The 286,190-nt window shown below is 50.4% G+C and overlaps 1 long non-coding RNA gene across 1 annotated transcript; it reads left to right on the top strand.

The window, feature by feature from the left end:
* The first annotated feature begins 88,344 nt into the window (after positions 1-88,344).
* On the top strand, positions 88,345-274,562 carry LOC149124778 (uncharacterized). Its single transcript, XR_016213169.1, has 4 exons — positions 88,345-89,214; positions 140,784-141,016; positions 273,826-274,008; positions 274,208-274,562. It is a non-coding gene; the product is annotated as an uncharacterized LOC149124778 (long non-coding RNA).
* Positions 274,563-286,190: the final 11,628 nt, after the last annotated feature.

Below are 286,190 nucleotides of genomic sequence, written 5' to 3'. Positions count from 1 at the left end.
GCTAGACTCTGTTTGCACTTTTCGAAGTCTGTGTAGAAAACAAATACTTCATGCCTTCAAGTAGGATATGCTTGATGAGAACTTCCAAATGAGATTAGCACCACTCACACAGCGTTAGCGGAATCCTTGTCATTAAGAAATGTTGTTTTCTATAAAAAAGTTGATAATAGGATACCAAGATGCTAATGTGATTAGGTGATGAGCTGATAATGGGAATTTTTTCTCATATCAGTGATTTTCATTTGTCACCTGCAAAGTTGATCTCCCTAATATGATATGAGATTATAATAAAATCCAGGCAGAAAGTCAGCAGTGAAGTTTATGATGCAAAAGAAAAGTCAATAGCATTATAAATCTTATAAACTGATTATAGTTCAGCTGTCAATGTTCTTGGCTGGGAAATCTCCTTTAATTCCTGTGTTTTAGTCCTATTTACTTGAGTGATACTGAGCAAGGAAATGAAGTAGATTTGAATCTTTATCTTAAGGATAACTTTAATGAGTGATAGTCAATTCCACACGACCTGATGCCCACAGTTCTGCAAGCTTTGCTGGATAAACTCCCATCCAATTAGGTGCACATTTAGAAGAAAGGAGACGGCAGGGTGCAGTCAGAGGAATTCGATACTATGAAATAAAAGCAAAGTTTTCCATGGGAGGCCCACTTGAGTATCTTTGGTTGATTACTGGTGGACTGGGGTCACACATTAGAGAAGGGAGGAATTTCTTTTTGATGAAAATGAGGGTTGTTGGAAAAGTGTCTTCCTGGGGCCAGAATTACGGAGCCAAAAGTTAGGAGAGTCATCGAGCGACTCCCTCATTCAGCTTGAAGCTCCCACGTCTAAACAGAAACCTATGGGACTCGAGGGCTTCTCTGTCATTCGTGTCCATGAAGGGATCTGGCCGTCTTAGTGAGCTGGCTCTTGTTGGCAGTACTTAGAGAACGTGAAATGCCCCCTGGGAATGTGGAGTGATAGCTCTCCCTCCCAGCTTATAAATCAGGGAAGGTTAGCATATAAAAGTTGCTTGTAGCAGTCACAAATGCTGTAATAAAATGGGAAAGTTGTAGTATGATATCTGCATTTGGTGTCTGACACATTGTCTAGAAATCCACTGTTCAACATGACTCATAAACAGCACAAGCTGGGACCAGCACTGTGGTGTAGCAGGTAAAGCCACCGCCTGCAGTGCCAGCATCCAGTATGGGCACCAGTTCTAGTCTTGGCTGCTCCACTTCCCATCCAGCTCTCTGCTATGGCCTGGGGTAGCCGTGGAGGATGGCCAAGTGCTTGGGCCCCTGCACCCACGTGGGAGACCAGGAAGGAGCTCCTGGCTCCTGGCTTCGGATTGGCACAGCTCAGGCCATTGCAGTCAGTTGGGAAGTGAATCAGTGGATGGGAGACCTCTGTCTCTCTATCTGACTCTACTTCTCTCTCTGTGTAACTCTGACTTTCAAATAAATAAATAAATCTTAACAACAAAGCAGCACTAAGCTTAGGGATGACGAGTGCAGGGCCGGGTGGCAGGCCTAGAGGTGGACTCTGCTTAGGACCCCATGGCCCACATCTGAGTACCGGGATCGGCTTCTGCCTTTGGCTCCTGATTCCTGCTTCCTGCTAACGTGAACCCTGGGAGGCATTGCGTTCCTGCTGTCCACATGAGAGACCTGGACTGAGATCCTGGCTCTCAGCTCACGCTTGCTGCAGCCCTGGCTGCTGGGGAAATTTTGGGAGTGAACCAGCAAATAAAAACCTTGTTTCTTTCTCTGTCTCCTCAAACAAACAGTAAATAAATAATTTAAAAAAATGATGAATACAGCAATCTGTAGGCATAGACCGAGGTCTGAGACTGAATGAGACTTACGCCGGGGCTCTCTCTTTACGACAGCCCCTACTGGACTGTAGAGTGCAGAGGCAGGCGGGCGCTACAGCAGCTTCTAACCCTGGAGAACTTTGTTGGCGCATTATTTTTTTTTTGACGGGCAGAGTGGACAGTGAGAGAGAGAGACAGAGAGAAAGGTCTTCCTCTGCCGTTGGTTCACCCTCCAATGGCCGCCGCGGCCGGCGCACTGCGGCCGGCACACCGCGCTGATCTGATGGCACGAGCCAGGTACTTCTCCTGGTCTTCCATGGGGTGCAGGGCCCAAGCACTTGGGCCATCCTCCACTGCACTCCCTGGCCACAGCAGAGGGCTGGCCTGGAAGAGGGGCAACCGGGACAGAATCCGGCGCCCCGACCGGGACTAGAACCCGGTGTGCCGGCGCCGGCCTTGTTGGGGCATTATTTCATCTACAACATGCCAGAGTGGTGTCCTCTTAACTTTCGGGGCATTTTCACCCTCTGGGTTCTCCAGGCACCTTATCAAGCAGAGATCCCAGTCCCCCACATGTGCTGGCTTCAAAATTCAAGGGAGAGTCCCACTCACTGTGTGTGCCGGCCTGGGTCACTTCCAGGGCTGTCACTTGCCTCGTTCAGGGCCAGAGCATTTTCCTTGCTCCCAGTGACAGATTTGGGTGGTGCAACATCTCCACTTTCTTCTTTAGAAAGCTTTTATTTAATACACACAAATTTCATAGGTACAGTTTTTGGACTATAGTGGTTCTTCCCCCTATAACCACCCTCCCACCACCAAACCATCCCACCTCCTACTCCCTCTCCCAACCCATTCTACATTAAGGTTCATTTTTAATTATCTTCATATACAGAAGATCAACTCTATACTAAGTAAATATTTCAACAGTTTGCACCCACACAGACACACAAAGTATAAAGTACTGTTTGAAGACTAGTTTTATTGTAAATTCTCATGGTATAACACATTAAGGACAGAGGTTCTATATGGGGAGCAAGTGCACAGTGACTCCCATTGTTGATTTAACAATCGACACTCTTATGTATGGCATCAGTAATCACCCGAGGCTCTTGTCATGAGCTGCCAAGGCTATGGAAGCCTCTTGAGGTCACAAACTCCGTCAGTGGTTAGACAAGGCCATAGTCAAAGTGGAAGTTCTCTCCTCCCTTTGGAGAAAGGTACCTCCTTCTTTGATGGCCTGGTTCTTTCCACTGGGATCTCACTCACAGAGATCTTTCATTTAGGTCATTTTTTTTTTTTTTGCCACAGTGTCTTGGCTTTCCATGCCTGCAATGTTCTCATGGACTTTTTAGCCAGATCCAAATGCCTAAAGAGCTGATTCTGAGGCCAGAGTGCTGTAACATCTCCACTTTAAGATCTGCACTGAGCAGCTGGTTTACCATGAACTTGGCTGGACTGAGCTTGGGAGAGGAGCCAGGCAGAGCAGAAAAGAGTTGCTTGGAACAGGAGCTACAGGGACAGCCCCGGGGAGCAGGCAGAATTCTGTATGTGAACTTCCAGGGCTTCTGAGACTTGGCTTTTGACTCCACCCGGTTTGGTTTCCCATCTCCTGTGGACGTAGTCAACTCTTGTCACCCAGCCACCAGGCTGCTTTCAGAAGTTCTTGGAAGCCCCTGGATCTACTCTGGGTGCCCTCTGCACCTGCCTACCTGGGTGTGGGACCGGATCTGCCCACTGTGAACTCAGGCGCCACCTTCAACTTGTGCACCAGAGGCTTGGATTCTGGTTGCTTTTGTTCTCAGTCTAGCCGAGCTAAGTCATAGCTCCTGGCGGCTTTGTCAGGTCACGGGCTTTGTGTGCTCTGCGCTCGGTGGGTGACTGTGTCCCGTGGGTACCAGAAGCCCTGGCGCTGACTCTGTAGTACTGTGAGGGTGGAAGGCCCGCTGTGGTGGCCTCTGCATGCTGGCTGCCTGCAAGTCCCAGACAATATTCTCAGTTGTCCCACAGGGGAATGGAAATTCCAGTGGGAAGTTGCTGTGGAGAGTCGACTTAAAACACACACACACATGTACACACATACATGCACACGTGTGTACACACCTGCACATGCACATACGCACAGATGCATGCACACATGCGTACACACATACAACACATCCACATCCACACACGCACACACTGTGTAGACGATCTCAGGTGGGCACTGTGCGGCCGGCTGACATTTGAAGGAAGCTGCTGCGTGGCCTTCCGTCTCCCAGAGAGGAGCTGCAGGCTCGGGATGCATCAGGGAGTGCTTCTGCAGGCCTTTTTAGTGGCCCCATTTGTGTGCCTGTAATTCTAACCTGGATTTCCAGATGCAGTAAACAAAGCACGAAGTGCAGCCATTTGAAGGTATTATTCAGATTGTTGTCTGGTAATCAGAATATTTGAAGAGATGCCTGAGTATCGTGGGTGCTGCCTTTAGAGCACGCAGGGCCGTCAGAAAGCTCATGGAGAACGTGTGCCACGAGAAACGTGGGCACACACTGCACAAAGCATTTCTTGTACCCTAAATAAATCTATCTTGTAGTTCAACTTTCTCACGCACTTTCTGCAGGCCGCCTCTCTCTCTCATCTCTCAACACTGCTTTGCCTGAAGGCTTTATTCTTTTACAAGCACTGTCTAAACCTCCCGCTTGGGTTATTGCATTCGATGACAGCGACAGCTCCTGTTGACGGAAGCCCAGTGCATCCCCCGGCAGGACGGACCCTCGGACCCCTTCCCGCAAGGCGCTCCTTACAGGCGGGGAAGCTGAGGCTGACAGCGGTTAGACCTCTTGCCGGAGGCTGCTGAGCTCACTCACTGGGAGCCGTGCCCTCGGGCCGCCTCCCGGGGCCGCCTCTCCCACTGGCCCTCTGCGAAGCTTGGGATCCCCAGGCAATTTGTAGTGAAGAGCTGGGCTGGAGCTGCGGTTCTAAACGCACTGCCTGCCCTTTCAGGTAGAAAACATTTTGTTAGAGGCAATAACCGCGTAATTATGGGCAGTGTCGCTGCTTCACTGTCACTGCCGCACCGGTCCAGGGTACAAGTTCGAAATTTCACTGATTATTGGTGCATAATTGGCTCTGTGTAGATGACAAATGTATTACTGATTGATTATCATGACTTGGTCATATTTGAAATGTCAGAGTAGAAAATTGAATTGTCATATTATCGCGTGTTCTCATTCATGCACCAGATAAATATTACAAACGATGATTTCCCACTGAGGACTATATAAAGAATTTATGGAATATTAATAATGCTGTTATCCACAACCTTCACGCTTGGTGGATGACCCCAAGCCGAAAGCCGGTTTGACTTTGGAGGGAATCAACCTCAGGCCTGCTCCGCGTTAACCCACCCTCTGCCGCCTACGAGTTTATGGGGTTGCTGTCCCCGAGGACGGCCCTCGCCCCTCTAGAGAGACCCTGACAGCTGCCACCTGCTCGTACCTGCTCCTCGGCTGTCTTCCTTCCTTATCCTGGGCCAGAGGCCTAGGGGACGCGGGGGAAGGGCGGGCTTGGTCTGCAACTTTCGCTGCGAGGTGTAACCTCTCCTTTTCCCCCCGCACTCCTGAAGACCATGGGAAGAGAACCCTAGGGACCAGGGGTGTCTCCCCAGGGACAGGTGCTGCCTTAGGCTGAATGGGCCCCACAGCTTCACTCCTCAGACTGTGCATGGTAGACACGGCAGATTTTCGTAAAATCCCTGTTACTTGAAGGGACTACTGAGTTTGCGATACCTTTCCACACTGTGCTTTTTAATCAGCTAATGCTAAAATAAAGTCGCGGCAGGTCTTTGGTGCGGCAGGTCAAGCTGCTGCATCCTGCATCAGGTGTCGCGTTCCAGTCCTGGCTCTGCTTCTGATTCCAGCCTCCTGCCGAGGCACACGCTGGGCGGCAGCAGGTGACGGCTCAGGTACTCGGCTTCTTCCCACCCGTGGGCGACACCTGGCCGGAGTGAGCATATGCAGGGTAATGGAAGACTTCACTCTGTCTTTCTGTCTCTCTCCACCTTGTGTCTTTCACATAAGATGAAGATAAACTGAAAAGAATCAATAATTTAAAAATTTTACTGAGTGGTGCATAGATTCTTTTTCCCCTCCAATTATCTGGTGTCATTTGGCTGGGCCCAGGGTCCATTTATTGGCTGATAATTGCTCTGGGGAGCGTACAGAAAAGGACAAACAGAGGAGACAGGGTATGAACTCACAGCCAGACTGAATTTATTCAGAGAAAATAAACTCGCAGAGGTCAACCAACTGCCAGCCTGCACAGAGAATGAACACACAGCAGAGGGCCCAGCCCGCAGCAGGCTGGGCCTTGTTCTATCTTAGGGAGGCTGGCAGTGGGGTAGGCGGCAGTAGGCAGAGGTGGGCTTCTCCGGACAGGTTTGTCAGGTTCTGGGGGTGCTTTCAAATCTGGAGAAGAAAGCAGGGGTGGGCGGTGAGATGGAGCTGGTGTCTTGAAAGCAGGCTGGGGTGGGGTGGGGAACAATACAGGGGGTGAGACGGAACTGGTGTCGTGAAAGCAGACAGCGGTAACAAGAACCTGGAATGACTGGGACGTCTGTCCTTCCATCGGGGAGAGGGGAGGGTGGCCGGGGGGAGCAGGTCCTCCTTCATCAGGGAGGGGGAGGGTGGCCGGGGGGAGCAGGTCCTCCTTCCATCGGGGAGAGGGGAGGGTGGCCAGGGGGGAGCAGGTCCTCCTTCCATCAGGGAGGGGGGAGGGTGGCCGGGGCAGGCAGGTCCTCCTTCCATCAGGGAGAGGGAGAGGGTGGCCGGGGCGGGCAGGTCCTCCTTCCATCAGGGAGAGGGAGAGGGTGGCCGGGGCGGGCAGGTCCTCCTTCCATCAGGGAGAGGGAGAGGGTGGCCGGGGCGGGCAGGTCCTCCTTCCATCTGGGAGAGGGGAGGGTGGTGGGGTGGGGAGAAGGTCCTCCTTCCATCAGGGAGAGGGGAGGGAGGCTGGGGGAGCAGGTCCTCCTTGCATCACGGAGGGGGAGGGTGGCCAGGGGGGAGCAGGTCCTCCTTCCATCGGGGAGGGGGAGGGTGGCCGGGGCCGGCAGGCCCGGTTGACGGAAGCTGCTGGCTGAAAGGGCAGTTGAGGACCACTTCCATCCGGGACCGTCGGGAGCCTTGGGGTCGCTCCCTGAGCCGTCCGCGTCTGCTCTGAGACACAGCTTCCTGCTCATTCCTTCTGCTGGTGCCTCCCCTGGCCTCTGGGCCAGAGCGCAGTGGCCTCCAAGTCTCCGCTGTGTTCGCTGAACCTTCGTGAACCTTACGCTAATGTGCCTGTCGCCGAGTCCTCAGTCCCGCCCATACTCAGGGCTGTCTCTGGAGCCCACGGGACGCCCCGGGGGTGGCAGGAAGAGGAAAGCAATGCGTCACAAGCGTCACTGAAATGTCTTTCCTGCTCCTCCTGGCTCTTAAGCAAAGACACCAAGGGGTCCTCATCTGATCAGCCACATGGGCTTCCCGGGGGGCTTCCCCCGAGCTGGATTTGCAGCTGTTTTAAGTTTTAAATCATTAATTTTAATTTATTGATTTAATTAATTAATTAGGCAGAGCAGGCAAGGGAGCTCTTCCACCTGCTGGTTCACTCCCCAGATCTTTGCAGCAGCCAGGGCTGGGCCAGGCTGAAGCCAGGAGCCGGGAGCTCCATCCAGGTCTCCCACGTGGGTACCAGGGACCCAAGTACTTGAGCCTTCACCTGTGCCTCCCAGAGCCTGCATAGCAGGAAGTGGGGTCAGGAGCTGGGAGGGTTCTTGAACCCAGGCGCTCCGATGGGGGATCCAGGTGTCGGCTGCACTCAGCATCTGCCCCTCCCCCGTTTGCCTTTCTTGTACGTCTCTATGTTTCGCAGTGAACATGAGCTCCAGGAGATCAGCACCGTACACGCCACCACTGCTCGCTCTCCTTTTTTTTTTTTTTTTTTAAATTGTTTTTGACAGGCAGAGTTAGAGAGAGACAGAGAGAAAGGTCTTCCTTTTTCTGTTGGTTCACCCCCCAAGTGGCCGCTACATCCGGCGCCTTGCGGCCGGTGCGCAACGCTGATCCGAAGGCAGGAGCCAGGTGCTTCTCCTGGTCTCCCATGGGGTGCAGGGCCCAAGCACTTGGGCCATCCTCCACTGCACTCCCTGGCCACAGCAGAGAGCTGGCCTGGAAGAGGGGCAACCGGGACAGAATCCGGCGCCCCGACCAGGACTAGAACCCCGGGTGCCGGCACGGCAGGTGGAGGATTAGCCTAGTGAGCCACAGCGCTTGCCCACCGCTGCTCTCACGTGCTCTGAGCCTGAAGTCTCCTCAGTTATCGGTGCCCAGGCTCAGTTCGGCAGGTAGCCCCCTCTGGATAACCAGCCTTGGCTGGCTAACCAGCAAGCTGCAAGCATGTCTGATCTTGCTTTGATGGGAATGCCAGGCAGCTGCCTTGTGTCTGAAGCTGCGTGGACTCGCTGCCATGCTTGCTGGTCTCAGAGCTCCTGGCGGTGTGGTGCTTAGCTGGTCTTGGGCCTGGGAATTCTCGCAGGCCAGCACTGACGTGTGTCTCTGCAAACATCAGCCGGATGCGTCCCCTTTCCCGGGAGGCACTGTGCTTCATCCAGGATCTGAAAGAGGAGACGCCACTGAGGCCACGTGGAGGTGTTGTGGACGTCCTAGAAGGCTCCAGGCATGGGAAGACCCCACCTCGTTTATTTGTCCCGTTGAAGTACCACCGCTCCCTCATCCAGGAGGCTGGGGGGGGGGCAGCTCTCCTTCTCCTGGGACCATGCAGGAGCTCCCTCTCTGTGTTCTGTTCCATGGGCAGCCTCCGGCCCACTCGTCATGGGAATTTCTCTGTGTTCGCTCTCTCATTTGTCTGTGATGTCTCATTTGTCTGATGGCCCCTCCATCCACATTGGAGACCAGGATGAAACTCCAGGCTTCTGGCTTCAACTTGCCCAGCCCTGGCTGTTTGTTGCCTTTTGGGGGAGTGAACTAGTGGATGGAAGATTTCTCCCTCTCTCCCTAAGTCTGACTTCCAAATAAGACACTTTTTTAAGATTTATTTTATTTATCTCGGGGGTGGAGAGCAAGATTAATGATACACAGGCCCATATCACTGGGTCAACATGTAATTAGGATACGGATTTCACTTGGGGTGGTGGGGCCGGTCAGCTCAGAACTTAGAGGGCTTCGTCGTCCCCCAGTGACCTCATAGAAATGTAGAACAGCCCTCTCTCTTGATTGACGATTCCCTGAATGAGGGCTGGGCCCAGGAACCTGCATTGTGCCCCCCTCCCCGTGTTCTGGAGGCCTGTGTTCTGTGGACAGAGCTGCGGGTGTGGCGGGGCAGATGCCCTCTGGTGCTTGGGACTAGTGAGAGGGGAGGCGTTCAGGGTGGATGGGGCAGCAGGTGCAGAAGTACGGGCCAGGGCGCGTGGCTGCAGTGAGCGTGGAGTGGGGAGTGTGGGCGCTGGGTCTGGCCGAACTCCCGGGAGGTGTTGAAAGCGGTGTCTGGCGTGTGTGGGTGCTCTCCTGATGGGGTACTGATGCATGGTCAACATAGTAGTCCTGTTAGGGGAAATTGCCCTTGCTGGGAGGAGTTAGGCTGGTGTAGCCCTCAGCCTGGACTCCGTGCTTCTGGCGCCCTCACTGCCCACTCTTCTGTCCGGCTCATGAGGGCACCGTTTCCCCCGTGGCTCCGGGCACCACGGCGCCCCCTCAGGTGTGCGTCATTGTTTCTGGGGGAAGTTGACTGGCCGAGGTCACGTGCCCAGCAGAGGCAGCAAGGGCTCCAAAGCCTGGGGTCCTCAGCTCTTTTTTTACAAATGGATTTTACTTATTTGAAAGATGCAGAGAGACAGGGAGCTCAGATGGAGAGGGGCGCAGGCACTCGGGTCTGGGACGTGGTCTTAAGCAGGGTCTTCTGTGCCCACTCCCCATCTCGGGTTCTTGCTGTCTCCGCAGATGCTGCTGCCTGTGCTCGGCGGGCTATGTGTCCGGGGACCTCTGTCCTCTCTCATAGTTGACCGCCCCTCTCGCGTTCTCACACCCCTGGTGTGTCTCTCTGTATCCACACTGACATAGAGCAGACCCCAAGCTAGTGGGAGGAGTCGCTGTATCACCCCCAAACGGGCACCACGAGCCAACCCCTGGCACCGGGGTGGTGGAACAGAGGAAGGGCTCACTGTAGAGCTCAGAGCAAGGGGCTGGGCACCTGCTGCTCCGTTCCCGGAGCCCCTGAGGGAGGGAAGGCAGGGAGTGAATCTTATAGTTCAAAGCTGGGGCAGGACAGGTGCACGTCCTGTGTGTGACCAGGTTCCTGGTGGGGCAGCAGTGCTTGGGCCCTCCCTCCGGGGGTCAGAAATACCACATTCTGTTTGGTGGAAAAGTGGCCTTCCTCCAATCTAGGCTGCAGGCAGTGGGCTGTTCTCCCCTGAAAAGAAACCGACCATCAGGAGGCGAATCATCCGATAGGTTTGCAGGGCCAGTGGCACCACTCCCTCTGTTCCTGGAGTTCCTCTTAGCAAGTGGTTACTTAGCAACCGTAAAGGAAGGGCCAGGACTCCTGGAGCTAAGGGCGGGAGGCTGGGACTGCTCAGGCTCTTGGGCAGGGGCCCGACTGCAGCATCTCCTCTAAGACCACAGCAGCCAGATGGCACGAGGGCCCTTCCAGCAGCCTCACTGAGCAGAGTGCCTTCCGCAGAGGCCGGTCGCCAGGAGCACTGACGTTCTCTCACGCTGGGGTTAGGGACTCCCCGCACGTTTTGCAGGGCGGAGTCACAAGTCCACACTGAGCCTTAAAAATAACCCTCCATTGTACTGGCTGTGAAATGCTGATCAAAAATGTAGGCTGTTCTATAAATACATGATTTCACACAGAGAAGTTTAGTGGAAATTAATTTTAGAATTTACCAGGCCCGATTACAGTAATTTCCAGGCGTCCAGCAGGTGAGCTGCTGGCGGCTCTGTGGCCTGCCTAGTCCCGGGTCCTGACCCACCTGAGGCTTTCCAATCACATTTATTTTATGCAATTAGTTTGCACCGACATGGGAGACAGCAAGGCCCCCACCCACCCACCTGCACACCTCCCTCCAGGTGTCACATCAGCGGGTGTGAATCGAATTAGTGATTTGTGATGGCAACTGAACTTAATGAATCACACAATCTGGAGCTGCTCCGAGTTAATCCATTAAATTGCACCATGCCAGCGGCCCATCAGGAAGAACTGAGAATAAAGACAGAAGAGAGAGAGAGAGAGTGTGTGTGTGTGTGTGTGTGTGTGTGTGTGTGAGATCCGGCCCCTCGGGAACGTGGTCAAGGGGGGCCCTGTCTCGGGTCGTGCTGCGATCTCAGCTTCCTCTGTGGAAGGTGGGGGCCATCACGCTCGCTGCGTGTGTGCGTTGTAGGGGTTCCGTGTGCTGTGGGAGGAGATGACAGCTCGTGTGTGAGCCCCAGGATGGCAGCACCGAGCATCCTCTCCTCCCTGTGCACTGTGCTCCGACACACAGTGCCGGATGCTGGGGGGTGTGCATCGCTGTTCACGGCTGCGTTCTTGCCCGGGCGAGTTAGCAAAGTGAGGATTTCCCTCCCTGGGGCCCCACACCACAGAGTCTGACCCAGGGAGGGTGCATGTGAGATTCACTTGTTAGAAAGCAGAGTTACAGAGAGAGACAGAGATTTTCCATCCGCTGTCTCACCCCTCAAATGACCAGTGGCCAGGCCTACGCCAGGAGCCAGTAACTCCAAACACGTCTCTCACGCGGGTGGCAGAACACGCCAGAGCTCTCTACCTGCTCTGGTGAATTCTCAGCACCTGTGGTGCTGGCCTGCGTACCATGATATCCTGATGTCTCTCTGTGTCACCAGGTCTGGCATTGTGTTTCTTTTATTCATTAGAGAGAGAGAGAGAGACAGACAGACAGACAGGGAGGTGTCCTAACTGCTGGTTCACTCCCCACATGGCTGCAATGGCCAACGCTGGGCCAAGTCATATACAGGAGCCAACAAATTCATCTGGGTCTCCCACATGGGTGCAGGGGCCCAAGCACTTGGGCTAGCCTCCGCTGCTTTCCCAGGTGCATTAGCAGGGAGCTGGATCGGAAGTGGAGCAGCTGGGACTCAAACCAGCACCTATATGGGATGCCGGTGTTGCAGGTGTTGGCTTTACCTGCTGCGCCACGACTCTGGCCCATATATATATATATATATTTTAAGGTTTGCTTATTTGGTTGAAAGAGCCACACACAGAGATCTTCCATCTGTTGTCACTCCACAAACGCCTGCAACAGCCAGGTGTGGGTCAGGCCCGAGCCAGGCACTCCAGCCAGGTCTCCTGTGGGGCTAGCAGGTGCCATCCTGTGCCCCCAGATGCAGTGTAGTGGTCAGGACTGACCCAGGCACTGCTGTATGTTCTGGGTCCACAGAGCTGGTCCTGGGGCAGTGTCCCCTTCCCACCTGCCCTGCCAGGGTCACCTTGCTTACCGGGGCCCCCTGACCCCCTCAGCACCCAGTGGTAACCCTAGATCTGAGGGGCCTTGCCCCTATCCCCTGAATGGGGACTCTGGAGTGGGCCCAGCCCCCTGCGTCTCACACACCCTCTAGGACGGTCTGTGCCTCACGCCCCTCTCCGTGTCTCCGTGGGTAGCAAGGCAGAGAGTGGACCTCACCCCTAATGCCTCTAGCCCAGGCTGGGGTGAAGTAAGTTCCCCGGTGGCACAGTGGGGGTCCCTGTCCTGCTCCCCACTTGCAGTCCTGACAGACCTTCACCTCCCAGTGTCTTCCTTCCAAGGAGAGCCCTGCCAACAGCAGGTGCCATGATGGACCTGGCGAGGCTGCCCTTCTCCGAGCAGTGCCATCCCCAGGAAAAGGTGCCGCGGCGCTCTCGACAGCCGCACGGGGACCGTGCACGCCGGAATTTTATAGATCGCTTGCAGAGAATCATGTTTTATTTATGCTGACTTTGGGATGTGTTTGAATTTTTGTCACGAGCATGTTTCAAAGCTGCTAGCACTGGTGGCACTCCTAGGGGATGCGCGCCTCAGAAAACGTGGCAGGGGCTGAGCTGACGTTGGGAGGAGAGAGAACGGCTCGTTCTCTGAACAGCGCAGAGCCAGCTTTCAGGGGACCAGCGCTGGGAGCGTCACCACGCCCTGGCTGTGCAGCACTGGTTCTGAGGCAGACTGAGTATGCGGGACTCACACTGGCCCCTGGAGAGGGGAGTTGGGGTTGAGGGATCCCAGGGAGGACCAGGACTGGGGCTTGGTTCAGGGGGTGGCTCATGGTGGGGCCCACGTTGCTGGCCTGCATACCATAATATGCTGATAATATCCCGCAGTCGTGTCCTGGAGCTCAGCCCAGGGGCACACAGTCCCTGCTGCTGTCATTACCAGAGCATAAGGTGAGGGCAGCCTTCTCATGTGATAGAGTGGTGGTCCGCACCAGAGTGCCCCTGCTGTCCTGAGTGCTGTGGCCAAGGTGCCCCTGCTGTCCTGTGTGTGACATATCCCGGGGTGGCCATCCTGTGTGTGACATATCCCGGGGTGGCCGTGCCGTCCTATGTGTGACATATTCCAGGGTAGCTGTGCTGTCCTGTGTGTGACATATTCCAGGGTAGCTGTGCTGTCCTGTGTATGTGACATATTCCAGGGTGGCCGTGCCATCCTGTGTGGGACATATCCCGGGGTGGCCGTGCTGTCCTGTGTGTGACATATTCCAGGGTGGCCGTGCCGTCCTGAGTGTGACATATTCCAGGGTAGCTGTGCCGTCCTGTGTGGGACATATTCCAGGGTAGCTGTGCTGTCCTGTGTGGGACATATCCCGGGGTGGCTGTGCTGTCTTGTGGGTGCTACCCCTACTTGACCAGCAGTGGTTGTGCTACTGTTGGGACTAAGGTGAAAGTGGGTGTAAACCGTTATTTTGTAGTTTGGTTTCTACAAGCACTGTGCCATACGGGCTCAGGTTTTGTTGAGTTTCTGGATGTACTCTGCCTGTTGCATGATGGTGTGAAGTTAGTCACAGGAAGACACCTGTGCAGCGTGTGAAGTGGCCGTGAGAGGAGGGGCAGGTTGCAGGGTGAAGGGAAGTGTGTCCATGCCAGCCGCTGGTGCCACTTTTTTTTTTTTTTTTTTTGACAGGCAGAGTGGACAGTGAGAGAGACAGAGAGAAAGGTCTTCCTTTGCCGTTGGTTCACCCTCCAATGGCCGCTGCGGCTGGCACGCTGATCCGATGGCAGGAGCCAGGTGCTTCTCCTGGTCTCCCATGGGGTGCAGGGCCCAAGCACTTGGGCCATCCTCCACTGCCTTCCCGGGCCACAGCAGAGAGCTGGCCTGGAAGAGGGGCAACCGGGACAGAATCTGGCGCCCCGACCGGGACTAGAACCTGGTGTGCCAGCCCTGCAAGGCGGAGGATTAGCCTAGTGAGCTGCAGCACCAGCTGGTGCCACTTTTGTGTCTGCTCTCCTAGTCTCCCTGGTATGGGGGGACGGGATCATGCTGTGAAGGTGTGGGTCCAGGAGCAGCCGATGAGACCGGTTTCAGTGATGAGAACCATTGTTGACAAGGGTGAAGGAGGAATCACACCAGCAACTGCTGCGTGTTGGTGACTGCATGTGGCACCATGCCCACCTTGATCCTCATGTCCTGGTTAACCCACGCACAGTGACCAGATCAGCCCCAAGCGCCGGGCTCCTGTGTAAGCTATAAGGGTTTCCCAAGCCAGGCCGAGTGTGCGCTCCCGCACCTGGGCCAGGTGAAGCTACCCAAGTTCACAGCCAGGAGCCGGTGCTCAGGGCTGCTATGCGGTGCCTCTGCCGACTCTGCTCACTCTCAAGGTCATCGGCCATTACATCAGAAGTGCTGTGTGTGTGGGGGTACAGCTCTCCCCTGCAGCAGGGCTCAGGACCACTGCGGCCAGGGCGCCCTGTGCAGTGAGGGGCGGGAGTCCAGCCAAGCGGTCGCGGGGACCGGGGGCGTCTGGGGCAGCCGTCTCAGCATCTCCCGAGGCTGGCTGTCACGGGCCTCACGCATGTCTGTGGTGTCTGCTCCAGGCCCACCTTGTCTTGGGAAGTCTTGCCAGGTTTCCAGGTTTGAAGACCGGTCTGTGGTCTGTGAAGGCACCCGCGGTGTCACCTGAGGTGTGTCACAGTCGCCGGAGAGGGCGCAGGGGCAGGGAGAAGGTGCCGCCGCGGGCGCCCTGGTCCCCGCCCGGGACAAGAAGTTGGTGCTCTTGGTAATAAGCTTCTGGCTGTGGGTGAGCTGTAAATCGTGGTGAAAATTGAACCGAAGATGCAGTATCGTAAATCTCTTGCTTGGTGGCAGAATATTTATGGGGAGAGCTATATAATCAGTTACGTGGCCCCGCCGCGTCTGACGGCTGGCAGAAGGGGGCCCTGTGCTGGGGACCTCCCGCCTAGAACATTCCTGCAGGACTGTTGTACACGGGGGTAATCAGATGGCCCCGCAGTCAGACAGATGTGGGATGCCTCCGTGCACAGGTAAGGCGCTCAGGGCAGCGTGGCGGGGGAGGCAAGGGCAGGCAGATGCAGGCCTCCTCCCACGTGGCTCAGTAATTCGGTTCCCTAAATCAATGCTTGTTTATTCTGGGAACTGAGAATCCTAAGAAAATGCACATTTCATTAGATTTGTTTTGAAACTCATTATCCTCACTATAAATACTTCTGTGTGGCAAGTAATGAAATAGAACCAAAGGCAGCGGCGAAATCCCGGCCAGCTGCGAGCTGCCGAGGCCACCGTCTCGATTCATCTCTCCGATGATGGTAATTATTTAAAAGAAAAATCTATAATCACTGTTTAATGGTTTTCAGACTTTTCCCCTCTTTCGGTCTGTAGGGAAACACTTTTTTCTTTCAAAGAGAAGTCTGAGCTGCAGCCCGTCGTGTAGGGCAGGCGGAGGCTTGGCTGGCAACACCCCACCCTCCCGGGGCTCGGCTCCCCACCTGTCCCACCCCAGGGTGGCTGCTTGCAGTTCTGTGACCCTTGGCCTGTGGCTGGTGGAGGAGGGGCAGGACAAGGCTCCTCGGCTCTCCTGGTGCTGATGTCGTGGACCCAGGCTGCCTGGGTCACGGAAGATGGCTCAGTCTGGATGAGATGACTCGGGTGAGCCGTCCCTCCGTCCACCTCCTCTCCGATGTTGGTCTTCCAGGGACTTTGCCCCCAGACCCCATGAAGACTCAGCCCCCACACTGGTCCCTGTGCTTAAAGATGTGCTGCTTGGTTCTCACTGTCACCCCTCACCCCTGACAGCATCTGTGCATGTCTGTCATTGTTTGCTTCTCCTGCACCCACTCCCACCAGCAGGACGGAGGGCAGTGCTTTTGCTTCGGTTTCTTCCTCGCAGATGCATCCCCTGCATTTGCTACAGCGCCAGGCACATAGTAGGTGTTCACTACACACGTGCTGAGTGAACGCCTCTGTGAAGGCTGATTAGAGACGAGTGAGACACTTCTCCGCCTTGTGGCTAAGGTCAAGTGTAGAGACGAGTGAGGCGGTCCCCACACGTTACCCATGACCATCTCGCCCATCCTCAGTGATTATGGGTTATTGGGCCCAGACAGGGCTTGGCAAATCCCAGGAGCTCAGCCATATTCAAGTGAAGGGAAGTGTCCTTCTGAATCTGTTGTGGGGATAGGGATCCCCAAACTATACTGGGGAGATCGAGGGCCGTGGTGGGGCACAGACAGAGCCCAGCTGGACATGGTCCAGGCTCTTGTCTTCCTGTGTGTAAGAATACACCTGGGAGATGTAGATAGAGGTGAACAGGAGAACAGGTGTTGAAAGGCGGGGTGGGGGGCAGTGTTGTTGTGGGGAGCAACCGAGACTGGACTAAATTACTGGAACTGCTAAGACTAACTCTATGCATCTGATCTCCCACCATATGGCGCTGAGAGAGAGTAAACAACTTCCACACAGCTGCCTCACCAATTCAACTCACAAGCTGCAGGAGCTGATCCTGCTCCTGATTGGAGGAGAGCAGCGTGCTCGGTGTGTGGGCAGCAGAGTTGGGATTGGTGGAAGAGGACTATAAAGGAGGAGAGAGACAACATGCACCAGGAACACCTGAGGAACATCTGAGCAGCCCCTGAGAGAGCTGGCCAGCGGTGTGCTGCTCCTCCGCAGAAGCAGGGAAAGCGGCAGGGGTGCTGCCCCTCCGGGGGGGGGGGGGCAGCAAACCCGGGACGGCGTCATTCCTCCGTGAGTGGGGGAGCGACAGTTGTGGTGTAGCGGGTAAAGCCACTGTCTGCAGTGCCGGCATCCCATATGAGTGCCAGTTCGAGTCTTGGCTGCTCCATTTCCCATCCAGTTCCCTGCTAATGACCTGGGAAAGCAGCAGAAAATGGCGCAAGTCCTTAGGCCCATGCACCCATGTGGGAGACCCGGAGGAAGCTCCTGGCTTCAGATCGGAGCAGCTCCAGCCATTGCGGCCAACTGGGGAGTGAACCAGTGGATGGAAGACTCCCCCCCCCCCTCTGTGTAACTCTGACTTTCAAATAAAGAAATGAATCTTAAAAAAGGCAGAGGGATAGCGCACACTCAGATGTGAGCATGGGAGCCTGCAGGAGAGAACCGCCCTGCCCTGCTGGCATTGTCCTCACTGAAGGGGAAGAGGCAGGGTTTGCAGAGGGCTGCAGAGCCCGTGTGTGCCTCCAGCGTGCGTTGGTGGGTGTGGCTCCACTGCATGGTGGGTGAGCCAAGCCCTCAGCCATGTGGAATCGACATGGAAGCTGAGGGGATCTGGGCGCTATGCATGACTTGGGTGCTGGCCATCCTTGGCTCCTTGTCCCTCACTGGCTCCCTGTTCACCCACATCAAGTCCACACCCCTGTGGGAGGGTGTGCTCTTTGCTTGTGCCTGAGTACCAGGGAGACGAAAACAGGTGCGGTAGGACTGGCCAGTGGTGCTTCATTTAGGGAGTCAGTGAACTTGAATGAAGTTTTACTTTCACTAACTTCTGGCTGAAATCAGGCATTTTCTTGAACCACAAAGGCAGGCAACAAACCCGGGAAACGGAAGTCACAGCTCCTTTTCTTAGTCTTTGCCGACATGCGAACATAGTGTTTTATGGTGGTGATTATGTCTCCATCTGGGTTTTATCACTGAACGCAGGCATTGAGCATCACACACAGTTGCAGCTGGACAGGGCGAGGTCACGGTGTTCACCGCTGGCTCCTTCCTGTGGGCGGCAGCGGGCGGGGCTCTGCTGGGTCTGGAGCCCCCGTGGTGGCTGACGTGCTCTGTACGGTGCTGCCAGGCTCCCGCAGGTCGGAGCTGGCAAGAGCCGGCCATGTGGCGGGACCTGAGATGCGTCTCCCGTTCTTGTGGGCTTCTTGCAATCTGTGCCCTACCTTTTAAATAAAGTCCATCTCCAGAAATATCCCTCAATTACATGTTTAGGCTATTCCTTTCCCCAGGATCCTGACGCATGAACCCAAAGACCAGATGCAACTGCTGTCTTCTCTCCTAGGGGTCTCCCCATGGCCCGGGTGCCCCTAGAAGACAGAAGACGCCTACTCAGCGTCTGCGTGGTTGTTGCCAATGGCGGGGCGATAAGACACAGGTTCTGTTGCCCACCTGGCCGAGCTCAGCACTGGGCTGTGTGGCTGCATCCTCCTGCCTAACCTCAGACTCTGGGCAGGCGGCCCTCCGCCGAGTGTGTGCAGCCAGTGTTTAGTTACAACAGACGACCTCCCAACTTGTAACCTGTTCATAGGAACCTGCGCAAGGGTTCACGGTGGCAGCGACTTCTGCTGCGGGGGAGTCATTCTGTTTGAAATATAATGTACTCCGAAAGCAGGCAAAACTCGAGTTAGAAATCACCGTAATGGCTTTCATGAAAGCTATCGTTAATTTAGGGCCCAATTAAAACCAGAAATCCAATTATTGCCGAATAACATAATTGCAAGAAAGTAACTTGAATGGCACGTATGGCAGTAATTAAGGAAGAAGCCTTAATAATGGCATCCATGTGAACCATTGCAAGGAGGGCCTATGAGCGTGAGACTGGGCCCAGGTGGGGGTGGTGGTCAGCCAGCAGTGGCCCAGCGGTTCTGAATCTTGTAAACACTGTGCACGATTACAGGCTAGGGCATGGGTCCATGTCAGATACATGCAGAATTTAAGAGCAGGGTAAGGTTGTGGTCTGAGTCCATGTGCACCAAAGGGTCAAGTACATCGTGAGCCCTGACAAATTAAAACTGGGAGGTGTTATTTTACGTTGCTTGAGAATCCCGGAGAAGCGGATGACAAGAGGAATGTCAAGAGTTGAGCCTTGTCAATTCAAACTCTGACTCTGACCTCGTGGTTGGTGTCAGTGCACCGATTCTGTTGCTTGCTGTGGTGGGCCCAGGCTGCCTGGATTGTGGTCAGGGCCTGGGGAGCCCCAGGTTGCTAAGACCCTGGGTGAGGCAGGGTCTTGGTGCCAGCCCCTTGTGCTTCCACTCGTGACCTGCAGAGGGCACCAGCAGCCCCTGAGCAGAGCCCCTGGCAGCTGCATGTCTTTCGCAGGTCTGTAGGTAGTCTGCCCTTTGGAGCAGCTGCCCGGTTGCTGGCGTCAGAACTGCCTGGCGGGCCTGCTGACCCACAGGGCTGGCTGCCACTGGTGTTTCTGAGTCAGTGAGGCCTGAGAACGTGCACTTCTGGTGCTTCCCGGGTGCTGCTGCCTACTGAGCCACTGCAGGGCAGTGCAAGTGTGAAGTGGGTCCTGCAGGGAGGCCCTGTGGTCAGCGAGACAGGCAAGGGCGGAATGCCACGTGGCTGGAGCCATGGTTGCCCAGGACAGCCCCCCACAGGCAGAAATGGCAACTCCGGCACCACACGCTCTTGCTCAGCCACCAGCTGTGACTACCCCTGGAGGGCTGGACTCAGCAGGCACGCCCAGGACCTGGGAGGTGGCCACTGTGAGGCAGTGTGGGAAGGAGCCCTGTTCTGCAGGGTTGCCTGAGCCGCTGTCCGTGTGTCTCCCGAGTGGAGGAAGTCAGACGGCGTCGGCTGTGAGACTTACACACAGGGGTGCCTGGAAGAGAAGGAAGGTGTGAGGACCTGGCTGGGACAGGTGAGGTCTGAGCAAGGAGGCCCCGAGCCCTGGCATGCGGGAAAACTGTGCAGGGAGCTGGGAGAGTACAAACGCCCAGGCCACGAGATGCCGGTCTAGTTTGAGGGCCATGAGCTTGCACCACTGTGGGGTCCTCGTGGGTCCAGGCCTTGGCTGGGGTCCAGCAGGTGGTCAGTGACGTCAGGGAGGGGTTGGAGGCATGGCTGACCAGCTCAAGGTTCAAGGTGTGGCTGCAGCCCCACGGCAGCAGGTGTGCAGTTGACGGCAGTGGGTAGCAGTGGGCGCCATATCTGAGGTCCTGGTGTGTGCCAGGTCCCGGCGCCCCGCCCCACTGAGAAAGGAGCTGGCGCTCTGAGACTGGCCCAACTTGTCCAAGTGACTTCAAATCCGCCCAGTCCCAAAGCCTGGGTCCTCCCTGGGAGTGAGGGAAGTGGGTGTGCGGAGGGCCTGGCAGCCTTGCGACCACCCAGAGCCGCGCTCTCAGGGGAAGGCTGGCATCTGTGTGCCCGCTGAGCTCAGTCACCGCGCTCACACCCCCGTCCCTGAAGTGGGGGCCTTGATCTGAGCCTGTGTTCACTGCGGTGGCTGCCAGGAGTCGAGGGGCTCAAGGCTCTGCAGGCAGAGTTGTCACAGTGGCCGCAGGGCCCCTGCTGAGGGGGCTCCCGGGGAGGACCCGTCCTTGCTCTCCAGGCCCTGGTGGCTCCAGGCTGTCACTGCCTGGTCACGCCACCTCTCCTCCGTGTGTGTTCTCTGTGTCTCCTAGAAGAACACTCGCCATGGGCTTTATGGCACCTGGGCAGTCCAGTCGGGTTTATCCCAGATTCTCAACTGTGTCTGCAGACTCACCTTTCACGGGTTCTAGGGGGTTGGAGACTTCTGTCCCTCCCTCCCTCCCTCCCTCCGTTTTCCTTCTTCATTCCTTCCCTCCAGACAGGGAAAGTGACACACACACACACACACTCAGAGCACGAGCTGTCACCCGTGGTTCCCTGTCCAGTGATCACCGTGACTGAGACCTAGGAACTTCATGCAGGTCCCCACATGGGTGGCAAGGAGCCCACCGCCTGAGCCATCTTGCTGCTTGCCTTTAGGTGGTGAGCATTGGGTGCCATTGACCGTGAGCATTAGAAGGAAGCTGGAATTAGGAGCCAAACTGAGACTTGAACTGTGATGAGGGCGTTTATGTAAGGGGACCACACTTCATGTGTACTTTGTATATGTACAATATGTATATAGTTCTAAGAGCATCGTGATGCTTCCTATCCTACCCTCCCTCCCTCCCGTGCTTCCACCCTTCCTCCTCCTTCATTTCTTATTTTTCTTTTAATTTTTTAAAAGATTTCATTGCTTGTTTATTTGAAAGGCAGAGTTACACACACACACACACACACACACAGAAATCTTCTGTCCACTGGTTCACTCCCCATATGACTGTAACAACTGGGGCTGAGTGGCCAAAGCAAGGAGCCAGCAGCTTCATCCAAGTCACCCACAGGGCCCAGGCTCTTGGGTCATCTTTTGCTGCTTTCTCAGGCCATTAGCAGGGAACTGGATTGAAATTGGAGCAGCTGGGATATGAACAGGCTCCCCTATGGGATGCTGGAATGGTAGGCAGTGGATTAACCTGCTACTCCATGCTGATGGCCCCTTTCTTTTAATTTTTATGTGACATATTTTTAATTTATAATCACAAGTTTAACCCTCCAGTAAATAAAGAATTCAATAAGTAATGAGTAGAAAAAACACTGTTCAAGAGTGTAGACAAGGGCTATAAACAATAATAAAATCTCAGAATGTCAATTTTGCTCATATATGTTACAATTATTTGTGCTCTGTGTATTAGTTGCCACAAATCAGGGAAAATATATTTGTCTTTCTAATACTGGCTTATTTCAATAAGCATGATAGTCTAATATGTTTGTACTTTGTTGCAAAAGATAGTATTTCATTCCTTTATATGGCTGAGTATTAGTCCATGGTATATATGCCACAACTTCTTTATCTGGTCATCAATTAATGGACGACATCTGAGTTGATTCCTTATCTTGGCTATTGTGAGTTGAGCTGCTATAAATAGAAGAGACAGACAAGTCTTGCTTATGCTGATTTCATTTCCTTTGATTAAATTCCCAGGAGTGGAATAGTAGATCTGCTTTCAGATTTTTGAGGAATCTTCATACTGACTTCCATCATGGTTGTATGAGTTTACATTCCCACCAACAGTGTGCTAGGGTACATTTTCCCCCACATCCTTGCCAGTCTTTGTAATTTTTTGATTTTTGGATGATAGCCATTCTGACTGGGGTGAGATGAAACCTCATGTGGTTTTTATTTTTATTTCCCTAATGGCAGTGATCCTGAGGATCTTTTCATGCTTCTGTTGGCCATTTGTATTACATCCTTCAGAAAATGCCTGTTTATGTCCTTTGTCCATTTTTTTTAAACTGGATTTTTTTGTTTTTGAGTTTATTGAGCTCCTTATTATCCTGGATATTAATTTTATTGCATGCATAATTTGCAAATATTTTTTCCCATTCTGTCAGTTGCCTCTCTGCTTTGCTGAATGTTTCCTGTGATGTGCAGAAGTGTCTTAGCTTGATGTAATCCCGTTTGTCTGTTTTTGCCTTTATTGCCTGTGCTTCTTGGGCCTTATCCAAGAAGACTTTGCTAGGTCAGTGTCTTGCAGAGTTTCCCCCTTTGTTTTCCTCTAATAATTTGGTGATTTCTGGTCTTAGATTTAGATCCTTGATCCATTGTCTGTTGACTTTTGCATTGTTTAGGGTGTAACGTAGGGGCTGTGTTTCATACTTCTGCATGTGTAAATCCAGTTTTCCCAGCACCATTTGTTGAAGAGGATGTCCTTTCTCTTGGGATTGATTTAGTTCATTTGCAAAGATTAGTTGGTTGTACATGTGTGGATTAATTTCTGGGATTTCTGTTCTGTTCTGTTGGTCTCCATGTCTATTTTTGTGCCTGTACCAAGCTGTTTTGATTGTACCAGTCCTGTGCTATGTCCTGAAGTCTGGTATTGGGATGTCTCCGGTTTCGTTGTTGTCAAAGATTGCTTTAGCTATTCAGGCTCTCTTGTGTTTCCATATAAATTTGAGTATCATTTTTTCTAGATCTGAGAAGAATGTCCTTGGACATCACATTGAATATGTAAATTGCTTTGGATAGTATGGCACTTTGATGATATTAATTCTTCAGATTTACGAATATGGAAGATTTTTCCCTTTTTGTTTTTTTCTATTTCTTTCTTTAATGTTTTATAATTTTCATTGTAGAGGTCTTTCACATCCTTGATTAAATTTATTCCAAAGTATTAAAATTTTTTGTAGCTATTGTGAATGGTACTGATCTTACCAATTCTTTCTCAGCCCTGGCATTTTCTGTGTATACAAAGGCTATTGATTTTTCTGTGTTGATTTTATATCCTACAACTTTATCAAACTGTCTTATGAGTTCCAATAATCTCTTTTGTTAGTTGCTTTTTTATTTCTAAAATTTGTATGTATCTCATAAATACAACACTATGAACATAGTAGTTCTTCCCACCCTTTCCACCCTCCCACCCATTCTCCATCCCCCTTCCTGTTCCCTCTCCTGTTTTATCTGAGATAGAAAAAGAAAGAGAAAGAAAAGAAAAAAGAACAAATGGAATAAAAAAACTAAGAGAACTGTTCCTCAATGATCTGTATAAGGGCTGTTCGCTGTTGCTGCTTCTCTTTTTCCTTCCTTTCTCCCCCTTCTTTCCTTCCAGAAACTTAATTGTCTTTAAAGAAGAACCCAGGGAGATACATCTTTTGTGAGCTCTTAGACATAACTATAACTTAATAATATCCTCCATTAGTATACTAAAATGAAGTGATTCTTGAGAACAAGTTTTACTACTAAGTTTCATGGTACAACTCTTTGAGGACAGAGGTCCTGCATGGGGAGTTAGTACACGGAGACTCTAATTGTTTATTAAAAAAAACTATTACATATGATATCAATGATCACCTAAGGCTCTTGACATGATCTACCTCAGCTATGGAAGCCTTTTGGATCCACTAGCTCAAGAAAGCCATAAGCAAAGTGGAAGTTCTTGCCTTCCTTCAGAGAAAAATAACCCTTCTTTGGTGGCTCCTTCTTTCCACTGGAGTCTCACCCACAGGGATCTTTTAGGTAGGACTTTTTTTTTGCTAAAGTGACTTGGCTTTCCATATCTGAAATACTCCCCTTTGGCTTTCCAGCCAGACTAGACTAGAATGCCTTAAGGGCTGATTCTGAGGTAGGAGTGCTACTTAAAGCGATTGTCATTCTATGAGTCTGCTGTATGGACTGCTTCCTATGTTGGAGCCTTCACTCCTTTTTAATTCTGTCTGTTGCTTCTATACACTTAGTCTTGTTTGTAGGATCACTTTATCATTTGATCCTATCTATATGGTCACTTTACCACTTAATTCTACCATTTGATCTTTATAGCACTTAAGCTGCTATTTTTATCAGCCAGCTTAAGGGATTTTGGAGTCCTATGGCAAGTTTTTAGCTGAACCCTTAGAAGAGAGTCTGTAGGAAAGTAAGTAGGACTATACTTGTTTGCAGTTACAAACTTCATACATTTCAAAATGACAGCTTTAAGATCTTGGTAATTCTTTATGCTGTGCCTGCTCTCCCATCCACACTCCCACCACCCTTCCTCTTCCCTTTCTTATTTTCACTCTTATTCTTTACTAAGAGCTATTTTAAATTATACCTATATTACTAACTTTATACATATATTACTAACTTTATGCTAAGTACAGAGTTCAATGATTTCTATGAAAGAGAAAAAGATAAGGAAAATATTATAAAGGAAAAGATAACCAAAAATACAGAATAAAATGCCGTTCCTCACAGTCAAGAGAAGGGCTATTCAAAATCATTGATCTCGTGGTGTTAACTTCATTTGCACATGCTGCCTTTTAAGTGTTCTGTTAGTTATTGCAGACCAGGGAGCACATATGGAATTTGCCCCTGTGAGACTGGTTTATTTCACGAAGTGTGATTTCCAATTTCATCCATTTCATTGGAAATGACTAGACACTTCGTTGGTTTTTTTTTTTCTGCTGTTTAGTATTCCATGGTGTACATATCCTATAATTTCTTTATCCAGTCTTTAGTTGACAGGCATCTGAGTTGATTCCATGTCTTTGCTATTGTGAATTGTGCTGTGATAAACATGGGGGTACAGATAGCTCTTTCATATATTGATTTCATTTCCCTTGGGTAAATTCCCAGGAGTGGGATAGCTGGGCCATATGGTAGGTCCATGTTCAGACCTCTGGGGTATCTCCACATTGTCTTCCATAGTGGCTTTACCAATTTACATTCCCACCAACAGTGGATTAGGGTATCTTTTCCCCCGCTTCCTCGCCAGAATTTATTGTTTGTTGATTTCTGTATGAAAACCAATCTAACTGGGGTGAGGTGAAGCCCCATTGTGTTTTTTTTTTTTTATTTTAAAGATTTATTTATTTATTTGAAAGTCAGAGTTACACAGAGAGAAGGAGGGGGGGGGAGATGTCTTTCATCTTCTGGTTCACTCCACAGTTGGCCACAACAGCCAGAGCTGTGCCGATCCGAAGCCAGGAGCCAGGAGCTTCTTCTGGGTCTTCTATGTGGATGCAGGGGCCCAAAGACTTGGGCCATCTTCTACTGCTTTCCCAGGCCATAGCAGAGAGCTGGATCAGAAGCGGAGTGGCCAGGATTTAACCCACTGATAAAATCCACCAGTTGTGTGTGTGCACCCCCTTCCCCCTCCATGAGCTGTTACAGCCTCCCTTCTCCTTATTGAGATGGAGCTTCCTCCCCGCTTGTCACCAGGTGCCCTTGTGGGGGGAGGGGAAGCAGGCACTGCACTGTCCCTTCATGGGGTTAGGCTGGGTCCCTGCCCCCTGCCCCCTGCCCGCTGCCCGCTGCCCGCTGCCAGTGTTCCAGGCTGGAACGGTGTGATCTGCCAGGTGCTCCCTCTGGCGATATCACCAGCGACACGGGTGCCGCAGACTCCACTCGCCTCGCTCCAAGAACATGGCTCCAGGCTCCGGCTGTGGGAGTTGCCAGTGCTGTCCCCGCTCGCTGCTTCGTGTTTGTCCCATCCGCGCTGCTCCTTGGCACCTCTCTTCTTGTCGAATTTCCATTGCAAACATCAGTTCCTCCAGTTTTCTTCTGTTATCTTCCTGTGGTCAGAATGAGCCTATGTTTTCCCTATTCAACCATCTTGGATCTCTTCTTGGCCTTTCAGAAAGATAAGAATTCTTAAGGACCTCCATGTCCAACTTCCCAGTGGGGCAGAGCCTAGGAATCCTTAGCATTTGTATGGGTCATTCTGTGGCCTTTCGCAAAGGAAGTGGCCACCCCCAGGTATCCAGCAGGGGCCTGCGGGCAGTTTCGGACATCACAGGGCTCGGTGGCATCCTCTGCAGGATGCTAGGTGGAGACGAGACACAGACACGGGATCATGAGTGTTAACTCTGCCCACTTCTCAGAGACAGTGCTGATTCCATTTGTAGAAGAGCATAAAGCCATCAGCTAAAATCTAATTAGGAAAATCGCCTTCTCCCGCCTGGTCCTGAGTGAGTGGCTTGCTGTGTCAGCCACCCTGACTTGATCTCCCTGGTGGGGATCAGAAACACAGGGTAGTGGGGGAGTTTTGCTCAGCGGTTTTCCAAGGTGGTACCTCAGTTAACAAACCTAGGGGAAGGAGGTGGTGTCAGAAAATCGTGTTCCAGTCCCCTTCATGAATCAAGCCTGGCGGAACTGCCTCAGGCATTGGCAGGAAAGCAAACCGAGCACAGCCCAGCCCTGCCGGTGCGGGCAGAGCGGATCCCCGGCACGTTCAGAGCCTCAGTGTCTCACTACCTTCTGTTTCCTGCTGCCTTCAGCATCTAAGATACAGACTGATGTGCGAGGCAGAGAGGTCGCATCTGCTGGTTCATTCCCAGGTGCCTGCATCGGCCGGGCTGGGCCCGAGGACAGGGACAGAGGGTGAGCCGTCACCGCTGCCTCCCAGGGTCTGGAAAGAGCAGCCAGAGCGGGCACTCAGATTCAGGCACCCTGCCGTGAGGTGCGGTGTCCCAACCGGCGTCAGCTGCTCGGCCAGACTCCCGTCTCTTCTGCCACTGTGTACCCGAGTGCCCCTCGCCTGAGCTAAGGAATCCCATGCCTTCTCGCCCTTCTCCTCTGACAGAAACGGACGCCATGCTATGTTTGTTGATGACTTCACAGAATGTTAATCACATGTTGATGGAATGTAATTGGCCTGGCAAGCCCCGCAGTCACAGAATTCCAGCCTTGCATGAGCTTGACGGACCTGCGGGCACTGCCGGCTCCCTGCAGTATCCCCAGAACCCAGCTCAGTACCTGCAGGCCAGTGACACACTCCATAGACAACCAGCCCGTGTTTCCTTCTCACTTGTAAGGGTTGGAGAGGCTGAGGGCAGAGGCTGAGCTGTTCTCTGGGAATAACCCTGACTCAGCTTCCACAAAGTGTCCAGGGGCATCTCCTCTGGCCTCTACAACCCCTGTTGTTTGTCTCTGGGGAGACAGGAAATGGCTCGGAGGGGCAGGGGCACTGGGACCCCCTCTTGTGGTAGCTGTGTGCAGGCCGGAGCAGGTGTATCCTTGCTGGGTTCTGGGCAGAGTGAAACCCGAGGAGCACCTTGCTCGTAATCACATAGAGGTCCATCCCAGAAGACGGTCTGCAGGCTCCTTGAGGAGGTCACCTCCTTGAGGTCACCGTGTGACCCTGCCACTCCATGAAAACACACATCCACACAGAGGCTGCACCCACACGGTCATGGTTGTGTTACTCAGCACAGCCAAAAGCAGGAAGAATCAAGCGTGACCAGCTGCTGAGTGAGCACACAGAGCGAGGGCTGTAGGTGCAGTGGACAGGTGGATCTGCACAGTGGAACATCACTCAGTGGAAGAAAGCAGGTGCTGATGGTGCTGCCAGGGACGGACCCTGAGAACCTCACGCTGAGTGACAGCAACCAGGTGCAAAAGGTCACTTATCTGTGAATCCATTCTCATAACGCGCCCAGAGAGAGCCTGAGAGCAGCTTTGTGGTCGCCAGGGTTTGGGGGAGGGACGTGCGACGTGCTGCTGATGGCTTCCAGAGGAGTGATGGGGACAGTCTGGAGTTAGGTGGTGCTGGTGGTTGCACAGCCTGTGGTCGTACTAAAAAAGCAGTGACTCGCATACTTGACAAGGGTGGTCTTCTGGTGTGTGAACTGTACCTTGAGAAAAATTGCTCAGAATCTGAAGATGCTGACAGCCTGGGGACCCTGCACAGCTGCTGTCCAGGCTGCTGTCCGCTCACACCCCCTGCATCGCCTCTTCCTGTCTGTGGTGCACGCTTTCTCCCACAGCTCGAGTCGGGGACAGACTGACCCACCATCCTGATTTGCTGGGGACTGAGAATTTCCTGGGAGGTGAGGCTTTCAGTGCTAAACACTGGAAACTCGTAGGCCAGCCAGGAGGTGTTGGTTACCTGGGAGCGCGTAGGCAGTCTCTTCTGTCGTCGTTTTTCCAAAGTGAAATCCAGAACCGCATCTCCAGGCCTCTGGTGCTGCCTGCTGATCACCCGCGTCTCTGGTGGAGATGCAGAGCCTGCGGCTCCTCCCAAGACTCTTGGGGCAGAGCTTGTGCTGTGACGAGATCCCGAGTCGCTCACAGACTCTGGAGCTCAGCTGCCCTGCTGTGGAGGAGCAGAGAGATCTGGGCTCCGATCCTGGCTGAAACACAGCAGTTGGATTCTCACAGCTGGTGATTAGTGGACACTGAGGTATTTGTTCAATGCATCTGGATTTGGCCGGCGCTGCGGCTCACTAGGCTAATCCTTCGCCTAGCGGCGGCAGCATACCGGGTTCTAGTCCCAGACGGGGCGCCGGATTCTGTCCCGGTTGCCCCTCTTCCAGGCCAGCTCTCTGCTGTGGCCAGGGAGTGCAGTGGAGGATGGCCCAAGTGCTTGGGCCCTGCACCCCATGGGAGACCAGGAGAAGTACCTGGCTCCTGCCATCGGATCAGCGCGGTGCGCCGGCCGCAGCGCGCCGGCTGCTGCGGCCATTGGAGGGTGAACCAACGGCAAAGGAAGACCTTTCTTTCTGTCTCGCTCTCTCACTGTCCTCTCTGCCTGTCAAAAAAAAAAAAAAAGCATCTGGATTTGGGCATCCTACCTCTACCGAACTCCCAGATGATACATTGCTGGTTTGGTCATTTCCAGTTTTCCCATTTGAGTCTGGAGCAGGGAGTGGGAGCAGCACCGACACGGTGCCCTGCGCGCGCTCTCTCTCCAGTGCACCTGCTTTGTATGGTGGTCTTATGTTTTGTATGATAAAGTCCAAGCGTATAAGATAGTGCCCTTGGAATTCAGCCTTGTGAACACAGTGCATCTGGATGGCTCTTTGTGATTAGAAGAATCACTGTGTCTGGCATTGGTGCAACCGCGTGGCCCCTTAGGGAGAGTGATTTAACTCAAGATTGCTTCTTACTGAGCTGGTTTCAGCTTGATGCCTAAAAGTCCACTCTGCATCTGCCTAGTGCTCTGGTGTCTTGGGGTAGAGCCATCTCAGGACCAAGAAAAATGCTTGCGTTCACGGTGCCTCCATGAGGTTTCCATGGCTACACAAATGGAGCTGTGGCCTCTGAGAAGCGTGGTGGTGAGCTCAGATCTCGAGGTTTGCCCTGGAGGCTGGGAGCTGGCGTGTAGGGAGTGGTGGTTCTGAGGCTCTGACGTGTTTGTGCTTCTTCTGTTTGATGGTCCCTGCACACTGTCGGATTTGCATGCTGGAGACATAATTAGCCATAGGCTGATTGCAAAGAATCAGCCATAATTTAAAAATATGAATTAACATAAAATGGCAAGCATTAAGAGTTAATGTTAGCTTGATGTTCACTTATTTTTGCATCCAAATGAACCGTATTAAGTTACTTAGTCCATCAAAACATGAGGATTTTTCTATGATGCTGAGCTGTGATAGCGGTTTCTTACATGGGAAATTCTGACATCATTTTTGGAAAGTGCAGGTCCAGTCCCCGCTGATAACCTATTTTCAGTTTCCTCTGTGGTCCTGTTTATTCCAGCACATTTGGAATGTTGAAGTTCAGGTTTTCTGCCATGGAATTGTGTTTGTCAGTGCCCCATGGCCCTCTTCACCATCATCCTTGTCAGTCACGCGCAGGGGGAATGCGGAGGGGAGGGAATTACAGAAACGCAGTGGGTCTGGGAGATGTGGGCTTAAACCAGCAAATCGAGCCAATTGGTTTAGAATCATGATGCTTGGCTTTCTAATGCATATTCAGGGGAGGCTGAAAAAATGTATGAAATTTAATTGTACCATAAAGCTGTCACCAGAAAATATATACTGAATATCAAATAGGGTAACATGTCTTCTGGAGAGGTAATCTGTGAAAGTTAAAAAAAAAAAGTTAAGGATGTGACAGTCAAACAAATAATGGGGAAAGTAGGTGGTGCCAGGAGCAGCTTAACTCAAGTTCAGTGGGCCGAGCACTTGGAATCTCGTTGGCATTAACAATTTCCCTACTGAATATGCACAAAAATCAGGGAAAAGAGCTTAAAAATGGAAGACTATTTTAAGGTTTTCTATGCCAAATATTTTACGTAAGTTTTCACAGATTTAGATAACCACTAATACTGTGAACCACATGCAGTAGCATTGATAAGTGGAGTTTTGCTCCTTTATAGTGAAAATCGAGTGTTCCATGAATCAGACTGAAAATATTCAGTGCCTTCTCTGGTGTAGGTTGTTTTTCACGTTTTAGTATGTGTATGGACACCTGGGGAATCTTAAAATGCACATTGTGTTTGCATTTTTTATTGAGGTTGAAATGCATGTAAGATAGCATTAATTACAAACTGTGTCAAGGCATAGGCTCAGTGGCACCCACTGCGCGTACCGTGCAGGGCAGCCTCTCCTCTGCTGGGTTCCAACACGTCTGCACCACCAAGGAGACCCCATGCCCACCAAACAGGCGCTGCCGGCTCCCTGACCCTGCCCCGGACCCCGAAGCCACTGGTCTGTTTTCTGTTTCCATGGCTTTGCCTGATACTTCTTGTCATTGGGGCCATAGACATGTGAATTTTTGTGTCTGGTCTCTTGCACTAAAATGTAGATTTTGATTTGAAGTTTGGGGCAGAGCTGAGATGCACCTTTCTGACAGATAACCAGTGACGCTGGTGTAGGGGTGTGCGGCTCCTGGCTGGGGGATCTGCAGCTGGGGAGTGGAGCAGGCAGACTGCAGCAGGATAAGCCACCATCATGCACAGAACCCAAGGGCCACACTGGCCTCTGTGGCTCCCCGGCAAAGCGTCTCCATGCATGAGACCTCAGGACATGGCATGATGTTGACGTTTGGGGATGGCAAGCGATGGCTCAGGGGCCACATCCTGTTCACCAGTTAGGAGGGGCTTTTGAAAAATACCTATTTTAGATTATTATTTCAGATTTGCCATTTGAAAGGCAGAGTTACAGAGCAAGAGTGTGTGTGGGGGTGACAGAGGGAAAGAGAAAGAGAGAGTGATAGATATGGATCTTCCATCTGCTGGTTCATTCCCCAAATGATCTCAGTGACTGGGGCTGATCTGTGCTGAAGCCAGGATCCAGAAACCCCTAGCACTTGGGCTATCTTCTGCCATCTTCCCAGGCCATTAGCAGGGTGCTGGATTGGACGTGGAGTGTCTGGGATGCCAACTGTTGCTTCTATGGATGCTGGTGTTGCAGGTGGGAACTTAATCTGCTGTATTACAATGCTAGCCCCTAACAGCTTGTTTTATTTTTTTATTTATTTTTAGTTTTTGGGTTTTTTTTTGAAACTTTTATTTAGTAAATATAATTTTCCAAAGTACAGTTTATGGATTACAATGGCTTTTCCCCCCCATAACTTCCCTCCCACCCGCACCCCTCCCATCTCCCACTCCCTCTCCCATTCCATTCACATCAAGATTCATTTTCAATTATCTTTATATACAGAAGATCGATTTAGTATATATTAAGTAAAGATTTCATCAGTTTGCACCCACACAGAAACACAAAGTGTAAAATACTGTTTGAGTACTAGTTATAGCATTACTTCACATTGGACAACACATTAAGGACAGAGATCCCACATGAGGAGTAAGTACACAGTGACTCCTATTGTTGACTTAACAATTTGACACTCTTGTTTATGGCGTCAGAAATCTCCCTAGGTTCTAGTCATGAGTTGCCAAGGCTGTGGAAGCCTCTTGAGTTTGCCGACTTCGATCTTATTCTGACAGGGTCATAGTCAAAGTGGAAGTTCTCTCCTCCCTTCAGAGAAAGGTATCTCCTTCTTTGATGGCCCATTCTTTCTACTGTGATCTCACTCATAGAGACCTTTCATTTAGGGTGGTTTGGGTTTGTTTTTTTTTTTTTTTTTTTTTGCCAGAGTGTCTTGGCTTTCCATGCCTGCAATACTCTCATGGGCTCTTCAGCCAGATCCGAGTGCCTTAAGGGCTGATTCTGAGGCCAGAGTGCTGTTTAGGACATCTGCCATTCTATGAGTCTGCTGTGCATCCCACTTCCCATGATGGATCGTTCTCTCCCATTTTGATTCTTTCAGTTAGTATTCACACACACTAGTCTTGTTTATGTGATCCCTTTGACTCTTAGACCTATCAGTGTGATCAATTGTGAACTGAAATTGATCACTTGGACTGGTGAGATGGCCTTGGTACATGTCACCTTGATGGGATTGTATTGGAATCCCCTGGCATGTTTCTAACTCCAACATTTGGGGCAAGTCTGATTGAACATGTCCCAAATTGTACATCTCCTCCCTCTCTTATTCCTACTCTTATATTTAACAGGGATCACTTTTCAGTTAAAATTTCAACACCTAAGAATAAATGTGTTTTGATTACAGAGTTCAACCAATAGTATTAACTAGAACAAAAAAAATTAAAAGGCATAAAGTATTAAATTGTACATCAACAGTCAGGACAAGGGCTGATCAAGTCACTGTTTCTCATAGTGTCCATTTCACTTCAACGGGTTTCCTTTTTTTGTGGTTGGTTAATTGTCACCGATCAGGGAGAACATATGATATTTGTCCCTTTGAGACTGGCTTAATTCACTCAGCATGATGTTTTCCAGATTCCTCCATTTTGTTGCAAATGACCAGATTTCATTGTTTTTGACTGCTGTATAGTATTCTATAGAGTACATGTCCCATAATTTCTTTATCCAGTGTACTGTTGATGGGCATTTGGGTTGATTCCAGGTCTTAGCTATTGTGAATTGAGCTGCAATAAACATTAAGATGCAGACAGCTTTTTTGTTTGCCAATTTAATTTCCTTTGGGTAAATTCCAAGGAGTGGGATGGCTGGGTTGTATGGTAGGGTTATATTCAGGTTACTGAGGAATCTCCAGACTTACTTCCATAGAGGCTTAACCAGTTTGCATTCCCACCAACAGTGTTAGACAGTGAGAGAGAGAGAGAGAGAGAGAGAGAGAGAGAGAGAGAGAGAAAGGTCTTCCTTTTTCCGTTGGTTCACCCCCCAAGTGGCCGCTGTGGCCGGTTCATTGCAGCTGGCGCACTGCGCCGATCCAAAGCCAGGAGCCAGGCGCTTCCTCTTGGTCTCCCATGCAGGTGCAGGGCCCAAGCACTTGGGCCATCCTCCACTGCCCTCCCAGGCCATAGCAGAGAGCTGGACTGGAAAAGGAGCAACCGGGACAGAATCCAGCACCCCAACCGGGACTAGAACCCACAGTGCTGGCGCTGCAGGTGGAGGATTAGCCTAGTGAGCTATGGCGCTGGCTTAATTTTTTTAATGATTGAAAATAGTGGTTCAGTTGCCTGTGGCATACATCAGAGTATCTAGGGTTGCCTCCCGGCTCAGGCTCCTAACTCTAGATTCCTGCCAATATGCACCCCTGGGAGGCAATAGGTGACGACTTAAGTACTTGGGTTCTTGCCACCTATGTGAGAGACTTGGATTGAATTTCTGCCCCCAGCTTGGAAACCCCCCCCCCCCCCCAGCTGTTGTGGGCATTTAGGGAATGAATGAATACAGTGGAGATCTCTCTGTTGTATAAATAAGTAAATAAAACTGAAAATAAAAATGATTGAAGAATCAGAAGAATAGTGTTTTACGATTCGTGACTGTTTTGTGACACTGAAGTTTCAGTCCATAAATAAAATTTTATTGGAACACAGCCAAGCTTGTTGTAGACATATCGCCTAGGGCTGTTTCCATGCTGTAGCCACAGAGGTGACAGAGACCATGTGGCCCACAGACTCAAAAGTACTTGCTGTTTGGTCCTTTGTACATGGTGTTTGCCAACTCTTGGTGCTTGCACGACACCAGGCTGCGAGCACACAATGAAATGTCAGATGGGGCCTGAGTTGTGGTGCTGTGGGTTAAGGTACCTCTTGCTGAACCAGCATCCCATACTGTCTGTTCCACTTCCAATCTAGCTTCCTGCTAACGTGCCTGAAAAGGCAGCAGCAGATGGCCCAGTTGCTTGGGCCCCTGCCACCCATGTAAGGAGACCTGGATAGCGTTCCTGGCTCCTGACTTCATCCTGGCCCTGCCTCAGCTGTTGCAGCCATTTGGGGTATGAAGCAGCAGGTAGAAGATATTCTCTCTCTCTCTCTCCCCCGCCCTTTCAAACAAATTAATTAATTAATTTTTGGGGAAAAATAAAGACATCCCAATACCCCATGAAGTCCTTGTGAATAGAAAAGCATGCTAGTGTTAGGCAGCTAAACCTACAGTTAAGATATCTCAGAGAAAAATCATCTCACAGAGAGGAGTTTTTTTAAAGTAGAGCTTTCAAAGAAGTTTGATTTTTTAGCGAAAAAAAGGAGCTGTGAATTGGACTTCTTCTCCTCACCAAATGTTAGAACATTTTTTCCTTTTCTTTTTTCTTCTTTTTCTCCTTCTCTCTTCTTCTTCTTTTTAAAGCCAGTCTTGGCCCTGTCTTGCACGCTTCCTCCCATTTCCACGGCTGTAAAGCATGTGAAAATGTCAAGTGCTTTTAAGAATGGATTTTCCACTTGCCATTTTCAAGTGCGGTGGATTTACACTTCAGAGAGTCAGCTGCGACTTCATAATTGCATAACTCCTGAGCTTTTCAAGTGCTGGGTCTGGAACAGGGTCAAGGACAAGCTCAGACAGAGACCAGGTTTTCAGAGGTTCAGTCCACCCTGAATTCAAGTCCTCAGTGTGAATAACAAATGAATTCTGCAGGTGGGGGGGGGGCACGAGGGGGAGATGGCTTTGCATTCATCATGTTCATTTTCCTGGGTATTTTTGATACTTAAAAAATTACCGCTGGATGACCTGGGATGGATGGTATTCCCCCATTTCACTGGCAGGGCCCCTGAGAAATCTCTGTGGAAATGACGGATTTGCTCCAGTTTTTGTCCCTTAAGGGTAAGTAGACCACAGGTCACCACTGAGGAAAGTCCAAGGCCAGCCCCAAGGGTCAATGGAAGGCATTGACTATCCAGAATCTCCAGCACTCAGAACTCAAACATGCACACACAGCCAAAAGATGGAATGCACGAGTAGCTATATCCTGTTGGTCTAGGGACCTTTTTTTAAAAAAGGAATAAATCAGAAAGCTAAACGAAATATGTTTTTCTCTGACTCATTGAAAAACTGTTGGCCAAACATTGTGGCAAAAAGGTATGCCTTTTTTAAGATTATTTGAAAATCAGAGTTAAAAGGAAAGAGGGTGAGATTGAGGGAGGGAGGAAGAGAGGGGGGAGAGGGAGGGAGAGGAAGAGGGAGATAGAGAGGGAGAGGGAGAAGGAGATAGAGAGGGAGAGGGACAGGGAGAGGGAGAGGGAGAGGGACAGGGACAGGGAGAGGGACAGGGAGAGGGAGAGGGACAGGGACAGGGACACGGAGAATGAGAGAATGAATCTTCCACCTGCAGGCCCACTCCCCAGATGACTGTAGCAGCCAGGGCTAGGCCAGGCTGAGGCCAGGAGCCAGGAGCTTCACCCAGGTCTTGTATGTGGCAGGGGCCCAAGCACTTGGGCCATCCTCTACTGCACTCCCTGGCCACAGCAGAGAGCTGGCCTGGAAGAGGAGCAACCGGGACAGAATCTGGCGCCCTGACCGGGACTAGAACCCAGTGTGCCGGCGCCGCAAGGCGGAGGATTATCCTAGTGAGTCGTGGCGCCGGCCTTCACCCAGGTCTTGTACGTGGCAGGGGCCCAAGCACTTGGGCCATCTTCTGCTTCTTTCCCTGGAGCATTAGCAGGGAGCTGGATTGCAAGCGGAGCACCTGGTACATCCATGGGCCCCTGCCCTCCATGTGGGAGATCCAGATGGCGTTCCTTGCTCCTGGCTTTGGCCTGGCCCAGCTCCAGGTGCTGCAGGCATCTGGAGAGAGAGAGCCAGCAGCTAGATCATCTCTCTCTCTCTCTCTCCTCCCCTATCTCGCCCGTCTCTCTTTTTTCTCTCTCACTCTTTGTGTGTCCCTTTGCTTCTGAAAAACATCTTGCTAAGATAAATTTGGGAATGGGAACTTTTGTCCAAGACAGTTGTGCACTGTGGTAGAATCAGAGTGTGCTGTGAGTGACGTCCGAGACCTGGGAGCAGCAGCAGGTGAACGGGGCCCAGAGCCCAGCGTCTCACAGGGTTGGGGATGCACTGCACACCTTCTCCTGCTGTTCTGAAGGCACAGCCCTGCACGGGATCGCCTTTATGTCTGATGCCAACTGCAAGTTCGGGAGGGTCCCCACACCATCCTGTGGTTCCCACACTTCTCTACAGAGACTCTCCGAGCTCCCCGAGACTCATAGTCCTCGCTGCTGTAGTTTCTACTGGGGAAGGGACACTGGTGAAAATAAGCCCCAGGAAGAGGCCCCCAGGGCAGAGAGAGGGGGCCAAGCCCAATGCTGTTGTGGTGCTCCTGGCACGACCTTGGGATGATGCCCGTGGACGTGGGCCAGCAGGGGCACTCACAGCAGCTGCGATGCCGAATGCTATGGGAGATTCATGATATGGCGTGATTGGCTGACTGTGCGTGTGGCTGACTTTGGTCACTAGGTCTCCTGCCATTGTGAGACCCAAGGCTTCCAGCCTACACCACAGGCCTGGTCTTTCTGGTGTGGCCAGCCCCAGACGTAAACAATGGAGTGACCCTCCCCGAAGCTGTGGCAAAGGACGGTCCATTCTTTGGGTGAAGCCACATTTTTTACTTTCAAGATGAAAATACTTTTTTTTGGAGGCAGATTTTTAGATCGCTAGCCCTTGGAGTTTTTGCTGTTGTATGCTCCAAAGCTTTGTGTTTCATCCTTGAAATTAGAGCTAGTGGTTAGGCAAGAGAGCTGTTCTGTACCTCGGGATGCCCTCTGCCTGCACACTTAAGACAGGACCTTTGTCTGTTTCTTTGGTAAGGAGACAATAAGTCCTTTTATTCTAGGTACATGGTTTCAGAGACAGAATGAGGCACTATTAAGAAAGGAGAGCTCATCCACTGTTTCAGCTCCACTGGGATTCCACATTCAAAAGAAACCACAGATTCAGCTTTTATCTGTTCTCATTAAACTGTTTGAAGCTAGCTGTGTGGTGCTTGAAATGATAAATGAGATGAAATGGTTATGATGAAAACCTCAAACAAGAGAGGAAAAAAGAGAAGAAAGACTCATTAGACACTTTGTTACCCAGAGATAACAATGTGAATCATCTTATTACCTTCTTATCAATTTTAGTGCAATTGTTGTTTTTATTTGCTGTCTTTAATCTTCTCTGATAGACCCAAGCTCCATGAGGGCAGGCACTGGATCTCTTGTACTTACAGTTGGATCCCTAACTGAGTACAGCACAGGTTTGCTTGATGAGTGTGGGTTAGCTTACATCTAATCATGTGAGCTTCAGTCCACAGAGCGCTTTGTGATGGGAGGCTTGGGTGTTGTACTCCACTTGTGTGTGGCAGTTGTCCAGAAGAGCAGTCAGCACACTGACTACCAGAGCCAAATCCACCCAGCAGCCTAGTTTTTTGTGAGTAGAGTTTTGTGGGTGCAGATGCCACACTTGGGTTTTCTTATTACTCGCGGCTCTTCCTATGCTGCTGAGTGTTCATGGGTTATCTGTGGCTGTTTTCAGGCTGTTGGACAGAGTGAAGCTCACCCCTCAGCTGCCACACAGCCTGTAACACTTACAGTATTTACTATGTGGATCTTTACAGAAGAAGTTTGAAGACATCTGTATAGAACCCCATCTATTACTTAGTAAGTGCTTGATAAATACTGGGTTGCATGAAGCACTTTGTATAAATCCTATACTGTACAAGATGTTTCTTTCTTAGAAACACTTAAATTATTGTGTGAGGCTTCATTTACATACCGTGGTACGCTTGACCCTGGCCTTTAGTTACATGTTTGGGACATTTTCTCTTTTCCATGTGTGCTGTTGTCATCAGCACCACGGACAGCACCTGTCTCCTGCTGTGTGACCCACTCTGTCAAGGTGAATTGACTGGAGGGGACTTTGACCATTTTGAGTTTTTTTTAGTCTTTTGGCAGATTCTCTCTCAGAAGGGTGGTACCAGCTTGCCCATGCTTGTCTTAACGTATTTTTATGCTGGTGGGATATAAACATGAAAACAACCCAAGTTGGGTGGCAGTCAGATCACTTCGAAGCTTCCTTTGGTCACAAAGCTGCCAGCTGCGGTGATGGAAGATACAAACGGGTTTTCCTTGCCAAATTAAAAGCATGGCAGTGCCTTTGATTACATTTACATTTACCACTAATTCCCCGAGCTTCTGAACACGAGAGGAAAAATCACGATGATAATGAAGGCAGCTATTTTTAAACAAATGTATGCATGTATGTTTTGGAAATAGAAACAGTATGTTCTTCTTTAGAGGGTGAAAAACTTATATACAATCATTGATGTGTTCATGGCAAAATAATGTTCACAATAAACTACAACTGATTTTTTTAAAGGGTTGATTTCACCTTTAGAAAAGAATGATGTAGCAAACTGATTTCTGGGCTCCTCTTTGGCGGGATTCAGGTGTGCATTGACTGTGTTGTGTTTGCAAATGAGAGTGATTCACACACACAGCAGTAGAGCCAGAGGCCTGCTGGGGCCTCACCGTGAAGAGCTTGCTCCTTCCTGTGGCTTGGAGGTGGATGGAATGGCTGAGTGGAGGAGCTGTTCTGTCCACAGCAGCCTCTGGGAGAAGCCAGAAATGGAAACCAAGCTCCCTTAGAAGCACCCCATGAGGATGCATGGGGGGCTGCTGCCTAGCCCTAGACGCCAAGCCTCTTAGCTCTTGAATCTTCTGTCAAGCAGATTACCCACTTTCTCTCTGATGCGGTGCACAAGTGAGAGGCTGACAGTGAAGTTTCATTCTTCTTAGTCACAGCTAAAGTGAGGCATTGAGAAGGAAAGAAAGCTCACTCGTGTGCGGTGGGGAGGGAATGGTGACTTCTCTTTGCAGCTGGTGTGTCACTTCCCTTCCCCTCCCTCCTGGTGACTGCAGCTGAGGATGTGAAAAGCCGTATTGAGGGGGGGTGAGCCCAGGGGCCTGGGGGCTAGGGGGCAAGGAGGGTGCCATGAACGGGCCACAGGGCAGCAAAGTGTCCTGCCTGGCAGCATAAACTGGGTACGCAGCCCTGGGTCCCCGCTGTTCCATCCCCTACAGCCTTGACTGAGGTGTGGCATTGGGAGTTGGCTGGTGAATGAGGCAATGAGGAAATCCAGCGAGACTCCCAGAGCTGGGAAGGTTTTCAGGGCGTTGTCCCAGCCTCCCCCCCTTACAGGTACAGGGTCTCAGCCTCCCCCTCTCACAGGTGCAGGGTCCCAGCCCTCCCTCCCCCAACAGGTGTAGGGTCTCAGCCCTCCCTCCCTCACAGGTGCAGGGTCCCAGCCCTCCTTCCCTCACAGGTGCAGGGTCTCAGCCCTCCCTCCCTCACAGGTGCAGGGTCCCAGCCCTCCCTCCCCCAACAGGTGCAGGGTCCCAGCCCCCCCCCCTCACAGGTGCAGAGTCCCAGCCCCCCCCCCCTCACAGGTGCAGGGTCCCAGCCCTCCCTCCCTCACAGGTGCAGGGTCTCAGTCCTCCCTCCCTCACAGGTGCAGGGTCCCAGCCCTCCTTCCCTCACAGGTGCAGGGTCTCAGCCCTCCCTCCCCTCACAGGTGCAGGGTCCCAGCCCCCTCTCTCCTCACAGGTGTCAGGTTCCCAGCTTTAGGGAGGAGAATGCCTAAGATATTTTTTAAAAAGTTTATTTCCCTGAAAAGTACAAATAATACACACGAAGGTTCATTTTCCTCATCTGAGGTTTTTAGTCATTTTTTCTTAGTCTAACACCTTGGACAGTTCAGCCAATGTGTATTTTAAGGGAGGGAAAATAATGGTTAAAATATATGAAACTGATTGTACCTCTTTTGAGCATCCTTTAAAAATTCCTTTGTTTATTGTCAGAGATACAGAGGGTGATCTTCCATTCCCTGTTTCACTCCCTCCAAGGCTACAAAATTCAGGGTTTGGCCAGGCCAAAGCCAGGAGCCTGGTACTGCTTCTGGGTCTCTCATGTAGGTGGCAAGAACTCAAGTGCTCGAGCCATCATCTGCTGCCTCCCAGGGTGAGCACTGGCAGGAAACTGGATGGCAAGCAGGGTAGCTGGGACACCAGGCTTCGTATGGGAGGTGGGCATCTCCAGTGGCGATGCAGCCCTTGCACCAGCTGGCTGCCCCTGCTGGGCACCTGTTGGCTCAGGGGAGGAGTGTCATGACGCCTAGTGCTGTTTTGCAGATCAGGCCTCACAGAGCATGCTCATGTCGTATCACATGCGGCTGACTGTGCGATAGCACCTGAGAAGGTTGCTGGCAATCATCTGGAAATTTCGTCCATGAATGTACCTGACAGGTGTGCTGCACTGTATGGAGTCCAGATTAGCTGAGTGATTGCCATCATGTTTGTAACTTCTTTCACAAGCTACAATGGACAAGGTAGGCATTGTGATACAGTAGGTTAAACTGCTGCTTGGGATGGCCCAATCCTGTATTGGAATGTCTGGGGTGGTGTCCTGGCTGCTTTTCTTCCAGTTCTGCTTCCTGCTAATGCACACCCTAGGAGGTAGCAGGTGCGCGCCCAAGTAGTCGGGTCCCTGCCATCCACGTAGGAGACCTGGATGGAGTTCTTGGCTCCTGGCTTTGGTCTCGCCCAGCCCTGGGGTTTCTGGCGTTTGTGGAGAAAATAAGCAGATAGAAGATCGCTCTCTTTGTTGTTCAGCCTTCAGATAGGTAGACAAGTAGGTAGGTAGATAGAAAGACAGAACATAGGTTTATTGATTAATTTACAATGGACAACTACAACTTGATATTCCCCCAGGAATATAGAATACTTATTTTTTAAAATATGGAAGTATTTATATATTGCTTGTTTTTAAAAAAGATTTCTATTTGTTTCTTTGAGAAGCAGAGTTGCAGATAGAGGGAGAGACAGAGAGAAAGGTCTTCCATCCACTGGTTCACTCCCCAAATGGCTGCAATAGCTGGAGCTGGGCCCATCTGAATCCAGGAGCCAGCAGCTTCTTCCAGGTCTCCCACATGGGTGCAGGGGCTCAAGGACTTGGGCCATCTTCTACTGCTTTCCCAGGCCATAGCAGAGAGCTGGATCAGAAGAGTAGTTGGGATTAGAACCAGGGCCCATATGGGATGCTGGTGCCACAGGCAGAGGCTTATCCCACTATGCCACAGCACTGGCCCCTAGAATACTTATTTTTAAAATGACTTTCAAATGTTATTTGCTGTGAGACAGCTGCTAAACTGGAACTCTGAAGTTGGGATGAGTGACTTTGAGGCCCCAGCTCAGACCATCAGCAAGTCCACACTGCAGATTAATGGATGAGCACCTGCGCTCTGGAGTAGGCGGTGGATATGGGGTATCTCATTTCAATGAGGTGCAGGTAGTGAGCAATTATTTAGTTACTTTTTGGTTAATTCTTCAAAGAGTTTGCACAGTGAAGAGTTTATTGTAGAGACGTTTTATTGTATACTCTGGTTTCTCTTCAGATCGTGTAAGTCGTTCGCCTTTTACAGATGTTTTATTGTGTTTTTTTTGGGCAACATCTGCTATTTTTGGTTTTTGTAGACTAGAATTGTGGTGACCCATTTTCTTGAATAGCATGATTTTACCTTGGTGTGTATATTTATGTAATATAGAAGCCTCAAAATTATGCTTGAGTCCCGAAATAAGCTGCTGACTCTTGACCAGGTGAAATTACCTTTCTGTGCTAGTGAGAAGTTTCACCTGTCACCTGAGGACCATGCACTGCACAGCTCACCTGTCACCTGAGGGTGTCACTGTGTCTCCCCAGCTCACCTGTCACCTGAGGTCCATGCACTGCCCAGCTCACCTGTCACCTGAGGGTGTCACTGTGTGTCCCAGCTCACCTGTCACCTGAGGGGTCACTCTACTCCCCAGCTCACCTGTCACCTGAGGGTGTCACTGTGTGTCCCAGCTCACCTGTCACCTGAGGGGGTCACTGTGCTCCCCAGCCCACCTGTCACCTGAGGGTGTCACTGTGTGTCCCAGCTCACCTGTCACCTGAGGGGGTCACTGTGTGTCCCAGCTCACCTGTCACCTGAGGGGGTCACTGTGTGTCCCAGCTCACCTGTCACCTGAGGGTGTTACTCTACTCCCCAGCTCACCTGTCACCTGAGGGTGTCACTGTGTGTCCCAGCTCACCTGTCACCTGAGGGGGTCACTGTGTGTCCCAGCTCACCTGTCACCTGAGGGGGTCACTCTATTCCCCAGCTCACCTGTCACCTGAGGGTGTCACAGTGTGTCCCAGCTCACCTGTCACCTGAGGGGGTCACTGTGCTCCCCAGCTCACCTGTCACCTGAGGGTGTCACTCTACTCCCCAGCTCACCTGTCACCTGAGGGTGTCACTCTACTCCCCAGCTCACCTGTCACCTGAGGGTGTCACTCTACTCCCCAGCTCACCTGTCTCCTGAGGGTGTCACTGTGTGTCCCCAGCTCACCTGTCACCTGAGGGTGTCACTCTACTCCCCAGCTCACCTGTCACCTGAGGGTGTCACTCTACTCCCCAGCTCACCTGTCTCCTGAGGGTGTCACTGTGTGTCCCAGCTCACCTGTCACCTGAGGGTGTCACTGTGTGTCCCCAGCTCACCTGTCACCTGAGGGTGTCACTGTGTGTCACAGCTCACCTGTCACCCGAGGGGGTCACTGTGCTCCCCAGCTCAACAGTCTGCTCTGTATAAGCGTCTTCCCTGGGCTGGGAATGGAATGGCTCCCCTTTGGTTATTCTGGGGGAGAGTGACCTAAGCTCACTGCAGCACGCAGCACTCCTCGCTTCCTTAGGAGGGGCCTCCCAAGTCACGGGACGTGTACGGCAGTCCTACAGTGTAGACTTTGCTCTAAACGAAGCCCTGGGTGACCTGATGTTGGAGCTGGGGGTTGGGGCCATGGGTTGCCCCGACAGTCCTGGTTTTAGGTTTATGGTTGGGGACCCCGCCAGGCACCCAGACATCCGTGACTCCCCTGAGCACCTCGGAGGCCATGCGTCTTTCTGCCCATGAACTCCGGGGTGGGGGGCGTTTCCCTGTGGGCTGGGTTCCTGGGAGCAGCTGCACTTCCCACCCACTTCTTCAGGTCGCTGTGAACTGTAGGGCTGAGCATTCGCCCTCTCTTACACTGGCCAGAAAGGACCACATTTCCGGCCCCGCTGAGGCATTTATTTCTTTATGAGCCATGTGCTTGTCTCCATTTTATGTCTTTGCCTCTCCCTTTCTTTCTCGACTTCATGTATTTTTCTTTTATTTGAAAGGTAGGGAGAAATAGATAGATTGATCTTCCATTCTCTGGCTCACTCCCCGAATGCCCATAACAGCCAGGCCTGGGCCAGGTGGAACCCAGGAGCCAGAAACTCCGTCTGGGTTTTGCACGTGGTGGCAGGAGCCCAAGCACTTGAGGTGTCACCTGCTGCCTCTAGCCTGCACACGGGCAGGGAGCTGGATCAGAAGCAGAGCAGCCGGCACTAGAGCCAGGCACTCTGATAGCAGATGCCCGTGGGTGTCCCGAGCGCCAGGCCCTCCCTGCCGTTTTTTTAGCTTTGGGTCTTCACCTTTTCTCCGTCACCTCTACAATGCAGACCTGTTGTGTTTTGCATGTCTATAAAAACCTCCTTGCATCTGTTTTTGTTAAGAAGGAAGGAGCTGTCGGCACAAATGGCTGTGCTTCTCTGTGAAACCGCTCTTGCTGGTCAGGTCTCCCGGAAAGGGAGTTTCCTTGGGTAGGAGGTGTGCTCTCAGGATGCCCCCTGGAGGGCAGAGAGGGAAGCCGCCTGGCAGCTGAGAACAGGGCCAGTGTTGCAGGCCTGCCAAGGCTGCAGTGGGCCCCAGGAGCTCTGCAGCTCAGACTGCCCTCAGGGCCATGCTTTGGACAAGGAGGGGGCTCTCATGCGCTCCAGCCCGGGGCAAAGCTCAGAGAGGCGGGGCAGTGAGGGCTGGCAGGCGGCAGCAGCCCAGATACACTGGGACTGAGAACCCTGGCGTCCCTGGGGCCCCGGCAGCCAGCTCCTCCCTCTCTGCACAGTGACCGGCCACGGGTGAACGTGCAGAGCAGGCCGGGGGGGTGGGGGGCAGGGGAGCATCGGTTCTTCACCTGGAAGCGGGGGCACTGAAGCCTCCTGTGATCTTTGAAAGCGGTGCCCCTTCTAGAGCTTGCGTTGAAAGCTGGCGCTGCAGGCGATGGCATTGGGGGTGGTTAGGTCTGCGGCCTCCTTCTGTGCGCGTGGACTGGGGCCTTGCTATAGGGACTGGCACTCTTCTGGCTGTGAGGACACAGCGCTTCTTCCCTCCTGCTCCTCGAGGATGCAGCGAGAGGCGCTCACTAGTTGAGGACGCCTTCATCTTGCGGGATACGTTGCTGTCCTCTGTCCGGTGGATGGGATCGGTTACAGCAGCTCGAACAGACTGAGACACCGTCACTGCAGAGGATTTGCGAAGGCTTTCAGATCCTACACCGGAAGCCCTTGGCACAGGGTGTGCCACACAGATTCTTAGTGAACGGCAGCACCATCACTCTCTCTCTCATGCCACACAGAGCTTAAGGGATCAGCGTTTCCCAGTTGAGTCACTTTGTTGCATGATTTGACTTTGCATGAGGGTAGTTATGGCAACCATTTAGGTTAAGAAATACAGCAGTAACAATTTGGAGCAAGCACATCTTAATACTGAGAGCTGAAACGTAGCAAAATTTCTCTAACAAATTGATGGCAAAAGAAACTGACATCAGATATTCCAGGTGAATTATTTAAAGGTCTCTAACATGAAGTTTTTGTGTGTGTGTCTTTTGAGGCTTCAGAATGAGGGATTATAAGAAGCTGGAGCAGCAGGTGCAGCTTTGATATTCCCTGGCTGTATTGTGGACTTAGAACACTTGTGTGACCCACTTTTTTCCATCAGGCACTGTGAAAGAGAACAAAGCAGAAAACCAGGAGATAAAAATAATGGTGTCTAAGACAAGTGAAAGAACTCAAAAAAGGAGATTCTTAGAGCTAGAAAATTGAAAGATAAGGGAACCATTAAAAATTTTGTTATTTATTTGAAAGGCATGGTGACACACACATATATTAACACAGAGAGAGAGAGAGAGAGAGAGAGAGAAAAGAGCAAGAGTGAGAGAGAGAAAGAGAGGAGAGAGGAGAGAGGGAGAGAGAGGGAAAGAGAGGGAGAGGGAGGGAGAGAGAAGGAGGGAGAGGGAGAGGGAGAGGGAGGGAGAGAGAGGGAGAGGGAGGGAGAGGGAGAGGGAGGGAGGGAGAGGGAGGGAGAGGGAGGGACGGAGAGGGGGAGAGATCTACTATCTGCTGGCTCACCCTACAAATGGCTGTAACAGCCCGGGCTGCGCCAGACTGAGCCTGGAGCCGGAAACTGCCCTGCGTCGCCCACATGGGCTGCAGGTGCTCAGGCACTTGAGTCTTTGCTGCTGCTTTCCAGGCACGTGCGCAGGGAGCTGGCTCAGCAGCAGAGCAGCTTGGACTACAACTGGCGCTGCGATACGGGCTACAGGTGTTGCAAGCTGTGGCTTCAGATGCTGCACCACATGCCCGCCCCATGATACATTTCTAGATGAAATATTTTTAAAAAGTTAAGTGTAGGGAAACTAAACCCGCAAGTTCAAAACCAGAAAAATAATGCCAAGTTAGAAAAAATGAGAAATAATATTTAGGATGATGTAAAATAAAAATAAAGCACAAAGGTATTTGAAATTATTTTTAAAAAACTTTTACTTAATAAATATAAATTTCCAAAGTACAGCTTTTGGATTCCAGTGGCTCCCCCCCCCTTAACTTCCGTCCCACCCGCACCCCTCCCATCTCCCGCTCCTTCTCCCATTCCATTCACATCAAGATTCATTGAAATTATTTTTTAACAATGAAGATATAGATGTAGGACCAGAAGAATTGCTTTATACATATAAGATTGGCATAAATTAAAACCCAAGATAATTTGTTTAAGACCACAGAGAAGCTATTTACATGTGTTCATTTTATTAAATGATTTCAAACTGAGTGCCTGGTCCTTTAAGGGCATTTGGTACCCGTTACCCACAAGGTGGATGTACCCAGAGGATGCAGGTGAGGGGCGGAGTCACAGCATTCAGCTCCTGTAGGTAGTGGAGCCGGATTCAGGAGAGCAGGTGTCTGGGTGTGAAGCTGCGCTAGTGTGTTATGTGTGGATTGTTGGTGCCAGTGCACAGAATCAGAGTGGCTGAAGCTTGGAGCCAGGAGTGTGCCTTCACACACAGGTGCGAGGCCAGGCTGGTGTCCCCTGAAGGCTGAGGACCTCAGACCGGGGAGGGGAATCCCCCGGTGACAACCCTGTGCTGCACGGAGCATCCGAGAGGCACTGAGCAAGTCCCGCTTGTGTCTGACAATCAGCTGCCTCCAAGCTGTGACTGACAGGGGAAGAGAAGACGGCTAGGGCTGCTGATGGCACTGTGGACCACTCTGTGGAGTGAGCCCCAGCATGACAGGTGATAGCATTAAAGCTCCAAGGGGTCCTGGCAGGCTGTGACTTAGGACCAGAGTGGACATGCTGGAAGGTAGCAGGGCTCCGTGTAGAATCTTCTATTTCCATTGATGCACGTTCTGCACAAGGTCAAGATGGAAGAAGGCAAGGTAGTAGGGGTTGGTCAGTGAGGACCAGCAGTTTGGTGGCCAGTGAGCATGGGAGAAGCCACTGGGGTGGACGGAGGCCGTGGTAACACCAGGTGGAGCTGGGGGCGAGAATCTCCTCCGTGTTGGCCGGGTGGAGGTTGCTCCATCTTAAGTACAGAATACGGAGGAACAGCGGCTCAACCAGAGCCAGTGGCCCGGCGGGGAGGGTCTCGCAACCACGCTGAGGAGGGGCAGCTGAGATCTAACCCAGACAAGGTGGGCTTTCCCAGTGCTTGCGGGTACCCGCCATTCACCACGGGGTGAGGCCGGGGTGGATGACCAGGGAGCTCCCGGCCTGCAGAGCGGGGTTTGGCTTAGTGCTCGCCCGGCTCAGTTGGAGGGAGACACAGGTGACCCACAGGTAGGCCCTGAGAGGGAAGTGTGTGGGGAGCACTGGGAGACCAGGGCTGGAATCGTGGCCCGGAGGACAGGGAAGAACCGGGGGCCACACGGCTGTAGTTCTGGCGGAAGCTGGGGCCAGCGTCGTGGGCACTGGATGAGGTGAGGGGATCTGGTCAGCGGATCTGCTGGCCTGGGTGTGAGGGTCTCGGCCTTCCTGTCCTCCCTCAGGAGTTCCTGGGTGGTTGCGGGTCTCTGGTCGCCACCGTATCCGAGGGTTGAGGAGGCTGCACATTTGGCAGAGAGCGTGCATCACGAGGAGCCAGCCCTGCCAGGTCCTGGCTGGGCAGTGACGGATCTGGGCCGCCCAGGGAGCCAGCAGGGAAGACTGGTGGATGCCGCAGGCTCTGGCGGGTGTTCTGCGTGCAGGGGCCGGAGGCTGGGCTGGGGGCTCAGGCGCCCTGTCTGGCAGCGATGGAGGCGTCCGAATTTTAACAGAGGAGTCTCTGCTGAGAACCCTCAGGGCTCCAGGGTGCTTGGTCAGGGGGATCTGGGAGCCGGGTCTGCCCGGGCTGCTCTACCAGACCGTTCAAAGGCCAGCTGCAGACCAGTCCCAGAGGCTGCACAGGCTGCGGCTGCGGGCTGCCGGCCGCTCTGCTGGGAATTCTGTCTCTGGGTGGAGTGGGGACCATCTTAGCAACAGGCAGGATGAGGACAGCTATAAAAGCAGAGGGGTCTCGAAGTGCGAGGACTGTGCCGCCTCTGTGAGGGCTCTGATGGGACCTGCCTGGCTTGCCGAACTCCCCCTTAGCAGCCGACTTCCCGCTCTGCAAGGGCACCCTAGGCGAGCAGCCACCATTTTGATGGTCCCATCATGAGCCCTTTGGGGCCATGGTGCTTCTCCAGCGTGGAGGAGAGAGCTGGGTTTCAGCCTCCCCTGGCTGGAAGCTCACTTCCATGCCTTCCCAGCGCTGTGTCCAGGCAGGGGCTCCCTGCCCCTGAGCCTCGGGCCGCTGTCACGCTTACTTCCGGTTTGTTGTGGGTTCTCTGGGAGGGCATCAGTATCACGCAGCCAGGGTGCTTCCCTGATGCCGCCACTTGCATCACCGCCAGCACCTGTTGTTCTCGTCCCCTGGCCCAGGCAGGGCTGCCGTGCAGGTGTGGCCGTCAGGGACATCCCGAGCGAGCGCATGGGCGCACGCAGAGGGCCGGCTGCTCGGGAGATCACTCAGCCGGGTCTTCCTGGTGGGTCTGTGGATTTATTGCAGGATATACAGCAGCATGTAAACTCGTGGGGTCACAGCCCCAGCCCGGGCCACTGGTGACTTCCCTGGTGTTGCAGCTGGCACAGACAACGCTGCACAGGGTCTCCAGACGGGTGTGTGTGGCTGGCACCTGGCACAGTAGCTGCTTGCTGTGGGCAGGGCAGGTGCTGCTTCCCCAGTCTGCTGATGGACCTCAGGTTTGTATACTTGCTTTTTTTTTTTTTTTAAGATTTATTTGAAAGAGTTACACAAAGAAAGGAGAGGCAGAGAGACAGAGGTCTTCCATTTGCTGGTTCACTCCTCAATTGGCTGCAATGGCCAAAGCTGTGCCAATCCGAAGTCAGGACCCAGGATCTTTTTCTGGGTCTCCCATGTGGGTGCAGGGACCCAAGGACTTGGGCCATCCTCCACTGATTTCCCAGGCCACAGCAGAGAGCTGGACTGCAAGTGGAGCAGCTGGGACTCGAACTGGTGCCCATATGGGATGCCGGTACTACAGGTGGCGGCTTCGCCTGCTATGCCATAGCGCTGGCCCTATATACTTGCTTTTTAAAAAATTATTTTTATTTATTTGAGAAGGAGAGAGAGATCTTCCATTTGCTGCTTCATCCCCCAAATACTTAAAACAGTCGTGTCTGGACCAGGACCAGAGCCAGGAGCCAAGAACTCCATCCAGGCCTCCCATGTGGGTGGCAAGGGACCAAGTACTTGAGCCATCACCTGCTGCCTCCCAGGTGCACTAGCAGGAAACTGGAGCAGAAGCTGGGTGGGGCTTGAACCCAGGGATTCCCATACGGGACGTGGTATCCCCAGTGGCATCTCCACTGCTGTGCCGAGTCCCTGCTGCCTACTCCTCTGTAATGGCTTTGAGAAACTGGATTGAGTGTTTTCTGTGAGAAACAGGCAAGATTACAGGATGCTTTGTCATCTCTGGTGATTTTTTTGGGAAGAGTTGTGACTTCAAATTTGGTGGCAAGCTTACTTCGTTCATGCTGTGTGTTACGACTGCCGATTATTAGTTAGCAAAGACTAAGACTTAGAACATCAGAATTAGATAAATTTTCTCACTATTTTAGCATTGTAAGTGCTTCATTGGCGATGAATCAGTATTAACAGCCTTGGGAAACAGTCCTTTCCCTCCCGCCTTCTTTCCCTCCCTCTGTCATGCCTTTAGCTTCTATTGTGTGCGGCAAAGGGTTGGAATACACAGACCCATGTAACTGAGAATATTTCTGCCTGTAGCCATTTGTCTTTCCTGGTTTTTCTTCTCTCCACAGACTGGGTTTGTAGGTCTGGAGCCCATTTCCATAACTGATTAAACCAAGCCTAGATAGCTTGTGACCCATTTTTGTTAGACGTTTCTCTCTCCCTCATCCACTGCCATGGCAATTAGGACGTTCACTCTAGCCTGGCTAACGATGCTCAGATTAAGCTCTGGAATGGCAGCCATGAGCTTTTTGGCAACGCCTGCAGCCTACATAGAGTCGAGCCCTCTCCTCTGTGGAAAGTCAGTGCTGGCGTTCTGCTGCCACGAGGGAACGGATATGCACTTTGCAATTTTTGGTCGACGGCTTTTTAAGGCCAGAACTGTAGCCTGTGCACACCGCCTTAGAAGCAAAGTGTGACTATCGCGGTAACGATCACTCACGCTCCGTAACGTGGCCATGCTCCAGCTGGTGATGTGGCAGCAGTGGTAGGGAGGGACAGAGGGAGACGGAACGGTGGCTGGAACGGCCAGCAGCTGGCCGTCCCCAGCAGCCCTGCGGCATCCAGGTAGTCAGGAAAATGTCAGCTCAAGTTGTTCTGTCATTTCTCGAAGAAGCCCAAGTGAAGTCCTCATGATGCAGGCTTAGTGCAGGGGCCAGCCAGTCACGTCTTCCCTGACCACACAGCACGCTGTCCCTGGACCAGGGCTCGAATCCAGGGCGGTTTACTGAGGAGTTGTGTGACAGTCTTAGCTGTTACGGCCGTGCTTCTAAAATGTAAAAGTGAGCGTGATGATTCTTGCCTCAGTGCCCTTTGAAGATTATTTGTGATAATGCCTGAAGTTCTGGGCACAACCACTGGCAACCTTTGTTGAGTGCCTACTCCATGATTTCTACACGTATTTTACACCTCATTCCCCTCTCCTGAGTTAAACTTTTTTTTTTCAAGTATTTATTTTCCAAGGCAGAGAGACAGAGATGGGAGGGAAGGGGGAGAGATATAGAGATAGAGACAGAGACAGAGACAGAGATAGACATAGAGACAGAGATAGCTCCCATTTGCTGGCTCACTCTCCACATGTCCACAGCGGCTGGGGCTGGGTCAGGCTGAAGCTGAGAGCCGGAGCCAGGAATGAATCTGGGTGTCTCATGTAGCTGGTGGGGACCCAACTATTTGAGCCATGACCTGCTGCCTTCCCGTGTGCACTGAAGGGGATCGGGAATTGGCAGTGGGGCCAGGAGCCTGCCCCAGGAGCTCCGATACGGGATGTGGGCATCCCAGGTGAGATCTTGACTTTTGGGTCAAGTGCCTGCTCCTCGATGAGATGCTTACTTCCCTTTAACTGATGAGAAATCAGAGAGTGAATGGTTGTTGCTGTTACACACTCGGTACAGAGATGGGCTCAACTCTGTCTGCAGTGGGCACGGTGTAGGCTTTGTCACCCTCCACAGGCTGGTCTTTGCAGTAGTTCAGCTCTTTGCATGAGCGGTTTTGACAAAGACTGAAAGAAATGGTTTCTTCTTTTTACATTTTTAGATATGTGAATTGAATGGAAACCGAGGCATACAGTACTGTGTGGTGGCACCTTGGGTGCCCTCAGTTACACGATTCCAATGCATAACGCAGGAGGGAAGGCCTTGCTACATCTGCCAGCATTCCCTTTCTTAAAAGCCATATGCAAGGCTGGCGCTGCGGCTCACTAGGCTAATCCTCTGCCTGTGGCGCTGACACTCCGGGTTCTAGTCCTGGTCGGGGTGCCAGATTCTGTCCTGGTTGCTCCTCTTCTAGTCCAACTCTCTGCTGTGGCCCGGGAAGGCAGTGGAGGATGGCCCAAGTGCTTGGGCCCTGCACCAGCATGGGAGACCAGGAGGAAGCACCTAGCTCCTGGCTTCGGATAGGCGCAGCACGCCGGCCATAGCGGCCATTTGGGGGGTGAACCAAGGAAGGAAGACCTTTCTCCCTGTTTCTCTCTCTCACTGTCTAACTCTGCCTGTCAAAAAAAACAAAAAAAAAAAAAAAAAAAAAAAAAAAACCATATGCATGACTCCATGATTTACCAGTTCTGTATGAGGGTAGCAGTTCAAAAAGTCTATGGAAAATATAATTAAAGAGAAGTTGGTTTTAGTGCGAAATTTTTAATTTTGGTGCATAGTTTTTTTTTTGTAATGCACATCTGTGAACTTTGTGGGGTTGCCTTGTGCTCTGCTTGCTTTAGCAGTCTGCTTGTGTGTGTATGTCTGGGTGTAAACAGACACAAGGTTTGACTTCCTGCAGGGTGACTGTGGGATGCTGGCAACGTCCTGTCCTGACTACCGTAGCTCCAGGCCCTCTGTGCTCTCGGCAGGGGCACCTGTCACAGAACACAGCACCAGAATCAAGAATTGCCCCCGGAGTCCAGGACCTAATCCACAGTGCACTCTCTGGTCTGTGGGCTCCCCAGAGGGGCCCAGGGCCACCCTGGTTTTCAAGTCTCATGTCTTGCTACTCTCCTGCAACCCAGTACCGTTCTTCAGCCTTTATCTTGTTTCTGACGGGAATGTTGAAGAGTGTAGGGCAGTTATTTTGTAGACACCTCTTGATGTTGTCGGATATTTCCTTGTGATTAGACTTGGGCTCTGGGCTTTTGGGCAGGAAACCCTAGAGCGGATGCTGTGTCTTTCTCAGGAGACCCTGGGTGCTGGTGATGCTGACTTCCAGCACTTGGTTAAGCTGGTGCCTGCCAGGTCCCTCCGTTAAAAATTTCCACCTTTTCTCTGTATTTAGGGAGTAACTCGTGGGGAGGTTGGTCTGTGGGGTTGTGTGTATCTTGCTCCTCATCAAATGTTCACTTGCACGTGTCCTTCCTTTATGGGCATTAGTGGGCACTCTGCCTTAAGGAAGTGTTTTCCCTCGTCCTCCAGCTAGTTAATTATTTAATTCTATCACTGCGGGCTCATGGATTCTTATTTTAGTCGATGATTCATAATTCGTTCCTACCGTGATTTATGTGGGTGCCTGAACTGTCTTGCATTTGGTCCGCGGAGGTCTTCCCCGGCTCTGTCTTGGCATGGGCTCTTGCTTCTCCTTGAACAAACCCTCGCTCTCCAGCACAGCACAGGCTGCTCTCGTACTTGCTCTTTGTCCTCCAGGAAGTGCTCGTTTTCTTGGAGGAGCTTCGGGTGTTTTTAGGGAGAACGCCACACCGAAGTGGTCAGGGAGGTCCCAGTGCTGCTGGCTCCCAGCACAAACACCCGCAGTGTGCAGAACCAGGAGACAGACACGCGTGTGCTCCCTGTGCACCTGTAGCTTAACAAGTAGGAGTTGCTTCCGGTGTCTCCAACTCGGCGTCAGTGCCGCAGGGTTTTTGTTGTAGTTTTCTATCTGTGTTTGTCAGCTGCTTCTCCAACAGTAAAAACCTGGCTCCTGCTATCCCAGAATACTGAATCAGAATACACAGGAACTGTTCCAGAGATGTTCACCCATTCCACTGCCTGTGCACTATTGTCCACCTGAGGATAAAGATTATGTACCATGAAAGGCATCAATCTTGACTCCAGCCTGTTGAGCTTTGACAACTGCATACGCTTGTGTAGTGCACAGTTCTGTGATGATTATAGCCATTAAACAATCCCACAAAGTCCTCTTGTGCCCCTTTTGAGTTGATCTCCTTTTAAACCAATTTAAAGATTTGTTTCAGGATAGTCCTCTGCTTTATAAGTGGAATTACAGAATAAACACTTTTTGTATTGCATTTTAAACTCCTCTAGAATTTTTAGAAATTTCAGTCAGTACTTCTCTTTTCACTTTTACTAACACGTCACTTGCATATTTTTACGGGGTATGCATGCAGCATAAACTGATAAACCAGGCTTTCTTCTCCAGCAGTTTTTAGAGTGCAGACCTGTGTGTTTTTCCTAAATCTCAGTGATTCTCTTCCTCTGCAAATAGAAATCTGCACCTGTTTAGCCAGGTGCAGAAGGAATCACTGAGAGACAGAACTGGCCACAGAAGAACGGGGTCCTCTTGATCTTAAATGGAACACTCTTGGACGTCCTGGAATTAGTTTTTATAAGCCCTAGTGTAAAACTAATTGCTTCCCACCCCCCACTCCCTCAACTCTGCCTTTCAAGTAAATCTTTAAAAAAGCGAATTGCATGGTGAGCCTGTGTGGGACTCCTGTGCTGTTGAACCTTCAGATTCCCCAAAGCCACGTAAGTCCTCAGGCGTTCGTTACTCATTTGGAATTAGTTATTGGCACCTCTCACTTGTTGGAAAGCAAGCAAGAGTCTTATTCAGCCAGAGCTTCATGGATTCCATTTCCAGTGCTCCACTGTTCTTTGGTGTAGACCCAAGTTCCAGTGTGATATTGTTAAGGACTTGGTGTTTTTGGTTGAAACCCTAACTTCCAATACGATGGCATCTGGAGCTGGGTCCCTTGGGAAGGCAGTGGGCTGTGAGGGCAGGACCCTGGTATGCTGGAAATCCTACAACTCTAAGGAGAGAAGTCTGAGGGCTTTCTCCCCTCTCCACCACGTGAGGATGTAGCGAGAAGTGGCATGGCTGTAGGCGGGGAGAGGGTCTGCCCTGGGTTCCGAGCACGCGGGCTTCCTGGGCGTGGACAGCCAGCCCCAGAGCCAGGACATCGTCCTCTGTCTCAGCCGCCGAGGCCGTGGGATTTTGTTGTGACAGTACACACAGACTGAGACAGACATCCTATTTTTTCTGCCTGATATCTTCCTTTAATTCTTCTTATTGAATAGGCATGCAGGCAATGATTTCCCTGTTTGTTTATCTCGAGAAGTCTCCACTTCCCTGTGGTTTCTGGAAGTTACTTCTGCTGGGAATGGAAATCTGGTTGGCACTCGGCTTTGCAGCGCTTTGAAGATGCCACTCTCTCGTCTGAGGCGTCAACAGTTTCCACCAGAAGGTGGCTGTGGGTCCCCTCTTGGGTCCTGTGTGTAGAATGTACCTTTTTTCTCTGGTTCCCTTCAAGATTTTTGGTTTTACGTTTTCAGTAATTTGAACACGAAATACCTCTGAGGAGTGCAGAGGGAAACAGAAGCCGTATCTTTCTTGGAGGTGGCCAGAGCATTCGCCTCTCAGATGTTTGGTGGGCTTTGTGCCCTGACCGGGGTGTCCTTTCCCAACCTCTCGTCCTCCTCCAAGGCAGCTCTGCAGGAACCACAGCAGGAAGAACCCAGGCTTGGCTTTGCGCTGTGCGGCCGCCATCCTGAAACAAGTAGTAGCGTCTGACCGCAGGACCCCATGCATGCATTTTACTCTGGCTGGCCTGGGTCCTGGGGATGGGATTAACATCTCAGGTGGGACTGTGGGGAGTTGGAGGGGGTATCATCTGCTTGTCCTGGGCAGCCGGAGGACACAAGGAGGCAAACCCATCCCTAAGGCAGAAATTCCAAGAATACCGCTCTTCAAGGCCTTTTGTTTGTGTGATCAGTTAGTGGTCAAGTGAATTTCAGAAGTGTGTGAAGGGAAGTCGAATAGGTTTCCTTAGAAGAGAATTTCTGTTATTCTGATGAGCGGCACTGTGATAAAACACAACTGGATTCTGTCTGCTGCATTTCTAAAACTCATTTGCCTGTAGCTACTCGTGTGTGTAGCCACAAATGTTCTCCGGATCACAGTTTTGGAACGGAGTTTGGCACATGGGGGCCGTAGTCTTAGGCTCCCAGGGTGATGAGCGGACTCCTGCCAGCAGCATTGGGAGCGAGGCTGGTGGGTTGTTTCTCAAAGGGAGGAGAGGGTGATTTTTCTCCATGACAGACACAGGAGAGGGCTTGGTTTTATCTCCATCCCTGCTCCTAAGTGCCTCCCAGGTGCTATCGTACACGGCTTGTCCTCTTTAACATCATCTGTCAACCTACACCTTAGTCCTTTTTCACCCTTATGACTGATGAGCACACGCCTGTGAAGTGACACGTGTGAACTTCAGTGTGCATGTCTCCGCCTGGACGCTTGGAGGAACAGCTGTCTACAGGTCTCAGAAAGGGGAGACTGGCCTCCCTGCTGCTGGCACACACTGCATTTGTTACTGAGGGAGTGGGAGCAGTGACCAGTCTGCGTCGCTTCCTGTCCAGGGAGCCCTGGGCACAGCATGGTCTGCATATCCCATTACTCAGCCCTCGCTGTGCTCATTACGTGTTTCTCTCTAAAGGAACCATCAGCCTTACTCTATAAATCAGCTGGAAAATGAGCTTGTGCCTGGTACAAGGAGACTGCCAAGTGTGCTCAGACAGGGATGGGGGTGCCGGGGCGGGGCACCAGGAACCGCTGAGGCTTAGTGCAGTCAGAGGGCGGGGGCCAGGGAGACCGCTGCTTTCAGAGCGTGTTCAGTGTCCAACAATGATGTGGTTTCAAGACTGCTCAGTCACTATATGACAAATGAAAATAACTCCACCTTTCTACGACTGTGGCTTGGCATGGGTTAGATCTAAGACTGAATGTTCCAGATAATTCCAGTGACGCAGGAGGCCAGCAGCTAAGGCAGGCTGCCCTGACACAAACTTTAGAGAAAGCCGTGTTGAAAACTCACTCCGAGTCTCCGGGTCCGCCCTGAGAAACAGCAGGTGTTTGTTCCGCCTTCCTTCTTCCCCGTCCTGGTGATGTCATAACTCACCTCCTCCTTGAGACCGCACTCTTGTGCCCTTATTCTGTTGATGCCATTTCACTTCATGATCACTGCAGCTTTTAACACTTTTTGGAGAAGAACAGTTACTGAAGAGCAGGCAGTCCTATAAATGTTCCACAAAGCTCCAGCAGTAATCATTCTGTGTCCTGTGATTTAAACCAATGGTGCCCTTCATGGGATGGCTTCAGGAATTAACCTGGAGTTTTTCTTTTTTTTAAAGATTTATTTATTCATCTGAGAGGTAGCGTTATAGACAGAGATAGGAAGAAACACACAGAGAGGTCTTTCATCCACTGGTTCACTCCCCAAATGGCTATAATGGCCAGAGCGGGGCTGATCCGAAGTCGGGAGCCAAGAACTTCTGGGTCTCCCACGTGGGTGCAGGGGCTCAAGCACTTGGGCCATCCTCCGCTGCTTTCCCAGGCCACAGAAGAGAGCTGGATTGAAAGAGGAGCAGCTGGGATACGAACCTGTGCCCATATGGGATGCTAACACCACAGGTGGAGGCTTAGCTTGCTATGTCACAATGCCAGCACTATAACCTGCAGTTTTCTTGCCGGTGAGACTTTACAGTTCAGTTTTGCCTAATTCCAAATTTTCCAGTGCTTTATTAATAAACAGCCAGTGCTTAGAATGCACCACTAACATTTTACTCTGCTTTAACACATATCCCGATTGGTGTTCTTTCTCATCCTTCAGTCTGAATTTTTCAACACATTTCAGAGTAAACTGTAATCAGTCCCTTCCTCCTGTACTCTGCAGTATTTGTTTACTCTTACTTTTGATAGCAAATTTACATGCAAAGAAATGCACAGATGTTAAGTGTACAATAATTCCCCCCTTTTTGGTGGGGAGTTTATTCTGAGATGCTCATTGGGTGTCTAACCACAGGAAGAACTGAGCCCTAGATGTACTATGTTTTTTCTCATATTTAGACAAAATCAATGTCCATTTCATTTTATTTTTTAAAGATTTATGTATTTATTTGAAAAGCAGAGTTACAGAGAGCCAGAGGCAAAGGGAGAGAGGGAGAAGGAGAGCGAGAGGGAGAGGGAGAGAGAGAAAGAAAGAGGGAGGGAGGGAGGGAGGGAGGGAGGGAGGAAGAGGTGTCTTCCATCCACTGGTTCATTCCCCAAATGGCTGCAACAGCTGGAGCTGAGATGATCCAAAGCCAAGTGCCAGCAGCTTCTTCCAGGACTCCCACGTGGGTGCAGAGGCTCAAACACTTGGGCCATCCTCCACTGATTTCCCAGGCACATTAGCAGGGAGATGGATCTGAAGTGGAGCAGCCAGGATACAAACTGGTGCCCATTTGGGATGCTGGCACTGCAGACAGCAGCTTTACCTGCTAAACCACAGCACTGGCCTCCCGTTTCATTTTAACTAAGTACTTGTCAGCACTGTGCTGGTAACTTCTGCAGTGTGAGACACAGCAGCAAACTAGAATGAATGTCTTTTTCCTTCTTCATAGTTATACAGATAGAAGATTTCTTCTTGTACATCATGGCAACCTCAGCATACAATTTGTTCTGCCTTCTTTATTAAGATGAAGACATTTACTTTTCACTTAAAGGAAGTACTTTATGACTTCTCTTTGGATTGTTGTGTAGAGAACCTCATGATTATTTTAATTGGTATTTCTTTGCTGATTAATAATATACCGTTCTGCAATCCTTATCAATAATTCATATATCTTCTCCTTCAAAGTATCTGTCCAAGTCTATTGCCTGTAGTTTTGTCAGGTCTTCTTCTTATTGAGAGGAATTATTTACATACCTTGCGTGTCAGTACTTTGTCAAACATAACTTTTTTCAAACATCTTCTCTTAGTCTGTGGCTTCCCTATTCCATATGATTTCCCCCCACCAGAAACTTCTTATTTAGGACATACAAACTTCATACATTTCAGAAGTACAACTGTAGGAACATAGTGATTCTTCCCATCCTCACTCCCACTCTCCTTCCTCCTCCTTCTCCTATTCCCATTCTTATTTTTGCTAAGATATTTCCTTCCTTCCTTCCTTCCTTCCTTCCTTCCTGACAGGCAGAGTGGATAGTGAGAGAGAGAGAGAGAGAGAGAAAAGTCTTCCTTTTGCCATTGGTTCACCCTCCAATGGCTGCCGCGGCCAGAGCGCTGTGGCCGGCGCACCGCGCTGATCCGAAGCCAGGAGCCAGGTGCTTCTCCTGGTCTCCCATGGGATGCAGGATCCAAGCACTTGGGCCATCCTCCACTGCACTCCCTGGCCACAGCAGAGAGCTGGCCTGGAAGAGGGGCAACCGGGACAGAATCCGGAGCCCCGACTGGGACTAGAACCCCGTATGCTGGCGCTGCTAGGTGGAGGATTAGCCTATTGAGCCGCAGCGCCGGCAAGATATTTTCAACTAACTTTATACACAAAAGATTAACTCTATGCTAAGTAAAGAGTTAAATAAATGGTATGAAAAAAATAAAATCCGTTCCTCAACAGTTTTTTGATTTCTCTTTTGATTTCTTCTATGATCCACTGTTTATTCAGGAGCATGTTGTTCAGTTTCCTTGTGTTTGCACATGTTCTAGAGATTCTTGAGCTGTTGATTTCTGCTTCATTCCATTGTGGTCAGAGACGATGCATGGTATGATTTCGCTGAGGTATGCTTTGTGGCCTGGCCTGTGGTCTGTCCTAGAGAAAGTTCCATGCACTGCTGAGAAGAATGTGTATTCTGCAGCTGTAGGATGAAAAGTTCTGTAGATACCCATTAGGTCCATTTGGTCTACAGTGTCAAGTGTTGTTTCTTTGCTGATTTTGTCTGGCTGATCTGTCCATTGCTGAAAGAGGGGTATTAAAGTCCCCTGTTACTATTGTGTGGGAGTCTATGTCTCCCGTTAGACACATTGACATTTCTTTTAAATAGCCAGGTGCCCTGTAATTAGGTGCATATACATTTATAATAGTCACATCTTCCTGTTGAATTGATCCCTTAATCATTACATTGTGCCCTTCTTTGTCTCTTTTAACAGTCTTTGTGTTAAAGTCTATTTTGTCTGATATTGGGATGGCTATACCAGCTCTTTTTTTGCTTTTGTTAGCATGGAATATCTTTTTCCATCTTTTCCCTTTCAGTCTGTGTGTATCTTTGTTGGTGAGATGTGTTTCTTGAAGACAGCAAATAGATTTTTTTTTCATTCAGCCAGTCTATCTTCTAACTGCATAGTTGAGGCCATTTATATTCAAGGTGACTATTGATAAGTAATGATTTGGCCCTGCCATTTTTCTATAAATATTACTGTTGTTTACTCTGGATTTCCTTTGTGCTTTTACTGGGAGATTTCCTGTCTTCACCTTCTTTTATAGTGATGACCCTGTTTCTGCGTTTCTGTGTATATCACATCATTAAGCATCTTTTGTAAGGATAGACGAGTGGGTACAAATTCTTTGAATTTCTGTTTGTTATGGAAGGTCTTTATTTCACCTTCATTCATAAATGAGAGCTCTGCAGGGTACAGTATTCTGGGATGACAGATTTTTCTCTTAAGACATGGACTATATGTTGTCATTCTCTTCTAACCTGTAGAGATTCTGATGAGGATTCAGTTGTGAGTCTAGCTGGAGATCCTCTGAAAGTAATCTGGTGTTTCTCTTGTATATCTTTTAGAATCTTTTCTCTATGTTTTACTGTGGAGAGTTTGGCTACAATGTGTTGTGGTGAGGATCTTTTCTTGTCACGTCTATAAGGAGTTTTATGTGCTTCCTCTATTGGACATCCATTTTATTCTCCAGATCAGGAAATTTTTCTATAATTACTTCACTGAAAAGGCCCTCTAATCCATTGTCTCTTTCCATGCCTTCTGGAACTCTTAAGACCCATATGCTGGGTTGTTTGATATATCTCATATATATCTCCAACATTATTTTTTTTTGTTTTCCAATTTTTCTTGTTTTTGGTCTGACCGTAAAATTTCTAGAGAGTTGTCTTCTAACTCAGATATTCTTTCTTCTGCCTCACTGAGTCTGTTGTTAAGGCTTTCCACTGCATGTTTTATTCTATTGAATTCTTCATTTCTAATATTTCATTTTGATTTGTCTTTAAAATCTCAATTATTTCATGGGAAAATTTTCTTTCTTGTCATGTATGGATTTCTTTAGTTTATACACTTGTTTGTGATTACTTCTTAGTAATCCTACAATCAATTTTTTGAATTCTCTTTCTGGCATTCTACTATTTAAGGGTTGTTATGTTCCTTTGGGGAACATCGTCTTCCTTATTCTTGTTTCTTGAATTGCTGCATTTATTTTTAGGCATTTGTGGAGATATTTGTTTGTTTATTATTATTTTTTCCCTGTGATGGCTTTTATCTTTGGGTTATGGCTCTGTGGGTTAGTGGAGTGTCTGCTCTTTCAGTGAATACCCTGAGGCATGTGCTGGGTGTGGCCAGAGAGCTCTGTTCAGTGCTCCCGGGAGAGGGGAGTGTCCAAGGTGACTACAAAATTGGGCGTGGTAATTTTTTTTTTTTTAACCAGAGGAGAGGTTTGATCAACTCTGTTGGTGTATTCTCACACTCCTCTCCTCTCCTCCAAGGAGACCAGTGCCTGGATGCTAGCCCCAGTGAGTACAATATGCATCCGCACTGCCACAAGAACCACACAAAGGATCTGTGCGGTCCATGGTGTGAGCAAAGATCCATTGCAAGGACCTTCACCAGGGAGTCAGGGAGCCCCGACCGTGTGGAGCCACCCACAGGGACTGCCCAAAGTCCCAGCCACACCCTGTGCCCTCACATGCAGCCACAATGTTGTCACAGTCCCAGAACACAAGGCTCCCACTGTCATGAGCACACATGCTCCTGTGTGTCCTCCTAGCCAGACTCTAGCATCTCCTCTTGGCTGATTTCTGGGCACCTGGAAACAAGTTGGTGTTGCTGTTATATATGTTCAAAATGGTGCCCGCCCTCTGTTGGCTAGTTACAGGACACCAGGTGGTCAGAGAGAGAGAAATGCCCCCCTCTTTTTCCCTTCCCTCTAGTTTGGCAGGTATGTTGTCCTTTTTTTTTTTTTTTAAAGATTTATTTATTTATTTGAAAGTCAGAGTTACACAGAGAGAGGAGAGGCAGACACACACACACACACACACAGACAGAGAGAGAGACACAGAGAGGTCCTCCATCCAATGGTTTACTCCCCACTTGGCCACAGTGGCTGGAGCTGTGCTGATCTGAACCCAGGAGCCAGGAGCTTCCTCTGGGTCTCCCACATGGGTGCAGGGGCCCAAGGACTTGGACCATCCTCTACTGCTTTCCCAGGCCACAGCAGAGAGCTGGATCAGAAATGGAGCAGCCGGGACTAGAACCACTGCCCATATGGGATGTTGGCGCTTCAGGCCAGGGTGTTAACCCGCTGCGCCATAGCGCCAGCCCGGGAATGTTGTCCTTCACAGGGCTCCCAGCCAGACTTGTGAGGCTCTTCCCACAGCTTTACTGCCAGTGAGTTGGGCTGCTGCAGTCTGGCCTCACCTCATTCTCTAAAGCTGGTGCTGAGGCTCTCGGCTGCTGGAGGCCTGAGCTGTGTGTGTCCACAACCTCCACATGGATCCACAGTGTCCCTCTGACTTGTGTGGTTCCTTCTGCTGTTTTCTCCCTAACTCTTCCTCTGATTGCACTCTCTCTATCTTATTTATTTATTTATTTTTTGACAGGCAGAGTGGACAGTGTGAGAGAGAGACAGAGAGAAAGGTCTTCCTTTGCCATTGGTTCACCCTCCAATGGCCGCCACGGCCGGCGTGCTGCGGCCGGTGCACCGCACTGATCTGATGGCAGGAGCCAGGAGCTTTTCCTGGTCTCCCATGGGGTGCAGGGCCCAAGCACCTGGGCCATCCTCCACTGCACTCCCTGGCCACAGCAGAGGGCTGGCCTGGAAGAGGGGCAACCGGGACAGAATCCGGTGTGCCGGCACCGCTAGGCGGAGGATTAGCCTAGTGAGCCGCGGCGCCGGCCTTGCACTCTCTCTACCTTATTTTAACTGTCTTCCCCTAGGCTAGAGCAGTAAGCTCCCTCCCTATTTGACCATCTTGGTGTCTCTCTTCCATACAATTTTTAAGGTTCACATAAGAACTAGGAAAGGGAAACATGTTCATATGTTACAAAAATGATAAAAAGCAGATTTATGGCTATTGGGAGCTGAGATTGACATTTGCAGGTAGAAATAATCACTGAAGTGGGGCACTGGAAGATTTAATCAGGGAAATGTAGCCAAAATTTTAGGGGTCTCCTAGGAATGCGATGTACATGTCTGATGTTATTATCTGATTTGAGTTTCCCAGCATGGCTGCTGATCCCAAGGCTCTGAGACTTGCTGAGTTGTCTGGTGTGGTTTAGCTGCAGGTGGAGTACCCTGGCCCTCATAAAGCTCCGTCTGACTGCCATTACCCGCCTGCCTTCCCTCTAGTGAAGGAATCGGCATCTCAAGGGCTCTGTGGCATTGAGTCAATTCCTGGAGGTGCACCAATGAGCGTAGGCTGCTAAACTGAGCCAGACAAGCGAGAGTGAGCACCAGGGACCTTGTTTATGTGGTGTAAGCAGCCCACAGAGACCGCAGTGTCTCCTGAGCAGGGGCATCCGTCCTACTTCAGATCCACCCCACCACTGGCTCACCTTAGGCCTCGAGGCCCTTGGACTGGCGCTTACGCCATTGGCCGTAGTTGTCCTGGGTCTCAGCCCTTTGGGCTCAGGCTGGAACTCGGCGTTGGCCCTCCCGGGTCTCCAGTTTCTGAATGCACGTCTCAGCCTCCCCTGCTGCATGGGCGATTCCTTGTAACAGGAATCTTTCCATGCACGCACGGCCACCCTGGCCTCCCCCGCTGCATGGGCGATTCCTTGTAACAGGAATCTTTCCATGCACGGACGGCCACCCTGGCCTCCCCTGCTGCATGGGTGATTCCTTGTAACAGGAATCTTTCCATGCACGCACGGCCACCCTGTTGGTTCTGTTTCTCTGGAGAACCCTGATGGGTAGCATGGATCAGAATTTCACTCTTTCATGTCTGAACGGTATTCCTCGACAGGCATGCACTGCATAGCGATGGTTCAGAGAGTTCTGGGCCACACGCGGCAGCTGTCCGTTTGTGTGCATATACTCTGTGATGTGAGTACAGTGATGAAGTTGACTAACAATGCATTTCTCAGTGTGTGTGCCCATGCTTAGGTGACGTGTGGCATGTGTGTCTGTGCCTGTGTATAGGTATATGTGTGTATCTCACTTTGGGTTGATCCAGTCATCCCATGAGGGATGTCTGGGCTGTTTGCGTCTCTCGGCTGTGAACGTTGCTGAGCTGGTATCTGTCCGAGGCTCCACTCTGTTTGTGGTGTGTATTTCCAGACATGGAATAAGTGAATCAGAGCACGCTGTACTCAGTGTTTTGAGGACACGTCAGTCTGCTCCACATCCTCTGGATGCTGGGATTGCCCACATGTGGCAGTGGATTCTGACTTGCACTGATTGTGCGTAGGTTTGGGCATAATTTTCAGTGTCAACTTGATTAGGATAAGGAGTGCTCCGATAGCTGTAGGAGATTGCTCTGGATTGCCTTTGTGGGTCTTTTCAGGAGAGGTTCGCATTTAGATCGGCGGAATGAGTAGAAAAGGATGCTCACCTGCACTGGGGAGCATCGTCCAGCCCTTCAAGGGCTCTGGCGAAGAAAAGGGAGAGGAAAGTGGATTTGCTTTCTTCTGGAACTGGTGCACCTCTACGACATCACAACTGCTGGTTCTTGGGTGTTTGGGTTCTGGGACTTCAGATGTGGCTTCAGGGTCTCAGTGGCCTGTGCGTCCCAGCATGTGCGACTCAGACTGCCTCTCCCCACTGACTTTCCACAGGGAGAGGCCGGGTCTTCCTATGTCAGTCAGGGACGGATTAAGCAGGGTCCTGTGGGTACGCCAGGCTGCCAGGGTAGCTCCCACAATTCTCGGTGGCACAGCTCAGCAGGGAGTCATAAATGCAGGTGGACTTTGGCATCAGAAGCCAAGATTCAAATCCATGCCTAGCCCTGCTACCTGTGAAAAAGTGAGCAGGTAAATTGCCTTGCCAAGCCTCAGTTTCTATTAGGTGTGGCTCCTGGCTTCAGCCTGGCCCACCCTGGCTGTCGAACCACTTGGGGAGTGAATGAGTAGATGGAAGACCTCTCTCTCTCCCTTATTTTTATAATATTTCTCTTGGAATAAACAGAAATCTTAAGTAGAAATTGCTTATGAGCAGTTTTAACTTTTTTTTTTTTTTGACAGGCAGAGTGGACAGTGAGAGAGAGAGACAGAGAGAAAGGTCTTCCTTTGCCGTTGGTTCACCCTCCAATGGCCGCCGCGGCCAGCGCGCTGCGGCCGGCGCACCGCGCTGATCCGATGGCAGGAGCCAGGATCCAGGTGCTTTTCCTGGTCTCCCATGGGGTGCAGGGCCCAAGCACCTGAGCCATCCTCCACTGCACTCCCTGGCCATAGCAGAGAGCTGGCCTGGAAGAGGGGCAACCGGGACAGAATCCGGCGCCCCAACCGGGACTAGAACCCGGTGTGCCGGCGCCGCAAGGTGGAGGATTAGCCTATTGAGCCACGGCGCCGGCTCAACATTTGTTTTGATAGAAAAGTTGCACTAGTATTTTTGCCACCCAATGAAAAGGATGAATATCATTCCAAAATACAATGTGGTTAAAGTCGAGAGGAAAACAGGCTTTGGAATCTTTCCTCCAGATACTTAAAGTACAAATCATATTTAATAATGAATTCCTATTTATGAGTTCTAAATTGTGGACTTAGAAAAAATTGTAGATATTTTAAATATTTATATTTATTGCTTGGAAAAATAATGTATATTTGACCACATAGAGCATCTCTTAAGAATTTATTATGAAGATAGTTTAAAAAGTGCTTGCCAGTTGAATTCTGTCTCCCTTCCCCCACACCATCTGGTGAAATGGATACTCCAGAAAAAGGCACCTGTTTGTTTATACTGCGGCTGTGTTCCCCGGAGGTTCACATACCCTTTAGGAAAAGAACAAGATGGGAAAGGATTCATAATTGTGTTCTTTCTATTGGATTTTTTACTCAGGAAAATTCATCATACTTTTATTAGCACATCATTGTATTGTGCACTAATGATAGCATCATGAATGTTTTATATCTCTGTAGTTCCTTCTCTGTATGAAGCCCTTTAAATACATTATGTCACTTTATCCTTCTGCAAACCTTATTACGCATTATCTCATTTTTATTCACCATTTTAGTTCCAAAGAAACAGTTTTGAGGAAGAGAAGCTTGTACATGGTCATGAAGTTTGTAAGCTGAGGAGAGAGGATGCTGACACAGGTAGCCAGACGCTAAATGCACACCCTAGCTTGTTAGTAGACATGTAACCAATCATCTCTCCCATTATGCCAGACATTATGGTGATTTTGTTAACTAGGAAGGGATGAAGGGAAGCAACATGAATGGTTGGCAGAGGAAATGCTGATGTCATAGCTTTCATTGACTCTTCTCCAAAGCCCATCTGCTTCTTACAGAACTCAAGTTCTTCCGTTCTGTGCCATAGGCCAGTGGAAAGTCAGAGGCCATGCCACGCTGTGCATAGAGGGCACCTGACTTCCAGTGTCCTGTCTCATGGCTCACTCGCTGACAGGAGGGAGCAAGGGTGCAAGTTCTAGGAGTTATGAATTGAATAGGACAAGGAAGTCCTCCGAGAAAGAATTGGTTTTTTTTCGGTTGCAAAGTCTCTCCTCCATTTTGATAAAATAGAAGATTCTCCTGTGGGAATATTTTTCATTAACAGTCAATGTTTATTTGTTTAAATCATTCACAGCCATGTTTTAAACAGCACTGCCAAGTAGAGATGCAAATCTAGTTCGGTTAACATCAAGATTTATTCTTCAAAGAAGTCTCCGAAACATTGATTAGAAAGAGGCTGTGATACTTGATGCATCTTAATACGTTAAAAACGACTTAAAAACTTAGCAGTAATTCCCTACAGAACCCTACACTGGACTGATGCGCCTCCATTCGAATTTCTCCACTGCTCTCCACTGCAACATCGGCTGTGGCATCTGTTCCCATCCTCACCCAGCTAAGCTGTGGTTCTCACAGGACTGTCACACACCCATCCCTCCCTCTTGTTTGCTTGCAGTGGTCCCCAACCCATTCTCTAGGCTTGGCCATTCCAGCCCAGGCTCATCTCATTTTGAACCTTTCCCTGTTATTACAGTAAGGATTAATGAGGTAGACCCTGGAATTACATACACTCGTGTTTAGAACCAGGCTGAGCTCTTGGCTGGCAATTTACTCTTCTTGGTTCATTTCTCCACTGCAGAGGGAGGATAATAACAGTATAACAGGCAGGCTTCTACGGGGCTCTCATGATCCCTGCTTCTGGCTTCATGCACCTGCTGTGTCATCCTCTTCCCTTGAGTGTAGGCAGGACCTGTGACATGCTCCCAATCAGCAGACTATGGCACGGTCACAGGACACACAAGATTATGCATCCTGTAATGCCATCTGTACTTACAGTGCCTGCTCTGTTGGGAAATTCTCTTCCATGCTGGCTTTGGAGATGCGAGCTGCCATACTGTGAGCTGTCCCATGGAGAGGGCGACGAATTGGGAGCAGCCGACAGCCAACAGGAATCGGAGGCTCTCAGCCTGGCTATCTGTGGACACTGAGTGCTGCCAACAACTGTAATCTTGGAAGCAGACCCTTTCCCAGCAGAGCCTCAGATGAGAGCCCCGTCCCAGCCCCAGTCTGGTTTGCAGAGGACCCAGAGAAGCTGTGCCTGGACACCTGACCCATAGAACCGTGAGATAACAAACGTGCATTATTTCAAGCTGTTCAGTTTGTAGTAATACTGCCATGCAGCGGTAGATAGCGGCTACAGACAGATCTACCCCGTACGATTTTTGTGGGAATCAAATGAAGTCCTCAGTGCGCAAGAGGCGGCCAACAGTCCACCGCGTTGCCCTCTGTCCTCCTGCTGCCTCCCAGAGCTTCTGACGCACCAGGAGCTGAATCCCTGCGGCACTCCCCAGTGCTGGGAAGGGTTTGGGTTTACGTGCCTCACCTTCCAGCTGGCGTTCTCTTCCCTCTGCAGTCTCTCTCCCTCAGTCTTTGCTGCACTGGCTCCCGCGGCGGGCAGCTCCTGCTCCAAGCTTCCCCATCGGGAGCCCTGGCTCCACGCTCCTCCGCCAAGCAGGACGTAGACTCTCTGAGGCCTGTCAAGTCTGCAGACTTACATCCTGGTCATCTGAAAGCTCAGCCCTATCCACACCTGTGGGGCTTTAGTTTAAGGAAGTATATTTGAAGAGCCAAGTGGGTATATAGCAAGGTGTTCAGTTTCGCTGAAAACTAGAGATATGCAAATTAAAAGCACAGTACTTCACCAGCTTGGCTACAATGAGAAGAGTCACAGTGCACAGTGTTGGCAGACTGGGAGCACACGAAACCCCGTCTCTGGTGGCTGTGGACTCTGATACAGCCGCTTCAAGAAGAGCTCACACCAAACACAGGAGGGTACTTCAAACAGTTCACAGAAAAAATGGACTAAAAGTTATTTTGTTGCAAAAAATTTTTAAAAGATTTATTTATTTATTTGAAAGTCAGAGTTATACAGAGATGAGTGGCGGAGAGAGAGAGAGAGAGGTCTTCTATCCGATGGTTCACTCCCCAATTGGCCACAATGGCTGGAGCTGTGCTGATCTGAACCCAGGAGCCAGGAGTTTCTTCCGGGTCTCCCACATGGGTGCAGGGGCCCAAGCACTTGGGCCATCTTCTACTGCTTTCCCAGGCCATAGCAGAGAGCTGGATTGGAGCAGCCGGGTCTAGAACCAGTGCCCATACGGGATTCCGGCGCTTCAGGCCAGGGTGTTAACCCGCTGTGCCACAGCACCGGCCCCTGTTGCAAAATTTTGAAGGCTTGTTCTATTCTAAGTATTTTGGGCTGCACAAATATTTGGTATTGGTCTGTTGTTTGTAAACAATATAACAAAGATGGCATGAATGGGCCCCTTAAGGATCTACAAGAGGCCCTACAAAAACTCTGTACTGCAAATGCTCTGATTTGCTTTACAGGATTGCCTAGTCCTCCTCTGGTGATAATCTGTCAGTCCCTAGATGGGTGGTATAAAGTCCAGATGCTTAGCAGCTAAAAGACCTCCCTGACCATTTTTTCTTAAAAAGATTTAGTTATTTGATAGAGTTACAGAGAGAGAGAGGGAGGGAGGGAAAGAGAGGGGGAGAGAGAGAGAGAGGAAGAGAGAGAGAGAGGGAGAGAGAGAGGGGGAGGGAGAGATAAGGAGAGAGAGAGAGTGGGGGGGAGGGGGGAGAGAGAGAGAGACAGATTGTCCATCTGCTGGTTTACTCCCCAGATGACTGCGATGGCCAGAGCTGGGCCAGTCAGAAGCCAGGAGCCTGGAACTCTGAGTTTCTAACGTGGGTGACAGGGGCCCATACACCTGGTCCACCTTCTGCTGCTTTTCCCAGGTCATAAAAGGGAAGTGGATTGGAAGTGGAGCAGCTGGGATTTGAATCAGCAGCCATGTAGGATGCCAGCATCATAGGCAGCAGCTTTACCTGCCATACCACAGTGCGGGCTGCAACAGACTCCTTTTTAATACTTTTTTAAAGTACTTTTCTGGGGCCGGCACCGTGGCTCACTTGGTTAATCCTCTGCCTGTGGCATCGGCATCCCATATGGGCGCCGGGTTTAGTCCCAGCTGCTCCTCTTCCAGTCCAGCTCTCTGCTGTGGCCCAGGAAGGCAGTGGAGGATGGCCCAAGTACTTGGGCCCCTGCACCCACATGGGAGATCAGGAAGAAGCACCTGGCTCCTGGCTTTGGATCGGCGCAGCACACTGGCCGTAACAGCCATTTGGGGGATGAACCAACAGAAGGAAGACCTTTCTCTCTGTCTCTCTCTCACCGTCTATAACTCTACCTGTCAAATAAAAAAAAAATAAAAAAAACTTTCTATTGAGGTATAACTTGTAAAGTGCACGCATTTTAATGGTGCAGCTCAGTGGGTTTTCCACACTTGCCATATATACTTTTGTCACCACCACACAGATCCATATAGAAATTTCCGGCACTCCAGTATGTTCCCACAGTCAGTGTGGCCCCAAAGGTGACTCTGATTCTGACTTTTCCCACAATCAGCTGGCTTTGTTTGCTGTTGAATTTCATGCACTGGAGGTCGTGTTTTTCTTGGTACTGTCCTCTCCCTCAACGTGATGTGTGATGGATTCATTCATGTTGAGTGTCATAGTTCATAGTTTCCATTGAAATCTGGGATTCCACTGTATGACCGCATGTGCCGTAGTTTATCCAGTCTTCTTTGATGAACATTTGGGATTTTCTTCCAGCTTGAACTAAGGGCAGTAAAGTTGCTACCTGCCTTCCTAAGCACACTTTTTGGCATACGTGAATGCACATTTCTCCAAGTCAGACACCAAGGAGTGGAGATGCTAAGGTATGTGAGGGAGCGTCAAGTTCATGGAAAATGGGATTAAAAGACAGATTTGCTTTAGTGCAAAAATCAGAAATCCATGGCCAGCTTGTCCATCAGGTATTCCATGAACGTCTGGAAGCCCCCGTCCATTTTGCAAAGTGGGCTCCTGAGGGCCAACCTGACTGAGAATCCTGTCCACAGGGAAAAGGAAGCAGAAGCCAGTTCTCAGGGGCATGTGCAAATCCACTGGGAACTCTTAGGATAATAGGAGCCCCTGAGTGTCTGTTTCCTTGCAAACTCCAAGTAGCAGAACTGCGCTAATGGATCCAGGCATGTTCCTTTCCACTGCGCGGCGAGTTGGCGCCGAGGGGTGGACTCCTTGGCTTGCTGTTACTGTTGCTTTCTCATTCCCTGACTAACTGCGGTGAGGACGCAAGCGCCTCTGGAGCTGGCATCATGGTGCCATTAGCATGTTTTGCACACTTTATTGCTAAGCAACAATTAGCAGTGTGAATCCTGCCTTCTGTGATTTCAATTTGGGCTTCACACATGGAATTTTGCTTTCATCTTCACAACACAGCCAGAGTGTTCACTGTTGAGCTAAAGCTGTTTGAGGAGAACCTGTGAGAATAGATTGAGAAGGGAACAGCAGGTGCTCAGCCAGTCAGCTGAAATGTTATTTATGAGAGAACCTTCTCTAATTAGATACCCAATAATATGAAAGTAATGCTAAAGGTTGGAGATAAATTCAAAGCAATTCAATTTGGCCTTAAGGGGGAACTGATAACAGTAGAATAATTACAAAAATTCTGAAAGAGCAAACTAAAGGTCTACAGGAAAAGGGAAAAATCTTTTGTCAAGAAAATTTCTCATGATGATAATAATGAAAGGAAATGTTTTCCTTCCAAGCTCATGCCATGCAGAATTCTTTCACTGAGTTAATGGAATATTATAAAAACTTAATGGCAACCATAGATCTACAAGAAGAAATAAGTAAAAGAGTAGAGGAAACAGGAAAAAAAAACCCCAGGAAACAAGCCCCATTAAATGACATGTAATCCAGTTCTTCTTTACCCGGATGAGAAATGACCGTGTTTTAGCTTAGACATCCCTGTTACAAAAGTGTAGCTTCTTGTGAATTGCCAGAGAAGTAAAGTGGTCAACAGTTAAGAATTGTAACTATAGAAATGCGCTTATTTTTCTACATTTATAAGAATATTGTTTAAAAAAACTCTCACCAGTAACCATGTTCGCCACCTCACACTAAAGCAGACAGAAATTGTGGTTAAATTGTAGTTTAAAGAAAACAGGTGGACATCTTCTTCTTTTCGCAACAAGAGGTCTGTTCTGCTTCTCTTGCTAGAACGTTCAAGACAAAACCAGGGAGGATGATGGCAGAGAGGCCCCACCCTGAAGGGGAGAGAACATTCGATGCCTGCTTCTCTCTGGCAGCTCTGGGAAACACACAGAGAAACGTTGTTTTCGGTGGCACGAGGATTTGTAGGGGTTTAAAATTTTGTAGTTAAGAGCTATTGGTCCTAGATAAACCATATTCTCTCACAAGGTAAGAAATTCTTTGAATAAGAGACTTTTACTAAAAATTCTGTTAATTTTTGCAAGCATGTGGTTCTACTTTCAATAGAGATTTCTCAAGTCTTTGGCTCTGGCTCTGTTGATCAAAATCTGAGGCTACCTCTCTTCACTTCCATTCAGTTTGACATTTATTGGATTTGTTACGAAACCTCCATGCACTTATCTGGATAAATAAAAAGCCTCTTGTCCTCAATGGACACGGGGCGTAATGGGCAGCACAGAGAAGGAAATAAGTCAAGTATCACCAGTCTAAGGATGGGGAGTGGAGTCAGAATAGCCTCCTTAGCTCACTCAGAGGTCAGAAGGTCACGGAAGGAGTCCCCGAGGTCCAGACATGTGACAAGCTTGAGTTTTCTATGAAGCTACAAATAATGGCTGTGTAGTTGGTTGCCAAGCATAATTCTGGAGGAGAGGAGTGGGGTGGGAGGGAGGGAAGATGCTCAAACAGGTATTTCCATGGTGTCTTCTACGTCCTGTATTTCCAGAAAATGCTACAGCAAGGACAGATCCATACATTGCAGAAGGGATTCGAAGAGTCTGTCAAATATTTGAAGATGGCATCTTCCACTCCAGGCTAATCCTGGATGTGAATGTCTGTGAATTACCCGCAATCAGCATGTCACGGACCCCAAGGCATCAGAAGGAGAGTGTCCAAGTCGTGCCCACTGGGATACCCTTTGGTTTTATGATCTCTTTTAAAACTGAACCTATCTCTTCAGGGTGTCAGTGGAGCAGAGATGATGTGATCATTGAAAAAGGGCAGTCATGTGATCAGCTGAGCAGTGCACATTCATTGATTAAGAAAGGCTGAAACTGCAGAAATGGAGCGATCCTGAAAGCCTGCAAGCTAAAGATGACTCTCATGAGTCAACACAGGATGTGTTCTTGGCTGGTGAGGAATCTGCTCCACTTGGCCGTTCAGTGATCCAGGTTCCATCTGGTATGTTCTGCCATTCGCTAGGGCCTTGTGGTATTGTTTTGGTTGATATTGAGCAGCGTCCGTGTATGCGTTCCAGCTAGAAAGACAGGAAAAGACAGCCAGGAGAAGGCAGGACCTTCACAGGCTCAACCTGTTGACACCACCTCCAGGTAGGTTCTATTGGCAAGAATGTAGTCATGTGACTACCTTTGCTGCAAAGGAGGCTGGGAAATGTAGTCTAGCTACAACATGTGTCTTGCTACAAGTTGATTATCATGGAGGAAGCGAAGAATGATCTTAATAGACAGCTAGCTGCATTTGTTAGATACCTCTGAACTGAAACTGCTTTCTTCAGACAGATACTGTGTTTATTAGCTCACGTGAAGTTTATAAACTAAAAAGATTTATCACCAGAAATTCTTTTTAGGCTTAAATTTCTTTAGTATGGTTTCTTCCCTCAAAACACTTAATTTTCTATACAAATATCAGAGTAGATATAAACTAAGTGTATACAAGTTCAAATTAGCCTTGAATACTTATCTATAAGAGGGTGCTTTAGAAAGTTATGGAAAATGGAATTAATTTAATTTTGGTGCAAAAATTTTGGGAAATCCATGTAGGGTTTTCAAAGAGTTTGTGGAAATACATACTATTAAAAAACTGCATATGGATTGCAAAATTTTTTGGCACCATAATTAACTTTTCAAATTTAAGAGGCAGAGAGATAGAGATAGAGATAGAGATATAGGGAGAGAGACAGAGAGAGAGAAAGAGAGAAATATTCCTCTATCAATAATGGTTCCCTTCCCAAATACCTGTAATGGCAAGGACTAAAACCAGAAGCCAGGAACTCAGTCAAAGTCCCCTGTGTGGGTTGCCAGGATCCAACCACTTGGTCCACCATCTGCTGCCTCCCAGGTGCGTATATAAACAGGAAGCTGGAATGGGGAGGCAGAGGTGGTCCTCGAACCCCAGCACTCCACCATGAGATGTGGGCATCTTCGTGGTTATTCCAAACAGCAGCCCTCTCCACGGATCTTTCAAGCCCCTCTGTGATTCCACCCTGAACTCCTGCTCAGCGTATACAGCTCCCATCTCACAGCCCGAGTCGCTTTTCCATGTGCTGGAATTGCTCTCTTCTGGGGGGTGGGTAGGGGAGGCTGTTTATTTCCAGGTGTTCATTCATCCATTTACGTGTCTTCCCAAGTTCTGTCCTCCATCTCCAGCTGTTGGCCTGACCTCTGCTCGTGCCCTCGGGGCAGGTGTGTGCCCCACTGGAAAACAGGAGCACTGCGCAGAGACTCCTGTTTTCGGCATCGGCCTGTGGTGGAACCCGTGTTCCCGAGGTGCTGTGGAGGGCCCAGGGAATTCGCTAATGAGCAAAGAAAGTCCTTCTGGGGTAAGATTTGCTGAGGCCAATAAGGAGGTGAGAGGCGCACGTGTGTTGAGTAGTGAGGTCCAGCCCCCCTTTCCTGGCAGCAGAGTCAAGGAGGGGCAAAACAGGGAGGCCCAAGCCGTGGCAAGGATTCGATGTCTCAGGAGTACCAGGGAGCAGCTGAGGCCGTGGTCCCAACAGGCTGTGCAGGCTCGAAGATGTCCAGGGACGGGAGGAGCTACCCTAGCCCCCAGGCCTGCCCTCCCTGAATGAGCCCCGACCCTTTCTGGGGTGGTGAGAAATCTGCAAGAATTATGGAGGTTAAATTTTCTTCCTTCTTGGCAGATTGAGGCTTTCGGAAGCGTAAAAAGTACATTCCCCACAGATCTTGGTTTGGTGACTGACATCCGTGCTGTCTGCAGAGGTGTCATTTATGTCCAGGTCTTCATCATAAACTGTCACGGAGATGGGCTCCCACTCTGCATTTCTCAGAGTATCCGAGCTTCAATTCAGACATTCTGTTGAATCCTGCTAAGTTTAATCTTGCTTGTTTTAACTCATTATTCGCATCCTTTGCAGTACATTTAAAGACTGGTTTTGTCATCTCAAATACTCTGTTTAGCTAAAGAAATGATCAATGTGCCATCTGTTTTGATTGGAATGGTTTCTTTTAAAATTTCTTTTTTCTTATTTGAAAAGCAGATACACACACAGACCTTCCATGCACTGGGTCACTCCCTGAATGCCCGCAGTAGCTGGGAACTCAGTCTGGGTCCCCCACACAGTGGCAGGGACCAAGTACCTGGGCTTCCCTGGGTGCATTAACAGAAGCTTGATCGGAAGTGGAGGAGCTGGGACTTGAACCAGGCATCCCAACATGGGATGCATGCGTCCTAAGCTGCAGCTTAAGCTGCTGTGCCAAACACCTGTCCCTAGAAATGCTGAATAGGCCAGACACAGGGACTGAGCTCTGTGACACTTGGCTGTGAGTCTCATTCCATTTGTGCCATCTCTCAGTTGTTCACTTCTGGGTTTTCATCCCATTTGACTCTGCACAGCTGTACTCTTATCGGACCCACAGTTCCTTTTCTTCATCAAAGACATACGAGTGATGCCACTTACTGCTTGCATGATAGACATGCTTGCCTACCATCTGTTGCTAAAGTGACATGTGACGTGCATGGTGGTGACAGGACGGGTGATGTGAAGGAGCGCGCCTGTGTGGTGGCACTGTCCCGAGGAGGAACACTTTTATCCTCAGGAAGCCCCCAAATTCATGGAGTCAGCCACATACCTACTTACACTTTGTCATTCTGCCTAGTGATAGTTTTCGCTGTAATTAACAGGTTACAAAAATCTGAAAATTATTTTCTCTGGGAAGGGCCGGTGGTCAGATCACAGAATGACTTTCATTTTATGTATTGCATATTTCTGAAACGTTTGAACCTTATACTTGAATTTTGTTTATCATCTGTGCATTTATTCATCCAAAAATACGAAAGACTGTGAGCACTCAGGATGCAGCGGTGAGTCTGTCAGATGTGATTTGCTCCCTCGTGGAACCCAGCATCTGTAGGTGACACTGTGGCCGAGTGGGCAGGAGGAGGGAGAGCATGCTTACAGTCCGAGTGCAGTCTGTGACTGCCTAGCCAGCGACTTTGGCCGAGTTCCTTGAATGAGGGTTACATGGACAAACAACGTGTGTAGCATCTAGCACAGTACGTGTTACACTGTTTTTATTCAGACGAGAATCAGCAGGATACAGACGTGAGTCATCTGTTCATACAAATCAGTGCAAGCTGGTCACTGGGCTAGCTACTTCCTGGAGTGGTCCGAGGCAATGCAGGGGTGCGGGAGACAGCAGGTGGGGTCCGATCTGGTCAGGGACGCTTCTGTAGAAGGGACGAGTGAGCTAAGAGATGAGTTAATTATCAGAAAAAGCAAGACAGATGTTAGAATCCCTCCTGGGCGATCCCTGGAGGTGTCTTGCAGTAGGCAGCACAACAGGCTGGCTGGCTAGCTGCCTCTGCAAACTGTGCCAGCCGCCTGAGCTTTCTGCGAAGCCATCTTTGGTGGATGACCTGACAGAGATGCGGAGTGGAACCTGGCTCAGGAGTGTCAGGGGAATGGGTGAAAGCCCCGGGACCCAGTCTGGAGGGTGGATGCTGTGGCCTTGTGGGCAGAAAGGAGCCTGGTTTGAGGTTTGATGCAAGCTGCGACTTGATGCTCTTGGCGGGCCCTTGGTGCCTGCATCCCAGCGCCAGGTTGTGAGACAAAGGTACAAAGACAAAGGTGCGTGCTGCTGGGGGGGGGGAGCTCCCCTTAGAAGTGCACTCTGGGAGCAACATCGAGAGCTCCAGGATCATCAGTTTACTGTGTGTAACAGGAATTAAAAAAAAGTGAAAAGAGGGGTTTATTCATGTTAGAACAATTTCATTCTATTTATTTGGGGGGGGGCAGGCAGAGAGAGAGAGATCGTCCATCCACTGGCTCATTCTTCCAAATGCCTGCAACAGCCAGCGGTGGGCTGGAGCTGAAGTCAGGAGCCGGGAACGCCACCCTGGTCTCACATGCGGGTGGCAGGGACCCCAGCACTTGAGCCAGCACGGCTCCTCCCCGGGTGCCGTGGGCAGGAAGCTGGAGTCACGATTGTGTTGGGACAGCTGTGTGCCTCCCAGCACTTCGGCAAAGCTGAGTGGTGTCCTGCTCGTGACTGTCACCAAGACCAAGCCTGAACAAGACGCAGGGCCCCCACAGACGGGGCACCGTGGTCCCTGGGTCCCCACGCGAGGGGGACGACCCTGTTGTGTGCGAGGAGTTGGGATTCTACGGATGCACTCTGAAGTGGGTGTGCTTACCTGCACCTTAACACCTAGGCCGAGCGTCTGCCCCGGTGGTGGTCAAATTGAAGTCTTGTAGGCATTTTCAAGACCTTTAATATGTGAATGAGCTCTGCAGATCTCCTCGGGGGTTTCTCAAGTCTGAGACAGCGATCTCCTTGGCCTTGGGCCAGCACAGAAGGTTGTGCGGGGCTGGCTGGGAGACCCAGGCCTGGGAGACTTCCCCATGTAGTATTAGGCAGACTCCTGGCTGCCTGCAGACACACGGAGGCTTGGGGAAGATCAGACAGGGAAGGGCTGGGCCCGAGAACGGAGCTGAGAAGGGAACAGGCCAGCAGAGGGAGACTGCACAATGCCGCGAGGACAGGGAGCTCCTGTCGTGGAGAGAACTCCTGCGGGGGAGGCACACAGCCCCCGGCCCCAACCCTCGCGTGGGGACCCAGGGACCACGGTGCCCCGTCTGTGGGGGCCCTGCGTCTTGTTCAGGCTTGGTCTTGGTGACAGTCACGAGTAGGACACCACTCAGCGTTGCCGAACTGCTGGGCAGCACACAGCCGTACGCCTGCCTGTGCTGCCACCCTTACCAGGCCACCACACCAAGAGTGCTCTTTCTCCTTTTATTTTTTACAGGATTTTCGCAAAGGGAAAGAGTCCCAGAGCGGCCTAAGCTCTTCCCCGGTGCCAGCGCGACCTCAGGCGTTCCTCAGGCCAGCTCTCCCGCCCCAAGGCTGGTGTGGACTCCGCCTTGAAGCTGCTTTCCCAAGCCTCCAGCATCCTAGCTCTTTTCTTTCTTTTTCTTTCAGTTTTCTTTTTCTACCCTCTGATTTTAAAAGTAACACATATCTGTCGCCTGAATTTCATACAAAAGCAACGTTGAGGAAAAACATGCCTGGAGTCTCACAAATCCGAGGCAGCCCTGTCTTCCTGGCGCACAGCCATCTGGCGCTTTCTTCCTTTGGTTTTATTTTTTCATAAATCAGGATTACTTGTGATTCAATTTGGCATCCTGCTTCTCCTCCCTCCGCCAGCCCCCCCCCCCCCCCGCCCCACGTGCCATCTTAGGCCATGCTTTCTTTCCATGCCGTTACACACTCTGCACAAGCGGCCTTTTTCTGTGCTGCCCGGTAAGCTCAAGATGGAAGCATTGCAGTTTACTTAGCTGTTCCGTTTCCTCCCGACCGTGTTTGTTCTCGCTCAGTCTGAACATCCCCCTCCCGGGAGAAGATGGCAGCGAGGCACGTGCAAGTCCTCTTCGCCCGCCTCCTTGCCGTCTCATCGATCCGCGGGCCGTGTGGACCTCCGTGTTGTCTCAGCCTCTCCTCCCAGGCTTTGGCTGTCCATGCTATTTAACTTTCCCCGGCTCATCCTCCCCTGCCATTCACTTGCCCTTCCTGCCGTCTTTGGTTCATGCCCTTTCTGAACGTCAGTCACTCCGCGGTGCTTGCGCTCGGGCTCTGTGTGCCCTGGGGCTTGCTGGGACACCCAGGGGATGCTGAGATGCCCATGGGATACTGGGACATCCAGGGGATGCTGGGATGCCCATGGGATGCTGGGACATCCAGGGGATGCTGGGACACCCAGAGGGTGCTGGGACACCCAGGGGATGCTGCGACGCCCAGGGGATGCTGGGAAACCCAGAGGGTGCTGGGACGCCCAGGGGATGCTGGGACGCCCAGGGGATGCTGGGATGCTCACAGGATACTGGGACATCCAGGGGATGCTGGGACGCCCAGGGGATGCTGGGATGCCCACAGGATACTGGGACATCCAGGGGATGCTGGGATGCCCAGGGGATGCTGAGATGCCCAGGGGATGCTGGGATGCCCACAGGATACTGGGACATCCAGGGGATGCTGGGATGCTCACGGGATACTGGGACATCCAGGGGATGCTGGGACGCCCAGGGGATGCTGGGATGCCCACAGGATACTGGGACATCCAGGGGATGCTGGGACGCCCAGGGGATGCTGAGATGCCCAGGGGATGCTGGGATGCCCACAGGATACTGGGACATCCAGGGGATGCTGGGATGCCCAGGGGATGCTGGGATGCCCACAGGATACTGGGACATCCAGGGGATGCTGGGACACCCAGGGGATGCTGGGGAATGCACCGTCTGGGCCGGGCCTGCCCAATGGGCTCAGATGCTCCCACAACCCTGAGCAGCTCGCAGATATCCTGAAATTAGTAGGGATTAGGTAATTTGATTGCTTCAGAGAAATGCATGCACATTTCAACAGAGAGAGGTAGATATGAGTCAGCTTGAGCAGCCGTGATAAAATACCACTACCTGGGTGGTTTAAGTGACAGAAATTTATTTTCTTTTTTTCTTTATTATCAAATATCCTCTAAATGATGTAAACTCCATTTTTGTGTAGCATTTCTTCCCAATATGTCCTTTCCCTTCTGTTCTCAGTACTGTTTTTTATTTCTCTGTGCCTATTCTTTATTGTACCTTGAGATCTTGAGTAAATAATTTGATGTTATTTATGATAGGTGTTGTGATGGGATTTAGAGAAAAAGAGAGCCTTGGGCAAAATTGTGGAGGTGGCAAAGTGTTTGTCTTTTTCTTACTCATTTTTCTCTTCCCTTTTGCAAAGCTCCCGGGCCCTTTCCTGAGGCACGGGGCTCCCTCATGCTGTGTGGCCCTAGCCCCAGCCCAGGGTCTTTCCCTGCCTCACCTCGCACCCCCTCGCACACTGTCCTGTTTGCTCCTCACTCCGCTGATGTCAAGGGTAACATAAATAAGTGAGTCAGGGCAGGTGACTAGTGATTGATTATTGCAGTGCACAACCACTTTCATGTTGTTACCTGTAGATACCCATTTGTTTCATCCTGGGCTTACCTTCACATTGTAATCTTTTTTTCTTTAAGCTTGGCTTTATTTTTCTTTCTTTTTTATTTTAAAGATTTATTTACTTATTTGTAAGGAAGAGTGACAAAGAGGGAGGGAGAGAGACAGAGAGAGAGAGAAAGATATCTTTTCTCTCCTGGTTCAGGTTCCAAATGTCTGCAACAGCCAGAACTGAGCCAGTCTGAAGCTAGGAGCCAGGAACTCCAATTAGGTGTCTACATGGGTGACAGGGACCTGAGTACTTGGGCCATTTTCTGCAGCCTTCCCAGGCATGTTAGCAGGGAGCTTTTTTGGACACTGAGTAGTCAGGACTTGTACCGGAGCTCTAGTATGGGACACCAGCCCCCTCCCCGCCTTAACCAAATGAAAATATTTTTCATTTTGTTTGTAAGTCAGAAGCAGAGGAAGTTCTGTCTGCTGGCTCTCACTCCCCAAATGCCCACACTGTATGAGTGGACCCTGTGAGCAGCAGGAACCCAGGTACTTGAACCATCACCTGCACATTAGTGGGAAGCTGGAATCTGAAGAGCCTGGAATTGAACCCAGGCACTCCACCATGGGATGTGGGCACCCAAAGCAGCAGCTTCCCCACCGAGCCAAACACCTGCCCGGGACTTTATCAGTATCATTTTTAATATCAGTTTCTCTATTTCCATTGTGTTTGAAGTGCTTAAACCTAAGTATTGAGAAATTTAGATAATAGAAAACATTGATGATTTAAACATTTTTGGAAAATTTTTGAAATGAACGTCTGTCTGTGAGGAAGCCCTCAGCTGAGAGCAATAAAGATCTGAATGATAATGGCTTAGCTGTAGTCTCTTGTTCCTCAGGGAAGCACTTTCTATGTGTGGGGGGTCCAGACTCTGTGAGTCATTCCATCTTGTTAGACCCACGATCTTTCTGCCCTGTTGGGTCAGGTGTTGCTTCGTTTCTTAAGAACACTTGTTCCCTCTAGAAGCGCCTGCAACATTTCCACTGGTGCTGCCCCTCAGAACAAAGTCCATGGCCGCACTGTCCTGAACAAGAGGCTGTTTAGCCCCTGCTAGATGGCATTCAGGTGCCTACCTGGGTCACTGAGATTCTTGAATCAAAGAAGAGAATGGATTTTAGACAGCAACTGGTATCTCTGCCATGATTTCCTTTTTCCTTCTTTCTCTTCATTCAGCTGAGTTCTTACAGTTGTGGGAAAAGTTGCATCATTGACATAAATTTTAAAACATACAAAACTGTTGATGTGGATTCATTCTGAGAGGAAGAGTGCGGTGGGGGCAAGAGGCATGGAGTCACCACATAGACCCTGGGAGTCGAGTGAAAGCAGGCTAGAGGCAAGCAGCCTGCAGACTCGTTTATTTCAGTTGGTACAGCAGCTTATATAGCCAAGGTAGCCAATCCAGTCAAGGGGTAGTTTATTCCCTAACCAATCACAGCCTATTGCCAGGCAGTTTCTGAAGCCATCCAGTCACAGCCTGTTGTGAGGTAGGCTTTGCTGCCATGTGGTTTCTGAAGCCATCCAATCACAGCCTGTTGTCAGGCAGGCTCTGTTACTAGCAGCCATCTTGGCATGGCCTTCTCATTCCACCACATTTCCCCCTTTTCGTTTATTTTTGAGCAACAGGAGGCATGATTCTTGGCCATACCATTGTTGACCCTGTTTCCATGTAGTCTCTGTACGTGGCTGTGCCTGTCTTAGGTTGTCCCCCAGGGAATCTTACCCATCGTTGACTAACCAGCCCTCAAAACCGGAGACCACAGGAGTGCTTGCTCAGATAGGGGTAGGAATGAGGAACAATGGTAATCAGGAATGGCGTGACTGCACACAGGCTGTGGGCCATTTGAGTGGCTGACCAGAGCTAAGTGGGATATAAAGTAGAGGCGGATGTGGCTATGGGCAGTTCCTCAGGGTAGGATGATAGGGTAGGTGCATCCACTAACAAGGCGGACTCTCAGTCTTGTTCAGCTGGTTCTGGTTGACTGTCAGTTGCAGGCTTGTTTCTGGCTGGTACCCAAATGGGCTGTCCCGTATTCTCTGGAAAGACACAAGCATATCTTCAGCCCTTGGCTGACAGAAGCCTTTTTACAGACATTGGAATCCAGGGCCTGAATTTTGCGTCCACTTTGAGATTAATGACAAAGATGCAGATGGGATGAGATCTCGCAGCTGCCCTGAGAGCCTAGGGTACCTGGGGACTGCAAATGTGGGGATCTTCATTGGGTGCGGATGGGATGATCTCACATGGGTTATCGCCTTGAGGTCATCTAAGTTCATCCCACGGATATTTGGGGGGTGGCTGACTAGGCATTGCTGCGTTGTCTGCTGTCATGTTATTTTCACTGTTGGAGTTCTCTCTCCCCAAGTCATCAACTGTTACCTGTGAGGCAGAGGCCTGGAGTGACAGGCTGTTATCACTCACAGATTCATTATGTTTGGTAATCTGTGTGGGCTTCTGAGAGGGGGGTATCTTTCCCATGTTTGAGTGCTTAAGAACGGTGTGCCACGCCAACTCTAGCCAAAGGAAAGACACCCACAGCACTGCTACCATAACAAAGCAAATTCCTAGCACCTCAGTGGCTGATGGCATTATGCAGTGGGTTCCTTACTTTAGAGGAACAGACAGTGGTGTATCAGATTTTAAGTATGTCCTGTGCTTAGTGGGGGACTTCCTTGATTCGTTAGGTCAAGGTCGTATGCCCACACGGTGTCTCTGGAGCGTCACCTTTCTCAGTGAGGGAAGATGACTTGGTTCCAAATTCTGGGATGATCAGTCCCTTATGTGAATTTGCTGGGTGAACCAGAAGTAAAAGGAGGAGCTGAGAAGCAGTGTTATGCTTCTGGGCAGTGTGCGCCTAACCTGGGGTCACTTAGACTGAAGATAAGGACAAGGAAAGGGGCGTAGGAGGGGTTCTGTGCTCACCCTCACAGAACTGAACAGCACACAAAACACCGAGGAGCCTACTTGCCGAAATCAAGGGGAGATGTTGCCGAGTCCAACATGCTAGCTCTCTCAATATTGTTGGTGCCAGATGTTGAGGTGGATTTGTTCTGAGAGGAGGAGCGTGGTGGGGGCAAGAGGCGTGGAGTCACCATACAGACCCCCAGAGTCAGGTGAAAGTGGGCTACAGGTGAGCTCACAGACTCATTTATTTCAGTTGGTACAGCAGCTTATATAGCCAAGGCAGCCAATCCGGTCAAGGGGTGGGTTATGCCCTAACCAATCACAGCCTGTTGCCAGGCAGGCTCTGTTACCAGCGGCCATCTTGGCATGGCCTTCTCATTCTACTACACAAAACTAGATACTTTTATTGTGATTGGTATGTGAGACCTTTGTATGTTATTAATGTAGATAAAAATAATTATTTTAATGATTTACATATATTTTAGTTAATTTTTTATTGCTAGACATTTTGGCTATGTCTTAGTTTCTACTATTTTAAACTACATTGTGTTACATATTGTGTGCATACACTCCCACATTGACACACACATTTACTCACACACACTCATACTGACACACACTCACACAGACATATACACCAGGGTACTTCAAAAAATTCCTGGAAAATGGAATTAAAAGATAAACTTATTTTGGTACAAAAAGTTTTGCAGTCTATGCGTAGTTTCTGTATAATATATACTTTTGATGAACTTTTTTGGGGAACACTCTTCTGAGTATAGATGTTTCTTGACTGATGCTGGAGCTATGTCTCAGTAAACCCAGTGTAAGTAGAAAATATCATAAGTCAAAATGTACCTTGGAGCTGGTGCTGTGGCGCAGTAGGTTAATCGTCTGCCTGTAGCACCTGCATCCCATATGGGTGCCAGTTCTAGTTCCGGCTGCTCCTCTTCCAATCCAGCTCTCTGCTATGGCTTGGGAAAGCAGGAAGATGGCCCAAGCCCTTGGGCCCCTGCACCTGTGTAGGAGACCCAGAAGAAGCTCCTGGCTCCTGGCTTTGGATTAGCTCAGCTCCAGCTGCTGTGGCCATTTGGGGAGTGAACCAGTGGATGGAAGACCCTTCTCTCTGTCTCTCATTGCCTATAACTCTGCCTCTCAAATAAATAAATAAATAAAATCTTTTAAAATACTACAAACTGAGGCTGGCGCTGCAGCTCAATAGGCTAATCCTCCACCTGTGGCGCCAGCACCCCGGGGTTCTAGTCCCAGTCGGGGCGCCGGATTCTGTCCCGGTTGCTCCTCTTCCAGTCCAGCTCTCTTCTGTGGCCCAGGAGTGCAGTGGAGGATGGCCCAAGTGCTTGGACCCTGCACCCACATAGGAGACCAGGAGAAGCACCTGGCTCCTGGCTTTGGATCAAAGCTGGTGCACCAGCTGCAGCGGCCACTTGGGGGATGAACCAACAAAGGAAGACCTTTCTCTCTCTCTCTCTCTCTCTCTCTCACTCTCTCTCACTCTCTCTCACTGTCCACTCTGCCTGTCAAAAAAAAAAATACTACAAACTGTGCTTGGTAGCCTGGCCTCCCACACTTCCCAGTGCAGCAGCACAGCCTGCTGCTCCCCTCCTGACCACGACTGCGCCATGACCACGCCTGCAGGGTTGACCAGGTGCTGTCCTCACTGCCACTGCCCAGCATTGAGACAGGTGTGTGCTGTGCCTCAGTGGCCCAGGTACGAGTGTGGTTCCTACTGACTGTGGAAAGCTGGAAAACCCCAATCCTAGCCACAGCCAGTCATACCCTACCTGTAAGGAGGATATTATCTGATACTCACTCTTTGTTTGCTCTGAGATATGTGTTGCTTAAAATCCCTTACACTGATGAATTAAATTTTAGCTGTATGTATATGTTAAGCATTTTGAGTATGGGAGGGGTCTTTAGAAAACTTATGGCAAGTGCAAATCATGATAAAAACTGGGTATGGATTTCATAAATTTTGGCACTAAAATAAACTTACCTTTTAATTCCATTTTGTGTGAATATTCGGAAACACATATGTGTGTATAATTATGTCTACTTATTTCCTTAGACTGAATTCCTAGATATAGAACTTCTGGCTCACCAACATATGGAGATGTCGGGCTGTTGATCTACATTGCCACAGTATGTTCCAGAATCCTTGCACTGTTTAACTCACACACCATCATGGCCTATAGTTCCTACCTCTGATGCTTGTAATTTAGAGCTTTGAGAGCTTGTCCAAGGAATTTCATGCAAGAGGCCATCTTGTTCTTGTTTTCATCAGCTTTTTTTGTTAGTGGCTTCTAAAAATCTCTTCTTACTGTACTGAAGAATTCATACTCTTTGCGTCCTGCCATGTGTTTATGCATAACGGATTCCTGGTGACTGCTCTTCCCCATGCTGAAAGCCCAGTTCTCCTGAGTTCTGGTGTTGAATCAGATTGTCAACACAGGCTCCAGGGGTGGTGGGATTTGCTCTTCTGGTCACTAAAGACGATTTTATCCTTAGGTAACAGGCCTGGTCACAAGGCCACATGCTCTCAGCACTTGGTGTCAGGTTTGTCCAAACATGACAGGGACTGAGTTGGATTCCCTCTTTGTGGTTGTCCCTCGCCTGGGAAGGAAACTGTGGCTTCATCTGGAAAGCATTTTTGCCAGTAGAATCTGAACCTGGCACCATCTTCCTATTTAGTGAGTGTTTCATTTTCTGGAATTCAGTGTTTCCTCTGTGAGCCTGCCGCTGTCGCGCCAGCAGGGACGGAGGTCCTGCAACCCAGCAGCTCACCTGGGAGACGAGGTCGCGGTTTCTGTCTCTGCCCTTCAAATAAATAAATCTTTTAAAAAAGGGAACACAGCATTACACTAAGTGCAGGGCTCTCTCAGTGCACAGCCTGCGCAGCTGCTCTGGTGACACCCTTGTGAGCAGTCTATTCAGCATGTGCCTGTGCCGCGCACTGTTCTAGGTGCTTCAACTGATCAACTTGCTCAACTGTCACAACATCCCTGGGACAGAGTACACACTCACACACACACACACACACACACACACACACACAGATCTTCTATCCTTGGTTCGCTGCTCAAGTGCCCGCATCTGCTAGTACTGGGCTAATCTGAAGCCAGGAGCCAGGGCTTCCCTCCGGGTCTCCCACATGGGTGGCAGGGGTCCAAGCACTTGGGCCGTCTTCAGCTGCATTAGGAGAGAACTGGATTGGAAGCAGAGCAGCCAGGACTAGAACCAGCCCTGAGGGATGCCGGTGTGGCAGGCAGCAGCTTAATCTTCCTGTTATTTTATCTTATTTCTTTTTTAGTATCGGGCACACTTCGAGGATTGTCTCATATTGAATAAACAGTGTATGCTGGACCCTGTGTGAATAGGAGAGGCTTCAGAAAACATCTGGCCTGAAGAGTGCTGGCCCCTCGGGCTTGCCAGCGTGAGGGCTCGTCTTTGTCAGGGCCCGGAGCTGAGAGGGGCAGGGCTGGGCCCTTCAGTGGGCTCTGTTTATAGTGGCTTGCAAAGTTCTGTGGCCAGGCCTACCGCTGCTCCTCCTCCAGCAGCACTTGGGATCAAGCACCCAGGAGCCAGCTTCCCCTGCGCTCAGGCTGTGCCCTGGGTCACAGAGACCTGTGGCGGGCTCGCCCTCTGGCTGGCAGCTGTGTACCTGGTGAGGGACCTGTGCCTTGGGCTAGCAGGCCTGACCAAGAAAGCGGCTCCTCTTGGCCGCCGACAGTCCTGCTGCTTCCTCGTCACCCTCACCAGGCCTCCTGCCTGCAGTAGGAGGCACCTTTGCCTGCCCTGCCCCCAGGGACAAGAGCTCCCGCCTTCCTCTCTCTCTTGATCTGTGCAGCCCCACTGAAAGCTGAACATCCGCCTTACTTCTTGGTCCTCCTTTTTCACCACCCCGGGCCTGACCTTGTGTGCTCCAGAAAGAGATCTTAGTTACACCCCTCCCCTCTGGGGCGTCTCCCTCCCCACCCTAGGCCACAGCCGCCTTCTGTGTTCTGAGAGCCCCCAGGCGGCTGAACCTGCCACACCAGTGGCCCTGCAGTGATACTGTGTTCTGGTATCCGTCGGAAGCGGTCAGCCCCAAGCACTGTGCCTGATACATAGCGCACGCTCAGTAAAGATTTGCTAAGTGAAGCCAGCTGCATGTTCTCTGATCTTTCATCATTCCTCCGTTCATTTATGAATTCATTCGATACCCAAGCATTCTAGGTTGTCTCGTCTAACAGGAATTAAGGAGAGGAGCCGAAATGATAACTACCCCAAATACAGGACTCCTGATTTTATTTTTATTTTATTTTATTTTTTTAATTTTTTTTCTTGACAGGCAGAGTGGACAGTGAGAGAGAGACAGAAAGAAAGGTCTTCCATTTTGCCGTTGGTTCACCCTCCAATGGCCGCCACGGCCGGTGTGCTGCGGCCGGTGCACCGCGTTGATCCGATGGCAGGAGCCAGGTGCTTATCCTGGTCTCCCAAGGACTCCTGATTTTAAAGGACTATCTCTCACTCGCTCACTCGCTCACTTGCTCTCTCTCTCTCTCTCTCTCTCTCTGTGTGATCATCAAGGAGAATGGAATTGGACAGAAATAAACATACAAGGAAATCTGTATGGAAGGCTATTGTGATAGGGGACAGAGAACCTTCTTTAAAGAAAACCTTACTGTGTTTATTGAGGGTATACAGCATGATGGAATGGAATACTCACAGACAGAATATGGCTACTGTGTTGATTTCAGCATCTCACATGGTTACCTCTTTTTTTGTGGTTGTTTTGTGGCAGTAGCAGCTAAAATCTCACTTGGTACACATCCCAGATACGGCACTATTTCATCCTCGTGGTCTGCCTGCTGCTCGCAGAGTCTCCAGACTTGCACACCCTTCTCTGCTGCTGGGAAACGGTGACCTATGTCGCCCCACTTCCCACCCCGACTCCCTGGGCCCGGGAGCCGCTGCTCTGTTCTCTGTTTGATGTGGGATCTTGTCATGTCTGTCTTTCTGTGCCCGACTTACTTCATTTAGCATCATGTCCTCCAGACTGATCCACACTGTGGCAAATGGCAGTAGCTCCTTGTTAAAGGCTGAACAGTGTTCGGCTGCTGTCTGTCTGTCTGTCCCCACCTGTCAGCTCAGCTTCGGCATCCGTGTGTCCGTTGAAGGGCACTTGGTTGATGCCATGTGTCACCTGTTATCAGCAGTGCTGTAACAAACATGGACGCACAGATACCTTTAGAGTGGTGGTTTTACTTCCTGTGGTTCTGTACTCAGAAGAGGGATTGCTGGTAGCTTTAGATTTTTTTAAGATCTTCAATACCATTTTTCATAATAACTGTATCATTCTCCATCCCCAACAACAACGTACAAGATTTCATTTTTTCTGTATCTTCATCAACATTTATTTCTAGAGTTTTTGATAACAGCCACCCCAATGGGCATGTGGTGGGCTCTCACAGTGCTTCCAGTTCTGCATTTCCTTGATGATTCATGCTGCCCAGCATTTTGTCACAAACCTGTTGGCCATTTTCATTTCTCTTTTTGACATAACGTCTATTCAGGTCCTTTGCCCATTTAAAAAGTGGGTTATTTGCCTTTTTTTTTCTTGCCATTGAGTTGTGTGAGTTCTCTATAAACTTTGAATACTGACACTTTATCAGCTACAAGATTTGCAAACCCACCCTCCCCCTTCCAGTCTGTAGGCTGCCATTTGGTTTTGTTGGTTGTTTGCTTCTCCCTCTTTGTTTTTGCTTTTGTAGCCTGAGCCTTGGGTGTGCTATCAACAGAGCAGTAGCTGAGACCTGTGTCACAGAGCTTCCCCTGCGCTGTCCTCTGGAAGTTGTACGGTTTCAGGTCTTTGCGGTAGGGCAGGAACGCTGACCTCAGCCTCTCACCCACGTGGCAGGGAGTCTTCCAGGCCGTCTCAGTCCAGCTGTGTGTGTGCAGAGTTCATTCTCTCCCGAGAAGCTCAGCGAGCTGATTGAACAGAGGCCCTCCTTGTGCCGTCCTGGGCTCTGCCGGACGTTTCTCAGGGGCCAGTGGATGGCCCGGTAGGGCAGCAAGGTGGGGAAGGGCTCTGAGGGCCCCAGGGTGAGGAATGCCCTTGGCTATGGTAGGTATCTGCCTAAGCTGCCATATTTTGATTCTCTTGCTCTAGAAAAAATGAAAGAGTATTCTCAGTGTTACCAATTAGAAAATTTGCTGTTACAATAATGAAACAAACGGAAAGAAAAATAAGCCATTAAAGGTGAGGGGAAAATGCATTCACTCCCCTTTAAAACGGCTGCAGGTGAATGGAGCAATCAGGCGCCTCCCGGCCTGCGGGCTTCCTCTGCGGCACACAGTGCTGAGAACGGTCAGAAAACCTGCTAAGAGGCAATCACGCCAGACGCATTGACAGGAAACTTCTTTCGCCTGCGCGTGCGCACCGCATGCTCCAAGTCACCCAGGTCCTGGACAGGATCCACCGAGTCGCCAGGCAAAGGGGGCTGCCTGGTGGGCGCCAGGGCGTCCGGAGCCAGGCCAGGCTGCAGTTAAATGGGAAAAGTGCACAAGGCTAATTAAAAAGCCCTTGGAAGGTGGGGAGCGTCCTGGAGGCGGGAGGCGGCCCCGGGCTGACCGCTCTCGGTGCACCTGCAGGCGCCGCGCTCTGCGCACGCTCGCACTCCAGCCACGTCCTTGCGGGGAGCGAAGGCCAGCGCCTGGTTAGCCAGCCTTTCCCTGGCACCTTCAACGCAGAGTGAAAGCTCTGGGACGAGGTAGGTGACGAAGTGGGTGAGGAGCTGTCGCGGTGGGGTCGCCGGCTCGCACCCGGAACCCACGCGCCCGCTGCGCTCTCAGAGCCCAAGGCGCGGGTGCTGAGTGGGGAGTGCCCGGGCAGGGCCTGGGGGCGCGGGAGAGGCGCCCCCCGAGGCTGCCCAGGCCTCCCCGCGGTCCTTAACCACGGCACAGCAGCACTTAGGCAAGTGTGGCCCAGGAGGCGGGTTGTTGGACAGCCCAGCTTCGGGGATCCCTGCTGCATGGCGCGTGAGGTGGTGGACCATGGCTCCAGTGGGCCTGGGTGTGCGTCTCTGGCGCACCAGCCTCCCGCTGTTAACTGCTCAGAGCTGGTGTTGGGACAACACTTGGGTTTGTCTGCGAGCCTGGCCGCCTTCCTGTACAGCCCTGCTTTGGTGTTGCGGGTCAGGCGAGCTTGCCTGTGCTATTTACCGGGCACCTTTCTCGGTTCAGTCTCAGAGGCCAGATTTGCCATCCTGCAGGTTATTAAAAGAGTGCCGCCGGCGCTGAAGGCAATTCCCCAAGATGTTTGCATGAATGCAAGCTGCATTGGAAAGTGCCGCCCGGGATGAATACCTGGAAGGGAACGGAGCACACCTGATTTATTCTTGTATGTTTGATAAAGAAAAAAAAATCAATTCCATCCCTTCTATTTACACTCTGCTCCTGGAAGGAGCGTCCTTCGTTTGAGTAAAGAAGGAGGCGCGAGAGCTGTCTGTGCGTCTCCGTTGCTCTTCCGCAGCCTTGGAGCTGAGGCCCCAGCGACTTCTTCCTCACCAGGAAACTTCTGTTCGCTACCATTCGGGCCCCTTCGCTCATGTCCAGGAGTCCCAGGATGCTTCGTTTCTCAGTTCTCACTTTAAATCCTGGGAATGGCATGTGATCATTTTTTAAATATTCAAATAGTATAAAACTGGAGTAAAATACTATATAAATGTATCTGGAAGAAAGGTGACAAACTCAACAGATAGCCACAAACCAAATTCTATAGTGGAGAGAAAGGGATTTTTTTTCCTCCTATGCACTTCTGTTTTTAAGTATGCCTCATTTATGAAAATAAGCTAAAAATATAAATGGAAGAATTTAATGAATTGTTACAAAATACATGCCATGTAACTGTTACCTAAATCAAGAAATGAATATTGCCACAATCTTAGAAATGGCCATATGTGATGACTCCTAATAAAAGCCCTCTTCTTTGCCACTGAAAATAACCAGTATCTTGTGGGCTTTGTTTTTGTAATCAATTTCTTGCTTATCTTATACTTTCCCACCTAAATAGGCATCTCTAACACCATGGGTTAATTCTGCCTGTTTTCCATCTTTGCAGAGTTATGCAGAAGGTATGTCAGGTCCCTTTCGGTCAATGCTATATTTATGGAATTTATCTATGCCATTGGTCTTCATTGCATAGATCTCCATTGTAATAGCAGCGCAGTCTGTCTACTCTACCTCTCATGAGTTTTGTGTGATTTCCAGTTCTTGGTTATTGTGAGAGCTGCTGTGAGGTCCTTGTGCATGCTTCCTGGTGTGTGTGTGCAGCTGTTCTTGCTGTGTAGCTAGGAGGGAGTCGCCGGCTGATAGGGTAATGTACAGCTCCAGCAAAACCATGAGAGAGTTCGTCTTACTCTGTACTTTCGACTCTCATGTTTATGTTCAGTCTTGAAAATTTTTGTATTTGGTGGTGTCTCCAAATTTCTTCTTTCTTTTCAAATGTATTTTGACTTGTCTATGTCCTTTGCATTTCCACATGAATTTTAGGATTTGCTTGTCAGTTAATACAGAAATAGGGGTTTTGAATGGAAATGCATTGAATCTGTCAATCTGGATGAGAATTAGTATCTATAAAATGTGTCTATAGAGTTAGAATTGGTATCTAAAATGCCATACATTTTTATTTTATATATGTCTTAAGCCCCATTATGAAGCTTTAGTTTTGTTTAATAAGCAAATTTAAAAAATTTTATTTTTACTGAGAAATAATTCACATACCATAAAAATCATTACTTCAAAGTATAAAATCAGTGATTTTTAGTATATTCATAAAGTTGTCCAAGGATAATCACTGTCTTAAGTCTAGAAAATTTTGATTACTCCCAAAAGAAGCCCTATACATGCTAGGAATCGCTGATTATTTTTAAAAGAGACACACACACACAAATGCTGTATTTACTAACAGTATCTCTTTTAGTGCCATTCTTCTGTGCAGATCTGTATTTCTGTGTGCTATCATTTTTTATTTGGAGCAAATCCTTGAACATTTCATGTGAGTCTGCTCACAAAACATTTATTCAGTTTTTGTTTTAATTTTGGAAAGCTATTTTCACTCAGTATAGAATTTGAGGTCAAAAATTTTTTCGTGCTGTCTGAGATGTTGCTCCACTGTTGTCTTGCTCACATTGTTTCCAGCAAAGATCTGCAGTCATCCTTATCTTTGTGCCTGGCAACCCATGTTGCTTAAAAATCTAGTTTCAGGGCTGGCACTGCAGCTTAGTGAGTAAACCACCTCCTGCAGCATCAATGGAGAATGGCCCAAGTCCTTGGGCCCCTGCACCCCTCTGGGAGACTTGGAGGGAGCTCTTGGCTCCTGGTTTTGGCTTGGCCCAACCCTGGCTATTGAGGCCATTTGCAGAGTGAACCAGCAGATGGAAGATATTCTCTCTCTCTCTCTCTCTCTCCCCCTCCCCCTCCCCCTCTCTCCCCCTCTCTCCCCCTCTCTCCCCCTCTCTCCCCCCCTCTCTCTAACTCTGCCTTTCAAATAAAATAAATCTAAACAAAAATCAAGATGTTCTTTTTGTTGCTGGTTTTAAGAAATTTGGGTATGATGTGCTTTGGTGTAGTGTTTTTCATATTTCTTGAGTTTCTTAGATCTGTAGAGTTGAAATTTCATCTAATTTAGAAAATATTTGATGAGTATTCCTTCAAGTAGTTTTCCTCTCCCTTCGTTGTTGTCATTTTCTTCTGGAATACAAATTAAACATTTTTTTAAAAATAGGTATTTATTTGAAACCTACAGTGTAAGAGACAGAGACAGACAGAGATTGAGCCAATGACACTTTTTTAATCTGCTTACAATTGACCCACAGTATATACATGGTCTGTTTTCCCCTTTCTCCCTCAACGTTCATTTTTTCTGAGAGAGAGAGAAAGGGAGACAGACAGACATCCAGACACACAGAACTCCCACCCACTTGTTCACTTCCCAAATTCCTGCAATTCTAAGAGTTGGGCCAGGTGGAGGCTGGGACCTGGGAATTCCACCCAGTCTTGCACGTGGATGGCAGGGACCCAACAACTTGAGCCACCACCTGCTGCCTCCTAGGGTGTGGATTTGCTGGAAGCTGGATTTGAGAGTAGAGTCAGAACTTGAACCCAGGGACTCTGATGCTCTGATGCAGATGTGGGCATCCCGCTTGGTGGGTAATGCTGGGCCGAAGGCCTGCCTCACTTTGCATTCTTTGAATTTCCTTTTTCTCTGAGTATTTCATTTTGAAATGTTTCTCTTAGAATGTTTTCAGGTAATCTCTCTATTATTTGATCTGCTGGTGATCCGATCCAGTGAATTTGCCTCCAAACCATTGTAGCTTTTGTCTCTAAAAGCCAATTTAGATCTTTACACATATTAAACTTAGGAGATTAGAACCACTTTAATGTTCTTGTCTGCTAATTCTAACATTTGTGTCAGCTTTGAGTTGATTTTAATGGATCTGCCTTCTCATTATGTGTTATAATTCCTTCTTTCCATACTTTATAATATATCCGTAGATACTGTGACTTTAAGCTTGTTGCTTGCTAGATGCTTTTCCATGCCTTTGATTTTTCTAAAACATTCAGTAATTTATTTATTTGAGAGAGAGGGAGGGGAAATGAGAGAGAGAGAGTGAAAAGAAGAAGGAGGAGGAGGAGGAGGAGAAGGGGAAGAAGAAGAGGAGGAGGAAGAAGAGGAAGAAGAAGAAAAGAGAAGAGAAGAAGAAGAAGGTGGAGGAGGAAGAGGAGAAAGAGGAGGAAAAGAGAGACAGATAACTTCCTTTCATTGGTTCACTCCCCAAATAGCTGCACTGGCTGATGCTTGTCCAGGCTGAAGCCAGTAGACATAAGAACTGTACATGGGGCTCCCATGTGGGTGGTAGGGTCTTATGCATTTGGGCCATCTTCCATTGCTCCCCCAGGTATATTAGCAGGGAGCTGGATTGGAAGTGGAGCAGCCTGGACTGGAACCAGTGTTCTGATATGAGATGCTGGCATTTCAGTGGCAGCTTAGCCTGCTGCACCCCAACACAGCCCCTATAAAGGTTTTTAAGCTTTATTCTGGGATGTAGTTAAATTGATGGAAACAGCTGGTTCTTTGGAAGCACTAGAGTTTGCTAGCCAGGGTCAGACTTGCCCTTGTTTTTTATTTATTTATTTATTTTAAAAATTTTTTAGAAAGCTTTTATTTAATTAATACAAATTTTGTAGGTACAGAGCTTTAGGAATATAGTGGTTCTTCCTCCATACCCACCCTCCTACCCCCACTCCCTCTCCCATCCCATTCTTCATTAAGATTCATTTTTAATTATCTTTATATACAGAAGACCAACTCTATACTCTATACTAAGTAAAGATTTCAACAGTTTGCACCTACACAGACACACAAAGTATAAAGTACTGTTTAAAGATTAGTTTTACCATTAATTCTCTTAATACAACACATTAAGGACAGAGGTCCTACATGGGCAGTAAGTGCACAGTGACTCCTGTTGTTGATTTAACAATTGACACTCTTATTTATGATGTCATTCATCACCCGAGGCTCTTGTCATGAGCTGCCAATGTTATAGAAGCCTCTTGAGTCCACAAACTCCATCAGTAATTAGGGTCGTAAGCAGAGTGAAAGCTCTCTCCTCCCTTCAGAGAAAAGTACCTCCTTCTTTGATGGCCCCTTCTTTCCACTGGGATCTCACTCACAGAGATCCTTCATGTAGGCCATTTTTTTGCCACAGTGTCTTGACTTTCCATGCCTGCAATGCTTTCATGGGCTTTTTAGCCAGATCTGAATGCCTTAAGGGCTGATTCTGAGGTCAGAGTGCTGTTTAGGATGTTTCAGACTTGCCCTTGTTAAAGGACAAATTTTTCCCATTACTGAAGCAAGACCTTGGTGGGAACTGTTCCTTGTCTGTTAGGACATTTCCAGACTGGCTGGTGGGAACAGGCATCACTCCTGTCCCTCTGTGCTGAGTACTCTGTTTTCTTGGAACTTTCTCTTATTATGGTAGCCTGGCCAATCACATGGATTGATTGCTTAAGAAATACTAAATCTTACATTGCGGGGATAATTCATGTGAGTGGATTTTCTTTATAATGAGTTGGTGATTTGGCTAGCTGGGTTTGTTTATGATTTTCACTTAGGAACACTTTTTTCATTGTGCTTATCATTTTTTCATTCTAAGGAAAAACTGGCCACATAAAGTGAATAAGTAATTGTTTTTTGTTTGTTTTATGAAAAAGTTTATTTAAAGTTGGTGTTATTTCTTTCCTAAGTGATTGGGAGAATGAAGAGTAGTTTGTTGCTCTTGTTTGTTATTGTGCTTGTAGATGTGTGAGTAGGGCCAGAAGAAGATTTAATTTACAGATTCAATTAAAATATAGTTTTTCTTTAAAGTTGTGTTTATTCATTTGATAGGCAGAGTGCTAGAAAAACAGAGGTCTTCCAATCACTGGTTCACTCCCCAAATGGCTGCAATGGCTGGGGCTGGGCCAGGCCAAAGCCAGGGTCCAGGAATTTCTTCTGGGTCTCCCACATGGGTGGCAGGGATCTAAGCACGTGGGCCATCTTCTGCTGCTTACCTAGGTGCATTACCAGGGAGCTGGATGGGAAGTGGAGTAGCTGGTACTCAAACCAGTACTCCAATAAGGGATGCTGGTGTCAAAGGTGGTGGCTTAGCCTGCTGCACCATAATGCCAGCCCCTAAAAATATTTTTAAGAGTGCTTTTCTTTCTATTTTTTACTCTTTTTTAGTTGCAAGTAGTGATTTTCTAGGATTTGTACATTTTGTATAAATTTCCTAATTTGTTGACAAAAAACTTTTAATAATTTTCTTTTACTCTTTTTTCTTCATTTTTTTTTAAATAAAAGATTTATTTATTTGAGGAGTAGAATTACAGACACACAGAGAGGTTTTACATTCACTGGTTCACTTCTTAGATGGCCCCAGTGGCTGGAGCTGGGTTTCTCTGAAGCGAGGAGCCAGGAGCTTCTTCTGGGTCTCCCATTTGGGTGCAGGGGCCCAAGGACTTGGACCATCTTCTACTGCTTTCCCAGGCCATAGCAGAGAGCTGGATTGGAAGAGGAGCAGCTGGGACTAGAACTGGCACCCACATGGGATGCTATGAACTGCAGGCAGCAGCTTTACCCGCTATGCCACAGCACCGCCCCCCCCCCATTATTTCTTTAACATCTATGTAGCATTTGTAGGGAGGGCTCCTTTTCCATTCTGATGTTTGTCCTTTGTGCCTCTTAGAAAACAGTTGGTCTGCCTTGCTATTTTTGCTTAATTTTACTTGTCCCTGTGGAAGTTTCTTGGTAAATTTCCACGTATTAGGTGATTTTCCGGTTTTCTTCTAGTTATTGATTTCAGGCTCCATTGCACTGTGGCTGGAGAACAAACTCAGTGGGCTGCCAGCGCTTTAGAACTTTCTGAGACTTGCTCAATAGCCCAGCGTGGACGAAGGCTTTACCTTTCACAGTTGCTGGATGTGCATGTGTTCAAATTTTATTTCTTTCAAATTGATGTCGTCTTTCTTGATTTGTGTGATATTTTATGTTTTTCCTTGTAGTTCTGTCAAGTTGTGCTTTAAAAATTCTGAGGTAACTTTAGATGCGTCGAAAATGGGACTGCTTTGTGTTTTTGTTGAGTTGATCCTTTTAGCACTATGTAGTACACATTCTTTCCATTTAAAATGTATTAAATATTTGAAAATTTTAACTGATCCATACAAATTGAAGATTTTTATGGGGTACCATGTGATATCTCAGTACATTGCATAATGTTCACACTAAGGCAACCCAGAAATCTACCTTTTATTTTGCAGTTTCCTCAATGTGCTAGTATCAACTTTCTGTTTTTTTTTTTTAAATTTTTATTTTTATTTATTTTTATTTTTTGACAGGCAGAGTGGACAGTGAGAGAGAGAGACAGAGAGAAAGGTCTTTCTTTGCTGTTGGTTCACCCTCCAATGGCCGCCGCGGCCAGCGTGGTGCGGCCAGCGCACCGCATTGATCCGATGGCAGGAGCCAGGTACTTTTCCTGGTCTCCCATGGGGTGCAGGGCCCAAGGACTTGGGCCATCCTCCACTGCACTCCCTGGCCACAGCAGAGAACTGGCCTGGAAGAGGGGCAACCGGGACAGAATCCGGCGCCCTGACCAGGACTAGAACCTGGTGTGCCGGCACTGCAAGGCAGAGGATTAGCCTAGTGAGCCGCGGCACCGGGTTTTTTTTTTTTTTTTTTACATTTTATTTTATATCCTTTTGCTTTCACTGTTCTTGTAGCCTTCCATCTTAGATATGTATTATATGTTGTATATATATATTTACATTCAAATCTGACAGTATTTATATTTAGGGAATTTTTGGTGGATATTTATTTTTAAAATTTTCATTTGAGAGAGCAAGAGAGCGAGAGAAATAGAGAGAGAGAGAGAGCTTCCATCCATTAATTTTTCTTTCCAGATGTCTGCAACATCCATGTCTGGGTCAGGCCAAAGCCACTAACTGGAAAGTCCATGCAGGTCTCCCACATGGATGGCAGGGATCCAAGTACGTGGGCCATCTTCTGCATCCCAGCTGGAATCGGCAGCAGAGCTGGGACTTGAACCAGGCACTTGAGATGGGGTGTGGGTGACCCAAGCAGCATCTTAACCCCTGTGCCAAATGCCTGTCCTGTTGTCATGGACATTTCTCAAGATTACTAGTGTACTAGGGTTAAGGAAATAACACAGTAGTATGGCTTGCTTTCTCTTAATTATGTTTTATCTATATTATATTAGAATTTTATTTAATTATAAATAATATAAATTTATATAATACATAAATTATAGATTATATATAAAAATTATATATCACATAACTTATATATAATATAAATATATAAATATGATACTAAATATTATAAATTTATATTATTGTATGTATATATATATCACAAAGTGAGGGATTCATGACAATGATCCTAACATGGAGAAAAAGAGTATATTGTCATTCACATGGTGTGAGTGAAACAATATTTATGGCCGGCGCCGCGGCTCAGTAGGCTAATCCTCTGCCTGCAGCACTGGCACAGCAGATTCTAGTCCCGGTCGGGGCGCCGGATTCTGTCCTGGTTGCCCCTCTTCCAGTCCACCTCTCTGCTATGGCCTGGGAGTGCAGTGGAGGATGGTCCAAGTGCTTGGGCCCTGCACCCGCATGGGAGACCAGGAGAGGCACCTGGCTCCTTGCTTTGGATCAGCGCAGTGCGTGGGACGCAGTGCACCGGCCACAGTGGCCATGGGGGGGTGAACCAACGGCAAAAGGAAGACCTTTCTGTCTGTCTCTCTCTCTTTCACTGTCCACTCTGCCTATCAAAAAAAAAAAAAAAGAAACAATATTTATAATGATATATCAATTGATACTGACATTCACATCATTTTTATACTATATATGAACTTCCACAAATAAGAGAAAATGTGGTGTTTGTCTTCCTGAGCCTTGCTTATTTCACTTAATGATTTCAAGTTTTATTTGTTTTGTAAATGTCAGCATTTCATTCTTTTTTGTGGTTAAGTAATGTTTCATAGTATATATATGCCACATTTTAAAAAATTTATTTATTTGAAAGAGTTAGAGAGAGAAGGAGAGGCAGAGAGAGAGAGGTCTTCCATCCGATGGTTCATTCCCCAAATGGCTGCAATGGCTGGAGCTGGGCCTGGCTGGAGCTGGGCCCATCCGACGCCAGGAGCAAGGAGCTTCTTCCGGGTCTCCCACACAGGTGCAGGGGCCCAAGGACTTGGGCCATCTTCTACTTTCCTAGGCTATAGCAGAGAGCTGGATTGGAAGTGGAGCAGCTGGGTCTTGAACCGGCACCCATAAGGGGTACCAGTGCTTCAGACCAGGGCGTTAACCCGCTGCACCACAGCGCCAACCCCGCCACATTTTCTTTACCCAGTCATCAGTTGATAGACAAAGGTTGATTTCTAATCTTAGCTATTGCGAATCAAGCTGCAATAAACATGGTGGTACAGATAACTCTTTCAGATGAAGATTTCATTTCCTTGGGATAAACGCCCAGGAGTAATTCATCTGGCTTGGCTGGTAGATGTACTTTTAGTTTTCTGAGAAGCCTCCACACTGTTTTCCACAGTGGTTGTATCAATTTGCATTCCCACCAACAATGTGTCAAGGTGCGTTCTCTACAAGGTTGCTTCCCGTTCGCTTTGCAGAGTGTTTCCCTTGCTGTACAGACGCTTCTTAGCTTCATGTACTCCCATTTGTCTCATTTTGCCCTTATTGCTGGTGCTTCCGAGGTCTTATCCAAGAAGTCTTTGCTAGGCCAGTGTCTCGGGGATTTTTTCCTGTGTGTGACTCCAGGAAGCTGATTTTAGGGGTAAGTTGAGATCTGATCCATTTTGAGTTGATTTTTGTCTGCTCTGTAAGGTAGGGGTCTTGTTTCAATGACCTGCATGTGGACGTCTGATTTCCCAGCACCGTTTGTTGAGGAGATTGTCTTTTCTCCAGCAAATGGTTTTAGCTGGTTTGTCCAAGATTAGTTTGTTGTAGATGTGTGGTTTAATTTCTGGGTTTTTTATTCTGTTCCGTTGGTCTACGTGTCTATTTTTTATGCCAGTACCAGGCTGTTTTGATTATAACAGCCCTGTAGTGTGTCTTAAAATCTGGTACCATGATGCCTCAGGCTTTGTTTTTACTGTTTAAGATTGTTTTGGCTAGTGGGGGTCTTTTGTGTTTCCATTTGTATTTTAGGATTTTTTCCCTAGGCCTGTTTAGAATGTCCTTAGAATTTTGATCGTGATTGCATGATTCTATAAATTGCTTTCGGTAGTATTTGTTGCCCCTTTGTGTCTTCCTTTTTCTATTTAGTATTTATTTATTTATTTGGATGAGCATGGCGGGGAGAGAGAGAGAGAGAGAGAGATGAATCTTTCATCTGCTCACTCACTCACCAAGAGGCTGCAACAGCCAGGTTGGGACCAGGCTGAAGCTAGAAGCCAGGCACCCCTGGTCTTCCACATGGGTGGCAGGAACCCAAGTACTTGGGCCATCTGCGATTACTTCCCTGGGTGCATTAGCAAGGCGCTGGTTGGAAGTAGAGCAGTAGGGACCTGAAGCAGCACTCCAGTGGCCCTGCCATCTTTTTTTCCCTTGTCTTTCTCTGGGGTCATACTCTCTCTCTAGCCTGGACACTAAATACCATTTTTTTGTTCTTTTAGTGCTTGCCCTACATGCTACCACACCAAGCGCAGATTGTCTGGGTCTCGTGTTAACTGGTGCTCCTCCCCCTTCTTCAGACAGAACGAGTATTTCAGGAGACTTCAGCCATGGTCGTCTTCTCTGCTGTTGTCAGCTGTCAATGCTGCATGTGTTTGGGCTTGTATAGGACATCATTGTCCTTGTTTTACAATAATTGTTTCTGTAGCTGGAGTTTCAGTTTGATTAACAAGTGTATTTATCAGGTCACTGCCCACTCACACCCAGTTTGGTAATTATCCTTAACATTTTTATAGGCCTTTGAAGTCTTAGAAGTATCCAATGTTATTATTGGTTTGACAAATCAGTTAACTTTCTTTAGGCCTCTGTGTGTTGCATTCCCGTACCTAGATTATAAACATATGGCCTGTATTTCTATAATTTTTTTAATATCCAGACTCTCATTCATCCACACTGGATGATCTGTGTTGTGTGAAGTCAAGGGTCTGATTTAGGGTTTTCCAGGTGGTTAGCAAACAGACACACGGTCAGCTCTGGAGTGTCCGGCCTTGTCTGGTTGCAGGGTGACCCTGGGTGCAGTTGTCTTCTCTTAAACGTGGGTCTTCTCCATGGCCCCCATCGCTGTGATGACAGCTAGAGAGTGACAGGGACTGCCTCTCTGGAGACAGGAGCCATGGAGGGTAGAGGTGGTCCGATCTCTCGTCCGCACCACCTCTGCACATCTGTAGCCGTACAGGGTCTTCTCCTTCTCCCAGGCCACACAGCTCTCCCCCAGTCCTGCTTTCTCTGAACCTGGTGTTCAACCAAGTCCACGAAATTCTCTCCTATGGTCTGTATCACAGAGGCTCTGAGGGAAGGATGTGCACTGGGGCACCGATGGCGGATGCAGGGCTGCTGTGGTCACGGCGGGCGGGTGGAGTAACCGCCCCGTGCGCCTCTCTGCTGTCCCTGACCTGGCACTCCAGGGGTCCCTGATGTTCCATCTGAACTGTCATGTGGGTGGGAATACTGTTTCCTCGTCGCAGGCACTGGAGAAATGCAGCCAGACTGTGGCTGTTTCGGTTCCGAGACTGCCACAGAAAGCACCAACATTTCAGGAATTTACTTCTCACAGCTGTGGAAGCCAGAAGTTCCTCCCTGACAGCTCTGGGGGAAGGGGTCCCTTCTGGGGTTTCCGGGGTCCCTTCTGGGGTTTCCGTCCTGCAGGTGCACCACTGTATCCACTTGCCCATCTTCCCACTCTGTCTTCCCGTATTTACCTCCTTCATGGCCTCATTTTAACTTTGTTGCCTCTGTAAAGACCCTCTTTCCAAATATGGTCCCTTGCTGAAGTTCTTCCTGGGGGTTGGTTAGTACTCCAGTAGATGCATTTGATGGGGGGGAGGGGCAGGGTTGGGGCACAGTTAGCCCCGCCTTCCACAGTGGCATTCAGCTAGTCATTGGTGGAAATCTGTCCAGCGCAGTGCTGTCAGTCATTCAGTCCTGTAGCACAAATCCAACACTGCCTGATAGCGGAAAAGTCTTGGAGAGGTCATTATTGGTTTATGGTTTACGAGTTTCTGGGCTGAGAGTCAAAATTCAGAATGAAAGCTTTCACAATTCTCTGCGGATTTAACAGGATTGTTCTCGTTTAGTTCCATTTTAAAGGGATTTGGAGGCAGCGGGTGCCCCTCTGAGGCTTCCCCGGTGAGTTCTCCCAGGACAGAGCAGTGCAAACACCATGTAGGAGTGCACACACCGTCCCGTTTCTGGAACAGGTGTGTGTTTGTTTTTAATGAACCGGGCACGTTTTAGGGCTTATGAAGGATGAATTCCGTTCTGCTGTATTGACTTTTTGGTCTCACAAATTATAGGTCAACTGAAATTTATGAGCGCAGCCTCAACACACTTCATGTGTGATGTGAGCTCATCTGTGGGAAATGAACAAAGGCAGGGAGTGAATTACGAGGGGAGGCATGGCAGCCACGAGGCGCTGCTGAGATGTTTTTGGTCAGCAGGTTAGTTGATTCATGGTTAAGAGCAGAACTTCGTAGCCCATGCTTTGGGAAGGATGCACTTCTTGTTGCTTACATGAAGTAGGCGTGGTCAAGGGCTGGCGCTGTGGTGTCGTGGGTAAGCCACCGCCTGAAACACCGGCATCCCATTTGGGCACCAGTTCTAGTCCCGGCTGCTCCTCTTCCCATCCAGCTCTCTGCTATGGCCTGGGAAAGCAGTGGAAGATGGCCAAGGTCCTTGAGCCCCTGCACTTGCATGGGAGACCCAGAAGAAGCTCCTGGCTCCTGGTTTCAGATCGATGCAGCACTGGTCGTTGTGGCCATCTGGGGAGTGAATCAGTGGGTGGAAGACCTCTCTTTCTCTTTCTCTATCTCTCTCTCTAACTCTTTCAAATAAATAAAATAAATCTTTAAAAAAAAAGAAATAGGCGTGGTCTGATTATGTTGTTAGTGTGGAACAAGCAGGCTGGCTCTTGAGACGTGTCTCACCATGTCTGGGTTCATTTAGTGCTATTGGGAAGTGTCCCAGGTAGTTGTTCAGACCCCTGCGTGATGCGCTCAGCTACCTGCTGTGTCTTCAGTAGGTAAAAAATGAATTCAGTGTTGTTTCTTTAGGAAGGAAACCGTGGCAGGAGGCTGCCCTGCCCTGTCTGCACCCCTGCGACTTTGCGTGTTAGCAGATTTCTTTAGACGGGTTTCCTGCTGCGTTTCATTGATAGATTGGAAAGGCAGAGTGACAGGGAGAGAAGGAGGGAGAAACAGCAAGAGAGACCTTCCATCTGCTGGTTCACTCTCCCGACAGCTGCAACAGCTGGGGCTGGGCCAGGCTGAAGCCAGGAGCCTGGAACTCTTTCTGGGTCTTCCTGTGGGTGACAGGGCGTCAGGTACTTGGAGTGTTACCTGTGGCTGCCCTGTCACATTGGCTGGGTTAGGAGTGGCACTCCGACGTGGGCAGCAGTTGTCCCACACAGCGGCTTGATCCACCGTGCCACGTGCCACGTGCCAGCCCCAGGTTGTTTTATGCAACCCTCAGAATTGACTTGTGAGGTATACAGTGATTCCAGTTCACAGAGGAAATAGGACATTGGGGTGTGGCCTCGGGGTCCAGTACACTGCTGCCTCTCATTCTGCAGGTAGCTTGCTCTGGGAAATTAACTGAAAAAGTAGTTGGGTTTGAGTGCTGGAGAGAGAGGGAGGGAGGGAGGGAGGAAGAGGAAGAGAGGGAGGGATGGAGGGAGGGAGATACCTCCATCAGCGGATTCACTGCCCAAATAGCTGCAATGGTCAGGATTGGGGCAGGCCAGTGCCCGGAGCCTGGGACTTCATTCAGGCCCTCTCAGCTCTTGTCTTGCAGTGCTTTCCCAGGCACGTGAGCAAGGAGACAGATCAGAAGTGGAGCAGCCAGGACTCACACTAGTGCTCTGATACGGGGCGCAGACAGCACAGGCAGCGACTTAACCCCCTGCTCACAATGCCAGCCCCCTGAGCGACATCCTGCATGCAGCTGACCCTCCGATGACTCTGCAGCATGAAGACAGAGCTCTCTGTGGTCTTGGGAGCCTGAAATCAGAGTATCACTGTAAAGTGATGACTCTTTGTTGCTGTTATTTCCCTGTCCTTTCTAACATGTGTCCTTTTCTGGGGGCGACACAGTCACGCAGTACGTTTTCCATGATTTTAAACCAAAACCCACTGCCAGCCGAAAAAGATCGCAAGGTGGTTCTCCTGTCTGTCCCCGAGCTCTTTAGGAGCAGCAATGGCCAGAGCTGTTGGAAAGGCCCCGCCTTTTCACGGAAACCACCTCTCCGGAGGAGAGACGCGGCAGAAGGAAGACCATGATATCCGGAGAGCCCTCCTGAGCTGCAGCACCTTGTTCCCGGGAGCTCCTTAGGTGTCTTAGGGATCAGGAATGAGAGGAGCTCGGATGCTCTTTCTTCTTCTTTTTACCTTAACCTGTGTTTTTCACGAGGGTCATTGGCTGGCCCCATTTGGCAGAGAAATCTGATTTGGCTCTTTTTGCCTCTCTGGGGTAGCCAATCTGGCAAGAAGCAGAGCTCCCAGGTGCTTGGGTGTGTGTGTGTGTGTGTGTGTGTGTTTTGGCAGGCAGAGTTAGAGAGAGAGAGAGAGAGAGAAAGGTCTTCCTTCCGTTGGTTCACCCCCCAGATGGCCGCTATGGCCGGTGCTGTGCCGATCCGAAGCCAGGAGCCAGGTGCTTCCTCCTGGTCTCCTATGTGGGCTCAGGGCCCAAGGACTTGGGCCATCCTCCACTGCCCTCCCGGGCCACAGCAGAGAGCTGGCCTGGAAGAGGAGCAACAGAATCCGGCGCCCCGACTGGGCCTTGAACCTGGAGTGCTGGTGCCGCAGGCAGAGGATTAGCCTAGTGAGCCGTGGTGCCGGCTGGTCCTTGTTTTAATTTTATGAAACTCTGTAGTTGTGCTTAGCTGATGAAACTGACAGTAGTGACGCTTTGACAGCAGTGTTAGGTTTCTCATGTTCAGAGTCTTCACTGAAGCCGTCCATTTTGAAAAAAATCATCTTCACTTTTAGAGCGCCAAGCTTGGGCATAGCCTTTAGAAAACAAGCTCTGCATGGTTGCAGCTTTTGTTTTAACAGCAAACGAGCAGGCTGTCTTATATACATATGGCTCTCACGTACCAGACTGTGGTCCCCCCGCCCCCGCCCCCGTAGCGTTGTTATGTATGCACTCTCCATAGTTGGACCATTTCCTCATAAACATCTATCTTTGGTTTCAAAATGTGTGTGGGTGTGTGTGTGTGCACGAGCAATTGCTGCGTGGTGCTAAAATCTGTAATTTTCTTCGTTTCTTAATAAGGAACAGCATCCATTGGTCAACAGTTAACTACTTAGCAACCTAGGATATTCAAGCAAGCTTCTTGGGGTGGGGGAAAGGAACACCTGCCCGACGCTTGGTTTGTGACTGGGCAGGTGTCGGCTCACTATAGCTCTTCTTAACAGCAATGGCTGCCAGCAGGTTTATGACTCCCTCTCTAGAGTTATTGCCCCAAGAAATACTATTTCCATTGCAGCTATCTCTGTGAGATGTCTCTATAGGGTCTCCTTTCCTTTGTGCCCCGAAACATACACTGTCCATGCCAGCTCTTCTGATCCTGGCTGCCAGGGACACAGAGCAGGGCTGGAGGGCTCTCAGCTCAGACTTTTGGAAGCTGAAACATTGAGTGGGAGTGCTGAGGTCTGCTGGAAACCATGTGGATTTCCCTCGCTCGAGCACTGCCAGTTGTACCTGCTACCTCTGGGAATCCGTGGAATCTGAGTTTGATGGAGGAGGGGCTTTGCACCTGAGGATAGGACTGCACTGCCAGCAGTGTCTACGTTGGCTTGATGATCTATGGAAGTCTTAGCCCGTGACTGATCAGGCACTGTCCTCTCTAACAGCCCTTGCCTGAGAGGACATTTTAACCAGAAGTGTGGTGCCCGGGGTGGCAGTTGTAGCGCAGCAGGTGAAGTGTCTGCTTGGGACACCCACATTCCTTATCGGAGCGACTGAGTTCAAGTCCCAGCTCCTGCACTTCCAATCCAGCTCCTTGTTACTGCATTCGCTGGGAGGCAGCAGGTGATGGTGTAGGTCGTGGGGTTCCTGCCACCCACTTCCAAGACTCAAATGGAGCTCCTTGCTCCTGGCCTTGGTCAGACTCAGCCCCACCTGTTATGGGTATTTGGTGCCGTGAACCAGCAGATGGAAGATTCTCTCTCCCCGCCCCCTTCCAAAGAAATAAAGGAACAAAAAGCAGGGTGCAAGCTGCCATACTGGTGTGAATGTGTACAAATGGTAGGTGTAGCAGAGACAGTGGGCTTCACCTGGCTTAGCACAGATGTGCACTTGTCGGTGAGGTTACCGCTGACAGTCCACCTGTGATGTCCTTTCACAGGGTGCACCCAGAGGCATCCTTCTCTGGGTGCTGTGGGGTTTCAGACCCTAGACTTGCTGCCGTGCACAGAGGGCTGGCCTTGCTAATTCCTCGTGCGGCAGGTGTGAGGACATGTAGGAGGCTGCACATCTCGGTTTCAAAGCGCTTTACAAATATCAATTAATTGCTTTAAATGGGGGGGCTCTGCAGCTGCTGGGAGAAAGAAGAGCCCTCAGTGATTGGCTCATTATCATTTACAGCTGTTCAAAGTGTTCTTCAAAGAAATAATTACAGATCTTCATATATATTTAAAGAAAAAAGGAGCAGCAAACGCTGCCGAGGGTCTGCAACAAATGATTCTCGGGTCTGCATTCTGTGCGGAGAGCAGCAGCGTCTCTGTGAACAATTATCGTGCTCTGCACAAAAGCGGAAGGCGCCCGCCTGCACGCCCCCTGCACGCCCCCTGCTCCGAGAAGATGCAAGGTGCTGGATGCGCTTTTGGAAAATGATCTCATTCCCCTCACCCTGTGGTCTGGGTCTGCTTCGAATTCCTGTTGATCGGGAGCCAGACCTCGCCCGATGCAGCCGCTTTGAGTGTCTGATCTGGTGTGGCTTTGTCCAGCTTTAATGATGCGTGAGAACACAACAAGGAGACAGTAATTGATGGTGCTCGCATTGTTTCCCCCAGAGCGTTGTCACTGTAAGGGGGCCGGAGGAAACTACCCCAACTGTTTCCTGTCACAGGGAAGAAATACAGGCAGCCCTGGCCGTAGAAACAGGTTTCTTTATTTTTCTTCCCTTTTCCACTCTTTCCCCTTTCTCTCCCTCTCTCTCTCTTCCTCCCTCCCTCCACCCCATAATGTGAATCTCCTGGCTGGGCAGATAAGCTGCTAATTCTATTAATTTTCTTATCAAAATCAGCAAGGTAACTGAAGCTTCCAATTTAGTGATTTATTATCCCGAGCAAGCTGTGCTGCGTGTGCCTTTCATATTCTGTAATTGGCACTAGAGGGGGAGAGTTTCAAGGGAGATGCACTCAGCTAACCGTTTCCATTTCAATTGACTATTGAGCAAACAAATGGAGTGTCTTTTCATTGGCTTAAATCATTTAAAATGATCAAGCCAGCAGTTCTGCATTGGAATATGTGCCAGTGGATATTTGTGTGCGAGATGCTGACCCCTACAACACTAAAATATGGGCATAATAACATCCCTCTATAGGGCTTCCCACCTATAAAGCATCCACATGCGATACGTTAATTGACACGCAAAACACCAAAATTGATCACACATGTAATCTGACCCTTATTATCACCCCATCCCCGAAGCCCCCTGGGAACCAGTCTTTGCATGCTGACAGCTGGATTCTTTTGCAGGTGAACGTTGGCTGCATAAAGCGGCCAGCTCCAGTACTGAAGCATGGAAATAAGAACCGGTATCAGAGGCAGGGCCGCCTCGCTTGGAAAGAAGGGGAAGTGGGGAGGCGCTGGATAGCTGGAGTGAGGGAGACTGGGGAAGCAGCTGCTGCTCCTCTGTCCCACATAGCACTCTTGGTCCAGTGGAGACCTGGGTTGTAGGCATCCACTTCTTTGTTCACGACCAGTTTTCCTTTCACGAGTTCATGTCCTGGATCCCCTCCTGATTGTAACTTCCTGCTAATGTGCACCGTGGGAGGCAGTGGTGATGGCTTAAGTACCTGGGTCCCTATCACCTACTTGGGGTACCTGGATGAGTTCCTGACTCCTGGCTTTGGTCTGGTACAGCTCAGGCTGTTGTGGGCATTTGGGAAGTGAACTGGTAGGTGAATGTGTCTGCTTGCCACTTTCTCCCCTCCCTCCCTCTCTCTCTCTCTCTGCCTCCCTCCCTCTCTCTGCCTCTCTGCCTTTCAAATAAATATAACAAGTGATTTTTTCTAAAAAGGCAGATTTGCATAGAGAGAGACAGACACTGAGATCTTCCATCTGCTGGTTCACTCCCTAAATAGCTGTAACAATTTGGTCTGGGTACAGCCCAAGCCAGGAGCAAGTAAGTAATTTTTAAAGTAAATTTTGCATAATAACTGTTACCAACTAGTTTAAGGATTGCAAATCATACTACCTGCCGTCGCTCCATTTCATGAGTAAGGCATTGATGCTCTGTTACACTTCTGAGTTGCAAAGTCTCATCCGTGATGTCTGGACACATTGCGAGGTTAGGTGACTTGTCTGGCTTCACTTGGTGACCATGTGTTCAGGCTGGGATTTGAATTCACAACCATGCCATAGGAAACTCTCTTTTCTAATCACTGTGTTATTCTCCCAGACTCTAGACTTGTACTTCTGGAAGAAATAATACCCTAGACCTTTAAGTCTTAACTATAAATCACCACTTGAATTACATCCTACCTAAACCTTTGAATTAGTTTTTGGTACTTAAAACTTCAAAGAAAACTCATATTAAAAATTGAATCCCCTTTTCATGACATATTTCATGAGAATGATGATATTTTGACAATTTGGAACTTCCCTCCTGACTCTTTGGGATTTTCCCCCCTTCCATTTCCAGGGAGGAAGAGGCCTAGGGCAGAGCTCTCTCGCAGAGTGCTGTCCAGGGTGCCACCGGCTAGGAAATGGACTGCGGAGTGCCCGCCATGATTTAGACATTTGTTTGGGCTTTTAATCTTTTCTCATCTACACGTACCTCCAAAATAAAAACCAGTGAAGTATGTACCCTATAAATCTGCTTGTTCCCTCGCTCCCCGGGAATATTTCAGACAGAACTTGACACTTGTAATCAGAGCCTGGCTTCGATGCTGCCTCCTTCTGAGCCCACCGTCCGACCTCCACCTTCTTCCTTTTCCATTTTCAGCCCAGGAAAGGAGGGGAGGCCAGAGGGCAGGGGCTGGGCAAGAGCTGCTGTCCAGAGGATGTAAAGTCTCCTTGGGTGAGACGGATTTCCGCTGACCGCTCGTGTGTAGACTTTTGAGTTAAGAGCAGGACGAGTTGAGAGGGCGTTAGTAAGTGTTGCAGACTCGGCAGCTAGGGAGAGGCCACCGAGCTTGTGGGGTGCAGCAGAAAGGCGTGGGAGGGTGCAGAGGTGTGTGATATGGTGTGAGTATTCTCTGAGAATGGACTTGAAAAACACGTTTGCAGATCATGTACAGTCAGAAGAAGCCGGGTGACTGTCAGGAAGACTCCAGTCTGTAGAGCGACCACGTGGGAACGTGAGCGAGGAGAAGGGAAGAGTTGATCCTAATCCACATGGGGGCCATGGGCAGGGGTACAGCAGGTGTGCGATGGGTGTGGCTCGGGAAACCGCAGCCCCACATGGAGAGGAGAAGTAAAGGGAATGAAGGGGAGGAGGGACAGAGCAGAGTTCGCGATGTGTCTTCCTGTTTGTGCCATGCTGCGGGTTGTGGGCTGTGCCATGTGCTGTGTGTGCATTGCCTCATAAATGATTATTTTCATTCAGGTGTGAAAATACAGTCCAGTCCTCATTCCATACCCTATGCTCTCTTTTAAGGGCATCACAGATATGACGAGTTTTTGCATTTCTTGTGTGTTGTCAGTGGAAGACAAGTCACAGAAGCATGGATAGTGTGGACCACAAGGAAAAGAGTGCTTAGGGGACAAGCAGGGTGGGGACGCTGGACTCCGCGGCGTGAATAACGAAGGAAGGTGCTGTACCACTTCTAGCCAGGGTGCCTGTCATTCAGGGGTGACGAATCCAGTAGGCGTTCTCGGGGTAGGGGCCGCCGCTTCCTCCCGCGAGCCCACAGCCCGGCTTCTCCTGCTCGTCAGCTTCCAGGTTTCGGTCCGCAGCTCCTGTGCAGTAAGGTGACTTTGCCTGCAAAGGGCAATGGGAATTGGATGTGGTATGAAAAGGGGACTGGAAAATATACGAGCCTTCAGGAAAAGGTCATTCCAGTCTGTGCCGAAGCTCAACTTTTATTTTGATTAAATACTTTTTTCGGCGGGATTTACTGGCTAATTACTTTGCTCCGCTCGTCCAGAGTTCGCGTTCTGTGATGTCTGCTGAAGCCTCGAGGTTTGTGAGCTTTTATGTAGAAGTATTAATATTCATAACAATTAGCCATAAACGGGAATGGGGGGGGGGACAGGGGGCCTTTCCTCCTTCCAGAAACTTCTTGATGCTCTCAGATCCTCACAAGGGGAAGGTGATCGGGCAGAGACACAAGTGACATTTTCTAGTGAGTCATTGGTCTTGGAGTGAAGGGGCGGTCCCCTGCTCGACAAGGGGGCTGCCTTTCGCCTGCTTCCGGTTGCAGGGTGGAGAGGCCACCTGCCGCGGTGGAAGAGGACTTTGGGTCTGACTGGGGGCGTGCTGGGGGTGGGGCCCCTGGTGGCCTCATTTTTAGGACCCTCATCCATTTATCACTGGTGTTAGCTGGTGTCACTGGTAATTAGTCTTTAAAGCTGCATCCAGATGGAGCGTATAAATTATTAGCGGTTTCCTGCCAGGCACGAGCACACATGATTCATGGACCTGTGGCATCTTCCCGAGCTCTGTCCCCGATAGGGGAATGACGGTGAGCCTTCACACTGTCTGGCTCTCAGTGGTGTTGACAGTTACCCTGGCACATCTGCAGACACAGCGGTCTGGGTCCCTTCTTCTGTTCTCAGCTTTATTTTCTGTTCTGCACCCACCTCCTGGGTTTCCTGTTGCATCCTCATGGTGGGATCAAGGTTGTGTTGCCAGCAGTCCCTGGCCATGGTCAGTGGCAGCAGAATTGAGTGTCATGGGGGGTGAGACGAGCCATCAGATTAGAGTTTGCTCCTTGGGTGCTTCAGAGTGAGTGTATCTGGGATCCCAGTACAACCTGACCCCGGGCACCTGACACCTGGGCTGCAGGTGAGAGCAGTGAGTGCTGGACGTGAGACCTGCCCTGTTCTCTCGCACCCTCCTCTTAATGCTGACTTTGCTGGCAGAACCCTCCCCCTAGACAAACCCTAAGGGTCATCTGCATCCTTCCAAGTCTACATTCAATACTGATGTGTTTCTGCCGGCGCCGCGGCTCACTAGGCTAATCCTCCTCCTTGCGGCGCTGGCACACCGGGTTCTAGTCCCGGTCGGGGTGTAGGATTCTGTCCCCGTTGCCCCTCTTCCAGGCCAGCTCTCTGCTGTGGCCAGGGAGTGCAGTGGAGGATGGCCCAGGTGCTTGGGCCCTGCACCCCATGGGAGACCAGGAAAAGCACCTGGCTCCTGGCTCCTGCCATTGGAGGGTGAACCAACGGCAAAGGAAGACCTTTCTCTCTGTCACTCTCTCTCACTGTCCACTCTGCCTGTCAAAAAAAAAAAAAATCCAATACTGATGTGTTTCTGAATACAGTGAGAGGAAATATTGGTTGGACCATATACCTTCATGACTGTTGTATAATTTTTAAAGTGTCAATTCGATAGAAATCCAACTTCAGCCAGTTTAAGCAAAAAAAAAAAGGAGGAAATTTATTGGCTTATATAAGAAGGTGGCCAAAGGAGTGGTCAGGGTCTTGGCAGGACTGGGTCCGTGTTGCTCTCTAGCCTGATGACAAGCTGACCCCTCGTGGCCTTATTAGATTTAATAACTGTGAAAGGGAAGGGCATCCTTCATGATACGGTGGTAGTGAAATCTTCAGGCTGGACTCTGATTGGTCTAGCTTGGGTCACGTGCCCCCCTGGGATCAGGAACTCAAGCCTCAGTCCTGTCTCATTAAAAAGAATTTATTTACTTGAAAGGGACAGCAGGAGAGAGAGAGAGAGAGAGAGAGAAAGAGAGAGAGAGAGAGAAGGGTCTTCCATCTGCTGGTTCACTCCCCAATTGGCTGCGACGGCTAGAGCTGCACCTATCCGAAGCCAGGAGCCAGGAGCTTCCTCCAGGTCTCCCATGCAGGTGCAAGGGCCCAAGGACTTGGGCCATCTTCTACTGCTTTCTCAGGCCATAGCAGAGAGCTGGGTTGGAAGTGGAGCAGCCGGGACTTGAACCAGCGCCCACATGGGATGCTGGCACTGCAGATGGTGGCGTTACGCCACAGCGCTGGCCCTGGGAATCCATTTTAATCAGCGAATGGGTCCAGACCTTTTATCACAGAGCTGGTTCCCGTCCTGAGTGCTTACCCTGGTTTGCAATCACCTTGGTATTCATGTGACGATCTGATTGGTGTCTGAGTCCTCCATGTAACTGGAAGAAGCTAGAATGGGACCCCAGGTCCAGATACACAGCAGCGACTGGCTGAATAATGGCCGAGTAAGCAGGTAGACTGACCGTGTGGGCTATGCTCTGGCTGCTCAAGGGTGGGGCTGCTGGGCAGTGCTGAGGTGCTGGGGTGAGGACCCCGGGAAGGGACTAGTGTCCTTGCTGTGGACGTCCCATCCCGCTGCCTAAGGTGCAGCTCGAGGACACTGTCCATGAGCACCGAGTCTGCCAGCCCCTGGTCTTGGGAAGGAATTGCTCTTTAAGGAGCCCTGCCCAAGGTGCTCTGTGGCAGCAGTGCCGGCCGACTAGGACCCTGTGGTAGAAGTGCGGGCAAACGTTTCCCAAATTTCACCCTGGAGTCCTTTCTGCCACTGGCTTTGGACTTTGCTCTGTTTTGGCCTTGGCCATTTTGTGAGGAGGACAAACCCTGCTTCCCTGTGGGTGGGTGAGGATGACAGTGCCTGTGGCGCGGGCACGTTGAGTTTCGTAATTTTCCTGTGACTTTTCTGACGCACATGGTGTTTTCTTCAGCTTGGCCGGTCCCCTGTGCATGAATGCAGAGAGGTTGTCAGTGCCTCTCTTTGCAAGTCAGGAAAGGGTTAAATGTCGTAGGAAAACGATGTAGACCAGCACCAGGTACCTTTAAATGGTCCAGCTTCTTGGCCTTCTGTGTTGGTTTGGTTTCCATTACTTTAGAGTACCTGCAAGGAGCCTCTTTGGGAGAGAAGAGGTTTGTTTGGGCTAGAAGTTGGTTGCAAGGTGGGGCAGCCCCATGGTCAGGCTCTGATGGAAGCGGGTGAACAGGTACTGTCACCTGGTGAGCCGGGAAGGAGACAGGGAGCCCAGGCCAAGCTTAGATTCAAATAACCCAACCTGTCACCGGAACCACTCTCCGGGGCACATCCCGGGTGACCCAAAGCCCTCCCCTGACTCCACCTCTCAGCGCCATCATTAGATCAAGTCTTCATCCTTAATCTATCAGCCATTCGTATTAAGACATCAGAGTTTAAACATATATGTGAGTTCTGGGGGGACACATCCTATACTGCCCCTGTGCCCACCTTGTTCAGCTCAGTTAACGTGGATGTACTGAGGGGTTCCCACGTGCCCCCTGGTGGATGAGGGCAGAACCCTGCCTGTATGACGATTATTTAGACTGCAGAATGCAAGCACTCATACTGATCTTTCCAACAAATGTGACTCTGATTCCAGCCCCCAAGAAGAGGAGGGACTTAACATCATCTTTTTAAAAAAATATTTATTTTATTTATTTGAAAGACAGAGTTACAGAGAGAGGTAGAGAGAGAGCGTCTTCCATCCGGTGGTTCACTCCCCAGATGGCTGCAACTGCCGGAGCTGTGCCAATCCGAAGCCAGGAGCCAGGGGCTTCTTCCGGGTCTCCCATGCAGGTGCAGGGGCCCAAGGACTTGGGCCATCTTCTACTGCTTTCCCAGGCCACAGCAGAGAGCTGGATTGGAAGAGGAGCAGCTGGGACTAGAACCGGCGCTCAAATGGGATGCCAGCACTTCAGGCCAGGGCGTTAACCTGCTGCGCCACAGCGCCGGCCCCAGGACTTAACATCTTAAAAACGAAAATCACACATACACCAACCCCTTAAAGAATGAAGGCCCTCCCTTAGAAATCAACACTGAAGTGCTATGGATACATGGGAGGCTAGGAGGTAGGCAAGAGCCATGGTGACAGTGGAGGGGTTTGTGGGTGGGGCTGGCCAAGGAAAGGCTGGGATGGCCGTGTGCTCCCTGACTCAGGAGTTTGCAGATCAACTTCGTTTGCAGCCAAGCTCGCCCAACTTGCAGAATTTCTTTTCTGTTGCTGGTCTTGCTGTCACAGTGGGCACTTGGGGCTGACTGTCCCTCCGGGGTATCTGTTCCCTTTGTTATGCACAAGGCCTTTGTTTTACAGCTGACTGTGGAGAGAGGAGGAGACTTGAAGCCCCTGTGCAGCCCGGCACAGCTGATGGAAGCCTAGGGCTTAGTTTCAGAGCACAGGGCGGGCATTGTCCACATCTGCAGGGAGCTCAGCTTCCTGCCGGCCTCAGCCGCTGCCGGGGTCAGTGCTGTGACCTCGATGTGGTCAGGCCAGGTCATCCCTCCGCGTGGCTGTGACACGGGAGCTGGGGTTGAGTCTCCTGCGGCTACTGCTCCTGTTATCTCCAGGAGTTTGCTCTCTGGCTCTGGAGAGAAACAGACCTCGTGCCCCTACCGGGGTCTGGGGGCCAAGGCTGACCCAGATTGACATCTGGCTCCCATAAGCTCAGTGTCATTGGCATGCTGGGTGGCACACCTGCTGGGCACCGTGACAGCAGCCACCAGACCGTCTCCACCTCCTTCCCTGGCTGTCGCTCTGGCTGGTTAGACCGTACCTCTCTCCTTTAATTGGCTGCCCACACGCGGCTCCCCATGGCTCCTCCCCTGCCAGGAGTACCCTGTGCTGTGACTGTGGGGTGTGCACCGTCGCCCTCTCAGGGAGACACTGGCTCTGGCCATCTGCTCCTCTCCAGCTCACTTCTTCCCTTGTTCTTAGCTGAAGTCAGGAACTTGGTTGCTGGCACTGCGTGCTGTCCTCCATGAGCTGTGTGGTTTGCAGGGTGGATCAAGGAGCTGGAGCCACCGAGGGGGGCGGGTGGCGTCCAGCCTTGAGGTGACCCCTCCCCGCTTGCAGACTGGCGTAGGGTAAGGAGTTATTTATTTGTTCAGTAAACCTTTATGGAGTGGCTACCATGTGCCAGATCTTATTCTAGGCCCTAGGAGACTGAACATAGACAGCCCTGGCTTCCATGGAACGCAGGAGAATTCTATGGAGATCTCTTGAGAATGACAAGGAGTAAGAGGACTTGGTGGGAGCAGCAGGGCAGGGGAGCAGCTGGGGTGATGTCCACACACAGGTCTGGACAGTCGACCATGCACGTTGCGTTTCTCCGCGTTGGAGCTGAGCTAAATGCACGTTCCGCTTGGTGCTTTAACAGTTTTCACACAGCAGTGAGTGTCTCCTCAAGAAAGCAGATAGTCTGGGAAGTTAGGCTGTGTAGCCAGTGCGTAAGCCCCAGCACGAACGTTGCAGGGAGTTGGGCAGAAACAGATTTTCAGACAGGCACGAGAGAGTTAGGTGTGTGTCGACTGAGATCACTCTGCCTGCTCTGGGGACTGGGGGATGGGTGTGGGAGCCCAGTTAGAGGCCAGCGCAGTGTTCCAAACTGGTGACCGTGAAGGTCTCGGTCACTGTACAGACAGGGGAGGAGGAGCAGGGGCTGGGTCCCCTACTGCCTCGCCAGCAGCGCAGGGAAGCCGTGGAATCGGGAGCAGGCTGCCGGGGAGTGGGGCAGAGGAGCTAGAGAGGAGCATTTCCCGGGGTTTCAGGGTGGGCGCTGAGGCGGAGTAACCGGCTGAGCAGGGGTGGGCACTGGGATGCCCCCATCCACGCTGGGGTGCTCGCTTGCGATGCCTGCGTCCTGTGTCAGAGTGCCTGGCTCTCAGCTTTGTGCTGAAATGCACCTGGGGAGGCAGCAGGTGGTTGGGTCCCTGCCACCAGCTTGGGAGACCTGGATGGAGTCCCTGGCTCCTGGCTTTGGCCTGGCGTGACCTTTGCCTTTTCCTTACCAATAAACCCGCCTTTGCCTCCTCCCTCCTTTCTGTCATCTTTCGTTCTTTGCGGTGTGGAACAAAACCCAGCTGGGGACTGATGCCAGAATCCCCGAGTCAGCAATATGGGCCCTCGGAGCAGCTCGGGCGTTCTTGTCTGTTAAGGGAAGACCCTCTTGGAAAGTGACCAGTGAAGGGTTGTGGACTGCACTGGAGGGGGGGGGGGGGCGCCTTCCGTCCTTGTTTCCCAAATGGCACTTCTTTTGACAACTTTGTCAAGAGCCACATATTAGAAACCTCACGACACTTTGTGGACAGGTGTGGGGCACGGTGGTTAGGATGCTTCTCGCGACCCCCGAGTCCCCATGGAATGCCCAGGTTCAAGTCCCGGCTCTGCTTCCAATTCCAGCTTTTTGCTGAAATGCACCTGGGGAGGCAGCAGGTGGTTGGGTCCCTGCCACCAGCTTGGGAGACCTGGATGGAGTTCCTGGCTCCTGGCTTTGGCCTGGCGTGGCCCTGGCTATAGCAAGCTTTTGGGGACTGAACCAGCAAATGGGAGAGCTGTGTCTTTCCCTCTGTCTCTGTTTTTTGAATAAATAAACATCAACACCCCTCTCTCCCCTCATCATATTTGATCATCAAACACTGCAGCTTTGGCATTACCCCCTCTGCTTTACAGATGAGAAAACAGGAGCTCAGAGAGGCAGCACTCAGGCTTCTCTCGTGGCCACTCCCACTTCCCACACTGGATACTCCTCAGTGTAGCCGCTTCTGGGTGTGAGGGCCGTGGCCCCCAGCAGTTTGAGAGCTGAATCCAGAACAGGGTTATGGGTGTGTGCTCGGAACGCCCTGTGATCTCCCGTGCTGCCTCTGCAGGGCTCTGCAGTGGGAGCGAGAGAGGACCTAACTTCTGGCTCGTCCGCCCTCAGGCTCCACCATCAGAGCTGGTGTGTGAGGGGTGAGGTAGTGGGGAGCCGTCCCCACTGCCAGCAGATGCAGGCACGGTGGCACAGGCACACGACCGTGCGCTGGCCTCCTTAGGGTGAAACAGATCAAGGCCTGAGGTTAGCCTTGAAGTTCGATGGGGAAGGCAACATGAGCGTATAGACTGTACATACCATATTGTTGTGTTTTTTTTTTTTTTTTTTTTTGACAGGCAGAGTGGACAGTGAGAGAGAGAGAGAGAGACAGAGAGAAAGGTCTTCCTTTGCTGTTGGTTCACCCTCCAATGGCCGCTGCGGCCGGCACACCGCACTGATCCAATGGCAGGAGCCAGGTACTTATCCTGGTCTCCCATGGGGTGCAGGGCCCAAGGACTTGGGCCATCCTCCACTGCACTCCTGGGCCACAGCAGAGAGCTGGCCTGGAAGAGGGGCAACCGGGACAGAATCCGGCGCCCCGACCGGGACTAGAACCCGGTGTGCCGGCGCCGGAAGGCGGAGGATTAGCCTAGTAAGCCACGGTGCCGGCTACCATATTGTTTTAATTACTATAGTTTTATAGTATAGTTTGGGAGTGTGACACCTCCAGCTTTATTCCTTTGCACATGATTCCCTTTGCTAACAAGGTTTTTTTTTTTGGGGGGGGGTTCTTTATGAATTTTAGGATTTCTTTGGGGAGGGTTCTATATGAATTTTAGGGATTTTTTGCAGGTGGTTCTATATGAATTTTAAGATTTTTTCTTTTCTATGAAAAATAGCATTGGAATTTTGATAGGGAGAACATCAAACCTGTAGGTTGCTTTGGGGCAATATAGTCACTCGAGCAGCAGTAATTCTTTGAGTCTGTGAACATAGGACATCTTCCCGTTTATTTGTATTTTCTTCATTTTCATTCACCAGTGTTTTATAGTTTTCAGCGTACAGGTCTTTACCTCATGGGTTAAATTTATTCTTAAGTGTTTTTTGGTAGCTGTCGTAAATGGGTTTGTTCTGTTGGTTTCTTTTTATATTTTTAAAATAAATGAATACACCTTTTCGTTGTAGTTTTGTAGTTCATGTGGGTTCATTCTTCGTTTTGGCTGTTAGGTTGCCATGACTATTCCTCTGTAGTATTTTGGTGCACACGTGAATAGCAAGTGTGTGTCTAGTGGTGGACTGCTGAGTCGTGGAATTCGTCCATGCCGTTAATGTGGCTCCGTGGTTTGTTCTTTTTATTTGCCGAGTAGTCTGTGTTATGACCACGCCACAGTGTGCTTTTCTGTTTCTCTGTTGATGGGTTTATCTGCTGATGGACACTTGGGTCATCTCCAGTTTGAGACTATCACAGATACTTGTAAAAATGTACCGACATCCAGGTTTCTGTGAGTACGCTTTCACTTGTCTTGAAGATGGGGTCATAGCTTTCTCATGTGGTCCATATCCGTGTGTGTGTGTATGTGTGTGTTTCCTTACATATCTGGGGATTGCTAGGTCACACAGCAAGTATAAATTTAGAAGAAATTGTCAGAACATTTGCCAAAGTGATTATGCTATTTTATACTCTCACTTGTAAATTACAAAGATTTTAGAAGCTATTCAGCCTATGCAACACTTCCTATTGTCGGTTTTTGTGGTTTTATTTGTGGCTCACTAAATGACTAGTTGAGAAATTGGCAGCTTTTCATATGCTTATCAGCCTTTTTGTGAAATGTCTTTTACCCATCATTATCACTGGATTGCTTGTCTTTTTATTCTTAACTTACAGTGGTTCTCTTCTGGGCTCTAATCTTCGCTAGATGCCTGTATTGCAAGTGTGGGGGTTGTCTTTTTGCTTTCTTAGTTGTGCTTCCAAGAACAAAAGATTTACTTAATTTTGTTTTTAAAGATTTATTTATTTATTTATTTGGAAGAGTTACAGGGACAGAGGGAGGGACAAAGAGTGTGTGTGTGTGTGTGTGTGTGAGAGAGAGAGAGAGAGAGAGAGAGAGAGAGAGAGAGAGAGAGAGAGGGAGGGAGGGGGAGATTGGTTGATAGATCTTCCATCTGCTGGTTTGTTCCCTAGATGGCTGCAAAGGCCAGGGCTGAGCCGGTGGAAGCCAGGAGCTTTCTCTGGGTCTCCTACATGAGTGCGGGAGTGCAAACACTTGGGCCACCTTCTGCTGCTTTCCCAAGGTCATTAGCAGGGAGTTGGGTTGGAAGTGGAGCAACTGGGACATAAACTAGTACCTGTATGGGATGCTGGCATCGCAGGTGGTGGCTTCCCCTGCTATGTCAAAATGCCAGCCCCCAGAGATTCTATTTTTGATGAAGTCCTAGTTACTGTTTTATTTGTTTATGATTTTTGCTTTTTGTGTGTTCTGAACAATCTTAGGAGTCTTGACTTACCCAACACTGCAAAGATTTTCTTCTGTGTTTTCCTCTGGAAGCCTTAGAGTTTCATGTTTGTGCTCCATTTTGAGTTTTATCTGTGTGTGTGGTAGAAGGTAAGGACTGATGTGGAGGTGTGTGTGTGTCCGTGTCTATGTCTCTGTATGATCTCTGGTTGTTCCAGCAGTATTCGTTGAAAATATTATCTTTGTTGAATAAATCATGTTGGAACCTGTGTTGAAAATCAACTACGTATATATGTGTGGGCCTATTTTAGGAGTCTCTGTCCTGCCCCATGTTCTGTTGTTCTATGCTCATGCAAGTACTGTATTCTCTTTATTGCTACAGCTTTATTATTATAAGCCTTGCAATCAGATTCTAAGTCCTACTTTTCAAGATCACTTTGGCTATTTTATCCTGTGTACTTTCGTATCAATTTTAGAATCATCTTATTAATTTCTATAAAAAAGCTTGCTAGAATTTTATTTGGGATTACACTGAATGTCAGGTTAGTTTTCATAGCATTGACATCTTAATAGTATGTCTTCCATTCTCTAGAATGTGATATATCTCTATACTCATATTTTAAAAAATTCTCTAATATTTTGCAGTTTTTAGTATAAAAGTATCATATCAAAATTTTTTTCTTCTAAGTATTTTTAATGTTTCTTGATATTACTGATAACAGTATTTGCTCAATTTTATTTAAAAAATTTTCAGTTGTCTGTTATATAAAAATGCAACTGATTTTTTTTTTTTGTATACTGGTATTGCATCTTGCAAACTTGCTGAGTTTGTTTGCTGGAGGACCAGTAGATGATGTCTCAATTGAGAGACTCAGAAGGAGTTCTGGGCTCCTGGTTTTGGTGTGGCACAACCTCAGTTTTTTAAATTTATTTAAGCTATTTGGTGAGTGAACCAGTGGATGAAAAATCTTTCTCTCACTCTGCCTTTCCAATTGATCAACCAGTTTTAAGAATAGAAGTTCCAAGACAAAAATGATTAGTACATGGCTTCAATAACACATTGGACACAGTGGAAGAGAAGGTCAACTTCAACACATGTCAATCACTGATCTGTCATCTATGTAATTGAAATATTCAAAATAGAGAAAAGGGTAAATTAGTAAAGAAAATTCTTTTTAATTTGTTTATTTGAGAGACAGTTACAGACAGATAGAGGAAGAGACAGAGAGAGAGGTCTTCCATCTGCTGGTTCACTCCTCAAATTGTTGCAATGGCCTGAGCTGAGCTGATCTGAAGCCAGGAGCCAGGAGCTTCTTCCTGGTCTCTCGTGTGGGTGCAGGGGCCCAAGGGCTTGGGCCATCTTCTACTGCTTCCCCAGGCCATAGCAGAGAGCTTGATTGGAAGAGGAGCAGCTGGGACTAGAACTGGCACCCATTTGGGATACCAATGCCACAGGTGAAGGCTTACCCCACTACACCACCACACCAGCCCCAGTTAAAAAAAATTAAAAATACTGACCACAAAGCTCTCCCAAATTTGTCAAGAACTCTACTCACACATCAAGGAAAGTCAACAAAGCCAGAGTAGATTAAAAAAGGCAGCCCCCTGCCAGCGCCATGGCTCAATAGGCTAATCCTCCGCCTTGCGGCGCCGGCACACCGGGTTCTAGTCCCGGTTGGGGCGCCGGATTCTGTCCCGGTTGCCCCTCTTCCAGGCCAGCTCTCTGCTATGGCCTGGGAGTGCAGTGGAGGATGGCCCAGGTGCTTGGGCCCTGCACCCCATGGGAGACCAGGAAAAGCACCTGGATCCTGGCTCCTGCCATCGGATCAGCGCGCTGCGCCAGCTGCAGCGGCGGCCATTGGAGGGTGAACCAACGGCAAAGGAAGACCTTTCTCTCCCTGTCTCTCTCTCTCACTGTCCACTCTGCCTGTCAAAAAAAAAAAAAAAAAAAAAAAAAGGCAGCCCCCACCCAAGCTGGTGATGGTAAACGTAGTGAAAATGAAAGATTCCGAGAGGCAGCTGGAGAAGAAGACATTGACAGGCATGAGAACCATGGCAAGAGCAATGGCTGACTTATTTTGGAAGCAGTGGGAGCCAGGCAGTGACGGAGTGGCATCTTCAGTGTGCAGAAGGCACACAGCATCAGCCTGGAGTTCTGTTTCCAGCGGATATCTGTTTTGACAAGTGAAGGAGAAATAAAACATTTTCAAATAGATTTAAACAGAGGTGTTGTCACCACAAGAAATGCCAAAGAGCGTTCTTGAGGCTGGGAGAAGCCCTGCTGGAAACGGGCCTGCGGGAGCAATGGAGAGTTCCGGCGTCTGAATGCCGGCAGAGCCGTGTGGTCCGAGGTGTGCACCGGGGGCCGTTCCCGGAGCGGCGGCCCGTGGACTTGCCCTGGAGCAGAGTACGGGGTCTCTGTTGTTTCTCTCTGGGGCCAGGTTCTCTAGCTTTCACATCCATTTTTTGAGTTTCCTGATAAACAGTAGATTCATTTTCTGGGACTGTCATCTGAGACCATGAGGTTAAAAAGAGAGCACTGAAGTGTGAGGGTTCAAAGAAGCCGTGCGCTTCAAGTGCCGAGACCGTGTGGGCACGTGGTCAACGCTCCGTTCATGTTCATGGCATCATCACTCTCATTTATTTAACAGAGCTCTGTGGGCACCTATTGTGTACTTGCACTGTTTTGCTTGTATCGGATTTGCCGTTGCAATAAACAAAATCTGTGCCTTTGTGGAACTTATATTCTGTTTTCTGTAAGATGTGTTTTTATTTATTTGCAAGAGTTACAGAGAGATGTAGAAACAGAGAATCCGCTGGTTCACTCCCCAAATGTCTGCAATGGCCAGAGCTGAACTGACCGAAACCTGGGAGCCAGGAGCTTCTTCCAGGTCTCCCACAGGGGTGCAGGGGCCCCAGGACTTTGTCCAGCTTCTACTGCTTTCCCAGGCAATCAGCAGGGAGCTGGGTCAGAAGTGGAGAAGCCAGGCTCGATGTAACGCCCATATGGGATGTTAGTGCTGCAGGCTGGGACTTTAGCCCACCGTGCCAGTGCCACGGAGCTTATGTGCTAACAGGACATTCGTAATACACAGTAAATGTTATTTGTAAGTAAACTCTTGGGTGCTTTCAAAGGTAACAAGCCTTATGGGAAAGAGGACGTAGGGCAGGGTGAGGTTGATCAGCGGTGTCGGAGGTGGAGTGTGGCAGTGGTACAGGGCGTGGTCGGAATAGGCCTGGTGGAGAAGGCGTGTGAGCAAGATTGACGAAATGAGGGAGTTGGTCATGCAGTCATCTGGGGACTGTGTTTATGTCAGAGGAAGTAGCTGGGCAGATGCCCCAAGGCAGGCATGGGTACAGGAGTGAGGCGGTGTGCTGGTGTGAGTGTGTGTCCCCCCAGATTCTCGCTGAAACTGAATGCCCCAGGTGGTGGGATGGGGAGGTGATGGGTCCTCGTGACTGGGGTCAGTGCCCTTGTGTAAAAGGGGCCTAGAGGGTCAAGGTCGCTCTGAGGGCCTTTCCACCATGTGGGGACACAGAAGAGGGCGGGGAACAGGCCTTCCCCACGCACCACCTCTGCCGGCCCTGGATCTCAGAGCCCCCAGCCTGCAGCACCACGAGCGGTAGATTTCTGTTGTTCAAAAGTTATCCAGTCCAAGGTCCTCTACTGCGGCCCGCAGGGAGATGAAGACGGGGGCGGTGTGGGGCGGTGAGGTCATCGTTGCTCTTCGTCTCTCTCCTGTGTCCCTGGACGCTGCTCATGTCACCCTTCGGAGCTGTTCTCCTGGGTCTGTTGGATGTGCTTCTCTCTCACTCTTTCTCTTTTTTTTTAAAATTTATTTGATAGGTAGAGATACAGACAGTGAGAGAGAGAGAGACAGAGAGAGAGACAGAGAGAAAACCTTCCATTGGTTCACTCCCCAAATGGTCTCTATGGTCAGAGCCGCGCTGATCTGAAGCCAGGAGCCAGGTGCTTTTCCTGGTCTCCCATGGGGTGCAGGGCCCAAGCACTTGGGCCATCCTCCACTGCACTCCCGGGCCACAGCAGAGAGCTGGACTGCAAGAGGAGCAACTGGGACTAGAACCAGCGCCCATATGGGATGTTGGCGCCTCAGGCGGAGGATTAACCAAGTGAACCACGGCGCCGGCCCCTGGATGTGCTTCTCTTTTATGATACCATAACTGAGAGAACGGCATTAGCAGGAACCTGGCCCTATTCTCTGCCGGCCCCAGACGCTTTATGCCTCGTGTGCCCAACAGCCAGGGGCCTGAAACATCGGGGCTTCCAAGAGTGCACTGAGTGTCTCCCCACCACGCAGGTTCAGGATAGAGGTGTGCTCATTCCCACCCGACATGGACCTTTGCCCTGAGCAGCTGTGTTCGGGCTCAGGGTCTGTGGACTCCCTCACGTTGTATATTGCTTGTTGTAATTTCCAAGATGGCATATTTACGAACCCTGGGTATTACATTGGAAATTGTATTTTTTCATCTATATTACATTGCTTGGGAACATTGCCATAAATTTCAAATTTGTGCATCCAAAACATATTACAAATAAGATGTATGCTATTCACATTCAGCTTATGTATCACCCTGGCAATGAATTAGCCAATAGCACATTGGAAAGTTTTGGGGGCAGTTTACCCATAAGATCAGTGGTAGGAGAGGGAGGCCCTTCGCAGGCCAGTATAAGAGCTGAGCAGTGATTTAGCAACAAGCCTGACAGGGCTGCGAGTCGGTCATTACCGTTTCCATCACTGCCTAGGATAGCGTGTTAGGTACCACACGTGAGGGCACCAGGCTGTCGGCATTCCGCGTTGCCGGAGATCTTCACGGGAGGTGGTGGTTTTTCCCTGCTGCAAAGTAGCGGAGGCAGCAGGAGGTTTTTGGTTCTGAAGGTGCTGCTGCTAGCACTCGGAACAAAAGGCGTCAGCCACGGATGGGAGAGCAGAGGTCCCGGGCCAGTGCCACTTCTGGGACAAAGAAGGGTTACCGGAGAGAGACCTCATAGAGCTGGGCAGCCAGCCCTGAAAGCCACGGCAGAGGGTAGGGAGGTTAGGTCAGTGTAGCCGGCTGTGCCGAGTGTACACCAGTCCTGCGGGTCTCAGTAGATGCATCAGAGGCAGGACTTACCTGAAACACAGCGGGGGCTGGAAGGCCTCCCCACTTCTCCACCCCATTTGCCCAATCCTTCCTTTTTTTTTTTTTAAAGATTTATTTGAGAGGTAGAGTTAATGACAGAGAGAGAGAGAGCGAGAGAGAGAGAGAGGTCTTCTATCCACTGGTTCACATCTCAAATGACTGCAATGGCCAGAGCTGTGCCAAGCCAAAGCCAGAAGCTTCTTCCAGGTCTTCCACACAAGTTCAGGGGCTGACGCACTTGGGCCATCTTCGACTGCTTTGCCAGGCCATAGTAGAGAGCTGGCTCGGAAGTTGAGCAGCTGGGACTCAAACCAGTGCCCATATGGGATGCCGGCACTACAGGCAAAGGATTAACCCACTGTGCCCCAGCGCCGGCCCCACCCCATCTTGTCAGGACGCAGGAATTCCTGTATCCTGCCGCTTGTTTTTCTGTGATCTTGGGTTGAAAGCTTGATGGTGGTTGGTGTCATTTCGGCAGTGATGCTGTTTCGTGTGGCGTTCTGCACCTCTGAGGACTTTGTGGTTCACGTTTCTCTCCCTCCCACAGTCCACTCCATGAGTTGTGGCACAGCTGTCATGTGGGGCTGTCCCTAGAGGCCTTCTCCCCTTTCTCTCTCTCTCTCTCTCTCTCTTTCTCCCTCTCCCTCCTTCCCTCCCTCCCTCCCTCCCTAAAAATTTATTTATTTATTTGAAAGAGTTACAGAGAGAGGGAGAGGGATAGGGAGAGAGAGAGGGAGGGAGGGAGGGAGGTCGGTCTTCCATCCTCTGGTTCACTTCCCAGTTGGCTGCAACAGCTAGAGCTGTGCTGATCTGAAGCCAGGAACCAAGAGCTTCTTCCTGGTCTCCCATGCAGGTGCAGGGACCCAAGGACTTGGGCCATCTTCTGCTGCTTTCCCAGGCCACAGCAGAGAGCTGGATGGGAAGTGGAGCAGCCGGGACTGGAACCAGCACCCCTATGCGATGCCAGCATTGCACCACAGTGCTGGCCCCCTCTCCTTTCTCTTGATCATGGTCTCTTCCCTTGTGCCACCTCATTCAGCCCTATGGCTTTGAGTGACAGTCTGTCCAGATGGTTCTCAAACTCACAGGCACAGTTCTGATTTCGCTTGTCGATAAAGCTGAATTCCAGCCACCTGCTAGGTAGCCCACCTGGGCATTTGCAGCCTCTGATAAGTTAGGTTTATGACTGCTGCTACATGTTTTCTGCTCAACTTTTGATCGCCGCTGTCCTGTTCATCCTGGCATTTTGGCTGGTGTCTCCAAATAACCCCACGTTTCTCTTCTCTCATGCCTCACATTGCCCATCCTGTAGACCCCCTCTCTCTCTGTCTGTCCCTCACCCCCACCCCCAGCTCTCACGGTGACTTCCCGTTCTGACCCCATTCATAGCCTCGCAACCGAGTGAAAGAGCTTTCTCGACGTCCTCCTATCCATTCATTCCTTCAGCAAATATTCACAAAACGCACAACAACTTTGTCTCTTTAAAGAGCAAATGCTCTTGTGGGGCAGGAAAGAGCAATAAGAGAAGTGCGCTCATGGTGTATTAGAAAATGAGCAAAATGGAGAAAATGGAGTGGCGGAGGCGGAGGAGGACTGTCGGGGCAGTGAACACTCGTCAGTTACGTAGGCTTTGAGCAGAGTCTTGAGAGGAAGTGGTGGGGAAAGCCTTGGGTGAACTGGGGGTGATGGCAGAGGTCAGGGGGGCGGGGTGTCCAGTGTTCAGCTCTGCCTGCCCCAGAAGCCAGCCAGCATGGCTGGAGTGGAATATCAGAGGGACGAGATGAGAGAGGGCCAGACCTTTGTTCTGAGCCAGATAGGACCCTGTGAGCTTATCAAACAGTCATCTATCGCCAGACCCTGCTGTGTGACTTCTGTAAATATCCACGAAACTAGGAGGCAGCTGCTACTGCTATCCTCATCTTACAGAGGGGAGAGTGGGGCGCGGGGACCCTGTGAAAGAGCTAGGATTTGCCCTAAACCTGCCCCCTGCTCTTAGCCTCTATCCTGTGATTCTGGGGGTTTAAGCAGAGCAGAGACGTGAGGCTACTGTCTGGGTGCTCTGTGGACAAAAGATTGTCAGATGCAAAGGTGGAGTCCAGGGCACTGTTAGGATGCTGTTTCCGTAATTTGAGGCACAAAGCAATGGTGGCTTGGGCCAGGGTGATGGAGGTGGACGGTGATTGGAGGAGAGTTCAGTGGTGATAAGCTTTGATGTGGAGCTGATTGGGGTTCTCAGGGGAGTCTTTGTGTAGAGTATAAGAGAAATAAATAAACACTTCCAAGGTTCATGGTTTGAGCAGCTGGAAGGGCAGAATTGTCGTTTACTGATATGGGGAAGGAAGCGTATTCATGCCAGGGTGTGGGCCACGCACTGCATGTCTGCCTTGCGGCACGTTACATCTGAGGGTGCTATCGGCATTGGCATCACCGCGTAGGTTGAATAGGCAGTGAGCATGCAGTTCTGGGATTTTTGGGCAAATCAGAGTGGGGGCTACAGATTTGAGGGCGTCAGCTATGACACCGCGTGATGGCACCCAGGAAGTGAATACAGATGAAGAAATAGCCGTGCAAGGATCAAGTCTTGAAGAGGCTCCAACCTACCTACCTACCTTTCTTTCTTTCTTTCTTTCTTTCTTTCTTTCTTTCTTTCTTTCTTTCTTTCTTTCTTTCTTTCTTTCTTTCTTTCTTTCTTTCTTTCTTTCTTTCTTTCTTTCTCAGGCAGAGTTAGACAGAGAGAGAGAGAGACAGAGAGAAAGGTCTTCCTTCCGTTGGTTCACCCCTCAAATGGCTGCTACGGCTGGTGCTGCACCAATCCGAAGCCAGGCGCCAGGTGCTTCCTCCTGGTCTCCCATGGGGTGCAGGGCCCAAGCACTTGGGCCATCCTCCACTGCCTTCCCGGGCCACAGCAGAGAGCCGGACTGGAAAAGGAGCGACCGGGACTAGAACTCGGAGTGCCAGTGCCGCAGGCAGAGGATTCGCCTAGTGAACCGCTGCACCGGCCAGAGGCTCCAACATTTGAAGACCTCAGAGCTGCAGAGCAGGTAGTGCAGGATGAAGGAAGAGTTGTGGTGGGGAGCTGTGAGTGTGGCCTTGTGGGCACCAGCGACACAAGGTTTCCAGGAGGGAGTCGTCGTTGATGTCTGCTATGGCTGGTGAGTTGCATGGGCTGAGTACTGAACACAGGCAGCGAGGATCCGGGGTGTGGAGGTCTCGTGTGGCTCAGCGGTTTTGGGAGGGACATGCATGGATGTTTTACTTGAGCAGGTTCCAGAGACTAAGCAGCCGAGTGAGAGGCGGCGCCTCCAGACGGTGGCCTCCGGAGCTCTGCTGCAGCAGAGAGTGAGTGTGGCAGCTATGGGGAGTGCCAGGTGGGGGTCTCGGAAGTGGAGCCCGAGAGCGGGGTTTGGCCGCATGGGATTCCCAGAGGTGGTGTCCTGGGGTGAAGGAATGAAGGAAGCCGGAAGGGAAGCACGTGCTCATCAGAGATGTGGTCTGTGCCGTGCTCTGCTCTGCGGGACCCGGGGTACTCGGGAGTATGAATTGCGTGAGCGTATTGATCGGACCTCAGAGCCGGGAGCTGGGCCTCACTGCTTGCCTGTCAGCTGGTTCTGGGTGCTGCACTGTCCCCTGCTGGGTGGGCGGCCAAAGGTCACGTCACTGAAGACAGGGGCAGCTGAGGACGGGTCCACCACCCTGGCAGGGGTGTGAGCAGCGCTCAGCACGAGGCTGGTGGAGTTTGTTTCAAGATGGGAGACTTTATAGTGTGTTTCTTATGGATGGGAAAGAACTAGCTGAAAAAGAAAAAAAAACAACCTGTTCACCTGTGAGCAAGAGAACAGCCAGTCTCACCTTTGCGATCTAGGCTTTTAGTCCATGTCCAGCAGTTCAACAGGGTCCTCTTTAGAATCATCTTTGGCTTAAAGCCTAAAGGACTACAAGTGCTGGACAGGTGGAAAGCAAACTAAGCACAGGTTTCTAAACATGGAGATTCCAGAAGGCAAGCAAACGCACCCTTGACTGAGTCTCTTCTCTTGATTTTGTGGTTGACTGTTCTGTGCCTGAGTCTCGTCGTCTGCAGGGTGGAATACTGTGACAGCACTTCAGGTGTTTGTGGGTTTCTAGGAGATGATATAAGAAAGCTGCACAGAAGGTGCTCGGCTAGTCCCTCCTCCTCTCCTGGTCTCATTAGGGCACCTTCCCCCGCGTGCCCCTGCCCTGCGCGGCTTCTGCACCTTTGCTGAGAGGTCTGTCCTCTGTGGGGGTGCACCACGGGCAGCACGCTGACTTTTCCCATGCTGGCTCTCGGGGAGACCTCTGCTCGTCCTCAGACGCCACATCTTCCTAGGCCCCCCCCTCTCTGCGCACAGGGTCATTTGTTGCCCTGCGCTTTGGTTTACTGTTTGTATTAAGTTTGTTTTCTGCAATGTATTCGTTCAGCTGTTCAATGGTATTGAGTGTCTTAGGTACGGTCGTAGGTGCTGTATTGTGCACGAGTATACCCCACTGTACTGCGATGACTTGTTTATTTTTATTTATTTATTTATTTTTTGACAGGCAGAGTGGATAGTGAGAGAGAGAGACAGGGAGAAAGGTCTTCCTTTGCCGTTGGTTCACCCTCCAATGGCTGCGGCCGGCGCACCGCACTGATCCGATGGCAGGAGCCAGGTGCTTCTCCTGGTCCCCCATGGGGTGCAGGGCCCAAGCACTTGGGCCATCCTCCACTGCACTCCCGGGCCACAGCAGAGAGCTGGCCTGGAAGAGGGGCAACCGGGACAGAATCCAGCGCCCCGACCGGGACTAGAACCCAGTGTGCTGGCGCTGCAAGGCGGAGGATTAGCCTAGTGAGCCGTAGCGTCGGCCGCGATGACTTGTTTAAAGTGTGGTGTCCCATCACCTATGATGTAGCCACCAAGGCGTGCAGAATCCGTGTCTGTGGCGTCTCCAGGGACTGCACCGTGCACAGGGCAGTACGTGCCCTTTTGGAGCTCCATGGGTTGCCTTTACCTGGGCTCTGAAGCTGGTAGCGCTATCTTTTTTTTTTTTTTTTTTTTTTTTTTTTTTTTTTTTTTTATTTGACAGGTAGAGTTGTAGACAGTGAGAGAGAGAGACAGAGAGAAAGGTCTTCCTTCTGTCGCTATCTTACAGAAATTTGGGGGAATATAATATTAGAAACAACTAATCCAAGTTTTTCTGAACTTTCCGTTCATAAACAGAGTTTTCAGATTTCAGCAAACTGTCTGGGAGTGAGGGACTTGATTAAGCATGGCTGAGAAACAAGTTGGATAAAAATGCAACTCAGCAAATCGTCACCAAGAGACTTCTGCCAGCATTTCTGATCATCGATAGTGATGGATGACACTGGGTCGTTTTAAATACAAGAAAGTGTTGTCCTCTGTTCCAGGGACTTCAGCAGGATTGTTGAAGGTGGCTGTGGGAGATTTGGCTGGTAGTAGGCCAGTGGAAGCGGTAATATGCAGATCCTGCCTTTATTAGCTCCCTGCATTGTGCAATAATAATAAGGAAAGGGGAATGAAACAGGCAAAGAGAGCAGTGTACCTTGGATGGTGACATTGAGAGGGAGAGGGGAGGAGAGAAGGGGAAGATGAGAAAAATGGACAGTAGTAACAGCCCGCAGTTAGTGCACCCCCACTGTGTGTTAAGCCCCATTCTTAGTGCTTGGTGCATTCACTGTTAGTATTTTTTTTATTAATCTTTGTTTAACTTTTTTGATTAGTCTTTTAATCCAGTGATGTAAGTACTATTCTTTCTTTCTTTCTTTTGAGTTTTTTTTTTTTATTTAGTATATATAAATTTCCAAAGTACAGTTTATGGATTACAATGGCTCCCCCCTCCCGTAATTTCCCTCCCACTTGTACCCCTCCCATCTCCTGCTCCCTCTCCCATTCCATTCACATCAAGATTCATTTTCAATTATCTTTATATACAGAAGATCAATTTAGTATATATTAAGTAAAGATTTCATCAGTTTGTACCCACACAGAAACACAAAGTGTAAAATACTGTTTGAGTACTAGTTATAGCATTACTTCACATTGGACAGCACATTAAGGACAGATCCCACATGAGAACTAAGTACACAGTGACTCCTGTTGTTGACTTAACAATTTGACACTCTTGTTTATGGTGTCAGTAATCTCCCTAGGCTCTAGTCACGAGTTGCCAAGGCTATGGAAGCCTTTTGAGTTCACTGACTTCGATCTTATTCTGACAGGGTCATAGTCAAAGTGGAAGTTCTTTCCTCCCTTCAGAGAAAGTTACCTCCTTCTTTGATGGCCCCGTTCTTTCCACTGGGATCTCACTTGCAGAGATCTTTCATTAGGGTCTTTTTGGGACATGCTCAATTGGACTTGCCCCAAATGGTGGAGTTAGAAATGTGACAGGGGATTCCAATACAATCCCATCAAGGTGGCATGTACCAACGCCATCTCCCTAGTCCAAGTGATCAATTTCAGTTCACAATTGATCATACTGATAGGTCTAAGAGTCAAAGGGATCACACAAACAAGACTAGTGTCTGCTAATACTAACTGATAGAATCAAAAAGGGAGAGAACGATCCTTCATGGGAAGCGGGATACACAGCAGACTCATAGAATGGCAGATGTCCTAAATAGCACTCTGGCCTCAGAATCAGCCCTTAAGGCATTCAGATCTGGCTGAAGAGCCCACAAGAGTATTTTAGGCATGGAAAGCCAAGACACTCTTTTTTTTTTTGACAGGCAGAGTGGACAGTGAGAGAGAGAGAGATGGAGAGAAAGGTTTTCCTTTTCCGTTGGTTTACCCCCCAATGGCCACTGCAGCTGGCACACCGTGCTGATCCGATGGCAGGAGCCAGGTGCTTCTCCTGGTCTCCCATGGGGTGCAGGGCCCAAGCACTTGGGCCATCCTCCACTGCCTTCCTGGGCCACAGCAGAGAGATAGACTGGAAGAGGGGCAACCGGGACAGAATCTGGCGCCGCGACCGGGACTAGAACCTGGTGTGCCCACACTGCAGGCGGAGGATTAGCCTATTGAGCCGCAGCACTGGCCATAAGTACTATTATTAACCTTATTCTCTGTACAAGGAAACTCAGGAACAGACTGACAGATCTCAGTAAGTCCTTGTCAGGAACTTAGCCAATCATAACAGAGCATCTGCTTCTTGGGGTGGGGGACAGGAGAGGGACAGAGAGGAAGCCCACCCACAATTGTTCTCATGGAATCTCCTATTATCCAGGAAGCTGAAGGGAGAATGGTTTGTACCACTGGGAAGGCACTTGCTGCAGCTTGTGAGAAAATGAAGGGTGAGCACTTCCTGTGTACAGGAGCTGAACGAGGTGCTGGGAGCAGACAGGGTCCCCAGGGTCTGTGTCCAGGAGAACTGGCGGGAGAGGCCCATGCACACAGAGGCCATAGTGGCTGGTGGAAGAAGAGGCATAACCAGAGCATAGGTGTAGGGAAGCCTACCTGGTGCAGGAAGGGTTTCCACCAGGAAATTTTGGTTGGCCGGAGTGAGAGGAGACAGGAACAAAGCTGTTCTACAGTCGTGGCTGTTTGGAATGGTCTGTGTCTGGTTTCACTACAACCTCAAAGGTGAGGAGGCTGGAGGGATACGTGAGACTCATCTCAGGGACTATCCCATGCACGTGTCGCACTTGGGAGTGAGGTTCTCACACGCACGTGTGTGCTCAAGGGTTGGGTCTGCTGTGGGTCTGTCCTAGAGATGTTAAAATAGAGGCAAAGGCACGATCCAAAGAAGAGGCTGATTGGAGTGGAAATCAATGCAGCACAGACCGGAACAGATCCATGTATCATCTGTAGGAATTTGGGTTATAATAAGGGTGGTATTTCACCTCCAGGGGAAAAGTGTAACCTATGCTTTCATAGGTTATTGATTTAGTAAAAAGGACAACAACAACAAAACCAGCAAAACACAAAACCTTGAGAGAAGTGAAGCAGCTGAGTATAAAGAAATGTAGAAGTGTTTAGAGATGATATTGGAGTATTTATATAAAGTCAGAGGTGGAAGAGACCTCTGAAGAAGTTAAATCCTGGAAAATATAAGATTGTCAGATACAGCCTCATAAAAATGAAAAGCCATCCCTGTGCAGGGAACAGCATTCTGGAGTCACAGGGTGATCTCGTGTTCAGAGAACCCATCAGGCTTTCAGCAGGTGACGGGTTGTTGTGTGAAATGTACTCGGGGCTTCTATGCATTTAAAAAGAAACCTGACCCAGGTTATATGCAGAAGATTTATAGGAAAGTACCAAAGGCCAGTAAATATGGAAAAACGTGCATCCACTTTAAATTACGTGAATATGAATAAAGTATAGACAGCAGAAAACCTTGTGGTGGTATTGAGAGGTAGCTGCTTGCACACACGCTGGTGGTGTGTAACTTGGTGCTGCCTTCCAGGAAGGAGGCGTGGTGTGGTCCCTCTAAGTAGACAACGCACCCTCTGGATGACCCTACCGACTCTATGCTTTCTGGTTGGGAGTCTAAGCACTTCCAGGCAAGCTGGCTGCACCCCAGACGGTGCAGGAGTAGACGGGACCTCAGCTAACCAGAGAGAGTCGCAGGACTTCTGAAACTCAGTCAAATCTCTCTCTCTCACTCCTTTCCTGCTGGATGTAGATGTGGGAATGTGTTGCCCTGGTAACTGCTGGCAGCTAAGTGGAGTGAATCTTCGGTGGAAGGCGGCAGAGACAGACAGGGAGAAACGGATCTACTGGACCAAGTCTGTCCTAACACACATTGTTCCCTGGGGCTTGAGTCTGAGTAGTCCAGCCTCACTCTTTGCCTGCACTGGTCTGGACTGAGTTTGTGTCACTTGCAGCCAAAAGCCGCTCACCAATGCACACACACATGCTGAGCAATCTAATTGTTGTGAATCTTCTGTAGGGAGATGCTTAGCTATGTGTGCAAGAGTGCTTGTTGTAGCGTGACTGGTAACAAATAAAAAGAAACAACCTAGTGACCTACTCACTGAAGTGTCATCGCGTGAACACAGACTCAGACCTGGGACATCACGAAACAGAACGTGGTAGACCTTTGTGTACTCCTGATGCATGCCCTTGTGTAGATAGGTACACATAGATGGATCGAAGTCAAAACATGATCATTGAAACATTTGCCTGTTGGAAATTAAATTATTGTCTGAAAAACTATGAGCCCAAAGAAACAGCTATAAACAAAAATTTCAGGACATCCAAAAAAACCTGAAAACTTTGCATTTTAGAATCTGTAAAGTAGAACTCAGATCTACCGGGCGGTGCTGTGGCACAGGAGGTTAATCCTCCTCCACCTGCGGTGCTGGCATCTCATATGGGCGCCAGTTCTAGTCCCGGCTGCTCCACTTCCAATCCAGCTCTCTGCTATGGCCTCGGAAAGCAGTAGAGGATGGTCCAAGTGCTTGGGCTCCTGCACCTGCATGGGAGACCTGGAGGAAGCTCCTGGCTCCTGGCTCCTGGCTTCAGATTGGCCCAGCTCTAGCCATCATCGCTGTTTGGGGAGTGAACCAGTGGATGGAAGACCTTTCTGTCTCTCTCACTTCTGTAACTCCACCTTTCAAATAAATAAAATATTTTTTAAAAAAGAACTCGGCTCTACTTAGAGGAGATACAGTCTTACATACCTCTATAGAAAAGAAAACTGAATTAAGACCCAACTCAGGGGATAGAAAAGAATAATTTGAAAAGAATAATAATAATGAAAAGAAAGTATGGGGCTTGGCGCTGTGGCATAGTGGCAAAGCTGCTGCCTACAGTGCTGGCATTCCATATGGGCGCCGGTTTGAGTCCCAGCTGTTCCACTTCCAACCCAGCTCTGTGCTATGGCTTGGAAAAGCAGTAGAAGATGGCACAAGTCCTGCGTGGGAGACCTGGAGGGAGATTCTGGTTCCTGGCTTCAGATCAGCCCAGCTCTGGCTGTTGTGGCCATTTGGGGAGTTAACCAGCAGATGGAAGATCTCTCTCTCTGCCTCTGCCTCTTAAATAAATAAATAAATAAATAAATAAATCTTTTAAAAAAAGAAAGTATACAGAAAAGTTCAGACTCAAGATTAAATTAGTAATTTGAAAATGACAGAACTAATAAATACAATCAGATGCTTAATATTTGAAATAAATAATAAATTATGGCCGGCGCCGTGGCTCAGTAGGCTAATCCTCCACCTACGGTGCCGGCACACCGGGTTCTAGTCCCAGTCGGGACTCTGGATTCTGTCCCAGTTGCCCCTCTTCCAGGCCAGCTCTCTGCTGTGGCCAGGGAGTGCAGTGGAGGATGGCCCAGGTCCTTGGGCCCCGCACCCCATGGGAGACCAGGGGAAGCACCTGCTCCTGGCTTTGGATCAGCACGGTGCACCTGCTGCAGTGGCCATTTGGGGGGTGAACCAACAGTAAAGGAAAACCTTTCTCTCCATCTCTCTCTCTCTCTCACTGTCCACTCTGCCTATCAAAAAAAATAATAATAAATTAGATAAACCAAAGGCCATCTGAATCCAGAAAAATGGAGAAAGTACAAATACAAAACTACGAAGTGAACAAGGGGCAAACACAAAGGGAGAGCAGACAAAAGACAAGAGACTGCTTTGCCCAAATATTGACAAACAAGTTGGAAAATTGACTGAAAAGGACAAATTTCTAGGAAAATATAACTTCCTGTCTTTCCTAGGAAAGACTTAAACTCTTACTAGACTGATTTTCTTGGAGAAAATAGAAGTTGTCAAGGAGCTTTCCCTTGGAAAATTATCTGGAGTCGTCTACTTTACCCTTAAAATGCAGATCATTCCAAAGCTATTTAATCCTTTCTGGCACACGGAAAAACAACCATGATAAAACCACAAATTCTGGACTGGCACCGCGGCTCAATAGGCTAATTCTCCGCCTGCGGTGCCGGCACACCGGGTTCTAGTCCTGGTCGGGGCGCCAGATTCTGTCCCGGTTGCCCCTCTTCCAGGCCAGCTCTCTGCTGTGGCCAGGGAGTGCTGTGGAGGATGGCCCAAGTGCTTGGGCCCTGCACCCCATGGGAGACCAGGAGAAGTACCTGGCTCCTGCCATTGGATCCGCGCAGTGCACCGGCTGCGGCGGCCATTGTAGGGTGAACCAACGGCAAAGGAAGACCTTTCTCTCTGTCTCTCTCACTGTCCACTCTGCCTGTAAAAAAAAAAAAAAAAAAAATTCTGGCACAAAACCCAAAATTCTAGATCAACTGCATTTACAAATATTGAGCTAAAATCCCAAGTTAAATGGGGGTGAGGAGAGTTGCCCAGCACCTACAGTAGTGAGATGGCAGGGTCCAGGGAGGGGAAGAGCGAGAGAAGAGGAGCAGGAAAAACCGTGTCCACACCTCCCGCCGCGCTGGAATGCGGTGGCTGACAGAATTCAGCATCCATGCTGGATAAAACATTAAAATGGGGGACCTACGGGCGGGTGTTTGGCACAGCGGTGAGCACGCTGCTCGGGATGCCCCCATGACGTACGTGGAGTACCTGCGTCGGAGTCTGGCGGTACTGCTGATTCCAGCTTGGTGAGGGCTGGAAGGCTCGTGTCCCGGAAACACTGTGCAGCCTGGAGGGAGCTTTGTGGTGTGGCCGCTCAGCGGGGGCGATTCCCTGGTCCTCTCTGGAGGGAGCTTTGTGATCTGGCCGCTCAGCGGGGGCGATTCCCTGGTCCTCTCTGGAGGGAGCTTTGTGATCTGGCCGCTCAGCGGGAGCGATTCCCTGGTCCTCTCTTAAGCTGCAGCTCTGGGCCACAGCGCAAGGGGCCCCTTCCTGAAATCTTCTGTCCCAGACATCTTGTTTTTCTGTTCATGAGGACGGCCCTGGTGAGCTGCTTTCCTGTCTTCAGCGTCATGCACTTAGGACTTGTGGTTGTCAACCTCAGACACCGACTTGTGTGCACTTGGGTCAGCAGGGAGGGTGTTTGGAAGGAATGTATATGTGTATGTGGCTTGGTAGGGCACAGAGATGATGGAAGTTTTCAGGAGCCAGGTTTGGAAGTGGAGGAGGGTGGGGGATGGGGCAGCCAGGGCCACGGTCAGGGTTCCCGCCATCGGTGGGAGGGCAGGGGGACTGGGCAGGGGGACCAGGCAGCCAGGGCCACGGTCAGGGTTCCCACCATCGGTGGGAGGGCAGGGGGACTGGGCAGGGGGACCGGGCAGCCAGGGCCACGGTCACAGTTCCCGCCTTCGGTGGGAGGGCAGGGGGACCGGGCAGCCAGGGCCACTGTCAGGGTTCCCGCCTTCGGTGGGAGGGCAGGGGGACCAGGCAGCCAGGGCCACGGTCACGGTTCCCGCCATCGGTGGGAGGGCAGGAGGACTGGGCAGGGGGACCGGGCAGCCAGGGCCACGGTCACGGTTCCCGCCTTTGGTGGGAGGGCAGGGGGACTGGGCAGGGGGACTGGGTAGCCAGGGCCGTGGTCACGGTTCCCGCCGTCGGTGGGGCTGCTGCTGCCGCTCCTGGGTTTCCCTTCATCCACGTTGCCATCAGATGAAGGGCAGTGGCTGAGGGCGCATGGTTGGGGAGGGGGCTCTGAGTTGCAGCAATAGGGAAGGGGAGTATTTACGCCTGAGGCAAACAGGAAGCCTCCATTTCAGGCGTGGGTCCGGGCAGCCAAGAACGCCAACATCCAAGCGTGAACGTGTTGAAGGCCACACTCCTGTCTTGCGTCCATGTCTGTAGGGCACAAGTCCCTGCCCTGCGTGTGTCTGAGAAGCTGGGCCTTTGCCCGAATTGTCCCCTGCTTCTCCCTGCAGTCCCTGGGGAGCTGCCCTCACCCTGCAGTCCCTGGGGAGCTGCCCTCACCCTCACGTCTCCCTCATCCCGTGGCAGGTGCTGGCCCTTCCCTTTTCCCAGGGCTAGCTCGTCATGATGGCGGAGATGAGATGTGGTTGTGAAACCACAGATTTCACTGCAGGCTCAAGAATTAGAATGCTTTTAATAGATGTGAGAAAAAAAATACTAAAATATCCACTTGGTTCTGCTGTGTTATTTGCCCTAAAGGAATGGGAGGCAGGGTGAGGCATCGCAGTGCAGCTCCCCGGACCCAGAAGTGGGCTCTCCCGTAAGATCAGGTGTGTCCTCCCCCAGACTTCTCTCCCCCGCTGCTGTGCCCGCCTCGGTGCAGGGCAGCAGGTTCTGTACCTGAGGCAGCAGCAGCCAAGCTGTTGCCTCCCTGCAGGTCTTCAGTGCCTCAGCCCTGTTCCAACTTCTCCTCCCTCTGCTGGTGGGGCCCTGGGGGAGCCCTGTGAGCAGGACGGCTCTCTGGTTTCAGAGGCGAGAAAGCCGGGTGCAAGGCAATGAGTGGTGAAGTCACATAGCTACTCAATGGAAGAGGCTGGGGTTGGGGTCCAGGCAGAGGGACTCTGGACTGTGCTGCCTCCCGTAAGGGTACACCGCATGGCAACAGAGCAGGGGTCTGCCCAGTCTTACCCTGTTCTAGGGTAAGATCCACACTCACTCCAAGCCAGTGTGTCCATGGAAAGGAGCATTTCAACTCCTAGTGGCACTTTGCTCCCCAAAGAGAATGGGTCTCCCTCACCCGACAAGCAGACACGATGCTGGCGACCTAAAACCTGAGCTTCTGCTGCCTTTGAACAAACTGTGCTTCAACCATCAAAAAGCCAGTGTTGTCCCCGGCGGAGCCAAATCACGACTCTTCCAGAGAGAGGACTTTTCTCAAAATGCTACATGCAGAGCCCACCAGGTAGCCAGAAGCCCGTAGCATGCCCTCAGCCAGAAAGAAAGAAGATACGGCCGACTTTGTGAAAATATGTCAGGGACAGAAATTTCTACCCCTGGCCTTTTCTTTTCATGGAGAGGACTGTGTGCTGGACGTTTCCCATGGACGCCCTCTCTGTGTTTAAGTGGCACCTGCTCAGGGCAGGCGTTTAGTCTGCGGTTAGGATGCCCGTGCCCAGCTCAGGGGCCTGGGCTGCAGTCTCCATGCTGGCTCCCAGGTCCAGCTTCCTGCTAACGTGACCGTCAGAGGCAGGAGGGTGGCTGGAGGAGGTAGGTCCCTGCTGCCCATGTGGGAGAGCAGGAGTGAGCTCCTGGCTCCCGGCTTTGGCCTGGCCACACTCCAACCTCTGCAGGCATTTGGGGAGTGGACAAGCATACAGTTTCCCTCCCTTCCCCCCCCTTTCTTTCTTTCTTTCTTTCTTTCTTTCTTTCTTTCTTTCTTTCTTTCTTTCTTTCTTTCTTTCTTTCTTTCTTTCTTTCTTTCCTTCCTTCCTTCCTTCCTTCCTTCCTTCCTTCCTTCCTTCCTTCCTTCCTTCCTTCTTTCTTTCTTTCTTTCTTTCTTTCTTTCTTTCTTTCTTTCTTTCTTTCTTTCTTTCTTTTTTTGTTTCTCTGGCTCTGAAATTTAAAAAAACAATGCCTGCTTTATCAGTGTAATGTATTCGGTGTCAGCACACACACATGATTTATCAACCTCCAATCGCATGCCATCTTTTGAGCCAGACACGCGGCGCTGTTGCCGCAGCACTGCTGGCAGCGGCAGTCTTTGAGCTGTGTGAGGAGCACCAGGCAGCCTGGACGGTCCTGTGCGCTCGCCTTCTTTTATCTTTGTCTTTGGTTGGTAAACACCGAGTCACAGGGGAGGCTGCTTGAGATTCCCTGTTCTGTGCGGGCTTTTCTCATTGGTTTCTGAAAGTCCTCCTCTCCTGCGTGGGCTCCTTAGATCAGCTCTTGCTTTAGTGTGAACAGTGGCCCTGGCCTCTTTGAAACCCTTTGATCATGTTCATGTTCAAGTGCGCCCATCAATAAAAGGACTTCTGAGGGGACTGAGGCTTCTCATTAGTCCCGCCCAGCAGCCGGCGCAGTGCGGGCATCAGAGGCAGTGCGTTAGGAGGGGACATGAGCACACTTCTCACCCGCGATAAGATCTGCATTTGCTGTACGGAGCCGTGCCAGGCCCCAGGGTGACGACTCTGACAACGCTGTGGCAATAAAACCGGTGATTAAGCATGAAGGGTGCCGGGACCCTGTGGTCGTGGGGGCAGGGCCCTTAACCTTTGTGGCCATGCACATATTTGTCCTGATATATTAAGGTGCAGAGTAATTATTTGACAGCATTTCCGTGCCTCTTGGGACTTGCTTGGTGGGGAGGTGCTGAGTCTAATCCCGTGTCTGGAGTTGGCTTCCATACGCCACTAATGCAGTAAACGTCTGTGCCGATTGCAGCTCTTCAGAGCAGTGTGGCGTCCACAGGGGCCGGCAGGAAAGCCAGCTGCCTGCCCCGTGGTTCCGTGTTGCGTGGGGCTGCCTGGTGGGAGCGGGAGTAGCCAAGGCTGCTCTGTAGCAGCACAGCTCGGGCCAGCTGGACCAACAGATCCTGGGCCTGGCCGGGCGGCTGCTCGGGGCTCCTGGGTCTGTTGTTTATGGTCCCATTTGGTTAGAGTCAGCTCTGCACGTCTGACTTACTTCCTGTCTATTCATGTGTTCAGTCCACAGAAGTTTGCAGGGTGGTTTTCCAAGCTGGGGGCTGGCCATGCAGTGATGGGGAAGCAGCCATGTGTCAGTTTCTCCTGTGGGCGAGTTGGAACCCCAGAGGGCACTCGATCACCTGTGCCCAGACTTGGGTGGTACTGCGTAACACTGGGGGCTGGAGAGCTGTCTTGTTATCTGAGATCCTAGAGGGAACTGGGTACATCGTGGGAGGACCCCTGCCTGTAGCCTTACTTTTTAGGGAGTGGGTGAACTGTGCGCTGCAGAAGGCTGAGTGTAGATCCCTCTTGATGTCAAGATCCGTCCCATTCAAGTTCATCAGAGACGACCGCCTCCGTCCTACAGATGAGTCAGGGGACGATCAGGGTGTGATCTCTCTGATTTCTCAGGCGGAAGCGCTTGCGTGCTGATCGTCCGAGGTCCCACAGCCTTCAAGCCTCGGCCCTGACAGGGACTGGGTATGGACTCAGCAAAGCCTGGGACTTGAGTCTGTCTACCTCCTCAGAATCTTGCCCGTTTGAGGGACGTGTTGAGGACCCCCAACACAGCTGTGTCTGAAGCAGTAGTGCCTGGTGTCTGGCATGCCTGGGGGCCAAAACCCACGTGGGCTGAAAGAACTTCCAGCCTGCTTCCAGCCACCCTGATGCATGGAGAGAGGGGAGGGGGAGGCCGGTGGGAAGGCTTTGCAGAGGCCTGGGGAGAAGAGTCTGTTGCTGATGCCTCCCTGGCTGGGGCCAGCTCCCCTTTCCCAAAGCCGTGTGCTCAGCCGCTTGCCCCCCAGGACTCAGCTCTCACTGGCTGAGTGCTGACGCCAGGGGCTGGAATAAAATCGATGCTGGAATCAAGTTCTCCCTGGGGAAAGATGGGTAAAAATTTAAAAATGGGCTTTCCCTAGAGGCCAGCTGAGCAAGCCCTCTCAACTCAACACGGGGTAAGGGTGATTACTGAACTTTCACTCGGTTTCTGAAACGTTCCCACAAAGTCTGGCCTAATGAGTTCAAGACTGCAGGATGTAAACTCTCTGCGAGGTCATGAAATCAATCTGGTGGGTCACTGCCTGCAAGCAGAAGCAAAGTAGAAAATTTGAAATACTGGGGCGAGACGTGCGATAAATCTGTCCTCGTCGGCTGGGGTCAACAAAGTTTGAAGAGCACAGTCCTGATCCGTGGGCCAGGGGTGGACCCCAGGCGCAAAATCCCTCTGGCCGGGTGCTTCTTTCTCTTTCTTCTTAGGACGGACGCTCCCTGGTTGGCTGTAGAGCTACTTAGTTTGCTATTCGCAGAGGCGAAGTGGGACCTTCTGATGTTTGACTGGGGCCAGTGTTTCCAGCCAGACCAGACCAGGGGGCGTTATCTGCGCTTGTTTCCATGTGACTTTCCCCACTATGTGGGTGGTCCTGCAGCCACTCCCAGCCGTCACAGTCAAGTTCTTACTGCACCACAGGCAGGATAGATCAACCGCAAAGCCCTAGCCTGGAGGAAAGCCCACACAAATGCGAGCTCCACCGCAGTTGTAGGAATCCAATCTTTCCGGAACAGTTGGTGGAATGATTTATTTCCACCAGCTCTGCCATCTCTATTGCTCTTTCTTTGTTTTACAGGGGAGGGGACCTGGATCCAGAAGCAGCAAGCAAGGCAGGGGAGGAAGAGGAGCAAGCCAGCTTTGGCCCCAAGGAGACCAGGAACTGCCAGGGCTCCCAGGGAGTTCTGGGCGCTCCCTTCTTTTATGCCATTGCAAACGTGGGTGCCATGAAGCACCTGTCAGCTCTTGGCTCCCCCAGCCCAGGGCCGTTCCTCTGCCGTGGACTACAGGAGCCAAGGAGATGGACACAGGGTAAGTCCCACGTGTATTCTAATGCTGCGGATTTCACTCAGCTATTCCCTGTCATCTCCTCCCTCCCTGGAAACCAGGGCAGCAGGGAGAAGGGCTGGGTGATTTTACTGAAAAGGATTCTGAAGGCAAATGATGGTTTCCTGGATCATCAGGTTCATTGATCTTGGGCTTCATGATTTAGTTCTGCAACCTGAAGGGGTTTAGCACACAGAATTGCCAACTAGGCTAAGAGCAGTGCCCTGGGAGAGCGGTGAAGGCTGGAGTGACGAGAGCCCAGGCCAGGGCACACGTCAGCAGTGTGGCTGTGCCTGCAGACACAGGGACTTGTTACACGGCCATCGGGGAGGGGCAGCCTCGGTCGGCTGCACTCTGTGCTGGGAAGTGTCACTCACACAGTGTCCAAGTGACCCTCCCACAAAAAAAGAGATAAGGGCCACGTAGCTTTATGCTTGCGGCTGCAGAAGAAAACCCAGACTACGTAGAAGAAAGCAAGTGGCTTGGAGGACAGACTTCTTGGAAGAGAGGAAGAAAGGACAGGGGAGCCCTGAGCACATGGGTTGAGGCAGGAGGAAACTGACAACTGGATTCCTGTGGAAGAGTTACTGGTAAGTTATCAGAAGCTGGGAGACACCGAACATAGCACCAACAGCTGCCGCGGCTTAGAAATTCCATCAGATCTGTCATTTACTCAGGTCTGGGAATGCTGAAGTCCAGTGGCAGCAAAACGCAATTGGAATTCCTGGTGCTGGCCCAGGTGTTGAAGTTGTCTCTGTGCTAGGGCAGCTGACCCCAAGCAAATGGACTCAAAGGCCATGCTCGCCCAGCCGTGTCCCAGCAGGGAATTGGAGATGCTGTGCTGTGGTCATGGTGGGAATCCCGGGGTTGGAGGACAGAGCTCTGAGAGGTCCCTGGACCCAGACGCGTCGTTCTGTAGCGGAGCCTGGAAATATGCAGGTGACCTCGGGAGACCAGGTGTGAAGCCTGGGGTGTGTGGATGCAGTGGGACAGTGTGTTAGTGACTTAGGGAAAGGAGACATGTACACAGTTGGCTGTAGAGGCGTCACAGCCCGATGTGGGCAAGGCACGTACGTCACTGGACGTAATGAAAGCCACAACCCATCTGCTGTCTTTGAAGAAAAGATTTCATTCTCTTTAGCATGCGATTGCAAGGATGATGTGTTAGTCTCGGCGTGTTGTGTATAGTGTTAACACAGCGTTCATCCTCCGATGCATTTCTCTCCCTGCGTATCACCATGTGACAGCACCCAGAGTCGTTTCCTGGTCCTGCTCAGAGTTCTGCCAGCGCCGTGGCTCACTTGGTTCATCCTCCACCTGCAGCACCAAAATCCCATATGGGCGCTGAGTTCGAGTCCCAGTTGCTCCTCTTCCAGTCCAGCTCTCTGCTGTGGCCCGGGAGTGCAGTGGAGGATGGCCCAAGTGCTTGGGCCCTGCACCCCATGGGAGACCAGGAAGAAGCACCTGGCTCCTGGCTTCAGATCGGTGTAGCTCCGGCCGTGGAGGCCATTTAGGGGGTGAACCAATGGAAGGAAGACCCTTCTTTTTGTCTCTCCCTCTCACTATCTGTCAAATAAATAAAAAAAATTTAAAAAAGTAGTTGTGAAGATTAAACCATTGGTAGATGTAAGCAGTGAATGGTCACAGAAATGGGCTACAGGCGCACCCAGCAAAGGGCCCAGGGACAGGCACTTGTTTGGTTAGAAAACACTTGGCGCTCAGGCCTCTGGCTGGCAGCTCTGACGAAGTTTCTGCATGCATCTAGGGTTCATGGTTCCTCCCACGCATACGACGTCCATCTGGGTGACTTCAGTGCCCAGCTGTGTGCGGAGTCCCCTTGCTCTGGCTTGAGGTGTTGCCATGTGCATCTCAGCTCTGTGGTCAGTGGCCTCACACTGGGAGCTGCAAGTTGTCCACGGTGGGAGTAGCCAAGGAATTCCACGTAATCTGCAAATCAGGACTGTCCAGCCCCGAGAGAGACCACTGTCTAACACTGTCCAGAGGTTGGTGGACAGATTCTGGTGGCAAATATTCTCTGTAAAGGGCTGGACACTCTGTCATGACTACTCCACTGTGATGCCATTGTATAAAAATCACAGACAAGGAACGAACTGTGGGCATGACCGTGTTCTCGCGAACTTTGGTTCCGAGAGTGGGCAGTGGACTGATTGGGGTCAGGCCTTCCTCTGGTCTGGGCCTTCTTGAATTGCCCCAGTGAACAGGGAGTGAGTGACGCTGGCTGTGAGGTAGAGGAGGCAGAACCAGGAATGTAGGCATTTTCTGAACTGAGCCACCGTGCACTGCCCCAGAGGACCGTCCTACCCCTGCCCTGCATGCGAGGTGCGGGAACTTGGAGGCCGTTCTGTTGGTTTCTGCCTGTGTTGTGTCATCTCTGCTTATCAGCAGAAACCATAAGGCAGAGATAGGGTAAGGAGATTGCGAGCACGAAGCAGGGTACTGTCCAGCAACAGTGTGGTTGGAAGACTTGGAGCCGAGTCCGGGAAGAGACCACTGGGGTCCGGAGACGGTTGTGCTGGGGGCAGGTCACATAGGTATCAGAGGTTTCATTGCTCTCAGGGGTTCTTCTGGTCTTTTGATGTCATTCTCACACTTTAAAAAATACTTATTTACTTACTTGAAAGGCAAAATGACAGATAAAGAGAAAGAGATTTTCCATCCACTGGTTCCTTTCCCCAGGCCAAAGCCAGGATCCTGGAATTCCATCCCAGTCTCCCAGATGGGTCCCAGGGGCCCCAGTACTTGGGCCGTCTTCTGCTGGCTTCCCAGGCACATTAGCAGGGAGCTGCATGGGAAACAGAACAGCCTGGTCTCAAGCCGGCATTCCAGTATGGAACTGGTGGCTTAAGCTGCGGCACCGCCACGCTGGCCCCTGTTCTGAGTTGCTGAGAAAACAGAACTGTGACTGAAAGACACGCGTTCTAGGTGTGCTTTGTGTGGGAATGAGGCAGAGCTCCAAGCAGCAGAACCTCCACACCTGTCTCATTTTATCAGCGAAGTTGGCTTCTCCCACCTTCAGCTGAGCACAGGCAGCCTTGCGGACAAGGTAACACGCCATGGACCTGTCATCTCCCACAGTGAGTCCTCCCGGTCTTTCTGGGGAAAGGAGTTAGGAATGATTTTTCCTGAACCCTGGAGTGGCCATTTGCCTAATACAGTGAGCCCTGTATGCAGCCATTCTGCTGGGACGCTGCAAGTCGTAAGTGAATGTTGAATGAAAGCTGTGGAAACCAGGCCAGCTCTCTGCTGTGGCCCGGGAGTGCAGTGGAGGATGGCCCAAGTGCTTGGGCCCCGCACCCCATGGGAGACCAGGAGAAGCACCTGGCTCCTGCCTTCGGATCAGCGCGGTATGACGGCCGCAGCGGCCATTGGGGGGTGAACCAACGGCAAAGGAAGACCTTTCTCTCTGTCTCTCTCTCTCACTGTCCATTCTGTCAAAATAATAATAATAATAATAAAAAAAATAAAAGCTGTGGTAAAAGCTGTGGAAACCCAGGGACATTTGGTCACAGTAAGGTTTAATTCCTGCACTGAATGATACTTATTTCAAGTAGAGCTATTCTGTGGGTCCTGGGAGAATTAAAAATCGAGGGTGGACTAACCACATGGGTGGATCTGTCGGGGCAGGACAGCAGGATGGCGTGGGATAGCATGGTGACCGTGTAATTTACTTCTCACTGTAAAGGAGACAGAAAAGTTCTTAGACAACTCATTGTTGCAAAGCATCCCCACTGGCAGCTGTCACCCACAAGTCCTCGGCCAACCTGATGTGCTTGGCAAGTACCGACTTCCACAATCATGGTACCTGTCACACGGTCCCCCGCGCGTCCTCACTGAGTTAACAGGAGAGACACCAGACAGTGACAAGCGGCCGTGATCACGCTGCCCTGGACGGATCCGCACACCGTGCCAGCGCCTGTCCTGCTGGTCTCTGCCACGCTGCATTAATCAGTCATTCCTGGAAGATGTCCGGCTGGTGGGAGCAGAGCGTCCTGCATGCCAGCAGCACTCTGACACAGCGAAGGGTCGCGTGCCTCCTGCCCTCTCTTCTCCCCGCCATCAGCTGTCCTGACACCCAGGGGCTTTCTCTTCCTGGCTTCCTTGCTTCTGCACACAGCCTGTCCCTGATTCCATGCCAGTCTAGACTCTGAGATTTGTTGTTCTTTTCTTTTCTGGAGCACGCACATAGGACCTTTTGAGTCAACACCACTGCCACTGTTCGCTCCTGCTTCTCCCTGTGCGAAGCAGCTGACCCCAGGAATTTAAACTCTGGTCACTCAGCAAAGAGGCCAGGAGGTCTGGGCAGTGGGTTCTGGATTCTGTGCTGTCAGTGGGAGGGGCGTTCTGTGGTCACAGTTGGAGAGAGGATGCTGCTGCTGCCGAAGTCATCCCAGGACCCGCGTAGCACACACCTGCCCCTCCCCCGGTCTCACATGCCATGTTCAGTACAGTGTTCCCGGACCAGGTTACCTCCGTAATGGGAGGTAACGCTAAGGGAAGCGTTGCTAAGAATGGCAGTTGTTACTAGTTCCTTTATTGTATACAGAGATGAGGACGCTGAATGTTTGAAGCAAGTTGGACTTCCTTAGAAAGTTGACAGAAGAATGAGGAGCCAGGCTGGGAGCCGCAGGCCCGGGCAGCTGCACTGGGTCTCAGTGGTGGGACCTGTTCAATGGCTTTCCCTCCTGAGGTCTGGAAGGAGGTGGCCGCAGGATTTCCTGGGTGTTGGCGGGTTGGCTGTTCAGGGCCCTGGGGGACAGTGTAGGAAGGCGAGCTTTGCCCGTGGCCGGTCCCCGATTATCCTGAGAGCTGAGACTGAGGCGGAGGAACCTCCAGGGGCTTGGCTCCGGTGCAGGGACATTGCTGGACGCTGTTGGATGGGAGGAGGCGGAGCCCAGGGCAGGAGGAGGCGGAGCCCAGGGCAGGAGGAGGCGGAGCCCAGGACAGGAGGAGGCGGAGCCCAGGGCAGGAGGAGGCGGAGCCCAGGCATCCAGAGCCTGCATCAGTAGTTTGACTCCTTGAGCAGAGGACCTGATGAGAATCATTAGCTGGGATTTGGCCCCATTCCTTATGCTGCCTGGGCAGGCTCTTTGGTGAGAACAGCTGCCAACATCATGACCTAAAAACAGCCAACAGCAGACACATTAGAGGCAGAATAAAAAAAGAAAAAAAAAAAACCCAGAAACCCAGCATCTGGTGAAAACCAGTTGAATCACCTGTAAATTCCGTGACCTGAAGCAAGTCATTTAATCCTTCTTAGCCTCGACTTCCTGGTTTGAAAGAGTGGAGATTAATGAAGTGTGTCTGCTGCCTACATTGTGTACCAGAGTCAGTCAATGAAATACTGATCATCTAAAGCACCCAGCCAGAAGCCCGATGTGTCTGTCCTCCACAGGTGCCAGCAGTCGCCATGAAGACTTGGCAAGACTGTCAGCTCAGAGATGTGCCATCAGCACTCGCTGCTGCTTTCCTGTCTACACTGAGCAGCATGGCCGACAGACTTTCTAAGTGGCTACCCAGTTGTTGTACCCACGGCCACGTCTGTTTCTAAAGTGCTTCCCGAATGACCCCTCTGGGAACTAGTGACCCAGAGCCCCCGTCATTGTAGGAAGCACCTAGCAGCACACAAGAGTGCCTGAGTGAGTTCCTTTTGGATTTTCAGAAGCTCATGATTGGTGACCAGGGAATAGCTTTGGAGGCTGGGAAACTGGAAATGACACTGCCCGTGGTGGGAATGCACCGTGGCACCAAGTAAAAGGAAAATGATCAGGAGCTTAACTGTGATCAGCTTCCTGCCTGAGTATTCCAGAGCCAGGTGTGGCTGGGCTGGGTACAGCACAGGCTAAGACACCACCATTTAACTTGTACCCCAGAGTGTACAGCATAGCCCAGAGTGTACAGCATAGCCCAGTGTGTACAGCATACCCCAGCGTGTACAGCATACCCCAGCATGTACAGCATACCCCAGAGTGTACAGCATAGCCCAGTGTGTACAGCATACCCCAGTGTGTACAGCATACCCCAGCGTGTACAGCATACCCCAGGGTGTACAGCATACCCCAGCATGTACAGCATACCCCAGTGTGTACAGCGTACCCCAGTGTGTACAGCATACCCCAGTGTGTACAGTGTACCCCAGTGTGTACAACATACCCCAGTGTGTACAGCATACCCCAGCGTGTACAGCATACCCCAGTGTGTACAGCGTACCCCAGTGTGTACAACATACCCCAGGATGTACAGCATACCCCAGTGTGTACAGCATACCCCAGGATGTACAGCATACCCCAGTGTGTACAGCATACCCCAGGATGTACAGCATACCCCAGTGTGTACAGCATAGCCCAGTGTGTACAACATACCCCAGTGTGTACAGCGTACCCCAGTGTGTAGAGCATACCCCAGTGTGTACAGCATACCCCAGTGTGTATAGCATACCCCAGTGTGTACAACATACCCCAGTGTGTACAGCGTACCCCAGTGTGTAGAGCATACCCCAGTGTGTACAGCATACCCCAGTGTGTAGAGCATACCCCAGTGTGTACAGCATACCCCAGTGTGCACAGCGTACCCCAGTGTGTACAGCATACCCCAGGATGTACAGCATACCCCAGTGTGTACAGCATAGCCCAGTGTGTACAACATACCCCAGTGTGTACAGCATACCCCAGCGTGTACAGCATACCCCAGGATGTACAGCGTACCCCAGTGTGTACAGCGTACCCCAGTGTGTACAGCATACCCCAGGGTGTACAGTATACCACAGTGTGTGTAGCATACCCCAGTGTGTACAGCATATCCCAGGATGCACAGCATACCCCAGTGTGTACAGCATACCCCAGCGTATACAGCATAGCCCAGCGTGTACAGCATACCCCAGTGTGTACAGCATACCCCAGCGTGTACAGCATACCCCAGTGTGTACAGCATACCCCAGTGTGTACAGCATACCCCAGCGTGTACAGCATATCCCAGCGTGTACAGCATACCCCAGCGTGTACAGCATACCGCAGAGTGTACAGCATACCCCAGCGTGTACAACACACCCCAGTGTGTACAGCATACTCCAGCGTGTACAGCATACCCCAGCGTGTACAGCATATCCCAGCGTGTACAGCATATCCCAGCGTGTACAGCATATCCCAGGATGCACAGCATACCCCAGCGTGTACAACACACCCCAGTGTGTACAGCATACCCCAGTGTGTACAGCATACCCCAGTGTGTACAGCATACCCCAGCGTGTACAGCATAGCCCAGCGTGTACAGCATACCCCAGTGTGTACAGCATACCCCAGTGTATACAGCATAGCCCAGGATGTACAGCATATCCCAGCGTGTACAGCATATCCCAGTGCGTACAGCATACCCCAGCGTATACAGCATAGCCCAGCGTGTACAACATACCCCAGTGTGTACAGCATACCCCAGTGTATACAGCATAGCCCAGGATGTACAGCATATCCCAGCGTGTACAGCATATCCCAGCGTGTACAGCATACCCCAGCGTGTACAGCATACCCCAGTGTGTACAACATACCCCAGTGTGTACAGCATACCCCAGCGTGTACAGCATAGCCCAGCGTGTACAGCATACCCCAGTGTGTACAGCATACCCCAGGATGTACAGCGTACCCCAGTGTGTACAGCGTACCCCAGGATGTACAGCATACCCCAGGATGTACAGCATACCCCAGCGTGTACAGCATACCCCAGCGTGTACAGCATACACCAGCGTGTAGAGCATACCCCAGGATGTACAGCATACCCCAGTGTGTACAGCATACCCCAGTGTGTACAGCATACCCCAGGATGTACAGCATACCCCAGGGTGTACAGCATACCCCAGCGTGTACAGCATACCCCAGGGTGTAGAGCATACCCCAGTGTGTACAGCATACACCAGCGTGTACAGTGTACCCCAGTGTGTACAGCATACCCCAGTGTGTACAGCATACCCCAGGATGTACAGCATACCCCAGTGTGTACAGCATACCCCAGTGTGTACAGCATACCCCAGCGTGTACAGCATACCCCAGAGTGTACAGCATACCCCAGTGTGTACAGCATACCCCAGCGTGTACAGCATACCCCAGAGTGTACAGCATACCCCAGCGTGTACAGCATACCGCAGAGTGTACAGCATACCCCAGTGTGTACAGCATACCCCAGCGTGTACAACATACCCCAGCGTGTACAGCATAGCCCAGCGTGTACAGCATACCCCAGAGTGTACAGCATACCCCAGTGTGTACAGCATACCCCAGCGTGTACAGCGTACCCCAGCATGTACATCGTACCCCAGTGTGGGGGACAGCCCGGACTGGACTGAGTTACTGGAATTAAGACTTATTCTATGCATCTGCTCTCCCACAATATGGCGCTGGGAGAGAAGTAAACAGCTTCCGCACAGCTGCCTCCAGTTCAACCAATAGACTGTAGGACTTGCTACTGATTGGAGGAGAGCAGCGTACTCGGCGTGTGGGCAGCCGAGTTGGGATTGGCGGAGGAGGACTATAAAGGAGGAGAGAGACGGCATGCACCGGGGAACATCTAAGGGGAACATCTAGCTGAAGGAACACCTGTGCAGCCCCCGAGAGAGCCGGCCGGCAGTGTGCCGCTCCCCCACGGAAGTGGGGAAAGTGGCAGGGGGAACCGCCCTTCCACGGAGGTGGAAGGGACGGTAGCCAACCTGGGAAGAACCAGCAGCAAACCCGGGGAGGGCCGAGCAGACAAAAGAACAGCGCAGGGTCCTGTGTCGTTCCTCCACGAAGAGGGGGAGCGACACCCAGCGTGTACGGCGTATCCCAGTGTGCACAGCGTACCCCAGTGTGTACAGCGTACCCCAGTGTGCACAGCATACCCCAGCGTGTACAGCATAGCCCAGCGTGTACAGCATAGCCCAGCGTGTACAACATACCCCAGCGTGTACAGCATACCCCAGCATGTACAGCATACCCCAGCGTGTACAGCATAGCCCAGTGTGTACAGCATAGCCCAGTGTGTACAACATACCCCAGCGTGTACAGCATACCCCAGCGTGTACAGCGTACCCCAGTGTGTACAGCATACCCCAGCATGTACAGCGTACCCCAGTGTGTACAGCATACCCCAGCATGTACAGCGTACCCCAGTGTGTACAACATACCCCAGCGTGTACAGCATACCCCAGCGTGTACAGCATACCCCAGTGTGTAGAGCATACCCCAGTGTGTACAGCATACCCCAGTGTGCACAGTGTACCCCAGTGTGTACAGCATACCCCAGTGTGCACAGTGTACCCCAGTGTGTACAGCATACCCCAGGATGTACAGCATACCCCAGTGTGTACAGCATACCCCAGCGTGTACAGCATATCCCTGCATGTACAGCATACCCCAGTGTGTACAGCATACCCCAGTGTGTACAGCATACCCCAGCATGTACAGCATACCCCAGTGTGTACAGCATACCCCAGGATGCACAGCATACCCCAGCGTGTACAGCATACCCCAGTGTGTACAGCATACCCCAGTGTGTACAGCATACCCCAGCGTGTACAGCATACCCCAGGGTGTACGTCATACCCCAGCGTGTACAGCATACCCCAGGATGCACAGCATACCCCAGCGTGTACACATATCCCAGCGTGTACAGCATACCCCAGCGTGTACATACTGTACTGTGTATCTCCCTTTTAAGCAATCTCAATCACATACCCCAGGTTCCCTTTGTCTCTCCCTCTCCCTTCTCATTTACATTTTTTATTAATACAGAGAGAACACATTTCATGTATTTCATAGGAACAGTTCTAAGAAGATAACCCTCTCACTCTCAGTTCTCCCTTTTTCGTCTCTTCCCTTTTGTCCTTTAAATGTTGCAGTAACATATTTTCGATTTACTTTATAATTGCAGGCTTAATGCACCACTAGCTGTAATATTCAACAAATAAGATGTAGAAAGACCACAGTTCCACAGGAGTGTAGACAATGGCTGTAAACACTAGTCAAATCATAAGATGTCAGTTTGATTCTTACACTCATTTGTATTTTATATTAACTACTGGATTTAAGATAAAACAAATGATATTTGTCTTTTTGGGACTGGTTTATTTCACTAAGCATAGTAGTCTCCAGTTGCACCATTTTGTTGTGAAAGACAGGATTTCATTCTTTTTTATGGCCACATAGTATTCCATCATGTCTATTTATCACATTTTCTTTATCCAGTCATCAGTCAATGGACATCTGGATTGATTCCATACCTTAGCTATTGTGAATCGAGCTGCAATAAGTATAGGGGTACAAATAACTTTCATATCCTGATTATATTTCCTATGGGCAGATTCCCAGGAGTGGGATGGGTGGGTCATATGGTAGATTTATTTTCAGATTTTCTGAGGAATCTCTGTACTGCCTTCCATAATGGTTGTACTAGTTTACATTCCCTCCAACAGTGTGGTAAGATACCTTTTTCTCCACATCTTTGCTAGAATTTATTATTCTTGTTTTTTTGGATGATAGCCATTGTAACTGGGGTGAGGTGATGCCTCATTTTAGTTTTCATTTGCATTTTCCTGACGGCTCGTGATACTGAGCATTTTACATGTGTCTGTTGGCCATTTTGTTCTCACTTGGTATAGAATAAACTCCAGCTGTCCATTTGTTCCTTCCGTCAACATTTATTCCCTGTCTCAGGGCAGCAGGTGCTGGGGACACAGAGGTGCCTAGAACTCCCCCACAAAGAGTGGAAATGTTAGTGGGGACCGTACCCGAAATAAATGGCCTGACTTTGGGTAAGTGCTTTGCCAGAGCTGTGCACTATGTCTCATGGAGCCAAGATAAGGAAGCTATGACTTGTGTGCTTGGGGAGGAGCTCCCAGACTGAAAGACGTGGTTCTGAGGACAATCCTAGTGCCTTCTGGGGTTGGCAGCAGGGGGCCGTGGCTGATGACCCCTAATACAGCAGGTGTCTTGTTTACTCAGCTTCAGATCATCCTGCCACATTGTTACTAGACGGTAGCACTACTTCCTGCTCTTTGTGCTCTTTTGATGTGTTTGCATCATGAAAACTTGTAACATCAGCTTGGGCAGAGGTCAGGTGCTGAAGGGGCTGACATGCCCAGCTAAGCTGCTTGGGCTACATTCTCGGAGATGGAAGAGAGCTTATGAAATGGTAGGAAGTGCTTTATGGACAGAAAAATGACTTGGCACTAGGAATAGCAGCCTGGAAACACAATAGACAGGCCCATCAGAATAAACCTGATGCAAATCTTCATAATGACAACCACTTGAGAAATATTTTGGAACAGAAAGGAATTATGTTCATTTACAGGCAATGGATTCACACGGTGTGGTATACTCATATGACAGAATATTGGACTACACCTATGTGACAGTGAGTGAACCTTAAAAACAAAGAAAACAGCAAGCTGAAGATGGGGCTATAGAGTGGGTGCTGCTCATGTAATCTCATGTTGTTCATGGTGCCCCAGGAGCAGTATTTTCCATATCTGTGTAGTAGAAAATACAGAAGTAATGGTGTGAAACATACATACCAACTCTGCATGCAGGTTAGTCTAAGAGGAGGGCTGTGCTACAGCAGGACTCAGTCCGTTTGCTATGTTTTTCCTTTAAAGATCACCCACATACTCTGGAAGAAGTATGGTGAGATGATGTCCATTAAGACTGAACACTGTGTATGTGGTGCCATTGTGTTGACGGATTTTTATGTTTGCAAGTTCTCACCCGAAAAGAAGTTGGTCCTCACGACCACCCTGTGAAGTAAGTTGTGAGGCTGTCCCCATTTTATGGATGGATCCAGAGTGGCTCACTGTGGTAGCCACTGTCCCCCCACCAGACAGTGGCCGGGTTGAGACTTGAAGTCATCTTTTGTCTCTGAAACCTACGGTTTTGGCCAAGTGCTTGTCTTATCATTAAGAGCCTCACCACTTATATTGTTTTTTTTAAGTTTTTATTTAATGCATGCATTTTTTCATAGATACAACTTTAAGAATACACTGGTTCTTTCCCCCATCCCAACTCCCATCCCACCTCCCATCCCACCTCCCTCTCCCTCTCCCATCTCCTTCATTATGGTTCATTTTTAGTTGATTTTATATACCAAGGACCAACTCCTTGTTAAGCACAGATTTCAACAGTTTGCACCCCCCCACAACTTGTAGAGTACAGTTTGGGAACAAGATTTGCAGTCGATTCTCATAGTACATCTCCTTAAGGACAGAGGTCCTACATGGGGAGCAAGTGTGTAGTGACTTCTGTTGTTCCTTTAACAATTAACACTCTTATTTATGATGTCACCTAAGGTTTATTTATGATCACCTAAGGTTCTTGCCATGGACTGCCAAGGCTGTGGAAGCCTTCTGTGACCATAGACACCATCAGTATTTGGACACAGCTATAAGCAAAGTGGGTGTTCCCTCCTCCCTTCAGAGAGGAGTACATCCTTCTTTGATGGCCCTTTCTTTCCACTGAGGTCTCACAGAGATCCTCCGTGTAGAATATTTTTGCCACAGAGTCTTGGCTTTCCATGCCTGAAATGCCCTCACAGGCCTTTCAGCCAGACCAGGAACCTCAAGGGCTGATTCTGAGGTCAGAGTGTTATTTACAGTGAATGTTACTCTAGCAGTCTGCTGTATGGACTGCTTCCCATATTGGGCTTCCCTTCATTTTTAATTCTGTTATTATTACCAGGCACTTGATGGTATTTATATGATCACTTTCATACTTAAAACTGTCTGTATGTTGGCTTTGATATTTAATATGATCATTTTAAGAGTTAAGACGGCATTTATACCACCGATTTTTATGGATTTGGAGTCCTGTGACAGGTTTTAGGCTGTACCCTTAGACGTAAGTCTGTGGGACTCTATGCAGAACTATACTGCTGTACAGTTATGGACTGCCTCCTCCATCTCCTATCCCGCTCCTATTTTTTACTGGGATCTTTTTCCAATTGACTTAATATACAAATGACTAACTCTATGTTACATAAAGAGTTCAACATGTAGTGTGAAGAAGAAAAAAGAGAAAGAAAGAAAACAAAGAAGAAAAGGATAAACAAAATAAAAAGTAACCATAGTAAGCTGTCCCTCAACCATCGTGTCAAGGACTGTTCAAGTCATTGATTCTAAAAGTGTCAATTTCACTTCTGTAGCTTTCATATTAGGAGCACTATTAGTTCTCCCAAATCAGGGAGAACGTACGGTATTTGTCTCTTTGGGAGTGGGTTATTTCACTAAGTATGAGGTTTTCCAGCTTGCTCCGTTTTGCTGGAAATGACTGAATTTCGTTCTTTTTTTTTTTTACTGCCATGTAGTATTCCATTGTGTACATATCCCACAGTTTCTTTATCCAGCCTTCTGGTGATGGGCATTTATGTTGATTCCATGTCTGAGCTATTGTGAATTGAGCTGCAATAAACATGGAGGTACAGATAGCTTTTTGTTTACTGATTTCATTTCCCTTGGGTAAATTCCCAGGAGTGGGGTGGCTATGTCACATAGTAGGTCTGTGTTCAGATTTTTGAGGGATCTCCATGCTATTTTCCATAGTGACTTCAGCAGTTTCCCACCAACAGTCACCACTTACATTGTAAGAAAGTTGAGTTGGAACCTTTTAAAAAAATGTAAAAGCAAGCTAGATTCTCCCCTTCCTCCTCCCCCACAGTGCACAATGTTATACCATAAATGTGGCTTTTATAAGCATTTAAAAATTTCAGTTTTATTACTTTGTCAACTTTACAAGTCATCCAACTTTGACCAAGAAAGATGATGTAGAAATGGTGACATTTCCGTTTTCAGTTCCTTCTTTGCTCGTCATTTGCTGCCTTCTTTTGGGTACATGGAAATATACTCATTATTTTATATTACTGATAATTTCATGGTTTTCTCTATATTTTCATGCTTTAACAAGCTATTCTAAAACTAGGTCATGAGTTAAGAGCACTAGATTCGTATGCTCCATAAATATTGTTTAGCAGAGACGCAGGAATGGTTTGAGCCGTGGAGAGGAATTGTGTACATTTTTACTCAACTGTACTGCTGGAAGAAAAATGTTGAGACCACTAAGGACAAATAAGTTCTCCTGTACTCCATTTGCGGCTCTAAAATAATACCAGCTTTTGCCTGCGTTCTGCTTCACTGGAAGCTGCTCCTATAGTAGTTAGCTTTCTAATGTTTCCAATTCCCTTCTTTTTGTAAATGAAAGCAGTAAGAAAATGCCTTCAGCTTACCACCCAAATCAGCAAGTCTTCTCCTTTTCTGTGTGGTTTTGCCCCTAGATCGCTCCCTCCCACGCCTCTAACCAGGACCTCAGGTATTCTGTGCCAAAGACAACGATTGGTTTTTTCTTTTTTTTCTTTCTTTCTTTTTCTTTTCTTTTTTTTTTTTTTTTTTTTTTTTTTTTTTGACAGGCAGAGTGGACAGTGAGAGAGAGAGACAGAGAGAAAGGTCTTCCTTTGCCATTGGTTCACCCTCCAATGGCCGCCGCGGCCGGCGCGCTGCGGCCGGCGCACCGCGCTGATCCGATGGCAGGAGCCAGGAGCCAGGTGCTTTTCCTGGTCTCCCATGGGGTGCAGGGCCCAAGCACCTGGGCCATCCTCCACTGCACTCCCTGGCCACAGCAGAGGGCTGGCCTGGAAGAGGGGCAACCGGGACAGAATCCGGTGCCCCGACCGGGACTAGAACCCGGTGTGCCGGCGCCGCAAGGCGGAGGATTAGCCTAGTGAGCCGCGGCGCCGGCCTGGTATTTTTCTTTTTTAATCAGTAGGTTTTACAGCCAAACTCTTGTCTCACCATCACGTGATTGTATTGGAGCCAGGGGTTTTGGTTTTGAAGAAATGAGGAATTTCTGAGGTTTACATCTGAGCCGGGCCCTGGAAGAAGCCTTGGGCACCACACAGGTCTCACGAGGTGCAGTGTGAATCCAGAGTGGAGGGACTTGGGCTCCTCTTGCTGTTTGTTGAGCTGGTCCTTGGAGGAGGGGCTCTTGCTTCCTGGTGTTTTGTCCCAACTGCCCTCGGGTTACCCTGCTGGGAAGGATGAGAGCCAATACAGTCAGCTGCTAGCCCAGGCTACCAATACGGCTAAAGTGGTGTTCAGTGACAGATTTCCTCTTTGTGTGTCTCCCTGCTGAGTGAGAGCGAGCCCAGACAGCAGTTATGAATATGGTCCCCACCGAGAAACTGGACGTCGGTACAGTCATAATTACAGGCAACCGTATCGCACTGAAATCATTTCAAGTTTGAAATCATAAATGTGTATTAAACGGTCCCTATTAACTTTATATGCTTACTCAGCACCGTAAATTCAGCTCCTTGGAGCATTGCCTGTGAAATCTTTGTCTCTGACCTGGAAGCTGGTTACTGGAGAGTTGGCTTTGTAGTCTGACACACAGTCTCCCCTTTGCTAGCTTCTTACCTGAGCCTGCTCCGGGGTCACCCCTGTTCCTCCCTAGCCTGTGCTGGGCTGCTGCTTTCCCACGCATCCTGCTCTGTCGGCTCTCTGCTCAGAAGCCAGGGTGTTCTGGGAGGGCTTTGTCTTTCCTGCCTGGGATCCTGGCTGAGTCCTCGTGAGCCAGGCCTTATGTCCAACTGACATCCTCCAACCCTCCTAGTGGCTGGATCTGTGCCACATGAGTGTGGCAAGCACTGGTCGTTTAGTCACCCTGTAGGCCCACAACTCAGAAAGAAAATGTCCTGTGCTGGTTGGGGTCTGGGGATAAAGGGTGAAGAGGAGACGTGGACGGCGTCACGGCCCCTGGGACCTTAGAGCGTGACTGTGCTTGGAACAGGGGGTCTTTGTAGACGTATGGGGCTCTCAGTGAGGCCATCCTGACTCATTCTTTTTCTAAAGATTTATTTATATATTTGAAAGAGTTCAAGAGGGCGGTATAGAATCTTCTATTTGCTGGTTTGCTCTCCAAATGTCTGCAATAGCCAGGGGTGGCCAGATAGAAGCCAGGAGCCAGGGGCTTCTCCCAGGTCTCCTACATAAGAGTGGGGCCCAAGCACTTGGACTGACTTTCCCAGGCCATTAGCAGGGAGCTGGATCAGAAGTGGAGCAGCCGGGGCTCTAACCGGCTCCCATGGGGGATGCCAGCATCACAGGCAGTGGGTTAACCTGGAATGCCACAATGCTGACTCCAGTTTCACTCTTGTGTTTGATGGGAAGTTCTTGGTGAGGGGATAGAGGTGTTGAATTGAGAAGTACCTCGTACGTACTTCTTTTTCAGAATGCATGTGATCTCTATGATACATGTCAGATTTAAAGCATACACACACGTTCCAAAGGTCCGTGTAGGGCACATGTGTCAGTGCTCCTGAGGACACTGCTGTGCCCAGGAACCCACCTCCCTGAGTGTTCCCTCCACTGCCCACCTCTGCCCTCCACAAGGATGAAGTCTGCTCTGACTTCCAACATCAGAAACTCATTCTGGGGGCACTTGTTTGGTGCAGAGTGAGAAGCTGCTTGGGATGCATCATCTCCTTTGGTGTGAGTCTCAGATAAGCTCCCAATTCCACTTCCTGCTAATGTGCCTCCTGGGAGGCAGAAGATGGGTCCCTGGCACCCATGTGGGAAAGTTGGATTGCGTTCCAGGCTCCTGGCTTTGGCTCGGGCCAGCCCAGCACTGCCCCAGCACTGCAGGCATTTGGGGGAGTGAACTAGTGGGTAGGAGTTTTCTCTCTCGTTCTCCCCCCGTCCCACCTCCCTTCCCCACAACGTCTCTCTGCCTTTCAAATTAAGAAAATCCAACTGGGTGTGGAACCGAGCAGCATGGTCTGGTTTGTGTCCGGCTTCTCCCGTTGGGCTCTGGGCCTTGTAAGCTGCATTTCAGTCACTCTCATTGCTGCGCCGTCTGATGTTACGGAGCTGATTCACCCATTCTGTTGAGGACGACCCCTGGGTTTTCTAGGGCTTTGCTGTCACTTCCGGTGCTGCTGAGTTTTCTTGTGCAATCTTGCAGGTGCACACATGTATATATTTTGATCAGATACGTCTGGGTCTTGGAGTGGGGTTGCTGGGCCCTGGGGCACGTTTGCCTTTAATCAGTACTGTGACCAGTTTGCCAGTGTGTTATGTGTACCAATACGAAAGCCACAATTGCTCCACCTGCTCGGACTTGGCCTTGGCAGCTTTCTCTCCTTCCATGGGGTGGCGGTTGTGTAGTGGTGCTGTGTTGTGGTTTCCTCTTGCACTTCGTGCAGGTGTTGAGACGTTGATCGCCCCTTGTTCTGCATGTGGGTTGTTTGGCTATGTCCTTTGGTGAAATGTGGTTGCTACGGCCACCGTGTTGAAAACAGACAAGTGTGAAAGCCGGGAGGCTGGTTAGGAAGTTCTTCTAACAAACCACATGAGGCAGACAGAACCTTGGGGCGCGGTAGCAGTGGAGACGCTGGTAACAATGGCCGGTTCTGGAGAGAATCGAGAGCAGACCAGGGCAGTGCCTCAATAAAAGCTCCCACCATCCACCACGGCCTGGGACTGACACGAGGATCAAGGGAACAGTGTTGGCATCCGGGAGAGGAAACTGATCCCGGCGCCACCGCCGGCTCTCGGCGTAGTTTTGGGGAAGTTGTCCAGCCTCTCAGTGTCCATTTACTCATTCGTGAAATGTGGACAGTAGTGGTGCCTACTCAGAGGGCTCCTGGGGCGACTCAGGGGCGGTGGGATTTAGAGCAGTGCTTACGCAGCACGTCTGAATAGGAGTGAGCTGTTATAGCTTGGACTGAGTTTGGCCTTAACAGCTGCCCCACAGATAACCACAATCCACCAGCTCACAAGGAGTTTGAACATTCTCCTTAGGTTTTATTTAGTTGAAAGGCAGACACAGACAGAGATCTCTCATCTGCTGGTTCACTTCCCGAGTGCCTGCAGCAGCCGGGCTGGGCCGGGCTGAATCTTGGAGCCTGGAGATCCATTGGGTGGATGGGGTGAATGGGAGACCCCCATTGGTGGCAGAGGGGCTCCCTGGGTGCGTGGCAGCAGGAAGCGAGTGTGGGAAGCAGAGGTGTGGCGTGCAGTGCGCCCAGCAGGTGCTGACACTGTGCCCGGTGCACACACGCTGTCCGTTCTCAGCTGCTCTCCCTCACACTTGTCACTTGGAAGGCTCTGGGGGTCGAGTGCCTGCTCCTCTGGGACCCACACACAGCGTTTGCCTGCACACAGTAGGTCTGCACGCGGGGGCTGGTGGTCCTGCGGCATGCTTGCCTCCGCCCCTGCCCTCGTGGGCTGTATCATCACAAGTCTTGTGCCAGTCTGGACTTAGTGCCCCTCCCTGGGCTTTCATCAGCCTCTCTCGGCATCCTCCCTGGGTGTTGCAATCGGAGTTCTGAGCCGAGCAGTGTCCCGGTGTGGTTTCCCAGTCTGTGGCCCTTGCAGCAAAGCAGCTGCCGTGTGTAGCCTCAGGTGCATAATCTCTGTAACATTGGGGACGCCCCAGTACCTCCCCCAGACTCGGCGATTCCCACACCTCGAGGAGCCTTGGTGAACGCGCACCCTGAGGGCCAGACCCCTGTACCGCTGCGGGCGCTGCCTTGTGGCACCTGCCGCCTGCCCCTGCAGCCTGGCGGAATGCGGGCTGGACCTGCCTTCCCTCCGCAGTTCCCTCTCCTCGCTCCTTCTGTCGCCCCCTCACCCACTCCCTTGCTGTTAACTGAAACAGCAGCCATCTCACGATTCCGCACAGGCTGTGTCCTGACAGCTCCCGCCCTGTTGTTTCACATCACACGAGCTTGATTTATATGGCACAGTGGAGAACACACAGCAGCTACCATATACTAGCAAATATAGGGAGATTCACAAGTCATAAACACACAATGCTGATGGTAATGCAATCATGCATGTTTTAGTTTCCACTCATTTAAATAAGATTTTTTTTTTGAAGATTCATTTGTTTGAAAAGTAGTTGAGAGAGAGTGGGAGAGACAGAGCTTTCTTTCATTTGCTGGCTCACTCCCCAGATGACCACAGTGACCAGGGCTGGACCAGGCTGAAGCCAGGAGCCTGTAACTCCGTCTGAGTCTCCCACATGGGTGGCAGGGGCGCGAGCACTTGGGCCATCTTCTGCGGCTTTCCCAGGCGCATTAGCAGGGAGCTGGGTTGGAAGTGGAGCAGCTGAGACTTGAACTGGTGCTCACATGCGACGCGGCGATGCAAGTGGTGGGTTAACCTCCTGTGTCACAACACCTGCCCCTAAAATAAGATTTTTAAGGGCAGCGCACCTGACATGCCCTGCACATAGTAGGTACTGAGCACATGTGTTTGGATCAGTGTCCTGCAAAACTGTGATGGGCTGTGAGATGGGCAGCTTCGTTGCTATGTATGCCAGTGTTATTTATAAGCCTCCGAAATAGAGATCACTGGAAGTTAAAAATGTCCTAACTGTAAGGTTCCTTGTACACTGTGGGATAATGAAATATTCAAGACCTGGCATGTTGGCTGCTTTTGGCTGCTGTCAACCACGCCGAGTGGCTTCAGATACCCCACCTTGCCTGTCTGTTGGGTGATGGGGAGCCTGGGGTGCATGAAGGTTCAGTGCCAGCCAGAGACTGTGACGATACCGCTGGGTGGGCGATGGCCTCGATGGTGCATCTGTTTCTGCGATGGAGGTGTCTTAAGTAGACGAGGTCCAGTCGTCCATTGTCCATCTCCTGTTGAGCAGGCGTGGTGCTCGTGTGGGTGTCCGGCAGGCCTGCCTCCCCGAATGCAAGACGATTTAGTTTTTCTGATAAGTTGTGTGTATGGAATATGAAAACATAAGCCAAATCCCTGCTGAATGGAAGTCCCTTCACTCTCAACTTTCATAGGAATGATAAAGGAAATCTTTCTCAAGAGTGAGTTTTGGGGGTTCCCTAAGGGGGCTTTGAAGGGGAAGCGAGGAGACTCCGGAACTCCTCCCAGGTTTGTGGGTGGCAGCGCCCGCCTGTGTTGTAGGACTTGTCGGAGTTGCGGGGCTGGTGTGGGAGGCCGGCTGCGGCGCACTCTTGACAGCTGAGCGCCCCTGGGAGGCACCGCGGTCAGTGCTGGCTGCCTTGAAGAGGGTGACCTGGGATGTCTCCTTGCAGCACTGAGCGGGTGGGCTCTGAGAAGGCTTCGAGACCTGAGGAGGGGGCAGGTGCCACGGGACATGGACTTGTGGTGTCGGCAGGGTGCTGGGGGTACCTAGCACTGGCCACGTCTGTGGCGCCAGGCTGGTGCAGGGAGCGAGCTGGTACCACAGCAGGGAGTTGGGATGAGTTCTTTTCTTTCTTTCTTTCTATTTTTTTTTTTTTTTGACAGGCAGAGTGGACAGTGAGAGAGACAGAGAGACAGAGAGAAAGGTCTTCCTTTTGCCGTTGGTTTACTCTCCAATGGCCGCTGCCGCCGGCGCGCTGTGGCCGACACACCACACCAATCCGAAGGCAGGAACCAGGTGCTTCTCCTGGTCTCCCATGGGGTGCAGGGCCCAAGCCCATGGGCCATCCTCCACTGCACTCCCGGGCCACAGCAGAGAGCTGGCCTGGAAGAGGGGCAACCGGGACAGAATCCAGCGCCCCGACCGGGACTAGAACCTGGTGTGCCGGCGCAGCAAGGCGGAGGATTAGCCTAGTGAGCCACAGTGCCGGCCAGGGGATGAGTTCTTTAGGATCTAGTAGGTCTCTAGGGTCTAGTAGGTCTCTACCTGTGGGTTCTCAGCAGATCACTCCCCCGAGAAACACAGTTTATCTCCAGCTGGTGCGGACGCCTGCAGAAGCCACCCTCTGCACAGCTCACACTGGCCCCTTGCTGCGTCTCCTGTGGGTGAACCAGGCCTGCAGCTCCTTCCCTTCCCCACCCCACGCTCTGCCAGAAATCTCATTAACGTCTTTGCACTCCTGGCTTTTCGGCTGTGTGAATGATTCAGAAACAAATTGAAATGTCAAGTTCTCTATGGCTTCCCGGTAATATTAAAAGCTACCAGTTTCTATTAAATTTCCATCAAATAGTATTACTCAGGGACAAAAGATCAATTAATCCTTCTTCCTCTCTTTTCCCAAAAAACACTGATCAAGCAAGACCCGGCTCTGAGATCTTTCATCAGCGAGGTCGGCGGAACACGGGTGCAAATGAGACGGGCATAGAAACTTGAGCTGTGCCCCCTGTGTCAGCTCCGCCTATGATAGGAGAGAGGGACGTTCAGAGGTTTGATTGATCACCACCCAGGTCTGCCGTTCCACAACGAAGAAGAAGTTACTTCCGGATTCGAGTGGACAGCTCTGGAAAAAATACGACTTTATTTTATGCGGCAGAGGCCACCTTTACAGAAAGAGTAACCACCCTTTTACAGCAGGACGGGTATAAAAGAAAAAGACTTTTCCATCATGGCTTCCAACTACTCCCCTGGCACCTTTCCAAGGCGCGCTGGGCAGTTACGGTCTCCCTCTCAAGATAAACGTAAGGGGAAGTATCAATAAAAAAGTCATTATCATCATCGTAATTATAATAACCCAAGCCAAAATAATAACAATGGAAGTAATAATCATAAAAAACGTTATTACATCTTTCTTCTTTGGGTCTTCCACCCACTGAATCTTTTTAATGTGTGGGAGCTGTGGGTCTTCATCCATTCCGCCTTAAGCAGTAATTGCATTTGATTCGGCCTGCGCAATTTTACCCATAATATTAGAAGGAGAAGCGAGTCCTGTGGTGCCCCTGTTATTGGTTATTATTAAAGATGGGATCAGTGCCTTATCACGGGGAGCCATCGGGCGTCACAAATAACTTCCTTTCACTCACTTCCAGACCGCTGCGATCTTCAATCCATCTCTGATTTCAGCCTCCCATCTGGCTATTTTTAACCGAGAAAAACACTTACTGGTCTCGCTTTCTTAGGTTTTGATTTCGCCTTCCTTTGTGACTTACTCTGTTGGTTTCGCCCCCTGCGTCCAGTAAATGTCATAATCAGACAGGAACCATGCCCTGTAATGGATATCAACAGTTTTCCTTCCTTGGCCCCCTGCTCAGTGGTTTTGCTGGTGGGTTCCTAGCATTTCTCGGACGTCCACCGAGGTGAGAGCCCTGGGGCTCAGGTGGCCTAGTTCTCTGTAGTGTGAAGAAGGCTGGGCTCCAGGAGGAACCCAAGGAAGCAGATGCGTGAAACAAGCCCAGGAGAGCCCAGGCCACCTCTTTTCCTGGGCCTTTGCTGCCTTCCAGAGAATTCCCCCGCGTGCTTTCTTTCCAAGTTCCTTTGACCCCGGCTTTGTCCTGTGGGAGTGGTGACTCTCATGGACTGAGTTTCTCTGTCCTGGGATGGGGACAGAAGGGCTGCAGTGCAGTGGGGAAGAACTCAGACTTGTCATTGTTCTGCTTGAGTAGGTTGGAGCCCGGTTCAGGTTGTATCTGTAATTGAACATCATTTTTCCTTTTGTACATCCCAACACAATTTCTTGGGTAGGGGTGCAGCGGTGGAGTTACAACAGTTGCCCTGGGGGTTGGGTGGGCTCTGGGAAGACGTGGCCTTGTAGAGAGATTAGTGTTCCTTGCCATGAGGTTGCTGAGGACAGTGGGCTGTGTGTCACTTGGGCCACCTGGTTTAGACCACCTGGAGAGCCGTATGAACCCTTCTTTCAGCTCTGAGTTTTACAAAGCTAACGGTACTCACTGAAATATTTGGGCCGAGTTGCTTTTTGAGGACAAATGTTCACTCTGGCAGTCCAACGTGTCTAGTTGTGTCCACTGGTCTGGGGTGACAAGCTTGCCAAGAGTGTCCTTGCAAAAGGGACTGAGGTCATCCTAAGGAAAGGGACAGTCAGCCTGAAGGCCACACAGTGTGCTGGCTGGACCCCCTGACCTCGTCACGCACCCAGTGCCCTGCACATTACAAAGCACAAATGAACCTCAAACAGAAAGTTCCCCAGATACCCTCCAGTTTTAGAGCTGCTTTTTCCCAAAAGCCCTGAAAGGCATTGTTATGCAAGGCAGGGTTCCTCTGACTGCCTTTGAAAACCTGAAGTAGAAAGGAGGCAGGTCCTAGTTGGCTGGGCGCACGGGCTGGCCACACGGGCTGGGCTCTCGGGCTGGCTGCGGCGTGGGTCACGTGACGGTGCAGCAGGCAGAGTTCCTGTGTCTCAGATGAGGGGACCCAGGACATGGCAGCAAATTGCCAACTCCTCTGGGAAGTGCAGGGAATAATGGAACGCTTTTGAGGAGAGCTGGTGGTCTTACCACGGGATGGGTCAGTAGACAGGCGGCAGAAACAGCCAATTCCTTTTGGAGTGCTTATCATGCACCCCAGTGCTATGCATGCTTAATAATGTCCGTTCTCCAAAATGGGAGTTCAAGATGTTCGGGGGTTGCTGACTGTGTCCTGTGATTTAACTAGCCCGTGGTCTCAAAGGAACACAGGGGAGGGGCTGGAGTTCTTCTCTTTGCAGAGAGAGGGACGACAGAAGAGGGGGTCATGTTGAGCGAGGAAACGGGAGATGTCATGACTGAAAAGGCAGGGTTGTCGGCACCCTTATACCCGTCCAGTCTCATCTCTCCATGGGTGACAAAGTGGGTATCATTAATTCTCAGTCGTGGAAAGCTTGACTTTTTTTCTTTTTTTGACAGGCAGAGTGGACAGAGAGAGAGAGACAGAGAGAAAGGTCTTCCTTTTTCCGCTGGTTCACCCCCCAAATGACTGCTACGGCCAGTGTACTGCACCGATCCGAAGGCAGGAGCCAGGTGCTTCCTCCTGGTCTCCCATGGGGTGCAGGGCCCAAGCACCTGGGCCACCCTCCACTGCACTCCCGGGCCACAGCAGAGAGCTGGACTGGAAGAGGGCAACCGGGACTAGAACCTGGGGTGCCGGAGTTGCAGGCAGAGGATTAGCCAAGTGAGCCGTGGCACCGGCGGAAAACTTGACTTTTAATAGAACCTAGAATTCTGTCTACCGATGTTTCATCCAGAGCAGACATTTGCCACCCAGTGATGACAAGCGAAACCCAGCGTTGAGAAGGATTTGTACTGAAAAGTGCACTCCCAGCATTCCCACCTGCTGACTTCCCAGGTTCGCCATGGTGTTGCACTACGTTTTCAGGGTGACTCATGTTTGCACCAGGTTGAACCTGGCAGATCCTGTTTACTCTATTGGGGTAGAATTTTAGTGCTCTCTACAGTTCTGGGAAGAAGGTATTACCTGTATTCTCATTTTACCGTGTGAAACTCTAAAATTAGGTCATTTGCTGAGAATCACAGAGTTAACAAGTGGGAAGCAGGCATAGCGCATAGCGTGCTCTCTGTTAATGTGTAAGGAAGTGTACATATCTTCAGTGTACATGGACCGATGAGACCCTCACCCGCTGAGTGCCACGTGTGGCCGGCACCCTCATGGGAAAGCCCATGGTTAGACCAACCCCACACGCCTTTCGGTCGCTTGCCTTGACAAGGACTTTTGCTGTCTTGACTTGAACTGCTTGCGTAAGGTGGTTTTTGCCTGGTTTTGTGCCTTCCTTCCATAGTTTCTAGAACTGGAATTCTGTAGCCTATTCCGTGATGTCTGGTTTCCGCTACTCACCAGCCGTGTTGGTGATGTCTCTCTCACATCGTTGGTGTTGGTGTCCGTTCCTCGCTGTGTGCCGTGTAGTTGTGGATACACACTGTGGTTGTGTGTGGTGCTGCTGGTGGGTGTCTGGGGAGTTTGCAGGTTTGGATGTTGGTGGTAGCGCTGCAGTGAGCATGCTAGCACAGGTCTGAAGGGTAAACTTTTTATTTTTACAAGTCTGTGCGTATTTACCTGTGAGTGGAGTGCTGAATCGTAGGCTAGGTGTCTGTCTGTGTTTAGGAGGTACCATCAGCCAGTTTGGAACCAGCAAATTTGAAAGTTACAGCTGCTTTATATTCTTGGCAACTGGTGGTATTTTTGTCTTTCTCTTTTCAATCATTTTGGTGGGTGTGGAACAGTAGGTATCATGCTGTGGCTGATTTTAATTTTTTTAACCTACTAAAAAACCATTTTATTCATTGTTTCAGAGACACTTGGAAATGTTTTTATTATTTTATTTTTTATTATTTCCGAGGCTTAATGTACCTTATCATATCAGGGTAATATCTTTTTTAAAAAAATTCAGTTATACAAGTTTCCTGTATTTCTTATGTATAGATGTAGGAACACAGTGACACTTGCCCCACCCGCCCTCCTGCCCATGCTCCAGCCCTCTTCCCCCTCCCTCTCAGATTCCCACTCTTAATTTTCACAGAGATCTGTTTTCCATTACTCAATGATCATAAAGTCACCCTACACTAAGTAGAAGAGTTCAGCAAATAGTATGAAGAAGAAAGCTCTGTTCCTCAACAGAAGAGACGGGACTGTAGACAGTCATCGAAACTCAAAATGTCCATTTCACCCCAATACATTACATTTTAGGTACTCTGTTGGTTACCTCGGGTTAGAGACAACATATGATACCCGTCTTTTGCTCGTTTTCGTGTTTATTGGTTCTTTTGTATCTACTTTTGTAAAGAGTATGTTTAAATCTTTTGTTTCCTACTGTGTTCTCTTTCTTTATTACTGTATTGGAGTTCTGCATATGTTGTATACATGGATCATTTGTTGGGTGTGCAACGTGAACATTTTCTCCCTTTCTCTGGATTGCCTTCCACTTTTTTTTTTTGTTTTATAAAGATACGGTGAAGAACAGAAAGGATTTTTTTCTGTAGCATTGTTCAGTTTGCCACTTATTTTCTTTCATGGCTGCTCTTTCTGCATTCTCTGTCAGAAGTCTTTGTCCACCCTGAGGTCATGGGGACATTGTCTCATGCTTACTGCTGGCCTTTCACCTTTTGTTCTGTAATGCTCTGGGCTCGGGGCTGTATGGTGTGAGGTTGGGAGTGAAGGTATATATTTTTGTCCGATATGAATATCCAGTTGTTCCTGGGCCAGTTCTTTTATTTTCCCCACAGCAGTGCAGTGTTAACTTAGTTATTGGTCAGATGACCGTATCTGGACTCTGTTCTGTTTTCTTGGTTGGATTGCCTTCTTATCTACAGTCTGATCTTTTGCTGTTTTCATGAACTGATTTGTATTCCCCAGGTTTGCATGACCCAGAGAAATACAGGTTGCATACAGTATTTTAACTATTGTCTTAATATTTGTATACAACAAAGTAAAAGTAGTAACAATATGGCATATTATTACATGCTAAATTTAATTTCTGTTCACTAAATAAATATATACTTTATTACACTTGTTTAAGAGATATACCTGTGTTCTAATTCTCCCTAATTTTTCTCTTCTTTTTCAAGGGAGTTTCAATTACCTGCCAGTTAGTTCCTCTTTCCATGCTGCTCCAAGTCTCACTCCCTGCTGGTGGTCAGACATGGGCAAGCCCAGAATGAGCAGCCCCACTGACGTTTCCTCTGACCTCTGGGATGTATGAACTCTGCACACGGCCTCCTAGTGCATGGCGAAGGTTGTGAGACAAGGAGGCCTGACAGCAGAATGCAGCTTGGACCACGACAGCAATGTTATCATATTATTTTGGGACAATATCCAGCAAAGGACTGAAAATATCACGTAAAATTACTCTGAGAAATCATTTACTTTTTTTTCTTTTTCTGAGTGTCTTGGCCTTAGTTTTCAAGGGAATGAGCCTGGCTGCCCCTGTTTCATCTGAGCAGGTGCGTGGTGGATTCCAGGTTGTGAAGAGTGAGGGACATGGAGAAGCCAGGGGGTGTAGGATGGAAGCCAGTGCAAGGTGGCTCATTTCTGCAGTGTGCACTTGCTCAGTTACATGGGCATTTCTGCATTTGTGGAGATGGGCTGGAGCCAGGGTCTCTCAACACTCTGTAGGGGCAGCAAGGACGGGGACTTGCTGATGAGCTCCCAACCACCTCTTGCCTTTCACTGGTCAAGCTGGTCAAAGTTTGTCCCATGATGTCTTTGGGTTGTTATTAGGATTGCCAGGGCCTCTGTGAGTTGCAGCTGGGCTGCAGCTGCTGCCATGGGTGTGATGAAGGTAATGCTAAAGTCCAGCCAATGCCTGAGAGGCTGAGACACCGGTGGTGTGGAGTGACCACCGGGTACTGGCTGGGCCCCTCCTCTGAGTTTATGACACTGCTTATGGGGGAGGCAGGCTTATGGGGGAGGGTTCCTCCATGGACTGCTGCAAATGAGATGTCTTAGCTGCTGCATCCATCATCCATCTATCTACAGAATGGAATCTTACATTAATTTGAAAGATAAAGAACACAGCCCCATCTATATCATTTTGAAATAACTTCCATTAAAACTTTATTTTCTTGTTTAGTATTCATAAAACAGTGCATTTGTTTTGACCAGCTATATGCTGTTGAATGATAACCCAATCTACAAAACTTTTCCATAGGTAGATCTAGATGATATCAGGAAATTCACACTAATTGTTTTTAGGGAATAGTGATGGGCTAAGCAAGTTAAGATTTTAAACAATAAATACTTGAGTGTTAAGTTAAAATTTGTGTGAGAGACCCTTAAGGAATTCTGGTCTGGCTGAAAAGCCCATGGAAGCATTTCAGGCATGGAAAGCCAAGACACTGTGGTAAAAAATGTCCTACATGAAGGATCTCTGTGGGTGAGACCCCAGTGGAAAGAAGGGGCCATCAAAGAAGGAGGTACCTTTCTCTGAAGGGAAGAGAAAACTTCTACTTTGCTTATGGCTCTGTCTAAATACTGACAGAGTTTGTGGATTCAAAAGGCTTCCATAGCCTAGGCAGCTCATGTCAAGAGCCTTGGGTGATCACTGACATCATACATAAGAGTGGTAATTGTTAAATTAACAACAGGAGTCACTGTGCACTAACTTCCCATGCAGGACCTCTGAACTCAATGAGTTGTACTATGAGGATTAACTGTAAAACTTATTCTCAAACAGTTTTTTGTGTGTTCAAATTGTTGAAATCTTCACTTAGTATAGCGTTGGTCTTCTGTGTATAAAGTAATGGAGAATGAATCTTAGTGGAGAATGGGCCTGGGAATGGGAGAGGGAGGAGGAGGGGAAGGAGTAGGTTTGGGAGGGTGGGTAAGGTGGGAGGAATCACTATATTCCTAAAGTTGTGCTTAGGAAATGATGAAGTTTGTAATACTTAAATAAAAGGTTTTTGTGGGGAAAAAATTTGTCTGGGAGAAGTAGAATGGAAGTATCTGTTTAGGAAGAGCTCATAAAATGGTATGGAGGTTCTTAAACAATTGAACATACTATTATGATATAATCTTGCAATTGAAATTCAGAGTATATACCCCAAAGAATCAGAAGCAGGAACATGAACGGTCTTTGTATTCCAATCTTGATGGCATTACTCAGAAGAGCCATAGTGGGAACCACTCAAGTCTCCCTCCATGGATGAATGGGTACGTGAGAGGTGCTTTGCACACTGGGAGTCGCTGTATGTGAGCCACCTTAAAGGCATTTCACCTCTAAAAGAAAGGAGCATCGACCACATGCTGCAAAGCGGAAAACATTGAAGGCATTGTACTACGCGAGGGAAGCCAGACACAGAAAGACAGATCCTGTGTGAGTCCACTTGCGTGAGGTCCTGGGGTTGACTGCATAGTGATGGACAGCAGTGGTCATTGCCAATGGCCGACAGGAGGTGCGGGTGGGGCGTCCTTCCTCAAGTGCAGAGTTTCAGATTGGGATGATGAGGAGGTTTTGAGAAGGGTGGTGGTGACGTTGTACCGCAGTGTACGTGTGCTTCACAGCACTGAACTTAACTCTTGGAAATGGCTGAAATAGTAATTATCTCACGTGTACATTCTACCACAATGGAGAGAGTTTATTCAAGAAATTGCAAACTGGATATCAGTGGGTATTAAATAATTATAGCAAACTGGATGTCAGTGGGTATTAAATAATTATAGCTTCCTTTTCATGAAGTCTCGAAACTACTGCCATTTTTGAATTACTGAGAACTTTGTGTACTCAAACTGACATGACTCTTTAAAGCCCTTAGAGATTTTGTTCTCTGTTTATTGAAAGAGGTCTTTTAGAATTATTTGCATCTTTCTATCAATCATGCTCTTGTATATGTGGAAATATAAAGAAGCCAAATTGGTTACGGTGGTGCCAAGACCTATGGATGTTTGGAATCTCATCGCTTAGAGTGTTTCTGGCAGAGTTGTTGGGGTCTGGCTGCCTTCCCGCTCCGTTTTCCTCTGAGTCATTGAAAGTGGTCAGCGTTCCTAAAACTGTGGTTTCTCTAGAATTTCTTCGCACGTGCTTGTGCCTGCAGGTGTGGCTGCCACCTGGTCAGGGTCATCCCAGCTTCAGAGACGTGAACATTTGAAGAGTAAAAGAACGAGGCGACAGCTTTGTCTGCAAATGCTAATATTCACAACGCATTAGAAATTAGGTCCTTTGCAACCACGAAAAGTTGGGATGGAAATGTTTTCACCTGAATGCCTGGGTGAGGGGTACTTCTGAAATTCCTTTAAAGGATAAAATGACAAAATAAATAAGTAAATGAATAAATAAATAACATGAGGAATTCCATGACCGCCCGCAGAGGGAAGGCAGACGAAGACTGGGGTGTGTGACATTTTGCTGAGATACTGTTAACCTTTTTTTTGCTTTGTTGAGGGTTGCAGGTTCAGAGGAATTATCAGTGTGTAGGCACCTGGAAGATTCGGGGCCAAGGCGCCTCCTGTGTTCCGTCAAGCATTTCCCTGGACCCCTGCACTCCCTGACCTTCTGGGGGCCTCCGTCAGTCTTGCGTGTGCTCCCACAGCCGCTCTGACTGCAGCCCAGGCCGCCCCAGTTCTGAGCAGCCCAGGCCGCCCCAGCAGTTACTCCAGGTCGATGACCCAAGGCAGAGTGGACAGTGAGAGAGACAGAGAGAAAGGTCTTCCTTTGCCGTTGGTTCACCCTCCAATGGCTGTTGCGGCTGGCGCGCCGCGCCGATCCGATGGCAGGAGCCAGGTGCTTCTCCTGGTCTCCCATGGGGTGCAAGGCCCAAGCACTTGGGCCATCCTCCACTGCCCTCCCTGGCCACAGCAGAGATGGGGTGCAGGTCCCAAGCACTTGGGCCATCCTCCACTGCCCTCCCTGGCCACGGCAGAGAGCTGGCCTGGAAGAGGGGCAACCGGGACAGAATCCGGTGCCCCGACTGGGACTAGAACCCAGTGTGCCGGCGCCGCAAGGCGGAGGATTAGCCTAGTGAGCCACGGCGCCGGCCTCCAGATCAATGATTCTAACCCTCCTTAAGGTTCAGTCACCCAGTTCAAGCCAGCCAATGGCCACTAACTGAGAGCTCATTTGCAAAGTGGAAAATGCAGCACCCTGGCTATGAATAACACCTCACGTGACCACCCCGATCCTGCTGAGGCTGCCACGTGTGCATCTGAGCAAACTTGCTGGTGGTTTTGACAGACTGGGATTTTAATATCCTTGGGGTGTAAGCATCAGGGGCTAATGGAGATGAGAAAATGTGTGAAGAGCTTCATTAAAGGGAATTTAAATAAGTGCAACATTCTAGTTTAATACTGGGTGACTTTTAAATAAAGCTCAGTGTCTGAAAGCTTTGATTTTTAATATGATAGTGTCCTTGAACTTCTGAGCAATCTACGGCTGCCCTGTGGTTTTGACTGACTTCACAGTTCTGGCTCAGAATACAAGGTTTTATTATTGTTTTTTAAATAGATGGTAATGCAGCAATTGATTTTTAATATGATGCGCTCAGGCATATTGGGTAGCAGGATCATTTTTATTGCTGAGTTCAAACGGAGGAGAAATGTCTATTTAATGATCTCTTTGGCTTCTATCCTGAAAACTTGCAAGAAACCTAAGTTTCTTTTCTGTAGGGATGAAATCCTATTTAGAAACCAGAGTCTGAATATTTGAATGTCTCCGTGGAGGAGGGGAAAATGTATTCTAATTTTTAGGTGTGAGCTTCGCGACACGTACAGTGTTTTTGTGCACAGAGCTGTGATGGCTGCAGGGATACAGCCGTGTCCCTCCCTGGGGCTGGAGGTGGTGCAGTGCAGGTGTGTATGGGTCAGGTGGCCCTGGCGGCCTGCACCTGCAGACCTGGTGCTTCTGGCGGGAGTCGGCAGGGTCCCTCTGCCAGGGCCACATCACTGGGCTTGTCTCTTCCGTGCTAGACTGTGAGCGTCCCTGACTCCGTGTAAAGTTGGTGACCGAGATTGTTCCTGGGGTCCTTGCCTCAGACCAAAGACCTCCTCAGTGTCCCTGGGAAGTCGGTAAAGCTGTGCTGTTTGCCTCGAGCGACTGTGATGTCTGATATCCATGGGGAAGTGTGGGGGTGCCTGGGAGAAGCCCTGGAGACCCAGACATCACGTTGCCACATGCGCTCTCCTTGTCTGTGAACCCCGAGCACCCAGGCTGGCACAGTGGCCTCCCCTTCGCCCATTCGATGGGGGGATCCAGAGTGACCACGCGGCTGCTTTCACTGACAGCGCGATGAGGTCATTTGGGACGCGTTCCTTCGCAGGGATGCAGACTTGTAGAGCGGTGGCGCTGCTTGAGGTGTGGGATGGCAGGGAGGCCCTCTGCCTGGCGTCTGGGTCTGGAGGACGCCCTTCCCTGCTCCACCGGGTGTCCATGGACCCCTGGCTCCTGAGGCCAGTGATTGCCAGGAGGCTCAGGCCGCAGCTGGGTGGCCTCTGCGTGGGGCTGCTCGGCTTCCTCGCGCTGTGGTGGCTGTGTGCCAAGGGTGAGCACTGCCCGAGCGAGAGGGCAGCAGGTGCACCCCTCCTCCCACTCCCTGTTGGCCAGAGTCCACTCAGGCTGCACCCAGAGTCAGGGAGAGCCCGCAGACCGCAGCTCTGCAGGAAGTGCCCGGCCCGCCATGATGCCTGTGTGGGGAGCTCCGACCCCGGGGCGGCCAGAGGCCTGGAGCACTGTGGTCCCAAATTGCCGCATTGGTTTTGGAGCAGGAGTGAGGTGGGCAGGGTCCAGCTGCTCTGGAGGCTTCTGCCCAGGCGGTGGTGGGCTTGACAAGTTCCCTGTCGGATCCTGCCAGTGTTTCTTCTGCTTTCATTGGTGAGCCTTGGGTCACTCACGTGGGGCAGGACGGCTCCCTCCGCTGGCTGCTCCGAGGAACTGCTTGTACCGCACTCACCTAGTTGTTGGCTGGGAGTTTTGCGGTGCCAAGGCTCTCACCCCTTTCTAGGATTGTTATGTAACAGTTTTCCCAGTTTTTTAATGAGCTGAATCTAGGGAGTTTGGTTGTGGACGCCAGTTTCTGGTTTCTGTGGGGTTTCATCTGCTGGTCTTACTTTTATCCTTTTCTAAGAAAAGATTACCTCCTGTTTGTTCATTCCCTAAAGTGCTGTATTTACTTTTTTTTTTTTTTGACAGGCAGAGTGGACAATGAGAGAGACAGAGAGAAAGGTCTTCCTTTGCCGTTGGTTCACCCTCCAATGGCTGCTGTGGCCAGCGCATTGCGCTGATCTGAAGCCAGGAGCCAGGTGCTTCTCCTGGTCTCCCATGGGGTGCAGGGCCCAAGCACTTGGGCCATCCTCCACTGCACTCCCGGGCCACAGCAGAGAGCTGGACTGGAAGAGGGGCAACCAGGATAGAATCCGGCGCCCCGACCGGGACTAGAACCAGGTGTGCCGGCGCCGCAAGGCAGAGGAGTAGCCTAGTGAGCCACGGTGCCAGCCTGTATTTACTTTTTATTTATTTATTTATTTATTGACAGGCAGAGTGGACAGTGAGAGAGAGAGACAGAGAGAAAGGTCTTCCTTTACCGTTGGTTCACCCTCCAATGGCTGCCGCGGCCGGCGCACCACGCTGATCCGATGGCTGGAGCCAGGTGCTTCTCCTGGTCTCCCATGGGGTGCAGGGCCCAAGGACTTGGGCCATCCTCTGCTGCACTCCCGGGCCACAGCAGAGAGCTGGCCTGGAAGAGGGGTAACCGGGACAGAATCCAGCGCCCCGACTGGGACTAGAACCTGGTGTGCTGGTGCCGCAAGGCGGAGGATTAGCCTAGTGAGCCGCGGCGCCGGCGACTTTTGATTCCTCTCATTGTGGCTTTGCACTGTCAGTCTCTCTTCATCTTGGGCCATTCTCTTTTGTCTCACCCATGTCCTGAATGTCATGGACAGCATCGGTCGCATGTTAGATGAAGCATGCTTATGCCACAGAACCATTTCTGAGCCAGGCTTCCCAGTCTTCAAAGAAGGTGGTTCTCGTCTCCCTCTCGCACTCAATGATTTTTTCCAAATCTTTTTTTTTTGACAGGCAGAGTTAGAGAGACAGAGAGAGAGAGACAGACAGACAGACAGAGAGACAGAGAGACAGGTCTTCCTTTGTCTGTTGGTTCTGTTGGTTCACCCTCCAAGTGGCCACTATAGCTGGTGTGTTGTGGCTGGCGCACTGTGCCGATCCACAGCCAGGAGCCAGGTGCTTCTCCTGGTCTCCCATGCAGGTGCAGGACCCAAGCACTTGGGCCATCCTCCACTGCCCTCCCAGGCCATCAGAGAGCTGGACTGGAAGAGGGGCAACCGGGACAGAATCCGGCATCCCGACCGGGACTAGAACCCAGGGTGCCCGTGCCGCAGGCGGGGGATTAGCCCAGTGAGCCACTGCGCCGGCCCTTTTCCAGATCTTGTAGTAGCTGCCGGGACTCTGCTTGTCTGCTGGTTCCTCTGGGAAGGAGGGAGGCCCCATGTTTCCTAAGTGTTACCCTGTAATTTATGGATTACCCAGCAGTGAAGCTGTGCCGTTCACTGATACGTATGAGAGGCCTCCTCTGCCTCTCAGATCCAGAAGGAAGAAGTGAGAAGACGTTAAGGTGACCGTGAGAGAAAACACTCCTGCCAGAGGCCTGCTCTAGCCCCGTGGCCTGGGGAGCAGCGGGAGCCGCAGCTGGGGTGTCCCCCTGGGCTGCCATGTGGCTCAGATCAGCAGGCACCGCCACCGCCCCTCCCCTGCCCAGGCCTGTGTCCTGCCTGCTGTGCTCTTCTGCCCCGAGAGGGGGTGGTGGTGGTTTTGCATGATCCTACGCTCAGAAGATGCTCCGTTTCTGGAAGGCGGGAAAGGAAACCAGGGAGGCAGCCCTCCCGCCACTGGGGAGTACCGGCTGCACGTGCCCTTGGGCTTTTTTGAAGGCTGATTGATTGGTGAATTGGTTGATTTACATGGAAGGGGACATGACTGAGACAGAGACAGAGAGAGGTTTTTATCTGCTAGTATACTCCCCACATCGCAGCAACAGCCCGGGCTGGCTAGGCTGAACCCAGGAGCCAGAAACCCCACGTGGGTGGCAGGGGCCCAGCACTGGGCCATCATCTGCTGCCTTCCCAGGTGCAGCAGCAGGTGTGGAGCAGAAGCAGAGCCTCCTGACGGTGGCGTCCCCACTCCGGTGCCAGCGGTGGGCGGGTGGACTGGAACGGGTGCAGTGCCTGCTGTGCGGCTGCTCTGGCCACTGGCCGTGGACTTGGCCAGGTGAAGGCTGCGGTAGGGCTTGTCTGCAGGTGACTGAGGACGTCGCAGACCGCCCCGCGGTCTTACAGACGCTGCGTGGAATGTGGAGAGAGAGCGCGCCACGTGCCAGCAGTACCAGCAGGGCCAGCCCCATGCACTGAAGACATGTTGGGGCCACATGCAGGAGAGGACAGACAGAGCAGGATAAATATTTGTGTTTCCAAATGGGAGCCAGTGATATTCTCAGCTAATTCTGTCCGTACTCACTTATTATTCAGAGATTAAAATAAAAGTGGGAAAATTTTTACAAAGCTTAAAAATTAGATGATAGTTTATTTGATAATAATCCCCTCAGAATTGGTTATTACCACTATTAATGACTTGCTAGTTAGAGTGTTAATGGCCCATAGCAAAAAACTGCTGGTAATGACTGATTTCGAAGGGATTATGACTTAATTAATGGTGCTCCACCTGTCCTTAGCCATTTTTGTAAGTATCACTTTTATTGCCTATTTCGAGACCCTGAACCTCAGTTTATTACATCTGAAAGAATATCATCAGGGCAGATAAAATAGATAATAATTTGCTGATTCTGGTTAGCTTTCCAGTGTGTGAGAATTTCCCCAAATTATTTCAACATTTCTTTGTCCAGGTACTAATACAAATATCACCTGTGACTTCTGGCTGAGCTGCAGAGGGATCTTACGAGAGAAAAATGAGATGTTGATTGTTGGCCTGAACGAATGTGAAGTAGTTCTGAGTTGATGGCCATGGCCTTGCACAGCTCCAACTTGCACTGGGTCGTCAGTGCAGAATCCCAGTGAGAGGGAGCGCTTTACGCTGGGGGCTTCTGGAGTCTGCGTGGGAATCCCAGGGGTGACGTCCAGCCACCAGCATCACGGCCAGCTCAGCCTTGGGGCCTTGTGCACTCGGGCTTTTCAGAGTTTGTTTGTTAGATGAGGTTATTGGACTAGATTGCATCTTGGTTCCTCAGCTGTCCAGTTCCAGAATCACAAATGGCAGTTTCAGAGAGAAAGAAGGGAATGTTTGTGTTACAGCTGTAGCAGGTCCTTTCTCAGAAAGCCCCCCAGGGTATCCAAATTATTCCCTATACCAAACCCGCTGTTTTAAATATTGCTCAGGGCAAGTGGGCTGCCACCCGTGGTTTGCTATGACACTGCTGAGTTTTGTGGGCTCTCTGACTGAGCTCAATGGGGTCAGCTTTGGAGGGGCAACCCTGGTGCCTGAAGTTGGCCGTTGTGTGTTCACTTGTCTTTTGGAATATAAAGAGACAGACTCTGACATTCACAGAAATAGCTGACCACACCCCAAAACGTCTGGAAATTCCTTTTTCCACAACACCAGTTTAAGTAGCTGCGATTGTTAAGTTCCTTGTTAGTCTGCTGTCCGCTACTGCCATGAAGCACTTGGGAGTGGCTTGCTTTATCAAAAGAAAGAGTTTACGTAGCTCCCAATGTTGGAGATCCAGGTTCAGGTTCAAGATCAGGTGTTCCTGCTGGTGTGGTAGAGAACAAGTGGAGGAGGGGTCACAGGGCGAGCGAGCCAGGAAGCAGAGAGAGCTGTGGGGGTTTGACCATGACAGACACTGCCTCCCAGAGGCACAGCCCTGTTGACCCTGGACCATCTGCTGGGTCCACCCCCAGCACCATAACTGGATTAATGTTTTAGTCTCTTGGTATCATGAACTTAGGGCTTTAACGTTGTCATGGGTTCTGAACCGGATCTTGTTCAGACCTAGGTTTCCTAACTGCGTGTTCCTGTGGGTCATTTTGGAAACGTGTCTTAACGGAATTGATCCTGATGGACTTCTATCTCATTCTTTAAGTCACTGATTCTCAAAGAATGGTCTGGAGGTTCTGGGAGCTCCAAACTCTTTTAGGGGGTCCATGAAGTGAAGCCTAAGTTTATTATTTATTTTTATTTATTATGAATTATTACTGTGACAATAATTTTAGGTTGTTGTTTGTCGTCTTCATTCTGTCTCTTTAGAGTACAGTGGAGCTGTCCAGAGGTTTCGTGACGTGTGATGATACAGTACTGCCGGCTCCCTTTATCCACTGGGCATGTGTTCCAAGAACCTTGTGGATGCCTGGAACTGGCTGGCTCCTGGGGGAGTGTGTCTTTGTGTAGCATTTTCAGTGTCTGTCGGTCAGTCCTCATCTCCTCCTTCAGCTCAGGCCGTAGGAGTGAGCCCCGATGCTCTCCTCCTTGGTCTTCCCTGGAATGTTGTCAGTGACCTTGCACGTTTGAGGTAGCTCCAGGTTGAGTTGATGGAGACAGAGGCACACTCTGCAAAAACACTCACTGGCTTGATGTTAAAATCCATTTCCTGCAAGAGGACAAGGGAGGGGCCGTTAAGCTCTGTCTTTGCTTGCAAACGACTCAAGAGAAGATCCAACTCGTGGCCTTTGTCCCGTGTAGCAGCGGGGTGCCCCGGGTCCCTGCTCAAACCTGGCTGTACCTCAGAATTATGAAGGGGCACTTACATTTTTTTTTTATTTTTTTATTTTTTGACAGGCAGAGTGGACAGTGAGAGAGAGAGACAGAGAGAAAGGTCTTCCTTTGCCGTTGGTTCACCCTCCAATGGCCGCCGCTGCTGGCGCGCTGCGGCCGGCGCACCGCGCTGATCCGATGGCAGGAGCCAGGAGCCAGGTGCTTTTCCTGGTCTCCCATGGGGTGCAGGGCCCAAGCACCTGGGCCATCCTCACCTGCACTCCCTGGCCACAGCAGAGAGCTGGCCTGGAAGAGGGGCAACCGGGACAGAATCCGGTGCCCCAACCGGGACTAGAACCCGGTGTGCCGGCGCCGCTAAGCGGAGGATTAGCCTAGTGAGCCGCGGTGCCGGCCGGGGCACTTACATTTTAAGTGTGAAAATAACACATTTCCGTGGTTAAAAGAACAGTTCAAGCCGCTCAGAACAGCATTAAATGAAGCCTAACAGTTTGTATCCTTGTAGCATCCCTCAGGGGCATTTTCCTCTACTGACATCTTCCTTCCTCCTCCTCCTCCCTCCCTCCCTCCCCCACCCTGCCCCTCCACAGCCTCCTCTGCCTTCCCTACTCCTCCCTCTCCTCCCTCTGCCCCTCATTAGTTATTAGGCACCGAACATTGTTCTATCTGCCAGGACACGGTAGGTAAGACAGATGAAACCCTTGCCTATCAGGGCTCATGATGACTTTGGAAATAAATCGAAGCTATCAGGTAGAAAGGTGAGGATTTATAGAAAACCAAACATCATGGACCTGAGGGGACTGTGGACAGAGAGAGCTAAGCAGGCCAGAGATGGGCGACGTTTCCCTTCAGTGTTTCCTCGTGACTTCTGCCGTAACCCTGAACTGTGTTGTAAGTCTTTCTGGATTTTGGCTTAAGCTGCTGCTGATTCTCACCCTCTGTCCCCTCTCTGTCCCCCCGACCCTGCCCTGGTTTTGTTAGTGATTTTGTGCTTCAATCGTTCTGTGGCTAAGACTCCAACTTGAGTCTCCCTTCTTGGGTGGCCAGAGTGGACGCTGTCTTCACACGGGGGCATCAGGTAGCCTCACGTTCCTGGGCTCTGCACTCGGATGCAACAGAACACGTTTCTCTGCCTAGGCTGGCATCCAGATCTACAAGCAGAAGCTTCCCAAAGTTTTCACCTGATAGATGACCGGTGCCCTGGCCCGTGGCTTGTCTTCCTCTGGCAGTGGAGCAGGGCAGCCTTCATGCTCACCGAGGGTCCCCTCCGAGCGGGGGACTCCTGTGCCTCACGGGCATGCAGTCGAGTGGGCATTCACCAGCTGCTTGTGCCCCGGATGAAGATACGTCCTGTCCCGGGGGGACTCCTGGGGTCTATGCAGGGTGAGCGGGTAAGAAAGAAAATGCCCAGAACAGCTTTTGGGAGGTGGTCAGATCTCGCCAGCCGGGATCTGCAGTCCATGCATTCAGGGATGCTAAGTTGGGGTAAAAAAACAGGTTTGTAAGAATTTTTGGGGTGGCTTGCCCGGTGACTGAGAGGCTGGGCACGAGGCTGGGGCTGGCTGGGACTGGGAATGTGGTCTGGGGTCACACAGGGCAGGTCCCGCCGGAGACTGCGCCTGTGCCCTGGGCCCCCTGCCGTGGCCCTGCTGCCCCGTTCCTGCCTGCAGCCACTGCCTGTCCAGAGAAGTCCCCGGCTCTGCCCGGCTGAGCCCCTGGCTGCAGGGTGCCCGGGCAGGTGTGTCTGGTTAGCAGAACCTCCATCTCTTCCTGTTCCCAGCTGTGAGGAAGGCGGGCAAGCACTCCCTGGCGCAGGATCTGCCATGGGGATGATTCTTTGAGCAAAAGTTTCAGATGCAGGTGGGCCAGTGGCCACTATGGTGACCCAGAACCCAGAAGCCTGGGGGCCCCTTCTCCAGACTCTGCCCTGTAAGCTCAGCTCCTGATAGAAGCACCTGGGCTGTGAGTCCGGGATGGAGGCTGGGGCAGCACTGCCAGTGGCTCAGCCCCTCCCCGTGTCCTCTTGCGGTATGTCTTCTGTGGCACTCACATCCCCACCGTCTCCCTGGGTGTCCTGAGGACCTTGCTTCCCAAGGCCCCCGTCAGCCTGGATCCCGGCCGTGTGACCCCAGTCCGAGCTCATCCCCACGTCGGATGTCTTACTCTGAAACTGTCACATTCTGCAGCACTGAAGGTTCAGGCTTCAGGCTGTGAACCCTGGATGACTCGAGCCGGCCCGTCCCAGAGGCTGGTGCTGGGGTAGCCCGGGGGCCACATGGGCTGAGCTTTGGCACTGGCAGCCGCCCCTGCTCTCCCACAGCAGCCTGGGCCCTATGTGCCCTGTACGTCCTGGGCTGCTGTCACCCCAGTTCACACGTGTGCCCGCCCTCTCCCTGTGGCCGATGCATCCAGTGCATCATCGGCTCAGCAAGGAGATGCAGAGACAAGTTCAGGAATGGGGGCCCAGCAGGTGTTCTTCCCATGGGCTGTGGGAGGCCAGGGCTGTGTGCAGGCTGGGGTCGCGTGGGTGCCCGAGAGTGTACCAAGGCCAAGGCCAAGGCGCAAGAGGGAGAGACTGCGAAGGGGCCTGCTTCAGGGTCTTTGCAAAAGCTGAACAGATAACCGAATCACTCCCGTGCTTCTCCACGTGGGCTCTCTTTTCTGCTGGGCTGAGTTGGGCTTTTCGGCCCTGGGCTCTCGAGGCCCGTGCATCCTGTTCGTGTGCAGGCACTCCCGTTCTCAGAGTGGAACAGGGGCACTGGGGAGGAGGCAGGAGCCTGCTCGGGCACAGCGCTGACTGCTCAGTGGCACAGTTCCTTCCTCAGAGTGCTCAGTGGACGAAAGAGCGCAGTTGCATCTTCATTTAAATCTCCATTTTACCCCCTACTTAGAAAAGCAGATACTGCTGCAGCACGGCTGGTATCTTCCCACCTCCAGCACTCCAGAAATGATCCCTACAGAGCGCTTGTGCAGGCAGAGCAGGCTGCTCCATGACGGGGAGGTGGCTTCATGGGGGGCCCTCCTGCCCGCCCTGGGACGCGTGCCCATTAGTCCACCTCGGCCCTCCCACTCCCTGGCGGCTCAGCTCCTGGCGTGCGTGGGGCTTTCTGCTGGCCCCTGCCCTGGCACACGTGACTAAGTACACAGTGGGGCTGTGTTGTTGTTGTTTATAAGATTTTATTTATTTATTTCAGAGGTAGAGTTAGAGGAGGAGACAGAGAGAAAGGTTTTCCATCCACTGGTTCACTTCCCAAATGGCTGCAATGGCTGGAGCTGGGCTGATCCGGAGCCAGGAGCCAGGAGCTTCTTCCAGGTCTCCCATGCGGGTGCAGGGGCCCAAGGGCTCTGCTGCTTTCACAGGTGCATTATCAGGGAGCTGGATCAGATGTGGAGCAGCTGGGACTCGAACTGGCGCCCATATGGGATGCTGGCACTGCAGGCAGTGGCTTAACCTGCTGGGCCACAGCTCCAGCCCCAGTAATTATTTTATTGTAAAGCAGAGGAGACAAGTCAGAGAGCGTGCAGAAGAGAAAGTAGAGGAGTGGCAGCACGAGTGTGTGTCTCGTGGCTACAGCAAAGCGCACGAGCCTGGTGCTTTTCCTACTGCACACCCTCTTTTTGAAGGTTGATTTCTTTATTTGAAAGTCAGAGTTACAGAGAGAGTGGAGAGCGAGAGAGAATGAGCTTCCCTCTGTTGGTTCACTCCCCCAAATGACTGCAGTAGCCAGAGCTAGGGCAGTCCGAAGCCAGGAGCCAGGAGCTTCTTACAAGTCTCCCACACAGGGCAGGGGCCCAAGCACTTGGAGCCATCTTCCACTGCCTTCCCAGGCCATAGCAGAGAGCTGGATCAGAAGAGGAGCAGCCGGGACTCAAACTGGCGCCCACATGGGATGATGACGGTGTGGAGAGTGGCTTAACCCACTTTGCCACAGTGCGGGCACCTTCCTATCCTCCCTTGAAGCTTTGCTGTTTTGTCACTTGCGGGTGCTTGTGGTCTTTGTTGGAGACAGTGTTTAGTGTCATGCTTGTCTTCTTATGTTCGGTGCCCGTTTTTGCTGCCCACCGCTGATGGCTGCATGCACCTGTTCTAGCCTGGGGGAACTGCGCGGCCCCTGGGTCTTGGGATGGGTGTGTGGGGAGCCCCTAAGGGCTGTAGCTTGAGACGCTGCAGAGGACCCTCTTTGTCGGGAGATAATTGGCAGATTGGAGGTGTTTTAAAAATTGTAATAGGCTGGTGCCGCAGCTCACTAGGCTAATCCTCCGCCTGTAGCACCGGCACCCCAGATTCTGTCCCGGTTGCCCCTCTTCCAGTCCAGCTCTATGCTGTGGCCCGGAAGTGCAGTGGAGGATGGCCCAAGTGCTTGGGCCCTGCACCCGCATGGAGACCAGGAGGAAGCATCTGGCTCCTGGCTTCAGACTGGCGCAGTGCGCCGGCCGTAGCAGCCATTTTCGGGGTGAACCAACAGAGGGAAGACCTTTCTCTCTGTCTCCCTCTCTCTCACTGTCTAACTCTGCCTCTCAAAAAACAATTGTAATTAATTTATTTGGAAAGTAGGGGCAGGGGAGAGAGATTTTCCATGTAGTGGCTCACTTCGTAAATGCTTATAACAGTGGGTTGGACCAGGGAACAGGAACTCCATTCAGGTCTCATGTAGGTAGCGGGGATCCAACAATTTGAGCCATCAAAGCTGCCTCCCAGAGTTGCCAGGAAGCGGATTTGCAAGTGGAGCTGGGACTTGAACCCAGGCACTCCAGTATGGGATGCGGGCATCCCAAGTTGGGTCTTAACCCCTGTGCCCAACACGTGCTCGGGAGTTGGTTTTGAAGCTACTGGGTGCTTGCCTTTTCTAAAAAAGTGGGTGTGCCATTTCCGGTGACTGCTCAACAGATAACCACACCCCCACACTTACATTCTCCTAGGGCTCTGGAACCAGGATTCCAAAACCAGAGTCACTGGGCTGCCATCCATGTGTCAGCGGCCACTTTGGTGCGGCCACTTGGCTCCGATGTCTGCCTCTTGGTGTCTAGGGCCTCCCTGGGCCATCAGGATCCTGTCTAGAGAGACCCTTTACCCTAGCAGGCTGCACTCCCAGCCCGAGGGGTAGGGGCCAACCCTCAGCCAACCACACAGGGATCAAACATGGCGGCGCTTCCCTTCGCAGGGCAAGGCTGTAGCTTCCGTCTTGTCTTGTGTCCATCTGTAGTGTCACTCGTCTGTCCACAGAAAGCTGTCACAGGATAGTGCATCCGTTACAGAACAGCACATAGTAAAAAAATGGAGATTTTGCTGCCACACCCAGGGTGGATGTTTGCCCTGTATTTTTCCTGTTGGCTTTTCTGCTCTTTATTTTGTTCCTCCATATGCCTTTTACTTAAGGAATACAAACACGCTTTCGTAAATGCAGCTTCAGGAATGTAGTGATTCTTCCTACCATACCCGCCCTCCCACCTACACTCCCACCCTCTTCCTCCTCCCTCTCCTGTTCCCGTTCTTATTTTTTTCTAAGATCTCTTTTCAGTTAACCATACGCATACGATTAACTCTATGCTAAGTAAAGAGTTTAACAAATAGTATGCAAAGAAAAAAACTGTTCTTCGACAGTTGAGACAAGGGCTGTTCAAAGCCATTCGTCCCAGAGTGTCAGTTTGCCCTCTGCAGATTACCTTCTGGGTGCCCTATTAATTATCACAGAGAAGAGAAAACCTACGGTGTTCGTCCTTTCGGGACTGGCTTATTTCACTGAGTATGCTGTTTTCTGGTTTCATCCATTTGTTTGCAAATGACAGGATTTCATGTGTGTGTGTATGTGTGTGTGTGTGTGTGTTTTACCACTGTGTAGTATTCTGTGGTGTATATATCCCATACGTTTTTATCCAGTCTTCAGTTGATGGGCGTTTGGGTTGATTCCGAATCTTAGCTATTGTGCATTGAGCTGCAATAGCATGGCGGCCCAGATCACTCTTTCAGATGCTGATTTCGTTTTCTTGGGTGAATTCCCAGGAGTGGGGTGGCTCAAACTGAGACGCTTCCGCACTGCACAAGGAACTCAGCAAAGTGAAGAAGAAACCTACAAATGGGAGAACATAGTTTCAAACTATGCAACTGACAGAGGATTAATAACCAGATGTATAAAGAGATCAAAACTCAACAACAACAACAAAAACCCAGTTAAGAAATGGCCAAGCCGGCGCCGCGGCTCACTAGGCTAATCCTCCACCTTGCGGTGCCGGCACACCAGGTTCTAGTCCCAGTCAGAGTGCCAGATTCTGTCCCGGTTGCCCCTCTTCCAGGCCAGCTCTCTGCTGTGGCCAGGGAGTGCAGTGGAGGATGGCCCAAGTCCTTGGGCCCTGCACCCCATGGGAGACCAGGAGAAGCACCTGGCTCCTGCCATCGGATCAGCGCGGTGCGCCGGCCGCAGCAGCCATTGGAGGGTGAACCAACGGCAAAGGAAGACCTTTCTCTCTGTCTCTCTCTCTCACTGTCCACTCTGCCTGTCAAAAAAAAAAAAAAAAAAAAAAAAAAAGGAAATGGCCAAAGGACTTAAACAGACGTTTTCCAAAAGAGGAAATCCAAATGGCCAACAGACACATGAAAAATCGCTCAGGATCACCAGCCATCAGGGAAATGCAGATCAAAGCCACAATGAGGTTCCACCTCACCCCAGTTAGAATGGCTTTCATACAGAAATCAACAAACACGCTGGCGAGGATGTGGGGAAAAAGGTCCCCCAATCCGCTGTTGGTGGGCACGTAAGCTGGGGAAGACAGCATGGAGGCTCCTCAGACATCTGAGAACAGAGCTGCCGCGTGACCCAGCCAGCCTCTCTCCCGTTCTTCTTCCCTGTGTCCTGCTCTGTCCCGTCAGCCCGTCGGCTCCCTCTCTCCCCTTCCTTCTCCCTCCTTCCTGTCGTCTTCCTTCCTTTCCTCTTCCGCCTGTATTTCAACCTGGCAGGCAAAGTTGCTGGTGGAGATCAAGTGCACCGGCCCCCGCTGGTCGTTCGCAGACTTACTGTAAATCCCTGGCATATCCAGAGAGGGAGATGTAAGGAAATGGCAAGGTCAGTCAGCGGCTCTTCCCAGTGCCCAGTCTTCCCGGGGGCCCACCTGGGCACAGAAACCCCTCCGGGCAGCCACGGTTTTCACCTTGCTCAGGGTGTTTGGCACAGAGCTCTGGCTTTGCCCTTATGAATTCTCCCTTGATGATGATGAATAGAACCATTTCTGAACCTTAAATTAAAAGTAAACAGAGGGAGGCCTCTCACGTGTAACCAGTAAGTTGTGGGTGATCACAATCGTCGGACATCCACGCCCTTCAAAGTCTGCAGGAGCAGTCAGGTGCGGTGAGAGCGGGGGCAGCGGGAGGGCCGGGCCGTGAGGGGGATTCAGATGCAGCATCCCCCAGTGGCTCCCAGTGCCCCTGCAAGGGGTGGGAACTTTGCACAATGGTGGTAATAAGAAAACATGCAGGCTGGTACTGCAGCTCACTAGGTGCCTGCGGCGCCGGCACCCCAGGTTCTAGTCCCGGTTGGGGCACCAGATTCTGTCCCGGTTGCCCCTCTTCCAGGCCAGCTCTCTGCTGTGGCCAGGGAGTGCAGTGGAGGATGGCCCAAGTCCTTGGGCCCTGCACCCCATGGGAGACCAGGAGAAGCACCTGGCTCCTGCCTTCGGATCAGTGCGGTGCGCCGGCCGCAAAGCGCTGGCTGTGGCAGCCATTGTGGGGGTGAACCAACGGAAAAAAGGAAGACCTTTCTCTCTGTCTCTCTCTCTCTCTCACTGTCCACTCTGCCTGTTCAAAAAAAAAAAAAAAAATGCAGCCCAGCGTTGCTCCCGATACCCTCTGCCATTTAACTTGGCGAAAGCGGAGTGGAAGGCATTGGGCTGTCTTCTCTCCTGGGCCAATTCTGGAAGCCGTTTCAGCACACAGCGCTGGTGGCCTCTGAGAGCTCCAGGATGTGTGCGAGCAGCAGGGGAAGCTGTGTTGCAGTGTCCCCGTCTGAGCCGGCTTCACCTTTGACCTTCTCGGCTGCCCTGGCTTGCTGATGGTGGTGATGCGCCAACAGCTGGCGCCATAGCGATGCCGTCTCAGTATGGACGGGATCAGTCCTCTAAGGTCAGAAGTCTCTGTTGCTTGCAGCACAGGCGGTCCCGGGGACGCCAGTGTCAGGGCTTCCAGTGCCCTGCCCCGCTCTAACCCCTGCCGATGCCCTGGCCTGCTGAGACTGTCTGAAGGGCCACGGCGACTCCTCTGATGCAGGTCCTCTTTCCCTGCAAACCTCCGACTCGCCAGCTCCGTGCTGCGACTCCCCAGCGCTCTGAACGCCGAGCGTGCAGTCAGCGTGCTCCCTGGCTATGCCTGGGCTCACCGGTTCTCTTGCAGCTGCGCTGTTTCTGAGACCACGCTGGAGGCACTCCCTACGCAATCCCACTGTTAGCAAGACCCCATTCAAACACCGCCGAGGCCTCTTTGGTCTCCCCCGAGGAGGAGACAAGCCCTCTGCAGCCGCGGTCGTCAGCGAGTGCTAGAGAGGGGTCTCTGGGAGCGTCTGTGATTTTGCTGCAACAGCCCCTCTGTCTTTTGTTCTTATTAGGAGCCCCTGTACGTTTCTAGTGTAGGCTGCGTTCCTAGAAGCTGACGGACGCCCAGAGGAAAGGAAACTGTTGTTCTGGGGCCCTGCGTTTCGTCTGGGGCCCTTCTTAGAAGCTGGAGTGTGTGCACAGGGCATTTATGGGGGCAGAGTGTGGAGTCGGGGGGCACACAGCCATGGAGCGAGCACGGGCCGCTTGGACCACAGCAGCGGTGCCCTGAAATCCTGTTTCTCCCACCGTTCTGGGCTAACGGGAGAAAACTTGTGTATGTATGTATGTGTTTAGAAAGGCAGAGAGAGAGCTATCTGCAGCTGCCATCTGTGGGCTCGCTACCCAGATAGCCTGGGGCTGAGCCGGGCCAAAGCCGGGAGCTGGAATTATTCAGTCCAGGTCTCCCGTGTGGACAGCAGGGACCCTACTGCTTGAGCTGTCAGTGCTGCCTCCCAGGGCCTGTGTTTGCAGGAGGCTGGAACGGAGCAGAGGTGGGACTTGAACCCGGACACTGAGATGTGGGAAGCGGGCATCTTAACTGCTATGGCAGGTGCCTGCCCTCAGGGCAGCTTTGCAAGTCCTGACTTAACTATTCTGTGGTACTAGACTCGGAGCTCTGAGATGTCCAGTGCCCTTTGTGCGTTCTCTACGGTAGTGCTTCCAGCACGTATCCCACAGCCTGGTGCGCAGCAGGTGCTGAGTGGACGCTTGCGAGTGGGGGAGTGAATAGCCGGGCTTTGCTGGGCTCTCAAGCTGTGTGATGCTCGCAGGAGGACATCGGGATGCGGCGACTCTTGGTCACGTGAGTGCTGGGTGTGGTGTGGCTTTTCTTCCTGCCCTGTGCTGTACAGCTGCAGTGAGAGGAGGAGGGACTTTGTCAAGACAGGATTCATTTTCTAGGTGTGTTTCATCCCCGAAAGCTGGGGTTTCTGTCTGCACGAGGCACCCCAGGGCAGTGCTGGGATGGGGTGAGAGGGAAGCCAGGAGGTGACTGGGGATGTTACATACAAGGAGGGCTGCGGTTTGCAGATAATGGCGCTTGAGCGACCAGTGAGTAGCAGCTCTCAGGTGCTGTTTTTGCTATAACATAAAGATGCCTCTAAAATTAGAGCAGTATGAAGATGCAGCAGCCACGCTGGGGGCAGTGGGTTTCTTTAAACACGGAGGCTGCACACGCGTGGGGACCGTGGTGGGGCTGAATGCTCCGTCCACTGTGTGCTTGGGGTGGGTGACTGCCGGGGTCTCTTCCCATGTCGGAGCTGTTGGGTGCTACGTTTTCTCGCTCTCCTGTTTTCAAGTTCCTCACCAAGAGGAAATGCTACTTAAGTTCCCTCCCCCGGGGCTTTCGCGGGAGCCATTTCGCAAGCATTTGTGTGTGATTTGGTCTTTAGGTTGCCGCAGAAGTTAAGGAATGGTAATGGAGACATAGGCATCATAATATGGGAAACTTGTGTATGCAAACTAGTTTTCTCCTAATTAGAAAAGAGACAGCCACCACTAGGAAGCCTTGCTGTGGACATGTGCGGGAGGGCGCGGTGTGATTGCTGATGCTATCTTACTGTATTTCTGCTTCCATAACCTTGAGCCCATGCTTCTCACTCCGTTTCACCAGCGAACCTTGACGTCCAACAAATGAGTTGTAATCATTTGGATGTCTTCATCGTGGAAAGCTTACTGAGTGACGCAGGCGTCCTAAGCTCGTTGCCTGTGGCTGTGAGGCTGGCCTCAGAGGGAGCACTCCTGTGGCTCTGCTGTTCCTGTGTGCCCGTGGCTTGCATTTGCAGCTGGTCAGACCACTGGAATTCAGTGTGGGAAAGTCAGGGAGAGTTCAGAGGTAAAGGCTTTAGGGGACACACAGACTGAGGCTGTTTTCTTTGGACTTTTTAATATTATGATGTTTATTAAAAATTATTTATTTGGGGGAGAGAGAGAATGAATGAACAAGAACTCTCTCATCCGTTGGTTCACTCCCCACGTGTTGAGCTGGAAGCTTGATCAGTCTCCCTGATGGAGTGACCCAACTTGGCACTGACCCACGTGGCAAGTGACCCAACGGCTTGAGTCATCACCGTTGCCTCCCAGAATCTGCATCCTCAGGGAGCTGGAGCCAGTCCCTGCGACGGGCTGTGGGTGTCTTGGCTGCTAGGCTGAACGCCCACTGCCGTATCCTGGTCTTACTTGCTGCTGCTTCTCCGTGTGTGTATCCTGCCATTTCTTTAGCTCTCTAGTGTTGATTTTCTATAATATTCTTTTTTTATTTTTATTTTTTTGACAGGCAGAGTAAACAGTGAGAGAGAGACAGAGAGAAAGGTCTTCCTTTGCCGTTGGTTCACCCTCCAATGGCCGCCGCGTTCGGCGCGCTGCGGCGGGCGCACCACACTGATCCTATGGCAGGAGCCAGGTGCTTCTCCTGGTCTCCCATGGGGTGCAGGGCCCTAGCACTTGGGCCATCCTCCACTGCACTCCCTGGCCACAGCAGAGAGCTGGCCTGGAAGAGGGGCAACCGGGACAGAATCCGGCACCCTGACCAGGACTAGAACCCGGTGTGCCGGCGCCGTTAGGTGGAGAATTAGCCTGTTGAGCCGCGGCACCGGCTCTAGTGTTGATTTTCATTACCTGCTTGCTACCCACTGAAGAGACCCTAATGTAATGGACTTTAATGAAGAATCTGAACATTGACGGCGTGAGGAGGAGCAGGGTCCTAGAGCGGCACTTTCCATGGGCAGCCTAGTGCAAACCACAGAGGCAGGTAAACAATTTCTAGTAGCCACATTCCAAAAGTAAACAAGGAAAAGCAAGAAATTAATTTTAATGCTATATTTAGTTCAGTAAATCCAAAGATGAATCACTTACACGCTTGTTTAAAAAAACATTGATCTGTTTGTATATAAGCTTTCATTATCCAGAGTAAAATGCATGTGTGTTTTATATTTAAAGCACATTTCATTTCATATACTACGTTTTCATCAGAGGCAGCTTGACTTCTATTCAGATTTGGTAAAACTGCATTTCCAAACACACGGACCCCAGCTACATTCCAAAGGCTGCCCGTGTAAACACTGCAGGCCTGGATCCACGCTTCTGACAGGTGGAACACAGAGCTATCAACCTGGGAGCCCCTGCTGCATACCTGTCGCTCCCCGTCTTCGTGGAGGAACGACACAGGACCCTGCGCTGTTCTTTTGTCTGCTCGGCCCTCCCCGGGTTTGCTGCTGGTTCTTCCCGGGTTGGCTACCGACCCTTCCACCTCCGTGGAAGGGCGGTTCCCCCTGGCCACTTTCCCCACTTCCGCGGGGGAGCGGCACACTGCCGGCCGGCTGTCTCTGGGGCTGCACAGGTGTTCCTTCAGATAGATGTTCCCCTTAGATGTTCCTGGTGCATGTTGTCTCTCTCCTCCTTTTTTTTTTTTTTTATTTATTTATTTATTTATTTATTTTTTTTTTTGACAGGCAGAGTGGATAGTGAGAGAGAGAGAGAGACAGAGAGAAAGGTCTTCCTTTTGCCGTTGGTTCACCCTCCAATGGCCGCCGCGGCTGGCGCGCTGCGGCCGGCGCACCGCGCTGATCCAATGGCAGGAGCCAGGAGCCAGGTGCTTTTCCTGGTCTCCCCATGGGGTGCAGGGCCCAAGCACCTGGGCCATCCTCCACTGCACTCCCTGGCCACAGCAGAGGGCTGGCCTGGAAGAGGGGCAACCGGGACAGAATCCGGCGCCCCGACCGGGACTAGAACCCGGTGTGCCGGCGCCGCTAGGCGGAGGATTAGCCTAGTGAGCCGCGGCGCCGGCCTCTCTCCTCCTTTATAGTCCTCTTCCACCAATCCCAACTCTGCTACCCACACGCCGAGTACGCTGCTCTCCAATCAGGAGCAGGTCCTATAGTTTATTGGTTGAACTGGAGGCAGCTGTGTAGAAGCTGTTACCTCCTCTCCCAGCGCCATATTGTGGGAGAGCAGATGCATAGAATAAGTCTTAATTCCAGTAACTTAGTCTAGTCCGAGTTGCTCCCAGTTGCTCCCCACACACACCTCCATCCTCACCACGAGGGGGCGCCCTGGCGGTAGGAGGACTTGCCCACCACCAGGAGTTAGTGCCGAGAATCCTGAAGAGAACAAGGAGGTAGTTCCCCTTGGGAACTGCGGAACCCAAAGGAAGGCTGTGAGTCCTCGGAGCCGGGGGCTTGGGCTGTCAGTCCCACCTGTCCCTGGTCATGGCTGCAGATAAGGGAGCCTGCCGGCCCTGCCCGAGCAGTGCCCAGGAACAGGGTCTCAGAACCTCATGTGGAGCCCGAGGGCCGAGCGCCAACCTGGGCTCTTGGGAGCGGAGGGTAGAAAGGGACTTGCAGTGGGGAGGAACAGGAAGTAGCTGGTGTAGACGAAGTGGAAACACCCCCATTGCAAGCAGCCCATCCTGGGATCTGCAGGTTCAGGGTCCAGCCAGAGGGTCCCGGCTCCAGGCTCCCGTGACTGTGCGTGCGCTCCACTGAGCCCTTTGGGAAGGAAGCAGCTCGCTTGCCTAGATTACAGGAAAACAAGCGGGAGTTCAACTCTGTTTGAACCGGTTTCCAGCTGCCATGGCGTTGATGAGCACTGGGGTCTCAGGGAGAGAATATTTTTGTCTTCAGCTCCTGAATGGATGGTTCTACGCTGAGGGCAGCTGAAGATTTGCGGACTGAGCCAGGTGCCCGTTTACCCTGTTCTACAGCCTCCGTGCCCTTCGCTGGACCTCCCTGCAAATGGCACAAAGAGGGGCTGAGCCATGTCCACCTGTGCTCCCCCCCCCCCCCCCCGGAATGAAGCCGTCCCCACGGGAGCCTGCACTAGTGTGAGCTCCTGAACTTTTGTAGGAGGCCCTTGCCGTGGAGACCCTCTAGGGGCCTGCGTGCAGCCCAGGCAGGGTGCATCTGGCGCTTCTGCCTGGACAGGGGGGCCTGCACCACAGGCAGAGGTTCTGCCCCCACCCCCAGCTCCTCTGTGGGAGCCAAGCAGGTCTTTGGATCGGGTTGGGCAGACGTGGCCATGCCCTCTCCATCTCTGTTTGGGCAGCCTCTGCACACGGCACTTTGGGATTCTGGTGTCCTGCAGGTGCAGTTGCTTTTTAGGCACAGGAGATGCTCGGCTCACACGTGGGTGGTCCTGGGTAGGTGGGGGTGTCCCTAATAGGGGAGCAGGAGGTCTTCTGCTCCTAGGGTCTGGGTGCTCCTTGCTGCAGATTGGGTGGGAGCTGGGGCTGATGGGTCCTGTCAGGCTGGGAGGGGCTGGGTTTAGTGAGTCCTGCTTCTGTCCGGCCTCAGACCTTGCAGGCGAGACCAGAGCAGTTGAGCCATTGTGGCCGCTGGGCGCCGTCGGGCCTGGTTGCTTGCCTCAGCTCGGATGCTCCATCGCAGGCGAGTGGGATTGTTTTGAAGGAAAGATGCGTGTGCCTGCCGACTGCTGCCCGTGTTGGAACACTTTCCAAAGTGGTGGATTCGTCAGCGCCTGCAGGGCTCTGAAGCTCTGTGTAGTGGGAGCCCATTAGCTGCTTCCTGGCAGGGCGCTGTGTTTGGGTTCTCATCACACAGCGGTTGGAACGCGCCGTGGAATTAGCACGAAACAACGCCAGCTTTTTTGTTTGGCCGATTTGGCCTATCCAGGGCCTGTTGTGAGCAGCGGACTGACAGGCTGGGGGCGGGGGAGGAAAGGAGACATCCAGGGACGGCTTTGACACGGGATTTCTCACTGAACAGGAAAACCGCCCGTTCCTTTGCCACTCTCCCTTCCTGCCTTAATTCAGACGTCGAGCCTCGGCACGGCAGATCTCAGGTGAAAGGGAATCCTGTGTGTGCGAACTCCGCCTGCCCCCTCTGCCGCCCCAGCTGGGGAAGGCAGAGGTCAAGGTCAGGTGCTTTCCGCTTTCTGGCTCCGCCCGAGACTGCGACTGCACCTAAGGCAGCCGCACAGGTGACTGAAGCGGGTCCTGCGGGACGTGGCGGTAATCAAGACGTAAATGACAGGCCGTTCAGACGCAGCTGCTGCAGAGCGGGCTCTGGAGGTGTCGCCCTTTCAGTGCGAATCCTCGGAGCCGTCTGATCCGTGCCTTGCGGCAAGTCCCTGGCAGATGGTTCATTGTTTGTGCGTTCCCTCCTCTGGGGCTGCACATTAGGTTAAAATATCACAAATAGCGGCCATTACGCGGTGCGTGGCAGGAGCTGTCGCCCTCGGTGGCAGTTGGAGGGAACGTGACATGTTTAGAGACGCTGTCACCGGTGTTCACACTCAGATCTGGAGGCACGGGGTTACCGGCAGACCCGGCACGCGGCGTGCACTTTGCTGCCTTGCCGGCAAAGGTTGCCCTCAGCAATGCGTGTTCTGCAAACGTCCCTCGTCCCCGCTGCCTCCTAACGGGCAGTTGTGGGGTGGGTGTGGCCTCACGACGAGTGTCCCTTCTCTGCCCTTGCTGTGTGTGTGTCCAGTTATGTCTTGTCCAGGCAGCACCCGTGGGTCTGAGCTGAGCCACCGTTCGTGTTTTCCATCCAAGGTTAGTGCAGGAACACGAGTCCTCCAGAACTCCTTAGGATGTGGTCACGGGGACAGCGCGAGTGCTGGCAGGATCACTCAGCCTCCTGCTCGTCACGTGGCCAGACGGTAGCATCAGAGCTCCAAACGGCCAGCCCCTCCCCACCCACCCCGCCAACGCCTCTTCCACCCTGTAACAACCACATACTTTTTTTTTTAAAAGAGATTTTTTATTTATTTGAAAATCAGAGTTACACAGAGAGAGAAGGAGAGGCAGAGAGAGAGAGAGAGAGAGAGAGATCTTCCATCTGCTGGTTCACTTGCCAAATGGCTGCAACCTCCTTGGCTGGGCCAGGCGAAAGCCAGGAGCCAGCAGCTTCATCTGGGTCCCCTGCTTGGGTTGCAGGGATCCAAACACTTGGGCCATCTTCTGCTTTTTTCCCAGGAGCATTAGCTGGGAGCTGGATTAGAAGCGGAGCAGCCAGGAGTTTTCGGGAGTGCAGGTGCTGGCTTCGTCTGTGGCACCATGGTGCCCGACCCTGTTCAGTGCCGTCCAAGCCTTTGTCCTATGAAGCATTTTGCACGCGTCATCGTCACGTGCTCTTGTGGGAAGTGAGAGCCCAGGTCGTGGAGTTGAGTGAGACGCTGGGTAGAAGGGCAGCATCGCTGAGCAGGGTGGTGCATGTGGCTTGGCTGTCAGCCCCCGGCCCACTCGTGTGGCAGACCCACACAGGTCCCTTCCCTCCCAGTTAGACAGGCTGGGGTGGGGGCCTGTGGCCCCTCATGCTGCTGAGAGGCCTCTGATACTCGGAGGGGGCGTGGGGGAGGGAAACCGTGGTCACAGCTGAGCCTCAGGCAGCCCAGGAGCCCGGTGCCGGGCACGGGGCTGAATGGGGTCCTGGGGTTCAGCGTCGGACCTGAAGTGCTACTGTTCCTCTCTGCTGACTGATTCTGGCAGGGGTGCTTTCTGACTGTGTAGTCGTCTGTTTTGTGGAGTAAGTCATTTTATTTTTGCTAATTCTAAATCGTGCTAGCCTTTGACTCAATGCCAGGCTCTGCCAGGCTCAATGCCGGGACTGGAGGAGAGAGTGGCGCCCGTCGTGGACAGCTCCTGTTCTCAGAGACCTTCGGGGTCACCTGGGGGCAGCCGATCCCTGGGTACCCTGGGTGGACTTGGTTCCCTGACCTCTCAGACTAGCTCTGCCCTGTGTGAGATCCCGTCCTGTCTCCATGGCTTCCTCTGCTGCCCGCAGGGCCGCTGTCTCTGGGTGAGAATAAAAGTTGAATGCTTGCTGGGTTTTGGTCCATTCAGGAAAGTTATTGTAGATCAAGTCAGTTTCCAGAGTTCTCCTGTTTTGCACGATCATTGAAAGTGCAGAATTTTCCACATTTTTATGAAAAATCTCATGACTATTCATTTCTACTAAAAGCTTATGATGATGTCACATTGACTAGAGAATTATTCTTTAGCCCATCCTAGTTTAATATCTGTTACACATATCTATTTTCCTCACACACAAGGAAGTTCAGCAGTTGTAAAGGCATGGTTTGATGAGTTTCTGTGTTTCATTGTGTTAACCGCCACAACCCTGGAACACACCTGTTGTTTCACAATGTTCTCTGGTGTCCGTTTATGGCCCGTGCCCTCTCCCCACAGCAACCTATGATCTGCCTGTGTCTCTCCAGTTTTTTAGAAATTCAGCACATATTCTTTTGTGTTCAGTTGCAATGATGTATTTTACGTAGCATGGCAAAACAGAATTAAGGTTGTAGACTTACTCAAAATTGCTAATGAGCTGACATTGAAATAGGGAGTCTGTCCTGGACTTTAGGTGGTTCTCAGTGACTCCTATGTGTTACAGCAAGTGGAGGCTCCCTCCTGGCCGCTGCAGAGAACCAGAGACCTGGCGGTTTCAGAAGTACTTGACTCACCATTGGCAGCTCTGAAGATAGAAGGAATGCAGGAATTCTCGAGAACCTCAAAAGGCTAAGAGATGGTTTTCTCTTAGGACCACCAGACAGAAGCACACACCATGGTTTTAGCCCAGTGCATGCTGAAATGTTTTTTAAATTAAGATTTATTTATTTGAAAGGGGGAAGGAGGAAGGAAGAGAGAGAGATAGAGAGAGACCGACTGACTGACTGACCGACTGACCGACCGACCTTCCATTTGTTGGTTTATTCTCCAAGTGCCTGTAACAGCTGGGGCTGGGACTGGGGCAGGCTGAGGTTAGGAGACAGGAACTCCATTCGAGACTCCCACATGGGTAGCAGGGGCCCAAGTACTTGGGCTTCATCTGCTGTCTGCCAAATACATTAGCAGGAAGTTGGATCAGAGACACAGAGTAGCTGGGGCTTGATTCTGATATTTGGAAATGGAGGCTTAACTTTCTGTGCCACACACCAACTCCTATGCAGGCTTCTAACCCACTGAACTCGAGGATCCTGAAGCTGGGTTGTTTGGGGCCACTACATTTGTTTTTTAAAAATTTTTTTATTTACTTGACAGGTAGAGTTATAGACAGTGAGAGAGAGAGACAGAGAGAAAGGTCTTCCTTCCGTTGGTTCACTCGCCAAATGGCCACTACGGATGGTGCTGTGACAATCCGAAGCCAGGAGCCAGGTGCTTCTCCTGGTCTCCCATGGGGTGTAGGACCCAAGCACTTGGGCCATCCTCCACTGCACTCCCAGGCCACAGCAGAGAACTGGACTGGAAGAGGAGCAACTGGGACTAGAACAAGCGCCCATATGGGATGCCGGTGCTGCAGGTGGAGGATTAACCAAGTGAGCCATGGCGCCAGCCCCACTACATTTGTTGTACTTTGGAAGGGCAATCAAAGAAGAAGCGCATGGGCCAGCGGCGAGCAGGTGGAAGACTGGGTCACCTGGAAGGTGTGGTCAGCCTCGTGAAAAACCGCCATGCTGCTTTCCAAAGTGCCCGTGCTCCCACTGATTGGTGTTCAGTAGGGTTAGGCTGGGTTCAATACCAGTGTCTTAATTCTTATAGAAAGACTTTCGGACTCGGGATGTGGGAAAGCAGGAGGCAGGTGATGGGAGGTGTGGCAGGGTGGGCGCTGAGCCAATGCTGAGAGATCTCGCAAGGACACTGAAGTAGACAGCATTTCCAGAGAGAGGCGCTCTCGTGCCTGGTCCTCCGAAGGCTGGGCTCCTGTTGCTGCAGAGCCCAGTGCAAGCCAGAACGCGAGAGGTCATCATCACTCTGCCCGCCCCACCTCAGCTCCTGCTGGTGCTGGTGGCATCCTACGTGGGTGACTCCTCCTTTCTCCAGTTCATGCCGCCGGGGCTGTGTGTGGTTGAAATCACCAGGATGCAGGTGTATGTACGATGACCACTCCTGATTGGCTGTGAGGGTGCAGAGTTTTCTCTCCAGTCTCTGACCCGTCCTACGTGAAGTGTGACGAGGCTTGGGGAGAAAGACAAAATTATCTCTGGCCCTCGTTAAAGTCGGCAAAGAGGATGTTACTGAAGAGGGACGCTGACCCGGGTGTTCAGCAGTGGGGGACAGAGGTGGGGCTCAACTCGGAACACAGCGAGGGCAGGTGGCGTCTACGGTGGAGGGCTGTGGCCAAGGTCAGGTGTGCTCTGTGGTTAGAAGAGTATGAAGAGGAAACCTGCAGGAGGGAGGATCAGTCAGCTTTTCCCCTGTACCCCGAGTAGTTTACCTGGGCTCCTGGTGGTGGAGATTCACAGTTCAGTATCAGGAGGCCCCCCTGGTCTGGCCCCCGGTGAAGGTGTTGGGTGGTGGAACTTGTGTGGATGGGGGGTTGCATGGTGGTCTAGGAAACAGAGGGAGATTGGGAGTCTGCTCACCTTTCACACTACCCTACCAACCCGTGCAATGTAGCCACTTCCCAAGCCTCCCACCTGCAGACGCCATGGTTGGACTAAGTTCCGTCCTTGGTCCGTTAACATAACTTTGGGGATCAAACCGTTCACACATGAGCCTTTGGAGGACCCACACTGTGCTCCAAACCCTGACCCTGCATGGTTAAGCATTCTGCCTGAGCTGACTTGATGGAGTTTTTGCTGCTGAGGGAAAGCCAGGGTGATCTCAGGATGTGGCTGTGTTACGTGGCTTGGAAATGGAAATAAATGTTGTGGTTATGACCAGGCTGCTGGTGAGTTGCCCTGAACACTGGACATCTGGCTTGAGTCTGGGCCTCAGCAAGTGCACGGCCACTCTCGGATGCGGTGTGCAGGTTTGAGGGTGGGACACCGGGTATTTCATCATAGATGATGATGGGGGATTTTTTTTTTTTTTTCTGAACTGACAAAGCAGGATTTTTGCTAAAAACGAACTGAGCCAGCTTAGGATGGATTCCAGGTTGTGCCTGGTTGAGAACAGGCTCAGAGGACCTGAGTCAGGCCTGAGTGAGGAGCGAGACTTGGGCACGGGGTGCCTCTGTCCAGCTCCGTGTTGGCCTTTGGTTGTTAGGTATGAGAGTGCTTCAAAAAGTGTGTGGAAAATGAATTAAAATTTATTTTGATATGAAAAATTCTTGAGATTCTTGCACACTTTTTTCATCAGACATGTTCTCCATGAACTTTTGGGAAATCTCTTATGTACGTGGAGTTTAAGCCTTTTTGAACCTAAATACTCTTTTAACTCCATTTTCCATGACTATTTGGAAGTACCCTTGTATAGTATCATCCGTGTCTAGGGAATTTCTAAAAAGGACAGTTTTCCTAGCTATTAATAATAACAGCAAAACCCCAAAAGGCATGAATTTTGCATAGTCACTGTGAAGCAGGGGTGGGCAACATGTGGCCCGCAGGCCCGAGAAGGCCCAGAGATCATTTTGTCTGGCCTTGCCCAACACCACGGGCAGGAAGCAAATTTCAGTAAATCGACAGCAGGCTGATTTTTTTTTTTTGACAGGCAGAGTGGACAGTGAGAGAGAGAGACAGAGAGAAAGGTCTTCCTTAGCCATTGGTTCACCCTCCAATGGCTGCTGCGGATGGCTCGCCGCAGCCGGCGCGCCGCGCTGATCCAAAGCCAGGAGCCAGGTGCTTCCTCCTGGTCTCCCATGGGGTGCAGGGCCCAAGCACTTGGGCCATCCTCCATTGCACTCCCTGGCCACAGCAGAGAGCTGGCCTGGAAGAGGGGCAACCGGGACAGAATCCGGCGGCCCGACCGGGACTAGAACCTGGTGTGCCAGCGCCGCAAGGCGGAGGATTAGCCTATTGAGCCGTGGCACTGGTCTAGCAGGCTGATTTTTAAATTGATTATTTAGTATGGCCCACAAATGATGGTGGAAATATCCAAATGGCCCGTGACAGAAAAGTTTTCCCACTCCTGACATTGTGGGGAGCAGGATCAGGAAGATACGCCTCAGCCAAGCTCATATGGAGGCAGGAGCTATCGTCTCTAACCCTGGCAAATGAGTTGTGTAGCAGAGACCGACGGCTGTGAAGCACACCTGCTACGGACGCGTTTGTTTGATTCTGAAAGGCCGGGCCCCTCCATGAGAGACTGCTGCTCCCCGATCCTCCTGCTTTGCATCAGCGTGGTCTTCCACTTTCGTCATAAGCCGTCTCTCCAGACCCGGGTGCACAGGGAAGGCCACGAGGACCTTGCACACATTGGGTCACTTAAAAGGGGTTGGTGTGGGGGATGTCAGGTGGAGGTGGCCGGGCAGCCGGTTGTGCGGTGCTGCCCCAACAGCCTCGCAGGGGCCTGGGGGCCATCGTCATGGTCTCTTCTGGTTTCCTGACCTGTGAGGGGCAGTGACACCCAGCTGGGCTCTGTTCTTCGGAGCGCCCGTGGATTGGTTGGTGCCTCTGGTGTGTGCGTTCTCTGGCAAGAGCAGCGTGTGTCACGCCGCCTACAGGGATGGCAGCCTGGCTCCCTTGGCCGTGCCCGAGCGTGGCAGGTTTTCAAAGGCACATCTGTGGACCACACGCCCTCAGGGATCTGTTGGTATACCAGGGAGCTGCAGTCCTGTCATGTGAGCCTTCCAGCCCAGACCTTGAACAGGCCTCTGGTAGGAGAGGGTGATGGCAGGAGCACTGTTGTTTGTCAGTCTTAGAAACCTGTGCTCTGTCCTCTTGCGCCCGCCCCTCAACACCATCTCCATCAGCTCCTCCCACGTGACTGGCGGCTTCTTATCCAAGGCCACGACAGTCCTGAGGGTGCTGGGGATGGCCCCTGGAGAGGCTGGTGGCGCAGCAGGCATTTGGTGCCGTGGTGAGGACACTGCCCGGGACACTGCATCATGTAGGAGTGCCTGTGTTGGACCCCAGCTCTGCTTCCTCATCCAGCTACCTGCCGCTGTGCACCCTGGGCCACAGCAGGTGATGGCTCAAGCACGTGGGGCTCTGCTGCCCACGTGGGAGACCTGGGTTCAGTTCCTGGCTCCTGGCCTTGGCTGAAGCCACCTGGGGAGTGAACCAGAGATGGGACTTCTCTGTCTCTCTCTCCTTGCCTTTCAAATAAATGAAAATAAATTTATAAAACATCTCAAAGGGTGGTTACAGGGGAGTGACCAGCGTGGGCTGCTGTGGGATCCCCCTCCCCCCATTTTCCCAGTTCTCATTGGTCGGGATCAACGCCACATTGCAGCTGCACACGCAGAAGGGAGAAGGGGGCTGGGATGCTCCCGCCCTGACCCGCAGCTTCACGGGCCTCTCTCTGGAGTGTGGCCTCTGGGCTCCTGCTGGTGCTGTGCACAGAGGACTGGACTCTTCACAGGTTACTTTATTTTTCACTAAAGAGTTTCAATAGTTCCCAGGTGTAAGCTCAGCTATGGGATGGCGAGCGGTGAATGATCCCTGAGACCTGAGCCAGGTGAGGACCCCTAACGGCTCAGAGCGTGCGAGTTGATGACACCACGTGCCCCAAGGAATGCTCACGGTGCGGGAGGAGCGGCCAGTGCCCCTCCACGTCCTAGGTCCCCAAGCGTGCGTTCAGGGTCCTAAGAACTTGAACTTGGAAAATCAACAGGCAGCCACGAAATATCCCATTGTTCATGTTTGTTAGTTTAGACGACTAAGCCTTCCTGAAATAAATTGGCAACTCATTCAATTTGATTTTATCTTTTTGGACCGAGTGTGTTATTCGGAAACAAAAAACAAAGCTGATTGAAAAGAAACATGCCGGCATCTCTCTGCCGATGGCTGGTGTCTTGTGGAAACTGATCTGGTGTGACTTCCCTCTCTGTGTGCCTGTCGCAGCGTCTGCTTGCTCCCAGCGCTTGCTGAGACTGACTCCGGAGCAGCCCTCTTAGCAGGATTATATTTGCGAGTCCTCTGAGATCTCGGGCCAAATTGTGTGGAACGTGTGTTGCTGTAAGATTTCACTGAAACGTAGAAAGGATAACACATTCCATTTCCTTAAATTCCCTACAGTATGAAAATATTTGGTGAGTTGCTGATATCTTTATTTAAACTTTTTTTAAAGTGCCGACTATTACTTAATTTTTATTTTCATGTTTGACACCTCGAGGTATTAATTTTAACTGGATTTGTTGTGTAAAGAAGAATTCATGATAATGTGCAGATTTTTTTTTTTGTTCTGCTTGGTTATTTAAAATATTCCTGGGTGAATGTTCATTGTTGGATCCGGGGGCAATAGCGGGAGATAATTCTGCGTGCCTGCTCCAGTGATCTGAGGTAATGTTAGCAACACCGCTAGTGAAAGGGCGCTTCGAAAACTTGGTGGAAAAGCTGGAAGCAAAAGAATTTGAAATCCACAGTACTGATTTGCAAGAACTTTTTGAAAGCCATTTCCATGTTTGAACTTCAGAATTTTTTTATTTTTAATATTTTATTTATTAATTTATTTGAGAGGTAGAGTTACAGATAACGAGAGGGAGAGAGAGAGAGAAAGGTCTTCAATCCACTGGTTCACTCCCCAAATGGCCGCAACGCCCAGAGCTGCACCAATTCGAAGCCAGGAGCCAGGAGCTCTTCCGGGTCTCCTACATAGGTGCAGGGGCCCAAGGGCTTGGACCATCTTCTCCTGCTTTCCCAGGCCACAGCAGGGAGCTGGATGGGAAGAGGAGCAGCCGGGACTAGAACCGGCACCCATATGGGATGCAGGCACTGCAGACGGAGGATTAAACTACTGTGCCACAGCGCTGGCCCTGGAACTTCACAATTTTTGAAGGCTTCTTCCACATCCTATCCCACTCTGCCCCGACACATGTGCACCTGCCCTAAGTCAAGGGGATAAACCAGCTGTGACGAGGGGACAGGACAGAGTCACCTGTGCTTCTGGACACGCGGCCTCGGCAGGATGACAGCCCCGCGGCTGGCTTCCTGGGCTTCTCAGAGCAGACGTGCCTTGGTGACACACTTGTGAGAGATGGGTCACAGAAGAGAAGGAGAAGCCGGGCCACTGTGTGACGTGAGCACTGATTCCACACAGGTGTTTGCCTGGGCTTGCACAGTGTGACTTGTCACGCAGTCCACCAGCTCTCCTGAGAAGCCAGGTGGAGCATCAGCCGGCTGGGACAGTGCGCGCAGGAGCCGGAGTGTGCGCAGCGAGGGTGAGGAGGACAGCCACAGAAACACAGGCTGCAGCAAGCCCTCGTGGCCTCATGATCCTGTGGCTCGTGCGGGGTGAGGGTGGGCCGTGGGCACCAGGGCCACCACGTGGTCACGTGCCCCTGACAGCAGCCCGGGCTGCCACTACACCCCCGACAGCCTGGCAGAGCAGTCACGTGTGTGCTGCCTCCACGTCTCCTGGTCAGGGCGGTGGCCGTGCTTGTAAGAGGAACCCTAGTGTTGTCTTCTTCTGCAAACTCAGCTCTGGGCTCCAGCCCTCTGCTGAGCTGCCGCGTCCCAGGGGGCGAGGGACCTCCAGGGTTACCCAGGCCCTCTTCTCTCCCAGTGACGTCCAGTGGAGTGGCAGGGGGCAGTTTCTTCAGCTAAGAAACATGGGATGTGCTTAGCACGCCATGGGGGTTGCAGGGGCAGCTGGTGGACTCATGAAGAATTGGTAAGGCCTGCAAGAGAGAGAGAGAGAGGGAGGGAGGGAGGGATGGAGACAAAGGTGGGTGGAGAGAGAGAGGCAGGCAGAGAGAGAGAGGATTGCACCACAGACACATCCCATGTGAGCTCTCCAATTACATGATGTCACTTTCATCTACTAACTTGCAAAAAGTTGGGCTCATGGCTGAAAAAGTTAATTGTATTGAACATAAAAAAATGAAATACTGACATAATTGAATGAGAAACCACAATCCAGCACCTGTGGCCTCCAGGGAAGTTTCAGTCCAGCTGCGACATTTGCAGGGCTCGGCTTGAGTTCCACCCAGGGGCGAGAGGCCCGGGAGAGCTGTTCCGAGAAGCCAGCTGTCATGCCTTCCAGGGCACAATGGAGTCCTGTCCATTTGCTTCATGGTTCCTGGGGAAAGTGGAGTTCTGCCTGGTGCTCTGAAGCGTGGGAGAGAAGACGGGCACCTGCCTGCATGGGTGCTGCCCCCTTGATGACTGTGAGAGCACCGGGGCAACCGGGGAGGGGGCCAGACGTGGAGCAGAGGCAGCCGGAGGCCCTGTGCAGACTCCAGCACCTTTCAGGTCACCGCCGCAGGTGCAGCCCTCGCTTGGTATAATTCTTATTTCTCATGACGCATCCTGGAAGAAGAGCTGAAATCTCCAAAGGCAGACAAGACAAAGGATGTGGGAAAGTAGCAGACAGCGGAGGGCGAGCAGAGGCAGTGAGAGGGGTGCAGGGGGCGCTGTGTTCTTCACGTCTCCCCAGGAAGCCTTTCTGGTCTCGGGCCTTCCTCCGCGCAGCCACGAGAGAGACGTTCGCCTCCGCTCGCCGGGTCTGTGGCCTGACAAAGGGTTTGCCGCTCAGAGAGCCAATTAATTCTCAGCTCCCACAGCTTGCGGCGATATAAAAATAGGATCTTAGATGGCTTTTGAAATGTTGGACACATACTCTCTTCTCCGAAGAAGAGAATCACAATTGGCGTTTCTCTTTCCTAAAAGAAGGGGAAAAAAGCAACATTTTGTGGCTTAGATATCTTGCCTTCAGAATCTGCCCCCAGGCATGTGACTTCAGTGTGCCCACATGCACACACACACGCACACAATGCATGCAAACAGCACACACACACACACTCAGCACATGCACACACGCAGCACATGCACACACAGCACATGCAAACACACATACACAGACTCAGCACATGCACACACACGCCACATGCACACACACCACCTGCACACACAATCCATGCAAACACACCCAGAGCATGCCTACACACACAGCACGTGCATAGACACAACAGATGCATACATACTCAGCACAGGCACACACACAGCACATGCACACACACCACATGAACACACACAGCACATGCACACACTCAGCACATGCACACACTCAGCACATGCACACACTCAGCACATGCACACACAGCATGTGCACCCACACAGCACATGCACACACTAACACATGCAGTACGTGCACACACACAGCACAAACACACAGCACATGCACACACTAACACATGCAGCATGTGCACACATATAACACATGCACACTCAGCACGTGCACACACATAACCTATGCACACACTAACACATGCAGCACGTGCACACACACAACACATGCACATAGCACACACACAGCACATGCACCCACACAGCACATGCACACACTAACACATGCAGCATGTGCACACAGACAACACGTGCACATAGCACACACACAGCACGTGCACACATACATCACATGCACACACAGCACATGCACCCACACAGCACATGCACACACTAACACATGCAGCATGTGCACACACACAACATGTGCACATAGCACACACACACCACATGAACACACACAGCACAAACACACACACAGCACATGCACACACTAACACATGCAGCACGTGCACACACACAGCACGTGCACACATACATCACATGCACACACAGCACGTGCACCCACACAGCACATGCACACAGACTGTGGTTTGTGGTTTGCTGCTGAGTTAACGCCCAGATATTCTTGTTGCTAGCAAGTGATGCTTTCCCCTCTTCCATGGTCAGATGGATGATTTGAACAGCTTGGAAGGGCAAGGGCAAGAAAAGCTTTGATTTATCTGCTGCAGCGCTGACTTAGACAAATGTGGGGAGATGATACGCAGCGGAATTAGGGCAAGCAGGACAGTAATGAGAACATAAGGAGGTGACAAGTGCACACTAAAGCCCGCATTAGCGCTAAACAAGCAGGCCTGTATGCAGACGCCGTGTCTTGCGCTGTGTTGGAGTGGTTCTTGTCATGTTGCCGAATAGTTTAATGAAGGCTTCAGATCGACAATTAGCAGGGGCCCGTGTTCTCCCGGGATGCTGGCGCTCTCGAGTGGTGACGATCTAATGAACATGACCCAGAGATTCAGACCCTGCACGGGGAGCTGTTGTGGAAGGAAGGCATCAGAGAGACCTGGGCTCACGGCAGCCTGGTGTCAGTGCGTTTCAGAGGCTGGGATGATAGAGTGCCATGTTTGCCTTCAAAGGGAAAGCCAGAGGCAGCTGGAAGAGTGGATTCTTGGCTTCGAGTTGGGCACAGCTGCATCGGGCCAGCCAGCTAGACACTGTGTTCTGCTGGGTGTTTGTTTTGTGAGCCCCCCCTCCCCCCGCGGGGTCTGGGCTGGCAGAGGTTGCAGAGGGAGGTGACCAGAGCAGAGCGGGCAGAGCCGCAGTGAACCCCAGAGCCCACCGTGAAGGGGTTGGGACCTCAGGTGTGGGGGCCTGCACGGAGCTGCCTGTGCCGGGCCCTGCTGGGCCCCTGCGGGTGTCGCTTCGTGGGTGGCTCAGAGAAAGGTCCCTCCTTGGTGGCACGTGGTCTCTGTGCCTTCTCTTGCCTGTTCTGAGGTTGTGCGGTTTTAGCTTTAAGACGGTGCTTCTCCCACGGCTGCCATGCTTCTTCTGTCTGATGCCCTGGGTTCCATATGAGCGACAGGCGTGTTTGTGCATTGGTTGGTGCACCTGTCACCCAGAGGAGCCCACCCTGTTGCGAGTAAGATTTCTTTCGTGTTGGTCACTCATTTCCGTTCGTGCTGGGTGCCGCTGTCAGACTGACCTCACAGTTCATACGCACGGAGGCGCTGTGTGCCACAAAGCTGGAATGAGTTTTAAAAGAAGAAAACAAGAGGTTAGCAACTGTACAGAACACTGCACACGTGACCGGCACTCCAGCAGGTCAGTGAATACTGTCCTTCCCCAAGGCGCTGGCAGCTGTTACCCAATGCTGAAGAGTGTCACTGTGTTCCATGCAGGACCTTTGGTGGTCTTGATTCTGGTCAAAGCTGCATTGTTAAATGTGTTTTTGGGTCAGCTTTGATATTTGCAAAATGTACCTGCCTCTGGTCTCCATGGAGCCTGCTGTGTCGAAAAACTGATTCCTCCTGCCCTAGTTTCTGAGGATGAAGCTTTGTGTTGGAGGCCCGGGCAGCACCGTCCGTGGTGTTTTCAGCAAAACCATTTAATGTGAGACCGCAGCTTCACCCAGGTGTGCACTGAGGGCTGACTCAGCGCCCCGAGGCTGACTCCCTCCCTGCTGTTTCCCGTGTGAGGCTCCTCCCGCTCATCTCCAAACCCAAAGTCCCTGTGACTCAGCGTGTCTCTGAGTCCCGAGCTCACCTGAGTGTCCACCGCACACTATGGGCCTAGTGACCGTGGCCTGTTGTCTTGCCGGCCTGTGTTCGCAGCAGCACACAGTGGTGGGGCCGACATGTGCTGGACCACAACTACTTGGGCCCTGCTGCGAAGGTACCCAGACCTCATTCTGCACTCGGGGTTGTGACAGTAACAAAAACAATTTTCTAAAAAGATCTATCCGTTTACCTGAAAGCTACAGACAGGACAGCGAGACAGAGTTTTCCATCTACTGATTCACTCCCCAGATGGCTGAGATGGCCAGGGCTGGGTCAGGCTGAAGCCAGGAGCCAGCAGCTTCTGTGGGTGTCCCACATGGCGGGCAGGGACCTGAGCACTCGGGCCATCCCCAGCTGTTTTGCCCAGGTGGTTAGGTGGGTCAGAAGTGGAACAACCTGTGCCCTTATGGGATGCCTGGGTTGCAGGCAGTGGCTTTACCTGCTACACCACAACACAGTTCCATGAAAAAACAGTTTTTTAAAAAGATCTATTTGTTCATGTGGAAGTCAGAGTTAGTGAGACAGAGAGAGAAAGAGAGAGAAAAAGAGAGAGAATGTTCCATCTGCCTGTTAATTCCCCAGTTGTTTGCAGGGCCAGGGCTGAACCAGCCCAAAGTCAGCAGCAGGAGCTACATCTTGGTCTCCCGTGTGGGTGGCAGGGGCCCAACACTCGGCCCATCTTCTGTTTGTCCCAGGCCATTAGCAAGGAGCTGGATCAGAAGTAGAGGGGCTGGGACACGAACCAGCATCCCATGGGATGCTGGCTCTGCAGGCAGCAGCTTTACCTTCCACACCGCAGTGCCAAACCCTAAACCAGTTTTTTTTTTTTTAAGAGCTGTTTTATGTATTTGAAAGGCAGTATGACAGAGAGGGAGTGGAGGGTGGGGAGAGAGAGAGATGGAGTGGAGGAGATCTTCCATCCGCTGGTTCACTCCGCAGTGGCCACAGTGGTCAGGACACGGCACAGTTGGAGCTTGGTGCCTGGAACTCCATCCTCATGGGTGGCAGGGGTCCAAGCACTTGGACCGTCTTCCACGACGTTCCCGGGGCATTATTAGGGAGGTGAACCAGTGCTCCCGTACAGGCTGCTGGCATCGCAGGCGGTGGCTTTACCCATTGCGCCACAATGCTAGTCCCAACCACAAAATGTGAAAATGACAATAAGACCTTTTTTTTTTTTTTTTTTTTTTTTTTGGTTTAAATGCCTGAGATAGGTACACGGACCACATGTCCTTCTCCACGTGTCTGTTATAAATGATAGGACTGCAGTGGCCAAGTGGTTAGCAGTGTGGACAGCATGGGAGCCATGAACGGGAAAGCAGGCTGTCTCCTCCCCTTTCCTCCTGTCCCAGCGGCCTGTGTAGAGGGCGCAGGTGGCTGTCAGGACTCTGCAGGCCCCTCCCCGACATGCCAGTCACGCTTGAGGGCCTTGGCCTGTTGGTTTATCATCGACACACACTGGATGTGGGCTTGGCTGTGAAACGTGGGCTTAGTGGCCTTCCCTGGGCTTGGGCCCCATGTTTCGCCCTATTTCCTGACTTCTATTGCCCGGCGTTATTTAACATTTGCCGTCTGCTCTGTAGTTCTGCACTGATAATTACGTCTTTATCTTTTGCCCATAGGCTCATTCTCAAATAAGAAAAATAATGTGCATGCTAATATCATAATTACGTACACATCTCTCACTGCAGGACAGAGGCGAACAGCTGGGTGCCGGTGGATGGCAGGGACCTGGCAGACTGCACCTGCACTGTTGGAGGCCTGGTCCTCCGAGCTCGCCGGGCAGGGGACGTCCGATTGCTGTTTTGCTGTGTCTGGGCCTGAACTGCTCCTGTTCCTTGGGTTATGTCATTTCTTTGCGATGTGCTTTCTAGAAACTTCTGCCGGTCATGATTTCTGAGTATTTTTTTTTTTCAAATATGGAACGTAGGTTTGACTTGTTGTGGTTCAGCATCAGAAATCATTAAAGCCCCCGCACACTTGGTTCTTCATTTGCCGGTGACAGAAGGTTCAAGAGCGCGTTCCCCTCTGGACTCGGCTCCCCACTGTGCGGCGTTCCCGGGGCTTTGTCCTTGTATTGAGCCAGTTTCCTTTTTCTTTGTGGAAGCTTCTGAGACCCTGATTTTACCTCACCCTGACTTTCAGTGGGAGTGGCCGGTTGCACGGCCCCTGAGCCCTGGCCTGGTCCCAGGCCAATCCCCTTTCGTTCTGTTTCTTGAGATGTGCGCTTCTCTCCATGCCATTGTTGGTGCTTTGTTTTTGGAGTTTCTCACATGAATATCGGTCACCCTTGACTTTTTTTTTTTTTTTTGACAGGCAGAGTAAGACAGTGAGAGAGAGAGAGAGAGAGAAATGTCTTCCTTTTTTTGTTGGTTCACTTCCTAAATGGCCGCTGCAGCCGGCGCACTGCGCTGATCTGAAGCCAGGAGCCAGGTGCTTCTCCTGGTCTCCCATGGGGTGCAGGGCCCAGACACTTGGGCCATCCTCCACTGCACTCCTGGGCCACAGCAGAGAGCTGGCCTGGAAGAGGAGCAACCGGGACAAAACCAGCACCCCAACCGGGACTAGAACCCAGGGCGCCGGCGCCGCAGGCGGGGGGTTAGCCTAGTGAGCCGTGGCGCCGGCCTGACTTTTTTCTTGTGTGTCCCCTTTCTAGTTTTCCTTTTCTCTGTTCTGCAGGATTTCATCATCTCTATTTGGTGTGTGTGCAGTGTCCTCCAAGACTGTCTTCCTGTTACTCTTCAGTCTGTCCCTTGTTTTATTTTAAGCTGAGTATCATAGTTCCAATCTGGTTTCTTCTTGCATTGTTTCTTTTTCTGTGTCCTTGTGTTAAGGATTTGATATCTTCTTGAATACATTTTAAGGTATTAATTTTTTAAGAGATTTATTTATTTCAAAGGCAGAGTTACAGAAAGAGAGAGAAGAAGGGAGGGAGAGAGAGAGAGAGAGAGAAAGAGAAAGAGAAAGAGAAAGAGAAAGAGAGGGAGAGACCTTTTATCTGATGGTTTACTCCCCAAATGGCTGCAATATTTGGAGCTGGGTCAGGCTGAAGCAAGGAGCCAGGAGCTTCTTCTAAGGCTCCCACGTGGCTGCAGGGGCCCAAGCACTTGGGCCATCTTCCACTGCTTTCCCAGGTGCATTAGCAGGGAGCTGGAATAGAAGTGGAACAGCTGGGACTTGAACCGGCGCCCATTTGGGATGTTGGCACTGCAGGCTGAGACTTAGCCCACTGCTCCACAGTGTAGCTCCTAATTAAATATTTTTAAAGGCCATTTCCTCCACAGTATTTAAGTTTAGGTTTCTCTTTAAAAAATAAAAACATAATGAAACCTACCTATTTGATTTATTTGAATATGAGAGAGAGAGAGAGAGAGAGAGAGACAGAAATTTCATATCCACTGGTTTACTCCTTATATGCCCTCAAAATCTGGGGCTTGTCCAGACCAACTGAGAGTCTCAAACTTAACCCAGGTTCTCTATGGGGTGGCAGAGACCCAAGTACTTGAAGCCATCATTGCCACTCCCTAGAAAGTACATTACCAAGAAGTGGAAGTGGGAGCAGAGCAGGCACTTGAACCAGGCACTCCAACATGGGCTCTGGGAGTCCATCTTGGGATAGATGGTCTTTTGTTGTTGTCTCTCATCTTGGTCACACTGCCTGGAGATTCCTGGAAGGACAGGGTGTGCCATGGTCAGCCCAGAGGCCAGGGACAACCCAGAGAACTGTATGTGTGTAGAGGCCTTTTTCTACCCCACTTCCCTTCCGACCCGTGAGCTGTCTCTACAAACCCCTTGGGGAGGGAATTACTCTGAGTGGGGAGTACCCTCATGGAGAGTTTGAGCTTTGGGTTGATTGGGTATAATTCAGACACTATGGATCTTTCTGGTATAACTCTGCCTGGTACTGGCACAAAAACAGATAAATTGGTTGTAGATGCATGGATTAATTTCTAGAGTTTCTGTTCTGTTCCACTGGTCCACAAGTCTGTTTTTCTGCCAGTACTAGGCTGTTTTAATGATATCTGCCCTGTAGTATGTCTTGAAATCTGGTATTTTGATGCCTCTGGCTTTGTTTTTGTTTTATAAGATTGCTTTAGCTATTCAGGGTCTCCTGTGTTTCCATATGAATTTTTGCATCATTTTTTCTAGATCTGTGAAGAATGTAATTGGTATTTTGATTGGGATTTCATTCAATCTGTAAATTGCTTTTGGTAATATGGACATTTTGATGTTGATTCTTCCAATCCATGAACATGGAAGGTTTTTCCATTTTTAATGTGTTTTAATCTTTTTTTTTTTTTTTTTTTGACAGGCAGAGTTGGACAGTGAGAGAGAGAGAGAGACAGAGAGAAAGGTCTTCATTTTTCTGTTGGTTCACCCCCAAGTGGCCGCTATGGCCAGTGCGTTGCAGCCAGCAGTGTGCCGATCCGAAGCCAGGAGCCAGGTGCTTCTCCTGGTCTCCCATGCGGGTGCAGGGTCCAAGGACCTGGGCCATCCTCCACTGCACTCCCGGGCCACAGCAGAGAGCTGGCCTGGAAGAGGAACAACCGGGACAGAATCCGGCACCCCAACCGGGACTAGAACCCAGGGTGCTGGCACTGCAGGCGGAGGGTTAGCCTAGTGAGCCATGGTGACAGGTAATATTTCTTTCTTTAATGTTTGCAGTTTTCATAATAGATATCTTTGACATGCATGGTTAAATTTATTCCAAGGTACTTAATTCTTTTTGGAGCTATTGTGAATGGGACTGATCTTAAATGTTCTTTCTCAGCCATGGCATTGTCTGTGTATTTAAAGGCTATTGATTTTTCTGTGTTGATTTTATTTTTTGCCACTTTATCAAATTCTTTTATGAGTTCCACGAATCCAGTGGAATCTTTTGTATCCCCTATATATAGAATTATGTCCTCTGCAAAGAGGGATAGTTTGATTGCTTCCTTACTAATTTCTGTCTCTTTGATTTCTTTTTCTTGCCTAATGGTTCTGGCTAAAACTTCCTGAACTACATTAAATAGCAATAGTGCAATGGTATGAATGGATATCTTTGTCCAGTTCTGGATCTTAGAGGGAATGCTTCTAGCTTTTTACCATTCAATAGGACTCTGGCCTTGAGTTTGTCATGAATTGCCTTGATTGCATTGAGGAATGGTCTGTCTATGCCCAATTTGCTTGAAGTTTTCATCATGAAAGGGTGTTGTATTTCATCAAATGCTTTCTCTGCATCTGTTGAGATAACCATATGGTTTTTGTTTTCCAGTTTGTTAATGTGGTGTAACACATTTATGGATTTGCAAATGTTGAACCATCCCTGCTTACCTGGGATAAATCCCACTTGGTCCAGTGAATGATCTTTCTGATGTGTTGTTGGATTCGATTGGCTAGTGTTTTGTTGAGGATTTTTGCATCTATATTCATCAGGGATACTGCTCTATAGTTCTCTTTATCTATTGTGTCTTTTTCTTATTTAGGAAGTAAAGTGATTCAGGCTTCATAGAGGGATTTTGGGAGGATTCTCTCCCTCTTAATTGTTTTGAATAGCTTGAGAAGAAATGGAATTTGTTCTTCTTTAAATGTCTGGTAGAATTCACCTGTTAAGCCATCCAGTCTTGGGCTTTTCTTTTTTGGGAGGGTCTTTATTACTGATTCAATTTCTGTTGTGGTTGAAGGTCTGTTTAGGTTTTGTATTTCTTCATGGCTCAATTTAGGTAGATTTTAGATTCCTAGGAATTTATCCATTTCTTCTAGGTTTCCCACTTTGTTGGAACAGAGCTCTTTTCAGCCATTCCTGATGATTCTTTTTATTTCTGTGACATCTCTTATATTTCCTTTTTTATCTCTGATTTTATTGATTTGCATCTGTTCCCTCTTTTTCTGGTTAGTTGGGCCATTGGTGTATCAGTTTTGTTTATTTTTTCAAAAAAACCTTTTCATTCCACTGATGTTTTATATAGTTTTTTAAAATTCAATTTTGTTTATTTTTTCTTCTCATTTTAATTATTTCTTTCCTCCAACTAATTTGGGGTTTGGTTTGCTGTTGTTTTTCTAGGGCCTTGAGATGCATTTATAATTCATTTTTTGGTACCTTTTTAATTTCGTCATGTAGGCATCGATGGCTATAAACTTCACTCTTAACACTGCTTTTTCTGTATTCTAAAATTTTGATATGATACATTATCATCTTCATTTTTTCCAGAAATTTTTTGATTTCTTCTATGACCCATTGTCCATTCAGGAATATGTTGTTCAGTCTCCATGTGTTTGCATCTAATCTGGAGATTCTTGAGTTGCTGGTTTCCAGCTTCATTCCACTGTGTTCAGAGAAGATGCGTGGTGTGTTTTTGATTTTTTTGTATTTGCTGATACTTGCTTTATGGCCTTGCATGTGTTCTATCATAGACAAAGTTCTGTGCACTGATGAGAAGAATGTGTATTCTGCAACCATGGGTGAAAAGTTCTGTAGATATTAGTGAGGTTCATTTAGTTCATAGTGTTGATTAGCTCTCTTGTTTCTTTTTTGATTTTCTGTCTAGTTGATGTGTCCAATGATAACAGTGGGGTGTTGAAGTCCCCTGTTACTATTGTGTCAGAGTCTATGTCTTCCTTTAGATCCATTAACATTTGTTTTAAATAGCCACGTGCCCTGTAACTGGGTGTGTATACATTTATTATAGTCCCATCTTGCTATTGAATTGATTGCTTAATCATTATACAGTGCCCTTCTTTGTCTATTTTTAATGGTCCTTGTGTTAAAGTCTGTCTGATACTATAATGGATACACCATCACTTTGTGGTTTCTGTTAGCATGGGATATCTTTTTCCAAGCTTTCACTTTCAGTTTGTGTGTATCTTTGATGGTGAGATGTGTTTCCGGTAGGCGCCAATAGATGGGTCTGTATCTTTTAGCTGGAGAGATGAGGCCATTTACATTGAAGGTGACTATTGATAAGTAATAATTTGGCCCTGCAATTTTTCCATAAATATTCCTGTTGTTTATTTTGGATGTCTTTTGTACTTTTACTAGATTTCCTGCCTTCACATTCTTTCATAATAATGGCTATTTTTCTGTGTTTCTGTGTGTAGCACATCATTAAGCATCTTTTGTAAGACTGGACGAGTGGCAACAAATTCTTTCAATTTCTGTTTGTTATGGAAGGCCTATATTTCATCTTCATTCATAAATGAGAGCTTTGCAAGGTTTTGTGTTCTGGATTGACAGTTTTTTTTTTCTCTTAAGTCTTAGACTGTATCTTGCCATTCTCTCCTAGCCTGTAGGGTTTCTGATGAGAAGTCTGCTGTGAGTCTAATTGGAGATCCTCTGAAAGAAATCTGACATTTCTCTCATGCCCATTTTAGACTCTTTTCTTTATGTTTTACTGTGTAGAGTTTGACTCCAATGTGTTGTGGTGAAGATCTTTTCTGATCATGTCTGTTAGCATTTCTCTGTGCTCCCTCTATTTGGACGTCCCTTTCTCCAAATTGGGGAAGTCTGTAGTTATTTCTCTAACTACGACTTCAAGTCCATTGTTTCTCTCCACATTTCAGGAACTCCTAAGACCCTATGTTGAGTCACTTGTTAGTATCCCATAAGTCTCCAATGTGGGGAACAACTTGGACTAGACTGTTACTGGAATTAAGACTTATTCTATGCATCTGCTCTCCCACAATATGGCGCTGGGAGAGGAGGAAACAGCTTCTACACAGCTGCCTCCAGTTCAACCAATAAACTGTAGGACCTGCTCCTGATTGGAGGAGAGCAGCGTGCTCGGCGTGTGGGTAGCAGAGTTGGGATTGGTGGAAGAGGACTATAAAGGAGGAGAGAGACAACATGCACCGGGAACATCTATCTGAAGGAACATCTGAGCAGCCCCCGAGAGAGCCGGCCGGTGGTGTGCCGCTCCCCCGCGGAAGTGGGGAAAGTGGCAGGGGGAACCGCCCTTCCACGGAGGTGGAAGGGTCGGTAGCCAACCTGGGAAGAACCAGCAGCAAACCCGGGAAGGGCCGAGCAGACAAAAGAACAGCGCAGGGTCCTGTGTCATTCCTCTGCGAAGAGGGGGAGCAACATAATGGTGCCGTGACTAGGATATGAAGCCTAGGCAGGGTTTAGTGTCGTTCCTCCGTGAAGAGGGGGAGCGACATAATGGTGCCGTGACTCAGATAGGAAGCCTAGGCAGGGTTTAGTGTCGTTCCTCCGTGAAGAGGGGGAGCGACATAATGGTGCCGTGACTCGGATAGGAAGCCTTGGCAGGGTTTAGTGTCGTTCCTCCGTGAAGAGGGGGAGCGACATAATGGTGCCGTGACTCGGATATGAAGCCTAGGCAGGGTTTAGTGTCGTTCCTCCACGAAGAGGGGGAGCGACATAATGGTGCCGTGACTCAGATAGGAAACCTAGGAGGGAAGAAGCGGGAAGAAGTGGGAAAATACCGGAGAGAGAGATTAGAGAGAGCCTAGGGGAAAGCCGGACAGAAAAGGTGCCGGAAGAAGCTATTGAAAGCCTAGGCATAGACTCGGATATGGACTATGGGGGGAAGCTGGGAGAAATCTCTAAGGTTGAAAGCGAAAGTGAAACCTAGAAGAAACTTAGACTCGGATACGGACTGTGGGGAGAAGCCAGGAGAAATGAGAGGGGAATGTTGTTGGAAGAAAAGTTAGGAAACATACCGGGTAGAGAAAAATGTTAGGGAGGATGAAGCCGCGGGGGCAGGCTGAGGCGGAGATGTAAGCTATGTTGGGATTCGTCAAGTCAGCCCGGGGAGCAAAAGGCGAAAAGCTAAAACCAGAGGCGGAGGCTAGGTTGAATTCGCCAGGTTAGCCCGGGGAACTTAGACTGAATACCGGTGGCGGAAACGTGAGCTAGGCTGTGTGATTCGTGGAAGCCGCCGTGCGCAGAGAGAGCGCGCGGGGCACAAATGGGGAGAGCGCATGGGGCGCAAATAGATAGGGAACGTGGGGCTAGCGCGAAGGCCGTGGTGCGGGCGCAAAGGGCGCGGAGACCGTGGAGTGCGTGAAGCCGGGGAGCGGCGCAGAGCTGGGAAACCGCCGCGGGGCGAAGCGCCGAGAAGCTGCCTCGGGGCGGGCGCCGGGAAGCCGCGGAGATAAGAGAAACAGAAGTTTAGAAGTAAAATGAGAGAAATAGGAATGCTGGCAGATAGAAGTAAAATAGGAGAGATAGGAATGCCTGGAGGTAGAGAAATAGAGAAAAATAAGGCCTCCCCTCAACATGGCAATGAGAGGGCTTGGATTTGGTCTGCCTGATTAGTAAGGCGATAAGCACCTGTGGGCGGCTGCAGGTCACCAAAGACAGGCACGTTATCAACACCAATAAGTCTCCCCACAAGACTGCAATGAGAGGGCTTGGATTCGGTTTGCCTGATTGGTAGGGCTTGTAAGCACCTGCAGGCAGTTCTAGCAGAGTAGAGCATGCGCTGCAGAGCACCGAACACAGGCACTCATCAGCGCCTAAAAACCTCCTCACAACATGGCGAAGAGAGGACCCGGATTCAGTTTGCCTGATTGGTAGGGCTTGTAAGCACCTGTGGGCAACTCTAGCAAGCAGAGCAGAGTGTGTGCTGCGGGGCACTGAAGACAGGCGTGTATCAACGCCAAAAATAAAAAGAAAGGGGGAATTGTGGGGAGCAACTCGGACTAGACTGTTACTGGAATTAAGACTTATTCTATGCATCTGCTCTCCCACAATATGGCGCTGGGAGAGGAGGAAACAGCTTCTACACAGCTGCCTCCAGTTCAACCAATAAACTGTAGGACCTACTCCTGATTGGAGGAGAGCAGCGTACTCGGCGTGTGGGTAGCAGAGTTGGGATTGGTGGAAGAGGACTATAAAGGAGGAGAGAGACAACATGCACCAGGAACATCTGAGGGAACACCTGTGCAGCCCCCGAGAGAGCCGGCCGGTGGTGTGCCGCTCCCCCGCGGAAGTGGGGAAAGTGGCAGGGGGAACCGCCCTTCCACGGAGGTGGAAGGGTCGGTAGCCAACCCGGGAAGAACCAGCAGCAAACCCGGGAAGGGCCAAGCAGACAAAAGAACAGCGCAGGGTCCTGTGTCATTCCTCTGCGAAGAGGGGGAGCAACATAATGGTGCCGTGACTAGGATATGAAGCCTAGGCAGGGTTTAGTGTCGTTCCTCCATGAAGAGGGGGAGCGACACTCCAATACTGTTTTTAAGTTCTCTAATGTCTTCTCGGTTTGTTTGTTTGTAAGATTTGTCTTCTAGTTTGGATATTCTTTCTTCTGCCTTGTCAAATCTATTGTTAAGGCTTTTCACCACATTTTTTATTTGATCTATTGAATTATTTATTTCTAATATTTCATTTTTATTTCTCTTTAAAATCTCAGTTTTATGGGAAATTTTTTCATTCATGTCATGTATGGTTTTCTTTATTTCGTGGGTTTGCTTCTGATTTCTTCTGAGTAATCCTATGATTAATTTTTTGAATTCTGTTTCTGGCATTTCTTCAATGTCTTTATCTTCACATTCTAATATTGAAATGTTGTTGCGTTCCTTTTGGGGGAGCATGGTGTTTTCCTTATTCTAGTTTTTTTTTTTTTTAATTTCTGCATTTATTTTTGGGCATTTGTGGAGTTGATTATTGTTTTTTTCTTCTGATTGCTTTTATCTTTGAGCCATGCTTCTGTGGCTTAGTGGAATGTCTGCACTTTCAGTGAATACCAAGAGGTGTATGGTGGGTGTGGCCAGGGAGCTCACGTCAGTGCTCCAGGGTGGGTGAGTATCCAGGGTAACACCCAAATTGGGCATGTTAGATGTCCTCTTGTTAACAGAAGCAGGGGGGAATGGTCACCTCTCTTGGCGTGATCAGCCCCTCACCTCTTCTCCTCCGAGCTGAGCAATGCCTGGATGTTAACCCATGTGTGTTCAGCTCTCATCTAAGCCATTGTATGCACCACACAAATGATCTGCGCAGTCCTCACTGTGAGCTCACTTCCCACTGCAATGACCTTTCTAGGCAACCAAGAAACTCAGAGCTTGTAGAACCATACCCATTGATTGTCCAGAGACCCAGCTACACCCTGCACCCTCTCATGTAACCATGGCCTCAGCACACAGGCTCCCACAGTCACTGGTGCAGAGGTTTCTCTCTGCCCTGCCAACCTGTCTAGTCAGCAGAGAGGCTGATGTTCTCCAAGCCGGCTCTGCCTTGGTGTCTTGATCTTGGGGCACCTTTACAGTCTTATGTGGGTGCCCAGCCACCTCCCATCCAGGCTCAAAGTCAATGGGGGCTGTGGATTTTCCCCTCTGCTAGAATCTCTGGCTCACACGCATACACAAGAGCCACTGGCTGGTTGTTCTGTCTCCTCTCCCCTGCTGCCAGTACTGCCAAGAAGATAGTGTCCTGTCTCAGCCAGTTGCTGTATGCACACAAAGTCTTTCGCAGCTCCTGCCCAAACTAAAAATGGCCCCTGACCTTTCTTGGTAGGGCAGCAGGTGCTGTTGTGGGGAAGTTGGGATGAGATAAATGTGCCCCCTCTACTTCCATTGTGTCTTCAGGCATCCACTAGCCCCCAGGACTCCAGGCCAGACTCCTGCCATGACTTCCCTCCAGCTCTGTCACCACCATTTGCTGCATTCTGGCCTCAACTCCGTCTCTAAGCTGCCACCCACTACGGCTCTTGGCTGCTGCAATTGCACATTATGTTTGTGTTGGTGGTGTGTGTCCTCACCCTCCACGCAGGTCCTCCATGATCCTCTTCTTGTAGGATTTCCATGTTTTCTGGGTGCCATGGTTTCCCACCAGCTCCTGTGTGTGCTGACACAGTTATGGTGCTTCTGCTTGTGTAGACCTGGTCAAATGGGGCCTGGACTCATGCTCTTTGTGTCCTGAGATTATAGATAATGTTTAGTGACACAGAGGCCCTGGGTTTTAGCTCAGCCACTCTTTCTTCAGAGAACTCGCTCTGAAGCCACAGGTCAGCAGAAAACCCAGGAGATCTGGGGGTGGTTAGGGCTGCCCCCCCCCTTCTGTGAGCAAGGCTGTTGCCTGGATCAAAACTGCTATCCTGGCTCTGTCCCCAGGTTCCCTCTAAGGAGTCACCGTGATCTTTGTGCCAATACATGGCAGGGAGGCTGACCCAGCTGCTTTGCCAGACGTCCTTGGACATGGGAATGACACATGCAAGGCAGCCACTGCATAATTACAGGAGGAATAAATCGGCCCTGTAGGATGTTTAGGACCTACTGGAATACACTCATCATTGCACCTCACTGGACACTACAGGGGATACAGGGGAGGGAGAGCAAGCGTGAGGACATGGGAGGTAAGAGAGGGAGGCTCTTTCTCCGCATCTGATTTTGTGTATGGTCTTGGTGATTCTGCTGGTGCCACGGATGGCGTAGTTGTGCTGTCTGCCTTTGCCGTAGAGTTTAAGTGAGGGAAGCACTGTTGTGTGTTCTGCTGCTGGGATGAGAACGCCCGGCTGGGCATGAGGCCATCACTGATATTTCTGATTTCTTCTTCCGGTGTCTGTTAGATGTTGCCTTTGTCTTAAGTTGGCAACTTGGCCAGTATAGATTCTTTACACCTATTGGTGACTGAGTCATGGTGCAGCGGGTTAAGGCTGTCGGCTGCAATGCTGGCATCCCATGTGGGCTTCGGTTCAAGTTCTGGTTGCTTTACTTCCAGTCCAGCTCCCTCCTAATGCACCTGGGAAAACAGTTGAAGATGGCCCAAGTGCTTGAGACAGGTGAGCCATCCATGTGTATATGGGGTCCTGGGACAGGTGAGCTGTCCATATAGGGGATCCTGGGCAGGTGAGCTGTCCGTGTGGGGGGGGGGCCCAGGGACAGGTGAGCCATCTGTGTATGGGGTCCAATGACAGGTGAGCCATCCATATGTAGGGTCCCTGGGATAAGTGAGCCATCCATGTGTGGGGTCCTGAGACAGGTGAGCCATCTGTGTGTAGGTTCCTGGGACAGGTGAGCTATCTGTGTGTAGGTTCCTGGGACAGGTGAGCCATCCATGTGTATATGGGGTCCTGGGACAGGTGAGCTGTCCGTATGGGGAATCCTGGGGCAGGTGAGCTGTCCGTGGGGGGGGGCAGGGACAGGTGAGCCATCTGTGTATGGAGTCCAGTGACAGGTGAGCCATCCATATGTAGGGTCCCTGGGATAAGTGAGCCATCCATGTGTGGGGTCCTGGGACAGGTGAGCCATCTGTGTGTAGGTTCCTGGGACAGGTGAGCCATCTGTGTGTGGGGTCCTGGGACAGGTGAGCCATTCATGTGTATATGGGATCCTGGGACAGGTGAGCCATCTGTGTGTGGGGTCCTGGGACAGGTGAGCCATCTGTGTGTGGGGTCCTGGGACAGGTGAGCTATCCATGTTTGTGGGGGGGCAGGGACAGGTGAGCCATCCATATGTAGGGTCCCTGGGGATAAGTGAGCCATCCATGTGTGGGGTCCTGAGACAGCTGAGCCATCCATGGGTAGGGCCCTGAGTCAAGTGAGCCACCCGTATGTGGGGTCCTGGGACAAGTGAGCTGTTATGTGTGGGTTCCTGGGACAAGTGAGTTGTCCGTGTGTTGAGGGGATCCTGGGACAGGTGAGCCGTCTATGGGGCTGTGGGGTCCTAGGACAGGTGAGCTATCTGTGGTGGTGTGGGGTCCTGGGACAGGTGAGCTGTCTATGGGGATCCTAGGACAGGTGAACCATCTATGGGTGGTGTCCTGGGACAGGTGAGCCACCTGTGTGTGGAGACCTGGGACAGGTGAGCCATCCATGTGTTGGGGGCGGGGCTGGGACAGGTGAGCCGTTTAGGTGGGGTGTCCTGGGACAGGTGAGCCATCCATGTGTGGGGTCCTGGGACAGGTGAGCTGTCTGTGGGGATTCTGGGACGGGTGAGCCACCTGTGTGTGGATTCCTGTGACAGGTGAGCTGTCATGTGTGGGTTCCTGGGGCACGTGAGTTATTTGTGTGTTGAGGGGGTCCTGGGACAGGTGAGCCGTCCATGTGTTGGGGGGGTTGGGACAGATGAGCTGTCCATGTGTGGGGTCCTGGGACAGGTGAGCTGTCTGTGGGGGTCCTGGGACAGGTGAGCAATCCATGTGTGGTGTCCTGGGACAGGTGAGCCACTTGTGTGTAGAGTCCTAGGGCAGGTGAGCTGTCATATGTAGGTTCCTGGGGCATGTGAGTTGTTTGTGTGTTGAGGGGGTCCTGGGACAGGTGAGCCGTCCATGTGTGGGGTCCTGGGACAGGTGAGCAGTTTGTGTGTGTGTGGGGGGTGTCCTGTCCCTTCCAGGGTCTGTGCACGACCAGTGTCAGCGCCGCGTGCGGCAGGACTGTCCCAGGCTGGTCCCGCTTCCTCCCTGCGCCGTGTGTAGTGCCGTGTGCAGGGGCCCAGCAGAGGAGTCTGCCCAGAGCACCTCCTTTGCTCTGCCGGTCGGGCTTCAGCCCCGTAGCTCCCAGCTGGTTTCTGGAAGGCCGCCTGGCCGTTGCCAGAGAGCATTGCCATGGAAACCGCAGGCCACCCCCCAGGGTGAGATGTGAGCGTGAGAGCCGCAGCAGCAGCAGTTTCTGGGCCCCCGATTTCCCGTCCAGCAGAACTGCACAAGCCCCCCCGCCCCGGGAGGGGCATGAAGGTCAGCTCCCCTCTGAGTGCTGAGCGGCCGAGGCGGCACTTGTTTGGGAAGAGGTAGGCGTGACTTGGGTGCTTGGCATTGGAAAGGTGACCTCACCGAGCACGGCCTTTCTGATCCAGTCATTAAGTCAACCACAGAGGGTGGCACGGGGTGGGCATTGCCTGGGCGAGGCACCCCTTTGTCACCTTGTCACCAAGGGCAAGATCGGTATTGCCATGTCCTGCAGAGCTGGGCAGTGGCCATGGGTGTGGCCTTGGCACCCTCAGGGGTTCGTCCTTTGGATGTGTGCCTGGGACAGCTAAGAACAGTCGCTCCGTGAAACACTGTTGGTGTGCGAAGCAGAATGCAAGGTTGTGTTCAGCATTCAAAGTAAAAATGTGTGTTTGTGATTTGCATTTAAAAAAAAAAAAGGTGTGTTTCAGGAGAGGTGTTTTAAGCCCTGCAGTGTCAGTTTTGGACCGTCAGTTGCAGCATTTACAAAAACTGACCACCTGGGCCAGTGCTGTGGCTTAGGGGGTTAAAGTCCCGCCTGCAGCACTCCTGTCCTATGTGGGCACTGGTTCAAGTCCCAGCTGCTCCACTTCTAGTCCAGCTCCCTGCTAATGCGCCTGGGATGCAGCAGAGGATGACCCAAGTCCTTGGGCCCCTGCGCTCACATAGGAGACCCAGAAGGAGCTCCTGGCTCCAGCCTGGCCCAGCCCTGGCCGCTGCAGCATTTGAGGAGTGAACTAGCAGATGGAAGATCTCTCTCTAACTCTGCCTTTCAAACAAATAAATCTTAAAAAAAAAAAAAAAAAAAAAAAAAAAGAACCACAAAGCCAGCCTTGGGATTGCAAAGGATCCCGCACGCCCTCAGGGCAGCGCAGACCCTGAGGGGGCAGGTGCTCCAGGCGGAGCTTGAGTGGCTCTGCCTGGTCCCCTAGGGAACATGTCCAGAGCGGGGTGTGAACAAGAGGTCGGCTGTGGACAGAGTGCAGCAGGGAAGAAGGCAGTAGTGAGAGGCCCACGGCTCGCACAGAGGCCCGGGGCTTGTATGGGAAAATGGCCCTGCGTGGGGGTAGCCAGGGTGCAGCTGTGTCACAGCTGGGCCTCCCCTCACAGAGGGGCGTCTAGAGGAGACGAGGGGCATTCTGGGAGGCGGTGGGGGCTCTGCAGTGGTAGCTGTCCCAGGCATGGAGCTGGCAGCGGGGTCCCAGGCTGGACACCAGGGTTCTGAGGGCTGGGGGTGGGGCCCGCCTTGTCCTGGAGTCTCCCCATGCGTTCACACCCTCCTTCTACAGCCTTCAGTGCCTCTGAGTCCTGCTCTTCTCGGGAACCACTGGAGGCTCCGGGGCTTCTCCCGGCCTTTCCAGCAGCCTGCCTCTTCTCTCCAGCCTACGCCGCCAGCATCTGGCACGACTTCTGTGTCCCCCTTTTTATTCCCTTTTAATTTATTAACAGGAAGGGAGGGATGGAGAGCGAGATGTTCCTGCCCGCTAATGCCTGCAGCGGCCAGGGCAGGGCTGGGACTGGGATCTCCATGCAGGTGTCCCACGCGGGTGGCAGGAACCCAGTTCCTGGGGTCGTCACTGCTGCCCTCCATGGTCTGCAGTGGCAGGAGCTGGAGCGGGAATGACACCCAGGGACTACAGCTCAGGGATGCAGGTGTCTTAGCCATGAGGCCGAACCTCTGCCCCCAAGGTCCAGTCTTCTCTCTCTCTCTCTCTCGTTCTTTTTAACAACTAAGTGTCTTAGTACCTTCAAACCATTTATTCTAGGTATTTCTTCTTCCTCCTCTTCTTCTTCTCCCCCTCTCTTTTCCCCTCCCCCTCTCCTTCTTCACATGAAAGCATTGGTATCGTCACCAGTGGCCTTGTCCCCAGTCTTGTCACATAGAAAACTGCTCAGTATTTGAAATCCCAAGATCTCTGTTTCATTTGCTCCTTTAGCCGTGCTGGTGTGTGTTCTTAGGAGCACCTGCTCTCCCCACGGGGTGCACTTGCCAGTGCTCTCAAAATCAATGGCCCCGTGGCTTCCTCGGCTGGTGCCCCTCCTCCTTGGGGTAAACCTCCCGGGGGCTGATTCATGTCCAAGAGAAGTCAGAGCCGCAGCACCTGACCCAGGAACGCAGGGCTGCACACTGAGCTCGGTCCACAGCGCCGCCCTCCTCTCCTTTCCCTCTGGCCCCTCACCTTCCCCGTTCTCGCGGTTGCACTCTGTCAGCAGTCTCCCCACCATTCTCCTTTAACCCGGGATCTCCACTTTACGTGCGCTTCTCCTTTTGGAAGCTGATTTTACTTCCTTGAAAGAAGTGAGGGAGAGAGAGGAAGCGAGCCAGCCCCCGTCTTGTGGTTCACCTCCCAGAAGCCCACAGCCGTGACAGCCAGGGCGGGGCCAGGCGGGACCTGGGAGCCTGGGACTCGGTCTAGGTCTGGGTCTCCTCCTTGGGTGTCAGAGGCATGGTACTTGAGCCGTCCCTGCTGCCTCCTGGAGTGCACGCTAGCAGGAAGCTGGAGTTGGCAGCAAAGCTGGGACCAGGCCCCCAAGGCCGGTGTCCCCAGCAGCGTCTTAGCCATGCTACCGCATGCGTGTCGGGCTGTTTGCTTTTTCCAGAGATGCCTCTCCCAGGTAGAGGTTAGGTCACTTGCTTCCCTGCTTAAACACCTCTGGGAGCAACTTAAGCCTGGAAAAATCTCCCAGGAACCCGTCTGATCCACGGCAGCCTGCCTGTCTCTCTCATCTCCCCACATTCCAGAGCCTGCTACAAGCACCCCAAAGTGGGCCCCTTGTTTGGCTTCCCCTGAGGCTCTCTGTACTTGGCCTTCATGAACCCGGTGCCTGGAGCGATGCTTCTTCCTTCTACTCATCCAGGGAACACCCGTTGTGTTTCACGCTCTCACTCCGGGGCTGCCTGCCCTGTCCAGGAGCCACTCTGTCCTCTGCGTGGCCCGTGATGGGCGGGACACCTGTCAGGTGCTGGCATCCCTCTCTGTCCCTGGGAGCCTCTGAACTTCGGGTCTGTCTGTGGCCATGTCATTGTTGGGGTGGAGGGGGGCGTAGCAGTATGATGGGAACGCAGTCGCTTCTTCACAGGTGACGGGTGCACAGGTAGCACTTTGCGGCCAGCAGAGATGTGGCAGTGCGAGAGCTCAGATCCACCAGGCAGACACTGACGTGGTCCACATGGTCATGCAGATGGTGGGGCCCCGAGGGGCATGGAGGGAGCCAGGTTGCCCTCATCCTCCTGGGCTGCTGTGGCTCAGCACCATCTGGCCCTGGAAATGCGTTATCCAGAGTTCTGGGGAGCAAGGTGCCCAGGGGCTTGGATGTGGTGAGGGCCATCAGCCTCCCTGACAGACACAGCCTCTGTCTCTTCTTCCGAGGGCACAAGACCTCATCTAAACTGAGCAGTGACCCCAAGGCCCCGGGTCCCAGCCACCCTGGCACCGGGAGCTGCAGGCCTACTACAGCTGAGGGTGGGCTGTTGGCATAACTGATTGGAAACTCAGACCTGCTGCTACCTGCCCTCCATTGCTGGGAGACCCCGGGACAGCGGCCATGACCTGGTCCCCATTCCTTCCCAGATGGGTGGAGGAGCGGATGGCCTAGTGGTCGCCCCTCGAGGGCCAGTTGCAGGAATGGGGGGGGGTCTTCTCCTGGCCTGTGGAGTGCTCACTGTCTCCCCACTTTCCCATCGGCTGCGGGCAGCCAGGCCCACACAGGTGAAAGGACACAGGGGGTGTGTCTGAGTGCCTCTTGGATTTTGTGGGTTGATTGTCTCGCAGTTCCGAGGGAGAAGGCAGAGCTGCTGTTCGCCGCTGGGTGAGACGTAGAGAAATGTCCCTGCTGCATGGCTGCTCGCCGCGTACTGTCACGTCCAGAACTGGGGTCAGCCTGGCCGCAGAAAGGTGCGGGTGCCGTGTGGTGGACAGGCTAAGCTGGGGAGCTTCCCCCGCATTCTCTCAACAGCAGTCTCCGCTGTTAACCGAATTCACTAAAGCGCTCCCGTGGGCCATTGCCACGTTCGAGTTTCCCTTTGTAACGACAGCAATACTTCTTTTTTCATTTCTTTCTACTGTTAAAATGAGTAACAGCTGTAATTTATAGAGAATTCTGATCATGCAGATGAGCACAGAGAACAGTCCAATCACTCACCGTTCCGTCACCCGGGGTAACTGCTGGCGTCATCCGGGATATAAAGCTGCTTCCAGAAGGCCGTGGAGAAGTGGGAGGAACAGCTACGCTTACTTTGGAGACCCACAGGCAGCTTTTTCATCCCACGAGCTTTGTGAGGACCGCTTGTGTTTCTTGTAGAGTTACATCCCTGTGTGCACGCCTGGGTGCTTGAGTCTCTGGAAGTACAAGTGGGTGAACTGGGTGCACCCCTGTAGTGTTGTCAGCTCCTGCAGCGGGTTCCCGCACCTTCCGAGAGAGGCCTGCGCCTCGCTCAGGTGACCACCTTCACCCTGCTCTCCTGGTCTCTCCGAAGCTCCTGCCCCGCCGCAGGGTGACCCAGGCGGACGGCTTCGCCCCTGCCCGTCCCTCACCTGGACTCCCCTGCCTGTGCGCTCCCTGCCCCTGCCTCCCGCCGTGTTCCAGGCCCACACAGGGCCACAACCTGCAGGAGGCCTCCCGGGAGCAAGGCTGCCCGTGGCCCCCTGCCTCCCACATCCTCCCAGCTCCACTCTGCCTGGTGTGTCCCTGGCCTGTTCTCTCCTTAGCCACGTCCTTCAGGTCTTTGCTCCTCCAAACTTCCTGAGTCTGACTTGACTCAGCACCGTCATCCATCTGTCCTGCACGTTTTTCTGTAAAGCTCGCTCGCTGGCTCGCTCTCCGGTAGTTGATGCGTTTGAATTTTTCTTTCTGATTGATTCATGTTCTTCCTCTCCCCACAACCCTGCAAGCCCTACAAAACCAGGTTTTTTTTCTTTGCTGTTCTGCTCATGGCTGTACTCCTAGGGCCTGCAGCAGTGCCTGCACATAGTAGGTGCCTCCACTGATGTATAAAACAGAGAACAAAATTAATGTGCATCGCTTGGCAGTTGGAACAAGTCAGTTTCTATTTTTCTTGAGTGTGCCAGCTGCCCTTCATCTAGCACACGTGTGCGTGGTTTCCGGTACCAGGAACATGGACTCTGTCAAGGCAGGGCCTATTTCTGCTCTTTATGCGTGTGTGTGCTAGTTCGGCTCTTGTGTGTAGCCCGTGCTACAGAGGGAATTGGAGCAGAAGCCGTATCAGAAGCTGGTTTGGATTGGGAATCTTTGCTTCCGTGGGATCCCTATTGCTAGCACTGAGCCTGTGACATGTGAGTGTCACGCCAGCGCCTACAGCAATGACTGCTTCCTGGAAGCGGGTACTCCAAGCCCCATGCTACGTGGCTGTGCCTGGGCAGTTAATTGACATTCGTTTCATAAAAGCTCTGCTTTTTTCACTCATTTCAAACATCTCCAGCAACAAGGAATTCGGAGCTTAAAATGCCATTAATAAAGTGATTCCCCTCGGCCTTATCCTGGGGAAACAGTTGTAATTTATTATTTATTTATTTGAGAGGGAGAGGGGGAGGGAGGAAGGGTGGGAGGGGCACACAGAGGGAGAGAGGGAGAGAGAAGAAGTGGTGGGGGGAAGAGAGAGAGGGAGGGAGGGAGGGGGTCTCATGCTGTTTAAGTCTCCAAGTGCTCACACACCAGGGTGGGACCACACTGAAGCCAGGAGCCAAGAACTTCATCTGGGCCTGGGTGGCAGGGACCCAACTACTTGAGCCGTCACTGCTGCCTCCCAGGGTTTGCATCAGCAGGAAGCAGGAAGCTGGAGTCGGGCGCTGGAGCTGGGCATCCTGGAAGAGAGTGGTGAGTGTCAGACAGCACACACATGTATTTGGATACGTATGGCAAAGAAAACCCAGGGAAGATAGCTGGAAACTGCAGAGACGGGTTACTTAAAGGGGTGGGATGGAAGGACAGAAGGCGGAGGAGATGGGAGCAGAGTGGCTGGGCTGAGGCGTGGACGTCGCCTCTGTGTGTGGTTTTGAATAGCTGAGCCGCTTAGAATCAGTCGTAGGCACATAGCTAAAAAGGAAGCGTGCTAAGACCAGCCGGAGTATGGGACTGAGTGCGAGTGGAGAGCAAACACTGATAAGCCTATGGTACTGAAAATGAGTGATAAAGCAGTGAACACAAGCGGTCCATTGCTTAGGCTGTCGCCAAGTAATCGGCCTCAGGCGGGAGGTGCTCAGGGGTCAGCAGTGCTTCCTTGGGATAAGCAGAGGAGACAGTGGGACAGTGGGAGGACCGAGTTCCCTAAGGGAACTGCCTCCCCCAGAGCAGAAAGAAAGGAACAATGGAAGTTACTGAGTCTGGAGTACAGAGAGAAAAGGCCAGAGAAGAGTGACAGGGCCCAGGGGTCTGAGGGACTCCATGAAGTAGAGTGACAGGTGTGTTGCGCGTATACACAAATAGATACACACATGCACACACATTATGGGGGTCTCAGGAGCAGGGGAGGGAGAAAGGGAAAGAGAGTAGGTCACTTATGAAAGACACGGCTATAAACAGCCAGGAAATTCAGTGAACTCAAGATGAGATGAACTCAGAGACACTGCAACTCATTCGAGTCGAACAGTTTAAAGACAAAGACTAAAATGGCTTTGACAGCAGCAAGAGAGAGGCAACTTGTCACATACAAGGGGTCCTCAGTAAGTCTCTTGATAGCAAATCAGATTTCTTATCAGCATCTCTGGAGGGTAGAAGGCAGCGTGCTGATAAATTCAAAGTGTTAAAAACTAAAAACTAAAAACAAAAACAAAACCTATGAAGCAAGAACCCTATAGACATCAGAACTATCCATCTACAGTGAGTAGGAAGGCAGATGTTCCCAGATAAACAGAAGCTGAGAGATTTTGCTTCCACTAAACTGCTGCGAGAAATGCTCAGGAGCTTTGCAGCGTGGGAGGCAAGGGCACGGGGCGTGACCTGGAGTCGGTGAAGAAATCAGTATCTCAACAAGATGAATATGCATGCAATTAGAAAGGCTAGCTTATTGCAGCAATGGTTTGTCACTCCACTCTTCGCTCTCCACATGATTTAAGAGACTAATAAAAAACCTCAGCAATTATGAGCCTAAAGGCTGGTATTATTGTAATTTTGATTTATAGCTACAAAGCTACAGTAATGAAGGCCACATAATACTGGGATTAAAAACAGACATACTGACCAGTGGAACAGAGTAGAAATCCCATAAATAAACACCCACATTTGTGGCCAAATGATCTTTGACAAAGGTGATAAGATTATTCACTAGGGAAAGATCAATCTTTTCAACAAATATTGCTAGAATATTCATGGAAAAGAAAAATAGTGACCCTCACCCAACACCACATAAAAAATAACTAAAAATAGATCAAAGATCTAAATGTAAAAATTGAAACTATAAAACTCTAAGCAGAAAATGTAGGGCAAAAACTTCATGACATTGGATTTGACAATGATTTTTGGATACGATACCAAAAACAAAGCAAAAGAAAGATAACTAAATTTGAATTTCATGAAAATTTTTAAAAGTGCATTGAATAACTATGAACAAAATAAAATGGGTAAAAATATTTGCAAATCATTATTTGATCATAACAGATTATACAGAGAATTCCTAAAACGCAACCTCAACAACGAAACAAGTTGATATAAAGCAGACAGAGACTTGAATGGCCGTTTCTCCAAAGGTGTTCAGATGCCCATTAAGCACAGAAAGATGCTCGATATGTCTATCATTAAGAAATTCAAATAAAAAATGCTGTTAGCTACCGCCTCACACCCATTAGCATGGCTGCTTTCAAAAAACAGAACTAAGTGTTGAGAAGCATGTGGAGGAACTGGAATCGTGTACTTGCGGTACTGATGTCAAATGTTATAGTCACTTAGGAAAATAATTTGGCACTTCATCCAAAGTATTAAAAATGGAATTAGCATATGATCCAGCAGTTCTGCTTGGTACATACTGAAAATGATGAAAAGCGAGGTCTTGGAAAATATTTTTACATCCAGGTTTATAGCAGTATTTTTTTTGACAGGCAGAGTTAGTGAGAAAGAGAGCCAGAGAGAAAGGTCTTCCTACTGTTGGTTCACCCCCCAAATGGTCACCACGGCCAACGCCCTGCGCTGATCCAAAGCCAGGAGCCAGGTGCTTCCTCCTGGTCTCCCATGCAGGTGCAGGGCCCAAGGACCTGGGCATCCTCCACTGCCTTCCCAGGCCACAGCAGAGAGCTGGACTGGAAGAGGAATAACCGGGACTAGAACCTGGAGTGCTGGCGCCGCAGGTGGAAGATTAGCCTAGTGAGCCGCGGCGCTGGCCGATATAACAGTATTATACTAGCTAAGCTGTGGAATATTAAGCTGTAAGAAAGGAAGAAACTTGAGATACAGGCTACAACATGGACGGAACTTGAGAGCATCACGCTGCATGAAACAATCTAACGGCAGCAAACACCGTGTGATTCTGCTTCTACAAAGTACTCAGGGTGCCCCAAATCAGAGAGACAGTGCAGTGATGGTTTCTAGGGTCTGGAGAAAGGCGTGAGTGGGGAGTTACTGTTTCCTGGGTATGGAATTCCAGTTTTACAAAGTGGAAAGAATTCTAGAAATGGATGATGGTGATGGTTGCATAATATCATTGCTGCATTTAGAAGTGAGCTGGGTACTTAAAAATTGGCTAAGATGATACATTGTATGGGTATTTTGTCAAATTGAAAAAAAAAAAGGCTCAGGGCTCCTTGGAGAACAGGTTGATTGCAAGGCTCGTGCAGGGAAACGCAGAATGAGCCTGGAACAGCTCATGGGTCCAGAAAAATCAGGAAATTCCCACAAAACACGGGGTGATCATGGTGCCTGCTGAAAACAGAGATGCCGGCAGGAAGGGACTTCCAGTTCGCCGCAGCTGAAATGATTTCAGCCACGGAATCATCCACGCCACGTCTTCTCCCGTGGAATTAAACATTTAGAAAGCAAGCCAGGGTCACAATTTGTAACAAACCGAAGCCTGTCTAGGGCTCCTCTTCAGCTCCCCACCTGAGTCAGGGAGCTGTAGCTCCAGGTGATGTCTGGTATCTGCTTCCCTGTGCCTCCCTGGGGTGCCTGGCCTCGCAGCCTGCACGTAGTTGGTGTCGTCATTATCCGTTATCCAGCAATCAAGTGATTTCTAAGCTCCGGCAGGCAGAAGCAGTGGTGAGGAAGTTTGTCTGCTACCTGTCTCGCTTCGGGTCTCCCCACACTTTTTAGTTTTGGTATGTGGGGAGGAAGTCCCGGTTTCTCCCAGGTGCACCGGCCGCTTGATGCACCTGCCGAAGCCAAATCTGTTTTCCAAGGGTTTCCACCTGGTTTGGAAGGCGGAATGCGGCCAGCCACGGAATGCCGACGCATTTCCGGGCAGGGTCCCTGCTGGAGGCTGAAGCTTTGTCGGAAGCCCGAGAATGGGACAGCCCGGGCCGCCGAGTAGATGCCAGCTCGTTCCCATCTAACAACCGTGCCGCCCGTTTCAAGGCGCAGGGCTGGGATGTGTGTGCGGCCCCTCGCCCTGGGTGAAAGTCTGACCGCGGTGCGCACCTCGTGCACCCGGAGCCCAGGCTGAAGCCCGGGCTGTGGATGAGCGTAGAGCTGCTTTGCTGCTGCAGACCAGGGCAGCCGTGATTCAAAAGCCCTCCAAGAAGGGCTTGCCAGAGGCTGGCTTGGATACCCGTTTCTGTGACTGAGTGTTCCCGAGCCCACCCCAGGGAGACTTCTGTGAACCCGTTCAGGGCCCTTGTGGGAGGCTCCTGGGGGCCAGTACCTGGACGCAGGTGGTAGTGGGTAGTGAAGCTGCACCTTCCGAGGCTACCCGCGGTCGAAGCTCCCTCTCCGTGCACTGGCCAGACTCCTGGTTTCAGGTAGGACTGGGTTTTGTAAATATGACTTGGAGGGATCATGCCTTTTCCTCTGTAGAACTGCCCAGTGCTTTCCAACTGTGATGAATCGTCGGAGAGGATTAGCGGGAAGGAAAAGCAACATTTATTAGCCAACTCTGCTGTTTCTTTTCCCACTCAGATTTCTGCTCAGAGGAAATTGATAGCCCTGTCTCTTTGAGTGAAATATCTCCCATAACACAACGGGTCGAAACGGTAGCTGATCTATTGTTTTTTTGCCTTCTTCATAACTAAACGGAATTGATCAGAGAGTTGATCTCATTGATTGGGAAGAGATCCTTTAAGTTGGCTGGGAGGGGAGAAAAATCGCAACAATTAGGCTGGCAAGCGTCTGAGTCGGCGTCGCGGGAACGCGCGTGGTGCTCTCTGTGGTCTAACCTCTCCTCGTTGACATTTCGGTCCAGGGAAGGCAGTTCTTTGTCTCCTGAGAAGGGCAAGTGCTTTAATGACAACACAGAATTTCTCCCGAATGTTTTGTATGCTTTTGGATCGATAACATGGATCACAAAAATCATGAGTTCCTAACTTTTCCTTCAAAAGAAAAACAGTGCATGCCCAAATAACTTTGTGTGGGGGGGTGTTAAAGCCCCTAATTGCACCCTGTTGAGGCCGTACGAGGTTTTCCTAACCGTTTATCATGCATGGGTGAAGCATGCGTCATTCTTGCTGGTGCTGGGAAAATCTCTGGAGATTTGGGGAAACAAAGAGTAGATACCTTACACATTCCCGGGGAAGGAGGGAAGGAAAAAGATGAAGAAATCAAAAAGAGGTTTTAGGATGGGCTACTTTAAAATCACAGTTCTTGAACTGGGTTTAATGGACTCTGTCTCTGGTGCCCTGTGGTTCTCTGGTCTGGCATAGCATCTTGCCAAGCCAACGAGCAAGCTCGTGTCCTCCTGCCCTTGGCCCCAGTGGGAAGTTCAAACCGTGCTGGTTCCGGCTAAACCAGGCCCTACTTTCTGTCATGGAAACCAGGGCCACTCAGCCTTCCTCCTATCTGGCCGTCTCACACTGGCTTGAGTGGCTCGTTCTGAGAGTACTTGACACTCCCCTAACCCATCGTGGTATGTTACCTCACCAGCCTCAACAGCTGGGTGGGTTTCAGGTGCCATGCCACGAGAGTGAGCGGTGATCTGGCTTGCTGAACGCTTTAGAAGGACACTTGCGATTCAGAAATCGCTGAGTACCAGGGAGTTTGCCTACTCAAGACTGTTAGTGCGAAGGATATCCTGTGCACAGTTAGTTCAACTCACAGAGCACTGACTGGGAGATTGTGAGATGCCAGGTGCCTCGCTGGTCCGGGGGTGTGTGGATACCGCTGGGCGATGGTCATGGTGTCAGGGACTTCACAGGGTGATAGGGAGCTGGGTTGGGGGGTATGACTCCCCCAGCAGCGTCAGTTCCAGCCTGGAGTTGCTCATGCAGGGACCGACGGTTGGAAGGAGACCATAACGCAGAGTCATACCTATTGAGACAGATGGCACAGTGGCAGGACTCGGCCAGGTATCGCCAGGCTGTTTGCTGTTTGAGTTGTGTTTGCGTCCCAAGAAGCTACTGTTGTGTGTAGATTCAGTCTTGTTCCACTGCTGGGTGGGATCAGGCTTTATAAGCAGATTTTATTTTATTTTATTTTATTTTTTTAGTTTTGAAGCTTGACTTTTTCTATAGGAATTTTAGCACCCTGCTTTCCCCCAGCCCCAGCTAATTGCTTACAAAATGGTATAATTGAATCCCCCTCAAAATAAAAGAACCCGAGTGAAGGAAGTTGTAATCCAGTTTTTTTCAGATTTCAGTGGTAGAGAGGGAAAGAATCTTCCAGAAAACCTAGGTCAGTAGGAAGAACATTGTCACACTTTTTAAACCTTGATGTAACCTTGTTTGCAATCTGTTTAGATGGACTATTCTTGGAATTTCTTGGACTATGTGTCGGGAGAGAGGGTGTTAACTGAAGCCACGCCCACTGTGGGGTCCGGGGACTGTATCCACGCCGACGGTGGGGTCTGTACCAGCCGACTGTATCAGCTGGTGCACAAACATGAATCGCCTTGAGGATGGGAGGACTGTGTTCAGCCTAAACAACGGGCGCCCAGGTCCGTCTTTGTTCCGTGCTCAGTGAGCCATCTGCAGAAGGACACTAAGCAGATTGCTGCCGGCATTCTTGTTATTTGGGAGAGAGTTTTCGCCTCACCTGTGTGTGTGTTCTTAACCCTCATACTCTTCGTAGAGTGCGGTGATGCTTGTGCGGGACAAACTGCGGGTGGGTTTGTTCGGGAGCCTATGTTTTACAGAATAAAGCCAGGCATTTTTTTTGTATTAAAAGAGTGCTTTTTACAGCTGTGGCATCATCTGCAGACCCAGCAACTGATATGGCTGTTCTGCTCGCGCTCCGTGTTTATTCTGCACTGAATCGACTCCCGAGGGCTGCCGTTCTCGGTGCTGTTACGACCACCAACCTTTCTTATGGAGAAGGTCAATGGGTCTGATAGGGAGTCTTGTAAATCATAAACTCACTCTTTCTGTAATATCTAATATGTCCCAGCTCACATGCGTTAAAAATTATAAACCACAGCCCAGACTGTAGATCAACCGAATAAATCAGCTGCTGTAAACACAGGACAGATTGATGCCAGTGTACCTCGCAGGTTTCTAGACGCTTCCAGGGTGATGGTCACGGTACGCTTTGCTGCTGAGGTGTCGGGGGCTGCAATGCAGTCTCTGTGCCATACTTGGTATTCACAAGTGACCCTAAGCATTGGAAACCTTCCCTGAAATTCTGCAGAATGGGGGCACAGGTCAGTGTTGTTAGGTACAGTGGTCCTGGGTAGTCGAAAACCATGAGTCCTGTTGCATTATGGGAAAGGTAAAATGGTAGCAGATACTCAGTGTCCAAGGCACGATTCTTTACTTTCCTTAGGGAACTCCTCATCTATCCTTTGCTGGGAAAACGGGTTCTGGGTGTGGCTTTCAGTAGTGGACTAGAAGAAACCAGATGCTTACACAGATCTGGGCCAGGGAATGGATTACTCCTCATTGTAAAATTTATTTATTGACGTGAAAGAGAGAGGGAGAGAGAGCACGAGAGAGAGTGAAGGAGAGAGAAAGAGGTACTGATTTTCCATCTACTGGCTTACTCCCCATTTGGCCTCAATAGCTGGGGCTGGGCCAGGCCAAAGCCAGGAGGCTGGAACTCTTTGCAGGTCTCCCTCGTGGGTGCAGGGGCCCAGACACTTGGGTCATCTTCCACTGCCTTCCCAGGTGCATGAGCAGAGGGCTGGATGAGAAACAGGACAGCTGGGCCTTGAACCAGTGCTCCAGTGTGGGAGGGATGCTGGTGTCACAGGAGGTGGCTTCACCCGCTGTGCCACAACACAGTCCCCAGATGAGTGGATTGTTCGGGTTCACTCACTGTTGTCTCCGCGGTCTGAGGATCCTGCACAGGGAAAAGCCGCCTCCAACCAGGGGCACTGCCGTCTGCTTTCCGTGTGCTTTGCCAGCCAGCGTGCATGGAGTGACCGCCTTCCGTCTGTTTCCCAGGGATGATAATTTGATGTTAGGAACTAATCCCTTCAACTAGAAACCCTGCTTTTTGGCTCTCTAGGATGCCAAACAGCAAGAACAAAAACAGAGAGGGAAGGACGTAGCTCAAAACGGTACAGGTTGGAAGCAGAAAGCGGAATTCTGCTAATTCCGTCACTCACTCAGTTTGTCAATGCGGGAAGGCATTGCATTTCTCAAATGCAGCTGATCCTTGTTATTTGTAGGTGTGTGTTTGCAAATATGCCTGCTTGCCAACATTGGTTTGTAACCCCGGGATCGGTACTCGTGGACACGCACAGGGCAGTGAGCCTTCTGTCAAACACATTCCCAGCTGGGATCAGGCCAGGCGACTCGGGGCTGCTGTGTCTCAGTCTCCAGCTCCGAACAGGTGCTGCTCTCCGTGCCACGGTTCTGAGGGTCTCTGGGCTGTTCCCCACCCCGCACACCCTTCCCCAGTGCAGGGCACAAGTGCCGTGTGCTGTGTGGTGTGCCTCAGGAGGGAGGGTATGGCCCTGTCTCTTCGGGGAGCCTCAGAACACAGGAAGATGGGGTTGTTCCTCCGACTTCAGACAACAGAGCTGCTCCATCAATTGTTTGCTTTCCCTTCGGTGGGTACTCCAGGGTGACACGGGAGCCCAGGGGGTGTACCTTCCGTGCTCCAGGGCCGTTTGTTCTCCCTAGAGTGATCAAGGCAGACCAATGGGCAGTGTCTGGAGTAACTTCTGCCCTCCAGACCCATCTACCCATTTCACTTTGAGAGCTTAGATTCCGCGGTGGAGACGCTGGGGGAAGGTCCCTGGGCTGGTGGAAATAACCTGGTCTGGGGTATACGTTTCTGTTCGAGCTTGGACGGCCAGCTAGTGTAAAAACCATCGCACGTTTTTGGCTGGCGCCGCAGCTCACTAGGCTAATCCTCCACCTTGCGGCGCCGGCACACCGGGTTCTAGTCCCGGTCGGGGCGCCGGATTCTGTCCCGGTTGCCCCTCTTCCCGGCCAGCTCTCTGCTGTGGCCCGGGAGTGCAGTGGAGGATGGCCCAAGTGCTTGGGCCCTGCACCCCATGGGAGACCAGGAGAAGCACCTGGCTCCTGCCTTTGGATCAGTGCGGTGCGCCGGCCGCGGTGGCCATTGGAGGGTGAACCAACGGCAAAAGGAAGACCTTTCTCTCTGTCTCTCTCTCTCACTGTCCACTCTGCCTGTCAAAAAAAAAAAAAAAAAACAAAAAAAAAAACAAACCATCGTATGTTTTTAAAACAGGATTGCAAGTCCTGATGATGTCCTCTCGGGGATTTTGAATACTGCTTCTGAAAGGTCACTTAAGCCCATGGCTTGATTATAATTTATAATGGCTTAATTCCTTTAGAAATAAAAAGAAAGCTTTTGTAGAAAGACCGAGATAATTCCCTTGGAGAGAGTGATCAGGGATGGAACGTTTCACAGCTCTTGGGTTTTAGTAGCGAGGCACTGAATACATCCTGTTCGAATTTTGCTTGCTTTTTAAACGTTTCTTACGTAGTTACTTTCCAGGTGAGTGTGTGAGTGCAGGTGGTTTACCGTGAGGTTTGCTCCTTTAACGTGGAATCGTTTCAGAATTCGGGAGCGAAGCTCTCCGTCCAGCGTTGGGAGGATTAGCAAGTCAGAGTGTCTCGCGCGAGATCCGGTCCCTTGCAGCAGAGCTGAGCTCTGACAGGGTCTCATTCTTACCACGTTGCCCGTGACGGGGCCGCCCAGCCCCGTAACTTCCATCGCAGAGCAGAGCGTGAGCGCCTTGCTTTCATGGCTGACTGTGTTTCTCTGCTGAGCATCTCTCTGTTTATGTAAATCCTTCTTCCTGGAAGGTTTCAGCCTAGCTGATAGAAAGCAGTCTGCTGATTCCCGCCGTTCACAGGAGAGTGGGTAAGACGGCGTAGGAAGTGTTGATTATCCAAGTAAAACAGTAGCTCTCAATTCTTTGACTTCCCAGGCTTGTTCTTTAATGGAAAGTAATGCTGTAAATAGACCCGAGCCCGTTGGCTACAAACAATTCAAGGAGTGAAGGCAGCGAAAGCTCCCTGGGGTCCTTCAGGAAAGCTGTTGAATTTGGCTGCAAATGAGCACAAAGCACCTTCGCAATTTTTTTTCATAGCCTCTGCCGTTGTAGACTCCTGGATTTGGTTTATTAGACAAGAATGGCGCTCCATTGACCTACCTCACTGATAAATTTAAATGCCTATTTTATTGAAAGATAGGTATCCAAATACCTATTTCATTAAAAAATGCGTTTGAAAAGCAATATAACAGCTTGTTCAACCGTCCTTCTTAACGGCTCCTTTGGAGACTCCGAGTGCTCTCAGCTAAATCCAAACTTGCAAATTTCATTATGAGAGAGCATTGAGTCGATTCAATTGCCCTTGGAATTTGGGGTGGTCTGTCACGTTGGAGTCTCACTCAAGGGAACTGCTGTGTGCGCTCCTTTTCATTTCGCCAAATCCACAGCAGGCTGTCCGGATGGAGGAAATCGGGGGAACGGAATCGGACCGACTCCTTTTGGAATCTGAGGCGTTGGACACACAGAGTAGCAAGTGGGAAGTGCAGTGACCTTCAGTGTCCTGCTCAGTGAATTTTGCTGCACGCAAAATACCTGCACCCCCAAAAGGTGGCTGGTGTAGGGGTCCCACCTTCCTCGATGAGCTTAGTTTTGCTGTTTGTCAACTTCACATAGAAGAATCCTATACGAGGTGTAGTGTTGTGTTTTCAGTCACTCGCCATAGTGTCTGTGAGTCATCCATATTGTTGCCTGCAACCGATTGTTTTTCACTCCTGAGTAGTATCCCATCGTGTGAATGCGGGAGGACTCATCTCTGCATTCTCTTGCTTTGAGGAAGGTTGCTGCTAATGCAAAGTTGGCTGTGTCTCTCCGTGGACACATGCACTCCTGTCTCTGGAATATGCGCTTTGTGTGGGCCCTAGGCAGGTGTTCACTGGCTTTCATAAACAGCTGCTGTCCACGGCGATTGCCCCACAGTGACCAGGAGACTTCAGGTTACTCCACCCCTCACCAGTGCGTGCTACTCTCAGCCTTGAAGTGGTCGCCACTCTGGGGCGAGATTGCCGGTCTTTTTCTGAATTCCCCTTGGAGAACACTTCCCAGATGAGTGTTACTTAGTATCTTTCTGTATGCTTGGGGCCTCTTTAATAGCTCTCTATATTTTGCAGAATACCTGTTTGGTACTCTGCAAAATTTTGTTTTATCTTTTTACTGAATTCTCTGTCAGCTGTGTGTACTGTAAATACTTTTTTCCTAGTCTGCATGGCCAGTGTTTCCACTATTTTCATGATATGTTTGATAATGGAATTAATGAGATAAAATTTGTCACTATTTTTATTTTGTGTTATTTGTTGAGTCCTCTTTGTGAGATCTTTGCCTCTTGTAAGATGCGGCTTATTTTTGATGGTGTCTCCATAGATTGTAAATTTCACTCAGGGAATCTACACTTAGTGGACTTTGCCTTTAATAAAAAACTGTGTTTTGTATTTGAGAGGCAGTCGCACATATGTGCACGTGAGCACACACACACACACACCCCACACACCCCACACACCCCACACACGGAGACGGAGACCTGGGAGATTCGATCTGCGTCTCCCACATGGGTGACAGGGACCCAAGCACTGGAGCCTCCGTCTGCTGCCCCCCAGGATGCGTTAGCAGGAAGCTAGAGTGGAGACCGGGAGTGGGACTTGAACCCAGCTCCTGTGAGATGGAACGTGGATGCCCCAGCAGGCATCCTAACTGCTAGGCCGTTTGCCTACCCAAGTGGAGCGTTGAAAGCCTTAAAGCCTGCATCTGGATATGGGGACAGAGATTTTCTTGCCAACAGTGGGATTTTTTTTGTACCTTGATTTGAAGCAGTAAAGACATTTCTGGATGTGTATCAGCAGAGGGGTAAGGAAAGCACACCAATAGCTGAGAGAAGACTGTTAGGAAGATTCTGACAGCTGAAAGTATTTCTGGTCCCAGATGCAGGCGTGAGGAGTGCCCCTGTGAATGCTGTGTTGGCAGAGGAGGTATTGGGCATCAGCTTATCCTAGTTCCTCCCGTACAGTGTTAGGTCACAGAATGAAAACCAACTGAGGGGTTCAGGGGACAGAAAGGGGCCACCCACCATCTCCTCTCTGCCCTCCCACTTTGAAAGCAGGAGTGTCTCAGGGCCAATCAGAGCTGGGCTTGGATGTGGCTAGCAGTGGGGCCGGGCAGCGACTGGACCTTGGCTGCATGGCTGCTGGCTCACTGGCCTCGGCTTCTTGATCAAGCAGCAGAGCCAAGGAGTGCATCCGGGCTGCTCTTCAGCGCTGCTGCCATCTCCGTCTGCCATCCGGGACCTGCTCTCGGTCCTCCTCCCTGCTGCTCTTGGCTTTGGCAAGCTGACCTGGTGGCATCTGTCCTGGTACCCTGGCTTTCACTGGGTTTGGCCCCTGGGGGGCATCACTGGGAGAGGAGAGGGAAGAAGGAGAGTGAGGTCAAGGCCGTCGTTCCCTCCTTCAGGGCTGCTGCAGGTTGGCCGTGTCCCAGGCCCAAGGCTGCGGCTCTCAGGTGGTCCCCTGCCCAGCCCTCATTCTGGCTCTTTCCCTCACTCTTTCAGCACTGGGCACTACTGGCTCCTGCTGTTGCTTACTCTGGGGGACTGCATTGTCCCTGTAGCTTCCCTAAGCACCGTCCTTGAGTCTCTGTGTGTAGTTCCCTTATTAAACTCTGCTCCAGCGACTGGTTTGTTGGGGAAAGTCAAGGTGTGGGGTTGTGCTTGGACTGGCATTGTGGGGAGCAAACCGGACTAGACTGAGTTACTGGAATTAAGACTTATTCTATGCATCTGCTCTCCCACAATATGGCGCTGGGAGAGAAGTAAACAGCTTCCGCACAGCTGCCTCCAGTTCAACTAATAAACTGTAGGACTTGCTCCTGATTGGAGAGCAGCGTACTTGGCGTGTGGGCAGCCGAGTTAGGATTGGCGGAGGAGGACTATAAAGGAGGAGAGAGACGGCATGCACCGGGAACATCTATGGGGAACATCTAAGGGGAACATCTGAGGGAACGCCTGTGCAGCCCCCGAGAAGAGCCGGCCGGCGGTGTGCCGCTCCCCTGCGGAAGTGGGGAATGTGGCCAGGGGGAACTGCCCTTCCACGGAGGTGGAAGGGATAGTAGCCAACCCGGGAAGAACCAGCAGCAAACCCGGGGAGGGCCGAGCAGACGAAAGAACAGCGCAGGGTCCTGTGTCGTTCCTCCACGAAGAGGGGAAGCGACATGGCATCTCCCAGTGCCTGTGACGTTCAGCTCTCAGAAGGGGGTTTGATGCCTTGTGCTGCTCCCTTTGTCCCACTCTTGGCTCATTTCCATCAAGTCTCGGCTTAAATTCCAAAGTCACTGAAGAGTGTTACCTATCATTCATTCCTGGCAAAGAGTAATTTGAACGGTGAGAGCTAGAAGATTGTTTTAGATACATATCTCTGCTTTTGTTTTATGTCTACCCCTTCACATCATGTGGTTCATACGGGATCACCGCTATAATACTATCCACTTATATGGTGTTTGGTGCCTTTGTTGAGTAAATAGATGATTAATCATCAATAGAATAAAATAATTGAACAGCACAGAATCTTTGCAAATGAATTGATCCGATATCATTAAAAATATCAGCTTTGGTTCATGACCTTTAATAACAGTTATAACAATGGAAAAGCAAAGGCCGCCAAATTACCGAATCTTGATTGTGTTCCGTCCTGTTCCTGACTTTGTCTTTATCTGCACACGATTTCTCAAAGATCGCTGCCACAAAGGGGTGAATTCTTGCTTTCTCTTTGAATTCACCATGCTGCATGGAAGTTCCCTGTGTTACTAAATAGTCTGAGTAGTCACCTAGTTCAGTAACTGCACCAGCGTTGCTGAGGTGATGGGCACTGTGGCTGCTCTGTGCTGTTGTCTGACATTTGGGTTTTCTGGATTTTATTATCACTAGTTTAACCGAAGTGAATGGTTTCATGGCACTACAGTGCTGGAAAGGTCGCGTTTCCTTACTTTCTTGAGTCAAGTTGAGTCTGGCTAGGGCTGCCCCTGTAAGGTTAACGAGCAGTGCAGTCGCTGTCATTTTCCAAACAGCTTCTCTCCTGTTTGTTGGCTTCTCAGCAACCGGAGCTTTCATGACGCAGGACAGCGTGGAAGGGCTCCTTATCCCAGCCCAGGTTTGTCGATGGCTTCTCTCAATAGTCCAAGGCAGAAGGCTGGTGCTGAGGCCGCTGGTCAGCTGGTGTTGCGTGTCACAGAAGCTCTGCCATTGGTGGTATCACTGGACGAAAGGCCGTGGAAGCCGTGAGGTTCTTGTCTTCACGCAAGAAAGAATTCAGGCGTGGACAGAGAGCGGAGTGATAAGGCTGTATTGGGGACAGGGCATCTGTCAGAACAGAAGCACAGAACAGTTGATCTGTCAGAACAGAAGGGACAGAGAGCACCCAGTTGCTCGGACTGGGGGAGAGCGAGGTTATGTGATTGAATGGAGAGAACACACCTGGGCAGGCCAGGCGGGCGGCTTGGCAGAGAACTGAAGGCTGAGAGCGCGGTCCCATTGGATTCCCTACCGCCCCCTCTCCTCCAGGACAGAAGATAGGGAGTCCTAGCAGAAGAGTTTGTTGGGTGAAAATTGGCAAATTCCTCCCCAGATTTGCTGGCCCTGGGCAGAGCAGAGAGGCCTCCCTTAAGGCATCCGTGAAGGTTTTATGGCCCCGTGTTACCAGGTCAGGTAACCCATTTGTTCCTGAGAAGGGAGAATTCTGGGAGCTTTCCTTGGGGGAAGGGCTGGGACCACCTGGGAGGTTCTCAGGGTCTGGGCAGGACTTTGAAGTGCAAAATGCTGGGCTTCTGGAGCTTCCACTGCAGGTGCTGGTCTGCAGGCTGTCTCATGCACAGGCAGAGGCAGCTCTAAGGTGCGTCCATCACCTTCCTTCTGTTTCCCTTAATGCCTCTGACACTTCGGGAGCCCACGCTCAGCCATGTGCACAGCTTGTCCACCGGGAGCCGTGGTCTCAGTCACGTATGCAATCCCACCCAAACCTGGGCCTGTCCTCCTGGCTGTACGGGATTCACTCACTTTCTGGATGGTCGCTGCTAGACAGTTGCCATGTCTTCCCCCCACAACCCAGGCTTTCCAAACCAGTGCTTCCGTGGGCATTCTCTTTAAGGAGCTTCTGAAATAAAAAGAACCCAGTGAGCTTGTTAAGCCCCCTGGAACTCCACTCCAGGAGGACACTAGAACTTAGCGCACAAAGGCATGCGTGTCCTTGGAAGAATTTCTACCTTAATGCTTTGTCTCCTATTGGAAACGCAGTACATTGCTCTTTCATGTAGATAATGAAGCAATGGGAAATAAATAAAACAATGCAAAGGTCTAATTTACATGTAATTGGAGACCCAGCAGGAGAGAAGAGAAGGAAACAGAGGAATATTTAAAGAGGTAGCAGAAGAGAATTTTTCCTGATCTGACAAAGAGAAAATTCTTAAAAGCAGGTAAACAAGTAAATGGAATAGAACTGAGAATGCAGACATATGACACGTGGGCACTTGATTTATGACCCGAAGGACACAGAGCTGAGGGTGTGAGAGGTCTTAGCAACCAGTGGCACTGGGACAGGCGGATACACAGCTGGGAGAAACAGAGCGGCCCCTGCGTGCAAGAACTAATTTTACAGGGATGTGGAACCAAATGAGCAGAGCAAGATTTCTTCGACATGATGTTGTTTATGTACTAATCACAAAGGAGAGATTGAGAAACAAAGTGAAAGTTATGAGTCTTTATTCATTAAAGAAATGCAATGAAGACTCAGTTTATGCTAACAGGGTAGGAGGAGGCATTTGCCACACATAAAACTAACAAAGGATTAAGCCCTCAAATGTATCAGTAACTACATGTCAAGGAAGACAGACACCCTTATTGTCATGTCCACATGACGTTGTGATACTTGTGAAAGGATGTTTAACCTGTAAGTCACTGCAGAAACGCAAACTAAACCAGAAAGCAGTGACACCAAGGCAGATCCCACAGAATGGCCAAAATGGAACACACTGACTGTCCTGAGGGTTGCTGGATGTGTAGTGAGGGGAACACCCACCTACTCTCAGTGGGGTGCAAACCAGCCAGTCATGTTGACAAACACATTGGCACTAGCAAGCTGAAGGGGCCAGCTCCTGGCAGCTCACTGGAGCTCATTGTCCACAGGAATTCTGCGACTTGGTTGTTGAACCACTGGTCCTTGGAAGTTGGCTGTGGCGTGAATATTAGCTCTGAAGACATTAGCGAATGCCAGCCAGGGCTTTCTTTCTCAGAGAGCTAGTTGACAAGTACATCACTATGTCTGACTGGATGATTCCAATCCTAGTGAATACAGCCAACAAAAAGTGTCCTGTCACACAACGGAAGGCACGTAAATGCTCACAGCAACCCAAGCTGCAAACAGTCCAAAAGGCTATCAGCAGAAGGGGCAAATACGTTGAAGTCTAGTAATACTAGACTTTGATTTATTTACTTATAAAAATGAGTGACTGCAGCTTGATGTGGTATCATGGCTGAATCTCACAAATGTTTCAATGAGAGAGGTTGCACAGAAAATCGTATGTTGTATAATTAATTCCATTTGTGAAAAAGTTAAAATAGGACTTAACTGGTAAAGTTAAGCTTAGTTGGAAAACCCTAGTAGAACTCAAGATGATGAATACCAAATAGATTGAGAGAATGGGTACACCCATGGGGAGGGATGGCTTTGTGATGGAGAGCAAGTACAAGCCTTCTGGAAGGGCCAGTATTTGGTTTCTGGACCCAGTGTGTGTGTGTGCATGTGTGTGTGCATGTGTGTGCGTGTGTGTGTGCATGTGTGTGCGTGTGTGTATTTCCTGAGAAATCCTGGAGTAGTATCTTTTGTACAATTGATGTGTGACTGATTCGTTTCTCACACTCACACCTGGATAGATCACTTTCCCCTTTGCTTCCCGACTTTGGGCTGCAGCCCTGCAGTGAGTCGCTCGGGTCTTGAGTTGTGTCCCTGTGGTTTCTGCACCATCTGCTCCAGGTGCCCGGGGACACAGAGGAGGGCAGAGAAGCTCAGCCCGGCTGTCAGTGTGGAAGTGAGGGTGGCACCTTTCCTTGGCTCACACTCCAGTGGCGAGAACTGCATGAAAGAGTTGGACCTGTGGTCCCTAACGGTGTCTCTATCAGTGCCCAGGAAAAACCCCTGGACCACGGAAGAAGGGGGGATGGATTCTAGAGACAGCGGCAGTCCCCAGCAGAGGTGCTTGCTCTCAGTAAGCTGTCTTGCATCTTGAAAGTATTACATCAGGGGCCGGTTCTGCAGTGTAGCAGGCAAAGCTGCTACCAGGCTCAACCAATATATAAAGAAGATGCCCCCAACAACAAAAGCCCCAAACGTCAACAGAAGCCCTCGTAGGATGCCTTGAGAAAACCAGACACATGGCTTCCCCTGAAACACAGAGCAAAAACCGAAGCTCAGGGCTCATGGGTGTTTAAAACAAGAAGGCACAGGTGAGTTTTCCATGGAAAGATGAGAAAGACTAATGCGATACACCACGCTGTTGGTAGGTCTGCGGGGGCTTTAAAGAGGGTCTGGCTGGATGATGGAGTCAGATCGTTTTGGGGGAAATTTCTCACGTGGGATAGACATGGCAGTTCCCAGCACGTGGGAAGTAGGAAGTGTGTTGCTGGCTTCCCTTCCACTGAACATCAGGCCTCCGTTCTGTCAGTGACCCACCCACGGGACAGAAGGAAGCTTTGCACATTCTGCCACCAGAACAGGATTCCTAATACTTACTTTGTGTGATACGCATTAGAGACACCAGGCTCAACCGGTACATACAGAGTATGCCAGTGAAATTTGCTATTGCAACTGACAGGATCACTTGTTTATCTGGATTTTTTTTTTTGACAGGCAGAGTTAGTGAGTGAGAGAGAGACAGAAAGGTCTTCCTTCCGTTGGTTCACCCCCCAAATGGCTGCTACAGCCAGTGCTGCACTGATCCAAAGCCAGGAGCCAGGTGCTTCCTTCTGGTCTCCCATGCGGGTGCAGGGCCCAAGCACTTGGACCATCCTCTACTGCACTCCTGGGCCACAGCAGAGAGCTAGACTGGAAGAGGAGCAACCAGGACAGAATCCGGCACCCTGACTGGAACTAGAACCTGGGGTGCTGGCGCCACAGGCGGAGGGTTAGCCTAGTGAGCCATGGCGCCAGCCAGTTTATCTGGAATTAAATAATCACTGACAATTCTGTGTTTCACCTGTCAATCTTGATATGCGTTTTAATTAGTTTTTCCCACTGGCAGTAAGCATGCTAGTGAAATTTCACCAAGACAGTACAGCTGACAGGCCAGGAGGGCATCTCAGCGAAGAATTGAGAGTCTCGTCTTCATTCAGCGTGGAGTCTGGTGGGTTTCCCCATCCCTCTTTTTTTTTTTTTTTAAGGTTTATTTGAGTAGCAGAGTTACAGACAGGGAGGGAGAAACAGATCTTCCATCCACTGGTTCACTCTCCAGATGGCCACAATGGCTGGAGCTGTGCCGATCCGAAGCCAGGAGCCAGACTTCAAACAGGTCTCCCACGTGGGTGCAAGGGCCCATGCTCTTGGGTCATCTTCCATTGCCTTCCCAGGCCATAGACAGGGAAGCTGGACCCAGAGAGGAGCAGCTGGGACTCAAAGCAGCACCCCTATGGGATGCCAACGGTGCAGGCAGTGGCTTAACCTGCTATGCCACAGTACCTGCCCCTGTAGTACATTTTTAAAAAATATTTTATGTATCTCTTTGAGAGGTAGTTACAGAGAGAGGGAGTGACAGAGAGAAAGGTTCACTGGTTCACTCCCCAAATGTCCTCAATGGCTGGAGCTACGCCAATCTGAAACCAGGAACCAGGAGCTTCTTCCAGGTCTCCCACACGAGTGCAGAGGCCCAAGCATTTGGGCCATCTTATACTACCTTCCCAGGCCATGGCAGAGAGCTGGATTGGAAGTGGAACAGCTGGGACTAGAACCAGCGCCTATGTGGGATGCTGGTGCCACAGTGCCACTCCCCCTCCCCCGTGGTTATCAGCTCAGTGCTATTGGTCCTAATAGCCCTCCCCCATCCTCTCCACACAGGACTGGGAAGATTCTCCTGGGTTGTCCCCAAAAGAGGGCTGGGACCCACCTAGAAGATTATGGGACTTGGGCAAGAATTCGATGTGTCACATGCTACCAAGGGGAGCATCTGCATTTCCTCCCCCATTCAACCACATGGACTTGCTATGTTTGTTCTTCAGCGCCTCTCAGACACATCAGTTGATGCTACTGTGTACCTAACATTCCCCCCTCTGGAGAAGTAGCCCACGATCTTATGGGGGTAGCGTGGGTGGAGGTCTGTCTCCCGTGGCTTCTTTGACCTGGTGTTTGCTCGTACAGCATGCATATAGCCAGCTCTGTGTATTTTCTGCTGTACGTTCTGTGGCGTTAGGAGGAGGCCTGGGAGAAGATGACCCTGTGTGGTCCAGTGGGCTGGTCGCACTGTCTGATGGGCTTGCCTCTTGACCATCTGGAACTGGACGGCTTGTATTCACCACTCTAGCTCTCTCCTGGCTGCCTCTGCCAGAAATCTCTTCCCAGAGAGAGCTGGACCAGAAGTCCTTGTCTTCCTGTACGGTAAAGTTGCAGAGATGGGACAGAGAGTGGTAGGAATCGGCTGGTGAAGTTTAATGAAGAGCCCTGCAGGTCAGGTAGGCATCTCAGCAAAGCACTGGCGCCTTTCATTAGTTTTAACACAAAGAAAAACAGCTCTTACATCGTAACATTCTCCAGCCTCTGCACTGTGCCCTGCTCTATTTGAAGGAAAGTCTTAATTCATCATTCCAGTTAGGCCCTGCTCTTCCTTCCACAGACTCATGTAATTGCCACAGAATCAAACCTTCCGATTTACTAATTATCTCCCTTTAAATGTCAGGTGCTGTGGGAACGACTCTAATTTAAAGACTCCAAGTTTAAAATTTTTAAAAGCTTACTTGAGTGGCAGACACACACACACACACACACACACACACACACACACACACACACGTGCATGTATATGGTGGGGGCAGAGTCTCCTTGCACTGGTTAATTCTCCAAATGCCTGCAGTAGCTGGGGCTGGGCTAGGTACAAGTTAGAGGCTGGGATCTCATTCCGGGTCTCCCACGTGCATGGCAGGAACCCAATCACTTGAGCTGCCAGTGCTGCCTCCCAGGGTCTACACTAGCAGGGAGTTGGAGTCAGGAGGCCGAGCCAGGAGCTGGACCCAAGTCCTCTGTTGTGGGACAGGGGTATGGAAAACACTCAGAGGAAATGAGGAAGAAGCAAGCCTGTCTGTCTGGGTTGCATCTGGGTAGAGAGCAGTGATCTCAGAATACTGTCTTTGGATCCATTTGTGTCAGAAACACAGGGAGCACTCAAATGCAGATTCCTGGGCCCAAGGCAGACTCCGCATTTTGACAAACAGCCCAGGTGACTGTATCCTGAAATTTGAACACACATGGTAAGAGATTTTCCGTTATATTGCTGTACATTCTCAGAGTATCAGGAGGTATTACAAACTCATGGTTTCTTTAGATTTAGGCTTCATTTGGTTCTTAAACCATTTTGAGACCATGTCCCGGGTTTCCAGTGCTTATCCATAGCTCAGACAAAACCACTTTCCTATGACATTTGATTTCTTTTTGTCCATTTGCTCCCCAATCCTTCCACCAACCTTCCATCCTTTACACAGCCATCCATCTGCCAAGCCACCCAGTCACCTACCTATGTACCTACCTAACCACCCACCCACCCAACCGTCCACCCATCCATCCATCCATCCATCCATCCATCCATCCTTCTATCCTTCTATCCTTCTATCCATCCATCCATCCATCCACCCACCCACCCACCCACCTATCCAACCATCCACCCATCCACCCACCCATCCATGCATCCATCCACCTATCCACCCATCCACCCATCTATCCTTCTATCCATCCATCCATCCATCCACCCACCCACCTATCCAACCATCCAACCATCCAACCATCCACCCACCCATCCATGCATCCATCCACCTATCTACCCATCTATCCATCTATCCATCCATCCACCCATCCCTCCATCCCTCTGGCAAACATTGACAGGTACAAGGCTGTGTGACTCTTCAATGGAAAGATTATAAATAGAAACTCATCATTACCTTTCTGAAGGGCGATATCTTCATAGTTTACATTTCCATCATTTCCCACGTTGTTGGCAGCCAACAAGAAACTGAGCTGTATTTTACTTGTTTGTTTTCCGGCCACCCATGGGTAATACCTAATGTGTTGGTAAATGACATCTGTGGGTTTGCACGTGCTTGTTTCTGTGTCCCCCACATGCACGGGGGTCTCAGCGTGTGCTGACAATCTGTGTGTACGCTTATCAAAGTGCCCTTGGGAAATGGAACTACGTGAGAAACTCATTTGTTATTTGCCAGCAACCTCATAACGTCCTTCTTGATTCTATCCTTTGGATAGATTTCTAGTTTATCTTATATGTGAGAAATGACCTTATAACCTGTGTGTGACAGTTGTTTGGGTTTTATTAAGTGCCCTGCTAGCTGGCGATATAGGGGCATTACTCATAGATATTTGTTTGCTACCCCAGTAAGCCAAGAAAATTTATTTTTATATATTTAACTACAGTGTCTTTCTTCTCCTGCATGTCATTTAAAAGTAGTTCATGGAAGACGGAGAATGCTGCCAATTCTGGCTTTATATGTGGTGAAAGGAGTTGGGCAGTCACAATGGGTCCCAGTGGTGGAGACTTGGTGAGACATCCATCACCAGGACAAAGTGGACTTGATGAAAATTAAATATAAATCCAGATGGACAGGCAGTTCACCCTCCTTGCTCCTACCCCTAGAGCTCTAGGGGAAATGCCCCAGAGTGTTTCTCCTAGGTGTAGCTCTACAGAGAAGCTAGTCATTGTCACCAGGCGTGTGTGTGTAGGGGTGGCGGGGGGAGGATTGTTGATGGTTCTTCGGCACTGACATCCTAGTGGTCATTTCAAAGTCATGGCTGATTCCTGTCTTGTAAAAATACCCCATAGTCAAGACGGTTTGCAAGTGCTGCAAAGGCAAACTCTTAACCGTGTACTGTCCTTGCATCTGCTGTATTGAGACGGAATTTGGCATTTTATTAATGGATGTCATACTGCTGAATATGGGGACATTTTAATAAAATGGTGTGAGGATTATCCAGTGTGATGCCACATGCTGACACTTAATCAGATCCCATCATTATCCTGGCTGGGCTTCTCTGGCTGCTGGTTATGGCATTCTGGTGAAGCCCCCGGGGGGCGTGCAGTGAGCTATCTCCCGGGGTCTGTGGCTGGGTGGGAGGGGAGGCTTGGCACGTGCTGGCCTCAGTCATCAGGCGACAGGCTGCAGCTACACGTGGATGTGGATGTGGACGGGGACTTGTTTTGCACTCGGTTTGTTTTCACGAAGATGCCTGGGAACACAGAATCTGACGACGGGTGATGCTCGTGGGGACTGGCAAGGCCCAGGAGGCTCTGCACCCAGAGAGTAACAGCAGGACTTGGACTTCAGGTTGCCGGGTGAACTTGCCCAACTGACTCTTCTTCTGAGCTCGGTTTCCTGTTATCACAATGGAGGTGATGATACCGTGGGCACGCTGAGGCCACTGCATTCAGGACTAGTTGTTGATAATAAGAGCGTGTCAGACACAATGCAGGTGGGCAGTTATGGGGGTAGGGATGAGTAAACTGGGACAGCCCCACAGCCCCCCTCACCCCACACTGTGAAGTGTTAGGTAGCTGCCCCCAAAGCTGGGCTGCACGGCCAACACAAATGGAAACAAATGAACCAATTCTCTGCCAAATTGGGAGCGTGGCCACACAGAGGGACAGGAATGCTTTTAAGTGAATTCAGAACTCGCATAGGTTTACTGGTGTGCAAGGACGAAGAAGGACTGCAGAAACACGGAACGCCAGTCTGTGATTGTAGTGTTGGTATTGGTATGTAGGTGCTTTGGAATTGTTTTATTACTGTTGTAGCAGAGCATAGGAGTAAAATAGTAATTTTAGGAAACAAAAAATTAGGTATAGGAGAAAAGATACATAAATAAGTCAGAAGAATGAAGTAAAAGTTATGAACTAGTGCATTTGAATGTGGAATGTTGATTCGAACTCACGATGTGAAGTGTGTGTGTGTGTGTGTGTGTGTGTGTGGCATCTCGCGTCTCTGCCCACTGAGGAAAACCTCAAATCACTTAATCCCAGGAGCAATGAAACTCATAGTGTGCATATCTGGGTTTCTCTTCATCTTTCATACTAGAAGAAATCTTGAGAAAGTAGCTGTTTGCAAGTTTAGATTCTTCTGTGTTAGAACGTGAGAAAGCAAACAAAGAAACATCAAAAGGATATGAGAGCCAGTTTGAAAAGAACTACTGTTGAGGGGCCAGTGCTGTGGCATAGCGGGTAGAGCCGCCGTCTGCAGTGTCGGCATCCCGTATGGGCTCCAGTTCAAGTCCTGGCTGCTCCATTTCTGATCCAGCTCTCTGCTATGGCCTGGGGAAGTAGTAGAAGTTCTTGGGCCCCTGCATCTGCATGAGAGACCCAGAAGAAGCTCCTGGCTCCTGGCTTTGGATCTGCACAGCTCTGGCCATTGTGGCCGTCTGGGGAGTGAACCATCGGATGGAAGACCTCTCTCTCTGCCTCTCCTTCTCTGTGTAACTCTAACTTTCAAATAAATAAATGAATCTTAAAAAAAAAAAGAAAAGAACCACTATTGATCCAATTTGGTAAGTTTGATCAGCACAAATAATGCAATGAATAAAAGTCACTGAACATACAGAAATCACATGTCCCTGTTGATAGTAACAACCCCAGCACAAGGAAGCAAAACAAATTTGGGTTTGCCACCATCGGAAGTGTGATGAAATCGACTCCTTTCTTCAGAAGCTGGTAAATAAAAACAAACAGGGAGACTTTTATGCTGTCCTGAGGACCACAGTTCAGGGTAAGTCAGTAGATCAAGTTGATAAGGGAGCTTGATAGAAATGAATGGTTTAATTTAAATATCATTTTAAATGTTTTAATAAAATACTTGATTCAGACAAGCATTTTCACTGGAGGGTAAATCGTTAGGCAAACGACTTCACAGAGTGTCAGAGTGCCAGTCTGCAAATGGCTTGAGAGTCACAGAGGGAAAAATTTCTCTTGAGAGTGGAGAGCCCCAGCACCAGCATCCAAACCCAGCAAACTGACTCACACCTGCAACGCCAGCATCCCCTGTGGGCGCTGGTTCAAGGCCCAGCTGCTCCCGGCAAATGACCTGGGAAAGAGTGGCTGGAGGCCCAAATGCCTGGACCCCTGCACCCACATGAGAGACCTGGAAGAAGTTCCCAGTTCCTGGCTTCAGCCTGGCCCAGCCCTGGCGGTTGCGGCCATTTGGGGAGTGAAGCAGCAGATGGAAGACCTCTCTCTCTCTGCCTCTCCCCCTCTTCCTCTGTGACTGTCTTTCAAATAAAATAAATCTTTAATAGATAAATTGTGGGGAGCAATCCGGACTAGACTAAGTTGCTCGAATTAGGACTTATTCTATGCATCTGCTCTCCCACAATATGGCGCTGGGAGAGAAGTGGGCAGCTTCCGCACAGCTGCCTCCAGTTCAACCAATTAACTGTAGGACTTGCTCCTGATTGGAGAGCAGCGTACTCAGCCGAGTTGGGATTGGCGGAGGAGGACTATAAAGGAGGAGAGAGACGGCATGCACCAGAAACATCTATGGGGAACATCTAGCTGAAGGAACACCCGTGCAGCCCCCGAGAGAGCCGGCCGGCGGTGTGCCGCTCCCCTGCGGAAGTGGGGAATGTGGCCAGGGGGAACTGCCCTTCCACGGAGGTGGAAGGGATAGTAGCCAACCCGGGAAGAACCAGCAGCAAACCCGGGGAGGGCCGAGCAGACGAAAGAACAGCGCAGGGTCCGGTGTCGTTCCTCCACGAAGAGGGGGAGCGACATAATGGTGCCGTGACTCGGATAGGAAACCTGACTCGGATTAGGAAACCTAGGACGGATAGCAAACTTAGGAGGGAAGAAACGGGAAGAAGCAGGAAAATACCAGAGAGAGAGACTAGCAAACAGCCTAGGGAAAAGCCGGACGAAAAGGGTGCCGGAAGAAGCTATTGAAAGCCTAGGCATAGACTCGAAACAGCCTAGGGAAAAGCCGGACGAAAAAGGAGCCGGAAGAAGCTATTGAAAGCCTAGGCATAGACTCGGATACGGACTACGGGGGGAAGCTGGGAGAAATCTCTAAGGTCGAAAGCGAAAGTGAAAGCTAGAACAAACAGATTCGGACGCGGACTGTGGGGAGAGGCCAGGAGAAATGAGGGAGGAATATCGTTGGAGGAAAGCTTGGGGAAACATACCGGGTAGAGAAAAATGTTAGGGAAATTGAAGCCGCGGGGGGCAGGCCGAGGCGGAGACGAAAGCCACTTTGGGGTTCTCAAGTTAGCCCGGGAATAGGGGGCGAAAAGTTGAAACCAGAAGCTGAGACGCAAGCCAGATTGGGATCCGTCTGATTAGCCCGGGGAGCAAAGGACGGGAAGCCAGATCGTGGGGCGGAGACGTACGCTGGGTTGAATTCGCCAGGCTAGCCCGGGGAACTTAGATTGAATCCTAGTGGCGGAGACGCAAGCTACGCTGTGTTACTCGCGGAAGCCGCCGCGTGCAGAGAGAGCACGGGGCGTGAATAGATAGGGAACGCTGGCGTAGGCCGTGGTTCAGACGCGAAAGGGTTAAGCGTGGAGACCGCGGACCGCGCAAAGCCGGGAAGCCGCGCAGAGAGGCGCGCGGGCTGAAGCGGCGCAGAGCCGGGAACCCGCCGGCGGGGCGAGGTGCCGGAAAGCCGCAGGGATAAGAGAAACAGAAGTTTGGAAGTGAAGTAAAAGAGAAATGGGAATGCTGGAAGATAGAAGTGAAATGGGAGAGGTAGGAATGCCCGGAGATAGAGAAATAGAGAAAAATAAGGCCTCCCCTCAACATGCCAATTAGGAGGCTTGGATTCGGTCTGCCTGATTTAAGGCGGTAAGCGCCAGCAAAGCTCGACCAGAGTATGAGCTGCAGGTCACCGAAGATAGGCACGAACCAACACTAATAAGTCTCCCCCACAATAAGGCAATGAGAAGGCTTGGATTCGGTTTGCCTGATAGGTTTTGTAAACACCTGCAGGCAGTTCTAGCAGAGCAGAGCATGCGCTGCAGGGCACCGAACACAGGCACGCATCAGCGCCTAAAAACCTCCTCACAATGGCGAAGAGAGGACCCGGATTCGGTTTTCCTGATTGATAGGACTTGTAAGAGCCTGTGGCAACTCTAGCAAGTACAGCAGAGTGTGTGCTGCGGGACACCGAAGACAGGCGCGTATCAACGCCAAAAAATAAAAAGAAAGGGGGATCTGTGGGGAGCAATCCGGACTAGACTAAGTTGCTCGAATTAGGACTTATTCTATGCATCTGCTCTCCCACAATATGGCGCTGGGAGAGAAGTGGGCAGCTTCCGCACAGCTGCCTCCAGTTCAACCAATTAACTGTAGGACTTGCTCCTGATTGGAGAGCAGCGTACTCAGCCGAGTTGGGATTGGCGGAGGAGGACTATAAAGGAGGAGAGAGACGGCATGCACCAGAAACATCTATGGGGAACATCTAGCTGAAGGAACACCCGTGCAGCCCCCGAGAGAGCCGGCCGGCGGTGTGCCGCTCCCCTGCGGAAGTGGGGAATGTGGCCAGGGGGAACTGCCCTTCCACGGAGGTGGAAGGGATAGTAGCCAACCCGGGAAGAACCAGCAGCAAACCCGGGGAGGGCCGAGCAGACGAAAGAACAGCGCAGGGTCCGGTGTCGTTCCTCCACGAAGAGGGGGAGCGACATAAATGAATAGTGGGAAACACCTGGTGCTATGATGTAATGAGAACCACAGAGCATCCTGTAGGGCATAGATGTTCTTGCCAAGTGCCTTGAACTTAAGTCACTGCTGTTTACAGAAGGTACTGAGGGGGGTAGAGCGACCAGTAAGATGATGCTAGAGAACATTTGCATAAGTCTGGACCATGGAACAGTCCGTGACAACTGGCCAGATCTCCTTCCCTAGCTAGGCAGGTTCTCAGTGACTGGAGTACCCCTGGGAAAGTGGTTGTGTCTGGATTTCCGGACGTGTGTAGACCATACTTCTCTTCTGACACTTGCTTGTGTATTAGATGTGTGAGGTGCCACAGTCAAAGTACAGAAAGACTCCACAACAGACCTCACCCCCAGCACTTATTTTTTTTTTAATAATGGTCAGCATATCCTAAACTTGTCAGTTACATCCTGTTGTGTTTTTTAGTTCTGCTTTGGTTAACATATTTTCAATTTAGAAATAGTTAAAGAAGGACAGTATTTTGTAACATCCTTAAATTAGCTATCTTCAAATACACATTCAATATATGTGTTGGGAAGACAACTGAAAGTGTGAAACATTTAGTAATTTTTCTTTTAAAATTCTGTCTCTTTTTTTTAAGATTACTTATTTATTTTAGAGGTAGAGTTACAGACAGAAAGGGTGAGACACAGAGAGGTCTTCCATCTGCTGGTTCTCTCCCCAGGAGGTGACAACAGCCAGAGCTGAGGTTATCCGAGGCTAGGAGCCAGGAGTTTGTTCCTGGTCTGCCACATGGGTGCAGGGACCCAAGCACTTGGGCCATCCTCCACTGCTTTCCCAGGTCATTAGTGGAGAGCTGGATCAGAAGAGGAGTAGCCTGGAATCAAACTGGTGCCCATATGGGATGCCAGGGCCAGAGGTGGAGGCTTAACCTACTATGCCACAGTGCTGGCCCCTTAAATTCTGTCCAATCATCATTACTATAACAGGTCTTTAATAAACTTCTAGGGTTTGTCTTCACATTCTTTTTTTTTAGAAAGCTTTTATTTAATAAGTATAAATTTCATAGGTACACCTTTTGGAATATAACGGTTCTTCCCCAATACCCCCACTCCCATCCCACTCCTACTCCTTCTCCCATCCCATTCTTCATTAAGATTAATTTTTAATTACTTTATATACAGAAAACCAACTCCAAGATTTCAGCAGTTAGCACCTACAAAGTATAAAGTACTGTTTGAAGACTAGTTTTACCGTTAATTCTCATAGTACAACTCATTGAGGACAGAGATCCTACATGGAGAGCAAGCACACAGTGACTCCTGTTATTGATTTAACTTTTCACACCCTTATGTATTACATCAGTGGTCACTTGAGGCTGTTATCATGAGCTGCCAAGGCTATGGAAGCCTTTTGAGTCCACAAACTCTGTCATTATTTAGACAGGGACATAAGCAAAGTGGAAATTCTCCCTTCAGAGAAAGATACCTCCTTCTTTGATGATCCCTTCTTTCCACCAAGATCTCACTCACTAAGATCCTTCATGTAGGTCATTTTTTTTTTGCCACAGTGTCTTGGCTTTCCATGCCTGAAATGCTCTCATGGGCTTTTTAGCCAGAACTGAATGCCTTAAGGGCTGATTCTGAGGCCAGAGTGCTATTTAGGACACTTATCATTCTGTGAGTCTGCTGTGTGGCCTGCTTGCTATGTTAGATCATTCTCTCCTTTTGAATTTCATCTATTATTATTAGCAGACACTTGGTCTTATTTACTTCACATCCTTTCTTGAAAGTTTAGTTTGATAATTGAAACTATATACTGTGTTCTCTTGGTTGTTTTTATTGTTAGTGTGCTCACATGTGTTTTTTGTTTGTTTTTTTTTGACAGGCAGAGTGGACAGTGAGAGAGAGAGACAGAGAGAAAGGTCTTCCTTTGCCATTGGTTCACCCTCCAATGGCTGCCACGGCCAGTGCGCTGCGGCCGGTGCACCATGCTGATCTGATGGCAGGAGCCAGGTGCTTCTCCTGGTCTCCCATGGGGTGCAGGGCCCAAGCACTTGGGCCATCCTCCACTGCACTCCCTGGCCACAGCAGAGAGCTGGCCTGAAAGAGGGGCAACCGGGACAGAATCCGGCGCCCCGACCGGGACTAGAACCCAGTGTGCCAGCGCCGCAAGGCAGAGGATTAGCCTAGTGAGCCGCGGCGCCAGCTGCTCACATGTGTTTTAACTTCCAGTGGCTTCTGGCCTGTACAGCTTCATTCTTTTCCATGTGGTGTTATCCCTACCAGCCCTTTGACATATTAGTAATTCTATTTTTTTCAACAAAATAAACTCATCTTTTAATTGAGTTTTTTCCCCATGAACCCTTTGAAGTTCCCTCACCTTAGCTCCCCAGATGGCTCAACTTACTGTGGTACAGCAGATAAGATACTGCTTGGGACAGACACATCCCATATCAGAGTGTCTGACTGGAGGCCCAGCTCTGCTTCCAATTCCAGCTTCCTGTCAACACACACCCTGAGAGGCAGAAGCGTTGGCTCAGGAAGTTTGGGTCCCTGCCACACATGTGAGGATCCAGATAGGGTTCCCATCTCCCAACTTTATTTTTTAAAAATTTTATTTAAGTTAGACAAGTTTCATGTATTTCATGTGTACAGATTTAGGAACATAATGATACTTCCCATCCTACCCTGCTTCCTGCTCACGTTCACGCGCTTCTTCTTCCTCCCTCTCACATTCCCATCCTTAATTTTTACAAAGATCTATCTTAAGTTCGCTCAATGATTGTAAAGTTAACCCTACACTAAGTAAAAGAGTTCAACAAGTAATACGAAGAAAGAAAAAAAAGAACACTTTTCCTCAATGGGAGAGAGAAGGGCCATAAACTATCATCGATTCTGAAAAAGTCCATTGGTGCATATGAGTGTCTTTATTGAAAACTTCATTCTTGACTGAAACAAGTCTCTGGGCTTCACGTCTTGTAGTAGTAAATGCATTTCTGTGGATGGATGTTGCTGTGGTTTGGATGTTAGTTTGTTCCCCCCAGGCCTGGCCCTCAGGGTGGTCTGCTGAGAGGTAGTGGAAGCATTAGGAGGTGTGGCCTAACGGTCAGCCAATTGTTGGAGTGTGCCCTTGGAGGTAATTCTCGTGAGTGGACTGGTTATAAAAGCCTGATTTGGGCCCAGCCCCAGCCCCTCCCTGCTTCCTGGTTCACCAAGTGACCCTTCCTCCTCACCTGTTCCTCCATCACCATTCACACCCCCACCAGCTGCCCAGCCAACAGGGCTGCATGATCTTGGGCCTAAGTCTCCAAAGCCGTGAGCTAAATACGCCTTTTCCCTTTAAAAAGTTAGTTGTCTCTGTATTTCATTGCCATAGCAGAAAACTATTACCAAGATCTAAACAATCACTGATGGTTTAAATTGAATTAAAAGGAACCACAGTGACCACAGTGAGTCATCTCTGGCAGGAGGCAGGCCAGTAAATGGGACCCTTGTTAATGAACAGACGTTGATGAGACGGCCACTGCCAGCAGAGTCGACCTCATGCAGATCAAGCTGCAGCTAATCTATATTTCATGCACTTTATTAACTGATGTCTAATGAGAGAATTATTCACATTTTTCACTCTATCATGTCAAGCTCTCCTAATAAAAATCGGTTCTGTTTTGCATGTGAGTTGCACCCTTTCATAAAATTTTCAGCAGTCTTCAACTTGCTAAATAAAGTTGTCACTCCAGGCTCATCACCCGTGTGAGCACAGGGAAGTTGAAGGGACACTGCATTAATCCTGCGTATTGTCTCTGCTTGATGGGGTCTCCAAGACGTTTCTGTCCTGTCACCTTTAATGGACTGTTTAACAGACTCATTAGTGTGTTTCTTATTTTTAGGAGAAAGATGCAATCTTACGAAGCTGTCCTTTGGATGTTTGGGAATTATTATAATTTATTCTTTAGACACATTCAGAGATTAAGAATGAGGAGACTGTGCTGTATTTGGGAACCACAGTGTTGCAACAATGATGTGCTGATTACAAGGAGGCCCGTAAGAATGCTCTTTCACGCCGACTGCTCATCTTATATTCAAAACTAGTAGTTAATGCGAACTGCGCTCTTCAGCTCAATTGCTTAATGTCAGGCCACACTCAGAATCCTTGCAGCTGGGAAAATGGAGATTTTCCTGCCTTCATTTATCTGTGAGTGCAGAAAACTAATAATAAGTGACTTCCTGATACCATGCACATCGCTCCGAGTTCCCGCTGTGCAGATTTGCATTGTAACATTATTTTGCATTGCAGGCCAGCAATGGGTACTCATATTTGTCCCTTTCTTCCTTGTCTCTTTCCTTGAGCTTCTGAAGTTATGTTGATGAATGAAATTCACACCGATGGGTGGTGGAGGGGATAATAGGGAGTAGTGACATCCACCGAATTCTGAAAGAATCTGTTTACCGTGTTTATACTATCACATTCGGCTGTGCACCTATGTCTGTAATTTTTAAAATGGCCACTGATACACCTCTAGCTTTAGACAGTTTGCTGAGATTTTGATATATTGTCTTCTTTGAAGTATAGCTTTTTAATGACTATTGATTTTATATTTATTAAGAAAAAAAAGTCCCATATGAATAGTCTTGATTAACATTTTTTTGCAATGCTTGAAAACATTTTTGGACTTTTCATTGATTCTAAGGAAGCTGAGGTTTTGTGTGTGTGTGGGAGGACATAGGCTTTTCTCAGTGATTTCGGTCAGTAGAACTCGAAGGCTTTAACCGAGGTCAGGATATTTTTTTTTTTTTTTTGACAGGCAGGGTGGACAGTGAGAGAGAGAGACAGAGAGAAAGGTCTTCCTTTGCCGTTGGTTCACCCTCCAATGGCTGCCACTGCCGGCGCACTGCGGCCAGTGCACTGCGCTGGTGCGAAGGCAGGAGCCAGGTGCTTCTCCTGGTCTCCCATGGGGTGCAGGGCCCAAGTACCTGGGCCATCCTCCACTGCACTGCCGGGCCACAGCAGAGAGCTGGCCTGGAAGAGGGGCAACCGGGACAGAATCCGGCTCCCCGACCGGGACTAGAACCCGGTGTGCCGGCGCCGCTAGGCAGAGGATTAGCCTAGTGAGCCGCGGCGCCGGCCCGAGGTCAGGATCTTGGGGGGCATCAGTGTGATGTCCGAGTCAGCAGACCAGGCCAGCTGTTGATAGAAAGGTGTGAGCCCACGGATTCTCCCGGGTTCTGGAGCAGTTTTCTGCAGTGGGCATTGAGATCGTAGTTTGGAGAAATTCCAGGCATAAAATGCAAAGCCTGGTGGTTCATTTTTATTTGTTTTACTAATGTTATAACACCTTTGACTGTAGACTCTGAAAAAGGGACTTCATAGGATTGCTGTGTTTGGGAGATGGCCTCCAACCACTCGCCTCTCCTCCGGTTCCGAGATTTCTGGATTTGTGCCTGTACACAGAGCCTCTTGGTGCTCTCCGGTTTTGAGAGTTTGCCTGGAAGACTCTTTTTTTTTTTTTTTTTGACAGGCAGAGTGGACAGTGAGAGAGACAGAGAGGTCTTCCTTTTCCATTGGTTCACTGCCCAATGGCTGCCGCGGCTGGCGCACCGCGCTGATCCGATGGCAGGAGCCAGGTGCTTTTCCTGGTCTCCCATGGGGTGCAGGGCCCAAGCACTTGGGCCATCCTCCACTGCACTCCCTGGCCACAGCAGAGAGCTGACCTGGAAGAGGGGCAACCAGGACAGAATCCGGCGCCCCGACCGGGACTAGAACCCGGTGTGCCGGCGCCGCAAGGCGGAGGATTAGCCTAGTGAGCTGCGGCGCCGGCCTCCTGGAAGACTCTTATTCTTCCTTCATGGTGCAGTGCATACGGCATCCCTTCTAGGAAGCCCTCCCCGGTGAAATCCTGCAAATGCTGCACAGCCCCATTCCCCGAGTGACTCCTTCCGCTGGGTTACACACTCTGTCCAACTACTTAACTTTCTGTCTTCAGTTGTGTCCCTTAGCAGTATTTGCAGAAGCCATTGGGAATAACCACGGCTCAAGTGCCTCGTGACCACCGGCATGACTATCAACCCCATGCTGTTCCCAGCCTCCCTGGTTTTCCACTAACAGGGACGTGAAGGTGGAGGGAGGTGTGGAAGACAGAATCCGAGGTGGTGCCACTGCCTGGAGCCTCGCTGGCTGGTTTCTGTTTCGCTGACAGATTGTGCTGCCTTTCCTATACTGAACGGTGCCGCAGTATTAGAACAAATCTGGAGCAGCTGCAGTGTCTGTTACACTCATTTCCAGGGCACAGTGTGGGGAGTGTGAGTGCAAAGGAGAGGAGCAGACGGTCTTCTGGTAGGTACAGCGGTCTGTGATGAGGGGTGGGAGAGGTGGCGTGGGAGGAGGAGGAGCGAGGGAAGTACAGAGTGCTGTTAGGAGGCATAGAGGAGCAGAGAAATTAATGGCTGTGGGTGCTTTTCTTAAACTTTTATTTATTAAATATAAACTTCAACAGTACAACTTTTGGATTATAGCGGCTTTTCCCCCCATAACCTCCCTCCCATCTGCAACCATCCCATCTCCCACTCCCTCTCCCATCCCATTCTTCATCAAGATTCATTTTCAATTATCTTTATACACAGAAGATCAATTTGGTATATACTAAGTAAAGATTTCAGCAGTTCGCAGATTATGGGTGCTGTTAATGCTGGTAGTAGGAATGACCCCTCTGTTTGCTGAAGATGAGGCAGTGTTGTCCGGGGAGATCCATGCTTGTGTCAGATTTCAACTCCATCTCCTTAGCCCTTAAGGGGGTTAAATACAGAGTTGAACCCTAATCCACGCCCTTAGGAGATCTCCCTGCTTTCCCCCCATTTTTTTTATTTTTTATTTTTTATTTTTTATTTTTTGACAGGCAGAGTGGACAGTGTGAGAGAGAGAGAGAGACAGAGAGAAAGGTCTTCCTTTGCCGTTGGTTCACCCTCCAATGGCCACTACAGCCGGCGCACCGCACAGCTCCAAAGGCAGGAGCCAGGTGCTTCTCCTGGTCTCCCATGGGGTGCAGGGCCCAAGCACCTGGGCCATCCTCCACTGCACTCCCTGGCCACAGCAGAGAGCTGGCCTGGAAGAGGGGCAACCGGGACAGAATCCGGCGCCCCGACCAGGACTAAAACCTGGTGTGCTGGTGCCGCAAGGCAGAGGATTAGCCCAGTGAGCCGCAGCGCCAGCCTTTTCCCCAAATTTTGAAAGTTGCTGGGAGAAGCACCAACATTGATCAAAGTCAGTCCGGCTTTCTTGATCTGCTTCCACTGAGCTCTGGCTTTTGTGTGTGCTTCCTGGATGTTTCTTTCTTTTTTTTTTTTTTGACAGGCAGAGTGGACAGTGAGAGAGAGAGAGACAGAGAGAAAGGTCTTCCTTTGCCGTTGGTTCACCCTCCAATGGCCGCCGCGGCCGGCGCACCGCGCTGATCCGATGGCAGGAGACAGGAGCCAGGTGCTTTTCCTGGTCTCCCATGGGGTGCAGGGCCCAAGCACCTGGGCCATCCTCCACTGCACTCCCTGGCCACAGCAGAGAGCTGGCCTGGAAGAGGGGCAACTGGGACAGAATCCGGCGCCCCAACCGGGATAGAACCCGGTGTGCCGGCGCCGCTAGGTGGAGGATTAGCCTAGTGAGCCGCGGCGCCGGCCCCTGGATGTTTCTTTATTCCTGCTTTGGTGTTGGATCATCTGTGGGCCTTAGTCCTTGTTTCCACAAGATTTAGCTCCACACACTCATGCAGATGTTCAAACCCCAGAGCCTTAGGTTGATACTGAATGTGTCAGTGTTAATGGCTGACAGGTTAAGGGTGGAGACTTGATGTAACTGTGACATCTGGGAGATGAACTCCAGAGTGTTAGGTCACTGGGCTTTGCTCCTGGAAGGCAGTTCATGCGAGAGGACCCTCCCATCCTGTAACCTTGATCTGTGTGTTTCTTTTCCTGTATATTTGGCAGGCTGAGTTAGATAGGGAGAGACAGAGACTTCTTTTGTCTATTGGGTCACTCCCCAAATGGATGCAACTGCCAAAGCTGGACAGGTCCAAAGCCAGGAGCCGGGAGCTTCCTTCAGGTTTCCCACATGAGTGCAGGGGCTCATGGACGTGAACCATCTTCCACTGCTTTCCCAGGTACATTAGCAGGGAGCTGGATCGGAAGTGGAGCAGCCGGGACTTAAACCAGCAGTCATACAGGGTGTTGGCACTGCAGGCGGCAGCTTAACCTGTGCCACAGTACTTGCCCCTTGGCATCTTATTTTTAAATGTCCTTGTTATTCCAGTGTCCTGAAGTCTTTACCCTGTGTTTTCTAGTAATTTCATAATTTTGGGTCTTACATTTAGATGTTCAATCCTTTTTAAATTGGTTTTCTGTATGTTAAGACATTGAGTCAAATTACATTCTTCTACATGATATCCAATTTTGTACAAAAATATGTACTGGGGTTGGTGCTGTGGTGTAGCAGGTAAAGCTGCTGCCTGCAGTGCCAGCATCCTGTATTGACACCAGTTTGAATCCTGGTTGCTCCACTTCAGATCCAGCTCCCTCCTAATGTGCCCGGGAAAGCAACAGATGATGGCCCAAGTTGCTGGGATCCTGAACCCATGTGGGAGACCTGGAAGAAGCTCCAGGCTCCCGGCTTTGGATTGGCTCAGCTCTGGCCATTGAGGCCATTTGGGGAGTGAACCAGCCCATGGAAGACCTCTGTCTCTCTCTTTCTGCCTCTCTGTAACTCTGCCTTTCAAATAAATAAAATTTGAAAGAGTTAGAGCAGGAGATACAGGGAGGTCTTCCATCTTGTTGTTCATCCCCCAAGTGGCAACAAAGGCCAGGGCAGACCCAAGCCTGAAGCAAGAGCCAGGAGCTTCTTCCAGGTCTCCTACACGGGTGGCCAGGGCCAAGCACTTGGGTCATCTGCTGCTGCTATTCCCAGGCCATTAGCAGTGAGCTGGATTTGAAAGGCAGCAGCCAGGACTCGAACAGGTACCCACATAGGATGCCGTTGTCACAGGTGGCAGGTTTACCTGTTAGGCCACAATGCCAGACACATGATACCTAATTTTACAAATAGCATTTATTGAAGAAATGTCCTTTCTCCAGTGCGTGTTGTTAGTAACTATTGAAATTAGGTGGCTGTGGTTCGAAGGGTTTAGTTATACATTCCATTGACCTGTATGCTTTTTTATGCCAGTAGTGTGCTATTTTGAGTATTATAGCTTTGTTGTATAATTTAAATATTTTATTTATTTCTTTGACAGAGATACAAAGAGAGAGAGTGAGAGAGAGAAAGTAGAAAGTGATCTTCCATCTGCCGGTTCAGTCCCCAAGTTGCTACAACAGCTGGGGCTGTGCCAGGCTGAAGCCAGGAGCTTCTTCCAGGTCTCTCAGGTGGGTGCAGGGGCCCAAGCACTTGACCCATCTTCCATTGCTTTCCCAAGTGCATGAGCAGGGAGATAGATTGGAAATGGAGCAGCAAGCTGGTGCCCATATGGGATGCTTGCACCACAGGCATTGGCTTAACTTGCTATGCCACAGTGCCTGCCCCTGTAGTACATTTTTTAAAGTTTTTATTTATTTATTTGAAAGGTAGAGTAACAGAGAGAGGGGGAGACAGAGAAGAAAGGTCTTTCATCTGCTGGTTCACTCCCCAAATGTCCTCAATGGCTGGAGCTGAGCCAATCCGAAACCAAGAGCCAGGAGCTTCTTGCTGGTATCCAACATGGGACCCAAGCACTTGGGCCATCTTCCATTGCTTTCCGAGGTCATGGCAGAGAGATGGATCAGAAGAGGTGCGGCTGGGACATGAACCAGCACCCTTGTAAAGGGATGCTGGCGCCACAGGCAGACACGTAGCCTTCTACACACAGCGCCCCGCCCCCCGCCCTAGTACATTCTGAAGTAGCTTAGTGTAGTGGCTCCTGTTGGGTTCTTTCTGTTTAAGATTGCCTTGACAATTGCTTGACAATAGACTTTGATAAGTTAAGAATGTGTACTGTGAGTCCCAGCACAATCAATAAGGTGACACAGTTCTCGGAGTAAGCCAAGGGAAATAAAATAGAATCGTAACAATTACTCATTCCAAAATATAGGCAAATAAAGAGGGAAAGGGGCAAAGAACAGATGGGATCAGTGAAAAACAGATACTAAAATGACATATTTAAATGTACCCAGCATGGGTAATACAACTGAATACAAACTGCTTATCTCAGAAGAAACAGAGAAAATGACAGGTTGGACAAAAATAGAAGACTCATTTTTGTGCTGCTTGCAAGAAATGTTTGTCCTTACAAAGACACAGTAGACTACAGTAAGAGAATGAAAATGTTGTGTGCATTTCAACACTCCCTTGAAGAAAGCTGGAGTGGTGATATTTATATTACTCTCAGACAAAGTAGATGTCAAGATCCATGCATTACAGGATGTAGACTTCCTGGGAAATGATAAAAAGATCAGTTCATTATGAGAATGTAAAGATCTTGCGTGTTACATACCTCACAACAGAGCTTGAAAACACACGATGAAAATAGAGGACCGCAGAGAGAAAGACAAGTTTATATTTATAGCTGGAAATTTCAGCATCCAATAATTGAGCAAACAAGTAAACAGAAAATTAGTTCAGATACTGAAGATTTAAACAGTGTTAACAACCAATTGGACCTGACTGTGTTTATAAGACTTTGCACCAATAACAGTGGAATGCACATTTTTTTTTGAGTATGTTTAGAACATTTACCAAAAGACACGGAATTCAGGGCTACCAAGCAACTTATCTCAGAATCTAAAAGGGTTCAGATTGCACAGAGAGTGTTGTCGAATGACAGGGAATTAATGAGAGATCAGTGATAGAGAATACTACCTAACCTCCAGATATTTGGAACATAAGTGTAGAATTCTAAATAGCGCATTGGACAAGGAAGAGGTTAAAACTGAAATCAGAGGGGTGGATGTTGTGGTGTGGTGGGTGAAGCTTCCACGTGGGATGCTTACATCTCGTAGTCCAGTGCCAGGGACTCGGTCTTGGCTCTGCCTTTGCAGCCAGCTTCATGCTAAGGCTCCTGGGAGGGAGAAAGTGCTGGTGCAGTTCTTTGATTCCTGCCGTCCACATGGGAGACCCAGGTGGAGTTCCTGGCTGTCGGTTCAGGCTTAGCCCTGTCCTGCTCTTGTGGGCATTTGGGGAATAAACCAGTGGGTGGAAGATTTCTCTCTCACACTCTCTTCCTCTCTCTGTCACTCTCCATTTTGAATGAATGAGTGAATGAACGAGTCATTCAACATTTAAAAGTGATAGAGCATTTTAAACAAAGAGAATGAAAATGCAGCCACCATTTGGGATGGAGGCAATCCCAGTTCCGCTCATAGTTATGAGTCCCACCCCCAGAACCCACAGAGATACCACCTTAGATGGCGAGGAACCTTGTATGGGAATCACAGTTGCTGCTCCGCTGCCCAGGGTGCAGTTGCATCAGTCTGCTGTTCTCTGGCTTTTTTTATTGGGATATTTAGACCATTTATGTTCAGAATCGAAGCTACAGAATAGCTGCTCGAGATCGAAGGCTCCTGAGGTAGGGAGATTCTCCTCGATTACCTGAATGCACCCCGAGTTTGTCCTGTGGTTGCTGACCCTGTGTGTCATCTTTGGCTACATTTGTTCAAGTATGTCCCAATTTTTATTGAATTGTTTGTGTTCTCAGCAAAATTCACGAGTTCTTGTATGTTTTGTACGTATGTCCTTTGGACTCACTGTGCAGATATTTCTCATGTGTGGACATCCAATGATGCCCAGCATCGTGCGTCATCAGGGAGGTATATTAGCCTTCCGAGGCTGACTTAGCAAAGGACACAGACTGTGGGGCCTACACAACACCAGGCGATTTTCTCACCTGCTGGGTAGCGGGAGGTGAAGACGAGGTTTCAGCGGAGCGAGGTTTCGGGTGAAGGTTCCTCCTGGCTTGTGGAGACCTGCTTTGTCCCCCCCTCCCCCCCACCTCGGGCCCTGCTCTGAATGACGGGGTGGGGAGGGCAGGGAGAGGGGAGGGGGCGGGGAAGTGAGCTCTCTGCGTGCTCTGCATTCACGGAGCGCCAGTCCTGTCTGGCGAGGGCCCCGCCCTGGTCACTTGAGTGATCGCCTCCTGAAGTTCCTGCCCCCAGATACAGGCACGTGAAGCGTTAGGGCTTAAATGTGAATTTTGGGGACCCCAATATGAATAAGATCACGTATACCAATATACTTCTGGAACATTAATTTTAAATAAAACGAGTGATTGCACCAAATGTTGGTGAAGGCGGGCAACTGGGACTCTCATACCACTGTGAGAATGTGGAGTTACACTTCCTTCGTGGACAAACAGTGTGGCGGTTTAGTTACACACGTATCTACCTTGTGGTCCAGCCATTCTACACCAGGTTATTAATACTCGAGAGAAGTGGGAGTGTATGTGTGTACAGTCCTTTATGTCAGGAGACTTATTTGTTAAATCAAAACTTCAAGACAAGGCCGGTGCCGTGGCTCAATAGGCTAATCCTCCACCTTGCGGCGCCGGCACACCGGGTTCTAGTCCCGGTCGGGGCGCCGGATTCTGTCCCGGTTGCCCCTCTTCCAGGCCAGCTCTCTGCTGTGGCCAGGGAGTACAGTGGAGGATGGCCCAAGTGCTTGGGCCCTGCACCCCATGGGAGACCAGGAGAAGTACCTGGCTCCTGCCTTCGGATCAGCGCGGTGCGCTGGCCGCAGCACGCCAGCTGCGGCGGCCATTGGAGGGTGAACCAATGGCAAAGGAAGACCTTTCTTTCTGTCTCTCTCACTCACTGTCCACTCTACCTGTCAAAAAAAAAAAAAAAAAAACAACACAAAACTTCCAGACAGCCTAGATGTCTATCGTTAGGTGATGGGGTAAACCCCTGTGGTACGTCCATGCATGGAATATTACTCAGCAACAGAGAAAAAATGAAATATGACAGAATGAACAACGGACAAATTAAGAGTTACTATGGTGAGTGAGGCAGACCAGACAACAGTGCAGGCGTCCTGTGATTTTGCTAAGAATTTAGGGAAATGCAGCTCATCCACAGTAACAGAAAGTGGCTCCCTGGACGTGAGGTCAGGCTGCGGCCGAGGGAGGCATGGCGAAGGGGAGAAAGGACATTGTTGTGGACGTGTATTGCTCTTTTAAAAGATTTATTTACTTATTTGAAAGGCAAAGTTATGGAGAGAGGAGGAGAAAGAGAGAGAGAAGGAGAGAGATAGCTTCCATCCATTGGTTCACTTGCCAAATGGCTGCAACAGCTAGGGCTGGGCCAGGCTGAAGCCAGGAGCTTCTTCCAGGTCTCCCACATGGGTGCAGGGGCCCAAGCAGGTGGGCCGTCTGTCCCAGGCATATCACCAGGAAGCTGGATCAGAAGTGGAGCCACCAGGATTTGAACCAGCCCCCGTGTGGGATGCTGGTGTCTCAGGTGGCGTGTTTAGCTGCTATGGCACAGTGCTGGCCCCTGCTGTGTTGCTTTAATAATAAAGAATTCCAGCAGATCTGGGGCTCCAAGAGGGCAGGACTGGAGGAGAAGATCTGGGAAGTTACTGCTAGCACCATAGTTCTAAGGTGGAGAGCGCTCAGACTGCACTGGGCTTAAAATGCTGAGAGCCCAGGGCGAGGCCAGTGCAAAGGCAGGCAGCCGCCACCAGGGGCAGCAGAGAGCAGGAGGGAAGGAAGCAGGGACAGAGACCAGGTACATCAGCAGGGTATGTTTATTTAATATGCTTGGCCAAGACGATTTGATGGGAAAGCTGTACAATTCATGAACTTGATGTTCAGAAAGATTTTATTGTAAGTTCAAAGAAACTGGTTATTTTCATGTGAACGGGGAACATGGGCGCTCTGCTTAGGGAATGAGGTTTTCAGCATTGCGATTTGCAGTTGTCTATACTTTCCCAACAGAGGAAAGGTTTCAAGTAGACAAGGACTCATGTCCGAGAGTGTGTGGCCATCCTCAGAACACACACACACACACACACGGACTACATCTCTTATCAGAGTGAAAAAATATAGTGCCATATTATTAAGAGATAATTATCTGGTCCATAACATTTTGATTCATAATTATAAATGGAGGTCGCAATTAAAGCTGTGGTCTCGAAGGTAGAAGTACCCTCTAATGATGGAACTCTTTGCTGATTCAGGCCTTTGCGCGGGCAGTGTGCGTGTGTGCCTCCCACCATGCTGTTCCCTCAGCGCAGATACTAATTTCAGACATGAACGCTGTGTCATCAGATGTTCTTATTCACACGCTGTGACCCCGTTAGCTCGCAGCCCACGCTTATCAGTGCCATTTATCATCAGGCACCTGTTGGTCCCACACAGCTTTCTTGCCTCGCTGATTTGCTGCTACCTTTGTGGGTGGTTTCTTTTTTTTTAATTTTCAATTCTCTTTATATACAGAAGATCAATTTAGCATATATTAAGTAAAGATTTCAACAGTTTGCAATGGGTGGTTTCACCTGAGCTCTAGAAATATCCTTCCCGGAGACAACTGGAGATGAACTGTGATGAAACTTCCGTATATCAGAAGGCTTTCGGATTGCATCTATTCGTGTCTTACCTATGCAGTCACCCCCAGACACCGGCAAGTACCATTTGCCTGTCCTGATACTGAGGTGGAGGAGGCAGATTCCCCACCGGAAGTGTTCCTGCTTTGAAAGTTGGCAGAGTTACGGAATACAGCCGCTGCTTTCCCCAAGTTCTCCTTGATGTCAGCCATGCAGAACTCGAGGTGTGGTTTGTCATACACACTGGGCAGAGAAGGAGCTCGTGGGGCAGCTCGACTGTACTCTTGCGGCCGGGATGTGTACTGTCGGGCTCCAGTCCTGGCGTGGGATCGTATTTATGGAGGGGAAATGCACTCAGAGACGCTTCCGGACGCCGAGCAGGTCGCTCTCCAGCAGTGATGGAAACACCCTGCATCAGAGAGCCTGAGCGTGAGGCCCGTGCTCCAGGGTACGCACGGGGTCCAGTGGGGTGAGTGGGCCTGAGGCTGAGTGGCGAGGCTCCAGACAGGAGGACCAGGGGTCCACTCCCATGGGTTAGTTTCCCTTATTGTAGCAGGCCCAGGGGATCGGTTGGTTTTTCTTTTTCATTGCCCCAAGAAACAGTCGGACAGTGGCCTTCCAATGCAGCACGTTCAGGTTTACGGCATTTGTTCTACTCAGGAAGGTCCTTTTGGTACACCTTGCAAAGTGCTTACTGGGAACCCCAGCCTGTGAGTCAGCCCTCGGAGCTGTGGGTCTCTGGCTGCCGCACGAAGTCATACACACCGCCTGTGTGGGGTAGGGTGTCACTGACTCACGGAGAAGCGGATTATTGCCATGGCACAGATCTCCATGGTAACTGGGTTGTCAAGCAGGGATGTTAAAAGCCACACATGCACAGTCGACCAAAAACCAGCCTCAAACTCGAGAATCAGAGGGAGAGTAGATTACTGTGTCCTCGACTCTTGACGTGGTGGGGGGGACTGTGAGGGTCACCTTCTTACTTCTCTGTTCCCTTCTCGATGGGCAGCTGGACCGCTTCTGTGTTTTACCTGTGAAAAACACTGCTATGGACCTGGGTATACAAATGTCTCATAGGGATCAGCTTTTGCTTCTTGTGGGAATATACACAGAAGTGGAGTTGCTGGGTGACGTGATAAATCTGTTTTCAATTTCTTTTTATTATTATTATCATTATTTTATTTTTTGACAGGCAGAGTGGACAGTGAGAGAGACAGAGAGAAAGGTCTTCCTTTACCGTTGGTTCACCCTCCAATGGCCGCCGTGGCCAGCACGCTGTGGCTGGCACAGCGCGCTGAACCGATGGCAGGAGCCAGGTGCTTCTCCTGGTCTCCCATGGGGTGCAGGGCCCAAGTACTTGGGCCATCCTCCACTGCACTCCCGGGCCACAGCAGAGAGCTGGCCTGAAAGAGGGGCAACCGGGACAGAATCTGGCGCCCCGACTGGGATAGAACCCGGTGTGCTGGCGCCACAAGGTGGAGGATTAGCCTAGTGAGCCGCAGCGCCGGCTGTTTTCAATTTCTTGAGGAACTGTTGTACTGTTTTCATGGTGGCCGTATCACTGTACAGTCCACCGACAGTGTACAGGAGTTCATTTTTATGTTGTGGGGCAGAATCTTAACTCCCAGACTTAGTGAGTAAAGAAAAGCATTCACCCTTCTGCATATAGGTTGGTTTGGCTGAAATAAAATAAAATCATTCCTTTAAAGAAGTAGAAACAAAGGTGACACAGAAATACTAAAAATAATACTACTTACTGTCAAATGTAATTATGTGAGAACCTGAGCATGACAAGAAATTATTTAAAAATTAGATTTGTAGAAAAGATTGATTTCATTTATTTGAAAGGCAGATTTACAGACAAAGGGAAAAAGAGGGTCACTTCCCAGATGGTCCCAAAGGCTGGGGCTGGGCCAGACGGAAGCCAGGAGCCCAGAGTCTTTTCAGGTTCTCCACGCAGGTACCAGGGCCCAAGGACTTGGGCCATCTGCTGCTGCTTTCCCAGGGGCATTAGCAGGGAGCTGGGTTGGAAGTGGAGCAGGCAGGAATAGAACCTGTGCCAGTATGGCTACTCCACAATGACAGCCCCTAAACATTGGATTTAAGAAAGCATTTTTCAAGCTGTGACTAAAACTGATTTCAGTAATAAAACCCATATTACGATGAAAAGAAGACTTCTCACCACTGGCAAGCATGCTGAAAGAGAGTTAGAAACAGGCTTAGAAGCCGGCGCTGTGGTGTAGCAGGTAGAGCGCCGCCTGCAGTGCCGGCAGCCCATATGGGCACCAGTTCTAGTCCCGGCTGCTCCACTTCCAATCAGCTCTCTGCTATGGCCTGGGAAAGCAGAGGAAGATGGCCCAACTGCTTGGAATCCACATGGGAGACCTGGAAGGAGCTGCAGACTTGGCTTCAGATCAGCCTGGCTCTGGCCATGTGGAGAGGGAACCAATGGATGGAGGATCGATCTCTCTCTGCCTTTCAAATACATAAAATAAATCTTCCTGCAGTACCGGCATCCCATATGGGCACGGGTTCCAGTCCCGGCTGCTCCTCTTCCAATCCAGCTCTCTGCTATGGCCTGGGAAAGCAGTGGAAGATGAACCAAGTCCTTGGGCCCCTGCACCCACGTGGGAGACCTGGAAGAAGGTCCTGGCTCCTGGCTTTGGATCGGCACAGCTCTGGCTGTTGTGGCCATCTGAGGAGTGAACCAGCGGATAGAAGACCTCTCTCTCTCTCTGCTACTCCTTCTCTCTGTGTGTAATTCTGACTTTCAAATAAATTAATTAATACTTTAAAAAAAAACAAGATTATACTTCTTATAATGAAGTAAGTACATTACATAAAAGTTGGAATTATAGAAATTTTAGAGGAAATTACCAATATAAATCAGTAAGTTGTGAATTGCAGGTTGCAAAGCTATGAATATCTCATAACTGAGTTTGGATTAAAATACGCTAATATGAAAATTTAGAAAAGTATATAAATTATGGTCTTCTAAACTCCTGAGTGTTTTAAATGATCTAATAAATACTTGAATCATTATTTTTAGAACTCATCATGAAGAGAAAGGTTTGAGAAAGAACATTTCGAGTCTCAGTGGTTTTCTTTTTGGTCAAAAACTCATGGCCTTGGAAGATGTGTCATTGAGAGCTTTTTCCGTGAGAATCCTTGTGAGAGAAAAGCATAACCTTGTCAGAGCTTCTCCCTTCTACCCCGGGATAGTGAGGTTTCCACAGAGGGAGGGCGCCGTGGGCGGCAGCCCTTAGCCAGGAAGAGGTGAGACGCAAGGGAGCGTCTGAGGGTGTGTGTCCTGGGTGTGAGACGCGAGGGAGCGTCTGAGGCTGCGTGTCCCCCTGGTGTGAGATGCGAGGGAGCGTCTGAGGGTGCGTGTCCCCCTGGTGTGAGACATGAGGGAGCGTCTGAGGGTGCGTGTGCCCCTGGTGTGAGACGCGAGGGAGCGTCTGAGGGTGCGTGTCCCCCTGGTGTGAGACATGAGGGAGCGTCTGAGGGTGCGTGTCCCCCTGGTGTGAGATGTGAGGGAGCGTCTGAGGGTGCGTGTCCCCCTGGTGTGAGACATGAGGGAGCGTCTGAGGGTGCGTGTGCCCCTGGTGTGAGACGTGAGGGAGCGTCTGAGGGTGCGTATCCCCCTGGTGTGAGACGCGAGGGAGCGTCTGAGGGTGCGTGTGCCCCTGGTGTGAGACGTGAGGGAGCGTCTGAGGGTGCGTGTGCCCCTGGTGTGAGACGTGAGGAAGTGTCGGAGGGTGCGTGTGCCCCTGGTGTGAGATGTGAGGGAGCGTCTGAGGGTGCGTGTCCCCCTGGTGTGAGACGTGAGGGAGCGTCTGAGGGTGCGTGTCCCCCTGGTGTGAGACGTGAGGAAGTGTCGGAGGGTGCGTGTGCCCCTGGTGTGAGACATGAGGGAGCGTCTGAGGGTGCGTGTCCCCCTGGTGTGAGACATGAGGGAGCGTCTGAGGGTGCATGTCCCCCTGGTGTGAGACGTGAGGAAGTGTCGGAGGGTGCGTGTGCCCCTGGTGTGAGACGTGAGGAAGTGTCAGAGGGTGCGTGTGCCCCTGGTGTGAGACGTGAGGAAGTGTCAGAGGGTGCGTGTGCCCCTGGTGTGAGACATGAGGGAGCTTCTGAGGCTGGGTGTCCTGGGTATGAGATGTGAGGGAGTGTCTGAGGGTGCATGTCCTGGGTGTGAGACGCGAGGGAGCGTCTGAGGGTGCATGTCCTGGGTGTCAGACATGAGGGAGCGTTCGAGGGTGCATGTCCTGGGTGTGAGATGTGAGGGAGCGTTCGAGGGTGCGTGTCCTGGGTGTGAGATGTGAGGGAGCGTCTGAGGCTGTGTCCCCTGGGTGTGTGCGTGTTCAGGGGACCTGTGCCCCCTGAATCTGAGGAGTGTGTGCTGTGTGGAACAAGGCACGGTGCCGCCCTGGCTCCTGGTCACCATGTCGGGCACATTCCTGAACCTTTCCCGTGGAATAGCTCTGGGGTCAGTTACCCAGCCACCGAGGTAGGAGGCCTGGCGTGGGGCTCCGCGTCCTGGGCTGTTCGGAGGTGGCAGATAGCCTGTTGCCTTCGCTTGGGCCCAGAGGGGTTTGGAGTCTCCCAGAGAGAGGGGGAAACCCTGCCCAGCAGCAAGTCCGCCTGCATTCCGTGGATGGAGACTGGATGCATGGGGCGTCGTTCCGATCCAGCGACCCCCAGTTCCAGGCATCAGGACGGTCAGAGCCCGCGGGAGGACGGAAGAGCCGTTGTGTCACTCTTTCCCAAATGTGTGCACAAGTATTGGGGCTGGAGAGGAAGAAGTGCAAACCGACCTTGAGAACGCAGGTTTTTTTTTTTTTTTACTGTGAATTTATAAAGATTAAATGATTGCTATCAGGTAGAATGGAAGTTCAAGACAGAAAGCGAGTGCAAATGAAGACAATTAAATTGATGTTATTTGCACATTTGAGTTCCTAGCTTGAGGAATCTGTATCCATCTCACGATTTTAACATAAGAGCATAAGGCTTTCGATAGCATGTTTGCATGGCAATATTGGAGAGAGAAACACATAAAAGCACTGATTAGCTTTTGGACTGTAACAGAACTGAGCGGACTTAAATTTTAAAATTCTAATTCCTGCCAGTTCAAAAGCTAATAGAACTTACTACATGTTTCTGAGGTCTACAGTTGAAGTCCTTTATAAAAATTCAAATCAATTTCAGGGAGTAATATTTTTAGAAATGTGAATTTTTCATTGGTGCTTGAGAGCCTAAAAATGTGATTCTCAAACATAAATGATGCCTTAGTTTGGGAAAAAAACTCAAAATATGTAATAGTTTTATAATCAATTTAAAATGGTTCTAAGTACCATCTTATGCTCATTTATTATTCATTTGCATTCTTATGAATAAAAAGGGGAGTATATTTTCTATTAGTTGCATTGTTTTATCAATGTAAGCATAAGGAATTGCCGTACTTATCTCTGTTTCTGAAATTATGTCCCTGATTTTACATAGCTGATAACATATCCATTTGGGAGCTTGGCTTATTATGATCGTAATTTGAAAAATTCAGTGGGGACTGTCAAACTTGAAATTCAGAACAATATTTATAGATACCATCTGGAAAAACATCATTTTCCACACTCCCCTCCCCCCCTCGTCCTGTGCTTCAGTTTCTGAGGTAGTTGCTGATCCAATTTACATTATCCTCTGCTTTCTTCCTAAGAAAACTCAATTTTGCCTGTTCTTTGAGTCCACCACAAATAACATGAGGCACTGACATTTTTAAGAAAACTAATTTGAAGACTGAGGATTGCACAATGGAATTACACAATACGAAACTCGACTTTAGAGTTTGATGGGCAGAAATCATTGTTCCCAGCTTCCAGCCACCCTGGTCCTTTACACTCTCAAGCCTGTTTCTTCGTCTCTGGTTTTCTGAGTTTGAAGATAATGTGTCTCGGTAAAGATGTTGGGCATTTACTCTGGAGCGCTCTGAGCTTCCTGGATTTCTAGTTGGGGGTCTGATATTAATTTGGGGAAAAGCTACTCATTATTCTTCCAGTGTTGCTGTGGTCCCTCTCTTTGTCTCCTTTTGTATTTCCTTCATGGATTTATTATATCTTCCGTGCTTGTCCTAGTTATTGAATACGCTTTTGCAGCTTCGAAGCTCTGTTGTTTGTATTGTTATATTCCGAAGCTCCCAGATTCTTGATACAGCTGTGTCCAGTGTACCAATGAGCCTATCAAAGCTCTCTTCCCTTCTTTGAATAAGATGTTATTTTTACTTATTTTGAAGGCAGAGAGACAGAAGGAGAGGTAGGAAGAGAGATCTTCCACCCTCTGATTCACTCCCCACTGGCTGCGGTCCAGCCAAAGCCAGGAGTTGGGACACCTACCGGGCCTCCCGCGTGGGTAGCAAGGGCCCCAGCACGTCAGTCATCTGCTGCTGCCTTCGCAGGCAGGTTCCCCGGCAGCTGGGTCAGAATCAAAGCAGCCAGGACGCAAAGCAGAGCTCTGATGCGGATTCCAGCGTTGCCTGCGGCTGCTGAACCCACTGTGCCGCAACGCCGGCCCGGCTCGCCTCGGTTTGTCGCAGTGTTGCTGATCTCTAGCAATTGTGTTTGATTCTTAGAATTTCCATGTTTCTGTTTACGTTACCTGTCTGCTCTTGCAGGTTGTCTACCTTTTCCATTGGCGGTCTTGGCACGTCAGCCATAGCCTTTTAAAATGTTTGATTTGATGGTTCCAACGTTCCTGCCATCTCCAACCCAGATGCTCACTCAGTTTCTTCTGCTGTGTTGTTCTTCTCGTCCGTATGCCTTGCAGTTTTTTCCTGAAGGAAAACATGATGTACTCAGTAAGAACTATGGCAAATAGGCCCTCAGTCAGGTGGTGGGATGGTGTGGGGCAGGGGAGGGGAGTGTTCCGTAATCTAGGGTTAGGTCTCTGTGCCCGGGACAGTGAACCTCAGGATACCCGTCACAGTGCCCCTCACCCTTAGGTGAGGTGGGATGACAGGGGGGTGCTGGAGTTCACTGTTGTTGTTGTTTTTTCAGTCAGCTCCTCCTGCTAGCAGAACGGTGGGTAGGAGCTGGCATAGTGGCACAGTTGGTCAGACGGCTGCCTGGAACACAGACATCCCATGCCGACGTTGGTTCAGGTTTTGGCTGCTCCCTGCTAATGCGCCTGGGAAAGCATCGGAAGATGGCCCAAGTCCTTGGGATTCTGCACCCACATGGGAGACCCAGAAGAAACTCCTGGCTCCAGGCCTGCCTAGCTCTGGCTGTTGCTGCCATTTGAGAGATGAACCAGGGGATGGAAGATAACCTCTCCCCCTCCCTCCCTCCCTCCCTCCTTCCCTCTCTCCCTCTCTCTCTCTCTCTTTCCCTCTCTTTCTTTCTCTCTCTGTAATTTGCCTTTGAAATAAAAGAAATAAATCTTAAATAAAAAGAACAGACTGTAGTGGTATAGTTCAGAGTCAGAGTGGTTCTCTTTAGCCCCCATCGAAAGCTAGAAGGTGTTTTTATCTCTGCTGCCCCTGGTGAGGCTCCCCCTCCCCGGAGTGTGTGTGTGTGTGTGTGTGTGTGTGTGTGTGTGAAACTGACAGGGAGTGGGGGCTTCTAGTGAGCCTGGGGTGCTGGAGGTTTTACTCTGAGCCTTGTCCATGCTCAGTGGCCAGCATCCGTCCACTACAGTTCTATTTCTCTGTTGCTGTTCCCTTGTTGGCCCCTGTGGGGCATTTGGCCCTCAGTTTCTGGTGGAAAGCCCACCCATTCACCCACTTTGTCGGCCACGTGGTGCCCACTGCTGTGGACCCTTCAACTCCCCTGGACTTCGTGTCTTGCAGCCAGTCCTTTTTCCGGGGGTCTAGGGTCCTGTTCTTCCGGCTCCCAGCACAGTGGGCATCAGGCAGGAGCATCCGTTTCCTTAAGGGGAACATTGCATTGCATCCCCAGGCTGTGGCCTGCCTCTGTGTATCTCAAAGCAAAGCCCTAGAGCGTAGGAGCGAGGTCATAAAATGCCATCCCATGAAGTGGAAACCAGTAAGAGTGTACCTACGGAGATAAGATACGGCAGTGGTGTTTTTAAATAGTAGCAAAAATATCTCCCTAAATAAAAACATATCTGAACTATGACCAATTAAGCTTACATTTTTGAAATTATAATATGACCCAGTGCTTGAAGATGTAGGTAGGTAATCAGGAACATCAGGGAAAGAAATTTGAAAATGAAACCTGGATAATTAACCTTCAGAAATGTGTAGGAGATCGATCCACTGTTGTAACCTTAATCATTTTTTAAAACCCTTTAGCTGGAAACATCCCTAGACAAAGAAGATTAACAGTCAAGTACTTTCTGTTTATGTAAATATGCTTTTGGCATCAGATGGTTTTTTCCTCAAGCTCCTAACTAAGCAGTTCTCTGAAAATCAGGTTGATTTGTGGCTTGGTCTTCAAGCACTTTGTGCGATGATGGGCATCAGTTATTCTGCTACATGGATCTTCCATTAGCAGTGGTAAATGAGACTCGGGGTTTATAAATCAGTCTCAGGAGTTCAGTTACGGTGAATCTGTTTTCCAGAGTCTGATCATCTCTTGGTCAAGTTATTCAACCTCTTTGGGTCTCTCTGTTCCATTTGTGAGATGTCAATTCACATTACTCCCTGTTTATATCTTGTCTCATTCAAGAATGCATTGGAAACAGCTTCTAGAAGAACAAATAGAAAAATAATGAAAATAGAAACACTGTAAAAATAGAAGCATTATGCAGAAGTATGCATAGAAAGTAAGTGCCTGGGAACGCAGTCATGTGTTGTAGCCTCTGTGTGTTCAAGGGCAATGCTGACTCTTCTGGAGGGGTTGCGGGCAGCCTACTTTCCAGGGTTGGTGAGGGGCTTCAATGACGTGACTGGGGTCAGATTTCTGACACACCACAGAGCTGCTCAGGGGTAAGTTCCCTTCCTCTTGGGAAATTGAGGAAGTATGTGATGATCCCAGAGCCCTGTCTGGACCTGTGTTGGTGTCAAGCACGGAGCGTGGTGGGGACCTGTGTTACCACTGTGAGGGTCAGAGGGGAGAGGAGTTTATGACAGCACCGACCGTGTACAGCGTCTGTGAGAACACTGGAACACAGCACTGAGCAAAACAGCCTTTATGGGTTAAACTAGCCTAGGGAGACAAAGCGTTGGAAGGTAAAGTTCAGCTCAACATCTGGATTGTTCTGCTACACGCCGTGTCCCCCAGCGTGGTGTGTGTTGCCTCAGGGAACAGGGCGTGTCTTAGTGCTGGGGGTGTTTGTGCGTAAGCCAGGTACCTACTTGGCTGGGATGCTGTTGCGAGGACCCAGGGAGTAGGCGGCTGGGTGAACTACTTGAAATATGGATAGCTGGCCGTCATGACTTTGATTTCTCTGAAGAGGCTCATTGAATGAGCTGAATTTTAAGCAGTGGTTAATGTCAGGAATGAGAATAGGTCAGTAGAGAGCCGGAAGAGGCGTATTGCTTACCTCTGCATTCGTCCCGGTATTTGTCCCTTCGGTCATTGTTCTCTGGTAGGAGACCCCTCAGCACTCCCATTACTTCAACATGCAGTCTTCCCATTATCTTTGTCTCCTTCCAGTTACTGTTCCCTCCTCCAATGAGTCCAGCTGACAAATTCGTGCGTTTCTTTGAACGTGTCTGTGATACTATGACGTATGTGACATTTTGTCTTTGTCCTTTCCTGGCACATGGAACTCCTAAAACCCATGGAATCTCTTCTGTGATGAGTGTCTTTTGTCTGATGAGATGACAGGTGGCTGGTTGTCTCTGGGTAGCTTTGGGATGGAGTGATCACTTAAAGACCAAGGTGTGGCTGGAGGGTTTCGATTTCATGTGGTTCCCCAACTCTCTTCATCTCTTGGGAGAGGGGACAAGGGCCAACCGTTGAGTTGATCATCATTGGTCAGAGAGTTACTCATTGATGATTATGTAATGAAGCCTCTGTAAAAACTTGAAAGATTAGGTTTAGGGAGCTCTTGGACAGCTGAACAAGCACACAGATATTCCTAAAGGGTGTCCCAATGGAGGGGGCATAGAAGCGTTGTGCATTTTCCCCTATGCCATGTCCTGTGCACCGTGCAAATAGGTAAACCCAAGTAAATTATTTCCCTAACTCTTGTGAACAGCTCTGTCAAATTATTCCAGCTTTGAGGAGCAGGGCGTGGGAACGCTGGTTTCCAGGCAGTAGGTCAACCTCAAGTCACAGCCTTGGGTTTGCCACTGGCTTATGAAGTGGGGGACAATCTTGGGGACTGAGCCCCTCACCTGTGAGGTTCGACACTGTCTCCAGGTGAACCCCATCAGATGTGAATTGAGTTGGAGGATGACCAGCGGGTGCTGGCTGCAGAATTCCTTGGCTTCTGGTGTCATTTGTGTTGGGTAGACAGTTGAGGACAGGTGAACAGCCATCGGAGGTTGCTTTTCCTGTCCTCAGAATGTCTGGCTCTATCCTCGATTGGCTTTCTGACTTCCACCGTGGTCTTCTTTTCAGCTGCTTTCTCTTGGATGCATGCGAGATGCCGTTCTGCCAAGCAGCCACTGCGCAGTTTTCTGAAGTAGGGTCTTTGCTTCTGCCTTTCTTCTGCCTCACGCTCAAGGGTGTCTTCTCCAGCCTACCACAAGAATCAGGCAGTTGGCCAACGCCTTCTCCTAGACTCTGAACTATTTTCTTTGAAGCTCCTTCTGTGAACTCGTTACTCCCTTCTCACCTCTCCTCACCTGTCCACGGGTTTCTCTGGACTCTGAGGTTGGACATAAGTAGATTTAATGTGCACAAAGATATCATTGCCCTTTCTTTGACGTTTCTGCTGGAAGCTTTTGCTTTTCTTTTTTTTTTGGGGGGGGTAAAATAGCAAGGTGTATTAGAGAAGGGACATCCGTAAGGACGGATGGGCACCTCTCAGACACAGCCTGAGACTGAGAGAGTGCCCAGTCGCTCGGACTGGGGGGCGGGGAGGAACGAGGTTACATGGTTGAGTGGAGAGAGTACACCTGCGCAGGCAGGCGGGCGGCTCAGCAGAGAGACCGAGGGCTGAGCTTTTTCTTATGACTGTTATTTTGTTAAGTTTCCTAATGGAGCAACCTAAGTTCAGAGGGATGCCAGGAGCAAAATCAGTCAATCAATCAATCAATCAGTAAGTGATGTGCACTAAGTGATGTGATGTGATGACTATCCCGCCAAAGTGTGTAGAGAGGACATGAGATAGCTACAGTTGCCTGGTCTGCAGCTCTATATTCATGCTGTGCCCCTTACAATGGAGTCCATGTTGTGTCAGTGATATTTTTGTTTATGGAAGTTATGGAGCTCATGATCTGAATTTTTAATGTCATTAACTTACAGAATATTTAGCATTTTGAACAGTGTTAGGTCTTGTTTTTTATACTGCATAACCTCATATATGTTCAGTAGATACCAGAAGAGTGAGCAAAGCAGGTGTTATTATTCTCCTTGAACTTATTAGATACCTGGAGTCTAAGGAATTGAAGGGGTGTTGAGAAGGTGGCAAGACTGTATGATGTATTCAGAACTCAATTTCAGGTCCTCTGTTTTTTTAGTCCAGGGCTCTTTAAAATTTGAATAGCATTTTGTTTTTGCATTCTGGTAAAATCTGTTATTTGTAGTCTTCTGAAGTCTGTTTTAGAATTCATCTCCTCCCAGATCTTTTGGCAAAAACCTGTCATTAATTGTGTTCGTGTAAGTCTTCCATGACAAAAGCCTGAAGAACTCGCACTGTGGCGATATCCAGGCTGTGTGCAGGCACCTCCAGCCCTGCCGTCGGTTGTCGGGCTGTGGCTGTAGGGCAGACAACAAACAGCAGACATCCGATGGTCCAGTGCTGACAGGCGCTACTCTTTGGATGTTTCGCACACACTGGCTGACTAGGGGCAGGAACAGGTTTTTAGCTGATGAGTGTTGGCTGGAGCAGCTCCAATCATAATTCTTCCTCGTATTTTAATTTCCACGTCCGAGGGCTGTGGTCTATTTATCACCTGCAGACAAACAGCCTTACTACGTAGAGGCTTTTTAACTTCTTGGAGCCTGATGATTAATAAATCATGGTGAGCTTTATCCTTACACAGAAATGCTCTCCTCCTGCCTCACTCTGCAGCGCCTGTGGCTGAGTACCGAGTCCGTTCCTAATGAGACAACATTCTTCAATGGGAATAAGAGCAGTGAGTAAACTCTGAATGAAAACCAGAGTTAAGAGTTTATTTATTTTTGTGCTGAGTATTGAAATAAGCACTGCAAACAAATGCATATTCGCTTTTGTCGTGTGAAATAAATGTGTAGTTTTTAAAAAAGAAATTTGTGACTATTACAGCCCTTGTGGAAAAAATAGGGTTTTGTTCTAATATTATAAGTAAGAGTTTCTGAAAAATAACAGCACAGGAAATGTTTTTCCTAAAAGCTTTTACTCAAGGCTGTTATAATGAAGAAAAAGTGTTCCACCTGTGAGCTAATGAAGTACAAAGTAAGGAATGCTTAATTTGTATAATTTACCAAAGTGCTTTTAGAAATCAGAGCTGCGTTCTTCATAAACATAACGTTCATTAGGCCGGAACGGGAGCGCACATGCAATTGCTGTCTCCCGTCTGTGCGGCTCTGCATCCGTGGTGTCTGGTAAAACCCCTCAAGGTATGCTCAGAGGGGTAAGAGAGAGCGAGAGAACTAGACGGTTAATGGCTGTGCAGCGGGAGAGCTTGCCTTGAGCAAGGGCCACGCACAGGCTGCGCGCGACAGGGAGGGAGCCCGTGGCCCGTGCCCGCCCAGAACCAACGTGGCTTCACCCGGTGCCTTCCCCGATGACAGCCACGTCATACGGGATGATGAAACAAAAGGCAGAGGTGGCGTGATGATGCGGTAGGACAACTTACCACGTTCTCCGGGTGAAAGTGGAGCTGAAAACCTGACTGATAAGGTGTTAGATCAAGCAGTCCAGTCTTCCGCCAAAACAAACTTGGGATGTGATAGGAATTTTAACAGGACCGTGGGGGAGCCGGAGCCCCCGAGCCTGCACTCCTTGTCTGAGTTCACCGAAGGGGAGACATCCTTGTTCTCTTGAACTATACCTGCTTTTTCTTTCTATTCTTTTATATAAATCTGGTAACCAAATTCACCTGGACATTAAAGGATCAGGTAAAGTTTAAAACTTATCTGAGGGAGGTTTTTGAGTTATCCAAAGAGAATCATTTTTTTTCCTCATGAAAATAAATGCTATTCCAATATTTAGAAATTGGAAAGTTATACTTAAAGTAAATTGGACAAGCGAGGGGCTTGGTGCTGTGGCACACTACATTAATTCTCTACCTACAAAGCTGGCATCACATACAGGTGCCGGTTCTAGTCCTGGCTGCTCCTCTTCCAGTCCAGCTCTCTGCTGTGGCCCAGGAGGGCAGTGCAGGATGGCCCAAGTGCTTGGGCCCTTGCACCCCATGGGAGACCAGGAGAAGCACCTGGCTCCTGGCTTCAGATCGACACAGCTCTGGCCATTGTGGCCATTTGGGGAGTGAACCAATGGAAGGAAGACCTTTCTGTCTGTCTGTCTCTCTCTCTCACTGTCTATCACTATCTGTCAAATAAATAAATAAAATCTTTAAAAAAGATTGGACAAGTGAGATTGCTCAACCTTGAAAACTCCCTTTGCCCTTTTCCTGGGCTTGATAACATTTCCCTTCAGTCTTGTGGGTCTAATTCAACAGGGCCCAGGGTCCGTAAGCATCATTGATAGGTAGGCTTTGACCCCGGATTCCTATGTGGACCTCCACGGAGGGGCTCAGAGACTTCCAAAGGGCACAGAGACGGTCCCTGCTGTAGGGAGTGGCCTGGTCCTGGGATTCATAGTCAGAGAGGAATAGCACTGTGTGGGAAGCATGGAGAGCGTGGGGATCCATTGGAGCAACTGAATAATGAATTAATATGGAAAATACTGATGAATATGCCTGCCAAGGATCTCCATGAAACTAGTTCAAGAAAAATGGGAGTGACAAATTAGACATGTGATGAATAAGAACGTGCAACCTGCTGCACTTGGCATTTTGTCCTTTCGTTCCTGGGAGAGAAAGGTAAATTGCCTTTGCTGCCGGCCCCTGTATCCGGAATCTGTTTCCTCCCCCAGTACTGTCAGTACCCTGAGACGCCCACCTGGAGACACGCGGTGACAGCTGGCAGTCACGGCCCTCGGGGAGCCCCGGCCGGCTGCACTTAGCTCCCGTTCGCGTGAAGGAAGACTCTGTCAGCAGAGTATTTCGGCAATTTTAGGTTATCATTTAAGAAATCTGCTGGCAAGGATCTCTCGTTTAGCTTGTCATTTGGAGAAGCAGGCAATGCAAATCCACTCTAGAGCAGGAATAAGCTCGTAATTAAGATGGCCAAAGCGGATGCATCGTGGGACTCTGTCCTGGAGGAAGAATTTGATGAGGCATTAGACTCAACTCAATAAAAAGGATTATGGAGTTTTAGTGCTTGGGATAAACAAAGAAAGTTCGCCTCTCTTGACTTGAAAAATTAATTGGAAAATAAAGACAACCGCCCGAATAACGTGATAGAGCCGCAGCATTTTGTAGAATGGAAGGGACCTTGAAGAGCATGAAGCTGCTAAATTAGAGCAGGAAGTGTAGCTGGGGGCCCCCAGCAGTCAGGTGACCCCACTGGAGAACTCAGACGGGGGCCTCTGGAGTTGCACTGTGTGAAGGAGTGAGGTGGCCCCCGCAGGGTGGAGGAGAGGCTGGCGCGCAGGGCGGCTGCGGCCGAGCGCGGGAAGGAGACTGTTCTCCTTACGCAGTTGCTCGGGTTGGTAGGAGTGAAGGACATGCACGTGGACTTGACGGGAGCCCTGTCTAATGACAGCGGCAACAGCGAGAGTCCGCTGGAGCAGACTTCACAGGCCTGCCGATGCCGGACGGCAGGGGATGCTTGCCACACTGGCTGCCGCTGTTGTGTGACTTTTTCTAACAAAACAAAACTTTCTTCTCTTTTTTGTAAGATTTAGTTATTTGAAAGCCAGAGTTAGAGACAGAAGGATATAAAGAGACCTTCCATCTGCTGGTTCACTCCCCAGATGGCCGCAGTGATCGACCAGTGCTTGGCCAAGCATCTTCTAGGTCTCCCATATAGGTGCAGAGGCCCAAGCGTGTGGGCCATCTTCTGCTGCTTTCCCAGGTGTGTTTGCAGGGAGCTGGATCAGAAGTGGAGCAGCCGGGACTCAGACCAGCACCCATGTGGGATGCGGGCTCGGCAGGCCATGGTCACAGCCCAACTGGCTGCACCACAGTGCTGGCCTCTAATAGCAGTTAATGGTAAGGGTGGAGTGATAGGATATTGGCATCGGCCAAAGCTGGTGTGCCTCTTGGTGGTCTTTCAAATACCAAATAGCAAGAACTGACACATCCGTAGGATGCACAGGAGGGAAAGAAAAATGGCTTTAGGCAAAATGAGGCTGTCCTTGAAAGTAGCTGTGACATTTGTGTGTCTTGTTTTCTTGACAGTACTTGGCAGTTTCATGGTCTTAGACTGTAGCAGAAGTCTAAACTGATCTTACATGAGACAGCCGTTTGCTGGGTTCACTGGAAAAGTACCAGTGAAAACACTGCATCAGAAAAATTTCAACTGTGCAAACGTGATCATTTGATTTTACCTTAAAACTTGCTCATTTATTCTGCATGATTTATTTAAAAGGATTTATTTATTTGAAAGACTTAATGATATAGAGACAGAGAGATCTTCCTTCTGCTTGTTCAGTCTCCGGATGAGTGCAATGGCCAGCTCACGTGGGTGCAGGGGCACAAGCACTTGGGCCATTTTCTGCTGCTTTTCCCAGGACATTAGCAGGGAGCTGGATCGGAAGTGGAGCAGCCGGGACTTGAACCGGTGCCCATATGGGATGCCAGCACTGCAGGCAGCGGCTTTACCTGCTATGGAACAATGCCGGTCTGTAATCTTGCACTGTTTTTAATGCAGAGTGTAGCCCTTGTATGGGTCACAGTTGGTGCTGTTGTGTAAATATTGGTTTGGGTGCCTCCACGAAGTTCGGTTACCATTAAAGCCTTAGTGCCCATGGTGGCACTATTAGGAGGCAGGGAACGGAGCCTAGGGCGAGGTGGTTGGGTCACAGAGAGGCAGCTGGAGGACAGCTCTCTGGTAGCTCCTTGGCGGTTCTCTTGAGATTGTTACAGGAGCCTCTGTCCGGCCTGCACGGGCTCTGGTTTCTGGCCGCCCATGAGATCCTTCCTCAGCCCACACTCAGCCATCGGCATTCACCATGGACCCTCACCAGAGCCTGCACCACACCCTCTGGCTGTCAGCCTCCAGCATTGCCAACTAATAAACCTCTCTCTCTAGCGCATGTCTCAGGTATTTTGCTGCTGTAACTCTTTTGGAAGACCTCCCGTGAGTTTGGAGTTCTTACCTAAATAAGCCTGTGTCGAATTCCCTGGGTCAGGAACTTCTTGGAAGGCTTTGCATTCGTTGTGCTGGTGAGAGCTGGGGGTGCCTACACAGAGCAGCTCACCCCCATGCATGCTGCCCACCAGTCGCTTGGCCTTGCTTCCTGGCCTCTGCCGTTGTGTTGAAAGAAGGGAGAGTAGTCCGGCTACTGAGGAAACACCAGTTACTTTATAGGAGGACTGTTTTAATGGCAGCAGTTTGGTTTTTTTTTTTTTTTGGTTGGAATATGTCTGAGAAAGCTAGGGTTTCAATTCCCAGATGCTTAGGTCAGGTCGCTGTTTGACCTTATGATGAACTTCTGTAGATACCTGGAAAACCGCATGTGGATTTGCTGTGAATGGTTGCATTTTAAACACGGTTCTCTGAATTCAGCTAAATGGCCATGCTGTCCCGAGCTGGGCCATTTCAAATGACGCCAGAGAGGACCTGGGAAAGAAAAGAGATGTCTCCCAGGGAACGAACTTCAACACTTCCCGTTTTCCCGCCGTGGCCCTTGTTTCCGACGCATTAGCTGTTACAGTCTGTCATCTGAATGCACTGGGCTTGGGGCTTCTGTGTCCTGTTGAAAATACCAAGTGGAGGCCGGCACCGCGGCTCAATAGGCTAATCCTCCATCTTGCGGCGCCGGCACACCAGGTTCTAGTCCCGGTCGGGGCACCGGATTCTGTCCCGGTTGCCCCTCTTCCAGGCCAGCCCTCTGCTGTGGCCCGGGAGTGCAGTGGAGGATGGCCCAAGTGCTTGGGCCCTGCACCCCATGGGAGACCAGGAGAAGCACCTGGCTCCTGGCTTCGGATCAGCGCGATGCTCCAGCTGCAGCATGCCTGCCACAGCGGCCATTGGAGGGTGAACCAACGGCAAAAAGGAAGACCTTTCTCTCTCTCTCTCTCTCTCTCTCTCTCACTGTCCACTCTGCCTGTCAAAAAAAAAAAAAAAAAGAAAGAAAGAAAAAGAAAGAAAGAAAGAAGATATCAAGTGGAAGCATTTGGTGGCTGATTTGTAGAAAACGTGTTGATGATCAGTTAACTGTGATTTGGGGATTGTTTGAGTAAGAATGATGCTGTCATGTAAGGCCAGTGCGTACAGTGCTTGATTGCTCTTGGGACTTGCTGGGTTTTCAAGGTCAGAACTAGGGAGGTGTTAATAGTTGATTTTGTATGTCTGTGTCTTTGGCCTGGCTGAAGCCTTCCCCAGTAGCTGGTGAAATTATTTATGGGTATGTTGCTGGTGTGTGTGTGTGGGGGGGGGTTCCAGAAGAGATGAGCAGTGGAATCTGCAGGCTGGGCACTGAAGAGCTGCCCTGGCTGCACCCGGTCCATTCAGAGCCCCACAGACCACAGAGGCTGAGAAAGGGCAAGTTCTCCCTCTCTTCCGGAGCTAAGCCCTCTGTCGTCTGCTGCCCTTGGGTGCCTGGGCACTGGCTCTGGCCCTCCAGACCCGGGGACTGACCCTGGCGGCCCACCCCTCACCGCAGCACGACCATCTCTCAGGGCTCCATCCGTGGACTCGGAGGAACACTGCAGCCCTTTGGACTGGGACTGAATGACTAATTCCTGGTTCCCCAGCTTGTGTGCGGGGCTGTGGGACTTGCTGGCCTCTGTCGTCGCAGGCGCTGTGTCCCATAATAAACCTGCTCTTACATATCGATGAGTCCTACTGGTACAGCTTCTCTGGAGGACCCAGAGCCACAGGAAGAGGACAGCTGTCAGAGAACGCAGCTGGGGAATCAGAGCAGGAGAGCCCAGGGCACCCGTGGTCTCTCGTGGCCAGGTGGGCTGACTTCGCTCTGGGACGTCTGTGGCTCTTTGACCAAGCTAAAAAGCGGCTCCCTTCACAGCCTACCTCACAGGCTAACACTTAGAAAGTACTCAACCCCCAGAGCTCAAAAAGAACTAATTTCTATGTGACTCTGATCTGATAGCTGCCGAAAAAGGCAAACTTGTCTTCTGAAAATCGTAGTTAACCCTGATGCCCACTGGGTATCTCAGCTTGGCACTGCAGCTCTGCCTGCTGTTTCCGTTCAGTCTCACGTTCCACCCCATGTTGAAAAGAAGGAGAAAAGAGGGCGCTCATAAACACAGCGCTCCAGCCTACAGTCCAGACTTGTTTTTTATCTTAAAAGTTGGAATGAGCACAGAGACCTTGTGCATGTTAAAGGGGATGGTGTGAAATTTCAGACACGTCTGTGGTGTGGGATGATCAGGTCAGCATAGCTGACATTGTTCTGTCCCCATCATTTCCTGTTTGGAGCGTCTGAGCTCCTCTCTTTAGTTCTGCTCAAGTATGTGATAGGTTGTTGTACACTATAGTCACCCCACTGTGCTGTAGAACACCAGACTTACTCTTCCTGTGTAACTGTGCTGTGCTACCCATTATCCAACCCCCCTAAGCCCTCCACCCTCCTCAGCCTCTGATTAACCAGCGTTCTATTCTGCTTCGATGTCAGCCCTGGTAACTTCCAGATTTGGGAGAGAACGTGTGCTACGTGTCGTTCTCTGCCTGCCTCACTTCACTTAACATAATGCTCTCCAGTTCCATCCAGTCTGCCACAAAGGTTGAA

Source organism: Oryctolagus cuniculus, chromosome 9 (assembly GCF_051225735.1).
Source record: "Oryctolagus cuniculus isolate XC-2025 breed Fujian yellow rabbit chromosome 9, ASM5122573v1, whole genome shotgun sequence".
In the NCBI taxonomy this organism is placed as follows: domain Eukaryota; kingdom Metazoa; phylum Chordata; class Mammalia; order Lagomorpha; family Leporidae; genus Oryctolagus; species Oryctolagus cuniculus.
The sequence above is the reverse complement of the archived record's forward strand: the minus strand, read 5'-3'. Positions and strand labels throughout refer to the sequence as shown.